This window comes from Pecten maximus, chromosome 5 (assembly GCF_902652985.1).
Source record: "Pecten maximus chromosome 5, xPecMax1.1, whole genome shotgun sequence".
NCBI lineage: Eukaryota > Metazoa > Mollusca > Bivalvia > Pectinida > Pectinidae > Pecten > Pecten maximus.
The window spans coordinates 10,264,041-10,552,398 of record NC_047019.1 but is presented as its reverse complement, the minus strand read 5'-3'; the positions used below and the strand labels follow the sequence as shown (position 1 = coordinate 10,552,398).

At 36.4% G+C, this 288,358-nt stretch overlaps 13 protein-coding genes across 19 annotated transcripts in view; 5 read left to right on the top strand and 8 right to left on the bottom strand.

Annotated features, from left to right (window-relative positions):
* The window catches only part of LOC117327114, a 20,653-nt gene extending 19,797 nt beyond the window's left edge, over window positions 1–856 (bottom strand). Inside the window, exon 1 of the mRNA XM_033883953.1 lies at window positions 739–856. The gene's annotated coding sequence lies outside the window, so the exon portion shown is untranslated. The remainder of the gene's footprint in view (window positions 1–738) is intronic.
* A 1,842-nt stretch (window positions 857–2,698) lies between these two features.
* LOC117327115 lies at window positions 2,699–29,386 on the bottom strand. Its single transcript, XM_033883954.1, has 10 exons — window positions 29,279–29,386; window positions 24,875–26,526; window positions 22,953–23,119; window positions 21,684–21,810; window positions 12,293–12,456; window positions 11,144–11,210; window positions 10,145–10,285; window positions 9,897–9,995; window positions 8,742–8,771; window positions 2,699–6,722 (listed from the first exon to the last, which is right to left on the bottom strand). The coding sequence occupies exons 2-10, from the start codon at window positions 26,442–26,444 to the stop codon at window positions 6,526–6,528; spliced, it is 2,562 nt and encodes an 853-aa protein (XP_033739845.1). The 5' UTR covers window positions 26,445–26,526; window positions 29,279–29,386; the 3' UTR covers window positions 2,699–6,525.
* A 13,984-nt stretch (window positions 29,387–43,370) lies between these two features.
* LOC117327117 (leucine-rich repeat-containing protein 74A-like) lies at window positions 43,371–60,149 on the bottom strand. The gene is made up of 13 exons (XM_033883957.1): window positions 59,467–60,149; window positions 56,380–56,546; window positions 54,599–54,706; window positions 54,098–54,191; window positions 53,752–53,801; window positions 53,239–53,320; window positions 52,261–52,346; window positions 51,321–51,515; window positions 50,781–50,873; window positions 49,659–49,776; window positions 46,821–46,957; window positions 45,452–45,537; window positions 43,371–44,475 (listed from the first exon to the last, which is right to left on the bottom strand). The coding sequence occupies exons 1-13, from the start codon at window positions 59,906–59,908 to the stop codon at window positions 44,019–44,021; spliced, it is 2,115 nt and encodes a 704-aa protein (XP_033739848.1). The 5' UTR covers window positions 59,909–60,149; the 3' UTR covers window positions 43,371–44,018.
* A 43,045-nt stretch (window positions 60,150–103,194) lies between these two features.
* LOC117327123 lies at window positions 103,195–104,956 on the top strand. Its single transcript, XM_033883966.1, has 3 exons — window positions 103,195–103,849; window positions 104,078–104,230; window positions 104,607–104,956. The coding sequence occupies exons 1-3, from the start codon at window positions 103,195–103,197 to the stop codon at window positions 104,615–104,617; spliced, it is 819 nt and encodes a 272-aa protein (XP_033739857.1). The 3' UTR covers window positions 104,618–104,956.
* A 7,010-nt stretch (window positions 104,957–111,966) lies between these two features.
* LOC117327122 (GDP-L-fucose synthase-like) lies at window positions 111,967–125,776 on the top strand. Its single transcript, XM_033883965.1, has 9 exons — window positions 111,967–112,077; window positions 115,740–115,895; window positions 117,493–117,607; window positions 117,879–118,007; window positions 118,289–118,362; window positions 121,981–122,114; window positions 122,552–122,683; window positions 124,127–124,306; window positions 125,172–125,776. The coding sequence occupies exons 2-9, from the start codon at window positions 115,750–115,752 to the stop codon at window positions 125,225–125,227; spliced, it is 966 nt and encodes a 321-aa protein (XP_033739856.1). The 5' UTR covers window positions 111,967–112,077; window positions 115,740–115,749; the 3' UTR covers window positions 125,228–125,776.
* Window positions 125,777–134,031: 8,255 nt separating this feature from the next.
* On the bottom strand, window positions 134,032–147,104 carry LOC117327118. 2 transcript variants are annotated; one of them, XM_033883960.1, is made up of 8 exons: window positions 146,867–147,104; window positions 145,980–146,130; window positions 144,482–144,557; window positions 142,990–143,124; window positions 138,920–139,029; window positions 137,693–138,132; window positions 136,446–136,616; window positions 134,032–134,741 (listed from the first exon to the last, which is right to left on the bottom strand). In XM_033883960.1, exons 1-8 carry the CDS (start codon window positions 147,038–147,040, stop codon window positions 134,343–134,345), a joined length of 1,656 nt encoding a protein of 551 aa, XP_033739851.1. In that variant the 5' UTR covers window positions 147,041–147,104; the 3' UTR covers window positions 134,032–134,342. The 2 variants fall into 2 exon arrangements, with proteins under 2 accessions (XP_033739851.1, XP_033739849.1); XM_033883958.1 differs by having other exon boundaries at window positions 138,905–139,029; window positions 146,867–147,103.
* A 2,369-nt stretch (window positions 147,105–149,473) lies between these two features.
* LOC117327112 lies at window positions 149,474–160,153 on the top strand. Its single transcript, XM_033883949.1, has 2 exons — window positions 149,474–150,798; window positions 156,013–160,153. The coding sequence occupies exons 1-2, from the start codon at window positions 149,575–149,577 to the stop codon at window positions 159,319–159,321; spliced, it is 4,533 nt and encodes a 1,510-aa protein (XP_033739840.1). The 5' UTR covers window positions 149,474–149,574; the 3' UTR covers window positions 159,322–160,153.
* Window positions 160,154–163,251: 3,098 nt separating this feature from the next.
* LOC117327124 lies at window positions 163,252–193,297 on the top strand. Of its 4 annotated transcripts, none has more exons than XM_033883970.1 (5): window positions 163,252–163,413; window positions 186,744–186,839; window positions 190,561–190,710; window positions 191,129–191,188; window positions 192,367–193,293. In XM_033883970.1, exons 1-5 carry the CDS (start codon window positions 163,386–163,388, stop codon window positions 192,534–192,536), a joined length of 504 nt encoding a protein of 167 aa, XP_033739861.1. In that variant the 5' UTR covers window positions 163,252–163,385; the 3' UTR covers window positions 192,537–193,293. The 4 variants fall into 4 exon arrangements, with proteins under 4 accessions (XP_033739861.1, XP_033739858.1, XP_033739859.1 ...); XM_033883967.1 differs by lacking the exon at window positions 163,252–163,413 and adding an exon at window positions 168,848–168,944 and having other exon boundaries at window positions 192,367–193,297; XM_033883968.1 differs by lacking the exon at window positions 163,252–163,413 and adding an exon at window positions 179,851–180,169 and having other exon boundaries at window positions 192,367–193,296.
* Window positions 193,298–200,354: 7,057 nt separating this feature from the next.
* On the bottom strand, window positions 200,355–213,581 carry LOC117327121. Its single transcript, XM_033883963.1, has 12 exons — window positions 213,188–213,581; window positions 212,542–212,664; window positions 211,273–211,356; window positions 210,830–210,930; window positions 210,184–210,291; window positions 208,556–208,645; window positions 207,369–207,479; window positions 206,972–207,173; window positions 206,220–206,369; window positions 205,206–205,291; window positions 204,001–204,066; window positions 200,355–200,443 (listed from the first exon to the last, which is right to left on the bottom strand). Exons 1-12 carry the CDS (start codon window positions 213,243–213,245, stop codon window positions 200,411–200,413), a joined length of 1,212 nt encoding a protein of 403 aa, XP_033739854.1. The 5' UTR covers window positions 213,246–213,581; the 3' UTR covers window positions 200,355–200,410.
* Window positions 213,582–214,512: 931 nt separating this feature from the next.
* LOC117326757 lies at window positions 214,513–218,277 on the bottom strand. The gene is made up of 4 exons (XM_033883479.1): window positions 218,143–218,277; window positions 215,611–215,796; window positions 215,250–215,327; window positions 214,513–214,595 (listed from the first exon to the last, which is right to left on the bottom strand). Exons 1-4 carry the CDS (start codon window positions 218,246–218,248, stop codon window positions 214,513–214,515), a joined length of 453 nt encoding a protein of 150 aa, XP_033739370.1. The 5' UTR covers window positions 218,249–218,277.
* A 3,384-nt stretch (window positions 218,278–221,661) lies between these two features.
* On the bottom strand, window positions 221,662–237,400 carry LOC117327120 (gamma-butyrobetaine dioxygenase-like). Of its 2 annotated transcripts, XM_033883961.1 has the most exons (16): window positions 237,053–237,400; window positions 235,202–235,304; window positions 233,899–233,978; window positions 233,716–233,807; window positions 233,168–233,295; window positions 232,525–232,661; window positions 231,967–232,025; window positions 228,551–228,626; window positions 227,781–227,828; window positions 227,080–227,204; window positions 226,364–226,504; window positions 225,717–225,777; window positions 224,962–225,015; window positions 224,613–224,681; window positions 222,761–222,865; window positions 221,662–222,466 (listed from the first exon to the last, which is right to left on the bottom strand). In XM_033883961.1, the coding sequence occupies exons 2-16, from the start codon at window positions 235,278–235,280 to the stop codon at window positions 222,359–222,361; spliced, it is 1,362 nt and encodes a 453-aa protein (XP_033739852.1). In that variant the 5' UTR covers window positions 235,281–235,304; window positions 237,053–237,400; the 3' UTR covers window positions 221,662–222,358. The 2 variants fall into 2 exon arrangements, with proteins under 2 accessions (XP_033739852.1, XP_033739853.1); XM_033883962.1 differs by lacking the exon at window positions 237,053–237,400 and having other exon boundaries at window positions 235,202–235,380.
* A 5,591-nt stretch (window positions 237,401–242,991) lies between these two features.
* On the bottom strand, window positions 242,992–246,690 carry LOC117327127 (temptin-like). The gene is made up of 3 exons (XM_033883972.1): window positions 246,468–246,690; window positions 245,362–245,512; window positions 242,992–243,080 (listed from the first exon to the last, which is right to left on the bottom strand). The coding sequence occupies exons 1-3, from the start codon at window positions 246,648–246,650 to the stop codon at window positions 243,016–243,018; spliced, it is 399 nt and encodes a 132-aa protein (XP_033739863.1). The 5' UTR covers window positions 246,651–246,690; the 3' UTR covers window positions 242,992–243,015.
* Window positions 246,691–259,244: 12,554 nt separating this feature from the next.
* LOC117327113 lies at window positions 259,245–276,697 on the top strand. 2 transcript variants are annotated; one of them, XM_033883952.1, is made up of 6 exons: window positions 259,245–259,423; window positions 261,399–261,734; window positions 262,831–262,944; window positions 263,747–264,268; window positions 267,536–267,599; window positions 269,270–269,299. In XM_033883952.1, the coding sequence occupies exons 2-6, from the start codon at window positions 261,413–261,415 to the stop codon at window positions 269,280–269,282; spliced, it is 1,035 nt and encodes a 344-aa protein (XP_033739843.1). In that variant the 5' UTR covers window positions 259,245–259,423; window positions 261,399–261,412; the 3' UTR covers window positions 269,283–269,299. The 2 variants fall into 2 exon arrangements, with proteins under 2 accessions (XP_033739843.1, XP_033739842.1); XM_033883951.1 differs by lacking the exons at window positions 259,245–259,423; window positions 261,399–261,734; window positions 262,831–262,944 and adding an exon at window positions 272,507–276,697 and having other exon boundaries at window positions 264,242–264,268.
* The last annotated feature ends 11,661 nt before the right edge of the window (window positions 276,698–288,358 follow it).

Genomic DNA, 288,358 nt, shown 5'->3' with positions numbered 1-288,358 from the left:
CAGTTAAGAACTTTTTTTTGTACGCCCTTCAAATGTATGATTCTAAGTTAATATGGCAAATGTAAGTATATGCAGATTTATTTCAGCATATTTTAATCTTGTCTGTCGATTTACAAACACAAAAATGTTTTTTGAAAGAAATATGAACTTTTTAAAAAAAGGTGTCTTTTCGTGATGCCATTGACCCATTCTACTTTCATTTTAGATAGAGGTTCTTGAGTTTGTAAAGGTAAAAGTACTCAATTATCATATTAATGTTATCAACCAAACTAAAATAATATGCTCCCTTTCTGCCTTGTCGATGATTGGGCTTATGTGTTAATATACAGTTATTTAAATTATTGGAGCTTCTTATTAAAATATTCTTGATGGAAATGGTAAAATATTGTCTTATTTTGATAATATGTCAAAATTATCACAGGTCAGCTGGCTAGATTATATTGCTGGCTAAATTATATTTCAAATTATGCTTTTACGTTACCTGGGTCCCTTCTGCAGACGACAATATGCAAAATTCTAGTTTCGTTTTGAAAACGAGCTTATTCTAAAATTCTATATTTAGCATCACCGAAGAGGGACGCAGTGGTTTTTCAAGGCTCCATCGCAGGCGATCGATTGAAAACTATAGCCCTATATGGTGGGTGCATTCCGACACTGCGGTGGTAGTTGCAGGATAAATACATTTCTATCTGTATCACTAAAATAACATATGAAAGACTGACGCCATTTTGCGATTACCTGTTGAGTCTGGGTAATGCACCGTAAGTTTAGACGAGGAATTTCGTGGTTTCTTGTCATTTTCTCTAGACTGGTTGAATGAACTCGAATGAGGAAGCAAACAGCTGAATAGGCTAAACTCACCCGAACGAGGCCAAGAGTACTTTCAACGGTGATAATAATTACAGCCCATTCGAGCCGTTGGCCCGGTACCGCCCGGGGAACATACAGCATATTGAGTGCCATGGCTCTTTGAATATCGATAAAGTTGTGCCTCCTGGAAGTTAGTGATGTTGCAATGGCTTTGTTATTTGGAATCTTTGGCCACCCAGCGTTTCAGCACGCAAAACAAAATTATATCTGTTTTCAAGAATCATTTTGGTGATAATAGACTAGAGCTAGAGCTGCATTTGAATAAGGAATATATTTTTTTATGAATGTGTCATTTGAACAGATACATTTTGCATTTACCGCTACATATTGACCAATTACATACATTTTTTTTGTACTTCATCTTGACCCGTAACGCCACCTGTCGCGTCATATCTGGGGCCAAAAGAATAGTATACGGCTATGCCGCAAAAAAAAAATAAATAAAAAAATAAAGAACAAAGACAATTTGTCAACTGATAAAAATCCTATTCGTAACATTGATTTTTAAAAGTATAGAGTTTTTCATTCTTTCTTTTCACATGTTTCTGAAAAGTATGGGTTGCGGTCCGTGCTAATATAACGACATAAAGTAAGGCGTTAAATTGCAGAAGTTATGTGTTAAAATGCAAAAGTAACGCGTTAAAATGCAAAAATAACGCGTTACTATGTACACTTAAAAGTATTTCGCGTTAAAAACCATGCAAAAGTAACGCAAATTTAGTAACCAATCAGTGAGCGTGTCACAAGATGAATTCTAAGATTCTAAGCGTGTACCAGGATCCGAGCATGACTGAATGCGCGATCTTTGAATTATGGCGTGTTCAAGTCGGTTTCTAGACCTGACAAGAAGGCGGGCTAATATAATCAAGGAAAGGCCAGATAACCAGAATTAAGGGTTTTTATCCAGGTATATAATTTATTGTATAAAATATAGGATTGTTTGTATTTATCTTGACCCAGAAGGCCTGATGATCGAGATCTAACTAAATACCTACAATGAGCCAAGTTTATCTTCATCTCCATATGCAGTTGTTTTTTTGCCCAGTGTCGGAAAGATTTTATGGTTAGATTTTGCTTTGCTTTTTGTTTATTTAAGCATTGATGTCATTTTTTAGTTTCATCGGTGTATGAAACAAATTTTGTTTGCAAACTGTATGAATCCGCGTAGCGGATTCTTACAGAAGTTTGCAAACAAAATTTGTTTCATATCCCGATGAAACTAAAAAATAACTGCCATAACGCTTATAATTTATTTTTGAAAATGATTTCCTAATCTAAAACATTTTTTATGTACAATTTTACTGGTTTTAAATGGGATTCTTTTTCTCAAATCAATACGCAACGTCAATTGTCGTATTGTGACGTCACATTTTTCGCGCCATTCTCGGAATTTCTTTCACAGAAGAATGAAAAGAATTTTTCGACCGATCACATTTGAGTATTTACCATGAAAACAACGTAGTGTTGGCCCATAACCGTCTCGGCACTTTTCGAATTGTGCTCTGGTAATTAACATACCATTTGATAATTTCCGACCTTCTGATGAAGCACAGGTGGCTCATTGCTCAAGACAGCCCACTTGTACCTTACTCAATTGGCTGAAGTGACAGGTATACCGAAATTAAAATGCCTTCATCTACAAAACTTACTTGTCGAGATCACAGAACACTTTGTATCCAACTAGACACATATAAAAACCATATGTATTGAAGCGAATCTCGCCTTCGCCTCTACTTGAGGGTTCCTCACTCAAGCCTTTTCAGGTCTCAAGAATGATCACAGATCATCAGATTAGCCAATTAATTGAAAGAAGAACTCAACGCCTCAGTACAAGTTCAATACATATGATTTCAGTACTTCAGATACAGAGTCACAATGGTCTCTCACTCTCCGTCTCTTCTAATTATTGAATATGTAACAATTACTGTAAATGGTAGCGTATAAGTACAAATGTACAGAATATCACAGCCAAGCTATTTATAGCATTCTATGTTAGTAAAGGACTTGTATTTTTTTATGAACTAGTTATTGTCACAACATTTCAATAACAAAATAAACTTTACAATTCAACATCTTGTAGATCTATATTTCCTAAGTTAGTTTAATACTTGAGTAAAACAACCTCGTGTACAAGTCAATAATTTAACAATTATAAAATACAAAACAAGCTTAGTGACCTTTCTGCCAAGTTAGCCGGCTCCGATAACCCTGTGCTTGTAGAAAAAAATACATAAGGTCAAGGCTGAATTATAGGTCTTGGAGGAAGAAAAACGTAAGGGAGCCACTCTACGGTCTAATGCTAAGTGGGCAATAGAAATTGACAGAGGCACGTCTTATTTTCTCCGCTTGGAAAAACATAGACAAAACATTAATACTATCAAATTACTAGAAACTGTTAATGGTGATTTGGTGCATCAAACAAGAGATTTGTTAGATGAAATTTACAATTTTTTACTACAAGCTGTATTCTTGTGTCACAGTTGATGACGATGAAATAGATGAATTTTAAACAGTGTTGATAAAAAAAAGTATCAAGGGAGGACAAGAAGTCCTTAGAGGCTATTGTGTCAGGTGGTGATTTTGAGGTATCCTTAATGGGCATGGCTAGTAATAAAAGTCCGGGCCAGGACGGGTTAACTGTAGAGTTTAATAGAAAGTTCTTTTCTGAATTAAAAAGTATCATATTGCAATTAATAAGTGGAATCTAGGTAAAGGGAGAGCTTTGTAGGTCGCTGAAACTGGGTGTAATCAGTCTTATTTATAAAAAAAGAGGGGAAAAGTCTAATTCAAAAAAACTGGAGACCTATTAGTCTTTTTAACGTTAAGTATGGAATTTTAGTTGGGATAGTGTCCGATAGATTGAAAAAAGTGCAACCGTCAATTATCTCCCCTTATCAGAGATTTAAATGTGTTATGCACTGCTATAGCCTCATATGTTTTGATGTGCTTTGTCTCCTACTTTCGTTTCGTTCTATTTAGGCACTTATCTTTATATTGCTGATTTGATTATGTTTTGAGCATCAATTTATCTAGCTTGATCATAATTGAATATATTATACTTATGCCTGATAATGAGTTTTAATCTACACTATATATATTAGTGTATACTCTGCCAAATTTTTACTATTTGCTATATTAGCATACTAGTATATGTATATTACACTTGGTCAGATAGTGTTTTAATTATCATATGTAGTAACTGTGTATTGATATTTACATTCAGTATGCTTGAATTCATTTTTCACAACAACATTAGCCTCATTACAGTGTGTAGTAATGTCGGGGATCGCGTTACCACGGGTAGTACTCTCCGCCGTCGATTTTATTCTTCTTCTCGTATTGTTTTAAATAAACTCGATCAATGTATTATTTACATAAATCCGGTATTGTTACGGTCTCCTAAATGTTCATAACATAAAAATCACTTCAAAAATTTCACAGAATAAGTATTATGGTTGGAGCTACAATTTGTTTGTGTTGTTGGTATGACAGTTGCTAAGACCGTGCCAAGAACTGTCTCACACTTTCCCGCGAAAACGGCTGTTCTCTCTCCGACGTCACTCCTTGGTAAAACATGAAAAAATGCATTTTTTATTATTCGGTTCTTTTAATAGATACAAAAATAATCATAATGTAAATATGTAAATAAAAAATGATTGTGTTCAATATTCATGAGGCCATAATAACATTGATTTTCTAGACATAGTGTCTGTGTTGATGGAGTGTTGCGCTCTCGTGAAAAATGTAAAAATATTAGCCCCTTTCGTGAAATTAACTAGTAACGGCAACGGATGTTTTAATTTGCGTCATTTCCGGTTCCCACTTCGAAGTCAAAACAAGATGAGTGTATGGTTAAAATTAGTGTTTAATTTTATATTCACAGGTAGTTGGTAATTGTGTTATTTGTTATGCAGTTTTTTCAACATAAAGGATCCATGCAAATATATGTTAAAAAGTCTAGAGAAAACGTTTTCTTGTCGAATGCTTCCGAAAATACATAATTATTTATTGGATTCATCCCTACATAACATCAGTCAATACCTTTAACTGCATAATTAACAAACGTATGAATCATGTTTAATTTTCCATTGATATATAAAACATGCATATCTGGGTAGTAATTTCCTTACAATAGTGAAATAATTGTTTTTAAGATTGTTACAAGTTTCGTTTATCGCGTCTGTTAATATCTAACAAAGCCGTTGCAATGACAAACCTTACCAGTCGAACTCAATAGGCTATTTCAAGCTCTTTACTGCCACAATACATTTGTATCATATATCGATGGAAAGAACAGCTGATACTGCTAATATTACAGCTCCCATGAATAGAACTAAATTTGGGCCAGACTAAAATACAGACGACGGGAAAATGTCATGCCCTAAAGCTTGCTATTTGCAATTAATATTGTAGCTGTCAAACTCTCAGCATTACCTGTTCTGTAAGGTAGGAAGGAAGGTCTATATATAGCTCCACATCAATTATAATTTGACGGGTATCAAAATCGCTGGAATTCAACCAATTTTCAATGATGTTTTATGATACTTTCAACAACGCGTTCTATAACGTCTAAGTGCATGCTCTACTAGGGACAGGATCTATACCAACTATAAATACCTCGAATTTAATTCTCCAATAATTCAACCAGTTTTCAATATAAATTCTTAATTCTTCTACAACCGGATCACTACATTCTCTGTTAGGGGGCGTGGCCTATAATTTTTTTTTCATACTCTTTTCATAACAGTATAAAACTAATTAGCTTTGGTTAAGCAAACTATACGATCAAAATAACAAAAAATAACAAATTTCCCGCAGCTAAATCTCTGAATGTCTATTCATGTAACAATATTTTAAAGGATATCTAAATGGGGATAAAAGTCCGGGTGGTACCGGACGGACGGTACCGGACGGACACTATACAGTATTACAAATAACAAGTCTGTAGCGTCTGGTTGCGATACAGTCAACTTCAAATCGACAGCATTCGTCCAGTTACAAATATTTCCTCAAATTTTCTTCTTGCTGTATATTCCATATTAATTTGCTTGCGAAAGATGAAATCCTGTTAATCGAATCTAAGACTCGGGTTTTTAGTGATAATAATGGTCCTTAATTGTTCTATCAAATTTGATATATATTCACAATCGAGGCGGAAATGACAAACAAGTATTCAACCCGAAATTATTACCTTTCCAAAATGTTCCGACACAACATAATATATCGAAATCGTACGCTTCTAAAATGTTTTCGCTAAAAATTGAATTTAGGTTACTGCTGATGCTGGTGGGTCAGGACCATCCTCCTACGTTCAATATACCAAGGATAATCATGTGATTCCAGATCTTGATTATGTTTCAGGTGTCTAATTATAAAAGATTAGGTAAAGGTTACAGCATGACTGGTCATCGTAAATGGTAACGAAGCCCTGTGTATTTGTCAGACATATAACTCGGACACTGTTATGATGACGAGGTCACGTGTTATGTTTATGATGCCAGGTCCTGTGTTATATCAGAAACTGTTAAGGATCGCTTAGTAGGTGCGATGAATCACACATAGACTGGGTTACGTCACATATATGCTATATATCGTCCGAAGGTATTGAATAAAAAGTCCATTGAGTTAACACTGACCAAAATAGTCCGGCAATTCTCAACTTAGATAAATCTTTTGTTTGGTCTGTATTTTTTCACCACATCGTAAACATTCCGTAAGCTGTGCGGCACACAGATTACACAGCAAATAGTGGCCACAAGGTGCGAACCGGACTTGTCTCCCCCTGCTCATGCATTCTATACACAGCTGCTCATTTTTCAGTGTTTTATTCATTTTGAGCAAAGCTGGAGCATCTGAAAGATAAAATCGTAAGACAAATTGGACCACGAGACATTACAGATAAAAATGTTGAAATACATCTAATTTGTTCATGATTTTTGTGTATGCATACGTATATTAACATTTCATAAATTGATAGCATTTTAACATTTCGAAAATTGATGACATATGATATTTTTATAGTCTTATGGTATGTCAACACCCGACTTTAACTGAGAGATCGCATATCAAAATGACATCTGTTAAATATATATACATCCACGTACTGAATTTTTATATATATGGTCATGTTTGTAGCACACTAGTATTATTAAACCCAGCCTAGGCAGGGTCAAAATTTGCGCATACATGTGCAAGTACGGCACAGCATACAACTTAGTTGAAAATCGAGAGTTCGGGAACCACCCATATGCATGTCTTGTAACAATCGCAACATCTTGGGGAAATTTCCGGCAACACTCGGAAATATCAATTTCCGGCAACACTCAAAGCACTCTTCAATTTTATAATTGCTGTTTCTTATGTTTTTTGAACAGTTCATTGGAAACTCTCAGAAGTAAACGCCATTCTAAAAGTGTGTTAGCCCGAAACCTCGTAAATGAATTCACTTTTACGAAGTGACGATGCTCGTATCAATTGTTCATTTCTTTGACTGGTCTGAGATTTAAAAAAAAAAATCCTCTATTTATTACTTACACTGCGATCTACTGTACAAATTTGGTATTATGCAATATATATTATAACTAGCCATCCAGAAAAAAACCCAGAAATGATGGTGTCCGTAAATAGAGTTTGGAGACCTAATGTTTTTTGCTACGTTTCATCTTATAATTATTTTGATATTTTCCACTTTCTTCGTGCGCAAGATATTTCCGTTTGTCCGATTTTTTCGAAATTTAATATATAGGTGTATTATGATACTACAAAAATGTTGCGATATAATCTAATTCATTAATTATTGCAGGGTCGTTAGGGGGTCATATGTAACGGTACTCGTTTTACAATTAATATTTGTTAAATATTTTCACGGGAACGAAAAATGAGCGTACACACGGCGGAATCCTTCTTTTAGCTTTCATAAATTGATGGTATACTTAACATTTCACGAATTAATGCTACGTATAAACATTTCATAAATTGATAGTATAGTAACATTTCATAAATTAGTGGTATATGAAATAAATAAATATTCCATGAATTGATACTACATGTGTATATCATCCTTTCATGAATTAATGGAATATAATGTAAGTAAACATTTCATAAATTGATAGTATAGTAACATTTCATAAATTAGTGGTATATGAAATAAATAAATATTCCATGAATTGATACTACATGTGTATATCATCCTTTCATGAATTAATGGACTTTGATGTAAGTAAACATTTCATAACTTGATGGTATATGAAATAAATAAATATTTCTTGAATTGATAGTACATGTGTATATCATCCTTTCATGAATTAATGGAATATGATGTAAGTAAACATTTCATAAATTGATAGTATAGTAACATTTCATAAATTACTGGTATATGAAATAAATAAATAATCCATGAATTGATAGTACATGTTAATATCATCCTTTCATGAATTAATGGAATATGATGTAAGTAAACATTTCATAAATTGATGGTGTAGTAACATTTCATAAATTAACGGTATATGAAATAAATAAATATTCCATGAATTGATAGTGCATGTGTACATCATCATTTCATGAATTAATGGAATATGATGTAAGTAAACATTACAAAAATTGATGGTATAGCAACATTTCATAAATTGATGGTTAAGCAACATTTCATAAATTGGTGGTTAAGCAACATTTCATAAATTGGTGGTTAAGCAACATTTCATAAATTGGTGTATGTCATGGAGATGTTGGTAGATCTAGGTATTGGGAGATGTTGCAGACGCTGGCAGATATTGGGATATAATGGGCGGTATTGTGAGATGCCAATACATTCTTCTGTAGCCGTTTCTTAAATGACTAAAATATATAATGCTGAATTACCATCATCTACTTACCATATTGAAAACCGTCCTCGTCATTTATTTCTGAAATGCAAAAAAAAAACACAAAACAATGAACCAGTAAGAGGACACAGGAACATTTTCAATTATAACAGTTTCACTGTTTAAACAATATTTGACAAGTGTTCAATTAATCATAAGAGCCATCATCATAATGTCGGCTTCATCAGACAACTACTTGTAATCAGTCTTGTTTAAATTTGCATGTATACCTGAGCAGTCCCAAACTTTACTACACGTTAGTGCAACAGATGCTTTATTCGATTGCCATACTGTGAGCAAGTATGTTTAATTTTCAATAACTATATATTAAAATATTGACGGCCTTCTTTCTGCAAATCACGAGTCAATGTTTAGAAACAACCGTCGTAATTCAACATCAAATTAGTCATTAATAACAAAACTGTAAAGTAGTCGTTATGAATAAAGTATAACAATTTTTTAAACTAAAACATTGAAATATATTAACTTTTCTAGTCATGGAGAAAGTGGGCGGGGTTTAACTACATAATAAAGACTTTGCAATTGACTGTTATGCTTGAATTAACCTGACGTCAACATAATTTTGACTGTAGATCACACATGGTAAATGTATCTATTTTATCTGATGTTTTGACTATTGCCTTTGTTAAAAAAAACTTATTTTGCACCATTGGATCTATGAACCTATAAACAATACAATCACAAGAACTGATATACCCCAGAAATTAAAGGAACTGGTCAGAGAGTGGTATCTCCAGAAGGCTACCAGTTTGTAACTAGCTTGTTCTAAGACTAACTAGAGCTTGGTGATGGTCAATGGTAATAACATCTCATGAGGTTATCGATTGCTCATGGTGGCATTAGTACGACAGAAGCTTTGGTAATAGTGGGCTTTAGATAGCATGGCGAACCAACATCTAAATACTTGAGGGACTATCCTGGCTGTGGTGTGATCTTGTAGCAACTACATGTACTGCCAGTCGGCAATCCATTGCTCTAATGTCCCTTTTTATAAAGCATACCCGCAAATATCAATCGATGAAATATTTTTTGTGAAAGTAAATCAGACACATACTTCGTTCGACGACTTAAGGTATCAGACAGCCATACTCAACTATCTATTCTAATTACAATATATAACCAGTTGGTAATTAATCTTATATTTACCATTTCTCCCTGGATTTTCATCCCTTGACAAGGATCCACCTTCATCTTCCCTCTCGAGTATGACATTCATTAAGTCCATGGCATCAAAGTTCTTATGACCTTGAAAAAGGAATGAAATGTTCTGATTAAACCACTTTTGGTTACTATTGATACTCATCAAACTCTACCCCTTGAGTATGACCTTGTCTATGGTATATATTCACACAATATTAAAAAATGCAAAACTTTGAGAGAGATAATTCATTTACCAGTATGCGCTATATATTCATTGATGCATTTGGCGACAACAGCTCTCGTGTATCCCATTGCGATGATCGCCTGGGCAGCGGCAGTATACATCGGGTTTTTTTCCTCCTTTGCGCGATATCTCTCCTCGTTGCTAATGGGGGCTATAAATAAACACACCAGTCAGTGTACGTCAGTTGAGAGATGAGTAAATGAGTATTTTGTTCTTTTATTTACTGAAATTTTAAATAAAATGTCCCTGATTTTCACTTAACGAAATAATAAACACAAATGAAAGTCGATGATACGAGGACAACTTAAAATAACAATGATAAGAAGACCAAGTGCTCCGGGAGAGTAAGCATCTCCTTTTTTCATCGAAAACACGCGTCGTTCAAATCTAGGTCAGATTCGAGTTACGTCACATATTTTAATTTGAAAACTAGAGCGGTGACAACGGATTCACTCAGCATATTCATATCGTACAAGGAAATAGAATATTTCCAAATAAGAGCATGGTGTCGATCTCGAAACCTTGTGTTTTAACTTTGTCAGTAGTCGATATTTGTCGTGGAAATGGTGATAATGGGAAGAAGCTATTGAATAGTGAATCCAACTGGAGGGGAGCATGTAAATATCGTATGAAGGGAAAGTAAGGGTGTTACTGTCTAGGAATGGAAATTAATGAATCGGAAACTGAAATTACCACGCTTAACATACAGTTTAGTTTCAGATCGAGGCAAGTTGGCCGAGTCAGTAGTGTCCTTAAATTCAATTATACCTATAGATGAAAATGAAAGACTGTGCGATGTGTCTGTTACTCGTTCCAATAAAAACTAAATCAGCCTCTTATGAAAAAGTTAGGTTTCAGAGATCAAGAAATATGATAGAAACCTACATGTATATTCAAATTCTTCTACTCATTCTGCAATTAGAGCAATAGATTTGTGAAGTCAACAAACTAAACACTTTTTATGGTGGAATGTTCATTTCTTTAATCATAAAATGTTTTAAATAAATACCTATGAATCTTTGTAATGCATCATTCTGTATTTGTTCATTGTTTGGAATGGGATCTTCTAGAACCTCCTATAACAAAGAAATAACATAACATATTAATACAAACAGATATAACTTACTAGATTTCAACCACAATGCGTGGTTGTTATTCAACCTCCAAGGCATAAAATATTCATTACAACTATTGAATAGCAGTCAGTTTATACTACGCGTGGAATAAACTCTAAATGCGCTTTGACTGGTTGACAGGGGGACCTTTAGCCGGGGACTATTTTTAATCACGTCGTTCAATGCTATTTGATTGGCTATCACTTGAAAGCCGCTTCGCAATGTCCCGGAAATGATAACTCACAAGAAGTAGTTCGAAGTTGTTTTTGTCATATTTTTGAAAATTGTAGATTTCTATCAATTTATTGCTTTGCAAAGAATAAACTTGTTCATTATTTACTATGACTTGTAATATGTTGTATCATTTCCAAACTTTTCCGAAATTCTTTAATTTTGCTGTCTAGCATATTACTTTGCAGCATTTCAATTTAGGACAGATCCTTACAACACACATGGTAGTATGAAAAGGACACACGTTGACACAAAAAGGTAATTTGTTTCAATTGTGTAAGAAATAGGTCACACGTACTCGTGATTATTGTATATGGTATTTCTTTAACTTTTGTTAGTTACTTTTAGTTACAAAGTTACACAAAAAAATTAAAAACAAGTAACTCGAGCGAAAGAAATACCATATACAACAAGCACTAGTCGTGTAACCTCTGTATTTACACAATGATTTACTTGAGTGAATGATGGCATTCGTTAATATCATTTAGCAGGTACTTTATTTAATACAATTGCGAAAACATACTCAAATAAACTCGAAATTTGCGATCGGGTACTGATGGATATTAATTTCTACGATGATCTGTTGAATTTAAAGTATGTTTCATGGAGGCCAGAGATTCAAGTTAATTAGTTCAACATTTACAAGAGCATTTTTACGAAACTGATATATTTTTCTGATCTAGTCAAAGTTTATAATTCGCAATATTGACGTGTGTATCCTATCTAAGTGTGCCTTCCTGTAGCACTACACCATATATAATGAATAGCTTTGTCTCTAACGAAAGCATCATGGTATATTGTGAAATACATACGTTTCTGCGAGCTACACACTGTTCAATGAACGGCAGCCCCTTGATCTTGAGAACAAACTTGCAATGAGGGAACCACTTCGCGTGTTCCACCCAAGGGACATCACCGGGTTCCCACTCTCTGAGTCCGCCATCACAGTAGTGGCAGCGAACTGTATCCGTCATGCCTGGATAAACAAAAGAATCGATAATAAATTCCTCATAAAGTTATAGTTTCTTATTTGCGTGGCCGAATAACCGAATTTAATTATTTGAATATTTCGTTTCTCAGGAATGAATGATTTTTTTTACTAAACAGGATTCCTGTCACATACGAATATTTACATTGAGTATGCTTGAAAGCATGGACGAAAATTGTATTTATTTTTCCTAACATCAACCTCATCACAGTGTGTAGTAATGTTTGGGACCGCGTTACCACGGGTAGTACTCTCCGCCGTTTGATTTTGTCTTCTTATCGTGTCCTTTAAATAACCATGGATGGAACTACATTTTGTTTGTGTTATTGTTATGACGGTGGCTAAGACCGTGCCAAGAACTTTGTCACACTTTCCTGTGAACACGGCTGTTCTCTCTCCGACGCCACTCCCACGTCAAAATGTTTTTTTTTTAAATATTGTTGTCATTTGGTGCTAACGAGATTCATGGAATATGTCCAGAATCCTATATTGTTATGATCTCATGAGTGTTGAAAAAATAAATTTTATTCCTTAAATATTCAAAATACTGGAATAACAAGAGATCCCAGAGGGATCTTGGCGCCCACCATTGTATGATCTTCATAGGTTCCATGTCAGATTGATCTTTTCTCTACATTTCCCTTCTTCTAAGTCTTACTAATCCTAATCTCTGTAAATACAGAAACAGCCCTCTATAGCTAGTACTTTTCAAACAAGGGGAAACTATATATAAAATTTAAGATTTAGCGATAATGGCTGTCTGTCGACCATGTTTTTGGATTGGTCCCAATATGCAAAACTAGGCACTGAGGGGAACCTACATATGAAATTTGAGAAAGATCCCTTGAGTGCTTTCTGAGAAATAGCGATAACAAACATCAATTGTCAAAATCCAAGATGGCTGCCTGTCGGCCATGTTGTTTTCTGATTAGTTTCAAAATGCAATATGCATAACTAGGCACCAAGGGGAACCTACATATGAAATTTGAGAAAGATCCCTTCAGTACTTTCTGAGAAATAGCGATAACAAACTTCAATTGTCAATATCCAAGATGGCTACCTGTCGGCCATGTTGTTTTCCAATTGGTCTAAAAATGCAATAGGCATAACTAGGCAACAAGAGGAACCTACATATGAAATTTGAGAAAGATCCCTTCAGTACTTTCTGAAAAATAGCGATAACAAACTTCAATTGTCAAAATCCAAGATGGCTGCCTGTCGGCCATGTTGTTTTCCGATTGGTCTCAAAATGCAATATGCATAACTAGGCACCAAGTGGAACCTACATATGAAATTTGAGAGTGATCCCTTCAGTACTTTCTGAGAAATAGCGATAACAAACTTCAATTGTCAAAATCCAAGATGGCTGCCTGTCGGCCATGTTGTTATCCGATTGGTCTCAAAATGCAATATGCATAACTAGGCAACAAGAGGAACCTACATATGAAATTTGAGAAAGATCCCTTCATCACTTTCTGAGAAATAGCGATAACAAACTTTAATTGTCAAAATCCAAGATGGCTGCCTGTCGGCCATGTTATTTTCCAATTGGTCTCAAAATGCAATAAGCATAACTAGGCACCAAGTGGAACCTACATATGAAATTTGAGAGTGATCCCTTCAGTACTTTCTGAGAAATAGCAATAACAAACTTCAATTGTCAAAATCCAAGATGGCTGCCTGTCGGCCATGTTGTTTTCTGATTGGTCTCAAAATACAATATGCATAACTAGGCACCAAGAGGAACCTACATATGAAATTTGAGAAAGATCCCTTCAGTACTTTCTGAGAAATAGCGATAACAAACTTCAATTGTCAAAATCCAAGATGGCTGCCTGTCGGCCATGTTGTTTTCGGATTGGTCTCAAAATGCAATATGCATAACTAAGCACCAAGTGGATCCTACATATGAAATTTGAGAGTGATCCCTTCAGTACTTTCTGAGAAATAGCGATAACAAACTTCAATTGTCAAAATCCAAGATGGCTGCCTGTCGGCCATGTTGTTTTCTGATTGGTCTAAAAATGCAATATGCATAACTAGGCACCAAGAGGAACCTACATATGAAATTTGAGAAAGATCCCTTCAGTACTTTCTGAGAAATAGCGATAACAAACTTCAATTGTCAAAATCCAAGATGGCTGCCTGTCGGCCATGTTGTTTTCCGATTGGTCTCAAAATGCAATATGCATAACTTAGCACTAAGGGGAACCTACATATGAAATTTGAGAAAGATCCCTTCAGTACTTTCTGAGAAATAGCGATAACAAACTTCAATTGTCAAAATCCAAGATGGCTGCCTGTCGGCCATGTTGTTTTCCGATTGGTCTCAAAATGCAATATGCATAACTAGGCACCAAGTGGAACCTACATATGAAATTTGAGAGTGATCCCTTCAGTACTTTCTGAGAAATAGCGATAACAAACTTCAATTGTCAAAATCCAAGATGGCTGCCTGTCGGCCATGTTGTTATCCGATTGGTCTCAAAATGCAATATGCATAACTAGGCAACAAGAGGAACCTACATATGAAATTTGAGAAAGATCCCTTCATCACTTTCTGAGAAATAGCGATAACAAACTTTAATTGTCAAAATCCAAGATGGCTGCCTGTCGGCCATGTTATTTTCCAATTGGTCTCAAAATGCAATAAGCATAACTAGGCACCAAGTGGAACCTACATATGAAATTTGAGAAAGATCCCTTCAGCACTTTCTGAGGATTAGCGATAACAAGAATTGTTTACGGACGGACGGAGGGACGGACGGAGGGACGGACGGACGGACGACGGACCACGTACGCAGGGCGATTTGAATAGCCCACCATCTGATGATGGTGGGCTAAAAAGTACTAGCATTTGATAACTCTTAATATTACTGAGTTCATTACACCTGTTAATGAAGTACCTAGTATCCATAATTGTATTGTGCTTAACAGACGATGATAAACAATTCCCGTCAGGTTGTAAACCTTTATTGTGTTTCAACCTAAAACAAACAATCAACTATAATAATTCGTGCAACCTAGCCGGGCGCTCATAGGCGGTACAGAATCAAAACATAAACGCATTTAGTATCACGACAACAATAACCAAAAATCGTAAAATTGCTTAATTTCAACATCTCAGAGTAGGAATTAACTTGCAGTTCAGTACATTGTCACATAATCACCAAATGTACAAACACTCACGCATTGACGGGTCCATTTTCCACAATGTCCGATAGATGTTGTAGGCCGTGTCGCGGCTTCCATGTCACATTAACCGGTTTCACTAAATGCCAACCTGGCAGAGTCATACCACAAGGCAGCGACAAGTTACGAGAAGAATAAACTGGTTATTTACAATACACTCCCCCCACAAAGTTATGATTGTTCTTCAACCGGAAGGATAAGTACCAGTCTATGCACAGAACGGCGAATGATGCTGTCCGTAGTACCACAGTACCCCTTTCCAGGATCTTGGGATTTGTACCGAAGTTCGACATCCCTGACTTTCCCGTCTTTCCCGGGAGTTGCCTCGCACACCTGTGCAAGTTTCCACTGACCTCTGACAGCATTGCTGTCTTGCACGAGAACAATGTCACCTACGAGTAAGTTCCTCTTGGATGTGTGCCATTTCTGGCGTATAATGAGCGTAGGAAAGAAGTCTCTGATCCACCTTTTCCAAAAAACATCCACCACTTGCTGGACGAATTTCCACCGAACTTTGAAGCTTTCCTTCGTCGACCAAGTTCCTGGTGGAACTCTGATGGAAGCACGACCAAGAAGCAGATCATTAGGGCAGAGGTATGAGCCTTCATTAGGATCGCTGTTCTTCTTTCCAATAGGGCGCTCATTGAGAGAGTTGGCTGCTTCAAACAAAACTGTTTGAAGCTCGGTGAAGGACATGACACTGTCGCCAATCGCGGAGGCGAGGCATTTTTTCACCGACTTGATAAGAGATTCACAGCATCCATTCTCCCAGGGCGAGTCGGCGGATTTGTTGAACTCCCATTCCAGTCCGTGGTTCACGCCGAACAATTCAATCTGCTGCCAGTTAAGGTCGATCTCTGAAAGTACTTTGCTAGCAGCAACAAGTTGAGTTCCACAATCGGATCTGAGCTTCTTGGGATAACCACGCAAAGACACAAATCTACGAAGTACCATCATGAAGCCATCCGTGCTGTAACTATCCGCGAGATCCAAATACACTCCTCTGGATGCAAGGCAAGTGAAAATCACACCGTATGCCTTGCCATGAGTTCTCTTTTTTACAGTATCCCTAATTGTGAACGGTCCGAACAGGTCGACCGCAGTGAAGGAGAATGCCGGTGATGGTCTCAGTCTATCCAATGGCAGGGACCCCATGGCTTGAGTATGACAGATCTTCTCCTTTCTCCTGCAGGTCACACATTGCCTCTTGATCATTTTAAGGAATTTCCTCGCTCCTGGTACCCAATATTTGCTTCTCAGTTTAGCAAGTGTGGCCTCTACCCCAGTATGATCTTCGTTGTGGCATGATTTCATGACCAGCTCTGTAAACTTGGCCTTTGGAGGAAGGAGGATGAATTCGGTTTGATTCCAGGAAGCCTTCATCCACTCAGACAACCTTGACCCAACGACGATGAAACCATCAGGATTGCGGATAACGCCGAGACGTTGATAGGCCATTTTCCAGTCTGGACGCATATCGTTTTGCGTATATTTGATCCACATCCGTTCAGCTTCATTAATCTCACAACTTGAGATAATCTTAGCATTTTGTCGCAATGTCCCCCTTTTGACAATTCGCATCAACAAGGCGGTAACGCGAAATAACGTACGCGTTTCTTTGAAACATTCCAGGTTCACGTCCTCTAACGAGGTTTGTTCAGATCGACATGCATCATCGACAATCGAAATGTCTCCAACCGCCACATGTCCGATTATGTCCGGTAAAGGTTCTCCCTCCAGGTTAAATGTACGACTAATAGGCCATTCTTCAAGAGGCATTTTCAAAAATGCTGGGCCTGTCTGCCAAACAGATTCCATATCCAGATTCTTAGGAGCCGTGACCCTGGTGGTGAGGTCAGCAGGGTTGTCATTTCCAGATACCCACCACCATTCGTCTGGACTGGACTTGGATTGTATCTCCGCTACCCTGGTAGCGGTGAAAGTGCCGAATCCATAGCTCTCCTTTTGTATTTGAGCTTGTACAATCATAGAATCTACAATGTGAAACACGCGCTCAAATCGGAGTTTCGATCCATTCAAAAGTTTCTCCCTCAAGCGAACCCCTATCACAGCACCACACAGTTCTAGACGAGGTATCGACAATTGCCGAGTAGGTGCGATCCTATTTTTTGCTGCAATGAGGTTTGTACTCACTATCTCGTTTCTGGTCTCCCATCTGATATATGCACATGCGCCAAATGCTTCCTTGCTGCCATCCGAAAAAACAATCAGGATAGGGTTACCCTTGACACAATCTGGTTTGATACATCGAGGGAATTCGAGTGTTTCAACCACAAATAAGTCGGAAAAGAATTTGATCCACTCCTTCCGCATGTCCTCGTCCATAGCGGAATCCCAAGTCTGACGTCCTCCTGTCTCCCCGACCGTATCTCTTTTGCATAACGCTCTCATGAGGAGTTTGGCGCATAATATGAATGGTGTTATCAGTCCTAGAGGATCGAATATGCTTGATACTTGGCTTAAAACCATTCGGTGAGTCAAACGCTGCGGAATTTGATTTGGAATATCTCCTTCAGAAAGATTTTGCTCTTGGTGGATTTTTTTGACCTTTGGAGAAAAGTTGAGTCTAGCTTTGTATTTAAAGGTATCCGTCTTCGGATCCCATATCATCCCAAGAACCTTCTCCTGAGTATTCACATTGTTGCCTAGCGCTGTGGACATTCCAGATAATGTCCAGTGCTTCACCTTAAATCCTCCCTTTTCCAATACAACATCAATGTCTTCAGACAAGTTTTTGGCTGCTGAGGTACTGTCCGTCGAACACAAAATGTCATCCACGTAGCTGTTTTCCTTAATGATTTGTGTGACTTCCGGATACAATTCCTTAGCCAGTTCTGCCGTTTTCAGTAGTGCCATAGATGCAATAGCCCCACTTGGTCGATCTCCAAACGTCACGGCTTCCATAACGTAGTGGTCAGGCTCTTTCCCTTGATCCATGTCCCGCCACAAGAACCTGTGAGTATGTTGATCAGATTCACTCATTTTCACAGAATTATACATTTTCGATATGTCTCCGGCCATGCCAACCTGTCCTTCACGGAACCTTATGAGCACAGACATAAGATCGTTAACTATGTTGGGACCCTTGGCCCAGTAGTCGTTGAGAGAGTGGCCCATAAATGAGGCTGATGAGTTGAAGACTATTCGGAGAGGAGTCGACCTTGAATCAGGTTTCAACACCTCGTGATGTGGCAAGTAATGTACTGGACCATCGTATTCATCGATTTCCCTCTCTGACAGTTTACGAGCAACTTTCCTCTTTACCATATCTCTTATCTGGTCGTGATATAACTTGGCATAGTCTGCTCCAATCCTAAGCAGCCTTCGTTCTGTAGACACCATTCTTGCCTTCGCTGCGACGAAATTGTTGGGTAGTACACCTGGATCCCTTATCCATGGATATGAGGCTGTCCACCGTTTTTCTTCAGAATTGTAGTTCAATCCCTTCTGGATCAGGTTCATCTCCCTTTCTTCCTGGATAGTATAATCCTTCCCTCCCGGCGGACATTTCCCACACTTGCATCCTCCACATTTAGGTGTACATTGAGTTCCTAGACTTTCTATGTCAAAGAATTGTACGAGATCCTTCGAGACACATTGATCGTTTTTCAACAAAAGTTCATCTCTGTTCTGATATGCCCCACATCCAGATGCGAAGTGAATGTATACAAGGTTGCAAATTTTCCCAGCTGAAGAAAGGAGATCATGCTTCCCTCTGAGACAGTACCCAAACTGGTTTCTCATCAACTGAAGGCCTCCTACTTCCTGGATCTTTTCTGGTAGCAGGGAACAGCAGTCAGTTCCTATGAGGAGATCGACTTTACCGGTAGGTCTCTTGACATCATCAATGTTTATATCATGAAACAACGGCACTACATTTGATACATCAACGTCCCCAACGTCAGCAGTCACTTCGTCCATTCCGTATGCCTGGATTGTCCAAACACGACCTTTGGTATCGACGAGTGGCACAGTGTATTCCTTACTGGGTATTACATCCGTTACATTGCCGACTTTGGTAATAGATAGTGTTATTTTCTTTCCACTCAATCCCAATCGGCGAGCAGAGGCATGCGTAATTAGAGACATGTTCGCTCCTGGATCCCATAGCACGGTCATTAGCGCATTGTTGGATGTTACACGGCTAACCATTAATAATGTGTTTCCTTTACTAGCATTGCCTTTATTCACAGAGTTAGCAGCATTGTGACACGACATGCCGCTGACAGGAGTAAATGACTGATGAAGGAGAGGATGATGGCTCTGAGTACATCCTTCGACTCCACAGGTATTATGGTTAAGACACCGACTAGAGATGTGACCTTGTCTCAAACAACCGAAACATCCTCCATTTCTACGGGTACAATCCAACTTTTCCTTAGGTTGCAACTGACCAAATCCAGTGCACTTCTCGATTGTGTGATTGTCAGTTCCATGAAACCAACAGGCTTTTTGAATGTTTGCTTTTCTTTGATGATCCCGACCTTTACTATCTGCCAATACCTGGGCCACTTGAGCCAATCCCTGCACAACTTGTTCTAGCATTTGTCCTTGGCGATCAAGTTGATCTTGCATGGTAGGTTGCGTGTCACCAGACTGGATCTCATCTGCAGAAGAAGAATGAACTTTGCCCTGCTGATATCTGTTTTCTGTCTCTCTCATGTCATCATTTATGTATTCAATAGCCTGCTTTTCCTCCAATAAGAAGTTGAGGAATGTCTTAAATGTACTTCCGGGTGAATTCACACTAGAACGCTGTTTTTTTAAGGCCCATTCTCTTTTCTGAACACCAGGGAGAAGACGTTCAATCTGACTTATCATGGTCGAAGTCCCCATTTCTCCTTCTAGGCCTGTCTTCTTCAAGTCTAGCCAGCAGTTTTCCACTACCTCTATCAGCGACACTAATCCTCTATGGTCCCCTTCCTTGACTGGTTTCAAAGTTTTCAATTCACAAAGTACTGCGTCAGATAACTTTTCGGGTCTGCCATATTTGATATCTAAACGACGGAACATCTCTCTAAAGTCATCATCCACACCCTTGACACAAGACAAGGCTACACCACTCAAACATTTCTTCAGTGCAAACGGATCTTCCCCATACGACGGAACCATATGTCTTTCATAGTCTCTTTTAAAACTAGGATAGTCACGTATCTTTCCAGAGAATTCAGGAGTATCAAGTTTCTTAACTTTCATAGTCTGGGTGACAAGTTTTTTAGTTTCAACTTGTTTTTCTTCCGTTTTTCTAGACAGCATTGACTTGATATCACAAAGCTCCTTGTATATTGAATCCATATCACTCTGGAGCTCCTTTATTCTGTCCGAATCAATTTCATCGTCAAGTAGCTCTAAGAAGTCTGTCGTGCGTGCATCAAGCTCATTGTATGACATCTCCAAGTCCTTTACAATTTCCCGTAACACAGGAATGGGAGGCGCTTCGTGTAACGATTCATTAAATCTGCGGCAGATTCTATGAAATCTCCCCTTGGCAGCGCTCCTCTTCCTTTTTGCTGTTACCTCATCCATTTCCCTGCGTTGAAATGTATTGTGCTTAACAGACGATGATAAACAATTCCCGTCAGGTTGTAAACCTTTATTGTGTTTCAACCTAAAACAAACAATCAACTATAATAATTCGTGCAACCTAGCCGGGCGCTCATAGGCGGTACAGAATCAAAACATAAACGCATTTAGTATCACGACAACAATAACCAAAAATCGTAAAATTGCTTAATTTCAACATCTCAGAGTAGGAATTAACTTGCAGTTCAGTACATTGTCACATAATCACCAAATGTACAAACACTCACGCATTGACGGGTCCATTTTCCACAATGTCCGATAGATGTTGTAGGCCGTGTCGCGGCTTCCATGTCACATTAACCGGTTTCACTAAATGCCAACCTGGCAGAGTCATACCACAAGGCAGCGACAAGTTACGAGAAGAATAAACTGGTTATTTACAATACAATAATCTTATGTTATCTTCCTTAATACATTACCAGCATAGTAGAATCCTGCTATAGCTAGCTGTCGAGGTGTTTGCACGACAAAGTCATTTGGCCAGTCGTTGAAGGTTTCCAGTCTTTGGTTAACATGAGAAAGTTCTGGACGTTTTGGTGAATAAACCTAAAATTGATTAAAATTGGAACCTTATAAAATATATCTATAATTCATCAACCAGTTTTACTTATTATGTATATAACCTGGGTGTTGTTTATTTTGTGTTTGGGGGTTTTACGTCCCCGCAACAGCCAGGGTAATATGAGAACGGAGGTCAGGGAGACACCGACAGCCAGGGTCATATGAGGACTGGTGTCAAGGAGACACCGACAGCCAGGGTCATATGAGGATGGGTGTCAAGGAGACACCGACAGCCAGGGTCATATGAGGACGGATGTCAAGGAGACACCGACATCCAGGGTCATATGAGGACGGAGGTCAGGGAGACACCGACAGCCAGGGTCATATGAGGACGGATGTCAAGGAGACACCAACAGCCAGGGTCGTATGAGGATGGGTGTCAATGGAGACACCGAACAGCCAGGGTCATATGAGGACGGGTGTCAAGGAGATACCGACAGCCAGGGTCTCGTGAGGACGGATGTCAAGGAGACATCAACAGCCAGGGTCATATGAGGACGGATGTCAAGGGGACACCAACAGCCAGGGTCATATGAGGACGGGTGTCAAGGGGATACCGACAGCCAGGGTCATATGAGGACGGGTGTCAAGGAGACACCAACAGCCAGGGTCATATGAGGACGGGTGTCAAGGGGACACCAACAGCCAGGGTCATATGAGGGGGTCATGGGGACACCTATAGAAGAAAACAAAGCACAGAAAGACTAAGCAGGGAGGAAAAAAAGAAAAGATTTAAGATCCCAAGTGTTCCAAGTGTTCCAATGGGGACAGAAGATCTATTTTGGTCTCTTCAATGTTCCCTAAACAGAAGACACGGTATAAAATCCCCGATTCTTCAGGGGTCTCATTTCTGTCGCTTTTTACGATCAACAGACATTGGGACTACAGCCCCGCTCCTGCATGGGTTACATGGATGTTGTACGTATTATTAAAAAATAGATTTCACAAAAATGAGTATCATGATTTCTGCAGTTCTTACTGCTGGTCATATCTCTTACATGTTTTTCACTAAAGTCAATACAAACATAGCATGTGATTACACAACGTGAAATAGAATTGTATGCATCTATATAGCATTTCATTCAAAACAGTCAACATGTTTCATTAGAATAATTATATAATGTAACCTTCGCCCATTCCCTTTGTACATGGTCGACGTAGGCTTGACCTTTGGTCTGTAACAGGAAGTGACATTCGTGGCTATGTCGCGCATGCTCCTGCCAGGGATCATCATCTCTGTTCCACTCAGCAAGTCCAATATCACAATGGAAACACCTGACAATATCCTGGTCCCCTGTTGTTAATGAAGTAATCACATAATTATTATCTACAATTAGTGTAATATAATGTTATTTTAATGACTTGATGTCTTTTTATACTGACTTCATGTACTAATTAAGAAATAACTAACGAGGATTCGTGTATTGTTGCAGGATAAACGAGGACGAGGATATTTACAATTAAATGAACAACGAGAATATCAATTAAAATTGCAAAATATCCGAGTCCGAGTTGTATGTTCTGCAACAATACACGAGGCAAAGTTGATTATTTCTAATCTTCGTGGTAGAATAGGAAATAAACTAAGCTAAACGATAAAATTTCAAATACAGAACCCGAAACCTGACACCACAAACATGTAGTGATGTTTAAAATGGATTCGTAGATAATTGACATTTAAAAACGAAAAAATGTAAAAATTTTAGACACAAGAACAGTTTTTAATGGAAAAACGCGGTCGATCCAGTCGAAACTAATTAGGGGGTTATGAAATTTCGCATAACATCGCTTTGTAAACATTCTGCAGTATACACTTCTCTTCATTCTTGTGTATATTTAAATATTAGTTGTTTATTTATTTTGCGTTATACGTTATATCTGCGAATATAGCGAAATTAAATACCCCTCGACTATACAGTAGTATTTGGTAATAAATGAAATAATCGGAAAGAAATAGCATTTGATGTCAAATATTTCTCCTAATTATTGGAATTAATTACCCTAAGTCGAAATGATTTCAATTTTAAATCCGAAACATGAAGCTTAAGGAATATCTAAATTAATATAAATAAATAAATAACTCTATAATTCAATTACAACAATTACAATTTGAAGATCCCTTTTATCGAATTTGCCCTTCTTTCAATGGATTTTGGCCTATCGTCTCACTTATTTTTCAATCGTTGTTCTATTTCATCCATAAATGCGGTACAGCTGGGTTTATTGTTCTGTGAACAGCCTGGGTCATTTTCAGGCGTGGTGTCCATGTAGTAGTTGCAATTGGTGACTACTTTATTGAACAACATACGGGAGTCCTGTCGCATGTCGTCCACGGCAATTGAGGTAACGTATCTGGCCATAGGACACAACCACGACAGCACAGACCGGCCTGTTTCCCAGCTTCCCGAGAAACACAAACCGACACGAGTAGGGAGCGTCGAACCCCGCACCTCGGATCGTCACCCGAGGTTACGTGGCCAACACTCTAAACGACTGAGCTATCGCGGCCCCTACCCTAAACTTACATGGGGACTCATGGGAAAGTACAATGAGACCAGGTGTTATGGGAGAGGAGGCGTCTTCTGCTTAATCGAGGACACCCGTCATACAAATATATGTCAAACCGGACGACATACTCTCAAAATAATGAGAACTATGGTGCTGACAACAGAACCACTGGGCATATTTCTACATGAAACAGGAAATTTCCAATGGTCGTCATCAACTTGCATATCTGGGAACATTTTTTTTTTAATCCTAATTTGTGCGATTGGTTACTGCTGATTTCGGATCTATAATTTGTGCAGCAGATTCGGCCTCAACTTTAGTCTTTAAACATTTTTTACTTAACATCAGAGGATATTTAAATAATCAGAGCAGTTGGATGGACCGATAACAGTGAATACTAAAGTGTTCGCAATCTTTTGAGTGGGAGTCATAATCAAAATAAACTTTGGAATGGCTTTTATATGGAGTGCTACTAATTTTATTTTACATCTTCATCATTTGGAATGATTAAGAAAAAAACATTATCGGAATAACGCCATACCTGTATAGAAAAGACCAGCTTCGACCAGGCTATCAATGTCATGTCGACCATTCCAAGAGTTGAAGCTCTGTCGCCTGGCAGACTCCTGTTCGTACAGAGGATTTCGTGGAGGTGGAGTAAACGAATCCTGGGCCACCGATAACGGGGCAGCAGCTGCCGCCGCTCCTTCGATGATTCCCTGTAAATGTTCATTGTTGATGGTGCCCTCGTTCCGCGAGACAAGACCACCTCGTTCAGGATGAGGTTGTAGATGCATATTTTTCGTGTTACATGGAATCTGGTTGTTCCCGATCAACAACGAATCAGTTTGTAAATCATTTCCGTTCGTTATATCATCAGATGGTTGTGATATATGTGACTTCGGTGGTCTATCAGAATGGAGACTATTCTCTACATTTTCCCCATTTTGATCCCCGATTGTGATTTTCTGTGACTGTTGGAGACTTCTGCCGGATATTCCTCCCTTAGAGGAAACGTCATTGATTTCGTTCGTCGTCTGACAGATGGACGAAGAGGTACCACTTGGGGGTGTTGCATTGGCAGTTAACGGTTCTAATTTTTGCGATTGGATATTGTTTAATGTCCTTCTGACGTCATCAGATTGCAGAAATTGGCAATGTGGTGATATTTCTCTATGCACTACCAACGGATGACGACCGTTTAGTTCAGCGACATTCAAAGATTGTCCACACGAAAAACAAGCCACTAATTGCGAAATTCGATCCGTCCCATAAAATCCGGCTTCAACCAATTGTTGTATAGGAGTTCTTAAGAAATCCCAGAATATAAAAGAACTACGCCGCCGTTGTTCCAAACTCATCTCTTCATTGTTATGATACACGTGTTCAAATCTGTCCCCGTTAAGCGGTGTTCGGCCAGATAATTTGTTTAATTCATTTTCATTAAAATGCTTTCCAAGTCGGGAAGATACCCTTCCGAGTGCTGCGTTCAATTCCTCTTTTATGACTGCAAATTGCTTTGGCGTAAATTCTACCCTTGACTTTAAGAGCACATGAACATCTCTCGTTCCTTGTTGAAATCCTCTTCCGTGTATCGAAATTGCACTCTTATATACATCCACCGAAAAACCTCCGAAAGACTTGCTGAATACTTTCTTACCGTGAAATTCCTCTGTAATAGTTTTTCTTTCAACTCCAACAATGGTACTCGTGTGAGAATCACTTTTGTGAGAATCACTTGTACTATTATAGTTTGCATTATCATAACCGATACTTCCGTTCTGTATGCCAAATACCAATATGGACGTGGTATATTCATCATCGGCACTTACTGTCTCAGCATTAGATATATTTCTCTTTTTAAATTCTGTAAGGGAATACGTAGGAGCCTGTGAAACGGTATGCACCGTTGTTATCGAGATCGTGAACTCATATAATTTGGATAAGCCATGCATGAACTCCATCGTATACGGAGATATGTCACCCTCAGAGGAATCAGAGTGTTCAGACTTGATAGAACACATATCTGTTATAACAAATCTGAACAGCAATGCTATCATTTTACAAAATCCATTGTCACTTGAAAAGTCTATTTCTTTATGTATCGCCATTTTGGTATCCTTTCAATGAATCTGAGCTAAATTGATCCGCGTGTCTTCATGCATCTTCAGTTTCTTCACTCAACTTTCCGTGCTATGAAATAAAAGGCAAAAAAAATGTTGTCAAGATTCTATAGATATATATACAGTTCAAATGCAGTTTTTAATCCTATCATTATAATTTGTATTCCACTTTCATTCATTACCTTTACAATACATTTTTGTGCATGCAAATTACATACATGTATGGATAGATACATATAAACTTACGTGTATTACACATGTGTCACATATATGTAACATAGTATGCAAATGAAGAAGGAAGATCATTTTACGACTAACTGGGCCTCGGTCTCACATTATGGTTATATATGACCATAGTGACTAATCGTCTATTGGATGATTTGAATAATCTGTATTGCAATTATGTAGCATGCAGTACATGTCATTTAAAAGGGAAAGATATTGCTACCAGAGTACGGTTGATGAGATGCATGACATTGATGGAAATATTATTTTTTTAAGTAAAATAGTCTTTCAACAATATTTTAACACTTTAAAGTAATAAACGGTCGATAAATCGCTCAGTCTACAGTGTTATTAGTTATCTAACATAATGTATATCTATAAAATATTCAAAATAAAAGAGATGATTTCAAGTCTAGTTTTAACAAAGCTTAACGATTTCCTTCTCCAGCAGCAATATTTTCCCGTCACATCAAGTGTCTTTTAAGTTATGAATAGAGAATTAAGGCATTCACTTGGAATATCAGTTTGCCCATCAGTTCAACTTATATAATTAACTGTCGACATAAATCCATTTATATGGATTAAATATTGCGTCTTCACGTGGTCATGCACACAAGCCTGATAACGTGTTGTTGAATGCAGATATCATACATTATCTATTTATTTGTTTATTTATTTATTCATTTATTTATTTACTTATTTCCAATTATACAAGCCTGAGAACGTGTTGTTAAATGCAAATATCATATATTATCTATTTATTTATTTAACTTCTAATTCTACAGACCTGGGATCGACTTACAGAATAGATAACAAATACAACGTAAGTATAAAATATCGCAGTCAGTTATGTATATGTAACGCAGATTAATATATACAAGATATTTTACTAGTGGGTAGTAGTGTTCTTAAGTCGCAATTCGAATATAGCAAGAGAAACTAAAACATATCTCAGTCTGCAACCACATCAAAGAGTTAAAACTACATTGAACCCTGTTTAAAACACTATACTTTCTAACATTTATGCGACTTCTCTGACAGTAAAACTGAATAAAACGGGACGCTAGTTGTTATATTGCGTTTGTGTGGCCGTAATTAAAGTAATGACTGACTCTGTTGTATATGCTAACTACATGTTTATTGCTACATGGCTATGGTGCCTTCTGTATACACCTGTATAATATACATGATCGGGGCCTGGACTGATAAGCCTTGACACAAGTGAAGTTAATCAAAATACAGGTCTGTCTCGCTGCGATCCTATTACGGTCGTAATAGATAATTGAATGGACATTACAATAGTAGATTACGATATTGTACTAGCCTAAATGACATACATGTACTTGCTCAACTAAATAAGGACAGTCAAATACACTATTTACATATTTGAAAAGAACTCTAAAATGCTCGCTTACAAACTGCAGTGTAAGACACGGAATTAAAGTCGGCAGGTACCTTAAAACATAAAAAAAATCAAAACCTTGCGCAGAACAGCTTCGATCTGGTGGATAAGAAAAAAATGATGAGGAGACAAGATCCGACAACAGTATTCTAGCTGGCTCCTAACAAGACTTAAATACAAACACTTTAAAACAGATACTTCAGTAAAATGCTTACGTGTAAGTTTGATACATGAATTCACATAACAGTATGTCTGATGTGCGTGATAAAACTCATCGTAGAGATCAACCATACCCCAATATCAGGTCGTGGCCGCCCTTAAATCTATTTTCATTTTTTTTTTTTTTCAATTCAATTTAAATTCGTTAACACTTTTATAATAACCAATGTATTATTACCAATTCGATGGCTAAACATGAACGAAATGGGAATAACAATAAAATGCATACAGAATACTAGATCAAACTGGATGTAGGCCTGTACATGTCTTTCCTCAGTTGTAATGACTGTTTAATAGATAAGCAGGTCTGAAGTATATTATATTATCTTCGTTTTACGACGACATGATATTTATAAAATCTGGACTCATTTTTGGAATTGGGTTAAATATATCCGCAATTTGAAGATAGAACTGGGATCTAACCCATTGGTTATTGTTATTTGGAAAGACTGGGAATGTTTTTGCTATTTATATATATATATATACTCTCATTACAAAATGCATATCAGTAAAATGATCCCATCGTTGAATTTAGATAACGGACACTATCAGAGATGCATATATCACGTGATCTATACGTCTCTGGTTACAATATATCAAATATTTTCAGACAGAAATATGTATGAATTAATATAAGCCCGAGTTTCCTCTGGCCCTGACACCATGTCTAGTGCAGCTCGTTTTTCCAATCGTGATGTAGTAGGTAAGTAGTGTATTTGTGTGTAACCACAGACAAACAATCCGTGCTGTAACCATCAATTCCGGCTCAATAAAGAAATGTTGTATTACAGTCTTCAGGCGTTACTTCCTTGTTTTACCTATTTACTATTACGGTGAGGTTACATTCAATACATATCTGTAGGAATTTCTGTGTATTTTATTTTCACTACATTGGATCATGAATAATGTCAGATACATACAACTTAATATAAAATTGTTAACAATATAACTCCCGTATGTACATGTAAACCTTTACCTTGTACCGACTCTATCCGACTGAGGATTTCACATCGTCCCGCTTTCGTGTTAACCGGAATTACTGTGCTAAATTTAGTGACAACGGGAACCACCTTCGCTGTGTATAGAGTAGACTCTTATTACCAATCGGAACCCCTCGTCATTTTCTCAGAAACAAGACAGACGGAGTCGAGGTGTTTCGATTGTCTTATTGCGTAATCGGCTAATGCTGGCACATAGAACAAGCTTATTGAAGACATGAATTCTAATTTGCGACCTCAGACCACAATTAATTTCCCTCTATGTTATACCAGTGTAAAATGAAAATTAAAATATTTCAAAATTTTGTAAAAAAAAATTCTAATTTTAATATGATTATTTATAACTATTCAAGCTGAATCTACAGTTAGCTGGAAAGTACCTCATGACCTGCATATGTTACCGTCCCTCTATATGGGGAAAATCCGGAAAATTACAAAATATCACTACTCCGGCCTTATAACTCGTTGTGTCCCTGCACACAAACAAACATGGAAATTGTTAAAACAAAATTCTCTCACTAGAACAGACATCGAACTACAAATATATGTTAAATTTATGTACAAATCTGCAATAGCTAAGTCAGGAAAAAATATCGAGTAACATGCCTCAAATTTATTTTTGCACTACATTCGATACCAGTCCAAAAAAAAAAGAGATATAAATTCGATTCTTGCTGTTATCATTATGACGTTTTCACGTATGTAACAATCAGACTTGATTTCATTTTGTAACACGTCTTCTTAATTACGCGTATACATTTTATAAAATATACGTGATTTTTTTTTCTCGTTTTGTATCCAGCAATTATAGAACAATGACGAAAACTATAGCATATAGGAATGCGGCAATCCCACCTCGTAGGAGACGATTTGTACCGACTTTATCATGAACGCGGATGACGTTTTATATAGAAGAGAAGAGAGGGGGGGGGGGGGGGGGGGGGGGGGGGTTGCTGGGTCGCATTGTATGGAATGAGGGAGGGATCGGTTTGGGTTGGGGAGAGGGTGGGGGTGAAAACGAAACTCGTCTGGCAATCTTATATAAACTGTTTATCAATTGATATATTAGTGCTTAACAAGGCATGGTCATACATACGTCCCTGGTAATATATACGTCCCTGGTCATATATAGTTACGTCCCTGGTTATATATAGTTACGTCCCCGGTCATATATACGTCCCTGGTCATATATACGTCCCCGGTCATATACACGTCCCTGGTAATATATACGTCCCTGGTCATGTATACGTCCCTGGTCATATATACGTCCCTGGTAATATATACGTCCCTGGTCATATATACGTCCCTGGTCATATATACGTCCCTGGTAATATATACGTCCCTGGTCATGTATACGTCCCTGGTCATATACACGTCCCCGGTCATATATACGTCCTGGTCATATATACGTCCTGGTCATATATACGTCCCTGGTCATATATACGTCCCTGGCCATATCTACGTCCCTGGTCATATATACGTCCCCGGTCATATACACGTCCCTGGCCATATATACGTCCCTGGTCATATATACGTCCCTGGTCATATCTAGTTACGTCCCTGGTTATATATAGTTACGTCCCCGGTCATATATACGTCCCCGGTAATATACACGTCCCTGGTTATATACACGTCCCCGGTCATATATACGTCCCTGGTCATATACACGTCCCTGGTAATATATAGTTACGTCCCTGGTCATATATACGTCCCTGGTCATATATACGTCCCTGGTCATATATACGTCCCTGGTTATATATACGTCCCTGGTCATATATACGTCCCTGGTCATATATACGTCCCTGCATGGTCATAAATACGTCCCTGGTTATATATACGTCCCTGGTCATATATACGTCCCTGGTCATATATACGTCCCTGGCCATATATACGTCCCTGGTGATATACACGTCCCTGGTCATAAATACGTCCCTGGTCATATATACGTCCCTGGTCATATACACGTCCCTGGTCATTTACACGTCCCTGGTCATATATACGTCCCTGGTCATATATACGTCCCCGGTCATATATACGTCTCTGGTCATATATACGTCCCTGGTCATATATACGTCCCTGGTTATATATACGTCCCCGGTCATATATACGTCCCTGGTCATATATACGTCCCCGGTCATATATACGTCCCTGGTCATATATACGTCCCCGGTCATATATACGTCCCCGGTCATATATACGTCCCTGCATGGTCATATATACGTCCCTGGTCATATACACGTCCCTGGTCATATATACGTCCCTGGTCATATATACGTCTCTGGTCATATACACGTCCCCGGTTGGTCATATACACGTCTCTGGTCATACACACGTCTCTGGTCATATATACGTCTCTGGTCATATATACGTCCCTGGTCATATATACGTCCCCGGTCATATATACGTCCCCGGTCATATATACGTCCCTGGTCATATATACGTCCCCGGTCATATACACGTCCCTGGTCATATACACGTCCCTGGTCATATATACGTCCCTGGTCATATATACGTCCCTGGTCATATACACGTCCCTGGTTATATATACGTCCCTGGTCATATATACGTCCCTGGTCATATACACGTCTCTGGTAATATATAGTTACGTCCCTGGTCATATATACGTCCCTGGTCATATATACGTCCCTGGTCATATATACGTCCCCGGTCATATACACGTCCCTGGTTATATATACGTCCCTGGTTATATATACGTCCCTTGTCATATATACGTCTCTGGTCATATATACGTCTCTGGTCATATATACGTCCCTGGTCATATATACGTCCCCGGTCATATATACGTCCCTGGTCATATATACGTCCCTGGTCATATACACGTCCCTGGTCATATATACGTCCCTGGTCATATATACGTCCCTGGTCATATATACGTCCCCGGTCATATATACGTCCCTGGTCATATATACGTCCCTGGTCATATACACGTCCCTGGCCATATATACGTCCCTGGTCATATATACGGTCATATATACGTCCCTGGTCATATATACGTCTCTGGTCATATATACGTCCCTGGTCATATATACGGTCATATATACGTCCCTGGTCATATATAGTTACGTCCCTGGTCATATATACGTCCCTGGTTATATATAGTTACGTCCCTGGTCATATATACGTCCCTGGTCATATACACGTCCCTGGTCATATACACGTCTCTGGTAATATATAGTTACGTCCCTGGTCATATATACGTCCCTGTTCATATACACGTCCCTGGTTATATATACGTCCCTGGTTATATATACGTCCCTGGCCATATACACGTCCCTGGTAATATATACGTCCCTGGTCATATACACGTCCCTGGTCATATATACGTCCCTGGTCATATACACGTCCCTGGTTATATATACGTCCCTGGTCATATATACGTCCCTGGTCATATATACGTCCCTGGTTATATATACGTCCCTGGTCATATATACGTCCCTGCATGGTCATAAATACGTCCCTGGTTATATATACGTCCCTGGTCATATATACGTCCCTGGTCATATATACGTCCCTGGCCATATATACGTCCCTGGTCATATACACGTCCCTGGTCATAAATACGTCCTTGGTCATATATACGTCCCTGGTCATATACACGTCCCTGGTCATTTACACGTCCCTGGTCATATATACGTCCCTGGTCATATATAGTTACGTCCCCGGTCATATATACGTCCCTGGTCATATACACGTCCTGGTCATATATACGTCCCTGGTCATATATACGTCCCCGGTCATATATACGCCCCTGGTCATATACACGTCCCTGGTCATATACACGTCCCTGGTCATATATACGTCCCTGGTCATATATACGTCCCTGGTCATATACACGTCCCTGGTTATATATACGTCCCTGGTCATATATACGTCCCTGGTCATATATACGTCCCTGGTCATATATACGTCCCTGGTCATATACACGTCCCTGGTCATATATACGTCCCCGGTCATATACACGTCTCTGGTAATATATAGTTACGTCCCTGGTCATATATACGTCCCTGGTCATATATACGTCCCCGGTCATATATACGTCCCTGGTCATATACACGTCCCTGGTCATATATACGTCCCTGGTCATATATACGTCCCTGGTCATATATACGTCCCCGGTCATATATACGTCCCTGGTCATATATACGTCCCTGGTCATATACACGTCCCTGGCCATATACACGTCCCTGGTCATATATACGTCCCTGGTCATATATACGTCTCTGGTCATATATACGTCCCTGGTCATATATACGGTCATATATACGTCCCTGGTCATATATAGTTACGTCCCTGGTCATATATACGTCCCTGGTTATATATAGTTACGTCCCTGGTCATATATACGTCCCTGGTCATATATACGTCCCTGGTCATATACACGTCTCTGGTAATATATAGTTACGTCCCTGGTCATATATACGTCCCTGGTCATATATACGTCCCTGTTCATATACACGTCCCTGGTTATATATACGTCCCTGGTTATATATACGTCCCTGGCCATATACACGTCCCTGGTAATATATACGTCCCTGGTCATATACACGTCCCTGGTCATATATACGTCCCTGGTCATATACACGTCCCTGGTTATATATACGTCCCTGGTCATATATACGTCCCTGGTCATATATACGTCCCTGGTCATATATACGTCCCTGGTCATATATACGTCCCCGGTCATATATACGTCCCTGGTCATATATACGTCCCTGGTCATATACACGTCCCTGGCCATATACACGTCCCTGGTCATATATACGTCCCTGGTCATATATACGTCTCTGGTCATATATACGTCCCTGGTCATATATACGGTCATATATACGTCCCTGGTCATATATAGTTACGTCCCTGGTCATATATACGTCCCTGGTTATATATAGTTACGTCCCTGGTCATATATACGTCCCTGGTCATATATACGTCCCTGGTCATATACACGTCTCTGGTAATATATAGTTACGTCCCTGGTCATATATACGTCCCTGGTCATATATACGTCCCTGGTCATATACACGTCCCTGGTTATATATACGTCCCTGGTTATATATACGTCCCTGGCCATATACACGTCCCTGGTAATATATACGTCCCTGGTCATATACACGTCCCTGGTCATATATACGTCCCTGGTCATATACACGTCCCTGGTCATATATACGTCCCTGGTCATATATACGTCCCTGGTCATATATACGTCCCTGGTTATATATACGTCCCTGGTCATATATACGTCCCTGCATGGTCATAAATACGTCCCTGGTTATATATACGTCCCTGGTCATATATACGTCCCTGGTCATATATACGTCCCTGGTCATATATACGTCCCTGGTCATATACACGTCCCTGGTCATATATACGTCCCTGGTCATATATACGTCCCTGGTCATATATACGTCCCCGGTCATATATACGTCCCTGGTCATATATACGTCCCTGGTTATATATACGTCCCTGGTCATATATACGTCCCTGCATGGTCATAAATACGTCCCTGGTTATATATACGTCCCTGGTCATATATACGTCCCTGGTCATATATACGTCCCTGGCCATATATACGTCCCTGGTCATATACACGTCCCTGGTCATATATACGTCCCTGGTCATATATACGTCCCTGGTCATATATACGTCCCCGGTCATATACACGTCCCTGGCCATATATACGTCCCTGGTCATATATACGTCCCTGGTCATATCTAGTTACGTCCCTGGTTATATATAGTTACGTCCCCGGTCATATATACGTCCCCGGTAATATACACGTCCCTGGTTATATACACGTCCCCGGTCATATATACGTCCCTGGTCATATACACGTCCCTGGTAATATATAGTTACGTCCCTGGTCATATATACGTCCCTGGTCATATATACGTCCCTGGTCATATATACGTCCCTGGTTATATATACGTCCCTGGTCATATATACGTCCCTGGTCATATATACGTCCCTGCATGGTCATAAATACGTCCCTGGTTATATATACGTCCCTGGTCATATATACGTCCCTGGTCATATATACGTCCCTGGCCATATATACGTCCCTGGTCATATACACGTCCCTGGTCATAAATACGTCCCTGGTCATATATACGTCCCTGGTCATATACACGTCCCTGGTCATTTACACGTCCCTGGTCATATATACGTCCCTGGTCATATATACGTCCCCGGTCATATATACGTCTCTGGTCATATATACGTCCCTGGTCATATATACGTCCCTGGTTATATATACGTCCCCGGTCATATATACGTCCCTGGTCATATATACGTCCCCGGTCATATATACGTCCCTGGTCATATATACGTCCCCGGTCATATATACGTCCCCGGTCATATATACGTCCCTGCATGGTCATATATACGTCCCTGGTCATATACACGTCCCTGGTCATATATACGTCCCTGGTCATATATACGTCTCTGGTCATATACACGTCCCCGGTTGGTCATATACACGTCTCTGGTCATACACACGTCTCTGGTCATATATACGTCTCTGGTCATATATACGTCCCTGGTCATATATACGTCCTCGGTCATATATACGTCCCCGGTCATATATACGTCCCTGGTCATATATACGTCCCCGGTCATATACACGTCCCTGGTCATATACACGTCCCTGGTCATATATACGTCCCTGGTCATATATACGTCCCTGGTCATATACACGTCCCTGGTTATATATACGTCCCTGGTCATATATACGTCCCTGGTCATATACACGTCTCTGGTAATATATAGTTACGTCCCTGGTCATATATACGTCCCTGGTCATATATACGTCCCTGGTCATATATACGTCCCCGGTCATATACACGTCCCTGGTTATATATACGTCCCTGGTTATATATACGTCCCTTGTCATATATACGTCTCTGGTCATATATACGTCTCTGGTCATATATACGTCCCTGGTCATATATACGTCCCCGGTCATATATACGTCCCTGGTCATATATACGTCCCTGGTCATATACACGTCCCTGGTCATATATACGTCCCTGGTCATATATACGTCCCTGGTCATATATACGTCCCCGGTCATATATACGTCCCTGGTCATATATACGTCCCTGGTCATATACACGTCCCTGGCCATATATACGTCCCTGGTCATATATACGGTCATATATACGTCCCTGGTCATATATACGTCTCTGGTCATATATACGTCCCTGGTCATATATACGGTCATATATACGTCCCTGGTCATATATAGTTACGTCCCTGGTCATATATACGTCCCTGGTTATATATAGTTACGTCCCTGGTCATATATACGTCCCTGGTCATATATACGTCCCTGGTCATATACACGTCTCTGGTAATATATAGTTACGTCCCTGGTCATATATACGTCCCTGTTCATATACACGTCCCTGGTTATATATACGTCCCTGGTTATATATACGTCCCTGGCCATATACACGTCCCTGGTAATATATACGTCCCTGGTCATATACACGTCCCTGGTCATATATACGTCCCTGGTCATATACACGTCCCTGGTTATATATACGTCCCTGGTCATATATACGTCCCTGGTCATATATACGTCCCTGGTTATATATACGTCCCTGGTCATATATACGTCCCTGCATGGTCATAAATACGTCCCTGGTTATATATACGTCCCTGGTCATATATACGTCCCTGGTCATATATACGTCCCTGGCCATATATACGTCCCTGGTCATATACACGTCCCTGGTCATAAATACGTCCTTGGTCATATATACGTCCCTGGTCATATACACGTCCCTGGTCATTTACACGTCCCTGGTCATATATACGTCCCTGGTCATATATAGTTACGTCCCCGGTCATATATACGTCCCTGGTCATATACACGTCCTGGTCATATATACGTCCCTGGTCATATATACGTCCCCGGTCATATATACGTCCCTGGTCATATACACGTCCCTGGTCATATACACGTCCCTGGTCATATATACGTCCCTGGTCATATATACGTCCCTGGTCATATACACGTCCCTGGTTATATATACGTCCCTGGTCATATATACGTCCCTGGTCATATATACGTCCCTGGTCATATATACGTCCCTGGTCATATACACGTCCCTGGTCATATATACGTCCCCGGTCATATACACGTCTCTGGTAATATATAGTTACGTCCCTGGTCATATATACGTCCCTGGTCATATATACGTCCCCGGTCATATATACGTCCCTGGTCATATACACGTCCCTGGTCATATATACGTCCCTGGTCATATATACGTCCCTGGTCATATATACGTCCCCGGTCATATATACGTCCCTGGTCATATATACGTCCCTGGTCATATACACGTCCCTGGCCATATACACGTCCCTGGTCATATATACGTCCCTGGTCATATATACGTCTCTGGTCATATATACGTCCCTGGTCATATATACGGTCATATATACGTCCCTGGTCATATATAGTTACGTCCCTGGTCATATATACGTCCCTGGTTATATATAGTTACGTCCCTGGTCATATATACGTCCCTGGTCATATATACGTCCCTGGTCATATACACGTCTCTGGTAATATATAGTTACGTCCCTGGTCATATATACGTCCCTGGTCATATATACGTCCCTGTTCATATACACGTCCCTGGTTATATATACGTCCCTGGTTATATATACGTCCCTGGCCATATACACGTCCCTGGTAATATATACGTCCCTGGTCATATACACGTCCCTGGTCATATATACGTCCCTGGTCATATACACGTCCCTGGTCATATATACGTCCCTGGTCATATATACGTCCCTGGTCATATATACGTCCCTGGTTATATATACGTCCCTGGTCATATATACGTCCCTGCATGGTCATAAATACGTCCCTGGTTATATATACGTCCCTGGTCATATATACGTCCCTGGTCATATATACGTCCCTGGTCATATATACGTCCCTGGTCATATACACGTCCCTGGTCATATATACGTCCCTGGTCATATATACGTCCCTGGTCATATATACGTCCCCGGTCATATATACGTCCCTGGTCATATATACGTCCCTGGTTATATATACGTCCCTGGTCATATATACGTCCCTGCATGGTCATAAATACGTCCCTGGTTATATATACGTCCCTGGTCATATATACGTCCCTGGTCATATATACGTCCCTGGCCATATATACGTCCCTGGTCATATACACGTCCCTGGTCATATATACGTCCCTGGTCATATATACGTCCCTGGTCATATATACGTCCCCGGTCATATATACGTCCCTGGTCATAAATACGTCCTTGGTCATATATACGTCCCTGGTCATATACACGTCCCTGGTCATTTACACGTCCCTGGTCATATATACGTCCCTGGTTATATATAGTTACGTCCCCGGTCATATATACGTCCCTCGTCATATACACGTCCTGGTCATATATACGTCCCTGGTCAAATATACGTCCCCGGTCATATATACGTCCCTGGTCATATACACGTCTCTGGTCATATATACGTCCCTGGTCATATATACGTCCCTGGTCATATATACGTCCCTGCATGGTCATATATACGTCCCCGGTCATATATACGTCCCTGGTCATATATACGTCCCTGCATGGTCATATATACGTCCCTGGTCATATATACGTCTCTGGTCATATATATGTCTCTGGTCATATATACGTCCCTGGTCATATATACGTCCCCGGTCATATATACGTCCCTGGTCATATATACGTCCCTGCATGGTCATATATACGTCCCTGGTCATATATACGTCTCTGGTCATATATACGTCTCTGGTCATATATACGTCTCTGGTCATATATACGTTCCCGGTCATATATACGTCCCTGCATGGTCATATATACGTCCCTGGTCATATACACGTCCCTGGTCATATATACGTCCCTGGTCATATATACGTCCCTGGTAATATATACGTCCCTGGTCATGTATACGTCCCTGGCCATATACACGTCCCTGGTCATATATACGTCCCTGGTCATATATACGTCCCTGGTCATATATAGTTACGTCCCCGGTCATATATACGTCCCTGGTCATATATACGTCCCTGGTTATATAACGTCCCTGGTCATATATACGTTCCTGCATGGTCATATATACGTCCCTGGTCATATATACGTCTCTGCATGGTCATATATACGTCTCTGGTCATATATACGTCCCTGCATGGTCATATATACGTCCCTGGTCATATATACGTCCCTGCATGGTCATATATACGTCCCTGGTAATATATACGTCCCTGGTTATATATACGTCCCTGGTCATATATACGTCCCCGGTCATATATACGTCCCTGGTCATATACACGTCCCTGGTCATATACACGTCCCTGGTGATATATACGTCCCTGGTTATATATAATTACGTCCCTGGTCATATATACGTCCCTGGTCATATATACGTCCCCGGTCATATATACGTCCCTGGTCATATATACGTCCCTGGTAATATATACGTCCCTGGTCATATATACGTCCCTGGTCATATATACGTCCCCGGTCATATATACGTCCCTGGTCATATATACGTCCCTGGTCATATACACGTCCCTGGTCACATACACGTCCCTGGTCATATATACGTCCCTGGTCATATATACGTCTCTGGTCATATATACGTCCCTGGTCATATATACGGTCATATATACGTCCCTGGTCATATATACGTCTCTGGTCATATATACGTCCCTGGTCATATATACGGTCATATATACGTCCCTGGTCATATATAATTACGTCCCTGGTCATATATACGTCCCTGGTTATATATAGTTTCGTCCCTGGTCATATATACGTCCCTGGTCATATATACGTCCCTGGTCATATATACGTCCCTGGTCATATACACGTCTCTGGTAATATATAGTTACGTCCCTGGTCATATATACGTCCCTGGTCATATATACGTCCCTGTTCATATACACGTCCCTGTTCATATACACGTCCCTGGTTATATATACGTCCCTGGTTATATATACGTCCCTGGCCATATACACGTCCCTGGTAATATATACGTCCCTCGTCATATACACGTCCCTGGTCATATATACGTCCCTGGTCATATACACGTCCCTGGTTATATATACGTCCCTGGTCATATACACGTCTCTGGTCATATACACGTCCCTGGTTATATATACGTCCCTGGTCATATATACGTCCCTGGTCATATACACGTCTCTGGTCATATACACGTCCCTGGTCATATACACGTCCCTGGTCATATACACGTCCCGGTCATATATACGTCCCCGGTCATATATACGTCCCCGGTCATATATACGTCCCCGGTCATATATACGTCCCTGGTCATATATAGTTACGTCCCTGGTCATATACACGTCCCTGGTCATATATACGTCCCTGGTCATATACACGTCCCTGGTTATATTCACGTCCCCGGTCATATATACGTCCCTGGTCATATACACGTCCCTGTTTATATATACGTCCCTGGTTTAACTTACACGGACAAATGTATAATGACCTACAAAACAATAGAAATTACACTAGTTTGATAAGAAATTATTTCTTACCTTTTCTCACTCGATAATGCTCATCTCGGGCAGATCTCATCTACGTTGAAGGTTGGTCCATTACATCATGGTAAATATAGATGTTGATTCATTCTGATGGAATTTCCACTTATCGATTTTAAAGCATAAATGACAAAAATATAGTTCTAGATGAATTTTGAGTTGATTATTGTTATCATCACTACATTAAATTGCCAGCCATGGGTTCTGTGATGATTCCAGATCTAGACTATGCAGTACACTTAGCACGGCAGTCGTAAACAAAAATGTTTCTTTGAATGCCCATCCTTAATTTAAGAAAGACTAATACTAACAGAATTCCTTCAATGTTTTGATCAAGTACAAAATAATATAACTGTTATACTCAACGGATGTAAACAATATCCCGACGAAGCTAATATACTTTCATAATATTTTGTATTTGACTTTGATAAATCAGAATCACCAGAATGTCAATGAGTTGCCTCCCTTGAATTATTATGAGTTACACTATATTATTCTCTTTACATTATGTATTTATTCGTAATATCGCTGTATTACAATTTCTGATTATAGTAGATGGCTTATTAAGGCATAGCCTGTTGTACATCCCTTTTGTGTTTACAATAAAAATCATTGAAATGAAAGTTGTAAAAATAACCGAAGAAGGCTCGCGTCTCGAAAAAAAAAGATATATTTATATAAATATATCTTCCTTTTTTCCTTAAATTTTGTAAGTAATACCTTGTAAATGTATGCGTTATTTCATAAATATAGAAGTTATGCAAACACATTTTCGACGTGTAAACATTATTTGGACAACATACTTAGACCCAAAAATGTCGAGAGAGAAAAATTAATGAAATGAACTTGCATTCATAATGGACTACATAGAGATGATTTCACTTTCGTACAAAACTGATTAATTTCCTAAAAAATCAAATGACTACATGGCGTGTAATCGTGACGTAGTCTTGTCTCGTTCGAGCTAATAAACAAGGGGCCATCGGAAAACCACTCGGGCCTTTCCGTCATATCTGATGAAAAAAAGTTTGATGAAGGATACGGGAATCGGCCGAGGTTAGCCGAATGGGTAACCTTCTGTATATGACGGAAAGGCCAAGTGGTTTTCCGATTGGGGAAGTAACACTGATATACAAGAATGCTGTACGAAGGCAACGAATGTAAATTATATTATTTTCTCTGTTATCACTGCGCCAAAAACAAAAATTGAAAAGAAAACGACGGAAACTACTATTGTATTCCGGCCAAACAAAGCGACGGCAAAGTGTATATCTTCTCATGAAAATAAAAATGTTGATATTTAGCTTTCTGACGGACTTAATCATTACCTACAGCCAGTAATAAGGTTTGTGATTTTATTGAATATTCCTCTAAGAGTTATCTCCCCTTGTCCTGACTAAACTTGGACTTCTTGGATTTCAACGGGTGTAGGCGTTAGGTCGTACGTACCGTGGGGAAGTCTCTTTTCGGAGTTGGCTGGATCACTTTTTACGCTGGGATCGCTCTACAGGGGATTTTTTGCAGACTTTGTTAGTAAGTTTTGATCTTCTTTTTTTTTTCTTTTTTTTTTTTTTTTATAATATAGCAAAAAAAAAAAAGGATGTACACCAGAGACATTAGGCATATCTATGTATGGATTTCAGCAAATATTTCTATATGAAATCACGCAATTTTTCACAGTCCTGAAACGTTTTGGCATGTTACGTAATTGTCGCGTTAAAACTAAAAATATATCGACAAACTAGATACATGTCCGGAAGATATTAAAGTACCTGGCTTACAACATCTGTATCATCGTATGAGTGGTATAAAAGAAAGGTTCTTAAGGATTCACAAAAAAAAAAAAAAAAAAAATCTGATTGTAGACAGGATACGACCAATATTACGATTACAGACCATAATTGCATGGATATTTTCCCCGGGAATTATCACGCACAAATGAATGGGTCCACAATGTCCAGTACAATGTCGTACAGGGTTATATGTAACAAATGTTTCTAGTATACTATAGATACTACCTACACTAATTTCAAACAACTATTTCTCGTTTTATCAGCTAAAAAGGGAAACAGAGCCCACCACAAACTTCAAGCGAAATGTTACGTTGGGGGATATCTCCTACAGTTTTGAAGTTACGCTGGGTAATCGCTATTAAATGCAATATCTTACAGGTAGCGTATGAAAGTAACCGAAGAAAGAGCACCAGATTTTATCGTAAAAAGGTATCTATTCTAATAATAAATGTATCCTCATGTTATTTTGTAAAATACAAGAGGTTTTCTTAACTTTTTATAAATTTTCCTGAAAATCATCATCACCTCAGTGATTGACGCAAAGGTAAGGTGTGTGTTATCCGAAGCGACGTAAAAAGCGTCGACATAACGCTACGCCAAATTAATTGTTAGCGTTCTAACCTGATGAACATTAATTCAATGGGAAATCGCAAGGCAAATTGTTATCAAACACACATACACAGCTATTAGAGGGGAAATAATTTAATACAATAAAAGACAATGAAATTTATGTACACTGTCAAATGCTTGTAACATTATATCACAGTAAGATTATTAGGACGAATGCATTATACGATGTTTCAATGAATGTTGGTTTGGATTTCATCGGCAATTGTAGTCAGGGTGGTCGGGTGGCACAGTGGTAACACGCATGCCTTTCACCTAGACGGCCGGGTCCAACCTGTTGGGATTTCTCTGGGTATTCCGGTTTTCTTCCACAGTAAGGCCCATCATTTATGCGCTTCCATCCGGGCCAACAAGAGTGATTTCCATAAATTTGTGTTTTACAAGTAAGTAGTAGTTTCACATGGCTAAATTCGCGCAGTGTAAAAGTAGAGAGTATAAGGTCACCTTACTAGATCAGACTAGCAGGAACAGAGGTAGGATGTTTTCCTTAAGAGCGAGTGACCTCATACTCTCTACTTTTACAGTGAGTCTACTGTCAAATGATTTCATATTTAAGGACTCTTACAGTAATACTTTTATCAGTAAGTTCCGATTGACCTTTTTATAGTAGCAATGCAAAATTTAAAAACATAATTGGAACCATCAAGCTAAAATAGGCCCCCAGTTATATTATACGATCAAGCAAGAGCTTGCAATTCAATTTTTGTTCATTGTTTACATAGAATCAAGCCTGAATCTGTCCAAGTGACACCTGGGAAACAATCATTCCCTCGCTTCTTCCTCTGTGTCTTTTTCCTGGGCGTCCGATAGGTTCCGCCACTAAGAGGCCCGGACATGGAGACAGCGGAACTACCACGTGACGTCTTCAGAGGAAAATCACTGTCCTTTGACCTTGACAACAGTGATGGCAGCTTGCTCATGCTCCGTTGTGACGACAACATCGAATGTAGACTACTGTAGCTTTGGGTGAGCGCAGCAGAAGAGGATCGAAGTTCAACCAGCGATCCAATTTGGTCCTCCTCTGGTTCCGACAGTACCTCTGATGGAAGGCGGAGTTCAAGAAGCTTCTTGTGGTAGGCTTCTCTTTTCTGCTTTTTGTTCCTGATCTTTATTTTGTCGTTTCTTTCCTTAACCACGTGATTCTTCACGGAATCCACCAGTTTCCTGAAAGAATGAACAATGAAAAGTATATTCATATATGGTAAGAGCAATATAAAGATTTTGTCTTGTTTCTTTGTTGGTTGGTGATTGGTGGGTTTTGTTTGTTGCTTTATGATTGATTGATTGATTGATTGATTGATTGATTGATTGGTTGGTTTATTGTTTTTGGCTGGTTGGTTGGTTGATTAGTTGGTGGGTTATAGGGTTGATTGGTTGTTTGTTTGGTTGGTTGGTTGATTGGTTGGTGGGTGGGAGGGAGGGATGGTTGGTTGTTTGGTTGAAAAGTTGGTTGATTGTTGATTGCTTTGTTGGTTGGTTGCTGGGTGGGTTTGTTGATTGGTTGGCTGGTTGGTTTATTTGTTGGTTGGCTGGTTGGTTGATTGGTTGGTGGGTGGGAGGGTTGGTTCTTTGGTTGGCTGGTTGGTTGATTGGTTGGTTGGTTGATTTATTAGTACGTTAGTTCATTGGTGGGTGAGTGGGTGGGTGGTTTAGCTGTTTTTTTTTTAGATTGATTGTTGTTTGGTTTAATGGTTGGATCAGGGTTAAGAGCATACTCGCAAGATCTTGGGTGATGAAAGGAAAATGATCACATAAAGAGGAAAGAAGACATAAAAACACAGAAAGGAATTAGAGAGGAACGAAATAAAAACAAAATATTCTCTAGTGTCATGGCGGTGGCAGGAGATACAATTTGGCCTTCTCGACACCGTTGATGTAAGTATTAAAGATACACGTTACGATGTATGTTTAGGTCTTTTTGTGTATATACGGGTAGCACATTAGCCTAATGACGTACATTTCTACCAAGTCACTTCATTGTACATACTGTATTTCTGTACCAAAATCGTCTCCACAGCTACCGACCTTAGTACCATTAAATCTGTTTGGTGTATTTAGCAAATAGAGAGAAGCTTTTAAGATAAACAAGCAAAACACATATAACTACAATCATGGCCAAAGGAAGATTTGATATGTATACCTGTAGTTGACACTTTTTCCATTTTTGCCAGCTATTCGCTTAGCCAGATCTTCCATCTCAAATTTGTGCAGGGGAATACCTTTCGACTGAAAAAGAATGCCATTATTAGATATGATGTTTGATATAAACATGACAACCTAACTTATCGGTATAATAAAATGACGAATATCCATCGAAATACTTTTTGGTTTGTTTGTTTTGCTTATCGTCCTAGACCTTATAACAGCCAGGGTCTTTTTAGGAAGTGCCAGGTTTTGGAGGTGAAGGAAAGCCGGAGTACCCGAAAAAAAGCCACCGACCTACGATCAGTACCTGAGAACCCAGAGGTGGAGAGCTAGTGATAAAGTGTCGGGACACCTTAACCACTTGGCCACCGCGGCCCCCATCTAAATGTCAAATTTGTTTGTATATTTTTTGTAAATTACGAGCAAACTTTGAAAACTTATACTTTTGTTGTTTCTCACGTATGATTCGGGTAGGAGGGAATTAAAATTTAACATGGGAACATTGTATTTTCATAAATAATGTATTGAAATATTGTATACAATTGTTATGATGGTAAGACTCTGCACTTGGATTGTACGCCGATATTTATGAATATTTTATTATTCTCATAATTTCCCCCATTTCTATACAGTTCATCAACAGACGGATATGCAATGACTGAATTGTCAAAGACAACATGTATATTCTACATGAACTTGATGATCTAAAGCATCAAACAATATACCGTCACCCAAGCAGAACATTTGATATTGATTACGAATCAAATTGAAATCTATTTCAATAAAATCTACATATTGGCTTTGGAATCAACATCCTACGTCTGTGAAAACCTTGTTATTCGTCTGAACTCATATGCACCGCGATAAATATTTAATGCAAACATCGATAGCGAGTGTATTGTAGTCACAAGATCTTTGTAACAAAATAACAAGTACAATGCATTATACGACCTATCGATTGTTAGTTTTAACATGGATATTATTGAATTGTTTAATTAGTTCAATTGGTATTTCAATAACAAGTCCAGCTCGCTTAAGGGATAATGCACGGAATGATAAATAGTTATCATATCAGTGTGTGATAAATAACATCTTTCAATTTGCATTTCACGAATTCTCTATGTATTGTTTTGGAAAGATTTATACTTTATTACCTTTTTTACAGTTAAAACAAAATATTAGAAAACATGATATTTTCATTCTTACCATAAGGTCAAGTCCTAAGCACGGGATCGATCATGAAATAGGTATTAATTCAATTATAGATATTTAATCAGCATATTTATCTTTAATCATTAATCAGAATATTTACCTTGAGTAATTAATCAGCATATTTACCTTGAGTAATTAATCAGCATATTTACCTTGAGTCTTGCAATAAAGTCCTTCTGACTTATTTGGTAATTTGCAGTCTTATCAAACTCCCGAATCATCTCTACTGGACGTAGGCCTAGAGTTTTCATATAGTCCAGTATGCGCTGCATTGCATCAATTGGTTTTTCTGTAGGTAAAATGTGGAGATAGCAGCTTAATTTCACCGCACAACGAAAACCTAGGTTTGATAACGTACATTTATTAAGTTGAAATATGAATACAGTCATTCATTGCTATATCAGAAAATTTAAACATGTTTCTCTGTTTCATATGTACATGTATTTCGTTTTAAGTGTCGCTTTCCTTTCCAGTTTGTGTACATGTGTGGCTTTGTTGATTTTGTATTGATAAGATCTAATGTGAGGAAGTATTTCAGCTACGGCTGTAGTAAGGTAGTACTAGTACTCTCTGTCGTAAACACGGTGCTTACTGACATAAAACCAATTAAGAAGTATAAAAACCATAACCTTTATAACTCAGCCCTCTCATTAACAATTACATCACGAGACATGCAGCAGTTGAACATGGACTAAAGGTTAATGATTCGTAAAGCATTAAAACGTAAACCTCGCGTGTGTATAGGTTGAGTGAATTATTGAAACAAATAGCCCACTAACAGAGCCGTAGCTGGTAGGTTAACATAGGTAAAACGCATTGAAAACCATCATAGCACCTCAATACTCTGTATGTATACCATTAGTATCATAGCTGTATTTTAAAGAAGGAAAGGTATTCGAAAACAATATTCTTCGAGTCATCAGTGGGGAAAAGTGTATCAAAATAAATCATCAGTGGGGAAAAGTGTATCAAAATATCCTATCGCTAGTTACAATATATCATTTCGTATTTACAATGGGTTTTTTACTTAAGGATATATTTGAGGTTGATTCTCACTGACGATGTAGAAAGCCGTCTATTATTATCTTTCTCTGTGGGGAAAAGTATATCAAAATATCCCAATGCCATTCACAATATACAATAACATTTAGTATTTGCAATGACCCTTTTACATAATTATATAATTGACCGTTAACGCCGTTTCTCACAGAAAACGTTGATAGCCACTTGTTAAATTCATTACATTGTTTTTCAAAAATGCAAAAGAGAAATATTGTATTTTTGTACTGTACACAAAATATATGTATATGTATATAGATTCTCACACGAGTCTTAAATGAGATTTTATGAAACGAAAATAAGAATCGTTCATTTTCAAAAGGCTATGGTTATTCCTTGAGTCGTTTAGATAAGATAGTATAATATTGTCTTCATTCTGGCGTTATGATATACAATGTACTCTAAAATTGTATGACGTCATTTTATTGAAATTTTGATGACGTTGCTTGTGCTAAGTAAAAAAACTGTGACATGAATCATATGACTTTTTTAAGAGGATTTTGATTTTTGTTACCACAGGCGCCTACCTAACAGTAACCAATGTTATAGAATATTTTTCTTTTTGTTATGATTTTTGTTTTGTTTTCCTGCAATATAATATCGCGCATGCTTTAACACTATGCGAGGGAACAGTTTCTATTTATCTTATATTGATATAAAAAAAAAAAGCCGAGGTGAAAAGTAATTAAAAGTTAATTACAGTCTATATATAGTATCAGTAGTTGATTGGGTCTGTAAGTTTTTAAGTCACTAGACCACAGACGAGATACCGGGTCGATAGGACTATATCGTTGGGGAGTTGTGTTTATGCACCGTTGTTCGATTGAATGCTGTCTAATATACCCTCTTCAGGTGATAACATTAAAGATGCATGGTCGATCAGTATTACCCTACACCACATTGCGACGTTATCACCGTTCCCAATCTATCTCATCGATCGAATCTAGTTAAACTACCTTTGATCTTGAGAAAAATCCTAAATTCTCAAGCATTTACATATATAGTGCTTAAAACAAGCAATGTATTGAAGACAACTTTATATCCGAGCTTGTTAAACTTCTCATTCTTCCTTTTTACATTTCATAACAAATTTCTATACATTATGAAATCCCCCACTACAATTAGATGGGGTTATTATTATTAGAATACTTGGGGTGCAAAATTTTGAAGCTAATCTGATCGATATCGTGGCGTAGCTGATACATTTTCTTTCAACACATTTGATTAGTTTTGATATAATAAGATGCAATCGACCTAGTTAAACCTTTTGTAGTAAACAAAAGTAAATGTGGAATCCTGGTCGTGTAGAGTTTCAGATAATACACTGATACTTAAGCAGTTCTGTTAAACAATAGAATAAACAGTTACCTAGGAGTAAATGATTCCGAAGAATTCATTCGTGAAATGATAATGATAATACAACAAAATAATCATCGAGTAATGTGCACGCGTTATCGGCCTGTATTAGAGAATTAGCTCATACTGTATAATTGTTAATATTTATTTAAGTTTTTTCTATATATATGCTATCATAAAGTATAGCGCGAAAAATGTATCAGGGAGTATTATATACAACAAGACTGTGACAGGAATACTGTGCACGTACATAACATATACTACATGTATATATAGACATGGGTCACTAAACACAACATAACCCTACACGCGTATTCTATAAGCTGTATATATATATATGAGTGTCACACAGTGTTTATAATAATAAATAGCTTGGTGACATATATATAAAAGTGCTCACTGTAGAATGTTTTCTTAGCTATGTTCCGCGAAATTTAAAACCCGCGAATAACAAAATGTAGTTCCGTTTTTAGTCACGTGAACTCTAACAACTACACAGTGTTTAGTTTCTATTTTCATTTTGTACTATGACCTAAATGCAAACTCAGTGAAACTTTGATACTAAATACTGTTACCTTTCTTTTCTCCCAGCGTGTCGTGTGAACGAACAACCCCGCCGTGGATCAGTTTGAACTTCCGTCGATGTTCAATTGTCATTGCCAGCAGTTCAGACTCCGGAAGGATACTCACGTTCTGATATATAATAGTATATATATGATAGCATTTACCAGTGGTTGCTTTAATAGTATATATATTCATGCTAATAATTTGTCAGGTAGTAATAATGACAGTACAGACAAGTAAATTGTCGAATTTTCGAGGCAATCTGCCCCTTTATCAAGACACAAGTAAATTACAAACGATCACATATAGACATAGAATAGTTATGGGTATAAAGTTCTATGTCTATATGCGATCGTTTGTAATTTACTTGTGTCTTCGACAATTTATTTGTCCGTACTGTCATTATTACTACTTGATATATGATCTATTTCTAGTAATACGCATCCAACGAACATATGTTTGTTAGGATCCAGTACCTGTATTGGATTATACCGTCGTTAATACTTACTAGACCCTATCAATACTAATAATTGTATATTTTATAAAATGAGATGAAGAATAGAGTAGCATATGTATTCCTATGAAATTCAGTAGAGATGTTATAGATATCTACTTATCGATTTGTTAACAGTGTGCTATAACATTTTTATCATTTGCAAAGCAAAAATCAAAGAAACACAGTACCGACATTGTGGATAATAATTTGTCGTTACATAAAATACCATGGTGGTGATGATGATGATGATGATGGTGGTGGTGGTGGCGGTGGTGGTGGTGGTGGTGATGGCGGTGGTTGTGGTGGTGGTGGTGGTGATAGGGGAGGGAGGTGGTGATGGTGGTGGTGGCGGTGGTGATGGCGATGGTTATGGTGGTGGTGGTGGTGTCGGTGGTGGTGGTGGTGATGGTGATGGTGGTAGGGGAGGGAGGTGGTGGTGGTGGTGGTGGTGGTGGTGGTGAAGGTGATGGTGGTGGTGGTGGTGATGTCGGTGGTAATGGTGGTGATGGTGGTGGTGGCGGCGGTGGTGGCGGTGGCGGTGGCGGTGGTGGTGGTAGGGAGGTGGTGGTAGGGAGGTGGTGGTGGCGGTGGTGATGACGGTGGTGATGGTGGTAGGGGAGGGTGTGATGGGGCTTACCATCATATCGAGGACACGTAAATTTGATCTTGTGTTGGCCACCGCTTGTAATATCGCCATGGCTCCGGTTGTGGTTATATGGTTGTATCCGATCTGGGGAATAAATACGTCAAGATTGACAATCAAGGCAACGAAAGACGTGAGAATTTTATGAATTAATTTCAGATTATCTTGAAAGTGCAATTACTTGTTTTTTGTAGATTATATACTTTCGTGTAACTTTAAAATCGTATATCTAAGTGTGATGCGATCATCTTTCGTACATGTCGATTTGAATTAACATTTCCGGTTTTTGTAAGACCAATGTAAGTCCTATTCTGTTTAATGTAAAGATCAACTTAAATCAGTTTTATAGAATTAACTTAAAAATAACTTTAAAATAATAATAAATCATCCAATTAAAAAAAAAAAAAAAAAAGAATCGACAAAGTTGATAACCGCTTAGAAAACCACCTACTCTTTGTATTGGTTACGATTTCAGTGAAATAAAAATTACAATTAAATGAACAAAAGTTTCTGATTCATGAAATGGATACATACGTTTAAAACTTCCAAATCCGCGTTAGCCCTGAGACCTTTAGCAAGGATGTCGGCACAGTTCCAGTCAAGTCGATTATTGGAGATGTCCAGTTCTCGAAGGGAATCATTTGTCCTCAATGTGTCGGAGACAGCAACAGTACCTTCATATCCAAGTCCATTCCAGGCTAAGTATAGCATGTGAAGTGTTGTGTTTTCCTATCAAAAATCAAGATCGTCTAAATATTCTTTTCGCCCCTTTCAATGATATATCGCATAACATGTTTGCCATTCAAGAAGCTGGATGGAACGCATCTGTATGAGTCTGCACCTGCGATAACTTTAAATTGTTGCAACATAGATTTAGAAAACGCAAAACGTGTAATTGGGGCTTGAGAAGCGATCTTTCCTTAACTAATATGCACTTCTGCGTGCAATGTGCTACCTTCAAATGTTATGAATGGACCATGTTTCATACAATATACCAAATGTCTAAAAGCATAATCTATTGATAACTGGATATGGTATTTGTATAAAAGAAATCGTGTTTGTGTCTGAAAAGGGATACAAGATTTGCCCCAAACAAGGTGATTTTCACCTAGTCGGAACGGGTACAAACCTAAAGTTCAATTGGCCGGAACGGATGATTATAAAACATACTTAGTCCAGTTGTCCAAGGGGTGATTAGTTTAATGACTTGATTAGTGAAAAAATCATATTACTCCTTTACTTCACTGTATGTTTCCTTAAGATATTCAGGCAAGAAGAAACTTACTTGCGTTATAATTTAATAAAATTTTAACAATTTAGTTTTATAAGGATTTATAAAAAAAAATCTTTTAAACTACGAGTTGCCCAATCACCTTTTAAACAACTGGGTGTAGATGTTGATTAATTTGCTGAATGATGGACACCATGTTTAATCAAGGAAATGAATTCATCTCACGGTAAACCACGCACTAACCTTGAATGATTTACAAATCCCAACCGCACCACTTCCTCGTATAAAGTTCCAGCTAGCGTTTAGTTCATTTAGGCGACAATTTTCAGCTGAAATAGTGGAATAATAAATTTAACCTGTTAATACGAGCACCAACGTAACGACTGTAAAATTGATTTTACGAACAAATATTACTAAATTATATCTAAATTTGATGATGTGCATACATTGGCAATGTTGTAAGTAAACATGTATAATTGTGTTGACAAATGTTTTGTGAATTCAGACCGTTACGAACATGCCGTTCACAGTAAAGCTACAAAAAAGCAATAAGGCTGTTTTAGAGAGAGAGAGAGAGAGAGAGAGAGAGAGAGAGAGAGAGAGAGAGAGAGAGAGAGAGAAATTATAGCCCAAATATGATTAATGTAGATTTAGATAAGGATTTCCATCAAGTACACAATCTAGAGATTTTTGTTTTTGTATACATGTATATACAGTTTGTATTAAATAAGTAATAATTTACATGTACTTAATTTGCATAACTATCCATTCAATCTAGCTTTACTGATGAAATTCAAAACATCAGACGTCACTTCTAAAATATTCATGATTTTGTGGGTTTTTTATGGGAACGGAAATATGACACTCGAATCTCCATGACAATTAGGGCTGCGTCCCGACACCAGCATAGCGTAGCAATAAACATTCCTCTCAGTAGACCCGATAGTCAAGCTACATGGCCATTGTAACATATATTTCTCATATCGGTTAATCAATGAAGGGTGACATATTATTGATATCATAGAGACCCATGCATCCTCTTGACAGGTTAATGAAAATGTATCCCATTTAATAGGTATCGTATTGCTATCGCCACTATGAACTATTGATTGGTCGGATACGCCTTGGTAGTTATATTTGTATGGAAATGTGGAAGGCATGAAAATTTAATTGATAAAATAAGTGTCAATTAAAGCTACGGAGATAAAGCTTCAAACTCACCCATCGCTGCGCCGAGTGCTTTCGCTCCTTCCTCTCCGATGATGTTCTTACTGAGGTTCAAAGTTAACAATGAATCATTTCTCTGCAAAAATAATTGTAATGAAATTGCATCACTATTGCCAGTCTTGAAAAACACTTATGATCCTAAAGTAAAAAGTGATTCACCCAATATTATATCAATAAATTAAAGATAAAAAGCAGAAAAAATGAAAAGATAGAGACAACAACTATTGCAATTCGGACAAAGACCAAGTTTCTATTTGTATTTCACATAAACAGAAAACACTGAAACTACCCACTACATCCATTAAAAATAATTAATTGGAATATAGTTTAAAATCAAAAACGTAAACCCTGTCAGAGTTTTAAAATCTTAAATATTCATATACGCACTCAATAATATCAAAACGCATTAAAATTAACACAGGTCCTGTAATTAAGTAAAACTATTGTCATAAAGCAAGCCATCAAAGGGCTGGTTTTATAGTTTGATGTGTAACATGAAGTACTTACCGATAGTCCCTTTGACAGAGATATTACAGCCTCGTCCCCAAGTCTGTTATCTGTTGACAAACATAGATTAGTAATTATATTTCTTTTAGTTGAAGAGTAAATAGTACCTGTATGTATACTATATGTAAAAGGATGAATAAAAAAGATTTCAAAACTGAAGAAAAAAAAAAATATTATTGTCAAATAAATTGAATTATAGATATGATTATTTCAATTGATATCTTTATCATTTCAGTGACATTATACTGTTTTGATAATAAATAGACACAATATTGAAATTATAACTGCGGCTTGGTGGGTAATATTCTTTGATCCGATCATGTGTCGATAATTTGTTTTACTTTACCTGAGAGGTTCAGATGGAGTAGTGTTTTTGACCTACTCAGCGCAACGGAAAGATATCTGGCGGCATCATTACCAAGGTTATTGGTTGACAAATTCTAAAATAAATCAACACCAGAACTTATTAATAATTTCTTTGTAATGTGCACTTAACGACAATTTACAATTGGATTGAATTATGTAGCCGTAAAGTAGTTGCCTGCAATGGAACCTTACTTTTGAAAATAGTTTTCACATAATGAGGATATCGTAGTATATTGATGAAATGTTAAAATACTATTTTTCATTCATAACATAGATAGATATCTCAATTCGCCAATACAGTCATAGAATGGTTCAGGTTTAGTAGACAACTTTTCAAATTAACACCAATACCGTTTATATACTGTATTCATCCTTTTATTTTAAATTGTAGATATTTCAAATATGTTTTGCTTGAAATTAAACATTTTATGGAAATATTGATATGTTTTCGAACAAAATATTTGAAAAAGAGACAACTTACTAGCCGTGTGATAACGAGGTTGTCTAGGAGGACATTGGAGAGATACATACACCCCTGGTCTTTCATATCCATCCCTTCTAGTAATAACGTTTCCACTCGCAGATTTTCCTGTAATCCAATTTATTAAAGTCTACATAATGTTGGAGAAATCTCAGAAGATTTCGAACTTCTAAAAACCACTTTACACGAAACAATGACTCGGTATAAGTAAGTGGTATTTAAAAACAGATTTACTTCATCAAAATATCTTATGAATCTCGAACAATAAACTCATGTTTTGTACAACCCAATAACACTTATAATCAGCAAAGTTGACGAAATGTTCAGTATAATCGATTTTCTATTGATTTGATTATGCAATCGCAGAATCGAAGGTTGTTTGAAGGACGATATCCGCGTAAGTTGTGACCATGACCGTATAGTGTAATCACACTGCAATGGCACAGTAAACAACACATCACCCGGTCAAATTATTAAAAGCTGTTTTACAATTTTATAGATTTTCGTCCATGATCAAAAGATTAAAATGCTCAATAAACATAGACACTGTTTATTTAAAAAAAAATTATTTAATTACACGTGCCAATGCACTCGCTATAGAAAGAAACACCCTACTTGCCAATCCCGATGTCAATATATTGCGACTATAAATCACTGTTGTGAAAACAATCATCACCAATAACATTAAAATTTGGTTATGCAAGAACAGAACGCTGTGCATACTCGCCACTCGCAGTCACGTGACTTCATTCGGCTTTCTCCATGTATCATTCCTTACCAACATCAACCGATCTAAACAGGATTTTAAAACTCGTAAGTAGATATTTATAGAACTATTTTACGGTATAGTTTCGGGCATCGCTTTTCATACGGAATGCAATAGCTCAGTCAGTTAGAGGCCCGGCAAAGTAGCCTCAGGTTAACATCCGAGGTGGTGGTTCTACTCCCGCTCTCCGTGTCCGTTTGTGTACGTTTGTTGGGAAGCTGAGAAATGGGCCAAGCTGTGCTGTCATGGTTGTGTCCACGGGCAAGATATTTACCCTAATTGCTCTGGATGGCATGCGATGGGCCTCCCGTATGTCATTCAGTGAGATATTCACCAACTACTACAAGGAGACCCCCCTGCCTCAAAATAACCCATGCTGTTCATGGGATGATAAACCAGCAATCAAACAAACTAGTAAACATCGCTAGAACCATTTCACTATTTATAAGATAACATAACTGTTTAATGAGTATGTAATCTACAGTTACAGTCGCTTTAAGTTTGGCCATTTCATGTAGACAATGAACTTAATTACCTTCATTTGTTAAGGTAACGATCGAAAACCCTGGATATATCAAGAATATGAATAGCCATGATAAAGTTAGGAAGCGAGTTCTGTCAAAGACGTAGTATCGGTGTTCTGATAAAACTCAGACATACCATAATGATGTTGAAGTAAAAAAAATGACATATGTAACGTATTCCATGATTTGGACATCATCGTCTCTTCACAACTTTTGTATTACCTAAACTACGTACTAGTATATAGTATTGTTATCATGACAATACTACGTCGCAATGACATTGAGGCACTGTCAATTGCTAACTTATTTATTCAAGCATTATAGCCCGTGACAAACAACATTTGATAACAGAATCGTCAGAAAAATATGACATGATATTCATCATATGAATAATTTACATTTGGTACATTGGTACACAAACAGAAAGGTATTTAAATAATTATATCGACATTAAAATCATAATGTATATTTTTCATTTGAATGGCTCTTACCAGCAGCGCCGCACAGATGGGTTGCATACCAGCAGGGCCGAGGTTCCTATGGGATAGGTCGATACAGCGCCGACCCAGGTCTCTGTTGACTGTCCTTTGTGGAGCCTCCCCACAATTCTCACACACCTTCTGGTAAACACTACGACACACATATTTATCTTCGTTATCTGGAGGAAAACAACATTAGAACCTTGTTATTTCGATCACTAATAAGCCTCAAATAGAGAAATTTGAAATATTTACCTGATATCCCACGTATTTAATATTATCGCGAAAGATTGATGGTGAAATATGTAAATATTTGGTTGTACCAAGAAAATACGACATTCGGAAGTGTTCATACAAATGTTACCAGATTAATTCATGTTGCAAATACTTCGACAAGATGAAAGGTTAGGCAATATAGCGAAGACAACTAAATACTATCTTTGCTTTGAAGCATTAAATTGCCCTTATATATCGTCGACTGTTTAAATGGGTATTTTTTTTCTTATTGAGCATATTTCTACCAGTATAATGCAACAATACAACAAATATGACGACCGCAGTCTATATTAGACTTCTATAATGATGCAATACAATAGATGCTGTTTTGTGACGACCACAGTCTATAGTAAACTTCTAGAAAGATCCTTAATGAAAGCAATTTATCCTCTATTACTATTCTAGTAAATAAAATTTATTTCTATCATGACTCTGGCTTGACGTAAGAGATAAAGTTAATATCTTACTTAAAGATGTTATTTCTCCGACAAAAGTGTAATTATGATCGACTGAAAACATGAAAAGGCAATTTGTACATTTAAGGTCACTCTTAATAAGGTTTATTTTAATTGTTGGTGGTATAATGTCATATATTTCTAAACCGTGGGTTCCAATTTAACCCTTTTTTGCGACAAGTAGTAGTGTATTCGCTGTCGGCGCTGTAGCATCTTTCAAAAGTGAAGGAAACTGGTCATAAGATGCTGTACATCAGTCATTTGAAAAGGTTAAGCCCTATCGAAATACTAAATAGATGTTATTTCACATGGCTATTATTTCGCGGTTGCCAAAGTGTACCTTAGTTCGCAGGAATTAAATTTCGAAATACCAATTAAGTTAGTGTCACACTTCGTAAAGCAGTAAAATATCCCCCTGCGAATGTTTATGACTGTACTGTACAGTTCATCGACAGTTACAATGCCAAGAGCGAAGCAATAGATTTGTCGCTTTCTGTTGTTATCTCGGAAACGGTTATGCATGCACACACTCTATCTACACTTACATACGTAGTTACGGTTGACTGATTATAGGTCTGATTAACATTGTCACTGGCAACAGAGGTGGAGTCGGTGCACTAGATCTTGTTATCGTACGACTCAACATGAATCGTATGAAAATTAGTTTATATTGTTACTGTACTTTGGAGTTGTAATTACTGATCAGTGTGTAATATTTTCCTTGGCGTAGTCTCACTAAAATGTTTACGAAATGCAGGTTGATGGAGACATGGTGATCTCTTTGGGGCTTATATTCCATCCCCTTAAGCGTTATAAGTTGGATATGTTCGATATCTGTGAGTTATGGTATGCTTTATACTTCCATTTTCACTACCCAGGTTGTCTTTTCGAGAACGTGACATATATGTTTGAAGTAGATTTATAAGTTGTTGTCGATGACGAAAATATCATCATCCTTCTTGAACAAAAGCTTTTATCGACTTTGGACCTTTTCCATGGTATCCTTGTTAATCGTATTTGTTTATCTGTGCCTTCGTTACAGTTAGAAACACTGTTTCGTTTCCCCGAAATATATACTTTTTACTTAGCAGCATTTTCAATCACGTGCATGGAGAACAGTAATACCTGTCGGAAGAAATGGCGATTTCTACAGTTATGACCAAGGGTCATCAATTTCGGGAAATTTCTTAACTGTTATAAAAAAGGAAGTATAGAAAAAGTAGTATTGAAGTGTCTTCGTAAACATAAGATTAATTTATAGCATATCAAACAAATGGTTGCTCCGATACACTAATATTGATTTCTTTTGAACGAAAAAAAAAAAATGCCAACGTAACGTTGATATTAAATATTACATAGTGACACTATTGATTTCCTGTAGTCATTCCTTGTTATTTAGTAACCTTTATTTAACTTATAAAAGTGTCTATATTCTCTAGATTAACTACCATAAATTGTCATATTTTGGTTTCGGCAAATTTTAAGGTTTTTCGTCAAAATAGGTTTTGTCGTGCTTGTTTTCGTTTCCATGATCCCTCTGTTGTTTTCACGGAAATAGAACTCCATAACTTAATTACTGATCCGATAAACGGTGCGTCCGAGATATATGATATTTGGTGTGATAATTTTTTGCTTTTTTCATGCTGGGCACCAAAAAATAACAACCACGGCCTAATTTTTCCAATTTACGGCATTGAATTGTAAATAACACTCCACCACTAAATCATCTACCACATAGAGTCGTCCTTTATTATCGGACAGTGCGTACTTCACTTGATACAGTTTTCTTCTTATGTGTTTTTTGACATGCAATTGATATTTTCCATAAGATATATTATTTTATGATAACCAATTCGTAGAAGAAGATTTTTTTTAATTTCTTTAACTGATAACTTTTCAAGAAGGATTTTTATTTTAGGTAAGGTAAATTTGAGATATTTCTTTAGGAATTTGCCTAGTGTTGTTAAACTCTAACACAAATGACTTCAGATTTCAATTGATACAGTTATTAATATAACCGCAAATAGTTATAAGCATTATATTAATGTATTTGAATATGGATATTATTTATTTATTGAATAAAAGATTGGTTTTATTTAAAGAAGTGGTCGATGAACGGTTGATTGATTATAATTAAAAAATGAACAATATTTTCCAGTCGTTATCCGATTTGGACATATCGTCATTATAAATTTTGGCCATAATATAATGATGCTTTTCCTGACCAACTACCTGATTCGACATTCGGTATTGATAGCAGTTAAAATATTCCCAATATATCACTGGAAAAAATAGCAATGTCATTATTTCCGTTACCATGACACTACTTTTTCAAATATCTAAAACACCATTAAAAACAAAGACTTACCTGTAGGTTTCAATGTGATAACTTCTAAGTCTGTATCATATTCATCGCTATCCGAAAGTGATGGAACCCCAAAACCACTCGTAGTATCTGTTTTCTGTCGACTTACTAACTCATGTTTAAAGTCATTTGTATTTTCATTGTTCTTCTCTGCCTCTCCTGTTGTGCCCCTCGCGCTATCTCCTATGAATCTTTTATCTTCCTCCTCCCATGTAGGGCACCTCTCAAACTCTCCGAGAGAGAGGAGAGTGGTGTAACGACTTAGGTTGTCAGATTTCCTTCCTGTTGATCGTTTTTCCGTGACAACCGACGAAGTACCCGTATTTTTCCGGACGATTTTGCGACTACACACGGATGAATTTCGACCAGAAAGATAGCCTTCATCTACCACCTTATTCGGGGTTTTGGTCAGCCGAGTATCCAACCCGTCAATTAAATCCATCATATTTGCAAATCTCACAAATATTCAAAAAAAGAAATTACCACAATTTCCCTAAGGTGGATTTCCTAACAAGATCAATTTCCATATACTACATAGTTAAAAGAAAGGTAGCTTGAACTCTCTTGGTATTTCCTAATTAAGTATTAAGTGTGCATTGGCATTAGTTCAGGTTCTCGCCGCTGTTGGTCCCGACTTTAAAAATGTGTTATACCATTTGACTGCTCAGTGTTTCACTTTGTAGCGATCCTCTACACTCTGCCGAGTTTGTTACAATGCGACCCGCCAGGCACAATACACATACCCTTGACTACCATCCTAGAACCCATGTTTGACGTTAATAGTCTTTTGAAACTTGGTATGTAAAAAATTAATGAGAGTTGAAAATAACATTATCGACATTACCTGGTGAGGTGTGACGAAACGCCGTCTAGCATAACTGATTCATTAGTTATTGATGACGTCGGTATTGTGCACAGAGAATATGCTGTAGATATATGGTATATACACATCAGCCGCCGTTCATCATCCCGGATTAGAACCAATATGTACTTATTGGAGGGAATAATTAAACTTTCCATGAATCATACCAATAAATTGAATGGATAGTTATCCTTATGGCGAGTATATCCTTTTATGATTAACCATTCAATAGCAATGTCAATTACAAACAGATAATGAAAGTTTTGTATTACCGATGAACAATAGCATATACAATTCGATAAATTATATTATCTACATTGTATAATTGATGTTGTTGTAACATACCAAAATATTTGTCTGAATATGTAGTTTCTCAAAAGTATCAATAATGTGCTGTAGATGCCGACAGTTTCTTCTATAGAGTTACTTTGTAAGATGTAGCAGCGTAATATTACAAATCACACAAGTAACAAAACCTAAACAATAGCCATGCTGTTATGCTAACAATTGTTTGTAGCACACAATAGGATTAGTTTTTAGATCGGACTTTACTTGATATGCCTACACATAACACTTTGCTTTTGTTTCGACCTTGAAATATAAAAAGGGACTGTGAATAATATTACACAAATATGGCGTAAAAGAATGCATTTTAATTACTTAAAAGGCTCCTATTGGATACTATTAACACATCTGACAAATCAAGACAAATAGTTAAACTGTGGAATTTGGATTCGGCCCATATTAAGCCATGAATGTCAATTGAGACGATACATATTTGAACGCTTTTATAGTGCCATGATCACGAAATACGTAGTTTAAGCCAACAGTTTTGAGTCTTTTATCAGCAAATTAACTGTTACTTTAAAAAGTCATATTATAATTATAGTCAGGGCCAGTTTCCAAGCCTACAAGCCTTGTCAACAATGAAGGATTGATGTCTCTTTATCAAACACTTTCCCTTCATAACTTAATGTAGCGTGTGAGTGTACAAAATTTATAGAATCTACTTTTTATGAAAGATACTAATCTACTGAAGAAACTTTTAAAAGGCAGGATGAACACCAAAGAAGGTACATGTTTCAAAATTAACTTCCAAAAATGCGATTCCCATCCTTTTAATTCGAATATAATGGATAGTACATTGTACTTTTTTCGTATACTTGACATGCAAGCAAACTAACCATCCGATACAAAAGGAAAGTTAAGTAATAAATAAATAACCATGAAATCTTACTCGTATCTTTAATATAGTTATAGTGAAAAGTAGTAAACATAGTAAGTAACTTGTGCAAAGATTTTGTGGAAACTGGTCACGTGACTGATGTAGATTACCTTACTTTTAAAATGGACATTTATTTGTTGCTTTGTGGGTTGGAATAATACAAAGCCGCATTGAGGGACATAAAATATTCTATTTTGTCATTCATAATAGTATGTATGGTAATAATTTTTATTCATCAGTCATCAAGTCCCAAATACATTCTTTAAAGATACTACATAGCCGAAAATTGAAAAAAAAACTAGCATCCTCTTAATATGATCTATTTTATGATCGAAAGTTAAATACTTTGTTTGCATAGTGCGACCAAATTTCTTTCTGATGCAATCAATAATCAAACTTTTGTAAGGTGGTAAAATATGATTAAATACATACCATAGCCTACTGTTTTGAAAACAGTTTAATTTTTAACAATTTCAAACGTAATATAACAAATATTTTAATACTTTTGGAGACAGTTATCTTTTTGCGCAGAACGAGTGAAAAATATCAAAATATTAGCCACACGAGTGAAATATATTTGGTATTACTGAAGACACTGTTAGATATTCTGTTTATTACATTTTTTTATCAACGAAAACCCTACCCCGTATGCTAACTAGGACTACAGCGATAATTTGTAAACAAAAAAGTAGTTTCCCCTGTCCAGGTGCTGACATATATGTCGGGCTTTCTGATTGGTCAATTATTTTGGTATTTTCTAATCATTGATTTGATTGGTCAAATCAACAAAAGTGATATTTTTCACTAGTGAAAAATATGATATTTGTCACTAGTGAAAAATATCACTTTTATAGAATAATAATTTTTGATATTTCACTGGTAAAAATATAATAAATCATAGAATGATACGAATTTTTAGATTGATATATACAATGGCAGCCTACCGCATTACGTCCCTTTGTACGCGTTATGCCTCTACTCGGATGTGACAATTAACGTTTAACGCGAGTACGGTAGTTCCGGTGTAACCATGGGCCGGCGTCCCAGTTGCTATTTGCCGTTTGCTGTGCATTTCTTATCTTTTTTACCATGACTGGAGAGCTTCGGTGAATGAAATTTTTGAGGAGGAAAGAGTAAATGTGGTTTATAGTTATGTGGAAACATCTGGACTTATATCATGGCTGATCGAAAGGAAAATAAAGGTACGATACTGTCAGAAGGTCTTATTTATTCTTTGCGGAATTCAGTGAAATGAACACGTCCTTATAATAGGATCGTATATTAATTCACGGTTTTCCAGCGAAATGAATTCATTCCTCGATGCCACTATTATTAAATATAATGTGTTCTTGCCGCCAAATGTCATGTTCCCTTGTGGTTTCCCTCCAGCATTAGTCATATCATAGCCCAGAGGATCTACGAAGCAAATACACTATATGTATACAGATACAGAAGGTGTCGGTGCATTCTCGAGGGTTGGGGTACCAATATGGTAGTTTATATCTGTAACTTGTATTTTATTGCATGCCTGTAGATCTATCTATATAGTTGTTGAATTTTCTAGTCTGTAGAAGTTAAATTTTTATATGCCAAAATTGCCATGCACCAACAAGTAATCCCTTAGGGGAATGTATGCGATACCGGTGTACCGTTGCATTATCAGCGGATTGCTCCGATAAACAAAGGTATATACCTACATACATACATCATCAATCCTTTTATTTGATTTCAGATTCTACCATTGTCAAGGGAGGAAAAAGATATTGTTTACTCTGTTCCAACTATGGAGGCAAAATTTTTGAAGATGGTACAGTGATAAAGCTACATTGCATTCCATCCGGTGATAGCACAGATCAAAAGTCAAGGCGATCTTTATGGATTCAGAAAATTAAACTTGTGCGACCAGACTCTCCTATCAGTTCTAACTCTAGGCTATGTAATTTACACTTTGAAAACAATATATGTAAACAGGGATCTATTCCAACTAAACTAAATCTGGCTACACCGAGGAAAATAGTGTTACCTCGCAGACCTTTAGTGCGCCATTCTGAGGTTGAGAACACTGAAAACATTACCTGTGAGGATACCTCTTGTATCAGTATCAGTTCTTTGTCCTTAAAAGAGAGTAAGGAAACACAAACTGATCATGTAGCTGGAGAGACTGTTTATGTTCAGACATCAGAAGTAAATGCAAATGATAATGCAACACAGACGCCATTGAATGACAATTCAAAATGTATGAAGTCGTCTGCATCACAGACATTTGTACCAATTTTCAAGCCAGAGGCAATTGAAAATGATGATGAAAAGACTCGATCCTATACAGGGTATCCAAATTCTGCAACATTTCTACTCTTTTTTACTACTTTCTGTAAGTATGGAGCAGAAAAGTTAACATACTGGGAAGGGGGGAAAAGAACTACACTACATGCAGAAAACAGGAAATATCCTCACCCAAATGAAGTTGAGACATGCTCTTCGGCAAGAGTTTCTAGCAGATTTGTTCTGTGTTTCCGTTATGACAGTTTCCAGAACCATAAATATATGGATTAACTTTATGTTTGACCACATGCAGTCACTAATTCCATGGCCATCAAGATCACAAATTTTAAGCAATTTGCCAAAGCATTTTACAGAAATGACGCAAGTCCGTATAGTTATAGATGCAACAGAATTCTTTTGTGAGAAACCAGGAAACTTAGAGGCTCAATTTCTTACATGGAGTGAATACAAACACCATAACACTTTTAAAGTTTTAATTGGAGTTGCACCAAATGGTTTGGTAACATTTGTGTCAAGAATTTGGGGAGGGCATGCATCAGATAGGCATATTGTACAAAAGGATGGTGACCTCTTCTTACCAAAGTTAGAACCTGGAGATGTCATACTTGCAGACAAAGGCTTCACAGTTGGGGATTTTTTTTTAAAACTATTTTTTAGATTTATATTGGTTTAATGATTTGTTTTACTTCCTGTTAATAGCCAGGGTCATTTAAGGATGTACCATGCTCAGAACCATAGGATGACTCTCTTTATCAATACTCTAGATCTTGTGGCATGACACCATCATTCATACTGTACTATATAAATACCATTGGTACATGCACTGTTAAATTGTATGCAAGTACATGTACTTAAATTTGCACACAATATTGAATTATGTGTGATTTCTTTCGTAATTTGTTCATTATTTTAAGCAATTGATGGATATATATTGTCTATTTCAAAAGCTGTTTGTGAATGACATACCGGTACATATATATTAATCATACAGAAAGTGATTCAAATTTTAACAAACAACCTGCTGTCACACACCAACACAACACAACGCACAGTTGATGTTTAAGAATGTTAAAGGTATAAACATCAAAAACTAAATTGCAATTTGTATACAAGATTTGAAACTTTCATAATACTAATTACATTACCAGACAGGAAACTGCTGTCACAAACACTACCAACCTATTTATATAGGTGGAAACCACGTTTAACGCGTTCAGTGAAAAGCTCTGCAACAAAATCATGACAGTAAAAGTCTTTAAGCTTGAATAACATATTACTCTGCCAAAAGTTGTCATCGAATGTTATCCTTTCAACAGAGATTCCTTTCTTTGTCCAGATAACAAAATCTGCCCAGGTAAGTTCCAACACAGCCATTTGTCCAATGACTTGATAGTAATATTGGTGTTTATGTTTTAAAGATAGTTCACCACTTAGATTGAACTCGCAGCAAAACGATTTGTTCTTTGCACATTCTGTAGGTGTTTTATGTCTCCATTTGTCAGAGTTTTTTGCCATATGGACATTTTATTTCCAGAGCACCTGAGCCACACACAGAACATGTAATAAGTCCATCGACACTTGCACCCAAAAATGAAAATTGTTGGCTGACATAAACACCCATGTCCTTCACTTCAACTTCCCCACTACATTTTGTCACATGTTCTTTAATATATGCTCTTCTGGCTGTATTCTCATACCGTCTACCATGCTGTAATGAGGGGACACCTTCTGGAATAGGTTTGTAACCTCTGAGCTGTTTGATCAAGTTGTCAGCTGGGGTTTTTTCTTGACGACGACATACCATTCCAAAGTTAGAAGCTGTCAACAAATATGATCTCATGGTTTTCCAGTTCTTGTTGTTAGATTGTCCCCTAGTTGCAATATTGACACTTTCTGACTGCTTATCAGAGATATTTAAATTATTGGTAAATTCTCGGAATTCAGTCTGACACACTGTTGACGACAACTCTACTGAGTTAGAGTACATATAGCTGGGTTTATAAACACTCAAAATCTCATCTATATTTCCAGATGAAGCACACATTGTGCGGTACAACACACTAGATGGATTTGCTAGCTTTAACCCTTGCAATATGTCATTGAAAAAACTGCCAGGATCTTTACATGGACCAGCCTGATATACATGAGGAAATGGTTTTATTGCATGATCTTTTGTAGAGTCTGTCTCAAAATTTATATCTGCAATACGTTTAGGACTGAGTGGTCTTGTCAGACTTGCATTAGGTTCCAACCAAATACAGCCAGTGGAAGTACACGATGTTCTCACTTTCACAACTGTTAAAAGAAGACCTCCAACATGACTACACACAATTGAAAGTCCTGCCTTACAGTCACAGGTGGCACATATTATTTTGCCCGTCTGTTTGGTCAAGGTCACCGAAAGGCTGTAATAGCTTCTGACTTAACCATCAGTAACTGCTACTTTTTGCCGCATACTTGGTTTGCATTTTGCACGAACAACACAATAAAGGGATGTACTATCAACCGAATTATATTGTATGTCCCCTATATAGTTCTCGTTACTGAACTTTTTTGATTTTTGCAATTGTCTGTTGCAATGTTTGGTTCTCCCTGTAACTGGATTCTTCTCAAACAAGAAATAGTTATGAACATCCTTTACTCTCACTGGAGGGCTATTAGATGTAGTCAGCTCACCCATTTTTCAAGTTCCTTTATATTAGGCAAGTTTGTGAAGTTATTTTCCTCGTCTGAGCTATCAGTATCAGATGATATATCACTTTCACCGAAATTAATTGTACGAATTATTCTGTTCACCAAAGTAGATTTGTTTCCAGATTTTTTTAAACCACGTTTCGAAAGCCAATGTTGTAAATTTTTCTTGGACCAAGTGGTAAGTTCTTCAGAAGAAAGACTCACTTCATGGACACTGTCTTCCATTTCTGAAAACAATAATTATTATTCAGGTTAAATACCATGTATAAGCGACTTTATACATAATGTCAATTATCTCTTAGACTCTAGGTTATGGTCTCAACCAGCTACAATCCCCATGTGATTTAAATGTATGTCTTGCATGTAACGTTATCATGACCCCACTCACCATAAAAACCATAAATTTATCTCCCTGGTCTACACCATGAGCTACTTTCCACTATGTGATGTTTAAGTGCATATGAAGTTATATGAATACTGTTGTTATGCATTAAAATTTCATTACAATATTCAACCCCATAAGCGTGTGTTCCCTGGGCGCAAATTTTGCGAGCGTCACAATACTGGAAGTGGTTGCGGGGTTCAAAGTTGGAGCATTTTGCAGCTTCACCCAATGAACACATGCGAGAATGTCATTCTTAAAAGTATTCATTGCATATAATTTTCATTATTCAACATGTTTTCTCAGCAATAGGTTCAGTGGAATTCCTTAGGTCTACTGTTTTGACAAAAGGACAATAAATGGGACAAATATTGTATGTAGATTTACCAAATCATATGGTTGAATGTGTTTTGGAATTGTGTAATTCTGTATCCTGTATTGTTTTAACTTTTGCTGTTTCCATAAGAGTTGAATTGATGTTGTTTCCATAAGAGTTAAATTGATATTAACTGTTTTGTTACAAATATTTTGTATGTAAAAGTCTGCAGATTCAGGACTGTATTTATATAGACAAGTATAGAGCCTGGTTGTCCATTCCTTTGGCTCTGCAATAAAATGTGTTGAAAAGAGTCGTTTGTCCTTTTAACATTTTAAATCCTGCCATAAAATGTGTTGGAATTAAATGTAAAATAATTTTTTTGACAAGGTGTGACATGTTCATGTACAATGTTTGTGGTGAAAATCCATCAAGTACTTTATGACTAGAAACAACTTAAAGGAACTCTTGACAAACAGATGCTGCGCCAAGGCATAAGTTACAGTTTACACAACAGTAAACAATGATATAGACCGATTTATTATTTTTAAGTAATAAGATCTCTTAAGACTCAAAGCTTACCTATGTCATGTAGTAGACTAAGTAGTGGAAACTTTCTATATCTGTGGTGGGTCTGGCTCCAGTACTGCTTGCGATGGCATATATGACAGTATATTATATATCTAAAACAGAAAAAAAGATACACATCAGCATTATTTATGTGCTTGCTTATAGTATAGCCTTGTCAGTCAGTCTGTCAAGAACTTTACATCCAGTATAATTCAGATTTATATTAAGTATAATTAACATTATAAGAGTGTATTGACACACAAGGCTAGTGACTGATCTGATTACAAGGATTTTTTACGAGTGCCTAACATGCACCTTTTTTTATTATTACCAGTATTAGTACAGGTATCTCACAAACAATGGATGGGTAACATAGAATCAAACAAACACTGAAAAAATTAATTCATTTAAAAGAATACTTTCTGTTGTCATATCAAGACTAATGAATTATTTAAACAACATTTTCAAAGTAATACAAATACGCTGGGCCTATTTAATCTTGGGTCAATTTCGGGTTGGGCCGATTCGACTCTAAATAATATAGCGAGCATACATCATCCATGTGGGGTCATCGAACATGGCTATGATTAACTTATCTGATACTCACACTTCTTATGTCATGTTGAATCCGTTGCCCTATCTGTGATGGACCTAGCTGCGATAACGTAGATTTATAGAGCAGCTTCCGAGGGTTTCTGAGACTGAAGTTCTGACGACGAGACATTCTGGAGGTCGGGCGATACCTCGATTATAAACTAAGTCTTAATGTATCAAAACTATGAAACTGCAATTAAAAACATCGACTATAGATGTAACAAACCATATCTAACCGTATTAACAAATATCATCTACAAGATAAGAACGGTGTTTACTACATTTACGTTAATAGTCGCACCATTGTAGCGTTGTTTACACCGGAGATATGACGGGAGGTCAGACAGGAACTACCGTTGACATACAGCGCCAATTTTTTTATAGCGGCAAGTAACAAAGGGACGTAATGCGGTAGGCTACCATTACGTAGTAACTTCCGCTGTATTTTTAAGCATGCGCAGTGATCACTGTACATTCTTTAGACAGTGGAAGGAAGGAACTCATATATGTATGTATATTAGTTAAATGTATATCACTTTCGTATTAAGATAATTATGGCTTTGTGTCGCAAGCTGTTTTTTTACAGACATTCAAGGCGAAGTTTGGGCACAGATTGTTTTCAATATATTGACACGATGTATATGTACATGTTTATACTTTTGCCGTAATGGTATTGTCCATATGACGATTCTTCAGTTTAACACAAACATTAATACTAACTCATTCATCTTTTAAGATTTTATATATCAGTATCCATATCTCATCTTAAGAACTTGATTTAAGTGCGAGATCAACGTAACCGGAAGTACATTTATTCATACTTGAATCAATTCAATATGGCTGTGTTAATAGTCCGTTGTTGTTTCCTTCCTTGTATTAAAATCCTTATATGGCGTAAACACATAATGTAAACTATGTTTATACCTGTCGTTCGGACAGGGCACTGATACAAAGCCAAAAATCCACTCATTGTATCTTGAAGCTGTAAGATAATCTACTTAATGTTACATATATAGTACGATAAGATCCCACCATGTACACAATAACACTATGATGGTGTCCTACAAGTTGTCAGGCTTCATTTTGTTTTGTTTTTTTGTTTTTGTTTTTGTTTAAGGGCAATAATCCATCGCTTAAAAAGTAAGGATTTACCTTATCAGAAGTTGGTAGGGGGATTTATTGATACTCAGTGTCTATCACAATATATACACACACATATATATATCAATTTTGACATTTTTACAGAAAAAAATCTTCCCGAGATTATTTGATGATGTGGTAGGGGACTAAAACTAAATTGGGCCAACTAGAAAACTGAAAACAAGTTCAAGATATGTTGTTTGCAAATTCTACAAAAGTAACCGATTCCAACAGCTATATTATATATTTAGCTATTCATTTTACTGGATATAAGAGTTGCAACATTACTCTGTTTCAAAACTGTATGCACCTCTCACTGAAGGTGAAATATTAGTAAATCAAGTATGCCACAAAGACAAATATAACTCCACAACTCTGGACCTGACTCTAGTTGCTCCTTACTTCTACCAGAAAGGGAAGTCAACTTTTATTGTCAGTTTGTTGGTGACAGACACTGTAGTGTTGCTTAGACAGTTTGACTGGTCAAGGTTAGGCTGTCCGGAAGAAATTCTGTTCCTTATCAATAGTTAAAGAAATATTTGCAATTAGTCTTTAGACAAGTACAACTTAGTAGCTAACTTTAGAAAAGTACAACTTAGTAGCTAACTTTAGAAAAGTACAACTTAGTAGCTAACTTTAGACAAGTACAACTTAGTAGCTAACTTTAGAAAAGTACAACTTAGTAGCTAACTTTAGAAAAGTAAAACATAGTACATAACTGTGTACACGTTTAACTTAGGACCTAACTGTGTACAAGTTTAACTTAGGACCTAACTGTGCACAAGTACAAGTACAACGTAGCTTAGCACCTAAATGTGCAGAAGTACAACTTAGTATCTTACTGTGGACTAGTACAGCTTAGTACGTAACCATGAAGTGCATGCTAATTATATCGTATTAAATATAACATACCTACCCAAGTATATTTATACACGGATAAGTGTGATGTAACTACAATTGCAATTGATGTGAGCATAGCCTCAGATATATCAATATTGTTTGAGTAGTACAAGTACATGTGCTTTAGAATTAGGGACATAATAAGTAAATGATACATGTGTATATGTGTATCCTAACATCCTGGAGTCTTTAATAAATCAAATGAATGTGTTTATCTACATTTCACTGAAATGATTTGATCAATACATAATTAATTTAATGAAATATCGTCGACAATAGTGTGATTACCAGAGAGCATATCTGTGATTAACTAGGGATATCTCGCTATGATTACCCGACGGTATATCTCACTGATTACCTGAGGAATTCTCTCTGATTGTCTTAAGCATTTCTTTGTGATTACCTGAGGGTATTTTACTGTGATAACCTGTCGGTATCTCTCACTGATTACCTGAGGAATTCTCTCTGATGGTCTTAGGCATTTCTTTGTGATTACCTGAGGGTATATCTCTATGAATACCTGAGGATATCTCCTTGATTACCTGAGGGTATTTCACTGTGATTACCTGACGATTTCTCTATGTGATAAGCGTGGGGTTCTCTCTGAGTTTATGGTGGCATCTCCCTTTGTCTACCAGGGGATATCTCACTGTAACTACATGATGACATCTCTCTGACTAACTGAGGATAAATCACTGTAACTACCTGAGGATAAATCACTGTAACTACCTGAGGATACCTCACTGTGACTACCTGAGGATATCTCACTGACTACCTGAGAATGCCTCACTGTGACTACCTGAGAATACCTCACTGTGACAACTGAGCATATCTCACTCTAGCTACTGAGGATATCTCACTGTGACTATTTGAGGATATCTCACTGTGACAACTGAGGACATCTCACTGTTACTAACTCAGGAAATATTGCTGTGACTAGCTGAGAGTATTATTTGTGATAACCTTAGTGTATATGTGTGTGACTACCTAAGGGGTATTTCACTGTGACTGCCTGAGGGTATTCTTTGTTATTACCTTATGGTAAAGCTGTGTTACTACCTGATGATATCTCTCTTTCACTATTTCTCTCTGTTATTACCTGAGGTTATGTGTGAATACCCGAGGTTATCTCACTGTGAATACCTGAGGGTATATTCAATGATTACCTGAAGTTATCTCTGTGTGACTATCTGAGGGTATCTCAATGTGAATACCTTAGGGGTGATCAGGATGCCAGACGAGTATATAGTGCATTAGTCTGTAAACTTTAGTATGGGACTATATACATTTTTTCTGATCTCTCTTTATTAAACACTTCTTCTTGTAGCCTCAGTTTGTATGCATATAAATACCTGGACTGCTTTGAGCAGTTGTCCCAGATGACACCTGCATACTGAATATTCAACACAGTAATACATAATAAAATCGTAAATGTGGCATTTGCTTGTATCTACATCAGTGTTAGCAAACTTAAGAGGCATATGTGTTTAGTTGAATGGTTCATCTGTTGGTCATAATACTGATCTTCACCTTATTGTTTAGTAGAATTAATCATATCATTATTCTACTATAACTGACTCTAGACGTTTCTACTAAACTAGAATAAACTAGCACATTACACTATATTAATTCTTCATATATGAACAAGCGGCAGACATGGGTCAGCTTACTCTCATTTGTCTTGTCTTCGCATGATGACTGCACAGAACAATGATTGAACATTTTATCTGTGGATTCCACCCAGATATCAGCAGTTATATAACTAGCTGATAATTATCAGTTGTAACTATCACGTGATTTGTCCCATTACTACTGTATATTTCAAAGTCATTTCATTACCTCTAATTGAATAAATCTAATTTTCAAATCCGTGGATATGTGTATCAATGTTATGATGTCTGTATAATGTTAATGAGTTCGAGAATAGGACATTTTATAGTTGTTGCCTGTGGTCCAATTCAATTTGTATCTCACATATGAATAATAAACATATTCTGAAACGAATCATCATTAGTATCAATATAAGCAAACAATGATGTTTTATCAGTAAATAATTCCAACGAGATTTTAATATCATTTATAATATCATAAATGTATATCAAAACAGAAAACATTCAAATTTGAGCCCTGATTATCACTTGCTTTGAGTGTGCTAAATTCAGAGTAACAACCTTGAGAAATGTCAATATTGACATAATGCACAAACGTCACATTGTCAAATAAATTCCCCGAATTAGAACTTTCGGTATTTGCAAGATAACATCCGGTGCAAAAGTTAGACATGCGCACTTATCGGAAATCCAATAAAGGAAATTTTGTTTACACAAAAGGAAATCGTAGGTAATCAAGGTATATCTCGTTTTTCTTAATTACATATACGTAAACATCCTGGTAAGTCATGTTTGGAATATAGTGTAACATGTCTATATGGTCAAATGTCGTATTTGAAGCGTGTAGTTTACATGTGACTTTGACAACGATGAATTAAATGGCAGAATGACGAGTTTTCTCTGATGAATATTAAGAAATACAAATGTATATGTCTATGTATATGAAATAGATGTAGATTGAGTGATAAGTCATAATTGATAACATTCATTTGTAATCTAAACATATTGGTGTTGATTTAAGATATGTGTACAAATGAAAATACATACCCGGAAGCATATCTAACCACACAAACGCTCAATAAAGAGATGTAAATAACCCACTGTTACATATACATATAAAATTTGTCTATTTAGACCTTAATATATAGTTATTTCTAAATCGTATATCAAACCGGGTCATTTTTACGGAATAAACGTCAGAATTGTACTATACACATTAGATGGATCCAATTACACCTAGACTGTAACAAATTCCCAGGTCTCTGTAGGTAAATACACGAACAGAGCAACGACATATACATAAAACACAATACATAAAATACAACATAAAAAAGCTGAATACATCAAGTATTATTTTTTAAGATAAATTTGTTGTTTAATCACCTTCAGTTGATGCTAGAGCGTATCATGCTCATCTATTGAACATTTCGAGTTCTGTTTTTTATTGTAAAGGATTAAGTTCAACAGGCCATCAAATATTTACTGAAATTTTAATATTTTGTCAGTTAAAGCTTTTAGTGTATTGGGATGTCTTTACAAGCTATTCAACATCATACGAGTTTCTGATACAGATATCCACTTCATCTTTGTCTTCCGCTCGTGAGTGTCAGGTCCAGCCATGTTGTCCCCGTGATGCCACCAAACTTTTGGGTTAAAAAATGTAGACATATATGACAGAAAGAACATTAATTAAATCAATTTAGAAATTTACAATCGGCAATTTTCCTGAAACATGGACGTTACTGTTTGTACATGACAATATAATACGATGAAACAGTAAAAGCTAAATATCTTTTACAAGCTGCATATTAAAGATTCATATACATCTTAAATATAAACTATTCCTATCCAACATGAACAACAACATCTAATAGAACATAAAAGTTACATATGTAGATATTTTGAATCATCAATAAAAACAAGACTTAATTAATTGGCTCCTGTTGTTATCTTCCTGATGAAGTGTTTCTTTTTATTCGTATCTTACCATTGTTTTTTCGATTTTAAGTTTCGGTGTGGTTATTATGTCGGTATTCTCTGTTGTATTCTAACTAAAGTGTTGGCTTGGGAGAGTCTATATTAAACATAAGGAATTGACATTGAAAGCTAAATGTGATCTTTTGAGGATATGTTCTTTGCCTTCTTGGTCATGTATATGTTATTTGTTTACATTCGATACTATAAATAGATCTAGAACAGGTAGACAGGTTCCAGTATCGTATGTATCAAGTTACGTTTATAACAATCGTAGACATGTGTGTTCAGTAGCTATATACGAACACGTGTACAAAAAGGAGTTGTTAATTTAAAACTCAACAACCAATCCTCTGCTTCGATGGTTATAATCAGAGACAAATCACCGGTAGGTCATGCCTGTGATGACATAATTGTGTCTAAAGAGGCATTACGTCGTTCGGTGAAATGATTTTATGCTATAAAAATAAAAGTTAACGGGAATTTTGTATTTTTTCTAAAATAGTAAACCTCATCGATTTCAATTTTAAATAAATTATTGTGACTATATCTGAGGGTATCTCTGTGACTACCTGAGTGTATCTCCCTGTCCTTACCTGGGGTATTTCTTTGTTATTACATAATAGTATACCATGGTGACTGCATGAGGGAATTTCTAAGTGGTCATCTAAGGGTATGTCTCTTTGATTACTTAAGGTTGTTTCTGTGTTGATCTGAGGGTATCTTCCTGCAATTACCAGACGTATCTATATGAGTAACGAAGGTATTTCTGAGTGATTACCTGGGGGAACTCGTATGTGATTACCCGAGGTTATATCTTTGTGACTACCTGAAGGTATCTTACTGTGACTACCTGAGAGTATTCTTTGTGATTACCTAAGGGTATTTCTTACACAATATCCTTTGTTATTTAACTCTCAAGCCATTGTTTAAATGGCCCGACAGTTTGATAAATATATGTTCTATACCACTCGTGGCATTTGACCTTCCGGTCTTTTGATTGGTCAAGAGTTCGAACTTTGACCCGAGCTGCAATTGTAATTGATGTCATCAATAATCGAATGACGTCACATCACCGGGTCCCGGCCGTCAGCTGTACACCTTATTTGTACACGTGAAATAGGACTTGGCAAAGTTTCCCTTTGATTCAAGCCGATATTTTTGTGGTAGAAACAGGTCAAATGGCTCGCTAAAGCTCGTGTCTTTTGTAACTTTTAAAAAATAACTTACGAGTGTGAAATAATTTCCATATCCAACAACCACTCGTTGTGTATCCTCTATATCTATCTCTATGATAACCCGAGGCTATCTCTGTGTGACTACCTGAAGGTATCTCACCGTGACCACCTTGGGATATATCACTAGCTGTGTCTACCAGGAGATATCTCACTGTGACTATTTGAGGATATATCACTGTGACTACTTGAGGAAATATCACGGTAGCTACTGAGGATATCTCACTGTGACTACTGAGGATATCTCACTGTGACTACCTGAGGATACCTCACTGTGACTAATGAGGATACCTCACTGTGACTACTGAGGATATCTCACTGTGACTACTGAGGATACCTCACTGTGACTAATGAGGATACCTCACTGTGACTACTGAGGATATCTCACTGTGACTACTGAGGATACCTCACTGTGACTACTGAGGATACCTCACTGTGACTACTGAGGATACCTCACTGTGACTACTGAGGATATCTCACTGTGACTACTGAGGATACCTCACTGTGACTACTGAGGATACCTCACTGTGACTACTGAGGATACCTCACTGTGACTACTGAGGATACCTCACTGTGACTACTGAGGATATCTCACTGTGACTACTGAGGATATCTCACTGTGACTACCGAGGATACCTCACTGTGACTACCGAGGATACCTCACTGTGACTACTGAGGATATATCACTGTGACTACCGAGGATACCTCACTGTGACTACTGAGGATACCTCACTGTGACTACTGAGGATACCTCACTGTGACTACTGAGGATACCTCACTGTGACTACTGAGGATATCTCACTGTGACTACTGAGGATACCTCACTGTGACTACTGAGGATATATCACTCTGACTACTGAGGATACCTCACTGTGACTACTGAGGATATCTCACTGTGACTACTGAGGATATCTCACTGTGACTACTGAGGATATCTCACTGTGACTACTGAGGATACCTCACTGTGACTACTGAGGATATCTCACTGTGACTACTGAGGATACCTCACTGTGACTACTGAGGATATATCACTGTGACTACTGAGGATACCTCACTGTGACTACTGAGGATATCTCACTGTGACTACTGAGGATATATCACTGTGACTACTGAGGATACCTCACTGTGACTACTGAGGATATCTCACTGTGACTACTGAGGATATATCACTGTGACTACAGAGGATACCTCACTGTGACTACTGAGGATATATCACTGTGACTACTGAGGATACCTCACTGTGACTACTGAGGATATCTCACTGTGACTACTGAGGATACCTCACTGTGACTACTGAGGATACCTCACTGTGACTACTGAGGATACCTCACTGTGACTACTGAGGATATCTCACTGTGACTACTGAGGATACCTCACTGTGACTACTGAGGATATATCACTGTGACTACTGAGGATACCTCACTGTGACTACTGAGGATATCTCACTGTGACTACTGAGGATACCTCACTGTGACTACTGAGGATATCTCACTGTGACAACTGAGGATACCTCACTGTGACTACTGAGGATATCTCACTGTGACTACTGAGGATATATCACTGTGACTACTGAGGATACCTCACTGTGACTACTGAGTATACCTTACTGTGACTACTAAGGATACCTCACTGTGACTACTAAAGATATCTCACTGTGACAACTGAGGATATATCACTGTGACTACTGAGGATACCTCACTGTGACTACTGAGGATACCTCACTGTGACTACTGAGGATATCTCACTGTGACTACTGAGGATACCTCACTGTGACTACTGAGGATACCTCACTGTGACTACTGAGGATACCTTACTGTGACTACTGAGGATACCACACTGTGACTACTGAGGATATCTCACTGTGACTACTGAGGATATCTCACTGTGACTACTGAGGATACCTCACTGTGACTACTGAGGATATATCACTGTGACTACTGAGGATACCTCACTGTGACTACTGAGGATATCTCACTGTGACTACTGAGGATACCTCACTGTGACTACTGAGGATATATCACTGTGACTACTGAGGATACCTCACTGTGACTACTGAGGATATCTCACTGTGACTACTGAGGATACCTCACTGTGACTACTGAGGATATCTCACTGTGACAACTGAGGATACCTCACTGTGACTACTGAGGATATCTCACTGTGACTACTGAGGATATATCACTGTGACTACTGAGGATACCTCACTGTGACTACTGAGTATACCTTACTGTGACTACTAAGGATACCTCACTGTGACTACTAAAGATATCTCACTGTGACAACTGAGGATATATCACTGTGACTACTGAGGATACCTCACTGTGACTACTGAGGATACCTCACTGTGACTACTGAGGATATCTCACTGTGACTACTGAGGATACCTCACTGTGACTACTGAGGATACCTCACTGTGACTACTGAGGATACCTTACTGTGACTACTGAGGATACCACACTGTGACTACTGAGGATATCTCACTGTGACTACTGAGGATATCTCACTGTGACTACTGAGGATACCTCACTGTGACTACTGAGGATATATCACTGTGACTACTGAGGATACCTCACTGTGACTACTGAGGATATCTCACTGTGACTACTGAGGATACCTCACTGTGACTACTGAGGATATCTCACTGTGACTACTGAGGATACCTCACTGTGACTACTGAGGATATCTCACTGTGACTACTGAGGATATATCACTGTGACTACTGAGGATACCTCACTGTGACTACTGAGTATACCTTACTGTGACTACTAAGGATACCTCACTGTGACTACTAAAGATATCTCACTGTGACAACTGAGGATATATCACTGTGACTACTGAGGATACCTCACTGTGACTACTGAGGATATATCACTGTGACTACTGAGGATACCTCACTGTGACTACTGAGGATATATCACTGTGACAACTGAGGATACCTCACTGTGACTACTGAGGATACCTCACTGTGACTACTGAGGATATCTCACTGTGACTACTGAGGATACCTCACTGTGACTACTGAGGATATCTCACTGTGACTACTGAGGATATATCACTGTGACTACTGAGGATACCTCACTGTGACTACTGAGGATACCTCACTGTGAATACTGAGGATACCACACTGTGACTACTGAGGATATCTCACTGTGACTACTGAGTATACCTTACTGTGACTACTAAGGATACCTCATTGTGACTACTAAAGATATCTCACTGTGACTACTGAGGATACCTCACTGTGACTACTGAGTATACCTTACTGTGACTACTAAGGATACCTCACTGTGACTACTAAAGATATCTCACTGTGACAACTGAGGATACCTCACTGTGACTACTGAGGATATCTCACTGTGACTACTGAGGATATATCACTGGGACTACTGAGGATACCTCACTGTGACTACTGAGGATACCTCACTGTGACTACTGAGGATATCTCACTGTGACTACTGAGGATATCTCACTGTGACTACTGAGGATACCTCACTGTGACTACTGAGGATACCTCACTGTGACTACTGAGGATACCTCACTGTGACTACTGAGGATATCTCACTGTGACTACTGAGGATATCTCACTGTGACTACTGAGGATATATCACTGTGACTACTGAGGATACCTCACTGTGACTACTGAGGATACCTTACTGTGACTAATGAGGATACCTTACTGTGACTACTGAGGATACCTCACTGTGACTACTGAGGATACCTCACTGTGACTACTGAGGATACCACACTGTGACTACTGAGGATATCTCACTGTGACAACTGAGGATACCACACTGTGACTACTGAGGATATCTCACTGTGACTACTGAGGATACCTCACTGTGACTACTGAGGATACCACACTGTGACTACTGAGGATACCACACTGTGACTATTGAGGATACCTCACTGTGACTACTGAGGATACCACACTGTGACTACTGAGGATACCTCACTGTGACTACTGAGGATACCTCACTGTGACTACTAAAGATATCTCACTGTGACAACTGAGGATACCTGACTGTGACAACTGAGGATACCACACTGTGACTACTGAGGATACCTCACTGTGACTACTAAAGATATCTCACTGTGACAACTGAGGATACCTCACTGTGACTACTGAGGATATCTCACTGTGACTACTGAGGATATATCACTGTGACTACTGAGGATACCTCACTGTGACTACTGAGGATACCTCACTGTGACTACTGAGGATACCTCACTGTGACTACTGAGGATATCTCACTGTGACTACTGAGGATATCTCACTGTGACTACCTGAGGATATATATCACTGTGACTACTGAGGATACCTCACTGTGACTACTGAGGATATCTCACTGTGACTACTGAGGATACCTCACTGTGACTACTGAGTATACCTTACTGTGACTACTAAGGATACCTCACTGTGACTACTAAAGATATCTCACTGTGACAACTGAGGATATCTCACTGTGACTACTGAGGATACCTCACTGTGACTACTAAAGATATATCACTGTGACTACTGAGGATACCTCACTGTGACTACTGAGGATATATCACTATGACTACTGAGGATATATCACTGTGACTACTGAGGATACCTCACTGTGACTACTGAGGATACCTCACTGTGACTACTGAGGATACCTTACTGTGACTACTGAAGATACCTCACTGTGACTACTGAGGATACCTCACTGTGACTACTGAGGATACCTTACTGTGACTACTGAGGATACCACACTGTGACTACTGAGGATATCTCACTGTGACTACTGAGGATATCTCACTGTGACTACTGAGGATACCTCACTGTGACTACTGAGGATATCTCACTGTGACTACTGAGGATACCTCACTGTGACTACTGAGGATACCTCACTGTGACTAATGAGGATACCTTACTGTGACTACTGAGGATACCACACTGTGACTACTGAGGATATCTCACTGTGACTACTGAGGATACCTTAATGTGACTACTGAGGATACCTCACTGTGACTACTGAGGATACCTCACTGTGACTACTGAGGATATCTCACTGTGACTACTGAGGATACCTCACTGTGACTACTGAGGATATCTCACTGTGACTACCTGAGGATACCTCACTGTGACTACTAAAGATATCTCACTGTGACAACTGAGGATATCTCACTGTGACTACTGAGGATACCTCACTGTGACTACTAAAGATATATCACTGTGACTACTGAGGATACCTCACTGTGACTACTGAGGATATATCACTGTGACTACTGAAGATATCTCACTGTGACAACTGAGGATACCTCACTGTGACTACTGAGGATACCTCACTGTGACTACTGAGGATATATCACTGTGACTACTGAGGATATATCACTGTGACTACTGAGGATACCACACTGTGACTACTGAGGATACCTCACTGTTACTCACTGAGAGTATTCTTTGTGATTTCCTGAGGGTATATCTGTGTGACTACCTGAGGGTATATCTGTGTGACTACCTCTCAGGGTATCTCACTTTCACTATTTCTCTCTGTGATTACCTGAGGGTATATGACCATGATTACCTGAGGGTATCTCAATGTGAATACCTAAGGGGTAATCAGGATGCTAGACGAGTATATAGTACATTAGTATGTAAACTTTTGTATGGGACTATATACATTTTTTTCTGGTCTCTCTTCATTAAACACTTCTTCTTGTAGCCTCATTTTGTATACATATCAATACCTGGACTGCTTTGAGCAGTTGTCCCAGATGACACCTGCATACTGAATATTCAACACAGCAATCAATAATGATTTCGTAAATGTGGCATTTGCTTGTATCTACATCAGTGTTAGCAAACTTAAGAGGCATATGGGTTTGGTTGAATGGTTCCTCTGTGGGTTATAATACTGATTTTTACGTTATTGTTTAGTAGAAATAATCATATCATTATTGTACTATAACTGACTCTAGGCGTTTCTATTAAACTAGAATAAACTAGCATATTGCACTATATTAATTCTTCATATGTGAACAAGCGGCAGACATGGGTCAGCTTACTCTCAGTTGTCTTGTCTTTGCATGATGACAGTGAATGAACATTTTATCTGTGGATCCCACCCACCCAGATATCAGCAGTTATATAACTAGCTGATCAATATCAGCAGTAACTATCACGTGATTTATCCCATTACTATTGTATATTAGAAAGTGATATAATTACCTATAATTGAATATATTTATTTTTTTAAATCCGTGGATATTGTATCATTGTTATGATGTCTGTATAATGTTTATGAGTTCGATAATAGGACATTTTATAACTGTTGCCTGTGGTCCAATTCCATTTGTATCTCACATATGAATAATAAACATATTCTGAAACGAATCATCATTAGTATCAATAAAAGCAAACAATGATGTTTTATCAGTAAATAATTCCAACGAGATTTTCATACCATTTATAATATCATAAATGTATATCAAAACAGAAAACATTCAAATTTGAGCCCTTATTATCACTTGCTTTGAGTGTGCTAAATTCAGAGTAACAACCTTGAGAAATGTCAATATTGACATAATGCACAAACGTCACATTGTCAAATAAATTCCCCGAATTAGAACTTTCGGTATTTGCAAGATAACATCCGGTGCAAAAGTCAGCCATGCGCACTTATCGGAAATCCAACGAAGGAAATTTTGTTTACAACAAAAGGAAATCGTAGGTAATCAAGCTATATTTCGGAGTTTTTTTTTAATTACATATACGTATACATCCTTGTAAGTCATGTTTGGAATATACTGTAACATGTCTATATGGTCAAATGTCGTATTTGAAGCGTGTAGTTTACATGTGACTGTGACAACGATAAATTAAATGGCGGAATGACGAGTATACAAATACCAAAATTAATGTATATGTCTGTGTATATGGAAAAGATGTAGATTGTGTCAGAAGTCATAATTGATAACATCCACTTGTAATCTAAACATACTGGTGTAGATTTAAGATATGTATACAAATGAAAATACATACCCGGAAGCATATCTAACCACACAAACGCTCAATAAAGAGATGTAAATAACCCACTGTTACATATACATATAAAATTTGTCTATTTAGACCTTAATATATAGTTATTTCTAAATCGTATATCAAACCGGGTCATTTTTACGGAATAAACGTCAGAATTGTACTATACACATTAGATGGATCCAACTACACCTAGACTGTAACAAATTCCCAGGTCTCTGTAGGTAAATACACGAACAGAGCAACGACATATACATAAAACACAATACATAAAATACAACATAAAAAAGCTGAATACATCAAGTATTATTTTTTAAGATAAATTTGTTGTTTAATCACCTTCAGTTGATGCTAGAGCGTATCATGCTCATCTATTGAACATTTCGAGTTCTGTTTTTTATTGTAAAGGATTTAGTTCAACAGGCCATCAAATATTTACTGAAATTTTAATATTTTGTCAGTTAAAGCTTTTAGTGTATTGGGATGTCTTTACAAGCTATTCAACATCATACGAGTTTCTGATACAGATATCCACTTCATCTTTGTCTTCCGCTCGTGAGTGTCAGGTCCAGCCATGTTGTCCCCGTGATGCCACCAAACTTTTGGGTTAAAAAATGTAGACATATATGACAGAAAGAACATTAATTAAATCAATTTAGAAATTTACAATCGGCAATTTTCCTGAAACATGGACGTTACTGTTTGTACATGACAATATAATACGATGAAACAGTAAAAGCTAAATATCTTTTACAAGCTGCATATTAAAGATTCATATACATCTTAAATATAAACTATTCCTATCCAACATGAACAACAACATCTAATAGAACATAAAAGTTACATATGTAGATATTTTGAATCATCAATAAAAACAAGACTTATTCAAAAGGCTCCTGTTGTTATCTTCCTGATGAAGTGTTTCTTTTTATTTGTATTTTACCATTGTTTTTTCGATTTTAAGTTTCGGTGTGGTTATTATGTCGGTATTCTCTATTGTATTCTAACTAAAGTGTTGGCTTGGGACAGTCCATATTAAACATAAGGAATTGACATTGAAAGCTAAAGGTGATCGTTTGAGGATATGTTTTTGTCTTCATGATCATGTTTATATTATTTGTTTACACAGCGATACTATAAATAGATCTACAACAGGTAGATAGGTTCCAGTATCGTACCATCGAGTGACGTTTATAACAATCGTAGACACGTGTGTTCAGTAGCTATATACGAACACATGTACAGAAAAAGGAGTTGTTAATTTAAAACTCAACAACCAATCTCCTGCTCCGATGGTTATCATCATAGACAAATCACCGGTAGGTTATACCTGTAATGACATAATTGTGTCTAAAGGGGCATTACGTCGTTCGGTGAAATGATTTTATGCTATAAAAATAAAAGTTAACGGGAATCTTGTATTTTTTTAAATAGTAAACGTTATCGACTTTTATGTTAAATAAATTATTGTGACTATGCCTGTGGGTATCTCTGTGACTACCTGAGTGTATCTCTGTGACTACCTGAGGGTACCTCTGTGACTACCTGAGGGTACCTCTGTGACTACCTGGGGGTACCTCTGTGACTACCTGAGGGTACCTCTGTGACTACCTGAGGGTATCCCTGTGACTACCTGAGGGTATCTCTGTGACTAATTGAGGGTATCTCTGTGACTACCTGAGGGTATCCCCCTGTCCTTACCTGGGGTATTTCTTTATTATTTCATAAGAGTATACCATTGTGACTGCATGAGGGAATTACCTGGGGAAAACTCTTATGTGATTACCCGAGGGTATCTCTTTGTGACTAACTGAAGGTATCTTAATGTGAATACCTGAGAGTATTCTTTGTGATTACCTAAGGGTATTTCTAACACAATACCCTTTGTATTCCTATCTAACCATTGTATAAATGTCCCGACTGTTGGATAAATATATGTTATATACCACTAGTAGAATATGACTTTCCGGTCTTTTGATTGGTCAAGAATTCGAAGTTTGACCCGAGCTGCAATTGTAATTGATATCATCAATAATCGAATGACGTCAAATCACCTGGTGTGGAAAGACAATCTAAACATGTAAGATGATAAAATCAGGACATTCACTGTCATTTCTTTAAACGTTTACAAAATAATATGGGGCTCTTTGAAGTTTCCCTCTATGAATGCATATACCAAGTCAGATTCTAGCCTAGTGATACTGGTGAGGTGAACCAGATGACGCGTCGGACCACGTGACCACCTAGCTCATTAAATTTTTTCAGCCAGCAGCAATATTCCCCTACTGGCCTAAAATAGATAAACAGCTTTGTAAGGCGAGGTGAAACCTGAGGGTATCTCTGTGACTACCTGAGTGTATTTCTGTGACTACATGTGGGTATTTCTGTGACTACTTGAGGGTATCTCTGACTACCTGTGGTTATCTCTGTGACTACCTGTGAGTATCTCTGTGACTACCTGAGGGTATCTCTGTGACTACCTGTGGGTATCTCTGTGACTACCTGAGGGTATCTCCCTGTCCTTACCTGGGGTATTTCTTTGCTATTACATAAGAGTATACCATGGTGACTGCATGAGGGAATTTCTAAGTGATCATTTGAAGGTTTGTCTCTTTGATTACCTAAGGGTTTTTCTGTGTTTATCTGAGGGTATCTTCCTGCAATTACCAGACGTATCTATATGATTACCGAAGATATCTTACTGTGACTACCTGAGAGTATTCTTTGTGATTACCCAAGGTTATTTCTACAACAATACCCTGTGTTATTCCACTCCCGAACTATTGTATAAATGTCCCGACTGTTGGATAAATATATGTTATATACCACTAGTAGAATATGACCTTCCGGTCTTTTGATTGATCAAGAATTCGAACTTTGACCCGAGCTGCAATTGTAATTGATGTCATCAATAATCGAATGACGTTACATCACCTGGTCCCAGTCGTCACCTGTACATCTTTTTTGTATACGCGAAATAGGACTCGGCAACGTTTCCATTTGATTCAAGCCGATATAATTGTGGTAGAAACAGGTCACACGACTCGTGATTTTTTTTATATCAAATTTAGTTCACACTCGTAATTTATTGTTACAAGTTACAAAAGACACTAAGCTCTTGTCTTTTGCATCTTTTAAAAAATAACTTACGAGTGAGAAATAAATTCCATATTGAACAACCACTCGTTGTGTAACCTCTATATCTCTATGATAACCTGAGGGTATCTCTGTGTGACTACTTGAAGGTATCTCACACTGACTACCTGAGGGTATCTCTCTATAATTCCTTGAGCGTATATCTCTTAGATTACCTGAGGTTATGTCTGTGTGACTTTCTAAAGGGATCCGACTTTGACTACCTTGGGGTTTCTCACTGTGACTAAGTACCCTTACTTAATCCAGTTATACTTCTTGTAGCCTCCTTTTGTATACATATTAATTTCTGGACTATTTTGAGCAGTTGTCTCAGATCACACCTGCTTAATAAAGATTTAAAACAGTAATAAACAGTGAAATCGTAAATGTGAGATTATCTACATCAGTGTTAGCAAACTTAAGAGGCATACGTGTTTCTAGTTTTTACTGGATGGGTTGAATGTCCCATATGTTGGTCCTGATACAGATCTTCACCGGATTATTTAGTAGAAATGATAATACCATTACTCTACTATTACTGATTCTAGACGTTTTAATTAAACTGTACCAATCTAGCATATTATATCATACATGTAAACAAACAACAAACACTGATCAGCGTGCTCTCATTTGTCTTGTCTTAGCATGACGAATGAACATTTTACCTATTGATTCCATCTAGATATTATATAACTATCAGTTGTAACTATCACGAGATTTATCCCATTACTTCTGTATATTTCTAAGTCATATCATTACCTATAATTGAATATATTTACTTTTTAAATCCGTCGATATTTTTATCAAAAATATTATGCCTGTGTACTGTTAATGACTTTGGGAATAGGGCTTTTCATAGGCTTGGCTGTTGTCAAATTGATCTGTATCTAACATATGTACAATAAAATTATTCTGAAATGAAATATCATTAGTATCAATATAAGCAACCAATAATGTTTTATCAGTAAATAATTCCAACGAGATGTTCATATCATTTTTAATATCATCAATATATATCAAAACAGAAAACAATCAAAATTGAGCCCTCATTATCACTTGCTTTGAGTGTGCTAAATTTAGAGTAACAACCTTGACATAATGCACAAACGTCACATTGTCAAGTTCTCCGAAAGAGAACTTTCGGTATTTGCAAGATAACATCCGGTGCAAAGGCTAGGCATGCACACTTATCGGAAATCCAAGGAAGGAAATTTTGTTTACACAAAAGGTAATCATAGATGATCAAGCTATATTTCGTTTTTCTTAATTACATATACTCATACATTCTGGTAAGCCATGTTTGGAATATAGTGTAACATGTCTATATGGTCAAATGTCGTATTTGAAGCGTGTAGTTTACACGTGACTTTGACAACGATAAATTAAATGGCGGAACGACGAGTAAACAAATTCCAAAAAAATGTATGTTTATGTCTGTGTATATGGAAAAGATGTAGATTGTGTTATAAGTCATAATTGATAACATTCATTTGTAATCTAAACATATTGGTGTTGATTTCAACAACCAATATCCTGCTGCGATGAGTATCATAGACAAATCAACGGTAGGTCATGCCTATAATGACATAATTGTATCTAAATGGGCATTACGTCATCGAAATGATTTTATGTTACAAAAAAAGGTAAAGGGACAGTTTCTCCAAAATAGTAAAAGCTATCAACTTTGATATCAAACAAGTATTGTGACTACCTGAGGGTATCTCCCTGTCCTTTCCAGAGGTATTTCTTTGTGATTACATAAGAGTATGTGATAATGACTGCATAAGGGAATTTCTAAGTGATCATCTGTCTTTTTGATTACATAAGGGTTGTCCTGTGTCTACATGAGGGTATATCTCTGTGACTGCCTGGGGATATATCTATGATTACCCGAGGGTATCTCTCTAGGACTGCCTGAGGATATATCTATGATTACCCGAGGGTATCTCTCTAGGACTGCCTCAGGATATATCTATGATTACCCGAGGTACATCTATCATCACCGGAGGTATTTCACATTGATTACCTGAGAGTATGTCTTGGTGATTGCTCCAAGGAATATATTATGTGATTACTCGATGGTATCTCGCTATGACTGTTTGAGGATATTTCTATGATTACCTGAGGGTATCTCTTTATGACTTCATGAGGATATCTCTATGATTACCTGAGGATATCTCTCTATGACTGCCTGAGGATATATCTATGATTACCCGAGGTATCTCTCTATGACTGCCTGAAGATATATCTATGATAACCTGAGGGTATATCTCTATGACTGCCTGAGGATATCTCTATGATTACCTGAGGGTATCTATCTATGACTGCCTGAGGATATATCTATGATTACCCGGGGGTATCTCTCTATGACTGTCTGAGGATATATCTATGATTACCTGGGGGTATCTCTCTATGACTGTCTGAGGATATATCTATGATTACCCGAGGGTATCTCTCTAGGACTACCTGGGGATATATCTATGATTACCCGAGGTATCTCTCTATGACTGCCTGAGGATATATCTATGATAACCTGAGGGTATCTCTCTATGACTGTCTGAGGATATATCTATGATTACCCGAGGTATATCTGTCATCACCGGAGGTATTTTACATTGATTACCTGAGAGTATGTCTTGGTGATTGCTCCAGGGAATATATTATGTGATTACCCGAGGGTATCTCTCTATGACTGCCTGAGGATATTTCTATGATTACCCGAGGGTATCTCTCTATGACTGCCTGAGGATATATCTATGATTACCCGAGGGTATCTCTCTATGACTGCCTGAGGATATATCTATAATTACCAGAGGGTACCTTTCTATGACTGCCTGAGGATATATCTATGATTACCTGAGGGTATATCTCTATGACTGCCTGAGGATATATCTATGATTACCCGAGGTATCTCTCTATGACTGCCTGAAGATATATCTATGATTACCCCAGGGTATATCTCTATGACTGCCTGACAATATATCTATGATTACCTGAGGGTATCTCTCTATGACTACCTGACGATATATCTATGATTACCTGGGGGTATCTCTCTATGACTACCTGACGATATATCTATGATTACCTGAGGGTATCTCTCTAGGACTGCCTCAGGATATATCTATGATTACCCGAGGGTATCTCTCTAGGACTGCCTCAGGATATATCTATGATTACCCGAGGTACATCTATCATCACCGGAGGTATTTCACATTGATTACCTGAGAGTATGTCTTGGTGATTGCTCCAAGGAATATATGTGATTACTCGATGGTATCTCGCTATGACTGTCTGAGGATATTTCTATGATTACCTGAGGGTATCTCTTTATGACTTCATGAGGATATCTCTATGATTACCTGAGGATATCTCTCTATGACTGCCTGAGGATATATCTATGATTACCCGAGGTATCTCTCTATGACTGCCTGAAGATATATCTATGATTACCTGAGGGTATAACTCTATGACTGCCTGAGGATATCTCTATGATTACCTGAGGGTATCTATCTATGACTGCCTGAGGATATATCTATGATTACCTGGGGGTATCTCTCTATGACTGTCTGAGGATATATCTATGATTACCTGGGGGTATCTCTCTATGACTGTCTGAGGATATATCTATGATTACCCGAGGGTATCTCTCTAGGACTGCCTGGGGATATATCTATGATTACCCGAGGTATCTCTCTATGACTGCCTGAGGATATATCTATGATAACCTGAGGGTATCTCTCTATGACTGCCTGAGGATATAACTATGAGTACCCGAGGGTATCTCTCTATGACTGTCTGAGGATATATCTATGATTACCTGGGGGTATCTCTCTATGACTGCCTGAGAATATATCTATGCTTACCTGGGGGTATCTCTCTATGACTGTCTGAGGATATATCTATGATTACCCGAGGTATATCTGTCATCACCGGAGGTATTTTACATTGATTACCTGAGAGTATGTCTTGGTGTTTGCTCCAGGGAATATATTATGTGATTACCCGAGGGTATCTCTCTATGACTGCCTGAGGATATTTCTATGATTACCCGAGGGTATCTCTCTATGACTGCCTGAGGATATATCTATGATTACCCGAGGGTATCTCTCTATGACTGCCTGAGGATATATCTATAATTACCAGAGGGTACCTCTCTATGACTGCCTGAGGATATATCTATGATTACCTGAGGGTATATCTCTATGACTGCCTGAGGATATATCTATGATTACCCGAGGTATCTCTCTATGACTGCCTGAAGATATATCTATGATTACCCGAGGGTATATCTCTATGACTGCCTGACAATATATCTATGATTACCTGAGGGTTTCTCTCTATGACTACCTGACGATATATCTATGATTACCTGGGGGTATCTCTCTATGACTACCTGACGATATATCTATGATTACCTGAGGGTATCTCTCTATGACTGCCTGACGATATATCTATGATTACCTGGGGGTATCTCTCTATGACTACCTGACGATATATCTATGATTACCTGAGGGTATCTCTCTATGACTGCATGAGGATATATCTATGATTACCAGGGGGTATCACTCTATGACTTCCTGAGGATATATCTATGATTACCCTGGGGTATCTCTCTATGCCTGCCTGAGGATATATCTATGATTACCAGAGGGTATCTCTCTATGACTGCCTGAGGATATATCTATGATTACCTGGGGGTATCTCTCTAAGACTGCCTGAGGATATCTCTATGATTACCTGGGGGTATCTCTCTATGACTACCTGAGGATAGAATCTATGGTAGCCAGAGGGTACTCTCTCTATGATGACTGCCTGAGGTTATATCTATATTTCCCATGGTATCTTCTAATGACTGCCTGAGGATTTTTGATTCTATGAATTACCTCTGGTATCTCTCTATGACTGTCTGATATATATCTATGATTACCTAGGGTATGTCTCTATGACTGTCGAGGAATATATCTATGATTATAACCCGAGGGTACTCTCTAGACGGCCTGAGGATATATCTATGATTACCTGGGGGTATCTCTCTATGGCTGCCTGAGTAATATATCTATGATTACCCTAGGGGTATGTCTCTAGGACTTGGCCTGAAGGGTATAATTTCTATGATTACCTGAGGTATTTCTTTTCTCAGTGCTTACCTGATATTCTTTCCTAGGTATGTTCTAGGACTATTAAGGGTATCTCTATTTACCTGGATATTTCTACTGATACCGGGTATCTCTTGGGCTATTGTATCTCTTGGGTATTCATGATGGTATATATCTTTGATTACCGAGGCTATTCTGATTCCTGGGATATCTCTTACTTCCGGATATTCTATACTCGTGAATTTATGATACCTGGGATATCTTTAATCCTGGATATTAACTATGATCCGGGGTATTCTTTGGTGATATCTTGATTACGTGGTATCTCTCTATCGAGCTGAGATATATTATGATTACCTGGGGATATTCTATGATTCTGGGGATATCTATGATTACCCAGGGTATCTCTATCCAGGACTTGTATTATTAACCTGAGGTATCTCTTATCTCTGATGGAATATCATATATAACCTGAGGGTATTCTCCTATGACTCCTGAGGATATTATATACCCAGGGTATCCTCTCATGACTTCATGAGGTATATCTATGATTACCCGAGGGTATCTCTCTATGACTGCCTGAGGATATATCTATAATTACCAGAGGGTACCTCTCTATGACTGCCTGAGGATATATCTATGATTACCTGAGGGTATATCTCTATGACTGCCTGAGGATATATCTATGATTACCCGAGGTATCTCTCTATGACTGCCTGAAGATATATCTATGATTACCCGAGGGTATATCTCTATGACTGCCTGACAATATATCTATGATTACCTGAGGGTTTCTCTCTATGACTACCTGACGATATATCTATGATTACCTGGGGGTATCTCTCTATGACTACCTGACGATATATCTATGATTACCTGAGGGTATCTCTCTATGACTGCCTGACGATATATCTATGATTACCTGGGGGTATCTCTCTATGACTACCTGACGATATATCTATGATTACCTGAGGGTATCTCTCTATGACTGCATGAGGATATATCTATGATTACCAGGGGGTATCACTCTATGACTTCCTGAGGATATATCTATGATTACCCTGGGGTATCTCTCTATGCCTGCCTGAGGATATATCTATGATTACCAGAGGGTATCTCTCTATGACTGCCTGAGGTATCTCTTCTATGACTGCCTGAGGATATCTCTATGATTACCTGGGGGTATCTCTCTATGACTACCTGAGGATATATCTATGATTACCAGAGGGTATCTCTCTATGACTGCCTGAGGTTATATCTATGATTACCAGAGGGTATCTCTCTATGACTGCCTGAGGATATATCTATGATTACCTGGGGGTATCTCTCTATGACTGCCTGAGGATATATCTATGATTACCTGGGGGTATCTCTCTATGACTACCTGAGGATATATCTATGAGTACCAGAGGGTATCTCTCTATGACTGCCTGAGGTTATATCTATGATTTCCCGAGGGTATCTCTCTATGACTGCCTGAGGATATATCTATGATTACCACGGGGTATCTCTCTATGACTGTCTGAGTATATATCTATGATTACCTAGGGGTATGTCTCTATGACTGTCTGAGGATATATCTATGATTACCCGAGGGTATCTCTCTATGACTGCCTGAGGATATATCTATGATTACCTGGGGGTATCTCTCTATGGCTGCCTGAGTATATATCTATGATTACCTAGGGGTATGTCTCTATGACTGCCTGAAGGTATAATTATCTATGATTACCTGAGGTATTTCTCAGTAATACCCTGAGAGTATATCGTTGGTGACTATCTGAGGGTATATCTCTGTGATATACCTGGGGGTATATCTCTGTGATTACCTGAGGTATCTGTGATTACCTGGGGTATATCTCTGTGATTACCCATGTATATCTCTGTGATTACCTGGGATATATCTCTGTGATTACCTGAGGTATATCTCTGTGACTATCTAAGGGTATATCTCTGTGATTACCTGGGGTATATCTCTGTGATTACCTGAGGTATATCTCTGTGACTATCTGAGGGTATATCTCTGTGATTACTTGGGGTATATCTCTATGAATGTCTGAGGATATATCTATGATTACCCGAGGGTATCTCTCTATGACTGCCTGAGGATATATCTATGATTACCAGAGGGTATCTCTCTATGACTGCCTGAGGATATATCTATGATTACCTGGGGGTATCTCTCTATGACTGCCTGAGGATATCTCTATGATTACCTGGGGATATCTCTCTATGACTACCTGAGGATATATCTATGATTACCAGAGGGTATCTCTCTATGACTGCCTGAGGTTATATCTATGATTACCAGAGGGTATCTCTCTATGACTGCATGAGGATATATCTATGATTACCTGGGGGTATCTCTCTATGACTGCCTGAGGATATATCTATAATTACCTGGGGGTATCTCTCTATGACTGACTGAGGATATATCTATGATTACCTGAGGGTATCTCTCTATGACTGCCTGAGGATATATCTATGATTACCCGAGGTATATCTGTCATCACCGGAGGTATTTTACATTGATTACCTGAGAGTATGTCTTGGTGATTGCTCCAGGGAATATATTATGTGATTACTCGATGGTATCTCGCTATGACTGCCTGAGGATACATCTATGATTACCTGAGGGTATCTCGCTATGACTGCCTGAGGATATATCTATGATTACCTGGGGGTATCTCTCTATGACTACCTGAGGATATATCTATGATTACCTGGGGGTATCTCTCTATGACTACCTGAGGATATATCTATGATTACCTGGGGTATCTCTCTATGACTACATGAGGATATATTTATGATTACCTGGAGTATCTCTCTATCACTACCTGAGGATATATCTATGATTACCTGGGGGTATCTCTCTATGACTACCTGAGGATATATCTATGATTACCCGAGGGTATCTCTCTATGACTGCCTGAGAAAATATTCATGATTACCTGAGGATATCTCTCTATGACTGCCTGAGGATTTATCTATGATTACGTAAGGGTATATCTGAGTGATTGTTTGATATTATCTCTGTGATTAACTGTGGTATGTCTATACCGGAGGTATTTATCAGTAATTACCTGAGAGTATATTGTCGGTGACTACCTGATGGTATCTCTCTGTGATTACCTAAGGGTATCTCTGAGTGATTACCTAAGGGTATCTCTGAGTGATTACCCGAGGGTATCTCTCTTTTTTACCTGGGATTATCTCTGAGTGATTACCTGAATATTTTTCCGCGATTACCTGATGGTATCTCTTGTTGATTACATGAGAGTATCTCTTGGTGATTACTTGAGGGTATCTCTCTGTGATTATCTGAGGGTATCTCTTGGTGATTACCTGAGGGTATATCTCTGTGATTACCTGAGGGCATCTCTCTGTAATTTCTGAACGTATCTCTGAGTGATTACCTTAGGGAATCTGTCTGTGGTTGCCTGAGGATATGGCTCAAAGAGTTATCATCTGCATGTTTAAAAGTAGTCAGTCACCAGATTTTTCGGATCCATATGCACGACTGATGGTGATACTCATAAGATTTTTATTTACATACAAATTGTTTTATTAACTGATTCCATTTCGTACATAATAGTAACTTTCCATGCCTGTATTAACTACTTATACAAAATTTGGGGAGAATTTCTGACATCATTAGCTGTAAAGTTGATGAAGAGCCAGTTGAGCGATACAGGCCCATTGGCCCTATTGTATTTCTTGTTCATATTTTTCCCTCTTTTATCGACTTTGAGTTAGAATTATGATTTAGTTATTATATCGGTATTCTCTTTTCTTTTCCAACTAAAGTGTTGCAGTGGGACAGTCTATACTATAATATTCTCTTGTCTTTTCCAACTAAAGTGTTGCAGTGGGACAGTCTATACTATAATATTCTCTGGTCTTTTCCAACTAAAGTGTTGCAGTGGGACAGTCTATACTATAATATTCTCTGGTCTTTTCCAACTAAAGTGTTGCAGTGGGACAGTCTATACTATAATATTCTCTGGTCTTTTCCAACTAAAGTGTTGCAGTGGGACAGTCTATATTATAGTATTCTCTGTTCTTTTCCAACTAAAGTGTTGCAGTGGGACAGTCTATATTATAGTATTCTCTGGTCTTTTCCAACTTAAGTGTTGCAGTGGGACAGTCTGCATTATATTTTTGAAAATTAACAATGATAGGTGAATGTTGTTTGAGGATTTGATTTTTGCCTTGTTGATCATGTTCATATTGTTTGTTTGTTTACGAACTGATACTATAAATAGATCTAGAGTAAGTAGACAGGTTCCAGTTAAGTATTATCGAGTTTCATTTAGTACAATCATAGACACGTGTGTTCAGTAGCTACATACGAACACATGTACAGAAAAAAGAGTTGTTAATTTAAAACTCAACAACCAATCTCCTGCTCCGATGGTTATCATCATAGACAAATAACCGGTAGGTTATACCTGTAATGACATAATTGTGCTTAAAGGGGCAAACACTTTCATCTCAAATAAATTATTGAAACTACCTGGGGGTATCTCTATGATTACCTAAGGTATTTCTTTGTGACTACCTGAGGGTATATTAAGATAACCTGAGGTATTTCTCTGTGATTACCTGAGTATATATCTCTATAAATACATGTGTTATTTCTCTGTGATTATCTCTGAGGTATCTCTCTGTGACTACCTGAGGGCATATTTATGTGTTGTTTCTCGCTGATTACCTGAGAGTATCTCTGTGATTACCTGGGGGTATCTCTGTGATTACCTGAGGGTATATCTGTGATTACCTGAGGGTATATTTATTATTGCCTGTGTTGTTTCTCTGTGATTACCTGAGGTATTTCTTTGTGATTACCCATGAGTATCTCTGTGATTACCTGAGAGTATCTCTGTGATTACCTGGGGGTATCTCTGTGATTACCTGAGGGTATATCTGTGATTACCTGAGGGTATATTTATTATTGCCTGTGTTGTTTCTCTGTGATTACCTGAGGTATTTCTTTGTGATTACCCATGAGTATCTCTGTGATTACCTGAGAGTATCTCTGTGACTTCCTGAGGGTATATCAGTACTACTGTGGGTATCTCTGTGATTACCTGTGTTGTTTCTCTGTGATTACCTGGGGGTATCTCTGTGATTACCTGAGTTATTTCTTTGTGATTACCCATGAGTATCTCTGTGATTACCTGAGAGTATCTCTGTGACTACCTGAGGGTATATCAGTACTAATGTGGGTATCTCTGTGACTACCTGTGGGTATCTCTGTGATTACCTGTGTTGTTTCTCTGTGATTACCTGGGGGTATCTCTGTGATTACCTGAGGGTATATCTGTGATTACCTGAGGGTATATTTATTATTGCCTGTGTTGTTTCTCTGTGATTACCTGAGGTATTTCTTTGTGATTACCCATGAGTATCTCTGTGATTACCTGAGAGTATCTCTGTGATTACCTGGGGGTATCTCTGTGATTACCTGAGGGTATATTTATTATTGCCTGTGTTGTTTCTCTGTGATTACCTGAGGTATTTCTTTGTGATTACCCATGAGTATCTCTGTGATTACCTGAGAGTATCTCTGTGACTACCTGAGGGTATATCAGTACTACTGTGGGTATCTCTGTGATTACCTGTGTTGTTTCTCTGTAATTACCTGGGGGTATCTCTGTGATTACCTGTGTTGTTTCTCTGTGATTACCTAGGGGTATCTCTGTGATTACCTGTGTTGTTTCTCTGTGATTACCTGGGGGTATCTCTGTGATTACCTGTGTTGTTTCTCTGTGATTACCTGGGGGTATCTCTATGATTACCTGTGTTGTTTCTCTGTGATTACCTGGGGGTATCTTTGTGATTACCTGGGGGTATCTCTGTGATTACCTGAGGGTATATCTGTGATTACCTGAGGGTATATTTATTATTGCCTGTGTTGTTTCTCTGTGATTACCTGAGGCATTTCTTTGTGATTACCCATGAGTATCTCTGTGATTACCTGAGAGTATCTCTGTGACTACCTGAGGGTATATCAGTACTACTGTGGGTATCTCTGTGATTACCTGTGTTGTTTCTCTGTGATTACCTGGGGGTATCTCTGTGATTACCTGAGTTATTTCTTTGTGATTACCCATGAGTATCTCTGTGATTACCTGAGAGTATCTCTGTGACTACCTGAGGGTATATCAGTACTACTGTGGGTATCTCTGTGACTACCTGTGGGTATCTCTGTGATTACCTGTGTTGTTTCTCTGTGATTACCTGGGGGTATCTCTATGATTACCTGTGTTGTTTCTCTGTGATTACCTGGGGGTATCTCTGTGATTACCTGAGAGTATCTCTGTGACTACCTAGGGTATATTTGATATTACCTGTGTTGTTTCTCTGTGATTACCTGAGGTATTTCTTTGTGCTTACCTGAGGTGTTTCTTTGTGATTACCCAAGAGTATATCTTGGTGATTACCTAAGGGCATCTCTGTGATTATTGAGATTTTGTTTTTCAACTGGAAAGACCTTTGATATCAATAATGATCAGGACGGTTTTAGAAAAGGCAAGTCAACAGTCTATATTTGTTTCAATATTTAATAAATCATATTACTATATTTGAGGTATCTTATTGCTCAAAACATCCGATTGTTTGTGGGCTCATAGAAAATTGGGGGGTCAAACTGGGAGGGTGTATTTTTTATTTTATTTTTTTTTTTTTTTTTTTTTTTGAAGTTTCTTACAACCTAAAATATCGCAGTAAAAATTATCATTTTCGTAGTTTCTGTTAAATAACTAACAAATTAAAAAGAATTCAGTTGGAAAAACAAATAAATGATAAAGTAGGCCAAGGTCACAAATGGGAAGGAGACTTCATAATCCGTAATTTGCTGATCCACTATTTTACCCCCTTTGGTGTCCAGCAAAAAGGCACACAAGAGCCCTGCGGGATCATTAAATTGCCAAATATAGATTATGATCTCCATGACGTCGTGATCATTGTTGTCAATATATTTTGGAGTTGTTAATTGAAGTTTTTGGTAATTTTCTTAAAGTATTTGATATCAAAATATAACTTCCAGAAATAATGTGACCTTGACCTACTTTATTCTTTATTTACTGTTTTGTCCTTAAAATCTGTTAGTTATTAATCAGAAACTACAAAAATAGTAATTTTTACTACAATGTTTATTTTGTAAGAACTTCAAAATATGTTCATTTCACATCTTCCCACTTTGACCCTGATGGAAGGGCTTATGTATAGCGCTTTATCATAATTGTTAAATTCATGACCGTGGGGTCTCACTATTGCCCCTGAGGAGGTTGTAAACTTTATTATAGTTTACATAGATAAATCACATTTTGAGCATCGTTTGTCTGAATTTGCATTTGAAATAATTCAAACTTGTTTAGAATGATCAATATGAGATAGCAGTTTGGTAGCATATATGCACCAAGGGGTCTTCTACTCTTCATAGATGTGAGGATGTTAAAAGTACTTTTATACCAAAATTGTGACAATAATGACCCTGGGGTATGATAATTTTGGTTATATTTTGATTATTCGATAAACAAACGAAGAGGATGATAAGTTTCGCTTTTTAAGATGATTTGAGGCAAACAGTATTCAATGTGCTAATGACATAATACTGGCGCCTAAGTTGTTGCATAAGCGGAAGTAACCATCTCCACGATAACATAGCATGCGCAATAAAGATGCGCACACGCTTGAGTAGATGGTTACTCAAGGAGGGTGTGCGTCTAAATATCACCGTTTTTTGGCTTTTGTTTTAGCTGTTACTCCTTGGAGAAACACTTTGGTTGTCTCCAAATTTTTAACATAAACGTATTTTAGGAACGCTTGTTGCGGACGCTGAGCACTCCATGGAATTCGCTAGGATTCTTATCTAGCCATTACTCTGTAGACTGGGTGTGCTTATGTGCCCGTGACATGGTATTTCAGTGAAATTATATCAAAATGGACTGTTACGTTTTAAAATGGTTTCTAGGAGACATGTCTCAATATAGCAACAAAGATAAGATATGAAGAATGCCGGGATAAGAACCAGTTTCATGTTGACGAGTTCTAATCCATGTTGCTGTGTTAAATTAAAATAGTGCTGTTCGGAACAGGGATCCTACCAATGATTCCAAATCCAGGAAGCATGCATTGCGCTTGGTGATATCGGTACACGCATAATCACACCATACGCATTACCACACCATCAGCATTAACCACACCATCAGCATTACCCACACCATCAGCATCACCACAGTGACACCATCAGCATTACCACACCATCAGCATTAACCACAACATCAGCATTAAACACACCATCAGCATTACCACACCATCAGCATTACCCACACCATCAGCATTACCACACCATCAGCATTACCCACACCATCAGCATTACCCACACCATCAGCATTACCACACCATCAGCATTACCACACCATCAGCATTACCACACCATCAGCATTACCACACCATCAGCATTACCACACCATCAGCATTACCCACACCATCAGCATTACCACACCATCAGCATTACCCACACCATCAGCATTACCACAGTGACACCATCAGCATTACCTACACCATCAGCATTACCCACACCATCAGCATTACCACACCATCAGCATTACCCACACCATCAGCATTACCCACACCATCAGCATTACCACACCATCAGCATTACCACACCATAAGCATTACCATACCATCAGCATTACCTACACCATCAGCATTACCACACCATCAGCATTACCACACCATAAGCATTACAACACCATAAGCATTACCATACCATCAGCATTACCCACACCATCAGCATTACCCACACCATCAGCATTACAACACCATCAGCATAACCACACCATCAGCATTACCACACCATCAGCATTACCACACCATCAGCATTACCACACCATCAGCATTACCCACACCATCAGCATTACCCACACCATCAGCATTACCCACACCATCAGCATTACCCACACCATCAGCATTACCACACCATCAGCATTACCACACCATCAGCATTACCACACCATCAGCATTACCTACACCATAAGCATTACAACACCATAAGCATTACCATACCATCAGCATTACCACACCATCAGCATTACCACACCATAAGCATTACAACACCATCAGCTTTACCCACACCATCAGCATTACCACACCATCAGCATTACCTACACCATCAGCATTACCACACCATCAGCTTTACCCACACCATCAGCATTACCACACCATCAGCATTACCACACCATCAGCATTACCCACACCATCAGCATTACCACACCATCAGCATTACCCACACCATCAGCATTACCACACCATAAGCATTACCACACCATCAGCATTACCACACCATCAGCATTACCTACACCATCAGCATTACCATACCATCAGCATTACCCACACCATCAGCATTACCACACCATCAGCATTACCCACACCATCAGCATTACCACACCATCAGCATTACCACACCATCAGCATTACCCACACCATCAGCATTACAACACCATCAGCATTACCCACACCATCAGCATTACCTACACCATCAGCATTACCACACCATCAGCATTACCCACACCATCAGCATTACCCACACCATCAGCATTACCACACCATCAGCATTACCACACCATCAGCATTACAACACCATCAGCATTACCTACACCATCAGCATTACCACACCATCAGCATTACCTACACCATCAGCATTACAACACCATCAGCATTACCCACACCATCAGCATTACCCACACCATCAGCATTACCCACACCATCAGCATTACAACACCATCAGCATTACCCACACCATCAGCATTACCCACACCATCAGCATTACCCACACCATCAGCATTACCACACCATCAGCATTACCATACCATCAGCATTACCATACCATCAGCATTACCAACACCATCAGCATTACCCACACCATCAGCATTACCCACACCATCAGCATTACAACACCATCAGCATTACCCACACCATCAGCATTACCCACACCATCAGCATTACCACACCATCAGCATTACCACACCATCAGCATTACCCACACCATCAGCATTACCCACACCATCAGCATTACCCACACCATCAGCATTACAACACCATCAGCATTACCTACACCATCAGCATTACCACACCATCAGCATTACCCACACCATCAGCATTACCCACACCATCAGCATTACCCACACCATCAGCATTACAACACCATCAGCAATACCCACACCATCAGCATTACAACACCATCAGCATTACCACACCATCAGCATTACCACACCATAAGCATTACCCACACCATCAGCATTACCACACCATCAGCATTACCACACCATCAGCATTACCACACCATAAGCATTACCACACCATCAGCATTACCCACACCATCAGCATTACCCACACCATCAGCATTACCTACACCATCAGCATTACCACACCATCAGCATTACCTACACCATCAGCATTACCTACACCATCAGCATTACCACGCCATAAGCATTACCACACCATAAGCATTACCATACCATCAGCATTACCTACACCATCAGCATTACCACACCATCAGCATTACCACACCATCAGCATTACCCACACCATCAGCATTACCACACCATCAGCATTACCCACACCATCAGCATTACCACACCATCAGCATTACCACACCATAAGCAATACCCACACCATCAGCATTACCCACACCATCAGCATTACCTACACCATCAGCATTACCACACCATCAGCATTACCACACCATCAGCATTACCACACCATCAGCATTACCCACACCATCAGCATTACCACACCATCAGCATTACCCACACCATCAGCATTACCCACACCATCAGCATTACCACAGTGACACCATCAGCATTACCACACCATAAGCAATACCCACACCATCAGCATTACCCACACCATCAGCATTACCCACACCATCAGCATTACCACACCATCAGCATTAACCACAACATCAGCATTACCCACACCATCAGCATTACCACAGTGACACCATCAGCATTACCCACACCATCAGCATTACCCACACCATCAGCATTACCACACCATCAGCATTACCCACACCATCAGCATTACCCATACCATCAGCATTACCTACACCATCAGCATTACCACACCATCAGCATTACCACACCATCAGCATTACCACACCATCAGCATTACCACACCATAAGCATTACAACACCATAAGCATTACCATACCATCAGCATTACCTACACCATCAGCATTACCCACACCATCAGCATTACAACACCATCAGCATTACCACACCATCAGCATTACCACACCATAAGCATTACAACACCATCAGCATTACCACACCATAAGCAATACCCACACCATCAGCATTACCCACACCATCAGCATTACCACACCATCAGCATTACCACACCATAAGCAATACCCACACCATCAGCATTACCCACACCATCAGCATTACCACACCATCAGCATTACCCACACCATCAGCATTACCACACCATCAGCATTACCCACACCATCAGCATTACCACACCATCAGCATTACCCACACCATCAGCATTACCCACACCATCAGCATTACCACACCATCAGCATTACCACACCATAAGCATTACCACACCATAAGCATTACCATACCATCAGCATTACCACACCATCAGCATTACCACACCATCAGCATTACCACACCATCAGCATTACCACACCATCAGCATTACCACACCATCAGCATTACCATACCATCAGCATTACCTACACCATCATCAGCATTACCACACCATAAGCATTACCCACACCATCAGCATTACCACACCATCAGCATTACCACACCATCAGCATTACCACACCATCAGCATTACCACACCATCAGCATTACCCACACCATCAGCATTACCACACCATCAGCATTACCCACACCATCAGCATTACCACACCATAAGCATTACCATACCATCAGCATTACCTACACCATCAGCATTACCACACCATCAGCATTACCACACCATCAGCATTACCACACCATCAGCATTACCCACACCATCAGCATTACCACGCCATCAGCATTACCACACCATCAGCATTACCCACACCATCAGCATTACATTACCCACACCATCAGCATTACCCACACCATCAGCATAACCACACCATCAGCATTACCACACCATCAGCATTACCCACACCATCAGCATTACCACACCATCAGCATTACCCACACCATCAGCATTACCCACACCATCAGCATTACCACACCATCAGCATTACCACACCATCAGCATTACCACACCATCAGCATTACCACACCATCAGCATTACCCACACCATCAGCATTACCACACCATCAGCATTACCCACACCACACCATCAGCATTACCACACCATCAGCATTACCCACACCATCAGCATTACCACACCATAAGCATTACCACACCATCAGCATTACCCACACCATCAGCATTACCACACCATCAGCATTACCACACCATAAGCATTACCACACCATCAGCATTACCCACACCATCAGCATTACCACACCATCAGCATTACCACACCATAAGCATTACCACACCATCAGCATTACCTACACCATCAGCATTACCACACCATCAGCATTATCGTGTCATGAGCATTATAACACCATGAACATTACCACACAATGAGCATTGTCATATCAAAAGTGTCAATCCATACATTTTCTCTTTTAGAATAATGGCCGAACAAGTTAGAGAAGAAGATCAAAAAAGGATCGTTCAGAACAGAATCCGTGTTGAAGAGGTACGAGAGACATGCCCCATGATAAACTGCCTCAAGTTTGAGATTTTTATGTTTGCTGTCTCCTTTGTGGAGTCTGACCTGACTGGTAACTTTGGCAATATCTTTTTAGGTAGTATATACTACTACGATATTTCTGAAAGACGGTCATTTGGCAGTCTTGATGTTTACGAGATACAAACAGGAGGCGGCATGGTGATTCTGCCTGGAGTGTTTAATGATGATGATTCTGATACTGCTAACAATAATAGGGTTCCAACTGACTTCCTCTCATTCCCCAAAAGATCAGATTATATAGATATTCATGGATTCGGAGCTGATTTCGAGTTAGTTGTGCATCGTGAATATCATAACCCATCTGAGGACGACAATCGGAATGAAAATGACGAGGAATGTAACAGCAGAGAGACACACAATGCAAGCTATCGCAGAAAGACAATGCATGAAATAGCAAATGATATACATTCCCGACACGATCCCTGTACTCCCAGCATGAAAAACATTGAGCAGCGCATGCGTACTTTCCACGGATGGAGAATGACTGGAGAATGGACTGCTGAGAAAGTAGCCCAGGCCGGATACTTTTATACAGGTATATTCATCAAAAGAAAGAAAATCTGTCTTTAAGGATACATGTATATTTCCAGATTTCGTCTAATAATTATCATTTATTATATTTTCCCCGTGAATAAGAGTCTATATGATGAATATAAAATCTTACATAATCATATCATTGTATACTGTAGAATTCATTCAGCGCGACATGCAGTTTGGTTTTGATTTTCTATTTTACACGATTTATTTCTGTTTCTTTCAATAGGATATGGTGACCAGGCCGAATGCTATCATTGTTCATTTTGTGTACATGAATGGGACGAGGCCCCTATTGTCATGCATGTTAGATGGGCTCCGAGATGCAGATTCCTACGTGATACGTTTTCGCAGGATTTCATCTACGACATATTATTCAACCGTAAGCATGAATATAAACGTTCGAAGGAACACAAATATACATTGTTATTTCGTTTGTCGTACTGAATTGATAACTTACTGATACAACACACTACACGCATATGCACGCATCTCGTGCACAGGAAAGACAGTCCTTTAATGACCAAAGCTATTGTGATAAGTAATAGAACAATACAATACCAAACATAGAAAGTATTTTCAATGATTACTTAAAAATAGATTAATTAATAAATGACATAATCATTGTATACCGTTTCTTCCAACAAATTATGTGCTGCTTATACCTGGACACTTAAAGTGATCGTACATGTTTCATTAGTTTGTTATATTATATTAAATGATTTACATAATTATTATTATTTTCTTTTTATTTTCAGGAAATAACTGAAGGGACTACAGGACAATTCAGAACGAGGGAAACTACAACCATGTACATAAATATACATATGTGTGTGTGTGTGTGTGTGTGTGTGTGTGTGTGTGTGTGTGTGTGTGTGTGTGTGTGTGTGTGTTTTGTGTACCTATATTCTTTTGTCCAGTAATTCGACAAATCGACGTTGAATGTCATTTCGATTCGGTTTTTTTTTTTTTTTTTTTTTTTAAAGTTTACCGTTATTAGGTTGTACGCAATTGTAAAGAGGCTTACCCGCAGACGGACCGGTAAACGGCACATCTCCGATCACTAAATAAACTTCAGTACACATTTCTATGTGACAAAATTAGAGGCTTTCCGACTTTATTTCTTGAAAACGATTACAGAATATGTATTTAAAAGACGTTTTAAAACTCAACCTGAGAGGGAAATGTATTGAATATAACGGCAAATCTTCTTTGTAAATCGCCGCTGCCTTTGAAGTTATCACTGTGCGGCACTGTGCACGTGCTTGTTTCTTTGATGTGTCAATCAAATTAGACTTATTATTAAAAAAAATTAAAAATGAGGTTTTAATATAACTTTTCAGCGTTTTATAAGGAAAATAAAATGAAAAACTCAACAATTCCAACAATCTGTCATGTGTAAAAAATCTTTTTCTATTAGCCAATTTTTCTGATCTCTCTGCGGGCAAGCCTCTTTAAATATTTCCATAGATCATTTAAAAGGCCGACTTTTAAGGGCAAAGTTTTCCCCAGATGTCTTCAAACATTTGGTATTATTTTTAAGTTAAATAAAAAAAGTTAAATTATCACCATAACGTAATAACCGTTTCTAACTGAACGGCTATGACAGCGTAAATAACTGAATAAATTAAATCATATTTTGATATGCTTTATAAAAGAGCAAAGAACCTATTTCCTCAGGAAATACTTATCTGTCCAAGGTCAACTTCCGATTTTCGACAGAGGTTCCAAGTTCGAACGTGTAATTTTGTGAAACAATTTTCAAAAAGCTTCTTCTCAGTAACCAAATGGCTTTTGGCAGAGGTCAAAGTTCCGATGCATGATTTTCTGAAACAAACTTCAAAAAAACTTCTCAAAGTTGAGATGTGCAATTTTGTGACACAATCCTCCAAAAACTTCTTGTCAATAACCAAGTTACCCAAGGTCATGATATTTGGTAAATATAACTTGACCCGTATTTAAGGGTACTCGTGTCAGTAATGTAAAATAATTTAAAGACACATTTCTCAATACTGTAAAAGTGGAAACATTCGCGGTGTGGAAATTTTCGCTTATTTCGCTATCAGTAAATCTCCGCGAAAATTTCCACACGCGAATATATTAACACATAAAAATACTAAATATAAAAGATACAAGTTAGCGCAAAATATCTTGACGGTGCGAAAATATCCACACCGCGAACACTTTGGAAGCTGGCTAAGCGAAAATTTCGACACTCGAAAATATCCACTTTTACAGTATTTGGTCTGTAACGAGTTGGGAGATGTACTACCAAGTGTATGCATAAACATGACAAACATGACCATCAAAAGTCAACCTCCAATATTCAAATAGCGTTTCTTTACTCATAGCTCCAAGGTGCGTTGTACGACGCTCCCTACCCGTGTCGGTTTGTGTTTCTCGGGAAGCTGAGATACAGGCTGGTTTTTGCTGTCGTGTTGTGTCCTGGGCAAGACACTTTACCCTAGTTGTTCTATATTGACATGCGACGGCTCTCCCGTATGTTGTTCAGTGAGGTAGTCACCAACTACTACAAGGGATACCCCGGCTCAAAATGACACCGGCTGTTCACAGGGCGATAAACCAAACAATGCTAATTTACTAAGTTATCGTTTCAGTCAAACTTTACTGGTCAAATTCAAAACATCAAACGTCTCTTCTAAAATATTAATAATTTTCGTTTTTTTTTTTTTTTTTTTTTTATGGAAGCGGTAATAGGACATTCAAATCTCCATGACAATTAGGGTTGCGTCCCGACACCAGCATAGCATAGCAATTATCATTCTCCTAAATGATTACAGCTAAGTAGAAATATAATAGAAAAAATTAGCAGTGCACTAAGACCGTTTTTAGACCGAAAATTACATGCAATATATAGAGGCGAGAGGCGATTTTACAATGTATATATTCATTAACTTGCTTGGAGGGGGAGGATACCTTTGGTGTAAATGTATATTGTTTGATTTTATATTTTTATTTTTTTTTTTTTTGGTGGTGGGAAAATCTATATTAAAATATAATTTTACAATGTACATATTCATTAACTTGCTTGGGTGGGGGGAGGGAGGGTACCTTTGGTGTAAATGTATATTGTTTGATTTTGTTGGTGGTGGGAAACCTATATTAAAATGTAATTTCACGATGTATATATTGATGAACTTGTTTATATCACATGTGATTCAAATTGCCTTACATCCGTGGTCCGTCCTACGTCGAACTTCCTGTGATACAGGTCAGAAAAATGAAAAGGTACACAGGTGGCTATCTAGGATTTTGAAAGATAACTTTTGCCATTGCTAAAAGTTGAAGGATTTTTCTGAGATCAATCATTTGCTTCCTAAAAAGTCATTTTGGATATTATTAGTTGAAGTTCTTTATTGCTATTTCTCATAATGTTCTTGATGGATATTTCTCAGATTTGATATGTAGGTTTAAAAAAGAAAAATATTGGCGCCAAGATCTCTCTGGGATGTTTATCATAAGCATGATCCTCTTTTTTTCCTATGTCTTGTTTTAATCCAAATGTACCATTCATACCAATGATCAACTGACCAAAGCGATTTGAAAATGACCCAACAGATACATATATATATATATATATCACTAATGGAAACACATTTTTTTATGTAGCATAACCTAAACAAAAAAAATCCATAATATGAATGATATAGAAGTTATGGAAAATTTCAAGGAGGATAAGACCATATGCTCCAAAAGTGAAAGCGTCTTCTGCATGTGACCACACCTGCCATATAAATCTAGGTCAAATTCGGGTTAAGTAACATTCTCAAATGAGAGGTAGGGTGGTTACAATGGCATTACTAATCTAGAAGTATCGGACACATCTGACTTCACATCGCATAAACCAAGCTTTTAACGATGCCAGACCTATATTATGTGGTAAGAAAATAGAGAAGTTCCGAATGGTGTCGAACATCAAACTACCCCGTGGTCTTCATCAACCTGCATCTCTCAAAACATAGTGTTTTTAATTTCTCTTTGGGGGCCGCGGTGGCCGAGTGGTTAAGGTGTCCCGACACTTTATCACTAGCCCTCCACCTCTGGGTTGCGAGTTCGAAACCTACGTGGGGCAGTTGCCAGGTACTGACTGTAGGCCGGTGGTTTTTCTCCGGGTACTCCGGATTTCCTCCACCTCCAAAACCTGGCACGTCCTTAAATGACCCTGGCTGTTAATAGGACGTTAAACAAAAAAGAAAAAGAAAAAAATTGAATTTCTCCGTCGCCGTAGGTAGGGAAAGCAAGGATGTGACTATCTGGAAATGTAAAATTAACAATTGGGAAATTGAAGTCATTAGGCTTAGCATACAGCTTAGATGGAAGCTTTCCCTGTGTTTTACGTTGTAAGTGAAAGATCGGGGTATAAGCGGCAGATAATGAAGAAACTATTCAGTCAAAAGAGTCTAACAGCTTATTACAATAAATATGCTAAAATTTGTCGAAAGAACTAGTCGCCAAACTCAACATGATGTTGCCGATCATACATCTCTCGGTGTATTTTCTATGGGACTTAGTCGTGTGTTATAACGAAATATGCACGATATTTTAGATGCAAGCATTTCTGGTTAGGCGACCAAGTGGCGTTAATTGTACATAAGGTCAAGGCCCGGTCAAGGCACCGAGTCATCAAATTGTTTTCTTTGGTCATTTGATTTTTGTTTTATACATTAATGATAATCTGTGTCTTATAGTTAAAAAAAAACAAAACAAAACAAAAAACCACGTGAATAATGCGTACAGTATTCATCGACATATCAAAAATATATTTTATATCAATGATTTATTTTCTAATCCGAAAAAGTATAATGTTGATTTGATAACAAAAGAAAGTATTGACCAATCTATTTAATATATTGTAAAACCTATAGATAAGTGTGCCTTGATTATGTAAATGTATTTTTATTATTGTATTAAGTATATTTTGTGTAAATGTAAATATCTATGATGTTATTGTCAGACCGTATTCGTCACATTAATTAAGGGTGCTACAAAAGAAAGAAATATCAAGAATTCTGGTTTATCGAAATATTTATCAAACTATTGACTTTTTAAAAATATATATATACGTCAGTCATTGTTGGTAGAGCATAAGATAAATAGGTGTTAACGAGACTTCAAAATGAAGTCGAAGTTGGAATAAAAAATTCATTTCCACATATAAAGTTTGATATCGGAATATTCTAGCTTAAAGAAAGTAGCCCATTACAGAGATTATATGGTAACAACATGATAAGAAAGTATCTTTATATACGAAAACTATGAGATCTATCAACTGAATTTATCTTCACTCAAGAAATAAGATCTAGGCAATACTTTATGTATTAAGATTTATCAGTAGATAATGTGTTTTTCTGACAGAATTTTAATCAGGATGGCTTGTCAGAAAGTCTGAAAGGACAGAGACACTTTAAGTGTTGACGAATACAATCTATGTATTTCCATGTATTTTTGATTAATGTACATAATAAAATGTGAGTAAATTTTATAATCTTGTTCTTGATTTTTGTGTTTAAATCACTATTCACTAAGGCCGTATGCTCTATATCAGATCACAATTGTGTCAATGATATACAGTTCAACTTCCGAAAACCGAACCTTCTAAAAACCGAACACCTCTGAATACCGAACGAATTGTCATTGTACAGAAATGGTCCTTCTTTATTATAGCATTAAAAAACTTCCAAATGCCTATCCCTCTGAATTCCGAACACCGGACCGATTTTGTGTCCGGTTCCTGATAAATTATACCAAAAGTCACTTCCGAAAACCGGCCTTACCTGAGCGATCATGACACGAGGTCAGGCCAGTCAACCGTGAAACAACACCTGTGACGGGTATTGTGTGAAGCCTAATTGTTTCGGGTAGCTATATACATCAGATAACAATGGAATTAGCAAATTGATTAGGTTACTCTTTCATAACAAAACCTGCAAATGGAAAGTTTTAGAATATACCTACAAAATATTGAATGTGAATGATTGTCTTTACAATACAAATATGAAATATAGAATAACGAAATGCTGAAAATATAGAATATACAAAAAAAAAATGAAAAAAATTATAATAATAATAAAATTATACAATAGAAATAATACTAATAGAACATAGATATTAAGCTCATGAGGAGTCTAAACACTGGCAGCCATTACAGTATCGAATAACCAGAGTATCATGTGTAATATTATGACGTCATAATAAACAGCGTGTGACGTCGAACAATTGTCTATGAGAAAATCATTATAAGTATGAGTCGAAATTCGTATCTCTTATAGTAATTAATTTAAAGGGATTTCTGAAGCAAGTCGTTTGGGGTTTTACCCATTTGATTCCGATATCTTTATTGAAATTAGAAATATCTCTATTTATTTACAATATACAGATATCTGTATTTAAATCAGGGTATTTAAATTAGACATATCTTTAATCAAATTAGATATATCTGTGTTTGAAATACTATGGATATCTGTAATTTTAATACAGATATCACTAATTATTTATGAAACAGAAATCTGCATATTAAATAGAGATATCTGTATTTTAGATAGAGACAGTTAGTATCTTCACTTTGTTAACATTAAGGTGAGAAAAACTTATGCCATTATCTGGGACGTACTTGCATTAATGTATGTCCCTTCCATTATGAACACATACATAATGGCAATAAAAAATACCTTTAGGAAATCATTTGTTTGCCAGTGTGTGACATGATCATAATTATCTAGTGTTGAAATATTCAACCTGAAATTAAACGAAAATATCTTACACTTAGGTCAAATCATTCTACGTGTAGGTAAAAAGGCACATAATAGCAACAAAAAAATCCACCTTTAACTGGACTATATAGGTCTCTGACTGGACATTCCTTTATTCGTTTGAATAAAGTTTTGGTCTTCAAAATTAAACTTACTGAAGAAAAAAAAATCCAAGTCGTAAAAGTTATAATCTTTACATTAATAAGGCAGTTTTACTCTCAAGATATACCAATGTTCTTCGAGTATTAAATCTTGAAAATTCTTAATCCCTAATTACCGCAAAACATACGGTATTTGTATACGATGCGCCCCTTTTCTTGTGCATTTCGGCGTTAATTTCATTACATGAGAGACGTATACATGAATGAAGGCACAAACACTCATGTAATCATCGTTATGACATAGATTTCATCAACAGAAATTGTCCATCTAAGCTTAGGGCATGTTTATGATATATCCGACCAAGGAGCAATGAGGTTCTTAGATCGTAAACGACACTCGCCTCACTGATTTATGGATATTTAATATGCGCATGTCTTTTTTTCGGAACTCCTCTAATAGTGTAATAGGAGTGGGAAAATGCACGGCCAGACCGGGGTTCGAACCCGGGACCTCCGAACCTAGCCGGATGCTCTACCGATTGAGCTACCTGATCGCCGATGATCGACCCGGTCCAGTTGCGCTACAATAGTGCAACCGGACATAGGGGTCACTGATTTATGGATAATTAAAAATGATTTACGGATATTTAAAAAACGTGATGAATTATAGATATTCTTAAATCGCCTGTTAATATCAATAATTCGTATCTTAATATCCATAAATGAATTATGGATATCCATAATTAAAGTTGATTTATGGATATCCATAAATAAGTATTTATGGATATATCCATAAATAAGTATTTATGGATATATCCATAAATCCAATTATGGATATTAGAATTAATTATATGGATATTAAGAATTATTTATGGATATCCATAATTCATTTATGGATATCCATAAATAGTGACTTTTTTCCACTTTGGCTTGCCATACCAGAGACATATAGGCCTATATGTCTCTGGCCATACGAATGCCTATCTAATGTAATTTCCCCCCCTTAATTAAGTATATATGTACATCAATTATGAACTTTTGTTAACATTTCGGATTATTATCAGGAATGTTTCTTTTATCAATATTAAATAGCATGTTTAGATAAAATCTTAGATTTATCAATAAAGCTTTTATAAAGCTTACCGGACCGAGTTTGGTGACTAGGTCTTGACGTCCTCTTTACACCTGACATGGCCGCTTACAACATCCACTTAAATCCAAATTTTTTTAGAGACGTCGTAAGCGGCCCAATCACGATTCACGTGGCATTCCAAGACAGCGTCGTTTCGGTGTGATACAGTCGCTAAGGGCCCAGAATACACACTTGCGAAGGATAATTCGTTTTCCGTTTGAGACAGGTAATTTTATACTCTAAAGTTAGTATTTTGTGGATTCCTCAATACATAATTGCGTAGACATTTTATCTTTTAGGCCTAGTTTTTCTGTATTGAAACACCTCCCCATTTTCCGATACGAAAATCAACAAAAGCCGGCTTCCTTGGAGATATCACCGGGATTTGTTTGAAGGGAAAATATGTCTCGTGCGACTTCAGAGGCAGGTCAGGATGCACAAGGAATATCTCTCTAAAGCATAATTTGTGTATGCATGTATGTTATGAATGCACAGACTGCACAGACTGCACAGACTGACATTATTATTTTTTTGTAAATTTTGCCCCCCCCCCCCCCCCCCCCCTTCCACCTTCTTCCTTAACTATCAAGTCACCTTTCCTGTAAACATTCGGAATAATCGGCGGCCGAAGAATTTTTACTTCAATAATTTCTCTCAAAACTGCTCCCAAGGCGATATGTTCATGTTTAATAAATTCAATTGGTACCAGAGCGAGAAAAAACCCAGGGCCAGTAAATTTGATCTGAGGCAAGTGATATTGTACTCAAACAATGTTAGAGGTTTAAAATTTACACGGCGAAATACTTTTGACAGGGTCGGCAAAATAATTTCCGATAGAAAAAGAGCCGACCAGCGGCCTCTTATGTTATAGGAGTAGTAATATTGCTGACTACTTGTGTAGCGGAACTTGACCGGGTCGATCATTGGCGACCAGGTAGCTCAATCGGGAGAGCATCCGGCTAGTCTTTGGAGGTCCCGGGTTCGAACTCCGGTCTGGCCGTGCATTTTTCCACTCCTATTACATTTGGTGCCTGTGACCAAACCTTGTTTCAAGTGAGGTGAATACTTGACAAGGGGATACCCGAACCTGGGTTGTGAGTTGTGAAGTCTTTGGGGTCGAAGACTTAAAAAAATGGGAGGGAAGAGTGTAGCGTAACTGGACTGGGTCGATCATCGGCGACCAGGTAGCTCAATCGGTAGAGCATCCGGCTAGTGTTCGGAGGTCCCGGGTTTGAACCCCGGTCTGGCCTTGCATTTTTCACTCCTATTACACTTGCCTGATTGGCAAGTGCAAATTTTCCCTTTTTTTTGCCTTTCCCCTAGAGTAGTTGATGATACTACTAATTCAGATTAATTTGGACCACTATATTTCGTCTTTGGGCAAGTACTTTTGAATCCTAACGTGCCCGAAAGGACCAGTTATGCTGAATTTTTCTTCCTGCCCTGGGTACTGGTTTTTATAGTAGAATGAATACTCATAGCCTAGTACACTGCTCTGTGGCAGTGTGTGTTGCCTAAAAGAAAATTTTAGGGTGAAATCTTGTTTGGTATTCTTTTCCTTTTAGTAGTTTTAAATCACAAATCAACTTCCATTGAAATCAATTTAAAGCCACATACTACTAAACAACCTGAGATTCTAGTTGCACACGTGTATTAATTGCAATCCAAGATGCTCATTCACGCTCTCCTTACAGTAAAATAGCCACTGCCCTGGACGTTTGACTGGGGAAGTCCTTGAAACAAAGTTACATATCAGTGTATAAAAATCACTCGCTGCATTTATATTTATCGTGAGGTTTGTCAAGGAGCCGAGAACTAGGCTATAACAATGTGCACTACATGTAAACTACACACATGGCCGTTTACATATCGAGCATACATGAACTTTGTCTAATAATGCTTTCATTTAAACTTTACTTAATAACAGAATAACACAAAATAAACAAACATAGTTTACATTTGAATACTTAATTTTAAAATGTAGCAATATGCATACAACAAAACATCATTATAATTTTAGATTGGTGAAGTTAACAATGTTAAAAAGCTAACCAGCAATCCAATAGACATCCGGCAAAATCGGAATTTGAGTCAATCCTGTTCCCTTTTCTGCTCTCGCTAAATTCCAACGAATCATTTCCTTTCCTAAGGAAATACTCGAGTTTTGCCGATTCCACTCACTTTTGTGTCTTTTTTAGTAGAATCTGTGAGTTTTCTCAGGAACACACTTTTAGCAATCCACTCTTTTGTGTGGACTGTGAAACCCGACGTTACATTGTGGGACTAGTTTTCAGAGAAACTTGGTTCGGCAGCCACAGTTACGGTATTATTTTTGGGAATTCCCCGTATACTTTCATAAATACACATTTTCTTTCAATTTCTGATTCAGGATAACCTGTTAGGTAAGTATCAATTTTAAGTCCAAAAACTGTAAAAAGTCTCAGCAACTGTTCAGGTGCACAGAACATGGGTTTGGATCGATGCTATAACAAATAAACAAATCTCATTAAAAGATGAGACATATAAATATTTTATTGAGAAATTCTCCTGCACAATGCTACTGATGTGGTCTGGATAATAACTAAATGTCTAACATGTAATGACGAAGTGTGAACTAATGAATAGATAACATATACATCGTGTCAAATCAATATTTAAGTTAAAACACACTTCATAAAACTTGTATCACAAGAAAATATCAAAAATACCTAAAATCAATGAAATTTTTTTGATTTTTAAAAATTTGTATTTATGTATACAAGCGGGGGTCAGTGTTTTAATCAATTGATGCAAATACACGGGATTAAAATGCAAAGATGAAGAAGGAAAAAATTGGGACCTGAGAATTTTATGCAAATAAGCGGTTTATTCAAATAAGCGATATGCAAATAAGTGGGCTCCTCCATAAATGTTTCTTCGGGAGTATGTTGATTTAATGTACATGTGTTACAATGTGTTAGCAAGCCCAGATATGATTCACATTGGGTAGTATTAATTAAGCTATGATTATATTTTTCTCGAATAAAAAAACTTGTGTAAATTGATGATTCTGGTATCAATATTCAATCCACAAACCTGCACATCACATCATTTCTTTGCCAATAAATGGTAATATGCAAAACGCACCAGATACAGAGAGAAATCCGTTAAAATATACCACCATCTTTGATATAAGTGTAAAGGTCAATTTCCTTAAGGCAATCAAAATAAATTAATGGTAATTAGATTTCCCACGAGATATCAATGGATAAACAGATTCAGAGTTATATACATCGGTGAACAAAGTAAAACATGCTGAAATTGAATAATTAATTAATATGGTCTCCAGCCCCCAGGGGACTGAAGGGGGGGGGGGGGGGGGGGGGGGGGGGGGGGGACAAAAAAGAAAAGGTCAAATTGTCTGAAATTTAAAAATCTTCTCAAGAAGTTGAACCAAATATATAAGGTAGAATCAGATACTCTTAACAAATGAAAGGGTCTAAGCTGCTCCACCAAATTTGTGAATTTCACAACCCCAGAGCCTCAAGTTTGGCCCTGGGGAGGTGTAAATCACAATATTGCAATTCATTCTAATCTGGCAGTTTGATGTATGCACATGTGGGCTTGACTGACCCTCAGGGGCTGATAGTTGGGGTCAAAAAGGGTCAAGTTGACCGAAATGCCTCAGAACTCCGATGACCATTAATATAAGACCCTTGTTGCATTTAAAGCAGAGCTTATCACTTAGAATCACAATTGCAATTTGTTATATTTTTGTAGTAGATATGTGCATGTTCATATTACTTTTACGTAATAGATATGTCGGTGGTGATATTACCATGAAGCGACAGAGTAGATTTAGTTACATTTGAAGACTGAAAACCAAAACTATTTCTGTGAAAATTTCAGATATCTGAAGATGGCAACTGAGAAGAAAATTGTGCTTGTGACCGGAGGCTCTGGGTTGGTTGGTAACGGTATAAGATTGGCCATGAAAGAAAGGCCACACCTTCAACGGGATGATGAAGAGTGGATCTTCTTAAGCTCTAAAGATGCTGATCTAATGTAAGGGTTACAGACAGAAATGACTTTAACCTTTTAAATGTGATAGTTTTATTGGAACATAATTGCTAATTAGACTTGGTGCATGGGTTCTTGAACATACTATGTTTAGATAATAGACTATACCATATTTGGTGGGGTGCTGTAAACATATGTTCATGAATCCAAGCACTTGTGGTATTAACATGATTTTGCTTTGCAAATCAAATACTTGTTCCTTGTTTGTAGAGTGATAACAATTATGTTCCTTGTTTGTAGAGTAAGAATAATCATGTTCCTTGTTTGTAGAGTGATAACAGTTATGTTCCTTGTTTGTAGAGTAACATTTATGTTCCTTGTTTGTAGAGTAAGAAAAATTATGTTCCTTGTTTGTTAGAGTAACAGTTCTGTTCCTTGTTTGTAGAGTAAGAATAATTATGTTCCTTGCTTGTAGAGTAAGAATAATTAATATGTTCCTTCTTTGTAGAGTAATAACAGTTCTGTTCCTTATTTGTAGAGTAAGAATAATTATGTTCCTTGTTTGTAGAGTAATAATTACAATTATGTTCCTAGTTTGAAGAGTAACAGTTAAGTTCCTTGATTGTAAAGTAACAAAAGTTATGTTCCTTGTTTGTAGAGTAACAGTTATGTTCCTTGTTTGTAGAGTAACAATTATGTTCCAAATCTGGAGATGAGATCTTTTTGCATTTGTACACAATGTAAATATAGGTATTGGTTATCAGGACCTAGAGTAGACCCCTGAGAGTGTGTTTTCACTCCCAAAAATGAGTTTTAACTTGGGCTTGAAGGGTCATGTCTGTTTGTGCGACTGTGGTGTTTTGTCATCTTAAAATGTCTGGGAAATAAATGGTGATTTGACATCTTCTAACATTACTAAAAGTCCAGTGTCAACTGAAAGTTCTGGATCACTGGAGCTTCTGACACTTGTTTGAAAGACAGATCTCTAATAACAGATATTAGATAAGGCATGATTTTCCTAAGTTATTCAAAACTAACATAGAGACTCCTTGTTACTACACAATGCATAACATTCTCATCCTGTTGCAGTATCAAATGTACTGCAAACGTTACCTCAAAGTTTTCTCACTTAAGTATTATTTCTCGGAGAAAAAATAATTTCCTTTTAATGAAAATAATTTGAAGTTATTATATACCTCTTTATCACAGCAATATAGCCATCTCAAAGTAGTTCAGTATAGTTCTCAACTTATTGTCTTTGGTAATTAGGACTTTATAGTAACTGGCCAATGTCTTTCCTAACACCCCCGGGGAACGAACAGTCGGAGCTGCCATTTCTGTATCACGTACTTATTTACAGCTGAGTCAACTGGAACTCAACAAATTAAAGTATCAAAGATACTTTGTCTGGGACTTGAACAAGCAACCCTTTGATCACCTACCTCTAGACACCTTGTTTACTTATATCCATCTTCTGTCCTGAATCAGCCTGCTTTTATGTGAAATAAGAATTAATGATTTCATTTCAGTCAATGTTGGTAGTAAGATGTACGAGAAATGTGGGGTTTTTTTTGTTTGTTTTTTTTGAAGATTCCATTTTTAACTCATTGTTTTCAAGTATTTATTTTTCTCGCATTCTCAGGGACAAGCAGGCGACTTTAGGTTTGTTTGAGAAACTTAAACCAACATATGTGATCCACTTGGCTGCATTAGTTGGAGGCCTTTTCAGGAACCTCAAGTACAACCTGGATTTTTATGTAAGTCTTACATTGTACTCTCCAGTAATGTAAAAAGCCTAGGCAGTCAACACATAACCAGTTTGGGGTGGGCTTACATAAGGCGTAAATGAAATAGCATTTGTTGTAAGTTTTGATGAACAGCAATAGACAATTGGGGGGGTTGTATTACCAGACGTGCATTGTATTATATTACCAGACGACTTGATATGCCACTGAATTTGTATCTTTGATTTTTTTCTTGTTGGTGCCAACATTAAAAATTGATGTGGTGATGCATTTTTTCTTTCAGAGAAATAACACAATTATCAATGACAATGTGTTGCATGCCTGTAAAGAGTTTGGTGTCAAAAAACTGGTATCCTGTCTCTCTACCTGTATATTCCCAGACAAAACCACTTACCCGATCGACGAAACAATGGTGAGCAATCATGGAGATAAGATTATGTGTGAATTTGGTATTGGAGTTATAATAAACTATTGTTATGAAAAGTTTCATGATATCTCTCTGAAAACTATTCTGGATACACCAGTGAACCCTTTCAATAAAAAATGACAAACAGAAATTCTTGATGGAGTATTTTTTTAATTTAACCAATATAGTTTTTGGCAATAGTTTCGATGAAATCTTTAAAACTACATTTTTGAATTATCAAAGTAATTAGTTAAAATACAGACTTTATTTAATGTATTTTTTCACAGGTACACAATGGTCCTCCTCATGACTCCAACTTTGGATATTCTTTTGCCAAAAGAATGATAGATGTGCTGAATAGGTAATTATCTGTAGTTTGTGAAAATGGTATTGAATAATCATTCTCTTATCGTGACAATTCTAAAAAGATCTCTATTAATTAATTTAATGTTGGAAAGGCTACATTTGAAAATATACAGGAATTGATGACACATTTGAAAGGTACACAAGAATTAATGATGTAATGATACACAAGAATTAAAGTCACATTTGAAAGGTACACAAGAATTGATGATGTAATGATACACGAAAATTAAGACACCTTTGAAACGGTACACACAAATTTATGGCATATACATTAGAATAATTAAGATCTGCATGGATATGGATGATGTACATGTGTCACAAAAGGAGTTGAAATGATGAACAAATTAAAAGATGAATTAATTTTCAGCTCTTTTCATATATTTATTACAACAAATCTGACATTTCAAAGTACAATGTACTCAAAACCACACCACACCGCATTTTCTTCACATAAAAGATTCTGAGGATATTAATCAATGTGTAGATCAATAAGATGTCAAGTTTAAAATTGCATTACAAATATGGTCACAGATGGTTTTAGCATTAAAACATGTGTACAACATAAATTTTGTGACACTCTTGCGTATGTTTGTACTTGTCAGAACTGCTCTACAATGATCTATATCTGTCTGAAGTTTAGGGAAAACACAGTTCACTTGAGAAAAGCTAACTCAGGGCTTTTAATTTTAGTCAACCACCATCTTGTATTAATAATCACCTAGCAGCTGTGTTTCATAAATAATTTGTTTTATCACAATTCCTCTAGATGTGGGCAGATCTTTGATCAAAAACATCTTTTTTAAGATGGCTACCTCTAGTTATAATATCAATTAATTTCTATTGAGACTTGTAAGCAATATATTTCAGGAAAAAAAAACAAAGGGATTTTCCTCAAATTTCCAGCCTGGACTAGCGAGTGGTGAATTAATATTTGGGCTTTTATACATACCTAGTTCTCAGTGATATATTGGCGGTCAACTGCTGGTACAGAAAAATCTGTCCAAAGCTCTGTAGTCCATCAGTCTGTATAACACCTTGACTTGTCCTATCTTCTCATCCTATTATAAGCCAAGCAGGCCCTCAAATTGACTATTGGGCTCATTATGGGTTAATTGTAATAAGCACAGCAAGCCCTCAAATTGACTATTGGGCTCATAATGGGTTAATTGTAATAAGCCCAGCAAGCCCTCAAATTGACTATTGGGCTCATTGTGGGTTAATTGTAATAAGCCCAGCAAGCCAACACATCAAATTGACTATTGGACTCATTGTGGGTTAATTGTAATAAGCTCAGCAAGCCAACGCATCAAATTGACTGTTGGGGCCCATTGTGGGTTAATTGTAATAAGCCCAGCAAGCCAACGCATCAAATTGACTATTGGGCTCATTGTGGGTTAATTGTAATTAGCCCAACAAGCTAACACATCCGACTAAAAAGCAGTGAGTGGGCTTATTATGTGACAACTACAATAAGCCCAACAAGCAAATACATCTGATTCAAAGAAGTGGATGGGCTTATTGCAGAACACCTGTAATAAGCCCAACAAGCCATTGAAGAAATCAACATTGACTCAAAGTAGATAGTGTTACAGTGGGCTTATTACAGGACACTGCATTAGCATTAATTTGCAACATGCACAATGTTATTGCTGGATGAATAAGACAGATAATGGTTAACTGGCATCCGACAAAGGATTGTACAAACGACTCACAAGATATTAGTGCCTTTCAAAGCTAATCAAGTTGGATAGAATAGAGACAAAATGAATTAAGCTTAATTACCATACAGCTGTTTTGTCCGACTTCTAGGACTCCCCAGTGATACTGTAAACCAACATATTTTTGCTAAAACTTGATTTTGCATTTTCATGTCTATATAAACGACTTTTCTGCAGCAATTACTCGTAAAAGGACTACTGTATACATGTACATGTAGTTAAAACATTCCCAGCGGTCAGTTTTAGAGAATTTTAATCGACTGCGCGTGCGTAATATGAGAAAATCAATTGGATTATAGTATGCTAAGGGCATAAAGTGTTCATCATAGGAAGCGACCAAAAAATTCAAAAAAGAAATGTTGTTCAGGAGATACAAAAGACCTATTAATCAATTGATTTTGTTGTTTTCAATATAATTTAATTTTGTATGAAACACGCATTTTCATTGGCTGAAATAATTTTGTTATACCTCCATAACAAAATTTTTGACGTTGCGAGATGTAGCGTCAGTTTTGATTGACTGATGACGTTGCGTAATAATTTATCACAGAAAAGAGTTCGTCAAAGAAAGTGAAATATCTCGGTGTGTATAAGACGAAATTAAATTATAAGAATTAACATTAATTATTTTTTCTGTTATACAGTCATAACATAAAAAACTGGAGTGTACTCTCTTCATAAACCGCTTCGCGGTTTATTTAGAGTACACTCCAGTTTTTTCTGTTATGACTGTATAACAAAAAAAATAATTGATGTTAATCCTTAAATATGTTGTATATTCTTAACTGTGTCATTAATAAAATTAATGGAAGTGTGACGAGCAGATTATGATAAACCTCTGGACTGAAAAATCTTGTGTTATACCACCTGCAATCTCAAAGGAATGTACAAAAGACACAATTTTAGCCTCTCTCAAAGTGAGTTGAGAGTAGGATACAGTAGAGCCAAAGTAACTTCAACTGCATAAGCATTAATTGTCAATGCCGCTGTGACAGGTCACTTTTATTTAAGATGTGGTTATTTCAATTGCTTCACCAATACACTGCTAAAAATATTTGAAATGGGAAACATTTTGGTCATCATATTATAGTGAGCCAAGGAAAGTTTGGATCACTATACTGTAGCTTGAATGTTTTCATTGTAGAATTATACTCGTGCTTTTCATAATCGAAACTGAATAAATAGGGGCCGTGATGGCCGAGTGGTTAAGGTGTCCCCCACACTTTATCACTAGCCCTCCACCTCTGGGTTGCAAGTTTGAAACCTACATGGGGCAGTTGCCAGGTACTGACCGTAGGCCGTAGGGTTTTCTCCGGGTACTCAGGCTTTCCTCCACCTCCAAAACCTAGCACATCCTTAAATGACACTGACTGTTAATAGGATGTTAAACAAAACAAACCAAACGTAACTGAACAGCAGAAATTACTGAAATTTAATTTCACTAAAGTTACGGTCATTAAATATAGCACCAAAGTAAATAATATGTACACACAAATGAATATACCAGATTCGACCTAATAACCGCACTGGTCCCCTATAGCTGCATCCTCACCTTTTTTCAGGAAAAGAGGATGTGTGCACTAATTAAACATATACAGGTTCGTAACATCACTGGTCTGCCAATATTATCTTAAATTTTTTTTTTAGCCGAATTACTCTGGATTATTTTTGCTACATAATATAAATATAAATATATAAATTTATAAACATGGATATTTTTCTGTATATGGTTGTATTAAACACCCCTCCATGAAAAATATTTATGAGCAATAATGATATATCAAAGGTGACATAAATACCTTTAATTTGTGTGACTAAATACTTATATATTTGTGTTCCTTAATTATCAGCAGATGAAACTATTTCTGTACTACATGACTTCCCATCTTTTCCAGGGCCTACCACAAACAACATGGCTGCAACTTCACTGCTGTTATCCCTACAAATGTGTTTGGACCTTATGATAACTTCAACCTGGAAGATGGTCATGTACTCCCTGGTCTCATACACAAAGTCTACAAGGCCAAGAGTAAGGCACTCAATATCAAACCTCCAGTTTTTGATTTTTAAATTTCATTTCAACATATTTTATTGATTGAACATCAGGCTTATAAATGCTTACATATCTTTGAGTAATAATGATCACCAGGAAAACATCTAGCTATATACATTGTATTCTCAATTAATGGCTCGAGTTCTATTTTCCCGATTCCTCGACTGTTACTCCGTTATTCCTTTTGATAAGCCCCCTGTGATTATTATGGTATTAAGTCTGTCCGTCCATCCTGCGTAAACTTTGATTTGATTTTTGTCCGCAGCTTTCTTCCTACTTTTTATCACAGATGTCTTTACAATCAGATATATAAGTTGTGTTTAAGGAGTTATTGCTCTCTATGATACCTTGTTTAAGTCGAAATTACTCTAATTTTTAATTGTTTATACATGTTATTTGTATTTTAATTACAGAAGAAGGCAGTGATTTCACTGTCTGGGGGACAGGCTCTCCACTCCGACAGTTCATCTACTCCTTAGATCTCGGCGAGCTGATGATCTGGACTCTTCGGTCTTATCCAGAAATTGATCCCATCATTCTTTCAGGTATAGCTTAGTTTTACATCTTCTGAACAAGTGTGTTTGTGGACTTTATACTATGACATCCAAGGATGTTTAACTTGGTCTGGAAAAAGACAGGAATACAGAATATGTTAACACAATATTCAGATGAAAACATGTCATTTTGGATTTTGAGAATTAAATATAAGCTCTTTGATAGCATTACATTACCCTTTGATATATTAACAAATTTGTAATTATGTCCTCCAAACTGGGGGGGGGGGGGGGGGGGATAACCTGGTAACATTTTCGAAAAGTTTCGGCTGAGCCAATCAGTGGTGGGCAGAGCCTGATACCAAACTAGCTGTCAATTACTTAGTGACTCGAAGGTGGCAGAGCTTGTGTGCAGACAATTGCTAGTTTTTTTTTCATTGTATGTCATTATTTTCTGAATTAACAAATTTGGTAGCCCTTCACCACAGCATGCATATATGCTACAGGCTCAATATCAGGTCCCTGGGCCTCTTTGTTGTAGAGAAGAAGACGTTTAAATATTTCAGCAAATTTTACCCCCTGTGACCTTGCATAAATTCAGGTCAAAGCCATTCATTTGAACAAACTTGTTAGCCCTTCACCCCAGCATGCTACAAGCTCAATATCAGGTCTCTGGACCTCTTTGGTGTTGAGAAGAATTTGTTTAAAGGAAAAGTTGACACCGGTTGGACGCTGGACGTTGCAACATGGCAGTTAAGGTCACTTGCCTTTCATTCAGGCAGGTGAGCTAGAAATGAAGAAGGCATCTTGTTGTTAAAAGGAGAAGAATATATTGACAGCTGTTGGCTTATTGGATGTGAATAGACATCAGAAAATGGGATAAACTAATGCAAAATCTATCATTACCCTTGGGATGGGTTACAAAAACACTTCTTCAGATGACAACCAGGATACTATCAAACACCAAATCCCAGCCTATGCTTTTCTTGTGAAATATTTAAAAAGTGACCACTGCTTGAAATTATGGTCACCAATAGCCTGTAAATTTCAAAATTTCAAATCATCTACTTGCATTGCATTTGGCTCCATTGCTACAATACAATAATACAACCACTTTTGTAGTTTGAAATATCCCCCCATCTATCATTAATAAATTGCTGCACCTCAGGAAATAGACTAAGCCTCCGAAAAACCAGACACTTGCTATATCTCCCTCCCCCACCACCACCACCACCACCACCAATGAGAAGAGGATTATTATATACAATAACATGTTATTCTATTAGTTGGTGTGGAATTATTACCTCAGCAGTATCAGCACATCCCAGACATAATTCAATATTGCAAAGTAACCACTCTCTGCTATATTAATCACTTTTGGACATTTTCTAATGTAGAGATGCATGATTATTTATGTATTGGTGACTGTGTATTAAGTAGAAGACATTTTGCCAGGCTGAAGTTGAACTCTTGATATATTTGGTGTTTTGTTAGTTGGAGAGGAGGATGAAGTAAGCATAAAGCAAGCAGCAGAGATGGTGGTGGAAGCCATGGATTTCAAGGGCAATGTCGTGTATGACACATCCAAGTCTGATGGGCAGCATAAAAAGACGGCCAGCAATGCCAAGCTCAGGAAATACTGTCCAGATTTTAAATTTACAGACACCAGAACAGGTAAAGACATGCTACAGCTCACGTGAGGTTGAAGGAAATCTAAGCACAGGGTTGGGGTTAACCAGACAAAATTAGGTGATGTAGCATTCTCTTTGTACTCTTGTACATTTGTATGTTCACCTTATGTTAATGCTCTCGCGACTTCATTTTTAAATGAATTTTTATCAAAGTTCATATCATGATCAAGTATCAGAATACATCAAACAAGTTCTCGTTTCTGGGTGCCGTCAAAGGTCAAGGAAAAGGCTACATAATGTATTTCAAGAAAATCTTTTCAATGCTCTTGCGACTTAATCATTTAATGCATTTTAATCAAACTGCAACTATTGGTCAATTATGAGAATACCTCAAAGGAGTTTGGGTTTAAGGTATCAAGGTCAACGTCACTGTTATAATTACTACTTGTTGAAGATCTTGGTCAGCATTCTAGTGACTTCATTTTCAAATAAAATTATTTATCAAAGTTCGTATAATGGTCAAGTATCAATACTTCAATCAAGTTAACATGTCAGGGTCCAAAGGCAAGGTCACTTACTATTTAATGAAAATGTTTGCCAGTCAAACGTCTTATATGGTCAATTATAAAAATACCTCTAACAAGTTGGCCTTAGGACTTGTTATAGGCTATTTCAGCTGGTATACTTGGCGTGGGAGTGGATTTGTATCCCAGGCCTATATTTAGGCATAAGCCCATGCCCAACTTTTGAACTGTTGTGAAAACCATGATTTTTTCTAATGATCTTACATACTGATAGCTAGCCTGTTAAATTCATGTTTTCCATGAAAAACTGTATTTACCAATCTTTATGCATTTCATGTATGATTATATAAAATTTTAAACTTTATTATTTTTCATTTTTTTCAGCTATCAAGGATACTGTAGATTGGTTTGAGAAAAATATTGAAACCGTGCGCTTCTAATCTGAAGGATCTCATAAAATCCAATTACAAGAATCTAAATATCATTCCTCATATTTGAAACATTATTACAATATATGTGTATTGTGTGGAAGTATGAACATATATTCTGGGAGATTTTACTGAAAATATATTGAAAGTGGGAGTTTTGCTTTGGTGTGAATTTTCATTATCTTATTCAGGTATGTAGCTTTACCTTTAGAGCCTGTAGTTTACTGCATAATACTATTTATTTAATGATTTTAACATCATCAGTTTTCTTGCTGATGAAGCAGGCAATTGTTTTCAACAAACAGAAGAAAATAACTTCCAACAACTTCAACCTACACCAAGTATAAATGTTATTAGCGTATTCTACCTAATAAGTGCATCTGCCCTGTAAGCGCACACCCACCTTTTTTCAGGAAGAGGATGGGTGTCCTAATTGAAACATATAAAATGTCTGCACATCACAGCACGATCTGGCAATCTTCAGTCTTTTATATATATAATTAACTTAAGACTGTGAATTGTTAGCTCCATAAACGTATGTAAATAAAAGAACAAGTCATATTTTTCGTAAACAATTCTTGTTATCGCTATTTCTCAGAAAGTACTGAAGGGATCTTTCTCAAATTTCATATGTAGGTTCCCCTTGGTGCCTAGTTATGCATATTGCGTTTTGAGACCAATCGGAAAACAACATGGCCGACAGGCAGCCATCTTGGATTTTGACAATTGAAGTTTGTTATCGCTATTTCTGAGAAAGTACTGAAGGGATCTTTCTCAAATTTCATATGAAGGTTCCCCTTGGTGCCTAGTTATGCATATTGCGTTTTGAGACCAATCTGAAAACAACATGGCCGACAGGCAGCCATCTTGGATTTTGACAATTGAAGTTTGTTATCGCTATTTCTGAGAAAGTACTGAAGGGATCTTTCTCAAATTTCATATGAAGGTTCCCCTTGGTGCCTAGTTATGCATATTGCGTTTTGAGACCAATCTGAAAACAACATGGCCGACAGGCAGCCATCTTGGATTTTGACAATTGAAGTTTGTTATCGCTATTTCTGAGAAAGTACTGAAGGGATCTTTCTCAAATTTCATATGAAGGTTCCCCTTGGTGCCTAGTTATGCATATTGCGTTTTGAGACCAATCTGAAAACAACATGGCCGACAGGCAGCCATCTTGGATTTTGACAATTGAAGTTTGTTATCGCTATTTCTGAGAAAGTGCTGAAGGGATCTTTCTCAAATTTCATATGAAGGTTCCCCTTGGTGCCTGGTTATGCATATTGCGATTTGAGACCAATCGGAAAACAACATGGCCGACAGGCAGCCATCTTGGATTTTGACAATTGAAGATTGTTATCGCTATTTCTGAGAAAGTACTGAAGGGATCTTTCTCAAATTTCATATGAAGGTTCCCCTTGGTGCATAGTTATGCATATTGCGTTTTGAGACCAATCAGAAAACAACATGGCCGACAGGCAGCCATCTTGGATTTTGACAATTGAAGTTTGTTATCGCTATTTCTGAGAATGTACTGAATGGATCTTTCTGAAATTTCATATGTAGGTTTCCCTTGGTGCCTAGTTATGCATATTGCGTTTTGAGACCAATCTGAAAACAACATGGCCAACAGGCAGCCATTTTGGATTTTGACAATTGAAGTTTGTTATCACTATTTCTGAGAAAGTATTTAAGGGATCTTTCTCAAATTTCATATGAAGGTTCCACTTGGTGCCTAGTTATGCATATTGCGTTTTGAGACCAATCCGAAAACAACATGGCCGACAGGCAGCCATCTTGGATTTTGACAATTGAAGTTTGTTATCACTATTTCTGAGAAAGTACTGAAGGGATCTTTCTCAAATTTCATCTGTAAGTTTCCCTTGGTGCCTAGTTATGCATATTGCATTTTGAGACCAATCTGAAAATAACATGGCCGACAGGCAGCCATCTTGGATTTTGACAATTGAAGTTTGTTATCGCTATTTCTGAGAAAGTACTGAAGGGATCTTTCTCAAATTTCATATGGAGGTTCCCCTTGGTGCCTCGTTATGCTTATTGCATTTTGAGATCAATTGGAAAACAATATGGCCGACAGACCGCCATCTTGGATTTTGACAATTGAAGTTTGTTATCTCTATTTCTCAAAGTACTGAATGGATCTTTCTCAAATTTCATAAGTAGGTTCCCCTTGGTCCCTTGTATTGCATATTGCGTTTTGAGACCAATCTGAAAACAACATGGCCGACAGGCAGCCATCTTGCATTCAATGGTGGGCGCCAAGATCCCTCTGGGATCTCTTGTTCTACTTAAATTTCACATGAAACTTTTCCCTGTATATGGTTTTACTAGGCTCAAATCTTAAGTGTTTTCGTAAGGGCATAGTGTGCTTTTTAGGTGGAATACAGTATTCACTAAGTATGTGTTTCCTATTCCTTTAATACTAACAGCATTATCAATTGTATCCATTTATAGTAGAATTAGGAAGAGTGAGATTTTAACGAACTTGTATTATGTCCTGGATTGAAATGTAGATATAAGTAAATGCTACGTACTAGTATAAAGATAGTTGCAGTTCTCAGACTTAGGCACGCTACAGGGGAATCCCTGCTAGCTAGAGTCACAGCCCTCAGACTTAGGCACGCTACAGGGGAATCCTACTACTAGATAGTCACAGCCCTCAGACTTAGGCACGCTACAGGGGAATCCTACTAGCTAGATAGTCACAGTCCTCAGACTTAGGCACGCTACAGGGGAATCCTACTACTAGATAGTCACAGCCCTCAGACTTAGGCACGCTACAGGGGAATCCTACTACTAGATAGTCACAGCCCTCAGACTTAGGCACGCTACAGGGGAATCCCTACTAGCTAGATAGTCACAGCCCTCAGACTTAGGCACGCTACAGGGGAATCCTACTAGCTAGATAGTCACAGTCCTCAGACTTAGGCACGCTACAGGGGAATACTTATACTAGCTAGATAGTCACAGCCCTCAGACTTAGGCACGCTACAGGGGAATACTGCTAGCTAGATTGTCACAGCCCTCAGACTTAGCCACGCTACAGGGGAACACTACTAGCTAGAGTCACAGCCCTTGGACTCGGGCACGCTACAGGGGAATACTGCTAGCTAGATAGTCACAGCCCTCAGACTTAGACACGCTACAGGGGAATCCTACTAGCTAGAGTCACAGCCCTCAGACTTAGGCACGCTACAGGGGAATCCTACTACAAGATAGTCACAGCCCTCAGACTTAGGCACGCTACAGGGGAATCCTACTACTAGATAGTCACAGCCCTCAGACTTAGGCACGCTACAGGGGAATCCTACTTGCTAGAGTCACAGTCCTCAGACTTAGCCACGCTACGGGGAATACTTATACTAGCTAGATAGTGGCAGTCCTCAGACTTAGGCACGCTACAGGGGAATCCTACTACTAGATAGTCACAGCCCTCAGACTTAGGCACGCTACAGGGGAATCCTACTTGCTAGAGTCACAGTCCTCAGACTTAGGCACGCTACGGGGAATACTTATACTAGCTAGATAGTCACAGTCCTCAGACTTAGGCACGCTACAGGGGAATCCTACTACTAGATAGTCACAGCCCTCAGACTTAGCCATGCTACAGGGGAACACTACTAGATAGTCACAGTCCTCAGACTTAGGCACGCTACGGGGAATACTTATACTAGCTATATAGTGGCAGTCCTCAGACTTAGGCAAGCTTGATCTACAGGAACTAGCGTAAAAAACACACTCCTAAAACATCACTTTAATTGAGATGAATTTTATCTGATATTAAACATGGAGTGAGAAATGGAGACTGTCCATCTTTATACACAGGCATGTCGGTTACTTCATGAATCATGTAGTATTTGAATTATTTTGAATATTTTTCATGCTGAATACTAATAAAAAAATTTTAGTTTGGTTAGTGAAGTTATATTACTGACTATCTCTGTGAAATCCATATACATGTATACAAATGAGTGCTTTAAAGTATGTGATGTTTTATATCTGAAACCAAACTGTGATTGTAAATGAAATCGGTACAACTCTTAAAATCTGAAATTTACATTCCTGCAGAGTCTTTATGGAATGTGATAAGTTGTGTGTGTATAATATCATATTATGCAAGGTGTCAAAGCTTTCATAATAAAAATGTTAAGTTTTTTTCTCATACATGTATATTGTATTTTGCCCTTTCAATGACGATCAAAATATGACATTGTTTGCTATTGTATACTACATATACTGTACATATATATGGACTCCACATTTATTGTGTTCAACAAGTTTGAATCGAGCAAATTAAATTTACTTTTCTTTTTGTTAGCCAATATTTTTGCATATCATGTACATTTGATTATTTCCTCATCAGTTATTTATAAGATTTCCTCTGTAATGCATATCATTGTACCGGTATTTGTACAAACGCCATGTTAAATCTTTCCGTTACCTGGACAGGGATATCCACAATTTTACCTGTGTGAGATTCTCTTACATCGATCTAGGTTGAGACAAGCTACAAAGGCTTTCGTCATATCAACAATAACATGACGTCACGACGACGATACAATGACGTCACATAGACAATTCAACCATGTCACGTCAGCATTTCCTTGCATTGATGTAACGTCCATATTAGATACATAAGAGGGTAAACAGGGTAAGAGAAAATAATCATTCACCCCAATGAAATTGAAACAGGGGAATCAAAACCCTTGGGGTAAGATACTTTGGCTGCAAAACACTCGACAAGCCTCTTGTTTGGCAACTTAAGAATCTTCCCCCTCGGGTTGAGATTCCCGTCCCACCCCCAAGGGGTGAAAGATTCTATTAATCATTTGTCATAGATACCACATTATGTGAAAAAAAAAAAAAGTATTATTTTCAGATGAGTCATGCAGACCCTTTTGCCCATTTTATTCAAAGACAATCAACACCATACACTCAAGAAAGAAATGTACAATATAAATTATTTCATAGGTATTTCTGAAGTCCCACTTCTTTCGCTATACATATGTGTGTATCTATTTCCCCATCAATTGTACTGTATACGGTATGTTTTTATACAATTATGAATTTATGTATTCTCAGACTGGTTACTGTAAATAGCTTATATTTTGCGTATGATTCCTATTTGTGTTAATAGATGAGTAGAGTCCATCAACCAAACTATTGGTTATCCGTATAAGTCTTGCATTTCTAGACCAGCATTTGCGGGATAATATATTCACAAATATATCTGACCAGGTAGTTTCGTAAAATGAAGTATTCGCAAAATTTGAGTGATTTACAGTATGTAGTAATGGTACCTTTGGCATCTTCAAAACAGGAATAAATTAAATTACAACATATTTTCTTCTTACCTTATTTTTTCTACTTCAAGTTAACAATATGTCATTGCCTGGCATTTGTGTCGGTTAGCATGGACCTCCACATACAATTAAACTTCAAATGTTTGTTTTGCCTGCAAAAGCAGGAGACATATAGGGTTCACAATATCGGTGGTAGCAGCGTTTGCGCAAGAGATAACTCGACTTTAATTTCCTTGTGCTGATCAAGCTCAAATTTCATACAGATCTTCCTTACCAATATGGCTTGCTTGGGTTGCATTTTGGGTGCGGAGGTGAAAGGTCAAGGTCACTAAAAAAAGAAAAGGTGTTTCTGGGCAATAATTTTAGTTAAAACAGAAAATGTTATGCTTCATATCGACTTAAACAGTGGTAATGAAGCTAAGGAGAGCTTGGTTTTATATCGGATGATGAGCTCTCCGAAAGGCCTTAACAGTAAAAGCCATTGAAGAAAACCAAACTACTGCTAAGTGAAAAGCCCCATGTGCTTCTTAATTTCTGCAGACGACACCCAATCGCCTAGCCAGAAATACCCGCAGCTTTTGTGGCGCAGCAGTACAAGCTGCGGGTATTTCTGGCTAGGCGATTGGGTGCCATAGATCTTGAGTTCGAGGCCCGGTCAGTGCACGAGTCAAAAAGTAATGTCTTCCTTCGTCATTTGTGTTGCTAAGTTATATATCTATTTATTAGCACAATGTATCAAATACACTATGTGTTGGTGATCCGAAGATATGGATTTGAATTTCCTGTTGTATTTGTACCGAGTAATATATGTATATTTAAATTTTATCACTTCCTTTGTAATCACCCAAAATGCTGAACAGGTGACACATCCACTTCCATAGAATTCTTGTATTTAATATCTGCAAACTTAAATTTTGTTTGTAACAGTTTACAGGTATTAGATACTGCTCAACCACACCTTACCTTTACATTTGTAGATTGAGTATTCATTTTCAAGCTGCAGTCAAATTTCATTATCTCGAATTCTGATAAATTAAAGACCCGCCTTAACTCGACCAAAAAATTAAGTTCAGAGAGTAAAAGCTCTTCTCAATCTGCACATACTCAAGAAATCTAGAGGTTTTTTCACGACTTCACCGACTTCGATAAAACAATAGGATTTAATAGGAATAATTATGGACGCAGGCTACTAGCCTCTATATCCATATCAGAAATACATACGATATATAGTAATTTGCCGTTTCAGTGTCACAGGCTTGAATATATACAATATATTGATTATCCTATAATAATGCATGCATTAAATTAAATTAAAATGAAATGTTCATATTTTTACAGTGCTCATCAAGTCTTATTTTAAATTGCAGTACATTTTCAGAGTTAATAACATGTTGTGGATGGTTGTTCCAAATATCCACTACGCGAAAACTAAAAAAGTTCTTCCTAATATCAGTTTAACAGCTTCTTTTGAAAAGTTTGTAAGAATGACCTCTTGTTCTTCTGGTTTCCTCCATCTGTAGTATTCCCCCAGTTACTCTATTATCATAAATATTTTTTACGATTTTAAAAGTGTTTATTAAGTCCCCTCGTGTTCGGCGATGTTTCAGAGTTGGAAGCTTTAGTCTATTCAAACGCTCCATATAAGTTAAGTTTTTAAATCCTGGTATGAGTTTGGTAGCTCTTCTTTGCACATTCTCCACTAGGTCGATATCCTTAATCTTATATGGATTCCACACGCTAGAGGCACGATGCTATTGGCTTTGTTTACAACTAACTCAATATGAGTTCTAAAATTTAAATTCCCATCTACAGTGACTCCAATATCTTTTTCTTCGCTGACATTTTCCAATTCTATTTCCTGACCATTTTCCCCTAGCATGTTGTATTTTCTTGTTGACTTGGGTTTGACAGACAAGACTTTACACTTCTTAGGATGGAATTTCAGTAACCAATTTTTAGACCAGATTTGCAGTGCTTCTAAGTCATCTTGTAGCTGTTTGATATCATCATTGTTCCTTATATCTCTATACAATTTTGTATCATCTGCAAAAAGTGGAGATGCTGAACATGGAACTTCTGGCAAGTTGTTTATATAGATGACAATAAGTATAGGGCCTAAAACACTGCCTTGTGGTATTCCGCTTTGTACTGGATAGGTATTCGACGCTGCTCCATTCATAATCACTTTCTGTGTTCTATTTTTCAAGAAATCCTCAATCCAATTTGTTACACTTGTGCTTATTCCATATGCTTTCAGTTTTTGTATGAGTCGACGGTGAGGTACCTTTCATGAAGTCCATGTAGACTACATCTATCTGCCCGCCATTATCAATAACTTCAGTCCAGTTTTCCAGCACTAGCAAAACAAGTTTCAATAATGACAGCAAATATTAAACGGTGAAAAAAAATCGTGTACACTCGGAATGTACAAAAAATTTTTTCACCGTTTAATATTTGCTGTGACTCCGACAGGGATATGTTTCTATGGTTGTATATATTGGTAGTTGGATTGGTAACAATTATCATTGAAATCTACAACGCCAAAATCATTCTTCCTGAACAACACCTCCTTCAAACTTCTAATCAAGTTCTACTTATGGCTGCCATGGCCTACAGTGCCACTATACTTGCTACCGAGTATGTATACTACAATAGTACAAGGTTCTTTAGAGTCAGATGACTGTTAAGACCCATGGGCATCTTGTTAACTTAACTCAATTCTAAAATTGACCTCAACAAATTTGGATTTCATGAACAAATAAATCCACAATGTGTGAAAATTCAGAAAACATCCCCAATATTTCTGACACTCAATTGTCATTTTATCATGTCGAGACCTATGATGATTACATGTGTATACATCAAAAGAGAAGGGTGCAGGATGTGTACTTATGGACTTATGGACCGTTTTGATGTAAAATTATGGTGAAGTTAGAAAAAAATATACAATACTTGCACAGGTGCATGTCATTCATTCATTAATAGACATACATGTAAATATAAAGACAGAATTCCAGTCAACATACAGGTTCCATTGTAACTCGTAAAATTTAGGAATAAGAAAGAGTATGTATACATATGTAACAGAGCGCATGATTAATTAAATCTAAATCACTGCCTCCGTTAGGGATTGACCCTGGGACCTCTGGCTTACTAATCTTACACACAACCGATCGAGCTACAGAGAAGATATCTCTAGCAGTGCAGTATATCACGGCTAGTATTTACCAGGGTTACATGTATATACTTATTATCCCATCGGTATTACAGAATCCCACCAGATGTTAAAAGAGACATATGAACTAATAATATAATAAATACCAGAAAGAATAGTACTTCGACCTATGTTTTTTGAAAATCACACTTATACCACACATTTTGACTGTGTATACACTTGTCACCAGATCTTGGTACAGAAAGGATATGAAGTATCGATATTGAACTGCCTGCACTGGATGAAAAGATCGGAGGTGGAACAGAGAACAAATAAAATTAGCAGTTATATATTTAATAAGACATAATACTAAATGAACAGTCACATATTCTCTGGTGAGAAAACAAACTCCTTCATAAGTTAGTGTGCCCATTGTAAAAAGAAACTAAAACATTTATCCATGCAGCTGAACATTCCTGTGTATTACACAGGCAGGACAAACTCCTAACAGGGGGAGACCTTTGTTTACCAGTAGTATAATAATGACTAAATTGTTATCAGGTTCAGGACATTGCTTGTGTCTTCTGTGAACCTCTACCATAATATGACACATCTGTCGCATACATTTGATTGTATTTCACGAGACAGTTCAGTGTTGAGGTGGCATATTTTCCTTAGAAGTGTACTTGGTCCTGAATTTGTATGTGCCGAGGAGCTGGGGAGAGTCAAGGTCACCCTGTGATGACAGCGAGCCATACGGATTGTTTCGCTTGTAGCTTTGCTCTGCCTTCAGTTGGTCGAGCCTTGTAGTTAGCATATCGGGTGTGGGTGGGGTCATGCTAGGTTGATTCTGACCAAGCCTCTCTGCCAGGGACTCGAACTTGGGCATATCATGTGGTTTCTGAGAACTCTGCTGTGCCTTCAATTGATCCAGCCGTGTAGTAAGCATATCTGGTGTGGGTGGGGTCACGCTAGGCATGTTCTGGCCAAGCCTCTCCGCCAGTGACTCAAACTTAGGTACTGTTGTATGTGAGAGTGACCGGAAGGACTAGAAGAAATAAAAGTTCTGTTAATGTTCTAGCAACTTAATAAAAGCAAGAAATTAAATAAGACAGAAATTATTTTGAAATATTTCTCATCAGTTTACGATAAATACACCATAAAAGATGCAAGAAGATTGTGCTAAACAGGAGGACCACATCTAGAGGGCCTGCATTGCTCACCTGTGTTGAGAGAGAGAGAGAAAGGGAAAAAAAAGTTGTAGAATAGCATAGCTCGTCTCAAATGTTTGTCAATCAATGAAAATAATGAATAAATAAGATTGATGTTGTGTACTTGACAGATTAATTTGTGATAATCAACCTTTATTGTCACCATTCATAAATAGCTGAATAATCTCTTCAAAAATGCAAGAAATGTTGAAGTCAAAAATATGTCAAAAAGCGTCCCCCCCCCCCCCCCCCATGTACCCTAGTATAAAATGATGTGTTAATGCCTTTCAACACCTGTACCAAAAACTAAAAGTTGGAAAACCGACGGCCTATCCGACACCAAGGTGACAACATTATTTAGCTCTCCCTCTTCTTTGAAGGAAACAAGCTAAAAAGGAAGTGCATATATTTTATGTCTTGCCTATTCTGTATTATCTGTTTTCGTATGTCTTTTAGAAACTAAAAGAACGCGCTCCATGGGCCTTAACATGACATGAACAGAAACTGGTTCTTTGGAGATGGCTCAGATATCTAAATAAAGCATGGGCATTGAGCGTTGAAAGTTTCATAAATCTTGGTTAACACTTACTCAAGCTATCATCTTCACAGGGACAAACAAGAGGCCCAGGAGGCCTGTATCGCTTACCAAGAAAGGAAGTTTAAAGAAACTAAGTCGCTTTGGGTGGAGAAATACCCCTGGGCCTCTTTTTCCATCATGATTTTGCTTATCTCTTGATGTCCATCAATGCTACATTTGGTTTAATATGGGATAGGGGTCACAACGGTTTCAAAGATATAACAAAGGAATCTTGGTTAACATATGTATTCCAAGTTATCATGTTTACAAGGTCCAATAATAATATATTTTCAAAGGACAATAACTTAGGATTGAATAATCTCCGTTTGCGAACCCATTCAAAATCATTATTAATACAATGCTGCATACAGAGTTTCATATAACTAGCTTGATCTTCCTCAAGTTATCATGTTCACATGGTCCAATAATATTATCATTAAAGGGCAATAACTCTGTAAAAAAAAGAAACACTAAAATTTCTGATTGTTTTTGGTAAAGTACGCAAGCATCATATACATTTTGTTATAGACATTTATTTTACCCCAAAAATATGAAGTGAGAAGAAAGTGTGATTTGACTACAGACTAATTCTTATGACGTTTGGAGATACGGTATTATAACAATTTTTCAAAACCTGAGATTTTCTTATCCAAAAACACCAAAAAATAAAAGTTATAGCACTTAAACCAATATCATGGGTTGAGATATATGCAAAATGCAATGTAACTATATTACAGGTTTCATTTGGTTGGAAAAAAGGTACATATGTATTTTCTAAGAAAGTTGAAGTCCAGTTCTCCTTAAGTTTTATATTTTTACTGGCCCATAAAATCTAGATAATATTCAACAAATGAAGAGCATGACTAATGAAATAACATTAAATGACTGATATAAATGCAAATTTTAAGTGAAAATGTAAAAGTTACATAATAATTTTTATCTCGGGAGAGACAAAAATACATACCTGAAAGTTGTGTGTAAGTTCTGGTGTTTTGGGCATGTCCGGCTGTGATTGGAGGAAGGAGAGATTGGGAGGTTTTGAGATACCGCTCTTCTGGGAGTTTTCATACTTTGATATACTGGAAAAGGCTATTGGCTCATAGTTGAAGGTATTATTTGCCAGCTGTCGTAATTTCTGTAGAAAATCAAATATTGGTGTCTAGGTTAGTTAACTCCATATAAAACAACATATTCATGTTCAACAGCTGAAGAAAGACAACAGTTCTGGAAATTACTTCTGTTAAGAGATTAATTAGCCTTTATTCATTTTCAAGTGATAATTGTTGGTGGATTTTGCATTGCAAAGGCCTGTAACCAGCCCAAGTGATTTTTTGTAAATGTTTCAATCCCTAATGTTAAACTGTAATAACTTAAGATATGATACACTAAAAGCAGCCGTGTACAAATACTCTAAAATGTAATCGATTGTACTGGGAAGATTTTAATGCAACAATAGTTTTTGTTTCTATAGATAAATAAAAAGACAGACTGAAAGAATAGCAATTAGTGATATGATAAGAACAAGAGGCCCATAGGCCTTAACTGTCATCCGAGTTTTAAAATATTTCTGTCAATTTGACCCTTTTAGACCGCGCCCATCAGCCCCTGGGGTTCAGTTGGCCCAACATTTGCATTCCATCAAATTGCCTTCTAATGCTGATAATGTTTACCAAGTTGACATCAATTCCAATAGAAATCAAACAAATGATAGTCAAAAAAAAAGTATTTAATTCTACCTTATTTTGATCTTGAGAAGAACATTTTTGAAATTTCAGCCAATTTGACCCCTTGGGGGAGGGGGCATCATATAATTCACAATTTTGGTTTCTAAAAAGAAGTCGAAAATGTAAATTATTTACAGTTTCAGAACTGCTGGCGCATGACGACAGACCATATAATTCACAATTTTGGTTGACCTTTGCCCATGGAAGGTTGTGCAAAATTTCAATGGAGGACCCATGACGACAGACAAAAGGCCGTTAGGATGGTCACTGGAGACTTTGTGACAGGTGACCTATAAAGTACACATAATGACTCCGTGAGGTAAGATCCTGCCCACACAGTGTAAATAGTGAATGAACAGACTGACAAAAGTTAACAATCATTTGATTACCAACACCAGGCAATAGTAGATAAACAGACTGGAGAAAGAAGAACAATTACAATCAAGTTGTAAATAATCAATAGACAATAAGGGAATTCCTTCCATACCGAGAGGTCACAGGTCATTTCTGGAGTTTTAGGTGTCTCCGTTGTATATATCCTCGAGATGGGTGGAGTCCTCACACTTAGGTCAATGGCATCGGACTGGACCAGATTCTTCACACCAATCCCAGGATTCGATTGAGGGTAGGCTTTCTGGACAGATGTGTTTTTTTTCAACAGTAAGTTTTTAAGGTTGGGCGTTTGAAACTTGGGTGTTGTTGGGCTACAGGCCATCATTTGTTCGGACACTGCCTTGGACAACTTCTGGACATCTGGATTACAAGCATTGGACATCTGAGCAAGACGTCGCATACATGGTGTCTGAATCTCAGGGCTAGTGAGATCTACAGATGTGTGGTTGTCCAGGTCAAGCCGTGGTATCTTTCGATGACTTGGCATGTCAGACTGGGCAGGGCTCCACAAGGGATATGGACTGCCATACTGGTCTGCAACATTTAATTAAACAACATATATATACGGTATGTATATTGAATACTTTGGACAAATTATATTAATTATACATTGACGACAATAGTCAATTTCCTAAAGTTAAAACCATTATTGCTTTTTTAGTTTCACTGGGATGGGGCTATTCCAGTAAAAACATCTTCCCAATGTTGGTCTAATTTACCACCCACAACTTGTAGAACCTAAATGGGTCACTCATGTAAGTGTAGCAATAATAACTCATATCATATATTGATGGCTGTGCAGACTTGGGGCCTGTTCATTTATGAGAAACAACAAGTTTGTCTGTATTAAAATGTAACATTTCAAGCATAAATTTTGACGAACCTGCAAGATGTTAAATGTAATTTTTTTTGTATTTTACAACAATTTCGAAACAAGTTATATTAACGCAACCGCAGTACCCGGGGAAAACCCATGTGGTCGGGCAGGTGACTCCATACCTTTTCACATCCGATCGGGGAATCGAACCCCAGTCTCCTAGGTAAAATGCAAGTGTGTTACCAATATGCCATCCGACAACCCATGCAAGATGTTAATACAGGCCTTGAAAATTTTTGTTAAGGCTCTAGCTGATATCAACATAAAATCACAAGGTCCAATCAATAGATGAAAATAGCACATGTTTCTTGGACCTCTACCTGATTTCAGTTGATATTAGGATGAAAATAAAAAATATAAAATCTTATTCTACATAAAAAGAATAATTTTCTGACCTAAGTTTGGTTTATGCCATTCAGAATCACATACTTAATTGGTGTGTATCTGGGGTCTGTAACGGAAGGTTCTTGTCCCCCATCAGACTTGGTGTCATGATGAGGCCGTTGTGTTCAAACACTTGTGGAACTTGGTGTGATCTGCTCATCGACTGGACACTGTAAATATATACATATATATACACATTGAAAACCATACTGAAGATGTATTATCACACCTCATGTTTATAACAGTGCCTGTGATTATAGCTGAAATGCATCACTTTGCAGGGAAATAAAACATCACATTTCCCTGCGTCCATGAGCCAGGGAAATAAAACATATCCCCATGGAGCGCTTTCCCTCATGGCAACCTCTCTGAATCTCGTTGTCGTTCTTGTCAGTTTCGTTTTGTAAACAAACATAGAGGCAGACAATAGCAAATGAAGGTTTCATGCAGCAAATGAAGAGGAGATAACTAGTACAATGTACTGCCATCCTCAATTAAAAAATGTGATTAAATTAATAAGTCTATTTAATGTTTTGATTGAACTTACACTTTTTTGTCTGTATAATAAGCAATTTATGGTCCTCTTGGCAGGGTGATGTGATAGTTTGTCTACCCTCAGCAGTCATGTTCCCCCAAGGGAACATGACTTCTTCAGGTAGATAATTATAAACCTTCATATGACCCTACAAAGAGGGCCATTTCATAAATATATTTTGTACTATAATACTTCAGCATTTTAATACTCGCATTAAACCAGAATTTCCAGTTTTTATCTACATCATCGCAATCCAACTTATCATTGAAAATTTCTAAATCCCAAACACAATTTTGTCCTGGGCAATACTATAAAACACCAGAGGTTTTTTATCTATTTATTTCAGAATCAAAAATGTACAAACCTTCATGAGCATAGCCATTGCTACTTATTAAGGTAATCCCTCCAAATAATGGCAAAGAATTTTATTAGGAAAGGGTTAAAGGGTCATGGTGATTGGTTTCTATTTATAGAGTGACATCAATGAAACAAGGATTTTTTAATTGAGCTGACCCACAGGTAATACCTTATCATAAGCATAGTGCAATCAGCCTCAGGTATCCGACAGTGATAATAGCTTAGACATATGGACTTTTTGTTTTTCCAACCATCGACACATTCCACCAATAATAAATTAGTATACAAGAAATTAGTGTGTGGGACCTGTACATAGCTGTATTGTTGTTGCCTGTAGTGGCCTTCATTTTGTAGGACTGAAGTCGCATGTGCTCCATCACAGGTGTTTTGGGTGTCTTGGACGTGTCCTGGGTCTCCTCACGACTTGGGGGTGGGGTACACCTGTAACATGGTTAAGATTTCACTGAATATTGATGGCAATCTTACATAGATACATAAATTTATTCTGACAGCATATATAAAATATGTACATGCTTTGATTGTCAGCTGATAATAAAGTTATTGAAATAATAAATAATTGTTTAGTTCACAGCTTGATTTTCCCTATGAAATAGTATTTTTGTGGCTGATTTTTCCAATGTCCATCAAGTTTATATTCTAATTCTTTAATTGATATTGCATTTACAACATCAAATGGGAGACTAATCCACTCGATTTAAACCAGATATGAATGATAGGGTGATAACATAATCCTCTATACTATAAGATAGCGGTGGGCCGATCATTGATTATAATCGAAAATTAATCAATTAGAAACATTTCTAGCGACATCGATCATAAAATCCAAAAATTGATTAGTGAATTTCTGTAGTGGGTTTCCGGATTAAATCTCTGATATTGTTTTCTTCATTAGTCAACTGGGTCCTGAACGCGCTTGTTTGACAGGTTGTAGTAGCGCTAAAGCGTCTGACTGACCCATGCGCACTATACAATATGGCAGACAAGTTTGTTTGTTCAATCAACCTGGTATCAGCTTGCCAAGGTTTGGTGTCGATGTTGATGTTTAAATATAGATATGATCTTTCAAACAAGGAAGTTTGGTGGTCACCGGGTGTAATTTTTATGCACGAAAACGTATGTGAATAAAGATATCAGGAGTAGACGATTGTCAATGCGTCTGCACTACACGTGGTTGAAATATAGATATTAAATTCATAGGGTATTTAATTTACATAAAAACATAATGTATGCGTCAATTACCACAACAGTTGAATTTGAAGTGAAGTTATTATGTAGTTGTTGGACTTGTATTATCTAATTCCGTAATCAAAGTAATGATCTGTCTAGTTACTATTTAGTCATCTTTGTTATTTCTACCTCAAAAAAATTGCAGCAGACCAAAGCTTTCATCGATTGTTTTGCTCTTGATATTAACAAACAATAAAACAATGATGCTTACTAAATCAGGGATTTTCCTACATTTTTTCAACTGGATCCATGCCAGAGTCCATTGAATTGGGAATTTCTACCCAATAAAATATGACATTGGGAAAAACAAAAATAGTGAAATTCATTCAGTTTTTCTTTGATAAATATTGCCTTTATATTATTTTTGATTTCATTTTGTTATCTATAGCTTTCTTATTCTTTAAATTTGCCTTCATATAGGTCTTTTTATATAAAACATACTTAATATTGAAAAGTGACTTTGAAATTGAGAATTTTTCAGTGGCAAATTGGGTATTTTCACAAGATTTTTAAAGAAGAATGACTCCTTTTAACGGACCCTGTTTCTATTGTAGGAAATCCCTGTAAATATCATTTGCAAAACTGAGACACATTTTAGAAATTTATTTTCAGATTAAATCTGATTTTTAAAATCCGATTATAATTGATAATTGATCTGACAAGGTCATCCGATTATCCCAAATAATCGATGGTGAGAATCTCATCCAATTCGCATCACTACTATAAGATGAAGCTCAAGCACATAATTTCTATCATCACCCGGCCCTTAGACATGAAAACTAGAACAATGACTGCACTGCATTTCTTATTTCATGTAAGGTTGATTGCACTTCCTATCATTAGACATCTACTCAAGTCAAACAGAGTCATGCATGATACATTATGCAAGACATTGTCTTGAAGGTCTCATATATTTACAATGTATGTAGACAATTTCATTGACATAATTATTGCATTTGGAGGCTCCACATTATAAAAAGTAAGTCACAGTGACCCTATAATGACACACTCAATCTGTGTTCCCATTAAATTGGTACAAACATATAGAAGTTTATTTTTAGATACCCACAGTCGATTGCATTATGCTTTACCACACTTATCATTGTGGGTTAGCTTTGTGAAAATTCCTTGTTTCAATCGAGGCAATCTGATTGGCTACATTGCAATTTTAGCCAATGGTATTGAAGGCAGCATACTCTTTAATATAGAAGCTGCATCTCAACAACAATAGGGCAGCAAGTGAGCATGGTTCAAAAACATGTTTAAGAAATTTATCATCAATAGTTTTAATCTATTTCAGCAGAATACCATTGGTGTTCCTCTGTCTCACAGAAATATCTATCTAACAATCAAAACAGGTGGTGATCAAAGCCAGTGTTATCAGGAGTAAGTTTCAGCCTATGTGGACTTAGAAAGACAGAAGAAAAAAAATGTTTGGATCATTTCTCCTCTAGTGTCTATAATGCGAGTATTTTGACTTAAGTAGTTTTACCATGAATGATAATGGAAATGATTCAAGTGAAGAAAATCATAATCAAATCCGATCAGAGAACTTCCAGTTTTTATCTACATCATTGCAATCCAACTCATCACTGAAAATTTCTAAATCCCAAACACAATTCTGTCCTGGACAATACTATAAAACACCAGAGGTTTTTTATCTATTTATTTCAGAATCAAAAATGTACAAACCTTCATGAGCATAGCCATTGCTACTTATTAGGTAATCACTCCAAACAATGGCAAAGAGTTTTATTAGGAAAGGGTTAAAGGGCCATGGTGATTGGTTTCTATTTATAGAGTGACATCAATGAAACAAGGATTTTTTAATTGAGCTGACCCACAGGTAATACCTTATCATCAGCATAGTGCAATCAGCCGCAGGTATCCGACAGTGATAATAGCTAAGACATATGGACTTTTTGTTTTTCCAGCCATCGACACATTCCACCAATAATAAATTAGTATACAAGAACTTAGTGTGTGGGACCTGTACATAGCTGTATTGTTGTTGCCTGTAGTGGCCTTCATTTTGTAGGACTGAAGTCTCATGTGCTCCATCACAGGTGTCTTGGGTGTCTTGGACGTGTCCTGGGTCTCCTCACGACTTGGGGGTGGGGTACACCTGTAACATAGTTAAGATTTCACTGAATATTGATGGCAATCTTACATAGATACATAAATTTATTCTGACAGCATATATAAAATATGTACATCCTTTGATTGTCAGCTGATAATAAAGTTATTGAAATAATAAATAATTGTTTAGTTCACAGCTTGATTTTCCCTATGAAATAGTATTTTTGTGGCTGATTTTTCCAATGTCCATCAAGTTTATATTCTAATTGTTTAATTGATATTGCATTTACAACATCAAATGGGAGACTAATCCACATATCCACAATTCTCTGCATGAAAGAATATTTAATTTCTGACATTTAATCTTGAGAATCCATCTTACGTCATGGGTATATAGCTAGACAAGGAGCACCAGTAAAGGGAGGTAACTATATCTACTCGAGTTTTCCTTTGTATGGTTTAAAATTTAAATAAAGATATCAAAACCTACGGAGAACAATTATGAGAGAACCAGGAATCTGTGGGAGACTTTTCTTCTGATAGTTGTGGCTAAAGAGGCCAAGGAAAGGATAAGAATTATTTTGTTTTGCTTATCCGGGGATTGATGGTCACGATTACCAATGTTAAAGCACTGAAACCCCTGCAAGATGGTACTTTATGACTGCATGTGACTTGGAGAATAACAAGAATGATTATTCCTCAATAACATGAGATTCCTTTTTCACTCCGAGACATTACTCGATCAGGACAATGATAAGCTTAAACTCCAAAATGACCAGTATTATTATTAAATGTGTTTTTATTAAGCCATGTACAAAATTTCACCCAAGTTCCGAAACATAATGAAAGATGATATTTTGATGAATATTGCCTTTATATTATTTTTGATTTCATTTTGTTACCTATAGCTGATTTTTATTTTTCAAAAGTACCTTAGTATATAGGTCTTTGTAGATAAAAAGTACTTAATCATTCAAAAGTGACTTCAAAATTGGGAATTTTTCAGTGGCAAATTGGGAATTTTCACAAGATCTTTTTAGGGGAATGGGTCCTTTTAACAGACTATGTTTCTATTGTAGGAAAATCCCTGTGGATGCACTACACATTGATGACAGACAAAAGGCAATTAAGTCTCAGGGCTATTCCAGTAAAATGTATATCCAAAGGCAGGATCCGGTAAGAGAAATTATATACATAGCGGGTGCTGAGAGCAACACAACTTATTACGTATACAATGATAGTGTTTTTACTTAAGCACTTTCATGGGTGTTTTCTAATCTGGTTGGGTAAATCTTTTACAAGAATAGACCTCAGGTGACTTGAAAACCCCCAGAAAATATCAAACAGGGGAAAGACGGATGTTGTGGAAGGTAATGGTGCAGTAGACTTAAAAGAAGGCATACACTGTATTTCTTTCATTGGTGCTGTCCGTGGTCTCCATGTCCAACTCCTCTTCCTCTACCTTGGGTTTCTCAGTGACTATAAACCAAAGAAAACATCATATAATTATTTCCTGGTTAAGTGTTTGCCTGATTATATTAAGGATCAGCTGATCAAATGTGACTGTTAGGGGGTTTATACCAGGTATGAGTTTTACACACACAAGAAAATGCTTTAAAAAGTGAATGAAACTTATAATACACCACTATCCAATCATATCCAACCTTACCTGCATCCTCACAATTTCCATGTACAGTATACATTCAATTTTTTTTTCAATTTCCCAAAATTCAACTGTATTTTCCCCCTGATGTAAAGCCACATTTAAACTGATAAACAAAATCACTGTTGATAGTCCATCATCTTATACTTCTTCTAAGGGTAAACTCACACACCATCTGGAAGCTAAGGTACAAATCCTGATCTCACTTTTGTAAAAAAAAAAAATGAAGACAAACAATTTGTAGAACAGATATCACAACCTTAAATAATCAACACATTTAATTGACATTAAAAAGATAAAACAACTTAATAAATATGACCCGAGTTTGTATGTATGCAATACAGTTACCAGTAACACAGAAAATGGACTTAGTTTTAAAACTGAAACGAGCCAAGGGCTACTCCAGGATGATCTGTGTGGGACGGATCGGAGGCACTTACTATTATATTTTAATATTTGATTGATGGTTCCCTGGAACCTCTGAAAAATGCCTTCCACACAGATAAAAGAACTAAGACTATATCCATACGAGCTGATTATATGCAATTTAAACAGCTAAATATACATGTAGCCGTATAGTCAAACTTAACTGCCTTTTACATCCCTTCCTCATTCAGTTCACCTGTGCATGCTTATGAGGCTGTCTCACCTGTAGATTTTTCTACAATTTTTAAACTGGGTCCATTGAATTGTTTTGACTTATTCAAGTATTTTGTCATTATTTGCTATTTTCCCAAATTCACCAAACACCGCAATTATTTTCCCAATTGAAAAGGCATAGGCTGTTGAAAAAATTACCTGAAAAAAACACTGGAATTGGGAATTTCTACGCGACAGAATGTGACATTGGGAAACACACAAAAAAGTGAAATTCATACACATTTCAGTTATTCTTTGATGAATATTTCCTTTATAATATTTTTGATTTTATTTTGTTATCTGTAGCTGTTTTTTATTTTTAAAAATTGCCTTAAAATAGGTCTTTGTATATAAATCATACTTAATCATTCAAAAGTAAAAATTTTTTAGGGGAATGGGTTCTTTTAACGGACCCTGTTTCTAGTGTAGGAAAATCCCTGGTACCTGATATGTCTTATTGCCAGTCTGTCATGTTTGATCAATTTCTCAGTAGACTTCACTAGAAATAATCCATCAATTTAATTTCTTTTGCATCGAACACCACTTGGTGTTTTAATAACATACATTTATTATTTGTTACATGGCACCATACACGATACCTCTTCGGGTGTAGCCATACTGCTGCATGAAAGTTTCAATCTCCAGTACTGCCTTTTGTTGTTTGGCTATCATGGAGCCACAAAGGCCTAGGAACTCATCAAATGCTTCTCCCGTCTGTTGCATGTGTTCCATCTTGCCCCTCACATCCACCTGTATCATATCATGATCAACACACATCAAAAACACATATATTCTTATCAAAGCTAAATGATAACTTTCAGAGAATTTCAGGCAAAAATTCAAATTTTTAACATTAATGCTGCATTGTATTTTGATTATAAATGTGGAACTCCTTTCTTGCTCTCTTGACATTGACCGTATGTGCATGTATTTTCTTGGATATGAAAATCATGAACAACAATTAAGAATTGAGGTGAAATTTACCCCAACACTGAAAAACATTACGCATTATGATCAGCTAGGGCTCAAAGTGGATATTTGTACCAGATGGCCTATTTAGCTACCAAGTTATAAAATCTAGCTAGCTATAGGCACTAATTGGAAAAGTTAGTCGCCTGGCCTAGTACGTGCTGTTAACAATTTCTTTTTATCTGTTGGCAATATCATTTTACGAAACTTTTTTATTCATCCTTTGTTTTGGCTACTTCTTCTGTTGTTAAAGCCATCACCATTTTTAAACTGTAACATGTACAGGAACAAACACAAATTTCGGACCAAAGCAGGGGAATGAGCATAATGTAGGGTATGAAAAAGTATTTTTTCTGCATTTCAATTGAGCTGCATCACATATGGACTTAATTACATGTATATATATAATTATTGCTGGTAATCAATTCACTGAGGTGATTTTACTAATACTAGCCACCTGGCACTCGTGTTGCATATATATATATATATACCACATGATCAGCTGACATATAAATACCTTTGTCTCCTTCACCTCCTTCTTCAATTCTGACAGTTTCAATATGGCTTTGGCAGGACACCGTTTTGTATTCTTTTCGAAGTCCTCTGTCAATTCTGCCACACCCCGTTCTGTTGCTAGGCCAACCTTACGGAGTCTGATGAAAAAACTCTCCAAACCTGATTTTTCGTCCATGTTTCTCTGTTACTTCAGGCAAAATCTTCTGCATATGGTACAAAGAAGAATGTCTTCAAAAGATGCTTCCTATATATATATAAACAACAACATGCATCTGTAGTGTATAACGTCATATAATTCAATCAAATACATGCTTAGATTAAGATTTTTAAAGGCTTTCGATCAGTCAACTCTAAAGCTCAAATTGACATTTACAAATCTGAAGGATAAATACGTGTCAAATAGAGACTTTGCAAGCACAAAATTTACGGGTAAAATAATTCTCAAATATCATGAAAGGTTTTATAAAGCACATCGATGCATGCACATTATTTAGAATCCTCTAACATAAATACAAAAAGTCACTAACGAAGCATGTCGCCAATCAGAAACTGCTTGTATAAGGTCGAACACATCGTCGAAAACCCATGTTTGATTTCACTATACGCTAGCTAATTATAAGTGTAGCGTAGTGCAATCAACCTTGGGTCTCTGACGATCATGATCAACTGACGATGAGTCGAAACAGTAACCAGTATCATGAAAATCAGCCATATATATATAGGAATGGCTTGACGTAGCTTGTGTCATACTCATATACAGAGATGAAAATGGACTACGGACAAAACGGCTGAAAATCAGATTACTCAATCTTTAATTTTCAATGGGAAAAATTACAAGTTTACATTACAGATATTCTCAAAAAGGCTGAAATCAGCCAATCGGCTGAACATTTTCATCTCTGCATATACTAATAGCAAATACAATATCTGTCACACAGCTGATCTAGAGCATGTATCCACAGGCGTCTGAAGTTCTGACAGTAAACTGAGATATAATACCATAGAAAAAATAAGAGTATCTACTATAAAAAAAGATATAGTAGATACTCGTATTTTTTCTATGGTATTATATCTCAGTTTACTGTCAGAACTTCAGACGCCTGTGATGTATCACAGGTTTAGGCCTATGATGGTGATAATCGAGAAATCTCGATTTCAAACGCCTGAGGCTGAAGAACGAAAAAATAAACAATAAACAAAATATTGATCAACGATCTAGACCCCTTTCGATATCGCACACGTTGACCTATCTAATATCATTTGCATGAATAGTTTACTCTTGTGCATCAAACCCAAATTACCTGCCGCAAAAACAGCCAATGTCGTCGACAGACGTGTTGTTAATCCAAACCGTATCAACTGAAATTCAAAATGGCGCGCCAAACACTGAAGAGCTCGGTAAGGGGAACTACTCTGCTACATCGCACCTGTTTCACTGTTTCACATACAGGTAAAGCACGGGACTTTGGAAAATTGCCGTGACAGAGGAGTGAAAATTGAATTTATGGATTATATAAACTTAATGATAGAAAGGTAATTATATATTTTTATTTATCTTAATATTAAATATGCAAAACAGTAGGTTCTATAAAACCATTTCAAGTCGTTTCAATGCAAACATGACCAAGAAACGCCCCCTTGTTTACATTACACTACAGGTGTAATATTATTTTCATTTTCTAACAATAGCCGATTTTTCACAATACTTTATAATTAAAATCGCATTTTTATTAGATTCATTGAGGATTTTCTATCTTAATTTGGGAATATATAGCAGTGAAAATAGTGTGCATTTTTTTAAGTTGATTCTTTCAAATTATCAAATATATAATTACATACAAGTGTAAATGTAGACCACGTTTCATCTCGCTCAATAATGAGAATATTTTTATAGCATATACATGCATTATTTTATTTCTTATGTTTATCAACACATTTCGATATTATGGCTTTATACATTATAACAATAGACGTATATTAGTCATGCTGTGCACTATGCATGCTGATAACGCGCCCTCTCTGATAACGCTATCTAATAATATCATGTTGCAGTCGTGTAGCTGATATCTAAATATTATCGTCGGTCAAAATAAATCACCAATTAAAGAAACACACGAATATCTCGCACACTATATAGGTTACACGTATATCAACATCCAGTAAATTTTGAAATGGTTTATCATTCAGAAACATTGAAAATATTAATTAAAAAAAAAAAAAAAAAATCCCGAATACGCCGTGACGTACTGTATGTAAGTGCATGACTAGTAAAGCCAGATAATGTTCTTTTAGAAAGTTTTAAGGGGATGAGGGGTATCAGGTCCTACGGCTTTCCAAATGGAAGTTACGGGGTGAAGTGGGATAGATATCTGTGCTATGTTTTATTGTGGATTTCCTCAACCGAGATAGATATTGTACGTATTGGTAGATTTTTTTTATTGATTTTTTTTTATTATTTATTTGTTTACTTACGGTTTATTCTAAAAGAAGGATGATAATGCGTGCAGTTACTTTATTTGGTTTATACAAATTGTATGTTGATAGCCGTTATCTTTAAACTCCTTATGTATTATATATACTAATGCGTCTATTTCTTATCAATGTGCAGGGTAATGAATTAGGCCCGAGATTGCACAAGTGAGAACAGAACTGTGTTTGCCGTATACCCCGGGTAAAAGCGGACCGCTGTTTCTACCTGCTGTTTCGACAATGCGCGGGTCACTGTTACTGCTGCTGATGGCAATATCACGTATTAGCGGGTTCTACATCACAGACCCCAGCCCATTGTCGTCAGATCGCAAATTCTACCAAATATCTTCTAACGATCTATTGTCTTTAACAAGATGTGAGAAGAAAATCACATTCAATGACAAAGAGGATTTAATGATAACTTACTTGAAACGAACTCACAGAAATGATACAATACCCGGTTTGGATGTGTTTCTGGAGTTATCGGCCTTGAACAGCGGTGTCGCGGAACAGACAAGGAATATATCTGGATTTACACCAAACATGACCCGTTTTACCCTACATGGAAATAATGTCATGATAAGTTTGCATCCTAATTACTGCGACCAGCAGATGTTACGTGTAACTACATATTTCATTATTTTCGTCAGTGTTACAAAACCCAGTGACCGCTGCGCAGATCCGGGGACTCCGGAAAATTCTGTTAGAAGTGGTCAAACCAGTGATTTTGTTGTCGGGGAAAACATTCGGTTTTTCTGTAACCATGGATACGTTTTGTCAGGATCTAGGATTATTTCCTGTGCCAGGAACCCTTATACAGGCATTCCTGGATGGACCGGAAGTAAGCCTATATGTGTGAGGCAGTGCGAAACACCGCTCGCTCCGAAGTTTGGACGCGTATCACAGACATCGTCTTACGGCTCTGTACGTTTTACTTGTCAGAGTCCATTTTCATTAGTAGGACCAGAAATGATAACATGTTTGGACAATGGCGCTAAACCAACTTGGAACGATTTCCCGCCAAAATGTATCGTCACCACGTGCCCGTCAAATGGTTCTGTTCTTAAAGCAACATACGACAGTAAATTTATCGCCACGCCCAGTTTCCCTGGAAACATTATTTACTCAAATATGACCTGCAAATGGTATATAAGATCAAGAGATAATACGTGTATACACATTTACTTTGAAAATTTCGATTTACCAAAGGATGTCGTTTTTGAAATACACAAATACGTCGGAAACTTCTCGGATGATAGGGACCGTGTCTGGTCTTCTCGCTCTGGAGGAGAGGGTCACAGGAAAACTGTGATTGTATGTGATTCTGTGATTCGGGTGACTTATACCAGTCGGGAGGTGGCCGTGACGGGACATAGTGGGGTTTATATGCGGTACCAGTCTCGGCCGATCTCCGTGTACCATGCGGCGTATCAGAGAGCTGCCCGCTTAGAATTCAATGACCAGGTAAGTACTACTTATATATTGTATATCGTATACTGATAACGTCTACCGTAGATAACCGATTGGGCACCGCATACGCGCTGTGTACATGGTACACGATACAATTAACATACACGTGAGGGTGAAAAAGTGCATACGTATACCACAATACCAGACTGATGTATACCACAATACCAGACATACGTATACCACAATACCAGACGTTCATATACCACAATACCAGACATACGTATACCACAATACCAGACGTACGTATATCACAATACCAGACGTACGTATACCACAATACCAGACGTATGTATACCACAATACCAGACGTACGTATACCACAATACCAGACGTACGTATACCACAATATCAGACGTACGTATACCACAATACCAGACGTACGTATACCACAATACCAGACGTATGTATACCACAATACCAGACGTACATATACCACACTATCAGACGTACGTATACCACAATACCAGACGTACGTATACCACAATACCAGACGTACATATACCACAATACCAGACGTACGTATATCACAATACCAGACGTACGTATACCACAATACCAGACGTATGTATACCACAATACCAGACGTACGTATACCACAATACCAGACGTACGTATACCACAATATCAGACGTACGTATACCACAATACCAGACGTACGTATACCACAATACCAGACGTACGTATACCACAATACCAGACGTATGTATACCACAATACCAGACGTACATATACCACACTATCAGACGTACGTATACCACAATACCAGACGTACGTATACCACAATACCAGACGTACGTATACCACAATACCAGACGTACGTATACCACAATACCAGACGTACGTATACCACAATACCAGACTGATGTATACCACAATACCAGCCTTACGTATACCACAATACCAGACGTACGTATATCACAATACCAGACGTACGTATACCACAATACCAGACGTATGTATACCACAATACCAGACGTACATATACCACACTATCAGACGTACGTATACCACAATACCAGACGTACGTATACCACAATATCAGACGTACGTATACCACAATACCAGACGTATGTATACCACAATACCAGACTGATGTATACCACAATACCAGACGTACGTATACCACAATACCAGACGTATGTATACCACAATACCAGACGTACGTATACCACAATACCAGACGTACATATACCACAATACCAGACTGATGTATACCACAATACCAGACGTACGTATACCACAATACCAGACGTACATATACCACAATACCAGACGTACGTATACCACAATACCAGACGTATGTATACCACAATACCAGACGTACATATACCACAATACCAGACGTACGTATATCACAATACCAGACGTACGTATACCACAATACCAGACGTATGTATACCACAATACCAGACGTACATATACAACAATACCAGACGTACGTATACCACAATACCAGACTGATGTATACCACAATACCAGACGTCCATATACCACAATACCAGACGTACATATACCACAATACCAGACGTACGTATACCACAATACCAGACGTACGTATACCACAATACCAGACGTACGTATACCACAATACCAGACTGATGTATACCACAATACCAGACGTACGTATACCACAATACCAGACTGATGTATACCACAATACCAGACGTACGTATACCACAATACCAGACGTACGTATACCACAATACCAGACTGATGTATACCACAATACCAGACGTACGTATACCACAATACCAGACGTACGTATATCACAATACCAGACGTACATATACAACAATACCAGACGTACGTATACCACAATACCAGACTGATGTATACCACAATACCAGACGTCCATATACCACAATACCAGACGTACGTATCCACAATACCAGACTGATGTATACCACAATACCAGACGTATGTATACCACAATACCAGACGTACGTATATCACAATACCAGACGTACGTATCCACAATACCAGACGTATGTATACCACAATACCAGACGTACGTATACCACAATACCAGACGTATGTATACCACAATACCAGACGTATGTATACCACAATACCAGACGTACGTATACTACAATACCAGACGTCCATATACCACAATACCAGACGTACGTATCCACAATACCAGACGTACGTATCCACAATACCAGACGTACATATATCACAATACCAGACGTACATATACCACAATACCAGACGTACATATACCACAATACCAGACTGATGTATACCACAATACCAGACTGATGTATACCACAATACCAGACGTACGTATACCACAATACCAGACGTACGTATACCACAATACCAGACGTACATATATCACAATACCAGACTGATGTATACCACAATACCAGACGTACGTATACCACAATACCAGACGTACATATACCACAATACCAGACGTACATATACCACAATACCAGACGTACATATACCACAATACCAGACTGATGTATACCACAATACCAGACGTACGTATACCACAATACCAGACTGATGTATACCACAATACCAGACGTACATATACTACAATACCAGACGTACGTATACCACAATACCAGACGTACATATACCACAATACCAGACGTACATATACCACAATACCAGACGTACATATACCACAATACCAGACATACGTATACCACAATACCAGACGTACGTATACCACAATACCAGACGTACATATACCACAATACCAGACTGATGTATACCACAATACCAGACGTACATATACCACAATACCAGACGTACGTATACCACAATACCAGACGTACGTATACCACAATACCAGACGTATGTATACCACAATACCAGACTGATATATACCACAATACCAGACTGATATATACCACAATACCAGACGTACATATACCACAATACTAGACGTACATATACCACAATACCAGACTGATGTATACCACAATACCAGACGTACATATACCACAATACCAGACTGATATATACCACAATAACAGACGTACATATACCACAATACCAGACTGATGTATACCACAATACCAGACGTACATATACTACAATACCAGACGTACATAAACCACAATCATCTGTTTTTGATATTGTTATTTCTTCATTTGTGTGTAAATTAGATATATTTCGTGACGTGATTTCTTGGTCAATATCACACAGGTGTGATATTATCTTTAACTTTCCCTTGAGAACGAGGAATTAACATAGATACAATATAGACACCAGTGTATGTACGGTTATTATAGCTACCGAGACATTCACGTCCACAGACAGTTTATCTTTATACATGGAGTTGCCCTCATGCCAGAATATACGGAAGATAAAGTATATGATCAGTCAATTTTTAAACACTATTCAATTTCAACAATTTACTGTGTGATCTACTAGTTCTCAAGTCCCTGTGATACATACTAGGTTAGGCCAAAATACACATAGACTGTAACAAATTCTTAGGTCCCTGTGATACACACTAGACTAGGCCTAAATACACATAGACTGTAACAAATTCTCGGGTCCCTGTGATACACACTAGGATAGGTCCAAATACACATAGACTGTAACAAATTCTCAGGTCCCTGTGATACACACTAGGCTAGGCCTAAATGCATATAGACTGTAACAAATTCTCGGGTCCCTGGGATACACACTAGGCTAGGCCTAAATGCATATAGACTGTAACAAATTCTCGGGTCCCTGGGATACACACTAGGCTAGGCCTAAATGCATATAGACTGTAACAAATTCTCGGGTCCCTGTGATACACACAAGGATAGGTCCAAATACACATGAACAGTCACAAAGTCTCAGGCCAATATGGTCTTTCGAACAAATGAGGAAATGCTCTGTTTCTACAAGCTGCATGCTGACAAAAATCACATGACTATTGCATGATATAACTTGTTCCCCTGTCGTGTATGCTGTCAATTATTTCGTATAATTATATTCACCAGTGTGCAAAGTTTCTTCCTGGATAATCAGTGTGTGTCGGTCACGTAGTCCAGGCGATAACATATAAACGCCTATACATTGTCGTGATATCATGATAACAATCACAAAGGTTACGCTCTCGACAACTTCCTTAAACAACGAGATTTTGTTTCAACCGTCCGACCATGCTTACTTCGCCATAGAATAGATACAGTGTACTCATTGTACCTCTGAATTAAAAGATACCCAGAAGGATGGCACTGCTGTGCTCTACGAAAGCCTATTAGTGTCAATGAGATCAAATAAAGTTAATTGATACACGTTATAATACAAAAAAAAAAAAAAAAAAAACATTACGGAAAATAAAGCCGCTTATTTGCGTTATAACGCAGAAAAAGGCGTAATAACGCGAAAAACACGTATTAACGCCAAAAAACACGAAATAACGCAAATCAGAACACGTGATAACTTGAAAAAAAAACACGTAATAACGCGAAAAAATAACGTAATACGCAAATCAAAACACGTAATAACAAAAAAAAAAAAAAAACCATGAAATAACACAAATCGGAACACGTTAAAACGCAAAAAATAACGTAATAAAGTAAATCGAAACACGTAATAACTCGAAAAAAAAACCACGTAATAACGTGTATCAGTTAACTATATTTTATCTTATTGACACTGATAGGCTTTCGTTGTGTTCTATTCATTATATTCGACTGTCATTGTTTATGGCATATCTATCACTAAATTCATACAAAAGCTTAAAGCTAAAAGTGAATGTGTCTAGCGGAACAGCACTGAGCTAATGGTAGGGACTTACTCCACGCTTACCACGGGTTGGCCGGTATTGTATTACTCCGCGAGCGGCCCACTCCTCCCACGAGAGGAGGTTCAAAAAGAAACGTTCGAGGCCCCAGGTTCGAGTCCCTTTCCTGTTAATACGTGACTGGTAGCCGGAGTATATATCAGGGCCAATTTAAGTAAACCACGCCATTAAACTCATAACATACAGCTATCATTATCACATGCGAGTCCATGGAGATTTTTACGGTATACCAACTACTTACACGATATTTTACTTTATTTTTTTTTTACTATCCAATTAACTCTTTATTGTTTCGTATTAAACTTATCGTGCCTGTAACTTTCTGTCTCCACATGACAACGTGTTATGTACCCATGGTTTAAAGCGGTACAACAGGCATGCTTATTTTTGAATGTCTTTATCTTGAATATTTCACCTGAAATCACGTCACTTGTGCTTTACAGATAAGCGTGGAGACGACCATGGCGACAGGTCAGTCGGAAGCAGACGACGGTTCTGGCGTTGACGTGCCTGCCATCGCTGCCGGTGTTACAGTTTCCGTGATAGTTCTTATCATTGTTGGGGTTGCTGTCTATATCTGGTACCGTAAGAAGTACCCCGTCAGGATGATCATCGGAAAGGACTTCGGCAAATTCACAAATCCTGTGTACAATAGGAAAACTTCTACCGCAACGCTTACACGTCCAGATTCATTCGAGAAGGAGATCGAGAAAATGGCTGCAGAAAAATGTGTATCCCACGACAATCACGTTGATTTGAGTGACGAGCAAGAATATCAGCCAACAGCAGGACTGACTTTGTTGGGAAGTCTAGGAATTAGAGAAGGATTAGATGATTTTGATAATCCAGAAATGAAGAAACGTAATAACACAAAACAGAGGAAGAAAATTGTACCTACAACAAAAGTTGTTATAGAGGAAGAGGAGGAGGAAGAGAAAGACGAAGGTAAGAACTTGTCAAACTCTTCTTCAGAATCGTCCCCCACTGACGATGAAAAGAGTTCCGCATCGGACGAAGATTCTGACGGAGAAGGATTCAGACCAGTTACCGACGCACCAAAGATCAAACGAAAGCGCGTGTCTGCATATCTCAACGAAGTGCTAGATAGACAAAGCTCCCAAGATAGCGCTGACGGAGAATCTATCGTCAGTCCGGGAGTTATCCCGGAAAAGGAGCCACCTTCCGATGGCGTTGACGTGGTAGTTCATACTGAAATCCAAAAGCAGAATGATGAGAGCGTGTCCAGCAAGGAAGACCGGATGAACAAGGAAGATATAATAGAGGAATCTAATGATGTTCCAAAGGAAAGCGATACTATGGATCAAAAAGTAGAAAATGAAAATGCTGCTGATGTTCCAAAGGAAAGCGATACTATGGATCAAAAAGTAGAAAATGATAATGCTGCTGATGTGCCAAAGGAAAGCGAAACTATGGAACAAAAAGTAGAAAATGAAAATGCTGAAGACGTTAGCCAGCCGGATAGACCGATGACTGTGCTAAAGCTTGGAATAGAAGGCTTTAATTTTGCGAACGAAGACGACGACGAAAGTAGCCATTCATCAACTAATACAGAAACAGCCGATAAAGTAGAAGAATCAAGTGTTCCGGAGATTGATATTACCTTGGCGAATGTAAAGGAGATTGATTTTACAGCAGATGAAATTATGGCAGAAGTAAAACACTTGGTACAAGAGGAAGCAAAAATTACAATTGATGACTCAGTTCGGTTAGAACCAAGTAAAGACGCGGATCAACTAGAACATGATGCCGTTTCTCCGAAGGACACAGACGGCCAGATTATTGAAGAAGTTAAAGCTATAACTGGGGATACTGAAGAGAATGATGAGACTGATGCGGTGTCAGGCGAAGACGTATCCGATGAAAAGAATTCATCGGCCATTGATGTAGGCAATGTTTATGAAGCTGATATTGATCCCGTTAATGTTGCCGAAGTGAGCAACGAAGACAGCTTTGTCGGTGTAGTATCTTCAGTTCCGTCTGAGGAAACGCAGCAGGAATTGGCCGACCATTCAAATGATCGGGATGTCACGCATATCAAGATGACTGATACACAAACAGACACCACAGTGGATGCAGCAACGACAGAAAGTACATTGGAAGTGTTGGAAGGGCAAGAACATAATACTTATGCAAATCAAGACATTATAGGTTATTTGACAAAAGACGAGATGCGAGAGCTAACAGCTCGTACTAAGTCTTTTGGAGAAGACTCTCTTTCGTCTGTTTACAGCGGAGAAATGGTTGAAGAGGATAATCCAGTTGCTGAAATACCAGAGCAGGATTTCTCCTCGGGGTTAAGTCTTGACGAGACAGATAGTTTGGAAGTTCCGTATAAAAGCAAGGTAGAAGTGCAATTTGAAAAACTCATCCAAGATATTGATAACCACTCAAATTCATCCGACATTGAAAAGGAGGATGGCGTTGCTGAAACTACAGAACACGAAGTCACGACTCCCATGAAAGAAGAATCCACAGCCTTATTCGATCTATCTTTTGCTAATATATCAAACGGATGGAACGGCGAAACGTCCGATTTATTACCACATTCCGAAAATTCGGATAGCATTATTTCTCAGGTATTGACTAACGGCCCTTCTTTAGGTGAAGATTTCGTCAATGCTACAGAAAGCACATCAAGTCAAGCCCTTTATGATTTATCATTTTTAGAAAATACAAACATATCAAGGGAAGTTTCATCAGCCCAACCTATTACACTTGTGATGTCTGGATTCGATACGGGAGAGAGTAGCACGGATGTACAAAATCAAGAGGATATCGCCCCGAACGATGAAAACTTAAATGGATCCAGTTTGGAGGACGACAGTGATAGCAGTAAGATATCAAACGAAGACTTGATTGAATATATCGTTAATCCAGAAACAAATGAGGACAATGACGAAGAAGATGAAGGCGACGATCAGGTCGATGAGCTCCAACTAATGGCAGAGGTAGGTGGAAAGGGCAAACGGAGGAGCATCTCTCTTGAAAATCCATTATTTGATACATTAGATTTTTCCAAGTTTCAACCGAGCGTGATAGATTCTAAACAAGATGATAGCAACAAAGAATCAGATATCGAAGATCAAATAAAACCACCTGCAATTGGACGACGAGAGAGCATCTCTCTTGATAATCCGTTCTTTAATACTGATGACCACGAGCTACAAGAACAGTCACATCAAGGCGAAAAATTACGTGTAATACAGGTATCAAATCTTCTCGTTACTCCACCAACTTCATCTAATGAATCATCGAGTGACGACTCCGACAGTGACACGGGGAGTGTGGGCGAGTATCATATCAATCCATCATCTGATCACGAGGACGCGGAACAAAAACCACCCAATGATGAAACGAAACAAGACCCTAATCTGCCTGTTGGTGTTATGAACTTTTTGTCAGTTGACTCTCAAAGCGAACACACAAACCCAATGAAAAACAAAACTTCACTAACAATACCGTTAGAATTTGATCCCAGAAAGAGGACAAATTTGGAACCCGAGGAGTCCGATGCTTCCTCTCTTGACTCAGCAACAATGAAAGAGATCGAGGAATTGTCATCAGATTCAGAGGCTAACAGTAAGGACCATGGAGGTGCGTCTGCCAAAGCTAGTGCACCTGCGCCAAAGAAATTTTCTCTGTCATCGATCTCAAGAAAATTCAAAAGTAGCTTTAAAACAACCACGAAACCCGATTTGCAAACAGGGGATGGTGATATGGTGGATGTATAAGACAATTCCTGTATGAGGTCTAGTCTGTGGTAGTGATTTACTTACAGTACCCATATTCAATTTCATTGTTCTTTTGTATGATTACTACAATATGATATTTATAGTCCTAGAAAGCTTAATTCAATATATGCAACAATAACATCTACAGAACAGCAACGTGTACAATACGTAATAACATACCGAAACGATAACTGATAGATTTTCACTTCTTCAACGACATTTCATTGTCGACATTGTTATCGTGGGCGTCAACGTTAAGCTTATTTTTAAATCCTTTTAAAGCAACTTGTGCGTGGACTTTTCGTTACTTTAATCAACACGGATTTAATTAATCACATATGACTTGTTTCTTGAATAATCAAATTCGATACCGAAATTAGATATCTGTGTGTAGGCTTTCACCGTACCCAGTTTTGTTCTTGCGCTACCAATATTTGGTTCAGCTGAAAGTTAACAATTAACTCCTATTAGTGTAAACGTGTCAGTAGACACCGAAAACAAGAAATGCCTGTTAGTGCATGTATGTATCTATGTATGAAATCCATATACCAATATATTACCAGTATTATTTTTTAATCGGATGTCAATTTATTTTAAGTATCGCAGTAACAAGGACATTCTAGAGTGCTGTGATAATACTGTATGTCTGTGTATGATCGTGTGTGATAGGAAGGGACGATCAACTTCCATCGTCAGAGCCGGGCTTCAAGTGTAATAATCTTTCTTTTAAATATAGAACAATGTAGCGTGTAATGTCATTACACTGTTGTGTATTAGTATTTTACGCGCTATATTCTGATAGAAATAAAATAGTAGTGATTTTCAAATCAGTATGTTTGTGTCTGTGATATGTCCTTCATGTGCAATACGTATGTAACATTCAGAGAACATCAACGTGTACAATACGTCATAACATACACACAACATCAACGTGTACAATACGTCATAACATACACAGAACATCAACGTGTACAATACGGCATAACATACACAGAACATCAACGTGTACAATACGGCATAACATACATACAACATCAACGTGTACAATACGTCATAACATACACACAACATCAACGTGTACAATACGTCATAACATCCACAGAACATCAACATGTACAATACGTCATAACATCCACAGAACATCAACATGTACAATACGTCATAACATACACACAACATCAACGTGTACAATACGTCATAACATACACAGAACATCAACGTGTACAATACGGCATAACATACACACAACATCAACGTGTACAATACGTCATAACATACACAGAACATCAACATGTACAATACGTCATAACATACACAGAACATCAACGTGTACAATACGTCATAACATACACAGATCAACAACGTGTACAATATGTCATAACATACACAGAACATCAACATGTACAATACGTCATAACACACACAGAACATCAACATGTACAATATGTCATAGCATACACAGAACATCAACATGTACAATACGTCATAACACACACAGAACATCAACATGTACAATACGTCATAACACACACAGAACATCAACATGTACAATACGTCATAACACACACAGAACATCAACATGTACAATACGTCATAACATACACAGAACATCAACATGTACAATACGTCATAACACACACAGAACATCAACATGTACAATACGTCATAACACACACAGAACATCAACATGTACAATACGTCATAACATACACAGACCAACAACGTGTACAATATGTCGTAACATACACTGAACATCAACGTGTACAATATGTCTTAACATGCACACAACATCAATGTGTACAATACGTCATAACATACACAGAACATCAACATGTACAATACGTCATAACATACACAAATCAATGTGTACAATACGTCATAACACACATAGAACATCAACATGTACAAAACGTCATAACATACACAGACCAACAACGTGTACAATACGTCATAACATACACAGAACACCAACATGTACAATACGTCATTTAAGCATTGAACGGCTTTCAGTTGGCATTCATATTGACTATGAATGCCAACTGAAAGCCGTTCAATGCTTATATTTACCATCTGCGATTTTTTATTTGTCGTGCGATTTTTTTATTGAAATTTTCAAATTCAAATTTCAGTTGGCAGTTCATAAGCTGGTGAACTCGCAACTGAATTGGTAGGGCTATATAGTGGCAGTGCCATACAATGGTAAATATTACGTCATAACATCCACGGAACATCAACGTGTATAATACGTCATAATATACACAGAACATCAATGTGTACAAAACGTCATAACATCCACAGAACATCAACATGTACAATACGTAATAACATCATTTCATATGAAATTTAATGAAACTCATTTTAAAGTTTGAAGTTTACTCGACAATGCTTGCAAAAATCAAAAGCGTTCAAGACTGACATGTGTCATAAAATCTCGTTTGAAATGAAACTCATATTTAAGGTTCTCTTATCTAGATGTTTAGATTCTACTAACCATTCGTGGATCACCTATCGTAAAACGGACATGTTCTTTAGGTTGATCCCTATGGGAAATCATTACAACCGGAAAGCCTTGCTCTAGTTGTGACATTAATTGATATCTGTTTTAGAAAATGAAATTAGCAGAACGTCAATCATTGTTTACGCTGTATATTCACAAACAAACCGATGCTCTGTAATTAACCCTATAAAACTGTGACATGGATCGGACGGGCATCGTAAATAATGAAATATCGCGTGCAACTTTATGAGTTATTTTTGTCAACGAACACAATAATATGCACCTTTGAATACACAGTTTTCTTAATTTTCTACATTAAAATTGCTTCATTAAAACACAATTTATTCATATCTGAATGTATTTTCAAGGGTATCCGCATGTTTGTTTTTTTGATACCCGACGTAAATTTAAGTACAACCTCATTTCAAAAGTCATTCTGCTAAATTTAATTTTACTGTAATTTCTTTGGTTTTTTTTTTTTGTTTTTTTTTCATTTTTTTTTCTATCACTCGCTCTGATTTCATTTATAGTTGTATATTATTGATGTTTTGTGTGTTGATAAAGATATATTTATAGAAATTTCCCATGTAAAGTTCCGACGCACAATACCCCGTATGTTAAAAGAATTTAAAATTAGCAGCAAAATTAAATAACCAATGGCATCGTCATCATTCGCACACTTATTAAAATGTCATCAAAAATTATATTGCGAAAATTCATGAAGACGCTTGAAAATAACTTCTGAATTTAATGTAAACGGCTACGGCAATAAATGAAATTAATATGAAAATGAACTTGAAACTAAAACATTTTCAGCGTACAAACTTTTGTTAAAATCGGCCAATCAAAATTCTTTGAAAAACTGGGTAAATGGTAAGATTATAAAGCAGAATTATATTGTGCGGAAAGACTTTTGACCTGTAACTGTAGATTGGTAGAGTCCATCACAATGTATTATGACACATACATCTGTATTTTGTTAATATTTTATGCAAATGAAAATAACACTAATAATAAAATAAATCTCGCCGATGTTTTGCTTTGCTAAACGCAAAACTGAAAGTCAAATTAAAACATGTAATAATTTGAAAGGAATTACTAAATAAATTATACACACCATGCCAAATAAAATCAGCACGAAAGAAAATAATAAACAGTGACGTGCCAAATGTCTTGAATCATGTTTTTATCATTTTTCTACACTTTCTTTGTATTTCCAACTTTTTTCAAAACATTTTACGACTTTGTTTATTGATCATATTAATGAAATAAATGAAATTAATGAAATCGATCACTGTATATAGAAATTATAATCAATGTCTAGATAATATTATGTCTACTGTCTATAGTAGACTGTAATGTATCAAAAGCATGCGGTCTAACAGCGAGCCGGGCGACGGGCGAAGGGAGACCACTCTAAAATGAGAAGAAGTCATTCCTTTCGCCTCGTTTTCATGGAATCGTGTTATGGCAGACGATTGAGGACTGTCAGTGGTGCTTGTGTGGTGTGATTTACGGGTGTTTTACTCTTAGATTTCTCCTCAGATGTGATGACAACGAAATTTAAATGAGGAACAACGGAAACCCTCAGCAGGGTGAGTAAATTTATTTCAAACTTTTGCTAAACCCCTGAATTAATCGGACTGGCCTCGGTTTCCTACTTTGTCAATTTTCATGAACAACTGTCACCTGTCACTGTTCCAGAAGTAACCATCTGAGTTATGCTGTGAATTTCTTTGATATAACTATAAATCATATCTTTATTAACAATTCCTTTTGTAATAATGATCATAGCTATCATCGTGGTATAGAAGACATTCAAGTGACAACTTGTTTATTTATCATTGGCCTTGTGTATTGTTTGGCACAGTAATGAATTTATTTACAGTTTAAACTGTCACACCCGACACAGAATAAAATCAATCATTCGCGTCTATAATTCGAATAATCTAAGTCACACTCACAGAAATATCCAATATAGTACATGTATTGTGTGCCTATATTACGGGATGGACATTTAAAATTTATTCTTATCTTATTAGAAAAAGAAAAAGAAAAGTGGCCAAAAACTATATATTGAAGTCATTTTGAAATATTAAACTGTTCTGTAAGTTATTTTGAAATACAGTACGTACTGGCAAATAGCCAAAACTTCAGGTCGCTCTTTCATAGACAATAGATCTAGAGGTAATAGAAGGATGTTTTGAATTAATGTAGATGATCACGATCGATTATTAAATAAGAAACATCTTTTTAGAAATGTTTATTTCAATTATGCTTTAATTTCTTGTATGTAATTTGAAGGGTTCTGATGTTGATAACGAAGTAAAATTCTGACTATAGGCTTATTGTATGCTAAAGAAAGTTGCGTCTGCATGCATGTAGTTCCAATAATTTAAAGCCACATATATATACTCACGAATAACATATATCAATGTTTACATTTTGAGCTTTTCACAATTTTCAGACATGATATATACATACCTAACAGATTATCGTGAATCAGAAACTAAAAGCAAATGTGTATTTATGAAAGTATACAGAGAATTCCCAAAAATAATAACTGTGGCTGCCAGACCAAGTTTCTCTGAAAATAGTCCCACAATGCAATGGCGGGGTGTACGTATACGGTCCATACAAAATGGCAGAACGCCGCAAGCGTGGAACTGCCAAAAAAAAAGACACAAAAGTGTGTGGAACCGGCAAAACCCGAGTATTTCCTTAGGAAAGGAAATGATTTGTTAGAACTTAACGAGAGAAGGAAAAGGAATAGACTCGAATTCCGATTTTCCCGGACGTCTATTGGATTGCTGGTTAGAATTGAACATTGTCAACTTCACCGATCTAAGATTTTATGGATATTTTGTTGTATGCATATTGCTACATTTTAAAATCAAGTGTTTAAATGTAATCTATGTTTGTTTATTTTGTTCAGTTACCTGGGTATTACACGAATATTATGTTAATCTGTTTAAATGAAAGCATTATTAGACAAAGTTCACGTATGCTCGATATGTAAACAATGGCCATGTGTGTAGTTTATGTGCAGTGCACGTTGTTATAGCCTCGTTCTCGGCTCCGTGACAAATCTCGCTATAAATATAAATGCGGCGAGTTGTTTTTATACACTGATGTCTTAAGGACTCCCCCTGTCAAGCGTCCAGGCCAGTGGTCATTTTAATGTTGGGAGAGCGTGAATGAGCATCTTGGATTGCCATTAATAGTAATACACGTGTGCAACTAGAAATTTAGCTTGTTCAGGAGTATGTGGCTTTAAGATGTTTCTTTCTAATGTAAAGGAGGTGGTGCATAGGAGGGCTAAATCGGCCCACAGCGATTTTTTTCCCGGAAACATATTTTTGTCAAAAGCATAATATCCCCGATTATGTGGGAGGAATTAATTTCCAATCCTCAATGTATATATTCTTTTTTTGGTGATTTCATTATTTCCCCATCAAACTGCATAAGAAGCTAAAGTTTTGACCACTAACTATTATAGAACATATTTTTATTTCCTATTTAATTTGTGAAACAAATGAATTCACCCCATTTGTTTAAGGTTTTATTTTAAATATGAATCATCACGCTCCGTGACACTTAAATTAAATTTCAGCCTAATTTGATGTCATCTTTGTGAAAATCATTGTTTTTAACTTTTCATTTAAAGTCTAATACCACAAAGTTATTGATGGAGTACTATCAAAATTTCCGGTTAGAAATAATCTATGGATATTCATAAACATTTAATGAAACAACTTTATTTGGTGAATTACTGGATATGCCAAGATTTTATTATTGTTAAATGCATACACCCCCAATTTTGGACAACATATCAAAGTACCGAAAGTACTGAAAATAGAGGCAAATGCTAAAAATCCAACAAAAATAACAATGCAATCAGACTTTACTGCTTGTGTCAGACAGGGTGCTCCTTTTTAACCCTTGGTTTTTTAATACAATTTACTTCATCACCTTTCTTTGTATGCAAAAATCTTTTGTTATCCAGTAATTTTTTATGATTTTTTTTGGTTGTGTATTAAGATTAATATGCAAACATGTTTTTTAAAAGCAAAATTTGATAGTACTCCAACGATTATTACATTTTATCTACTTAACAAATAAAAGAAAATTTCAAGAAGGTAAATTTTTAACTGAAAATTTTGCCAAAAAAGCTGTAATTACACTTTCTATTATACAAATTCATGCTAAACACACATGTTTTTATAAAATATAACATCACACGAGACTATCAATGCAATATGAAATTTATCAAGTACTTTTGTACAAGAAATATATTTAATTTAAAAGGGAGGGTACACATTTTTTACAGAAATCATGTTAGGTGGCGCTGCGTATACAGCATTTGCCAATTTTCGTTTTAGTGTCTAAAATGACATGTATTTGGTAAAAGTCTATCATAATATCATGCATAAAATAAGATTCGGCCGTGGGCCGCCATGCACCACCTCCTTTAAACTATATATATATATATATATATATGCAAAACAGGAGTCGCTGAATGAATGTTACCAAATAGGCATTCGTTGGCATAAATTTCAAACAAATCATTTTCCACATGATTGTCTCTAAAAATCCAAGTCTGTGAATTCTAAGTTGACATATATATATATGTGTGCATGCTAAGCACAGATCTAGACTTAGCACATGCTCTAGATCTGCTGATGATGAGCTCAGATGACCATGATAGAAAGTCGGATGGCTTTCCCACACAACCAACAAGTTTCGGTCATTGAGATTCTTCGTCAAAAACTTTGTTGCTAACTTTTTGTAGCCCAAAAAAACCCCAATGTCTACCGCAAATTTTTGGCTTATTTGCAATTGTCCATGTATGTTACATTTTTTTCTGTTTATATTTGACTGCTCATATGGTCTCTACACATAAGAAGTGCTTCCATATAAAATACCTCACTGATGACTAATGATGATTAGTATGATTATGATGATGATGAGATTATGATGAAGATGACTTTGAGGATGATTATGATGATGATGATGGGGATGAGTATGTTGATGATGACGATTAGTATGATGATGATTAGTATTATGATGATGATTTTAATGTTTAAGTAGGATGATGAGACTATGATGATGAAAAATATAGGTTATGATGACATTGAAGATGATATTATGACTATGTTGATAGCAAAACATACATACTGGAATCGATGTGTGTTTGTGTGTGTGATTCTTATGTATTTATGTATTGAAAATGTCCTAAAAATAAAATAAATATAAAAAAAAAAAAATACCTCACATTTCATGGGCTAAACAAAAGGGTCTGTTTTATATATATACTGGATGTGTTCTTAACATTTTCTGGAGACCCCATCAGTTTTCTTTTGCTTTTTGATCTTTAATTGGTTGGCTTCATAATAATCATCATTATGCCCGGTCTGGAGTCGGTACCGGTGTCATTTTGATACAACATTTTGTAAAAGGGTGGAAATTGTCCTTTCTTTTCTTCCAGTATCTTATCATTATGCTTGGATTTAATGAATGACCTGATGCCAATATTCAATTTTTAGGTCACTTGCATTGAGACTAAGTAATCTCAAGTGACTTATTGTAATCGTCTTTTGTGCATTGCATCATGCATCATAAACAATTTGTATCTTCGACTTCTCAATGACCAGTTAAAGAGGCAGAGGGTCATGCTATTAATAGGCCAGTACGTAGCATGCTGGGATGAAAAGGTTACAAATTTGTTTAAATGAATGACCTTGACCTTTTTTCAAGGTCCAAGCTAGGGGTCAAATGTACTAAAACCTTTTCAGCGACTTTTCTCAATAAACAACTACCAAGATGTCCAGAGTCATGGTATTGGGTCTGTAGCATGCTGGGGTGAAGACCTACCAAGTTTGTTCAAATTAATGACCTTGATCCTACTTTCAATCTCACAGACTAGGGCTGTGAGGTGTACATAGTCCGAGCTTAAAAGCAAAATATCTAACAGTATACACATTCAGGTCATGACCATCAAGGCCCCTGGGCCTCTTGATGTTTTAAATTGTCTAAATTGAAAAATATGTTCTTTTGAACTCTGATATCTTGCATTGAAGGTCATGCTTAACTCAAATTAAACATTCTGACAGTAAAATTCAATGGAAAATTCACTCAGTGACTTCCAATACTCAGAATATTTCAAAAGTTTTTTCACAGCCCCACTGACTTTGAGATAATATTAGGTTCAACTGTATAAAGATAAAGAGAAATAAACACAAAATTAGAATTTACTCGATTACATTATTATAATAAGTTAGAAATCTTCAAAACAAATTAACAACTGAAATGGAAGTTTTTAAACAAAGGGTTTAATTGTTATACTTTTATCGTAATGGTTTTTAATGCAAATTTTGAATTCTACATTTTTTATTCGACTTTCTACCTTCAGAATCCTAAATAGAATAAACTTATGAGTCTTGTGATTGTTAAAGCTTGAGGTTACAATCAGGACATTTGTGATACAGTCACCTGTTCATTGTTCCATAAACACCCCAGTGACTTCAAATGGGTGTTCAAATGATGATTTAGATAAATAGTAGTTGTTTGACTATTTACAGATTAAAACAATTCCATTGTAGCTGTACTATAAGGGCATAACATATACCGTGATAATATGGGGGTGTACTATCTGTGTTTTTGTTTGGAATCAGCTGGTCGGGTATTGTCTTGTTTAAAAAGATTTGTTGAAATGTAACAATTATCTAGATGACATTTCCTATCCTATTAATGTATCAAAGCTTGTTTTTATAAAGGTGTTAGAACCAGTTTGATGACTTTAGGTAAAGAAGTATACATACACGTGCAATTCTACCTTGATAACACGGGGCCGTTATATATGTGTTAGCCCAGGTTTGATCTAATCAGTAAAGTGTTGTCTTGTGTCCAACTCTACAAGTTAAATAATGTCATTCAAATATTGATTTATTTATCTGTTGTTTGTGTTTGTGTGGAGATTTCGACTTAAATGAAAGCAAATGTTGGAAGTCAATGGGTTGTACTCTACAAAAGCATTCAGACACTATGAAAGTTTGTCAAGTTGTGATACAAACTTGTCCAGTGACAGCTCCTGAACTGGAAAATCATACCGCTGAGGAAACTACAGGTAAATGAAACATTATGTACAGTTAAATATATGTTCCTTGGCAAAATTTGTGTTTGACTTTGGTTGTCCATAAATAAATCCTTGTAATATTAAGGATGGTGTGTATATACAGATGATTGGGCCACACCGGTACCAGAAGAATTTCTAAAAGTTACCCCTCGCCAAAATGCCATTTATATAAAACTTTACTTTAATGTATTGCCGTACTAGAGACATTTATCTTTGTCTTCAGGCTGAAGAGATATATAGGACATATTTATGCATTAAGTAAAAGAACAGGTACTACATATATTCATACCAAGCTTTAATTTGAAAGAATCAGCAAAGTGGATACTGATAAATAGGGCTTCCTGTACTTATAACACCCTTGAGAGTATGTTTTTGAATCCCTAAAATCATATTTGACTTTAAGTTTTGAATGAACATGTTTATTTCAGTATGCATGCATGTTTTGACCCTTCAGATTTCTGAAAAGTGGTAATTTGACTTCTGAAATTGCTAGAAATCAAGGGCCAACGGCATGCCTAATGGATTGAAACTTTAATGTACGTACCTCCCAGCTGCTGTGCAGGCAGTCATCATTTTATTAAAGTACTAAAGTGTTTGTCTTAAAATCTTTATAATATATATATAATACTTATACGTGAAGCTACTATTGTAGCCCACCTGTTGGGCGAAATCAGTGAACACAGAATCATGTATAAGAATTTTGAAGAAATGTTGTTATATAGGAAGGTATATATGGGCGTATTAGACTATTAAATACAATTGTTAAACAATGTTTAAGAATGGAAAAAAAACTGGTAAATTTATACATGTACATGTATTTATAGCTTTTAAAAAAGGACCGACCAATAATTGAATCAGTGAAAAATTGTTGTATAAGAATTATAATATATGCATGTATGTATGCATGGACGTATTAACAAAGTGTAGATACATTGTATGTTATATATAATGATGATAACTCTCCGTTTTTCATTTATTTGTAAACATATGTATGTGTTTGTGTATATAAATTTATATGTTGTTTATGTTATTTTCACCAATGTACCATACCGAAAGCTCAAAGAAATAAACAAACTTGAACTTGAAATATACCTTATACCTATCCTGAACTTGTTAAAATTGAATATTACTTTTTAACATTGGGTGTAGCAGTTGTTAAAATTGCAGCAGACACTCGATCAGCTTACTACTCTGGTCACATGGAGATTTCCATTTGATATTGAAAGTTTAAACAGATGTAGATCTGTTTAATCTAAAAATCAATTAAAGTGATTCTTTGCAATGTTTGTTACTGGCTTATATACATAATAATGTAAACTATAATGGCAAGCTGCCAACAATGGTTAAGGAAATATATATATGCCCAGGTATTATTTTGACCAAATTTGGAAACAGTTATTGAACTTATTTTTCAGTCCTGGCTGTACAATTTATAAGGTATTGGTGACCATGTGTTACAATATAATGTACTCAAGTTTTGTTTAAATTCTTCGTGACGTCGACTACTACAGTGGTATTGGTTACAAATCTATGTGCACTTAATGATACATTTAGGGTCATTAATATTGTAACGCTGCTGTTGAAGAGAACATTTTGTGGCCAATTATACCTGGATTTTGGCACAAACTACATGTATGTGTGTACATTATATTCTGGCTATACCCTATAATGAATGAAGCCCAAAACTATTTGTCAACCAGTGCTCCATGTAAGCTTACATATTATGTATATAGGCATGACAGGCTGTCATCAAGCTGTGTATAAAACCCCTTCTAAGGTCTAAGATAGAATCTTAAGTTTTATTTTACAAAAAGGTTTAAATTGGTGGAATTTCAAAAAAAAATAAAAACAATAATGAAAAACTTGATTTAAGATTTATGAATTAATTAACATACTTACCACTAATAAAAACAGCTGATAAATAGATGACCTATATAGCTATTCCACATGTATATATAATGTACACGCAAGTTTCATAATGGTCTATTGTTTAAAAATGTTTAGTTGGTAATCAAAATGCACCTGAGCATTAATATGTTGATGAATAATTATAAGGTATGATTTAAACATCTTCCTTTTATCACAGATAAGGGTGACTATATTGCTAGCTAGGTTTAATTAAGGACTTTCCTTATCTGATATGGTAGGAGGTAGGTTGATATGTGTACTGATCATGATTCTTTGATCTTTCAAATTACATTGTGTTTTAACCTGTTGAGAATATCTAGTGAAAATTTGAAACTGAAGTTATTACATTACGGTCTTTATTCTAATACTGTATAATTCTGTGATTTTTTTTATTAAATAATATATATGTAAGGAGAGATTACTTTTATTAAATATATATGTAAGGAGAGATTACAAGTTACTTTTAAAAACAGAAAACAACAATAAATAAATAAATAACTTTAAGATTTTTGATAATTTTAAAGCACATTGCAGTACTTCAAACTGCTAAATTTAATATTCAATAATTCATCAGATTTCTTTATGAAGCTCAGTTGCAGTCTCCTTCCACTGCCTCACTACAGGTATAGTCTCTATATATCTATAGGTAATCAGATCACTAATTTAATGACGGCTAGCTTAGAGCCATTTCATTTGATATGGCGATTTACTTTTATCAGTCTATAATCATTGAGGTCTAATTGCTCATCAATGATAGTATGTAAATATATATAGAAGAGGTCATTGATTTCCTCATATAACTTATTAAACAGTAAATGCTTTCCCTGGCTGTGACCTCGGCACGGTCTTCAGTATCTTCACCATGTTTACTCAATGTTTACATTGTAACATAGCAATACTGATATCTAAATTACCATGTTTAGCACAATGGTATTGTCACAATGCAAACAAACTCTTATGTTCTGGTCAGATATATATATACAATATTGTGTATTCAAAGACACTGTTACATGTCAACTAAAAATACTTAGAAAAGAAGGTGTCATTTAAATTTTTTTTTTTCATTTCACTCTTTTATGCAATTTGGGTTGGAGGTCATTTTATAGTTCAATGCAGTTTCGGATTAACATGACCCGATTGTTAATTTATTGTAACACTTGAAAGAAATTCAAAAATAATTAATATGTCTAGATCTGTAAATTAGTTTTGTAATGCGACATTGAATAGCAGCTTATCCATGCTAGTTATTAATGGGTGAAGTACTTATTATAAAATGTATATCATATTAAATTCTTTTATATGCATAAGAACTGTTACAGACTTAATTTCACTTAAAGTATTATATTTTTTCCTTCATGATTAATGTATTAATTCGCAGACAAATATAAATCGTCACTTTAGTACCAAGCATTTGTTGTGTGGACATACAAATAATTTCAATTGAAACCATGTTAATTAAGCAAGGTAAGTGGTGGCACATTGTTTTCCCTGTGTATCTTTTTATCCAACAGACCTATGAAATTTGTAGGTAAATAATATCTACAGATTGGATCACTGGAAGAGGTTTAATTGACCTAAGAATTGCTTTATATATGCCATTAATGAATTGATTAGGCTGTCACCGACAGTCACGTTTTAGTCAATTTAAAGCCCATAAAAATAAATCATTAAACTTTTGAGATAATTTGAAATTAAATGGTCTTGATCACAGTTGGCTCATTTAAAATTCTACGGGTATGTTACGAATTTAAAAAGACTGATGAATTTATATGTACTTTGAATCAAATTTATTTGTCAATAAATGTAGCAGTGTATCCGAGATCCAGGCACATAATTATTAATAAAAACCCAGTTTGAAATATATTACCTGGTAGACATTTGGAAGCAATAAACATGTAGTTATTTCCATTTTGACTGAAAAAGATCGAGAGATAATGACTTCACTACAAAATTATTCAGTTCATACTAAATTTTAAAGCAGTGAATTATGCCCTAACCAAAGTTTATTAACCAATTAGTGGAGTCAATAATTTAAAAAGGTCTAAATGAAATTTTCAGCAATTTTAAGTAATGTTTTCTAAGGCAGTCTTATATATTTATTAGAATTGTTAAAAGTCCGTTGGATCTTCGAAGATTTCTGATAGTGTTTGAAAGTTTTCTACCGACTCTAGGTCTGATAGTTGGAAAGTTTGTACCGACCTCTCGGCTAGAATAAGTAAACTTTTTCCTTGTCTTGTGTATATATCCTCATTGCCTTGTACCAAGATTTTTTATGAATTACATAATGTAATAGTATATTTTGGACTGTTAATTATAAGATTTTACTCCATGTTTTACGATAATCCTGCATTCAAAGGTTTACAATTTCATAATAAATCTCACAGGTCAGCAATTATGATATAATAAGTCAGAGATCAGCTACTTACTGGTATATATATATATATCTACATATATATACATACATACTTCTACTTTAGGATTATTTACCATTAGGAATGATTATTGACTAATTATATGTATATATATATATTATATAAACAGGATTTAAAGTCAACATTTCATACAGCAGTACACTTTGAAACTTGATTATTATCATTAAAAACAAAGTGTACTATTTGATAAGTATACAATTTGACAGACTGCTCCTCATAACCATGTACAGTACATTAATCTTGGCTTGGATAATATGTGTATATGATCTAAGTTTTAATTCTATATATATATATCTCTGATAATTCGTAATTTACTTAAAACTTGGGGTTTGCAACATTAGGTTATTCTCAGAACTTAAATTATTTTTCAAGTTATTTGAAATAAGGGGACGCTAGTTCATCATTAATTGTAAATTTACAGCTGCAGATAAAAATGTGATAATTAAAGAACTTTCAAGTATGTAGTAAATCGGTAGTGTAAAGAGCTCGGAACAGCAGTTGCCAGATTCATCAATATTCTTTGATTTAAGGAAATTCCATAACTTAAATTTTCCAAAGAAAATTGAAAGCATTGTGGAATTTAAAGAAAACTCCTGAACTTAAATTTATCTTAAATTCTGTAATGCTTTTCTATTAAAGAACAATGACGAAACCCGTTAGGGCCAAAACAATTACTCTTGGACCTCTAAGACTTATATATGTAATGGACTATTCTAATGAAAATGTTTATGGTTAAAATTTTCAGTTTGACCAAATCATGAAATGTCTGGAAGAAAAAGGATGAATTTCTTATGGAAATTGGACCATAATTTTTTGTATCGATTTTATCTGTATCTAATTTTTTCTGATTTTACTTAATTTTCATGATCTTGATGTACCTCTCATGTATATATGATGTCAGTTATGTAAAATACAAATTAAAAAGGAGAAAGATTAAGTTTAATAGTTGTTTCCAAATCCCATTCAAACTATGATTGTGTATTGGTTCTATGAAATGAATGAATGAAGTAAAGTTTATATTAAATAAAAAAGAAACTTTTATTCCCAAAAAAAACAATATTTTGTAGATAAACATTAGCATGATCATCATTCTGATACTATATGTGAAGAACTTTTTATAGGGAACCAGAATTAAATAGTTGGTGATTATTTTCACGGTCATTGGTAAATATATAAGGCAAAGAAGATTGTGATTGGATTGGAGTTATATTATAATCAATCGGATGTGAAGAACTTTATATGGGAAATGAGAATTAAATAGTTTGTGTATACATTGTTGACTACATGGCTATTTGGTAAATGTAAATATAGGCATAGAATCCAGTGATTGGTTTCATACATCAGTGCTTTGTATACAATAAAGCTCAATCATAGTTCCTTTTTACATAGTTTAATCTATTAATACATTTTTACCTGTGTGTATTATAAATATTGGATTCTGTAAACGTGACAAAATCAATGTGTAACTGTTATTATCACATTTTTGACTGATCAGATCTTGGGGAGGTATAGTGCAGTACTTGATTATCTGCTACATATTATCAGCAGATAAAGATGCTGACGTCAAGCAATCCATGAAAGAATAAATGTTCTTTGACTATTTACAATGCTGTAAATCTTTGCTGAAAAATATTACTGAAAGGCCTTAGTAATGACCATTTTGTAGGGCAAAATTTTAGAGATGATTCCAAAACTTTTAGAATTACGATTCATTATTGATTAAAAGTTGCCTATTTGAACTGGACAATGCAAAAATTCGAAAATGAACCATTTTCCAAATTGATTTAAGCAAAAACAAGAAAAAACCTTAAATATCATATCAAAAGTGGAAAATTAATATAGCCAAATGTCAGTTGGAATATTTCAAATTAAAGACCTTATTTACAACAAGCTCATAGTACTGCTGCATGGTTACCTGTAAGAACATGTCTGCCAACATCAAATTGTCGATTGATGACTTTCTAGAAGTTGTTTGTTGAAGCAGGTTCTACACAAGGCTTCAATATGACCTTGAACAGAGACTAGCTTTCTCACAAATTTTTTTTTTCCTGTACGAATACTGCTGTGGAGAATGAAATTTCTAACAAAGTTTATAATTAAATGCTATTAGATTATAGAAGACAATTTACAAGGTGTTATTCTGATAGACAATAATAAGTGTGATGCAATTTGATTAAATCTTGTCTTATAGACATTACGCCCACAAGATTCCTCAGGACAAGGATCTATTGATCGGTAATAATGGATGAGTTGTTGCTCATTAGACGCCAGGTAACAGAGGGATGATCAGCCGGTAGTGTCATCAGGCCTGCTATATGTAGAGCCATTGATTATAGAATTTCACTGGATATCCTCGACATCGGTCTTCATCTCTTAAGGCGCATTTACTGACTTATAATATAAGTCACTAAGTAAGGTTCTGTCTTCCAATATTATCAAGTCTCACTAAACCTGTTGTGTTATTCCTCAGGATATGCTAGTATAATGTAATACTGGTGGTGAAGGATCTATTAAGTTACTGAGTGAGGGGTGTCTGGAAATGTAATCTTGACCATATCCATTTATAAGATACTGGTATAATAATTTACATCAAACTTCAGAAAAATTAAAGCAGTTATTTCAGGGCTTTTTTAAGACTGCATGATTGGGGATGTGGTCTTTTTGCATAATGTTGGGAAGAATATATTGGTACATAAATGTGAAGGAAAGTTTCAGGACAATAAATTCTGCAAATTTTGGGAATGTGGCTTAAAATGATTTAAACTGAGAATAGGGCTGCAAGTTCAAGATCCCTGATGATAAGGCCCTATTTTCTGATCATTCAAAAAAAAAGCACACTCTCTGCTTTGAGTTACTCAGTACATGGGTAGTTGATAAGTGCATGCAGGCCCCGGCCCCTGAACTTAACGTGTTATGTTGAAGACCTTTCAGGAGTGATGATCCCACAATGAGGTCTTAATAACAATTGATATCATTTAATGTTCCCAGCATATAATATATATACATGTTAGAGACTTTCATAAATTGTAATCATGATCACCACATTAATTCTCTCAACCTGCAGAAAACTCATGATCACTTTTGAGTATCTTCATGGTATAATAAATTACTTGCCTTTTTAGGTCACCTGAGACGAAGTCTCAAGTGACCTATTCTAATCGCCTTTTGTCCGTCGTCGTCCGTCGTGCGTCCTTAAACTTTTTACATTTTCGACTTCTTCTCCAAAACCACTTAACAAAATTCAATGAAATTTGGCAGAAAGTTTCTATGGCTGAAGGTCAACCAAAATTGTGAATTATATGGTCCCCACCCCCCAGGGGCCTGAGGGGTGGGGCCAAAAAGGGTCAAATTGACTAAAACTTCAAAAATCTTCTTCTCTACTCTCAGATATGGTGGAGTCAAACACTCTTTATAGATGAAAGAGTCTTGTGGTGCTTTACCAAAATTGTGAATTGCATGACCCTGGGGTCTCACGTTTGCCCCTGGGGAGGGGGTAAACTTTACTATAGTTTATATAGGGAAATCACATTTTTGACTATTATTTGTTGGATTTGTATTGGAATTCATTCTAACTTGTATCAAATTATCAGCATGGGATGACACTTTGATGGTATGTACATGTTGGCCCTAATTGACCCCCAGGGGCTGGTGGGCGGGGCCAAAAAGGGTCAAATTGACTAAAATTTCAAAAATCTTCTTCTCTACTCTCAGATATGGTAGAATCAAATACTCTTCATAGATGGAAGGGTCTTCAGGTGTTTTACCAAAATTGTGAATTTCATGACCCTCGGGTCTCACGTTTGCCCCTGGGGAGGGGGTAAACTTTACTATAGTTTATATAGGGAAATCACATTTTTGACTATTATTTGTTGGATTTCTATTGGAATTCATTCTAACTTGGTTCAAATTATCAGCATGGGATGACAGTTTGATGGTATGTACATGTTGGCCCTGGTTGACCCCCAGGGGCTGGTGGGCGGGGCCAAAAAGGGTCAAATTGACTAAAATTTCAAAAATCTTCTTCCCTACTCTCAGATATGGTAGAATCAAATACTCTTCATAGATGGAAGGGTCTTAAGGTGCTTTACCAAAATTGTGAATTTCATGACCCTCGGGTCTCACGTTTGCCCCTGGGGAGGGGGTAAACTTTACTATAGTTTATATAGGGAAATCACATTTTTGACTATTATTTGTTGGATTTCTATTGGAATTCATTCTAACTTGGTTCAAATTATCAGCATGGGATGACAGTTTGATGTTATGTACATGTTGGCCCTGGTTGACCCCCAGGGGCTGGTGGGCGGGGCCAAAAAAGGTCAAATTGACTGAAATTTCAAAAATCTTCTTCTCTACTCTCAGATATGGTAGAATGAAATACTCTTCATAGATGGAAGGGTCTTAAGGTGCTTTACCAAAATTGTGAATTTCATGATCCTGGGGTCTCACGTTTGCCCCTGGGGAGGGGGTAAACTTTACTATAGTTTATATAGGGAAATCACATTTTTGACTATTATTTGTTGGATTTCTATTGGAATTCATTCTAACTTGGTTCAAATTATCAGCATGGGATGACAGTTTGATGGTATGTACATGTTGGCCCTGGTTGACCCCCAGGGGCTGGTGGGCGGGGCCAAAAAGGGTCAAATTGACTAAAATTTCAAAAATCTTCTTCCCTACTCTCAGATATGGTAGAATCAAATACTCTTCATAGATGGAAGGGTCTTAAGGTGCTTTACCAAAATTGTGAATTTCATGACCCTCGGGTCTCACGTTTGCCCCTGGGGAGGGGGTAAACTTTACTATAGTTTATATAGGGAAATCACATTTTTGACTATTATTTGTTGGATTTGTATTGGAATTCATTCTAACTTGGTTCAAATTATCAGCATGGGATGACAGTTTGATGGTATGTACATGTTGGCCCTGGTTGACCCCCAGGGGCTGGTGGGCGGGGCCAAAAAGGGTCAAATTGACTGAAATTTCCAAAATCTTCTTATCAATTACATGTTAGATTCAAATACTCTCCATAGACTGACCCCAATAGGACTGATGGGTGGGCCAAAAAGGGTCAATTTAGTTGGCCGAAATATTTCAAATCTCAGGTGACCGTTAAGGCCCTTTGGGCCTCTTGTTACAGTAACAACTACCTAAGAAATTACTGTATCCTATGTATAGAACAAGGACCCTGATAAAGATGTCTTATATTTTGGTCAAACTCTTTTGATAAATCTATACTTGCGTCGGTATACATGTACCAATTCCTCCTACGCTCATAGAATTTTGATGGGACTCACAGAATTTCTAGAAATAGTTATACCCCCGCAACGAAGTTAGGGGAGTATACTGGAATCAGGTTACATGTCTGTCCGTCCGTCTGTCTGTAGACGCATTTTGTCCGGACAACTCCTCCTTAACCGATGGGCCAATTCTGATGAAACTTCACACAAATAATAATGATCATGTGTAGATGTGCATGCCACTAAAATTGTGTTATACCTTAAGTTTGTATATAAGTACAGAATGTATTTAGAATTTATTGATTTAAACACACATATTAGTATAGGTACACTATGTATATACATTATGAAGAACATTTCCATTTTATAGTCAAGAAACATCTTTTAATATTTGAAGATATCATCATCATTTTGATTTAGTTTAAAACTAATGACATACTTTTGAACAGCTGTACTGCCTGAATTACAGTAATTAAACTACACATAACTACTAATAAAATCACCAATGGAAGAATTTAAGAGATGAAATGATGTCTCAATCACTTTGGAATATCAGGTTTTGTTATAAAACCACATCCTAAACCTTAACTGTCTCAGCATAAGCCATAAAGGATGCACCACCATCTAGAAATGGTCTAAATTACATTTGAACTTCAGGTCTATTTTTGAAACCTATTTTAATGTCACGGATTTGAATTTGTTTAAATCATATGTATATTCTTTCTTATTACACACACTGGTTTGGAGAGAGTTCAATTATAATGTCCTCAAGAATAGAGTCCATAATGTCTCCGATGAATGTTTATAAAAGATATAAACACAAGCAGTTAATTGTCACTCCATGTGTACTGGTAAGTTAGACAATCCAAAAAATGTACCATGTTTTGTGGGGAAATACAATTTGTCTGTGTTAATGTTATTGTAAAAGTAAAACTTAAGTGATAATTCACTGGTAATTTGTTAGCTATAAGAAAATGCATTTGGAGTGCGTCCTTTGCTGTTTATTATTGAATTGCTGAATACGGGAATGGAAGGTGATCGGAAAGTGTGAATACCTTAATGATCAAAGGTCTACACTACAGGTAGATAACTAGGAATTGATTGATATGTTGAGAGCTGCACGGCAGAGAGCCGGCCACCTTCTGTTTGTTTGCAGATCAGGATCCGCCTGGCATTCTCTTCTGTCGTAAACATGAATTCAGGTGTGGATACGTGTGTATGTGGAACATTTTTCACGGCTGTATATCTGTAGTGGTGAAGGATTATAATCATCTTTTGTATATATATCTAGAAAGATTATACCTGTGTCAATGCTATATCTCTGTATGAATTCTCCTGTCACAGACTTTCAGTGGTGAAATATGGAGTTTATGTTTCATGTATTTCCTATAGTGGATCAGAAGCTGCCAGAAACAGAAAAAAACAATGTTCAGGGCATGATTTGAGCATCATTTCAGTGTTAATATTGTCCATAAGGGAAAAGAGACATGTGTTGATTATTGATTTGTAGCTTGATAAGGCAAAAATGTTGTATAATGTGAGGACATAGTGGAATCTATTGTCACAGTGCTTCACAAGTACATATTAACACATACCATGCCTATGGACAAGAGAACAAAGCACAACAAAGACAATCCAGGTATGTGAGACTTTCTAGTTCCCAATACACACAGCCTGTCTCAGACAGGTACGTAGTGTAAATATAGTTTATAGGTATAGGGAGATTATACTCATACATTTATAGTGTTACAGTCACCAGGATTTGAAATTTATATAAGTTGTTAAATTTGATAATATTAAGAGTTCATCTATTGAAAAACATACATTCTATAACACTTTTTTTTTTATATTTCTCCATGCCCACCAAAAAATATTATGGATTTGTCTGTCTGACATTAATGTAGATTTAATGTAGAAATTAGGATTATGAGAATTATATAGAAGACCATATTCCGCGCATGTACCGCTTAATTTCAGGAAGTCCAATCACATGTACACTAGTACTATACAGTTAATCTGAAAAGGACCCCGGCCCCCTCTGATCAGGGATCTGCCCCCATTACAATTCTATATGCGCGCACTGTATCTAATATTCTTTGCTTCATTTAAAAGGTTATACCAAACTTTACGATGTGTATTAAGCTTGAAATACTCTCTGGCATATATGTATGCCAAAACTAGATGAACATTTGACTGCTGCAGTAGATGCCAGCACATTTCCTTGGTCAATTCACATTTAGATGAATAATTGAAAACAAGTTTTAAGAACCCGGACAATGCCCTTAGGTAGAAAATACTTGACCTACTTGGATAATTAGCTACACTCAAGTGAAAATTCAGTCTAATTAATTGACTTATAAAACTCATTAGGCCTTTTGTTGCTCAATAACCAAGCCATTACTATGAATTAATTATCTGAAGTCGAATTTGAATGTATAGTTATAAGGTCAAGGGTCAGAGGTCAGATTTAGTGTCACTTGATCATACACCAGTCATGGTCGGGTCTATTAACGTCTATAGATCAGTGAGTCTTTATATGAAACAATTTCAATACATACCAAAACCTATATGAAGTGTGCCAGTCAGATTCAATACTGATGATATTAAACTGAATATTTTACATTTTGTAACATTTTGGAAAAGTAATAACATGTTGACATTTATGATTCTACAGGTTTCATATAATAAATAGGTATATAGCCCAACCCTGAAGTCTTTTGGAATTGTAAAATGCATTGGAACTATAATTTATCTAAATGTCATTTGGATGTTTTGATAGAAAAAACATGCAGCTATATATAATGCTTAGCCTAGTAAAGAACATTGGTGATTAGTCTGAATGATCCAGCACCTAGACGTCATCACATGATCCCTTATGTTCCAATAAGACAGTACTAGTATACCCAATACATTCTGTTACAGTAAATGTCATCTTTTAACTGGTGTACTCAGTTATAATGAGGAGTTCTTGATGTAGTGTGAATAATTGATGCTGATTGTGGCAGAACTGACAAGGGCCATATCATGTAACATCTACTGGGCACATTAATTACTCAACATTTGATAACAAACAAAGTAAAGAAATTTTCATTTTTGTTTTTACGTTACAGAAGTCTTGTATGAAAGATATTCCAGCTTGAAAACAAAAATAATCAAGCATGAAAAACACAAAGGAGTAATTGATCAAGCAGCAGTTGTAAATTTTGTCTCTAATTTACCTTTTAGGAGATCTAGAGTTATAAATCTGATCTTGCTTGTATATATTATTTATAAAGAATGTCAGAATTTGTCTAACGAATGTGTAGAGCGATTCAGGATGATTGTTTGAAGAAAACAATATACATGTATTTCAATCAAAAATTTTGTTTTGAATTCAGTGCCGATTGATTGGAGATTGCATGGTTAAAATCATCCACAATAAAAGTTGTGTAAACATCTACGATTTAAAAGTCGCAGGGAATTAAATTTTGATGAACTTTTAATGATATTTGTCAAAATTTCCCTTTGACTAATGATAAATACATATCATAGACAAACACAAATGTAAATGTAATGAATATGTGCTGCTGATCAGGTTTCTGAATTTTAAGCTAACAATACTTAAACACAATCTATTAGCTGTAAACAGGTCTCTATATATATACTGTATACATATAGGTAATGTTACTCAAGGGTTATCATAGAAATCTCACCAATATTATGGTGATTATATATTTAGCTCAACTTTCCTTGTCTTCCACTATTCCTTATTCTTTATCAGTGACTGCAGCCTTTGATGTTTTAATAATTATCTAGAGAACGTCAGACATTGGTATTAACGGTTAAATCTGTTAACACAGACCCTGGTATGATATGCATAAGTTCGTTAAAAATTGATATGAATAATTAACAGATACACCAGCAAGTATGAAACGAGCCTGGACTGAGTCCTTTGAACTTGAAAATATATATCTTAGGCCAGGTAACAATGTTATAAAAATATGTCGGTAGGTGACTCAAACCAGACTAACATACCTTTATGTTTTTCATTAATCTATGTTTTTATAAGCATTTAATGCCAGTTTCTGTATGCCTTGGATGCCGCTGGTACTGAGACCTGTATATGGAATCATTCTGTCTATGAGCTGTGAAATTGATCCCAGTCTGTCCTTGATCGATTCTAACTGAAGAATAAACAGATTATAACACAACAATGTATAAAGTACCTATTGAAACTTGAGAGTATTTATTTGAGACAATGCTGAATCCTGGTTGATTATAATTATTAAAAGCATGCCAATTGCAATATAGAAGTTTATGGTCTTGGAAGCTTCCAAAATGGTTTCCCTATTTTCTTATTCCCTGAAATATCATGTTATTTTCGTTGAAGACCCAATAAAAATTTCGGTAATACATGTACACTGTTCATGAAATTTAGAATGACGAAAAATGTTATTGATAGAAATTAAGGCAATAAATATGAACTGAAAATTGAAGGAATGGGTCAGTATGACTAACACTATATATGTATACATAGTGTATAATATGGTCTCTTGTTACTCAGCTGATGTAGCATGCTTCAAAATTAGCCGAGGAAATATAGAGCTGTGGAATATTATATAATTGGTTCTATTACGGAGACCAGACTTGGGATTCAATTCCTTTCGGGGGCACTCAACACTAATGTGTTTTTCTCTGTTCTTTCATATTGCTCATATGGTAGAACCATTGAATATCACACTTACTCATGAAGACCTGGGTTCGATTCTTGTCAGTGTAAGACAGCAGAAATGTGTTTTTCCTGACTGTTCTATTACGTATACAGAACTAGCTATAGTACAGAGTTGAGTGAGGGTGACATGTGGTCACGAGGATTACCCAGGACAATATACACACAGCATGCTATTTGTTTTGTTACTATTGTGGGTTACAGTTGTTATTATATCAACCTTAAACACGATTACTTTCTATGGATCACAACGGGGACGTTAATCCTGTACAAAAATATATATATATATATATATATATACTGAATTAAAGCTGTGGAGTTCTCATGTGTCTGGAATAGGATCAGGGTGTTGTGACCAATGTTTGTCTTTAATTCACGTAGATAGCATAATGAAGCTACCATTAGAGGAACAAGATGTACAAGGTAAAACACAAATATTACACATGTAATGGTACTTAATCTACATGTAAACACGAAAAACAAGGTTAAAGAGTAAAGATACTATTGAAATATTTTGATCATCTTTCAAGCTGCTAGCTCATGCTAATGTCTATTGTCTTCATGTCTTTTCTGGTGACAATTTTAATTGTGGTCTTTCAGGAAAGATCTGATTCCTAGTAGTCTGGTAGTAAAGGGAGTTTACTAGTAGTCATTGGAGATTGCTGGTAGTAAAGGGAGCTTACTGGTTATGGTGTAGTAAAGGGAGCTAACTGGTTATGTTGTAGTAAAGGGAGCTTACTGGTTATGGTATACGTACAGTAAAGGGAGCTTACTGGTTATGATGTAGTACAGGGAGCTTATATATATATAATTACTGGTTATGGTAGTAAAGGGAGCTTACTGGTTATGGTAGTAAAGGGAGCTTACTCATGGTTATAGTATAGTAAAGGGAGCTTACTGGTTATGGTAAAGTAAAGGGAGCTTACTGGTTATGATGTAGTAAAGGGAGCTTACTGGTTATGGTATACGTACAGTAAAGGGAGCTTACTGGTTATGGTATAGTAAACGGAGCTTATATATATATAATTACTGGTTATGGTAGTAAAGGGAGCTTACTTGTTATGGTAGTAAAGGGAGCTTACTCATGGTTATAGTATAGTAAAGGGAGCTTACTGGTTATGGTGTAGTAAAGGGAGCTTACTGGTTATGGTATACATACAGTAAAGGGAGCTTACTGGTTATGATAAAGTAAAGAGAGCTTACTGGTTATGGTAAAGTAAAGAGAGCTTACTGGTTATGGTAGTAAAGGGAGCTTACTTGTTATGGTAGTAAAGGGAGCTCACTGGTTATGGTGTAGTTAAGGGAGCTTACTGGTTATATATGGTATAGTAAAGGGAGCTTACTGGTTATGGTATAGTAAAGGAAGCTTACTGGTTATGGTAGTAAAGGGAGCTCACTGGTTATGGTGTAGTAAAGAGAGCTTACTGGTTATGGTATAGTAAAGGAAGCTTACAGGTTATGGTATAGTAAAGAGAGCTTACTGGTTATGATATAGTAAAGGGAGCTTACTAGTTATGGTAGTAAAGGGAGCTCACTGGTTATGGTGTAGTAAAGGGAGCTTACTGTTTATGGTGTAGTAAAGGGAGCTTACTGGTTATGGTGTAGTAAAGGGAGCTTACTGGTTATTATATAGTAAAGGGAGCTTACCGGTTATGATAAAGTAAAGGGAGCTTACCGGTTATGATATAGTAAAGGGAGCTTACTGGTTATGGTAGTAAAGGGAGCTCACTGGTTATGGTGTAGTAAAGGGAGCTCACTGGTTATGGTGTAGTAAAGGGAGCTTACTGGTTATGGTGTAGTAAAGGGAGCTTACTGGTTATTATATAGTAAAGGGAGCTTACCGGTTATGATATAGTAAAGGGAGCTTACCGGTTATGATATAGTAAAGGGAGCTTACTTGTTATGGTAGTAACGGGAACTCACTGGTTATAGTGTAGTAAAGGGAGCATACAGGTTATGGTATAGTAAAGGGAGCTTACCGGTTATGATATAGTAAAGGGAGCTTACTTGTTATGGTAGTAACGGGAACTCACTGGTTATAGTGTAGTAAAGGGAGCATACAGGTTATGGTATAGTAAAGGAAGCTTACTGGTTATGGTGTAGTAAAGGGAGCTTACTGGTTATGATATAGTAAAGGGAGCTTACTGGTTATGGTGTAGTAAAGGGAGCTTACTTGTTATGGTATAGTAATGGGGGCTTACTGGTTATGGTGTAGTAAAGGGAGCTTACTGGTTATCATGTAGTAAAGGGAGCTTACTTGTTATGGTATAGTAATGGGGGCTTACTGGTTATGGTAGTAAAGGGAGCTAATTACTTGTATCAGAAAGGGAGCTTACTGGTAGTGTAAGAGATCTTACTGGTAATATAGAAGAGCCAATTATGCAAGAGATCAGAGATGTGTGGTTCTGTCCTTTGCTGTCATGGTTAATTTTTGTCTTATATTTTCACAAAAGTTGTTTAATGATGTAATTACGAAATATCAACACATAATTATTCAATTAGGGGTGATAATAGATATTAAAAAAGACTTTGTTCAATACATCAAATTAATATTTTGAATTCACAGTTATTAGTTACTGCATGCATGGACATATAATTGTAGGATTAAATTACCCGCTACTATAAGTGTCCAGTACCCATATTTAGGAAAATAGAAAGAAACGATTGTAGCAGGAAAGAAAAGAAAAAACAGATTAATTAAATCAGACTTAAAAATAAAAGTTACCTTTTTCAAAGCAGATGCTAAATAGGAATTTTGTCATCTACAACCTATGGTAGATTGACATCATGGATCATTCTACATCAGCAAGGTTGAAGGTTTTCACTGAATTGATGCATGAGTTAGCTAAGGTATGTGAGATAAGGAATATTTTTAGCTCACCGGTTATGAGTAACCGCGAGCTAATGCTGTCACCCCGGCATCCGCGTTCGCATCGGTGTCAGCGTCGGCGTCTGCGTCCCACCCCAAAACTTTAAAGTTTTTGGGGTCAGTTTTTGGAAAGTTTGTAAGTCCAAAAGTATACATCTCGCACCCTTCTAATTTGGTTTATACATTCATTAGAGGAGTGATGTTGTGGCAAAATCGTGCAGAAGAAAATTGTGGGGTTTTTTTTTGGCATTTTACCATTTAGTGGACTTGCTTTTTTTGGCACAAAAACCCACTGTAATGATTTTGGGGGTTAGCTTTGGAAATCTTGTAAGTCCACACCCTTCTTATTTGGTTTATACATCCATTAGAGGTCTAGGAGCGATATTATGTGACATACAATTTCAAAATGACATGCTTATACATACATAGAAAATGAGTGCATAGTGTGATTGCTGCCGCCGATGAGCTTTCGCAGTCATTGATTGCACTTGCTAGGAAATGCTGTCGGTATACCAAGCAATATCTATATACATTAGTTGCTCCAAAATAGACACTTCAGTTTAATGCAGGTACAGAAAATAAAAAAAAACAAAAACTTAATTGTGTTTTTATATTTACTTTTGTTGTCTATTACAGGTAACACAAAGAAGTTCCTGTACAAGAGTCCACAGCGGGATGACCAAGATGACTGGATCTTCTCACCCAGAAAAAATGAGCAGTCTCCAAGGGCAGGTATGTAGAACCATACTTCATTGAGGATGATCATTGTTTGTTGATTGCTGAACATTTCAGCTGGAAAGTAAGAATTTTGAGTTCATCATATTAGGCAGTTATTTCTGTAGGGGGTCGTTGATCCACTTTATTGTTGCATAACCAATCAACGAATTACGATTATCCATTATAATCAGTTTTACTGCCATGCTTTAAAACAGTTTAGGTTACAAGGTTACGTATGTATCTATTGTGGGAAAATAGAAAATAGTGAATTTCAGCTTGAAAGTAAGATTTTTGAGGTAGCAGCTCACCATTTTAATGGTTTTGCTTAAAATGTAACATCAGAAATAATATCATAGGAGCTGACTTTCAAAAGTTTTTTTAGAGACAATGATTTTCTTTAACAAGAATTTATAGATTTTCATTGGCTTTACTGGACAGTCTAGTGTCTGGCTTGACCAGGAAACTATTTTTCTTTAATTATTTGTATATATATAAGTAGCCCAATCTATATAGGCTATATATAGCTACATATATTTGATAGTTTATTCTAACACAAGGCTAATATTAACTATGTAACATTGGTTTGGGTGAAAATCATGCACCAATAACAGACTGCAACCTCTTTTCATTCCAACAAGGTTTTATCAGAGATCAAAAGTTAGTCTCATAGTTCTAGTGTGTAATGCTGGCCCGGTATATAAAACAATACAGGACAGGGATGAATGTCATACAAAAAAGTACACTTTCAACCATTTGTGCCATTAGTAGGTATGTTATCTGCAAGAAGGAATGCTGGCTTCTCCATTTCCGTCATTCCCGCAATTTATCTTTGTTTGTTTTTCGTTGGACCAGTTTTTGTTACATCAGAACAACAGTTTTCGCGCTGCATTATGGGATTGGACAGCCTTATATAGGAGCCTCATTTGCACATTTTGTAGTATATTTGTAATTTATTTGGAACCCAGTATTGCGTGAAATTTAATTTGAAGGCTATATAGACAATCTTAAATTAGCACTTTGTTCCATCTTATCATTATCAGGAAATTGTAATTTCCTAGGACAGTGATCGATATCATGACCACCTTTAAAGAAAACGACAGATTTATCGTTTCTTATATTGGGAATTCACTAGTTAAGTGAAGGAGAGAACCTGCACAACTTCAACTCTAACTGGGGCCATACTTACAATACTGTGTATGATATATATATTGGATCTATAAACTGTCAGACTGTTCCTGGTACAATATATACATACCTCTTAATTATAAAATTATACCATAAATGTTCATCAACTTGTACCAGGATGTGCCAGGTTATACAAGTATTTGTTTTGGAGTCCAATTCCTTCCTTGATAACAGAATATATTGGAATTGATATATCTTTATTCTAGGTAAGGAGCTTGGTATTTAATTCTATAAATAGATATGTACATATAAATAATCAATATTGCATTGCTATATAGGTAAGTGTTCATCATTGGTAGCAGCTATAGATCTTTATTCTCACCACAGGCAATACACTGTTAGGGGTGCATGGTCATTGTGATTAAAGGAAATAATAAATATTAATTTTTACTTTAGTAAACATGAGTTTTATTGAAGATCTCGAGCCATATATAATATCACAAGGTTGTTAAGTCTACTTAATTTACACTTGAAGGCTGAATTGTAAATGGCACTTACCTTTATGTTTCAATTTATCGGTTTGGACCTGATTGTTCATGAATATTGGAATGATAATCGTATGGTTTATATATAGAGTAATATATAACACCTAAATCATTTTGCAAATAGTTATTTTTTCATTTAAACTGAAAACATGAATATTAGCTAGGTCACCCTCATATGACTTGTACAGAAAGAAAAGTAATTTAGGTAAAGAATATAGTTAATAGCAAATTAAATGGGATGTGATATTACTTTATTACTTGGGTTCTGCATCTTACACCTTCATTGCATTTCACACTAATGCTAGCTCCTGTGCCACTAGATTGTAGGTGTTAACTGTTTTAACATGATGGGCATTATATGTCAACATTCAGAGTTTAAATTGCAATAGTTTTGTCAATCTGGCCTGCAATTCACCCTTGAATTATAACCTTTCAGTAGTACATGCACTATTTTAGCACATGTACAAATCAATAGAATTTATATGTCTGTACTGTTTGGTATGGCATGGCTGCGATCCTTATTGATTTGAAGTGAAATTAAACATGAATTTCTGTCGTGAACTTTATTACTTCTGGATGTATTCATATTCAATATGGTTGATTGCATATGGAGTCAATATTAGAACTGGTATTTGAGGGTCACAGATCTAGAGTTACATATATATAAACACAATGATATGCTTGGATATTAAGGTCATATATTTCAGAATTGTAACTCATTTTGACTCCTTATAATTATGGAAGTATGCCTTCTGTTGGCAACGAACATTTCCTATGGTCAGCACGTTAGCACTCCATAGGATATGTTCATTGCCAACTGCGGGCATTCTATCGTATACGCAGTCAAATTGAGGTACAATCCTTATATTTACATCAAACAAATCGTTTAAACACAGTAGAAAGAAAATAAAATTCAGGGTGTGTTGTGACGTTGGTAGCTATGGTAGCCGTGGTTGCTAAGATAATATATATAGTTCCAGTGAATCTACAAAAAGACACCAGAATTGTTAACAACATTAAAAGAAACCAGCTCAACATTTTTGCTCAATACTTTTTACGTTTTTAATTAATTGATATATTCACAATCTACAATTTCTGCCTCAGATTAACAAAGGTTGTCAAGCTGACTCAAGCACAGCGGGAATTGACACATATAATTTAGTAGTGACATAAAAAAATATGATCCGATGTTCTCTAGGAACTGTACACTTCAGCCATTTGTTGTTAGCTTACCTCATGGAGAAGTTGAATATGCACCCATTTCCGCAATGTTCAGTTTAGTTTTTGACAAAATACTCACTTGACGTTAGCTTTTTGTGCAGATATCATCGTATGACAGGATTTGTGCAGATATCATCGGGTAACAGGAGAAAATTCTAAAATTGCGTTGATCAGTCTTTTCAAAATGGCGCCGTCTAATTGACATTCCGGTAGCGTCACAAATAGACGACTTCATAATTATGTTACCGATTCCCGCGCCTATTAATCTGCTGAGCCTTTTTTCGCTGCATATATGCTAATTTATTTGCAGTCAGAGTTTACTAAGCTAAAGAAGGGAGAGATGTTAATATATATATAGGTATAATCAGGTCTCTGATGTTTAGTTGGCCCATATCAGTTTTTTGAAAGGCAGATAAAACATCAGAGACAAAGCTAGTATTGATATATTTAGTAGTATATCTTAAATAGTGGAATGTTCTAAATATATTAAGCCTTTCATGAGAAAGTTAGGGTGAAATGAAATTTCTAGAGAATGTTCCCAATAATTGATAAATATAAGCCTGCATGAACAAAACAAAATATTAAGATGTCTTCAAAGATATTTAGCAATATTATGGAGTACATATAGTGATAATGATGTTATTTCAATTTCAGTTTTCTACCTTTTTTTGATGATTTGAGTAAAAATATGAAAGATATAACTATACAATTGAAAGTACAACAATCACAAGAGGAAAATAGGGTCCATTTCCAATTATCAGTACTTTTCATAAAACCAAATGAAAAAATTGAACTAAAAGTTACCTTTACACTGTACAAATTGATGTTTGTTGTTGATTTTGTAGATAGGGAACTGGACATGGAGAATGTGTGGAGTATAAAAAAGAATGTGTCCCTGGGTGGGGCAGGAACTGGCCGGGTCCCCAATGGAAACACAGATGGACTCAACCTCAAGGCTAACAAGACCTATTATTCAAGATATGGAGGGGTCAAAGGTAGTGGTGCAAGATTCATTCTTTTTAGACCAATATCAAGCGGTTACTGAAACTAAATACCTTAAACTACAAATCTCTGCCGTGTAGTGTATATTTGACGTTTCAATTTATTTTAACTTTTCCTGAAAAATGATGAAAATTTTCTGCCAATTGGCTGAATTAAGCCTCATTCACTCTAAGAAATGAGTTAATTCCCTATATTTAATTATAGTTTCTACACTAAAAAAAAAAAATCAGTCTTTGTTAAAATTTTCAATGTTCATCTCAGAATTGAGTTTCTATTAAGTCTACATTTCATTATGTTTGTTCTTTGGATCCGTCGATATATATTTAAGATTATATCAGTAGATCACATTGTATTATAGTTTTAACGTGCAACTCTGTTATTTAAATTTTTCTTCTTGATTTCATTGTACAGGTAGGGACGAGTTTGGTTCATCACAAGTAGGAGCCCTGGGAGCAGGACTTAATCAAGCAGGTAGGCAAAAGTTGTTAGACTGATGTACTGGTTTGTGTAAGACTTTCAATCTGATGTACTGGTTTGTGTTAGACTTTCAGTCTGATGTACTGGTTTGTGTAAGACTTTCAATCTGACTTACTGGTTTGTGTAAGACTTTCAATCTGATGTACTGGTTTGTGTTAGACTTTCAATCTGGTAAGCTGGTATGTGTAAGACTTTCAATCTGATGTACTGGTTTGTGTAAGACTTTCAGTCTGATGTACTGGTTTGTGTAAGACTTTCAATCTGATGTACTGGTTTGTGTTAGACTTTCAATCTGGTAAGCTGGTATGTGTAAGACTTTCAATCTGATGTACTGGTTTGTGTAAGACTTTCAGTCTGATGTACTGGTTTGTGTAAGACTTTCAATCTGATGTACTGGTTTGTGTAAGACTTTCAATCTGATGTACTGGTTTGTGTAAGACTTTCAATCTGATGTACTGGTTTGTGTTAGACTTTCAATCTGATGTACTGGTTTATGTTAGACTTTCAATCTGATGTACTGGTTTGTGTAAGACTTTCAATCTGATGTACTGGTTTGTGTAAGACTTTCAATCTGATGTACTGGTTTGTGTTAGACTTTCAGTCTGATGTACCAGTATGTGTAAGACTTTCAGTCTGATGTACCAGTATGTGTAAGACTTTCAATCTGATGTACTGGTTTGTGTTAGACTTTCAGTCTGATGTACGGGTTTGTGTAAGACTTTCAATCTGATGTACTGGTTTATGTAAGACTTTCAATCTGATGTACTGGTTTATGTAAGACTTTCAATCTGATGTACTGGTTTGTGTTAGACTTTCAATCTGATGTACAAGTATGTGTTAGACTTTCAGTCTGGTAAGCTGGTATGTGTTTCATTCACTCAGTATACTTTTAGTTGTATACATATTTAGCTAGAATGCAGATAGATGGAGGCAGTGAAAAAATAGTTCCCTCAGTTACATGGCCACACATTGTTTTTCTTTGAAAGTTTGATTCTTTCCTAGAGGAGTATATGTAATGCCAGTAAATATTTCCTTCCTTCCATCTTGGCCAATGGAGAATTTTTCTTTAGCTAACCAGGGGTCCTTGGTTTGAGTCAGGTAGAGGAGGCATAAACAATGTTACGCAAGGAATGTATATCTGTAACTTTTTTGTAATCTTTCTTCCTTTGCAGATTCCTCTGTTAATAACAGGTCCTGGAACTACTCGTCCAAAGGTTTCAGCTACTCTTCTTTTGGTGGAGGGAACCAGCCGTCAAAGACTGACACAACCAGTCCCAACAGACAGAGCCCCCAGTACTCAGCCTTCACAGCCAAGACCAATAGTGACTCGTCACTATGGTGACGAATCCTTCTCCTCTAGTTTTATTAATGTAATCCAGTAACACATCCTCATACTCAGTTGTGACATATATCTAGTTATCAGTGTCATATGCCTCTGTACGTTACTCTAAGATATTTCCTTCAAAAAACTTTCAGGATTTTAGATTTTCATCCAAAAAGTTTTGATATGACTTTTTGAGTTCTTTTCGACTCTTTTACAAAATTTAAGGCTTTTAATGAATTATGTTCCGAGATGTAAATGGTATGCATTTCAACTTCATTACTATTATACATTAAGAATGTACATTTCAATGTCTTCGACAGAACAAAATTTGCGGTTAAATGTAGCAAATTGACTCTGAGGTTGTCAGCAATTTAATGGATATAGCAAAATCTCCATCATTCATTTTTTCTAGCTTAAAGGATAATTTACTGATTAAAACAAAATCATTAGTAGTCCACATTGAGGCTAGGTAGTAAAATGCTTTGCATAATTTATCATACATGTTATAACTCACCGCATTTTCAACTTAAGAAGGACTGATAAGTGATTTGGACATAAGTGATTGGTCACTGGTCAATAATTTGGACACAAGCGACTAAACTGGTCAGTGATTTTGCTTTATGGACATGTATTTTTGTAAGACCTGCTGAATTACAGATTTATTTATCACATTTCTTTTTTTTTTAATTAATTAAAAATCGGAATATATAACATTCTGTAAGATAAATGTTCCCTGTTCAGCTGATATAAGTTATATTAATTGATAATAACAGTAGAATCTTAATTTTACTGATTTTTTTTTTTTTTTTTTTGTCTTTTTTTTCCTAAAAACTATCTATTCTTTTGACGGAATTAGTGACAAATAAGCCTAAGTAAAATGAAACAAAACTTTTCACAGAACAGATAGAAAAGGGTTAGACTTTTGCAGGAAAGAAGCCTTAAGGTTTTTATGCAGGGCTAAAGTCTTTTGTGAATGAGCAATTTATCTGTAAGTCTACCTTCTAATTTTCTAATGTTTACATGAAGTGAATTAAGAGAATCATGTTATGGCGTTGTTCATTCATCTAGCGTAAACTTTTATTTGTCTGGTAATCTCTTCCATTTTTCGACGACCTCTTTGAAACTTGCTATACATTCTTTTCAGGGAAACACAGCTTTATATCATCCTTATCGTGATATGAAGTTGTGATTCCCTGAATAGAATTTTGATTTAACTATTTCTGCAAAAGTTATTGCCCTTAGTTCCTTTCTGTGAAACTTGGTAGACTTTGTGATGGTGATATCAAGTTGTGTTTAATGAGTTGGAGAACATTAGGCTTGCCAGCTAGCCACTCATAAACAAATCTCATTTTAATGCAAGATAGTATAAAACACTATATGACATTCGACAGGCAAATATTGTTCTGCACTGTGGTTCTCTTGTTTTCTAAATTTAAACAAAGATTCATGATTTTCAAAGGTGTTCACTTTTCATTTTGAAAGTTGATGTTGTTATATTCATTGTGCAAATGTGATAAAATGTTGTATGTGGAGGTTGATGTAGAAAATGTATCAAGATATTATTGAGAATGGGTTAAATATTTTAAAAGAAAACATCGAATTTATCAATTATTTTTTTAGGTACTATCTTGCCGGAGCTACCAAAACATTTGATCGATAGCTATTAAGTGTGTGACAAACGTCCACTACATGTATTATTAATGTTATTTCACATACATTATCTCTAAACAGTTCAACAGAGATTCATGAATTATTTTCAGTAGAGTAGTAATAAGCAGGTGGTTATATTGTTAGTTTTGGAAGTTGTGCTAGAAGCTTTACGATTATGAATGAATCTATTGATAACCCACATTGTATTGATTTTGTAACTGGACAAAGTGAATATAGAGGTTGTTATTGATTAGTTACTGAGTAAAGCTTAATTAAAATTTTATAATTGATTTTTCATATTATTTCTGTCTTGCATACAAGTGTATGCTTGAAGGTGCAGGAGGGAATATTCTGGGATGTCTTTTAGTCTATACCCTGTGTTGTTAGGATAGCCGGCTTGTTATTTCTGGTTGTATGGTGCTAGGTGTTTTCCCTAAAATTGTTGGCGGGATTGTTGATAAGAAATATAAAAAATTTGTATCTGTTACAATTAAGTTATTGTTTGGAATCATTGATCTGTATTTTATTCAAGGAGTGATTGGTGAGTGTGTGTGCACATTTTGCTGTTTATCTCATATCTTATACAAAAAACTTATTAGGTTCATATTCCATATATCTCGAAAACGTGAACAAAACATTGGTCTTCAATTATATTCATAACACTGGACACTAGATCTAATTTTTCATAAGAGATTAAGGGTCATCAAACTAATTTTTGTTCACTTGATGTACAGAGAGGAGGAAAATTTTTGTAACCAGTTATGTTTTTTATGCAATTATAGTTGTAGATAAGAAATACCGACAATTTCAGCATTTCATTAGGAAAAGCAATTTCTTCATTAGAAAATATATTTTGAAAATAAGAATGTAATGATGTTAAGAGAATGAGTTGACAGGACTATATTATTTTTGCATGTTCATTTTTCATTTGAATCGAAGACCATATGAATTTTTTTAGTCTAGGAATCTACTTCATTATTTAATGCTGATCAGTAACCTCCCTTGTGAATCATTCATCATTTACACGGAGTCATCATACTGTACTTGTTTAACAGGTCATTTTGTATTTTTCTTTTATAAGAAATAAATATTTTTGAATCTTGTCAATTTTAACATGTTTTCCAATATAAAAAAATCAACATTAATAATACCCATACTGATAGAATTAATTTTCCTTTGTGATCCATAAGTTTAATATGCTATCAATTAATGCTTGTATGATATTTTATCATTAATTTCATATTTTATGAACTATCCATTTTTATGCTTTAATCATAAGCAAATGCCACTGGGTAGGGGTTCTGAAGTAAAGAGCATGCCTACATGTTGAAGTACACATCATAGATCATCTCTGTGAGATAGATAAAGCGGGATGTTATGATATATTTCATTACTGTAACTGTTTCTATTACACAAATTAACAGCTTTTATTTCTGTGAGATCAACACCATATCCTCTCGTATCTTTTATTTCTGAGAGGTCAACACTACAGTAAATCCTCTAGATCTCATATCTTTTATTTCTGAGAGATCAACACTACAGTTTATCCTCTAGATCTCGTATCTTTTATTTCTGTGAGATCAACATCATATCCTCTTGTATCTTTTATTCCTGTGAGATCAACATCATATCCTCTCGTATCTTTTATTCCTGTGAGATCAACACCATATCCTCTCGTATCTTTTATTCCTGTGAGATCAACACCATATCCTCTCGTATCTTTTATTCCTGTGAGATCAACATCATATCCTCTCGTATCTTTTATTCCTGTGAGATCAACATCATATCCTCTCGTATCTTTTATTCCTGTGAGATCAACACTACAGTATATCCTCTAGATCTTGTATCTTTTATTCCTGTGAGATCAACATCATATCCTCTCGTATCTTTTATTTCTGTGAGATCAACATCATATCCTCTCGTATCTTTTATTCCTGTGAGGTCAACACCATATCCTCTCGTATCTTTTATTCCTGTGAGATCAACATCATATCCTCTCGTATCTTTTATTCCTGTGAGATCAACATCATATCCTCTCGTATCTTTTATTCCTGTGAGATCAACACTACAGTATATCCTCTAGATCTTGTATCTTTTATTCCTGTGAGATCAACATCATATCCTCTCGTATCTTTTATTTCTGTGAGATCAACATCATATCCTCTCGTATCTTTTATTCCTGTGAGATCAACACCATATCCTCTCGCATCTTTTATTTCTGAGAGGTCAACACTACAGTAAATCCTCTCGATCTCGTATCTTTTATTCCTGTGAGATCAACATCATATCCTCTCGTATCTTTTATTCCTGTGAGATCAACACTACAGTATATCCTCTAGATCTTGTATCTTTTATTCCTGTGAGATCAACATCATATCCTCTCGTATCTTTTATTTCTGTGAGATCAACATCATATCCTCTCGTATCTTTTATTCCTGTGAGATCAACACCATATCCTCTCGTATCTTTTATTCCTGTGAGATCAACATCATATCCTCTCGTATCTTTTATTCCTGTGAGATCAACATCATATCCTCTCGTATCTTTTATTCCTGTGAGATCAACACTACAGTATATCCTCTAGATCTTGTATCTTTTATTCCTGTGAGATCAACATCATATCCTCTCGTATCTTTTATTTCTGTGAGATCAACATCATATCCTCTCGTATCTTTTATTCCTGTGAGATCAACACCATATCCTCTCGTATCTTTTATTCCTGTGAGATCAACACTACAGTTTATCCTCTAGATCTCGTATCTTTTATTTCTGAGAGATCAACACCATATCCTCTCGTATCTTTTATTCCTGTGAGATCAACATCATATCCTCTCGTATCTTTTATTCCTGTGAGATCAACACCATATCCTCTCGTATCTTCTATTTCTGAGAGATCAACATCATATCCTCTCGTATCTTTTATTCCTGTGAGATCAACATCATATCCTCTCGTATCTTTTATTTCTGTGAGGTCAACACTACAGTAAATCCTCTAGATCTCGTATCTTTTATTTCTGAGAGATCAACACCATATCCTCTCGTATCTTCTATTTCTGAGAGATCAACATCATATCCTCTCGTATCTTTTATTCCTGTGAGATCAACATCATATCCTCTTGTATCTTTTATTTTTGTGAGGTCAACACTACAGTAAATCCTCTAGATCTCGTATCTTATTTCTGAGAGATCAACACCATATCCTCTCGTATCTTTTATTTCTGTGAGATCAACATCATATCCTCTCGTATCTTTTATTTCTGTGAGATCAACACCATATCCTCTTGTATCTTTTATTCCTGAGAGATCAACATCATATCCTCTCGTGTGCAATTTGTTGCCGCCAGTGTTCAGTACATGTGCACAGACTCCTGACAAGGGAATGCTATTACTGTCTGGGTTCTTATCATCCACCAATTCTTATATGTTCAGGATTTAGAATGTTAACAGGCTTCATAATTATAGAAACTTATAATGAGACTATTGATAGATAATATTTTGTTTGTTGTTTTTAGTTTCGATTTGAAGTGAAAAAAAAATATAACAAAATACAATTTACAAAGTATAATTTTTTTAATGAAACTCTGAAATTCCATTTAACACATTAAACAATGAAGAAATAAAATTGAACAATGAAATTTCTATAATTTCATAAAATTCACAATAAAACCATGGCGAAAAGAAATCAAATATCGTGAAGATTTTTTTGTATATTAAGAAGGGTGGAAGATGGGAAAGTTATCCAGTATAGCATCTTGCTAAATATTTCTTGCGTAATTTTGCCACTTTTGATGAGCAGTTCTCAGACTGTTTCAAATACAAATTCTTTATATGATGTATTGAAACATTGTCTATACAGACTTTAAATACATTTAAGTTTATCAATGTCTTTATTTCAAACAATGATCAATTTATTAATATGCATGTTCTGTTACAGTGATGTTATTTTAAATCAAGTTTGAATAATACATGTATTTCATTTGAAAATGAGACTCTTTGATTATTAATTGTAAAATCATATGTTTCGTTGTAATAATATGTATACATTGATATGGAATTAGTATCAAATTAGTGTTAAGGTAAAGAACTTCTACTTCTGTGTTAAATTGCATAATAAAACTTACCAACTAATAAAATCACAAACCATATAAAAAGTTTTCTATTAAAATTGACACACCATACGGTTATACTTTTTAAATTGAATCGAGGGGTGATTATCAATACTACATAATTAGTGTATATTTTCAGTACTGTAGCAACAAAAATTCCTATTTAACAGCAGGATTCTAGATATCTTGATGTTCTTTATGATTTTAATCTTTGATAGAATAATCAAGGGTGAAATGAGTCAAAAAAAATTTAATATGATATGATTTTTTTAATGGAAATTACTGTGTTCTGTGGAGAATATATGTTGTGTCACATGTATTTAAACTCTGGCGATACATGTGTCAGTGCAAAACTGTTCTAAGTTAGGGACAGATGGCTTTCATGGATTGCTTAGATGTTTGTTAGTGCCTACAGTATATTTATATTATCACAATATTCATCATTTATCAAAAATGTACTAGCAATTGTTTAATGCATTATATTATTAAAGTCATCTTTATATGTATTTTATGTTTCTGTTCATTTTGTCCAATTAATTTTAAAAAACTTGACAACAACAATTACCAGGTCCCATCGGCTGTCAAGCTATCGCCATACCTGCTGATTACCATTACCATCACTGTACATGCTAGAGCTATACAGATCTATCGTGAAACAAAGGGAAGTAAATCATAATGGATTACAGTTTACAAATGGATATCTATCAGTTATATTCTGAGTATTTAAAATCAGCATAAAATGGTTCAAATATGCCTGAACAATATCAAGATGTGATAACTTTTTATATCAAGTGTGTCCAGTTAGATGAGACTAATTAAAAAAAAACTTATTGAATGAAGATCTTTAATTTAATGCTCAATCTGTGTACACTGAACATGCATGGCACCTAAATTTGAAAATCGTTCGAACATATCATGTGGGAGGATTGCAGATGAAAGTCTGATTATTAAACCAAATTGAAACTCTGAAAACTCACTATGTTAATTTTAGCTGAACCCATTGGTTCATTTCAAAATTGTACAGATATTGAAAATGTATTGAAATTTCAATGTACATGAGGCTGTAGTAGGAAGCTCAGACTCTGAGGTGTAACCGGTGCGCTAAAATTAGTAAAAGAGTTTAAATGAATTGAATAATGTAAAATAATTAATTTTTCTTTGTTTTCATGGTAAATACTCAAATGTGATTGGTCGAAAAATTCTTTTCATTCTTCTATGAAAAATTCCGAGAATATTTACATTCCTAATGTGGTTTGCTGATATGAACATACCAAGTGAAAACAACAAACATATGACCATGAATACAATATGAAAACCGTATGAAAACATTGTCTCTCGTGCAAATCACCTGATTAATCGGGTCATATTAATACGCCATCAAAAAAATAGTCCGCCTTTCAATTATGAAAATATTGTGTTTTTGTTATACAAAATTAAACAAAAAAGACCGGAAAATGCGGAACGACATTAAAACAATGGCGTGGTGCATAGGCGGGATCTCCCGGCTGTTCTAATAATTTGGCGTTTCGTCGTATACATGACCAATTTTTCTTTTTAATAAAATTTCTCGTTTTCTCGATATAATTTTTTTGAATCAAGGTTATGTAAATATATGAATTGAATAGATTTTTTAAATTTTCATTGCGGCTATGAATACCAGTAGCTAGCTACATATCCTCCGAGGCGCGCTACCGCGCGCGACGGGATATGTAGCTAGCTACTGGTATTCATAGCCGCAATGAAAATTTTAAAAATCTATTCAATCCATATATGAAAAATTCCGAGAATGGCGCGAAAAATGACGTTGCGTATTGATTTGAGAAAAAGAATCAACCAGTGAAATTGTACATAAAACATGTTTTAAGTAAGAAAATCATTTTCAAAAATTAATTATAAGCGTTGATGTCAATTATTTTTTAGTTTCATCGGGGTATGAAACAAATTTTGTTTGCAAACTGTATGAATCCGCGTAGCTACGCGGATTCATACAGTTTGCAAACAAAATTTGTTTCATACCCCGATGAAACTAAAAAAAAAATGACATCAATGCAATTACATCATGATGGAATAACTGATGTATTCATCCCAATACACATATGCATATGTATACTGTCTGGCCATGGGCAGTTGTTTAATTTATTCTGGACCAAAGCACCACGGAGAAGGAAGCTGGAATGAAAACAAAACCAGTGATTATGATTTTTGAAGTCAATATCAGTAGGAACATTATGTACACGTCTATAAAGATAATTGATCATAGTCGGGAAATGTATCATTTTCACTAGCGAAGGGTTACGATCAGCCTACCCGCCTACTCCTCTTCAGTAGGTCCGTTTCCGTGATTCGTCATACCGGATCGTTACCCCTGGCTAGCGAAGATAGAAATATATTTTGTATTCAACAGGCAGCAATTAAATATTCTGTAAATATGGGACAAAAAACCTTCAATCTAAATCTGTACTATTAGTATTTTAATTCCTATAACTCGCTGTATACTTAGTAAGAAGGCAAGAAATGGGGAGAACAAAAATCGAAAGATGAGAGTGAAGTTTTGAAGGAATATACGTAGACTGTCTGCTGGTGAAATTACAGGTGGTAATTGAGTTCCAATCAAGTGATTGTACGGGGAAAGAATGATTGTTTCCTTGCGGATGTTCTGCAGAGGATAATTCGGAAAGAATTTTAATGACAGTATCTTTATTATTTTAAGGTGGGAACCAGATGTTTAGTATTGATGGCAACTTTGTTTTGGCGTATTTTACATAGCATGGTCAGCTGTGCATCTTTTCTGTGATCAGCAAGCTGTGCCATTTGAGGACCAACGCTTGAGGTGTTGCGATGTTGGTTGGTAACACAACGGGCAGCCCTGCACTGCACCATTTCTATTTTGTCCGTATTCTTTTTAGATGAGTGACTGACACTCCGCTTGCATAATCATGTGTTCTCTGATGTCAGAAGATGACATCTCTTTAGGTTTCGCCTGAGAAAGGTCAAGGGGGTATTTGCTTTCCTAGTGATATTATTGACATGGGCCGCCCATTTCATATCTTAGCTGATGGTAATTCCTAGCTTCAGACACAATTGTAGTTCGTGACCATGAAGCTTATATTGATGTGCTATAGTGTTTCTATTTCTAGTTAACTACAGAACCTGGCATTTGCCTGGATGGAAGTACATCTTCCACTTTCTCTCCCATTGACCGAGTTTGTTGAAGATATTGTGCATCTTGTTCTGACGCTATTGCAAGATACATAATTGCGACATCTGCAAAGAGCCATGAAGATGATGATATGCATTCAATGATATCGTTTACGTAAGACAGGAAAAGGTTTGGCTCAATGGCCGAACCTCGGGGGACCCCGGATCTGACTGGGCCATTGTTAGATTCCCTCCTCCCTCCATACCACAACTGATTGAGTTCTGTTTCTTAGGAATCTTTCAATCCATTTGTTAACTTTGCCCTCATGTCTCAATTATTAAATACGTGGAATAAAAGTTGAAGGCTGGCCTTATCAAATGTCCTTATACTGAAGTCCATAATAAGAACATCAGTTTCCCAAGTTCCATATCACTTGTGTTGTCATCAATGACTTCAATTAATTGGTTCTCACATGATCTGGATTGCCTGAAGCCATGCTTCGGGTGGTAAAGGATCTGATGCGTATTAGCATGCTTCACAAAGTTAATGGCAATTATAGAGACCAACCAACCAATTGTTTTCCCATAGACTTTAGTGTTAACGTTTTGGATTATTTCATTCAAATTCTTGAATTGAATATGACGATTATGGTTTATAACAAAAATCAAAAAAAAAGTTGGGTCCTTCAGCTCAAATTTTCTCCAGGGTAGCCATTTTGAAAATAGGTGAATTTCGCAGTAAAAATTCTCAAAAGTCTTAAATGTTTACCTGTTTACTATTATTACGTGAACTTTTGGGTAAAAAACAATCGGACTTACGAAATTTATATCAACATTTCTTATTGATATTTATACCTATCAGGCTACATATCTATTTTCTCACTTCATAACATACTGGCCAATCAGTGGCTGCCAGACATTTTATCATTGGCTCAACTTTCTATACACAGGGGCTGTTTCAAAAATATATGTTTTTCAATTGGTTGGTTGTTCCCTAATATAACTTAGTAACTTATCAACAGTAACTGAGGCCTACAGCAGATACATGTTATGGATGTGATACGGTAATTTTATGGATGACATTTAGGACTTTTCTTATACACGGGCAATATCTGCCGTGCTCCAGCCCGATGGAATGTGACTGGTGTCAACAAATTGTTGAAATTTCATCAGAAAACCCTTGGTGATTTTAGGTTTGATGATATCTGGCCATGCAGCTTTGTTGGGGTCTAGATTGAGGAGAAACTTTTCATTACCCTTAGCTACTATCTGTAAGTCAGAAATTTAAGGTTATTGGCATATTTTTGGATAGTCTTAATGTACAAAATGATTTCTTCAGACTGACTGGAATTCCGTTTAGCATGTTTGCTTTATCCAAAGACTTAGTGAGAAGTTTGCCATCTTGTTGGAGGGAGCCCACACCATTGTAGATCTAATCGTTATTATTATTTTTTCATTAGTGCTTAATGAAGGTCCAGAATCTTTTCATAAATTTGAATTATTTGTTGTTAGCTTTTGGAGATACAATTTCTCACATTTATTTTCTGATAACGACGGTCTCTTTTCTTTGTCAGCATTTTAATTTCAGAGGTAACACAGGGTTTACCATTTCTCTTTTTAGCTATTTTACGGGGAATATGCTTATCAATAATTTTGTAAATGAATTCTTTGAATTGTATCCAGAGGCTTTCAACAGTTAGAACCTTATTTATTGCGAATTCCTGATAGGAACTGTTAGGTTCGATTTCATAGATTTCCAGTTTTCTTTAGTGTATAAATGTACCTTACAGGGTTTTTGCATAATTCTTTGGTGGAAATGACAAAGTTGGAGGAATACAGCATCATGATCTGACATGCCTGGGATAGGCTCAAGTCCGAGCATTTGTATTGGAGTGTTGGTAATAAAAAGATCAAGAGTGATTAATTTTTATTGCGAGTGGTGATTTTTTTTTTTTTTTTTTTTAACGTCTTATTAACAGCCAGGGTCATTTAAGGACGTGTCAGGTTTGGAGGTGGAGGGAAGCCGGAGTACCCGGAATAAAAAAACACCGGCCTACGGTCAGTACCTGGCAACTGCCCCACATAGGTTTCGAACTCGCAACCCAGAGGTGGAGGGCTGGGGTAAAAGTGTCGGGACACCTTTGCCCCTCGGCCATCGCGGCCCCTACCGAGTGGGGAAAGTCACAAGCTAGGTAAACCCGATGTCGTCAAGCAGGTTTCAAAAGTCAAAATGGAGATTCGGGGTGGGCAGTATTTGGTTTTTAAGTTTTTTTGCCCGTTCCCATCCAGTGAGATTGAAATCTTCACATATGATGAGGACTTATTTATCATGGAGACCCTCCTTAGAGGTAGGTGAAACATTTTAGCACTCTCTTAATTTGCAGTTTTAGGGTTGTAGTATGGATAAATGAACAGGGGATTAAATTTCGCTTTCTTTTTGGCAAGTGAGATACAAATTTAGCTTGAATTTATATTTTCTGCAGAAAAAATTACAAAGCATGGGAACGCGAATTATAATGCTGAGAACAACTTTGATAGGAACAATCAGCCTCTGAAACAATAGAGTAAAATTCCGAAATGTTACAAACCTCTTCCTGGACACAGCAGACAAAATTGTATTTGTAGTAACTGGCATCTCCGTTCTTCCAGCGTACCTGTAACGAAGAAATTCTCGGAAGAATGTAGTTGTAGTTGGACTTTTCACAAAATGTTATCTTTTATAGGACACAAAGTAACACCTATATACCTACACTGTATCAGAGTATTTTTGTGAAGAATACTATCACCACTCCCGCCAAAATAAGTTGGCGAAAAATCTTACTTTGAGGTTTGACCAAACAGAACTTTCATGGAAAATAACCGTATCATCCTTTTTGACAATACTATAGCGTTGAATAATGCTTAAAATGGATTCCTTGTCTTGGTATTGTTTCGGATATATTGAAAAATACACAACATTCGTGATATCAGTAAAACTCCGGACCGTAATATTCATGAAACTATATGTCGACATTTGTTTTTTATGTCTAATTGTTTTGTTTTCATTTACTCATATTTGCCCCATCTTGATTTTGTCACATGCATCGTGAGATGTGCTTTGCACAGTGCATCGTTGTAAAAAGGCCGTTAATTCATGACTGTGTCATTCGCAAAAAGTGGCCCCTCATCAGTTTCCCGTTTTACCTTTAGGATTTAAGGAATGGAATCTATTTTTCAACATTCATAAGATCATAACAACATTAGCTTCTGGACATATTCCACGACTCGCGTTTGCGGAACAGTTCTTGGTACGGTCTTAGTAACCGTCATTATAATAACACAAAGAAAATATAGTACCATCTAGAACAGCTATTCTGTGAGAATTTTGGAGTGATTTTTATGTTTTGAACATTTAGGAGACAATGACAACATTGAATTTCTATCAATATTACATGGACCGTGTTTATTTGAAAAGAAGAAAACGGCGGAGATTTCTACCCGTGGTCGGGGTAACGCGGTCCAAAACATTACTACACTCTGTGATGAGGTTAAAATTGTTATGAAAGATGAAAACAATTTTCGCCAATGCTTTCATGTTGAATGTATATAACGATCCGTTCTGCCCTTTTCTCTGTGTTATGAACTTGAACTAGTCTTGTAATATGACATTTCGTTTTATAATTCTTTTCACCGAAGGCAAGTTTTAGATATGGAGCTGTAGTAGTACATGCATATTGTACAACGAACAAAAATAGGATCAATAAACATTTCCCAAAAGGACTTCTGTACAATGCAGCAAAGAAATGCAACTTACACCAAATGTTTCGAAATAAGGATTTGTAATGAACACCAGTCCATAACCTAGTGGGTCGTCTGGTTCATCCTCTTCCCATTCTATTCCTTTAACGATAAGAAAACATAATTTAACTAATTTTACTGAGACCTATCAAACCATATACCGCATTTCATAAGACTTATCAAACCATATACCACATTTTACTGAGACTTATCAAACCATATACCACATTTTACTGAGACCTATCAAACCATATACCGCATTTCATAAGACTTATCAAACCATATACCACATTTTACTCAGACTTATCAAACCATATACAACATTTTACTCAGACTTATCAAACCATATACCACATTTCATAAGATTTGTCAAACCATATACCACATTATGCTGAGACTTATCAAACCATATGCTACATTTCACTGAGACTTATCAAACCATATACCACATTTCATAAGACTTATCAAACCATATACCACATTTTACTCAGACTTATCAAACCATATACCACATTTTACTGAGACTTATCAAACCATATACCACATTTCATTGACTCTTATCAATCAATATACCACATTTCACTGAGGCTTATCAAACCATATACATGTACCACATTTTACTGAGACTTATCAAACCATATACCACATTTCATAAGACTTATCAAACCATATACCACATTTCACTGAGGCTTATCAAACCATATACCACATTTTACTGAGACTAATCAAACCATAATCCACATTTCATGAGACTTATTAAACCATAAACCACATTTTACTGTAATGTCATTATAAAACGATAATAATATACATTTCGGCTCATTATCTGAAGACAGTTCACCAATTCCTGCAGATACTGAAAATGGAACAAGTTTACGGCCATTTCCGTATTTCCAGCTAAGGCTCACTTTTAAACGCGAATTCCTCACATAAACTCATTTTCGCAGATAAAACTCTATCGGGAACACCGCGAAAAATCCTTAGAATATCGATAGGATCCGTGTACATATCAGATAACAAAAGTACTTACTTGTGATGCAACAACCAACCATAAAAGGTTTGCCCTCCTCCGGAGTCCGTGGTCGGTCATGGACCCTGACCTCGTAGTACTTGTTCAATCCATACTTGTACTTATAATGCTTGAGGTCCTCACAGCCATCCCACTCCACCCAAACACTGCCTAGAATGATGATAAATTATATGATGTATGTAATAAACATGATGAAAGGGACAAAACATATTACAATATTAAAGTAAACATCTTACTTGAATTGCATATTATATTGTTTTTGCTTGTGTTTGATTATGTTTAAACCATACTCCTTGCAACCATCCCACTCCACCCAAACACTGTATAGACTTATAGGGAGTAAAAGCATGGCAATGATGAACAGGCACACTATAATAATAAGAGTATACCACACGATTTCCCATCAGACAAGATACATAATATGTATTCAAGGGGTGATATGTATCCCGAAATATGATGCAAGATAATATGATATTTGATATAACATAATATTTAACATATATGATATGCATATTTTAGTGTAAATTTATTTTAGCAATATTCGTGCTGAAAATTTTGCGCTAAATTATGATGATGCTAATTATTGTTCCAATGTAATGATTTAAATTGCAAGTACTGTAATTTATTTTTGTTAAGAATTGCAGTATTAGTATTTGTTTTAAATTTGTCATCAAATGACTAATGAATTCCAAATTTTCATTTTTATTACAGGGTCCTCTTGAAGAATAAGCATGCCACTGTAAATGACTTACCAGCTTCTTGCCCAATGACGGTACCTGTTCCCGGGCCACAATGGTGTTCTTTAAACACATCTTCACGCCAGTGTTCACCCTGTTTAACTCGGGTACCAAGGGGAGGTAAGTCATCATAGGGATCTTCAAACCTGCCAGTTTTGTCACTAGCTCTTGAATAGCCAAGCCTATCTGAATTGGCTACAATCTCCATCATGTCTTCCTGGAGTGTGAGTAGAAATGTAACGTTATCATTTCAACAGGAATATTCTGGATTTGGTCGGATTTTTTTTTTTTTTTTTTACTTATAAAATATTAATGATGACAAAGTTTTTTTTCTGTCTATTTTTCATATCTTATCAAATAAAACAACATTTTCTATACATACTTTTTTCCTAATATCTACGGATATACTTACCACCTCACCGTCAGTAAACGGAAGTTTAGATCCTTTAAGAATTTCGGTAATAAATGTTCCTTCCGAAATATAGACGCCTGGATGACAGCTTTCGACTCGTAGCGCCCAGAGCTAAATTAAGCCAAAATCCTTCATTTTCTTAGTAATAAAAACTCGGATAATTCGAAAAACTCGGTAATCTCGGTAAAATATGGGTTTCGATATTATGAAACCCATGTAAAATGTACCGGTTATACCGAAGTTGGAAACAATATTATTTGTAAACAAAATGTGTCAACAAACGGTAAATACTTTTTACAATGAGGGGCATGGGAACAAGTAAAAAGATATTTCAGACAAGCTGATCAGCTCTTATCAGTTCAGATAAAAACAAATTATTATAAATCATCTTTCTTGCCGTCAGGTGTAAAATCATGAAACTTGGAACATCCAGAAATCAGAAATAATCCTTCAATGACAAACTTAAAAAAATTACTTAAAAGAAATCTTATACGTCCTCCTTCATACAGAAACTATGGAAAACGTAAATTGCAAATTTTACACACGAGACTTCGCTTACATTGCAGTACATTAAAAGAACACTTGTTCAATAGAAACTTAATTGACAGCCCGTTTTGTACGTGTGGATATATTGAAGATCACTTTCATTTCCTCTTCATGTGTGAAAAATATCAAAGTCAAAGAGAACAGTTCATTTTTACCCTAGATATGGACCTAAACACAGATATACTGTTAACAGGACACAGTGAAAGGTTTGACTAAAAGGAATCTGAATAGATATCATAGTTAACCCCCAGTAACGCTATGAATGTGACAGTTATGTATCAATGTAAAATATTCAAATAACTCTCAACAAATTTTCGTTATATATGTTCCACCAATGTTTTTTTAAATTAAAATTTCATTCCTTGAATGCACATCTTATGCTTTAATACATTATCATTTATATAACTATATATATGAATTGTAAAAAGATTAAGCAGTGTTGTGACTTGACCCCTATGCTACATAAAATTTTGCTGACCTCTTGAGGGAGATGGATTGATATAAGCTTTAAGCTTGTTTCCAGATCCTTTTGCAAATGATGAACTGTTATTGATATGATATCATATACGCCTTTTTATCACCAATAAAGATCCTATCGGTACTTAAGTTATATGTAAAACTGAAGTAAGCATTAAACTTACAATTTTACGATGATATCTTGTGATATGCTGTATGTCGTCTGGTCTGACGATACATCCGGATCCCTGATGAGCAAGTTTCTCCAGAAAACGCTGAAATAATAAGATACACTAATTGAAGGGAATTAAACATGCTACTATTTTTTCTTATTTATACTTTCATGCGTCTCTTCCTAACAATACTTCAGGCCCTAAGCATCAATGACGAGACCAAATGACGAAATAGCTGTATGATACATTATAGGGACCAACCAACCAGCCGTTTTCCCATAGACTTTAGTGTTAACGTTTTGGAGTATATCATTAAAATTATTGAATTCTTATGGTAATTATGGTTTATAACAAAAGTTTAAGGTCTCATATAACACTTAATAAAAAAAAAGTTGGGTCCTTCAGCGCAATATTTTTCCAGGGTAGTCATTTTGAAAATGGGTAAATTTCGCAGTATATTTTCGAAAAAATCAGACATTTTTACCTGTTAATTATTATCACCTGAACTTTTGAAAAAATCAATCGGACTTACGAAATGTATATCAACATTTTTTTGGATAGTTACCTATCAGGCTACATATCTATTTTGTAACTTCATAACATACTGGCCAATCAGTGGCTGCCAGACATTTTATCCCTGTCTCAACTTTCTATACACAGGGGATGTTTCAAAAGCCTACTATTTCAATTGGATGGTTTCCTATAGCTAATTTTTTTTACTTTGTTGTATCTAACCCCCAATTTGTATTGAATGGAGCTAATACCTTATGTGTCCTTTGTACGATCTGTTCCGACTGACATGTATTTAGTAGACCCCTACTTTTATTAGAGAAACTAACCCTTTTATTACTTGTCACATTGTAAACATGTCGTATTATGTTTTAATCTAAAGCTTCCAAATTAGAAGTATCCTTTCGGCACCACTGAATGTCAAAGTGTCTTTAATTGAAAAGTTACTTCTTTGTTGTTGATTTTTTTATGATTTTTTTTCTATTTTTTTTTTTTATTTTTCGTGGTTGTTTTTTTGTTTTTTTGTTTTTTTTTCTTCTTTTTTTTTGTGTTTTTTCATTGTTGATATAGCAGAAGCTATGAGTTAGTACAGGCACATAGTAGACTTTGGATCACACTCTCACAATATGCAGAGTTATGACCCATTGTTATTGTTAATGTGTGTCACTTTGTCCTGGGAATATGATATTGTTGTACGTTATACTACCTATATAGTCATATTCCGTATGTAGTAGCCTTTATTAGGGTATAAACAGACTGATAAGTATTAAATATAACGTTATACATATATATGTTGTTGTTTTTTTCAGATGAAAATATTCCAGTTACCTTAATGAAATTCATTTTCCCTAATGTTTGTAACAACGTTTGGCTTTATAGAGAAAAAATAAACGATAACTTTAACTTGGTAACCATTTATCATTAAACGTGTTAAATAATTAGTATCATGGTTTAACATGTGTATTTCTACGACAAATATTGTTTACACATCATTTTGCCATTTAATTAATATATCAAAATTCGACAAAAACACAAGTTCAATGTGGTATAAAGAAGAAGAAAAAGAAGAAGAAGAATTTTTAAGTGTCAGCTTTTAGATTCTAGGAAATGACCATCACATGTTTACTTACGTATCTAGGCGAGTCGTAGCTACAGAGTGGCACACAAAAGACTTTATGGTTACCATGGGTCAATTCCTCCACAAGGCTGTATGCCTGATGTCGAGCTTTCTCTCGATTCTTCGTTTAAATAATATCATTTGATGTATGTAATAATTATGGTAAAACGCACAAAACATATAACAACATTCCGAGTAAATACCCTACTTGTATTGTACATAACATTGTTTTCGCGTGTTCTAATTTTCACAAATTAAGGCCAACGTTTTGACGTAAGAAAGGGTATACTAATAGAAAATGCTGTTAAAATGCAAATATTGAAATCTTACAAACCCAAAGAAAAAGGCAATGCACACATTCACTATATTTATTACATAGCCATCTTTAAATTATAACAAATGTTTTCGCTTGTGCTTGATTTCATAAATGTTTGTCGACTCTTTGTAGGTTGAAAGGATAGATTTAGAGAGAATGCGGTTGAAATATATATATTGAAATAAACAAAATATAAAAAAAAAGGATATTTCACTCTCTACAAACCCAAAGAAAAAGACTAAATGCATTCGGATTAAATTTTTTAACCTTCTTTAACTCATAATAAACGTTTTCATGATCCCGTCCGTCGTACATACACGTCATTGATAAGCATAAAACAAACCTTAAACGATTCCGGCTGTTCTGATGAATCGGATATGTTTCCATTTGTGATTAGTACGATTCGTGCTGATATACACCGATTGTATGCCTCAAGGGGGTTTTCTTCAAATTAAATTTGCTCATAGATTTATACGAAGATACAGGATTATCAATACATAAATGAAAATAGCATGTACGTATTCTTTCTGTAAAATTTAGTCACTCAGAAAATCATCATTGTTTGCTCATTTGTTACAGTGATTGTGCCCTTTTATATATAGTTTTACTTCATTTTGAACTTTTAGCTCACCTATCAAAATAAGATGATCAATGAAATAATACAATTGATTTTTTCACTATACAATATGTCCTCCAAGGATACAAAAGATAAATAAATAAATTTTGCACATAAGTATTGTACATATTATATACTAGGGTAAAGTTCTTACAAAGAAAAATACTTACTGTTCACCTTTATTGCATCTCTACACATCCCCAGACCTTTACACAGGTCTGAAGGCCCGTCTGGTCCATTCCCTTTGATGGAATCTGTTAGAATACACGACGTCAGATATACAAAATACGAAAAAAACATTAAGGACATATCAGAGACAAAATCGAATTAAAACTCAAAACTATTTTAGTTTTACGAAGGTGGACGAGTAAACTAAATAGGCTACATAGCCGATAGCGCGTGCACTGATCGTCACAAAATGCATATATCTATTAAAACAAATTTACATGGACAAATGAAAAACTACCGTCTTAAAATGATCGACTTTGACACATTGAGTTACTCACGAAATAGATGTGAAGCGCGTTACTTTTGGTATTGTATAAAATATACAGCAACCTATTCTAGTATTAATTGATCATAAGTGCTGATTTTTCGGAGATGTAGTATCTTTAAAGAAAACGTATAATTTATGAGCTTAAAGATTGGGATGCGCTATGTCACTATATGCTTTGCCGTTTAATTTCCCTCGCCGTTATTGATGCTTAAAGAATGAAGAAGATATCATAAGGGATGACATTTGACATTTTTATACTTTCACTAAGAATTAACAAAGGGGTGGTATAAAAAATATAAGGTATACAATTTTGAGGAAGTTTCATTATTGTTATATTCATTTAAATACTTTCACTATTGAATTTACAAATGAGTGATATATGTTAAGATGACTGTAGAAAAGATGAAGGTCATCTTTAAGTATATTCTTATATCAAGCAATGGCAATGTTGGTTTGCATCGAAATCCTAAACGTCGAGGCAGTTAAAATAAAATCAAAACAATCGTAAAGACAACTTTGATATCCGGCTGCAACAACTTAGTTTTGCCTAGCTTTAGAACTTTCATAAGTACCCCCGTAGGATATGAATCTATCACAGAGACGGCTGTCTTTGCTTTGCTTTTCTCTCCATTTTTCCATAAATATCTTTCACTGTACACGAAGTAACTTGACCGTGTAAAGTTCCAATGGGTGATTGGTAGCAAAATTGTAACACTTCCACCTAGGCGGCGGGGGTTCGATTCCCCAATCGGATGTGAAACGGTATAAGGTCACCTGCCGACGACGTGAGTTTTTCTTCCAGTACTGGATTTCCTCCCACAATACGATCCCTTGCGCGCGCTTTATCTGGGCCAACGCGCACTCTTCATGTATGTACTATAACTTGAAGTTATTCTATAAATCTATGTACTATAACTTGAAGTTATTCTATAAATCTATGTACCTAACTCATCGATCCAACAAGACTGGTCGTTCGTCAGATGCTTCCATATCGATGTCGAATGTCCAAACGTTACAAAGGCGATGTTTTCGTCTAGGACCCCCGGCACACTTTCGTAAGCTATACCTGAAAAGAAAGTTTTTGTATAATTTCAAATGAAATTAAAACAAACAAAAGCTACTTTTATTACATAACTCAAAAAACATTTGACAAGTTAGATTCTAAATGTGGATGGTTTTATCAGAGACAGTCATTTTGTTTTGCAATTAATAATGCATGGCGTCACGTCATTGTCTATATTATGGCGACATAATCAGTTTCTGACTAAATCTTTAAGCGAATTCGCCAGATAACAGGACGATTATGTGGAAAAATAAAGAACAAAAATTAAAGGATTGCTCATACATATTTTAGCGTTTCTCGTATTTTAGCGAGCATTTCGTTAACTTATCATGGTGCTAATTGTAGCTTCTCTTCACTTCTTTTCTGTGACGAGCATTGTTGGTGAGCTAATCATCCTTCCGCTAATCTGTTATATACGTTTGCTTGTGGACCACAATTTAAGTACGTCAAGATCATATACAGCATTATGCAAATTATGCAGAACTAATTAAAACTGTTATTTGAAGTACTACGGTCTTTTAGATACCTTGAAAAATTTCTCCTGCTATTTCTATCATTTTCAAAAAGTTTTCATCGCGTGCCATGCTAGCGGAAGTGTCCAGAAGAAACACAGTATCTGGTCCAATTCCCCGAGGAAGGTCAAACTCAACACCTGTAATACATTGTATCAAATTTATACACCAGAAATCACGACAAAATCAGAACACCTGACAATAATTTCAATAACAAAATAAAACTCTCCCGACAGTGAGCTCCTGTTACACGCTACTATATTTTTTGTTTGCTATTCAAGTAGGTAAACGATCCGGGTATTGAATTGGGACTGTGTACATTTGTATGAGGGTACGACATCAACTATATTGCCCGACAAGCAAACCTAGGACTAATCTGTCCTGGCGATGAGTTATTTCTGTAAGATGGCTATCATAGGGGCTTGACACATTAAGTGATCCAGGGTCTACCTTTTCGGGGCAGCGGTGGCCGAGTGGTTACGTGGGTTGCGTGTTCGAAACCTACGTGGGGCAGTTGCCAGGTACTGACCGTTGGCCGGTGGTTTTTCTTCGGGTACTCCGGCTTTCCTCCACCTCTAAAACATGGCACGTCCTCAAATGACTCTGGCTGTTAATAGGACGTCAAACAAAAAAACAAACAAACCAAAACCTTGGAGTTATTCTTTTCATTCTTGGTCATAGGAACGTGTCAGGCCCCTGTCTTACTACCTACTTTTTACAACTAGACTGGTAGCCATCTCCAGTGCTTGTTGCTTATTATCTTTTCCTATGCTAATACTTATGTATAATAGGTAACTACCTTCTTTAAGCAGTAAACAATATCAACTTATTGATTACCTCTTTCAATTTCTTCTCTGTATCCTGCGTCTATGTCTTTGTCCAAGTCCCTTCTTGTCGTGTTTTGATTTTGAACAAATGTTTCTACAGCATTCTCATGGTCCACTGATGAAATATATCATATTTTTGATAAATATGAATTATAACTAAATAGAGGATTTTTACATGCCACTGTTTTGAGAAATATATTTTTTCGATGTTGTTTGAAAATCGTTTTCGTAAAGTGTTGATCGGCTCTATGGCATTTATTGATATATAGTTTTAAATGGTTATCCAAGTAACCTACTATATATACTATATAAGTAAAACGAGCATTGCAAGTCTTGATGATATACACGTTATTTTGAAGCCAGACCCATCCGAAACAGATGCGATAGAAAACGACGAAAAGAACTAGGTCGACACAAAACAGTTTGCAGTTACTGACCACGTCTTTTCAGAAAATATCTTACACAAATTGAGTTGTTCAAGTGAAAAGTGTTAAATGATATTTTAAATCTATTTACATGAACTTACATTTGATCTGTTCATCTTGATCGGCCTCCATGCTGTTTTGCCGCTCCACCTCGGATTTCTTTTTTTGGTCTGTGAAAGGACATGGAAAGAAAACCCAATCAACTCTTATTCACAAAAAGTGTATACTCACTTGGTATTTAGTGATAATAAGAGAGAGAAAAATCTTTTTAAATGTAATAATGTGACAAGAGGTAACGCCCTTGTTTATAACTTGAAAGTTAAAATGCATCTATTTATCTGTCAAAGTTGAATTTAAACATCCCCATGTCCTCTACAGTGTGAACATGCCCAGCTAATTCAAGTGCTTATTCCATATTATTACCTTTTCGATGAACGATGACCATTGCTAACATTATAGAGTATATATATATCGAGTAGATATAGGTTGATATGCCTTGTGGTTCCGTTGTCACTACTCCGGTATTCATTTTGAGGATATGGCATTATCTAGATCTGACTGAGATTGACCTGACAGATGTTCGCGATTACCAGGAGACGATAGAAGACACTTACCCTTACGGAACATATATTTTTATTCCAAAGTTTCAGTGAAAATGCATATTTTGCTGATTTTTAACAAATATTACCAATTGTGAGTCAGAATAACATGACAGCATCTTTTGTCCTTCGCCTTCCTCGTCGTTAACCGTTCCACTCGGTCTCAACTTCAGCAATCAATATTTGAAGTAGAGAATATGATTAAAATGAGAAAAAAATACATACTTGATGCAAATTTCTGCTTAATAATGTCTGGAATCTTCTTTATTCCATCTGGAATCTTCTTTATTCCATCAGCAACCTCTGCGAATGAAAATTGTAAATATGACAATGCAGTTGCTAAGAACATGGTGGCTGGCTAAAATACACACACAGTCCACTCACACACACACACACACACACACACACACACACACACACACTCTCACCCTCACAACCCCTCACACACATGCCCTCACACACACACACACACACACACACACACCCTCACACACCCTCACACACACACACACACACACTCACACCCACACCCACACACACACACAAAATGTCACTGTCTTTTTTTAACATCAATACAGAAACTCACTGTCCAGCAAAGCGTCATCTATGAGGTTAACCACAGGTCTTTCTTTTTGCGCCAATTTGTCGTTCATGGCGTCCATTTTGTGCTCCATATGTTGCTGGTATTGCCGATGTTCTTGAACATCAGTTCTTATTAAATCGGTGGCTTCATCAAGCCTTCGATACATCCCCTGTAAGTCTTCTTTTATTTCTGAGACAAAGAATACAAAGATAAACGGTATAACATACTACTTATGTCATACTATGCATCACTTATATTTGGCGTGAAATTCATTTTCGCGTTATTACGCGAGGAGAGTCAAAAATAACTCCATAGGATGACGGCAAAGCTATCGGTTACCGATAAAGAAGTCTTGCAGAGCGTATGACTCTAACAGTGATTTATAACACTCACCTTGATTTGTTTGTTTGTTTTTGTTTAAGGACGCGCCAGATTTTGGAGGTGGAGGAAAGCCGGAGTACCCGGAGAAAAAAAAGGTTAGTACCTGGCAACTGCCCCACGTAGGCTTCAAACTCGTAACCCAGAGGTGGAGGGCTAGTGATAACGTGTCGGGGCACCTTAACCACTCAGCCACCGCGGCCCCACTTGGTACAAGCTACGAGGTCTGATTGATATGTTGTGAGCCTCATATTAAAGGATTTGAATTTGGCCGGACATTTTTTTTCAACATAATCCCCTTCAGTATCTATACACTATTGTCAGAGGTGTTTAAGGGCCTCAATGCCACTTTAATAAATCTCCTTTTCTTGGCTGTTCAGAAAGTCATCCACTGCATGTATGACGTCATCGTCGGACTAAAAGTGGGTGCCTGAAATAGCCGTTTTCAGTTTTGGAAATAGTTGAAAGTCTGAAGGAGCGATATCAAGTGAATAAGGCGGAATTTAAAGCCACAACCGTGAATGCGGCCGTGGCAATGACAAACTTGTGAACACGAGCATTGTCCTTATGGAATAACACACATTTGGTGAGCTTTTCGCGGCTCTTAAGTTTAACATTTTCCGTAACTGCCTAAGAAGTGAAGCATATTATGTGCCATTGATTATTTTTCCCTTTTGGAGATAATCTATCAGCAGAATACCATCTGCATCCCAGAAAACCGAGACCATAACCTTCCAAGCTGATGGAACAGTCTTTGCTTTCTTTGGTGGGGAAGAGCCAGGGTACTTCCATTGTTTCGATTGTTGAAGGGGTAAAATGATGCACCCATATTTCATCCATAGTGACAAATCTCTGAAGAAAATTGGCAGGTCCTCCTCAAAAAGGTTAAGATTAGCACGCGATAATGAGCACCTCGTGTGCTTCTGATAAACTGTCAGAAGCTTGGTACCCACCGTGCCGAAAGCTTTCTTATTGGAAGATTCTCGGTTAGAATGGAATGTACTCTTTCACGTGAAATGCCAACTAAACTGGCTATATATCTTTCTATGATTCGTCTGTCAGTCATAACAATATCATGAATTGTATTGACCATTTTTGGGGTTGCAATATTGACAGGCCTTCCAGGACGGGGGTCATCCTCAAAGCTGTGTGCTTACATTCCGCTACCCACCTTTTCACTGAACATATGAAGGGGCATCTTTCCCTAGTGTTGCTACCATATTATTATGGATATTTTTAGGTGTTAAACCTTTTTTTATGCAGATGTTGGATCACTGCTCTTTCACCGATTTTGTCCATTTTGCAAAAGCCGCTTGTCTCCTTTACTTTAGAGTTCTACCTCGTCGATATAAACTCACCAAATGAGACTTGACCTAGGGTACACGGCCCGTAATAGTCAGAGAATAGTAGGACTTAAAAAGGACATCCTTGAGTACCTCCTTCAATACGAGACTTGCAACATACTTAAATCTTGGACTTGAGAATATAACATGCTTCTTTGTCAACTCAGAAATAATGCCAATAACCTTAATTCCGATCTATACAGTGACCACCTGAGTGAATCAGCAGCATGTAGATATAATCATGAAAATACACAATACTTTATACTTGAATGTCCATGTTATACTGACTCTAGGAGATAGTTGCATCTAAGTATATCACAAATAAGTAATCATGACCACTAAAATTTACATGCTCTTCTGAATGGATTATAATTGGTATCATTCATATAAATAAATATATTCTTCAAAGTACTACTGAATATATATACCAAAATACTGATGAACTGTCGTGCATCAATATTGGGTAGAATGGTCGATGTATTTATACACAGTGAATTTATTACCTGTTCCCCTCTGAATCAGTGCAAGACAGTTCATCAGTAAATCTGCATCAAGGGTATAGTATGATGATGATTAATTTAATGAATAATCTATGAATTATTTAAGAAATTCCTTAGCACTCAAAATAACTTCTCTCCATTTACTTGTGATAGTGGATAACACTGCGGAATAATGCATGTACATATTTGATTACACTAATATGGAAAGGACTTGCATAGGCTAAGTCTGATGTCCGATCCCTTTGACATATTTGTTTTGTGAAATTGAAAGTTGTACAAACATTGATGAAATTATGTTATGTTATGGCACTTACCTTCTTGTAAAGATAAGATGTGAGGGTTGATCATTTCATTCACATCATCTATCAAGGAAGAACATATTGAGGATAACTCGTCCTTGGTTAGAGCATTGTTGTTCATGACATCGATTAATTCATCAAGAGTGTGCTTAATTTGATCCTAGTTGTGGCTGTTGTTCAAACAAAGACAGCCGTTTCATCAACTGCTGGAGTACTAGGTTGGCCTCACTTTGAAGGGTTTTGATGTCACGCTGAAAGTCTCCGTCACTAAGACAGTGCTCCAATAGAAGCGTGAAATACTGTTGCTCCCTTTTCACATCAATTGGTGCTCTCTTTAAGTCTTCAATTTCCTTTCGTATTCCGTGTTCAAACGCAGGACCACAGATCGAGGCTATTAAGCATAACGTTTTCGAAATCGTTTCCCAAGTTGCCTGAAAACGGTCTTTGGTGATACTGGCATCAGGAGAGTGACACAAATTATTTCTGTGCTGGCGAATCGCCTTGATGTTCTTCTGGTCTTCGTTTGATAAGTTACAAACATTCAGAAGCAAGGCTGATAACAAAGTGATATCAAATTCACCGACATCAACTGCAGCACCAGAAGCAGGTGTCAATGCTTCCCATTGATATTTACCAATACATTTAGCTGCTTTTAGCTTTCTGATATTCCGTTGATCCTTAAGAAATGCACCAACATCTCCGACGATGTGTACAAACAATTCACGCAGTGTATGTGTCCCTACAGATAAAAGCAGCTTTGCTAGTCGACAGTAGAATCCCAGCCCTTCATCTGGTTGCATATTTTGCGCACTGCTCCTGGTTCCGGAAGCCATTTTATAGAGAAATAAAAGTGTAAATAAAAACACAAATGTCGCATGTAATAGGTATGCAAGCACCCTGTTGATGAATGCTTCCAATGGCAACGTCACAATTGTCATCGAAATACACTGTCAGTGGTTGAGATTGACATGTATACGCCCATTCTATATTTCGTTATGGTTTATTGTTATCCATCGCAACCCTTCACTTGTCACTGTCTACCATGAACACACCAATGTTGTCTTCGGTATCCGCTGAATGCAGTTAGAATTTAGATTGTTACAAATTACTTTCAAGTTGAATGGGATTCCCAAAACCCCAGTTACGTGTTCCAATGAATTGACTAAATATAACGCACAACCGGTCAAACCGGATCTGTAACGGAAAGTTAACGGAAAGTAAATTACTATTGGTTTTTGTTCACGTCTACCCCGATAAAAGGGCCATGCATTCTATAGCTAAAACGAAAGAAGGATTATTCTATTATATTTCACAATCGTGACTGACTTACGTCATACTCTTACAGGTCACATAATCGAAGGGTGGATGTATTAGTTTACTCAGAATATACAATGACTATTTTAACAAACACATGAATACGGTGGTATATCATACACTTATGGTATGCTGTAGAATTATGTAGAATATTGATATTATTTATAAAATTACTCCACTGTACTGTACTTATGTAAGCATAGAAGTATATATACTGTACTTATGTGAGTATAGAAGTATATATAGTGCTCAATATTTAAGGTTCATGACTACACTTCTGACATAAAATCTCCGTTCAGATTTGTTTTACCTGTAAACCAAGGGTACCAAGGGTTTCTTACTAAGCGACTACGGTAATCACACCTGGCCGTAAATACACAGGGCTACTGAGATGACGCTCTCATATTTCGCTGGTGAGGTACTGCATCGGGTATTTAATGAAACTGAAAAACGTTGTAATGTAAGATTCCATTGAATGGCCCCAGATTACCTTTCACTTTTACAATTGAAGGACAAACTTTCTATGTATTTCACCTCTACATTGCCCAATATAAGCAAATCCAATGGCAAAATGTATTTCCTTTCAAAAAAATCCAGAGCCATTTCTGGAACTAGCATCATAATAAAAATAATATTTTACCTGAGTATTGATACCTCTTCCGAAGTGATCTGTTGATACATAGGGTAGGTGAGTTTGCAACTATGAAAGTTAAAATCTAAAACGTATTTTTAGAATTCAAACATGGGAGTACCTTTGTAAATGTCATAGGAGTATCCATAGGGAAATATAATTTCGTGCCTGTTACATGTTTTGAGAAAGATTTTTTAATTTTTTCTACTTAGTCCCGCTATAAACGAACCAATTTATTAGGAATAGTTGGTAGGCCTTTGTGAATACAAGGGTGTTCCATTTTCAAAAGAAGCACAGGTAAAACCATAGCTAATCTCGCAAGCACCCTGGTGTTTGTACAAACTACAGTGTATTTTGATAGCAAGATATATTTACTGGAAGTCTGGTCATGAACCTTAATTATGCTCATAAGAAATTACATGTTACGCAATCGCAGTTTATAAAGCATACAGTTCTGTAGGAATTTCTATTACGTATTCTAGGCTTCTCATCCCACTACAGTAACATGTAGCATATCTTTTAATTAGGTTAAAAAAAACAACTACATGTATCTATTTATGAAACTACATGTATCATAAAATGTTTTAATTATATGCGTCCAAAACAAAGATCCTTGAATAGCATTTACAAACATTTCTGCTGGACTGAAATATAAGTGATCTTTTACCAAGGATTTGTAGCCAGGTAAATCAACAATCATTGAAATACCTTCCATGCACTATTGTCCGAGATTCTGAATGCTTTGAATCAATATGAGGGTTATGGATCAATATCATCAATGACGTTCCTGAAAATGTACTGTTTCCAATGAATCTATCCGAATGATATTTTGCTTTCATATATTTTATTTTTACATTTTGATAAATTTGTCTTCGTCAGGAATTAGGTTTGTTTTTGTTTGTTTTTGTTTAACGTCCTATTAACAGCAAGGGTCATTTAAAGACGTGCCAGGTTTTGGAGGTGGAAGAAAGCCGGAATACCCGAAGAAAAACCACCGGCCTACGGTCAGTACCTGGCAACTGCCCCACGTAGGTTTCGAACAACCCAGTGGTGGAGGGCTAGTGATAAAGTGTCGGTACACCTTAACCACGCGGCCACCGCGGCCCCGGCCAATGTTCATGATGTCTAAGAAAAAATGCAGCCATGCGCAAAGAAACAAAGAGGGTGTCAAAGAACACGTCGAACACAAGTATGGGCTCATGTCTACCTTGTTAGCGTCTCGTCCCCAGAATCTGCTTCCAGGCTTCGTCAGGAAAGATAATGCATTAAGCTTATACAAGCTTATCTTCATCTTTCGCAAATTTGTTTATAAAGCTATATCTAATAGGCTGTATGACTATATGCCTTACATAATTGATTATAATTGTATCGATTAAACATGTGATGAATTGTTGAATTGTAATAATTTTCAACTGCCGTTCCGTTTAATTTTGTACTCCCAAATTCAATAAAAACGTTCATTGTTTGTCATGTGGTCAACGATTTGCACGGAGATCAACCTAATAACAAACCCTTATACCAGTCAATTGGAGTATGTTCAAAACAATGAATGATTGTCTTCAATATATATATATAAAAGGACACTTAAATATTGCATCATCATAAATCTATTTTACACATATATACAATTCCATACAATTGATGTACTATACACACGAAATAGCGAGTACTCTTATGAAAGAGTTCTGATTTAATTGGAATAGTGTCTTGTCCCACGTTACAAATGACATTAATATTAATTAGGATTATTGTATCACTATGTCATATCTTATTCCGGATCTATAGCTGCTAGTTGTACATGTAGTTAAAACGAAAAAATGACCATGATTCTCATCGGGCTGTTCAGTGCTTGTATGACCTAGAGATGACCTTCTATCACCGCCATTTACCGGTACGTTGCATTTTCTGGACCCCCTTGGATCCTGCTTCATGTTGCTGTGGCCAAAATTACTCCATTTATCTGTAGTATGTATATGTAAATTGTTAGTATATTAGGTTAGGCGGATCGGCAGGATCTATAGGTAATATTGTATATGAAAATATAGTGTACTAAAAGTTTTGATCTTATTTCACCTCTTTGTCTTGATTTATATCCATGTTTTTAACACGTCTACTGCTTCTATAATATAGTGTTTCCGTGTAAGGAGGATTTTATATACAAGCCACGTTACCGACACACTTGATTTAGATCAAATTCATGTTAACGATACACTTGATATTATATCCAATCCATGTCACCGACACGCTTGATTTTGCATCTAGTCCATGGTACCGGCACGCTTGAATTTACATCCAATCCATGTTACCAACACGCTTGATTGTTGATACATCTCCGTATTTCTTAGTGAGACTGACTAGACGGCTTTTATACTCGCAGATGTTTACATAGCAACCCTGAAATAAAACAATAACTAAATCAATCTGTATATTGTTATAAATAAACGATATAGGCAATACCATTGGTATTCAAATGTAAATTATATTGGTTGTTATGGTATAGATAAAAATATTGCAATCTAGAAAGCTTGTAAGACTATGGATATTATTATAAGGGAGCATCAACAAAGCAGAAATATCGGTGAACACAAACCAAATTTAAACATGATTTTGTGTTTGGTGTTTGTTTGTTTGTTTGTTGTTTTTTTTTGTTTTTTTTTTTTTTTGTTATATATACGTTTAAAGGTTTACCTGAAAGTGACGTTCACCACTTCCATATGTAAAAGCATTCCGACTGTGTGCCATTCTCCTGTTGTTGAAAGCAACTAAATCTCCCGGCTTGAGTCGGACTTCATTCTGAATTTCGTAAGGAAAAACGGAAACTAAGATAAACAAGGATGGATAGTATTGCAACAGCAATACAAAGTCCCCTGCCTGAACCAGGAGTGCAACTATTTATTTCCCATTTTCTAAACTACGTGTTATACTGATCACGTATACCAAGTTTCGTTAAAATCGGAGTAGTACTTTAGGATTGTCCGGACACGCCTCAACCAATGAGAAGCCGGCAGCAATTTTGAAAAATGTTTTTTTTTCGAGAGGAAAAATTGGGATGCACAACTACTTGTTATACTGATCATGTATACCAAGTTTCGTTAAAATCGGAGTAGTACTTTAGGAGAAGTTGTCCGGACAAGTCTCAACCAATGAGAAGTCGGCGGCCATTTTGGAAATTGGTTTTTCGAAATAAAAAATGTTGGATGCACAACTACATGTTATACTGATCATGCATACCAAGTTTCGTTAAAATCGGAGTAGTACTTTAGGATTGTCCGGACACGCCTCAACCAATGAGAAGCCGGCAGCAATTTTGAAAAATGTTTTTTTTTTCGAGAGGAAAAATTGGGATGCACAACTACTTGTTATACTGATCATGTATACCAAGTTTCGTTAAAATCGGAGTAGTACTTTAGGAGAAGTTGTCCGGACAAGTCTCAACCAATGAGAAGTCGGCGGCCATTTTGGAAATTGGTTTTTCGAAATAAAAAATGTTGGATGCACAACTACATGTTATACTGATCATGTATACCAAGTTTCATTAAAATCGGAGTAGTACTTTAGGAGAAGTTGTCCGGACAAGTCTCAACCAATGAGAAGTCGGCGGCCATTTTGGAAATTGGTTTTTCGAGAAAAAAAATGTTGGATGCACAACTACATGTTATACTTATCATGTATACCAAGTTTCATTAAAATCGGAGTAGTACTTTAGAAGGAGTTGTCCGGACAAATATTGCGTGACAGACAGACGGACGGACGGTAAACCTATAGTCCCCCCGTTTTTCAAACGGCAGGGGACTTATTACCGACATTAAAAGTAAGTGATGTAACCTAAGGAGGAAACTGTAGTATTATACAAGTAGCAGATCACGGTATCGTCTAAGGACAACTGTCGTATTATACAAGTAGCTGATCGTGGTATATCATCTAAGTAGGTAACCCGTAGTATTATCCAATATTGGATTTCGATATTACCTATCTAATATAGGTAAATTGTGGTATTATCGAGTAACAGATCGTGGTATAACTTATTTAAAGTAGATACAGTAGTATTATCTAGCACCTGGCCTCGGTATTTCATAAGTAGGTAAACTGTGGTATTATCCAAGTTGTACAATGTATATATAGGTATTACCTATGTAGGTTAACTGTGGTATTATCCAAGTTGTACAATGTATATATAGGTATTACCTATGTAGGTTAACTGTGGTATTATCCAAGTTGTACAATGTATATATAGGTATTACCTAAGTAGGTTAACTGTGGTATTATCCAAGTTTTATATATCGGTATTACCTGTGGGGGTTAACTAGTATTATGCAAGTTGTATATATCGGTATTACCTATGTAGGTAACTAGTATAATTCAAGACAGCTGGTCGGCCCTTCGGTGGTATTACCGATATAGATAAAATGTAGTATTTTCGTATTATCAAATCATAGCATTATCTAAGTAAACTAATATTATCCAAGTAGTAGATCAGAGATTTTTCAAGGTACGGATATCTGGAATAGTAACTGGATTTGCTTTTACTAAGAACACAAACTTTTGTGTGGAAGTTGGAAATGGCTCTTGCAAACAACTGGTACGCCCTGTAATAGTCGGCTACGTCATCCTGCAATAAACAAAAGAACATCTGTTATATATGATATACTGTTGTATCAGTGTGTTAACAGTATCATTCAGTATTTAAAATCATGTAAAACATACTTCCAAAATAGACATTATTGAAACTTAACTACAGTGTAGAAGCGTTTTATTCATTTGAGATATAACTGAAAATTAATGTGTGTCCTCTAACATAATTAAATTATCATTCATATATCCTAGAGTATAGCATATGAAAAATGTGGGTTGTTAATTCATGCTTTACAGAGAATAAAATCTGTTCTTACCTCTGGGACCTCCAATACGCCAACTACACCTGGGTTCCAAAAGACTCCAATTACCTTATGAAGTAATATAATCACAATGATATGCAAGAAATTAGTATGACTGACAGGAAATAATATGCCCTTAATCTAACGCACGATAAATGTATATTGTGTGCATTTCTTTTTCTTATTGATTGGTTCTTTAGTTTTTCGGTGAGTTTCAATGCTTAAAACAAAAAGAGCAAACAAACACAAACTTATATTTTCAAGCTGAAATAGTGAATAAATGACTAATAAAACAATCTTTCACAAAAACTTGCGAAATCAGTTAATATGACAATACACTTAGAATAGTCAATCATACAACTGCCATCCATTTACATGCAGTACTACGTACAGCTATCTTACATTATATCTTAGCGGTTGGTCAGTACAATATTGGCCACTCGTCCCTCTCGATGAATGTACACGACATTCCACTTTAAACCTTTATTCGAAAGACCGACTTACAGTTAAATATATCTCAATAAAATATCATCTCGCGCAAGATCACCAACTCAAAATGATCAAACTCAAAGCACTTACCTTCTCAGTAGGGATTATTTCCAATAGCTCTACTAAAGTGAGTATGACAGTTTAAATAAATAAATAAATTCGTTACCTCAATTTGATTTGGAGGGTAAGTTTTTGTGTACAGATGAACGAATCATGTGTTTCGTTGGTTAGTGATTAGTGCATTATTGTATGAATTAATACCGGACTGTATATAACCATACCTCTTCCTCGTTGTTCAGGTTGATGATTGGTCTTTGGATCAGCAGGTGTATTGGTTCATCTCTGTGTAAGCAATACAAATAAAAACCAGTTATATTTATTATAAGTTTAACCAACAACATATAAACATATCAACAGCAAAAGTAACAGTCAATATATACGGGTTGTCTCCAAGTAACGTTTATTCTGCTAGATACACTTCAAGAACCGTATCATCGTGTTAGAATTTCTGTCTACCTCACAGAAGAGCGAAAGTATACCATGCGTTATTAACTTCCCCCATAATACCTTTACCTGTTATTCGGCAATGGCTGGATGCAAGCTTATGTATATGTGCAATAACTACAATTATAGAGGTCATTGTTGGGACTAATTAAAACATTAATATTCATTCTTGCTCTTCTCTTACAGGTTCAACCCGTTATTGAATATAAGGAAACAAATGTTCTTCATAAACCAGGTACGAATGCAGTTAGCACCACCATTCTGTTAAGGAAGAGAACCGACCACAGTAGACTATGTTCGTTGCTAATTCATTTCATACTTCCGTTTTGTTGTCAAATATAATATATTTTTACCGGGTATACAAGATTCAAAGTTAATTTGTTAAAATCCTAGAAATTGATTTATTCATGAAGTCTATTCTTGCCTTGATTCATGGTCCCTGACAAACGTACACGGGACAGAACAAAGCGTTTTAAACTCAGTTGGACTTGTGTGTCGGAATTCTTCACAAACTGCAAACATGTCGACAAAGATAGTTTCTCCTCCAAGGAGACTGTCATCAAATCTGAAATTAAATTGAAATATAAACTTTATTTTAAAACAACTGTAGAACTGGAGTACCCACGTGGTCGGCCAGGCGACCCCATAACGTTCACGTCCAATCAAAGAATCGAACCCTGGCCGCCTAGGTGAACGGCAAGTATTACCAATGGTCTACTCGACCATCCATTTAATTTCAATACCGAAAATATACCAAATATAAACATGTACATAAAACGAAATCAAATATATGGTTAAATTTGCTAACTTAAGCATAAATCCCGAATTCTTTTAAAGGGGGTTGGTAGTGTCAAATGATTTCCTTTTTACATTAACATACAGTTTTTGCAAACATGTTTGCTCTATCTGGTATTTTGTCAGCACTAACGCAAATGTCAGATATCAAGGGTCAATGACAATATCTGGTCGTTAACAAAAAAACTTCGTAAAATTATGTCATTAGAAAAATGAAATGTTGCACCATTATATATGAAATTAGTGATTTTTTTAATGTTTTTATTTACCTGAAATCTACAGAAACGATTATCATACACAAATTACAATCCTGAAGTTTCCATCAGTTACTTTGCAAGAAATTACTTTAGGCAATGAAGAAACTGTATTCCAGGGGCTGACTCGTAATATGGCAAATCCATATGGAACTGTAACTTAGTCCGCGTGTAAGCCAAATTAGTTGGATCCTCCATAACGATGACGTCATAGATCTGCAAGCAATTTTTTTTAAACTTGATTGCTTAAGATTACGTCACCAATTTCTATACGTGTTTTTTATTTGTGGATTAAAAAAAAAAGACAAGATAAACTGAATTTACAGGAACAAGGAATAAAGAACAAAATGAATATATATATATATTGTCATTATCATTATTGCTACCAAGTAATAAGATTATAAAAAAATACATCTCCGGTGTCATGTATGGCACTTTAAATTTCTCGTCAAAAATAGTATCAAATAGTAAATAATTTAAAGAATGAATTGTTAAAACCGTTAACATGGTGACACATAGTTGAATAATTAAACATTATATCAAAAATATTAATATCATTTCATTACGAAGCGATACATAAACCAGTATACCTCTGCATTCTATCAAATATGTTTGTATATTCATTTTACTATAAGCCAGCCTAATATCTAACTCAATATAATGGAACTGTGGTTTTCTTGGCGAAAAACTGCACTGCAACATCCATACAAGCGATTTATCAATAGGTAGGTAAGTCACTGTCTATTGCCCCATAAACTGTCGGATTAGTCAGGGTTTGTATTAATACCATACCTTTCCATACGTATTATCAAGAAGTGGCGCCAAGTGTTTTGGAATGAACTGCAAATCAAAGGGAAAATTTAGTTTTAGATGTCTGATATTACCTGGAAACAATTAAATAATAAATTCAAACTTTATTCCACAAAGGTTAAGAAGCATTCCCAAAATGGGAATATTGGTGGTATAAATGATCTCCATATGGACGATATCTATATGTGTATAGGGACCACGGAACCAAGTGATTTCCCATAGACGGTTATGTTAACGTATACCACTGTACTGCTTAAATGGAGTTTTCAACACTGGTCCAGTAGCCATAATTTTGAAGTATGTCATCTCGGAAACCTCTAAATAGAATGATAAAAGATTCTACCAATTTGAACTTTTTTTTTTATATGGGGCCACCATCTTGTATTGAATTCAGCACCAAAAATTCATCTAAATTTACAACAAAATACACACTTGATTAACTCCCCCTGACAAAACAGGCTAGCAAAAAAATCACTTTTTTTCTACTTATTTTACATCTACATGTATTGCCCAACCCACACATAAAACTTTGGAAACTTCTCTCACCTAAATATCCTATCAGTAGGCCCCGATGCATTCACCTTCCTGTTAAATCTTCTGCCCAAACGGGGAAAACCCACAATCTATTTTTGATTTGGTTCTGTGGTCCCTATAGCTTTTTCCGTTATATGTCATATTTGCTGTGTATGCACCTGATGTCTGTACTGGCCACAAGTTTATGTGATATTGCGAGAAAAGAATACTTCATTTACCTCTGTTAACATGTTACTTGTTGTAGGAACTTCGTTAACCATTGCTAGTCCATGTTCATTTATATCTTTCAGCCACCTAAAAACATTGAAACGTTAATGACGAGGATATCATCGAACAAGAAACTGTCACACAGCATCATCCTACAGAATCGGTATTCTCATTCATTTTTGTTAACATATTAAAGTAATAGATACAATTGAAATGCTATTATTTTGTAAATTGCATTTCATGTTTTTTTTGTTTTTTTTGGGTTTTTTTATTTGTTTTTTGTTTTTTGCCAATGATCAGCAATGTTTTGTGTAAATGATGTATTTATGATTAACAATGTTATATATAAGGTAGCACACCACAGTAAGACAGCCTGGCCATGAGCAATTTTTTTGTTAAGCAAATAACTCCTGTATTATGATATGCATAAAAAATGAAAAAATAAATGTACACTATAATTGGTATATTCAGTATGAAGTAGTACATACAGGCTTCACATTTATTAAAACAAAAATCAATAAATTGGTTCCGGATTTTAAATATCCGGATTTTCCGACGGGTGTTTACACAGGAAATTTAGTTTTGCCTACAGCGCAAAATGGCAGCCCACAGAAAAGGTAAGATAGCGGAAAAACTTAATTTACAACATATGTCCAAACAAGATTGATTCTGTCTTTGGGATAGAGATATTTAATTTTAAATAGGTTTCAGAAAAAAAATTGTGTAGAGAATTGTGCCATTTTGGGTCAAATATCATAATATTTTGCAATTTTTGAGAATTTTTTAAGCTGTTACCATGGTATTCACAGCTCTAAAAATCACAGAAAATATCAGTTTACTTATCCTTCAGAGCTCTATTAAAATTGCAAATGTTGTACAGATTTCAAATATATATACTTTATTAGAGGTCATATGTAAGGTTAACTGGCAATGTTTACATATCTAAAACATGTGCCATATTTTTCAGAATTTGGCATTTTTACTGTACACTGCTACCTTATAAGGGCTGAAAAATGTTATTTTTTGGAAATTGTGCTTAATTATGCTTGATTAAGCTTCATTTTAATTCATTATTGCTCAAAAATGCATAAAAACAATCTAAAACTTGTTTATTATCTGGCTTGTGATGTTAGAGGAATCAAGGGAGGTAACTCGCATATCTACCCATTTTAAGGGTGGGTTAATTAAGCATAATGTTAATGAGTCAGTGTAAATTGAAAAGATATTCTATGTTTTATAACAAACCCAATATAACTTATTGGGTATCTAACAAACCATATAGAATGAATTCTGGTTAGTTTTACCTGATTTATTACCCCGTATCCATGGAAACTATTACAGTAAGTGTTATTTTTTGAAATATTTGGTGAAACCATTATTTTCAGTTTATGTATACAATGGTAAGCATGTAATTTCAATGGCTTGAGTGTACGGTTGATGCAATATTGTCAATTATGGTCATTCACTTAGGTAAAGCAGAAAAAATAGCATTTTCCGCATAAAATGAGATCAGCGGACACTTTCATATGATCATTGGTACATATCTGAATAACCGGGGTGGAAACAGATGATTGTGATGTCATAGGCATGACATTTTGAAATCTTGGATGTCATGCCATGATTTATCAGTTAGAATATTGCATGTGTTGCTAAGCTGAGGTTTGGAAAGGAATTTGGTTATTAATTATGACACCATTGAGTATGTATGACGTCATAGATACCATCTGATGACATCATAGTTACTGATGACGTCATGGTAACTATGACGTCATATTACAAGGCTAAATTTGATAGTTGTATAGTATTTTTTGCTTGATTACATGCACAGAGACTCAAAGTACCACATTCAACTCAAAACACAACTTTATTCAAGAGATATACAGAATTATGGGAGTTTTCATCTTTAAAATTACCTCCCCTTATTACTGGATTGGGAGAAAAAGTTGTCAAAATACACCTCTCAGGGAAATCAGCAATACTCGGTGACTATTAAAGATACACAGTAACCGGATATGTCATTTTGTTCGTCGAACATGTTCTAGACATTCATGGGGCTTTTAGTAAAATTAGAATTTAAAAAAGTGATGTATAAGGTAGCACACCACAGTAAGACAGCCTGGCCATGAGCAATTTTTTTGTTAAGCAAATAACTCCTGTATTATGATATGCATAAAAAATGAAAAAATAAATGTACACTATAATTGGTATATTCAGTATGAAGTAGTACATACAGGCTTCACATTTATTAAAACAAAAATCAATAAATTGGTTCCGGATTTTAAATATCCGGATTTTCCGACGGGTGTTTACACAGGAAATTTAGTTTTGCCTACAGCGCAAAATGGCAGCCCACAGAAAAGGTAAGATAGCGGAAAAACTTAATTTACAACATATGTCCAAACAAGATTGATTCTGTCTTTGGGATAGAGATATTTAATTTTAAATAGGTTTCAGAAAAAAAATTGTGTAGAGAATTGTGCCATTTTGGGTCAAATATCATAATATTTTGCAATTTTTGAGAATTTTTTAAGCTGTTACCATGGTATTCACAGCTCTAAAAATCACAGAAAATATCAGTTTACTTATCCTTCAGAGCTCTATTAAAATTGCAAATGTTGTACAGATTTCAAATATATATACTTTATTAGAGGTCATATGTAAGGTTAACTGGCAATGTTTACATATCTAAAACATGTGCCATATTTTTCAGAATTTGGCATTTTTACTGTACACTGCTACCTATATATACAAAGATGGCAGTTTAGATTGCTAGAAAAAGGATCATCAGATGATTAACATTTTCGGCTTCAAAATGCAAGTAAATTAATGTCAAATGCGTTGGAAAGAAAAAAAATAATTATTTCAATTTCCGATAAACTACTAACCCTAGAAAATATTCGGCCTCCGACTTCCAACCACAGGCATAATATCATATCTTATCCTAATAACTTACGGGAAAATGGAGAAATTTCAAATTTAAATATACTGACCCTTATTATAGGGTTGATGTATAGATTTGTATCCTTTTCTTTTCTGTGTTTAATTCTCGACCTCTAAGTATATAAAAGTACATACTCGAAGGTGTGATAGACTTTTCAATGCCTCAACATCAGACACGATATCATTCATATCAGCGACCATGAACTTTTAGCCTACTTTCGTATGTCTACGTGAGTAGTTGCATTGTACTTCTCTCTTGATAACACGTCATCTCTTGACAATTATCTAACAGTTCAATGACAGATTAAAGCAAAGTACTAACCTTTAAAGGTGAGGTGCTTACCTGTAAAGGTGACGTGCTTACCTGTAAATGTTAATCACTTATTGTGAACGCGAAGTACTTACCTGTAAAGGTGAAGTGCTTACCTGTATAGGTGAAGTGCTTACCTGTAAACGTAATTACTTATTGTGAACGCGAAGTACTTACCTATAAACATATTTTTCATCAGCTTCACAGTCAGCCCACTTGACACACGGCAATGAAGACTGAATCAAAAAAAAATTGCTGTGCTAGTACACATATACATGCTACCAGTATGGTTAAATTGCGTAAACTCGCGAAATATTTTATATTTACAATTCATATTTACTGGAAGAAAGGTAAGTTAAGTCTGAATACAATGTCGGTTATGCATTTCAAATATGGACCTTAATACAAATGAAAAGGCAAAGATATTTTAATTTAATTTTGTTCGTTTGGGTGCGTTTTGAAAGTTCCTATTCATGTTTGTCAATAATTCATTACAGAAAAGCAAGTCAGTTACATTGTATTTTTTAAAAGCATATAAGGATTTGAAAACAAATATCGTGTTTAATTCATGAACAACGTCCCGTGCTTTAGCTTGACCTCAGTCGATTTTATAGTATCTATACACTATCTTCTACATGAACAGCCTTATACATACATGATAGCAGTTTACATTGATATCTAAAAGATTAGATTATTTGTTTTGTCACAGAGTGAAAGATGCACTAAAAGTAATACCTCTTTGTATAACGATGTCTTTATGGAAGTTTTTTTCTCTGCTAAACTGTTATGTGAGTAACAATACTTCCTCAGAAAAGCTGAAGCAAACTCTCCAGTGTGGTCATCATCCCAATCTATCTGCACTCTGCCTTTTTCTGGAACAGTTGTCGTAAAATCCATATCATTTCACAGTCTTCAGATACATTTTACCTGAAAAGTCTGGAACTGGAATTGACCTGAGAATGAGGTCAATTTCACATCAAGAAATGTTTATCTCAGCTTTACGAGTAAATTTCAGGTCAATTTGACAGGTGAAATGATGTCAATTTGATGAAAATTTTCACTTTCAATGTCCTCAATTTGACCTGAATTGACAAGAAGAAGACATCTTGCCTGTGTATATAAGAATTCAAATTTTTCAATTGACCGAGATTTTTCAGACTTTTTTTTTTTTTACTTATTCAAATTTTTTCATTTGTTAAAAGTACTCTTTTATATAAGTGATGTATTCAAATTAACGTTATGTTTAAATTCCTCATTCCATTGTTTTGATGGTAAATATGTACAATAGCGTTGAAACCCCATTCAAACATAGAAATTTACAAAATTATCCTGTTACAGCTATCTGTTGGAAGTCTGATTTTTAGGTGTTGTACCTTACCAGTTATTCTGACGCCCGTCGCTTTGATCTCAAGCGGTAGGTTGTCTATATCAATCAACACTTGGTTGACTGTGGTAGAATAACATTCTTGGCAAGGGCAATGATGCCTCAACCACACAGCATGGAATCTGGAAGTATATCCAGTCACATTGTAGACAAAGGATAAATGTTTGTGTGAATCATACAATGGGATTAGGACATTACATCCCAGTCACCCTTAAAAATTCATTAATTCATATATATGCACGCTTTATCGTATAAAATTATTGGTTTCCATTGGCAGACACAAACAATTTTTTTCTCAGAAGTGCTTGGTTTTGAGCAATTTATCTTTTTCTGCTTCACTATCCTTTTCGCATAATCGTTGATTTTCTGGCTTTTGTTATAAATGCAAAGTATCAATTTCTTAAGGCATCTTTGCTTAGTAATGATGGTAAATTCTTTTTCATTTTTGCATAAGCATTTCAATGTATTAAAACGTTAAAGTTATTGTTAATATAGTAAATCATGGTTTATTATTATAATTCGTTTTCTGTAACCTTTCGTACCTGGACTCACTGCCGTTATCCCATGCAATCTTTACATTATGTCCGCAGTCGCTTACACTGGCCGTTTCGGCAACTTTGTCAAAACTTGGTGTCTACAATAAAAGGATTTTCACTGTAACGTAACTCAGTCGCACTCTTAATTAACATCATCACGAGATCAAAATGAACAAAATCGATACTTACCCTAACTGAGAAAGATTGATGGCGTCCATGACGTCGACTGGCATTACAAGGTGGCGAAGTGATCAGGGGAACAGAAGGTCCTTGATAATAAAGACAGTTTGGTACATGCGAAAATATTTCTGAACGAAAATTGATTTTAAAATGTATGCATACATCATATGCGATGTTAAAAGCAATAACATTTTAGAGATAAAAGGTGCATTTTTTTCTTAAATGAAACATATAAAAATAAAACTAGAAATGGTCATGGGCAATTTGACGGTTTTTTGACAACTATGAGAAACTTGAGGCAGAAATGACCTTTATGTCATTGAATGAATGTCATCCATATCAACGAACGTTAACCCCCTGTGACCTTTAATGAAAGTCATGGTCATTTCTGTAAAACTACTTTGTAGACCTTTAACAAAGCGTGCTACTGACTGATTATCTGGTCTCCCAGCCTCCTGGCTTTGGGGAGTTGACGTTTGAAATAATAGGAATGATTGCGCAATCATGGAAATCATCGAAATTACATCGTTATAGATTAAAAATGAAAAAGTTAAAAATTTTGTGACTTTCGACCCAATGGCGGCCGTATTGGATTTCGGACGGACCCGAAAATAACAAGACTTTGTCAGGACCAATTCATTGTCATTTTATAAAATTTTATGCTAAATTCCACTGGTGCACTTGAAAAGAAGGTTAAACTGTGAATGATTGGCATACCCGTAAGATCAAAGGAAATTTTCAAAATGGAGGCCATATTGAATTTCGGAACTACCAGAAAATAATAAGACTTGGTCAGGACCAACTCATAGTCATTTTACAAAAGTTTGCGCTGATTCCCACTGGTGGAATTAAAAAGCCGTTTTAAATGTGCATGGTCGGTATACCCAAAAGATCAAAGGACATTTTCAAAATGGCGTACTATCTTAACGGCAAATATCTCAACAAAAAACTAAAGACGTCAAAATCATTAGAATTACATACTAAATGTACGTTGATCTAATAAGATTAAAAAAAGGTTAATTAGTCCAAGATGTATTCTGCAATAACATCGCTTCAAAGAGGCTGTAACTATAACGGTTGTTGATTTATTGACATTCTAAACTTTTTACGTATGACGTCATTGCGGTCATTTTTGATTTTTTGGCCAACATGGAAATGTTGCTTGACCGTCTTAAAACATAGGTCTACAGTATACTTTAAATCTATCATTTACCTATCAGGAAGTATAGAATCCACAATACCGGGAGAATAATAAAAACATAACAAAAACAATAGGTCTGTTCACCATCGGCAAAAATCCCTAATTCCTCACCTTTTTGCCCTGTAAATTGGACAGATGAGCATCTTGATATCACAGTCAGCAGACGCCTACGACAAAGACTCTTCAACATCTCGGGTGCTGTCCACAGCTCTGGCTGGATGATAACCGATAAATGACCAGGTGAATTTACCTTCTATAATATGCGCTGAAGTGATGTGTCGTCATTTGTGTTAATAATTTTTAAATGTACTACAATTTAAAAAAAAAAAGCCGTGTCGGTGTCTTTGTATCGCTTATATCACAGTCAAATATACTTACTGACGAATGAAAATCAGAAATGGAAGTTTTCTTGTTTTTTTTATAATCCGTTCTAACCATAGAATAATAGGCATATCAACAAGGTAGCATATATATCATTAAGCACTACGATAAAACCGTTAATACAGCAACGAATCGGCTAGGGGACGGTACATATGACCAAGGATAAACAAGGCACTGTATACATGTATATATAGATTAAAGTTAAAGTATCCATGTGACGGTAAAAAAAATCATGGAATAAAAGTCAAACACAGATCTGCTGTCTCCTTAGCACTTTCGCGACTACATCGTGCCGCTCTTCCCCTAGAACGGCACGATGTAGCCGCGAAAGTGCTAAGGAGACAGCAGATCTGTGTTAGACATTTCATTCCATTATATATACATATTTATATACACGTGTATATACAAAGTATTGTATCGGGAAACACACAAATTGACATAAAGAACAAGTAGAATGTATAAGGGCGAATGTCCGTGGGGAAAAACTTGGGGCTTGATTATTGATTCTAGTTTTTCTTCAATGTCTATTAAGACACTTTAGAAAGCCTCTGCAGTGAGCGCAACTTTAGTCGCCATAGAACTATGAGCTCATCTGAGGTCACCAAAGTGTTAGAATACATACGATCGCTCAGGAGGCCTCTACAAATCACTCGAACTATTAGACCTAATGCCTGCTATAAAAAAATGTATGAGAAACAACCTATGTATTACCCCCTCGGGAGCCTCGCCAATTCTTAGATTGATATAAAAGCATTGAGGTGAAACCGAATTATTCTTTACCTTCATTGAGCTCCCTTAATGTATAATAACCGAGACCGACATATTGCCAAGGTTAGTAAATATAACGGTGGGGGAAAGCACCATGCGATACACAAACAGCCAGGCTCCGCTGTGTTTATGAATATTGCTCAATAACAAGAGCCACAAATACAAAACAAACTATATTTAGTAACGAATAATATACTTTGCGTCTCATATCGAAAAAACTAACAGCAGTACTCGGCACACATCCCCGGTCCATATGTATAGGTATATGTGTGGAGAGTGGGTAAGGAATAAGTGTTAGTCATTACGTTGTTTACATATGCTTATGTATGTATGTGGGTATGTGGACATAAATAACTATAGTAGGTCACATCTGTATGAATGTCTAACTAATGAAGGTCATATATGTATGAATGTCTGACTATAGTAGGTCACATCTGTATGAATGTCTAACATCTGTATGAATGTCTAACTATAGTAGGTCAAATCTGTATGAATGTCTAACATCTGTATGAATGTCTAATAGTTGATCACATCTGTATGAATGTCTAAGTATAGTTGGTCACGACACCATTTTGTGGCCCCTTATGACATTAATAGAGTGGAGCCATTCAAAAATACCTGAATTTGTTTCTCACATCTTTCAACAGATCTGGTGTGATAGCCTGAATAACTCTCCGTGTACCAATAGCAGTAAAGGGGTTATTAAGATGGATAGGTCGGTATGTATATACATTGTATATATTATACACTGTCAATTAACACGGGTACACTCACTTCTATTCATGGGTCAAATGCTGGTAAAAGAAGACTTACTTGTTGAATATATGTTGTCTCCGGAGCTCTGCTGGTTATTGGTACTGAATAAATACAGAACCCAGAGTTGTAGTGGTGTATATTTCATCTATCCACGAACCATGTAGATTTCAGCTATAGATGTGTCCTCCCTCACCCATGTAGCCTCTCACTAGCTCGATACTACGATGGCCGATATCAGCCGCCACGTTACTCGCATTTATGTGACATAGTGTGATGCGAGTAACCTGGCATAGGCCAACTTACTGGACATGTTACTCTCATGTAATGCGAGTAATCTGACATAGTAAAACTCACATGGCATGTTACTCTCATGAGATGCGAGTAACCTGATATAGGCAAAATCACTTGACAGGCTACTAGCGTGTGTTGCGAGTAACTGTACACAGTCGCGAAGGAAATGACTGTACACTCACAAAACCCATTAACATTCAAGTGTATAGTTTTACTAGACCTTTCAAAAGAGGCTATAATGGTGACTGTCGAATGTCTACGCATTTTGTTTGCCAATCTGTGGTATGTATATACAATGGAGCTCGTGTAGTCTAGTCAATTCACGATTTGACCACAGACTAATTGCAACAGAATTTCTTTTTGATTTTTTCCTGTAGATTTGCATATTTATGTGGTAGAAAAATGTCCCTGAAAATCTAAATTTGGGGAAATGGTTTTATTCACCAAACAGAATTGAGGAAATAAGAGAAATTGCTTAATTGACCAAATTTGAAGCCCGATATAATATTCTTGAGTGACATTGGACAAGAGATTTTGTATGCAACACAAATAATCAAAGATAGATTTTAATTTGCTATGTTATTGTGAAGCACATGTTAACCCTGGAATGTTAATGAGTTTTGCATGTGTATTGTCACCTACTAAAATATGTTGCGAACAATTACCCGTATCACATGAGAGTAACCCGTCATGTGATTTTTACTACGTAAGGTTACTGGCATCTCATGAGAGTAACCCGTCTTGTGATTGTTACCACGTCAGGTTACTGGCATCTCATGAGAGTAACCCGTCGTGTGATTTTTACTACGTCAGGTTACTCGCATCTCATGAGAGTAACCAGTCATGTAATTTTTACTATGTCAGGTTACTCGCATCTCATGAGAGTAACCCGTCATGTGATTTTACTACGTCAGGTTACTGGCATCTCATGAGAGTAACCCGTCTTGTGATTGTTACCACGTCAGGTTACTGGCATCTCATGAGAGTAACCCGTCGTGTGATTTTTACTACGTCAGGTTACTCGCATCTCATGAGAGTAACCCGTCATGTAATTTTTACTATGTCAGGTTACTCGCATCTCATGAGAGTAACCCGTCATGTGATTTTTACTACGTCAGGTTACTTAAGAAATAATTAACGGTTATTCGTGTATTGTTGCAGGATATACAACGAGGACGAGGATATTTTGCAATTAAATTAATAACGAAGGCCGCAGGCCTGAGTTATTAATTAAAATTGCAAAATATCCGAGTCCGAGTTGTATATCCTGCAACAATACACGAGTCAAAGTTGATTATTTCTATTCTATCATGTGCAGTTTAGTTCTGAGATCGACCTCTTTCTAATAGAAAAACAGCAAAGAAACCCCGAGAAAACCTTGTAATTTATTTCTTGAGTATTGCATTATTTGTTGATGAAATATACAGGCAATACAGTACTACGATCAATGCATCTATCATATGGCATTGATTTTGAAAATAAAAAAAAAAAGGGATAAAAAAAAAGGGAAAAAAAAAGAAAAAGGGGGGGGGGGGGGGGGGGGCCTCCGTAGGATTCGAACTCGCGTCGTGATATATAAAATTGTAACAGCCGTGACTCACGACCGTGTATTATTGGCACGAGCGTGTATTATTGGCACGAGCGTAGTAGTATAGGTGTCTCTTTAACCCCAACCTGGCCTCTTTAACCCCAACTTCACCTACTTTAACCCAACACCTGCGTGACCTACATAGACCGGGAAAACCCCAGTATGACCCAGTCCCAACCTGACCTATCCCCAACATGACCTAGTATTGTTTTAATCCCAGCTTGACCTAGCCCCACAGAGACCTACTTTACCGTTTAAAAGATACGATATTTGTATAGTGTAGCATCAGATATATTTGTATCACAGGAGTAGAAGCAACATAGATTACATATTCTTCCCAGTTTTTCAAAGACCCGAGAGCTAGGTGAGTAACTTACTTTTATTAACTTATTTGTAATTATCTCAGTCTTATCTGCTATATCGTGACAAACACGTACTGGTTATACACAACTCAGTCAAGCGATATGCATGGTGTTTAAAGGTGTACACACAGCTGCCTAGTGAGTTAAAACCCAATGGATTTATTGCTACGGATTCTGAAATACAATTGGTTTGTTATAGTTTCAATGTACACACAAAGCAAACGAGTACGTGTTGTTATTACTGGCATTTCACTGCAGAGATACATATGTAAAACGAGTATGTAAACATTGTGAATACTCATCTTATTTCGTTTTTATAAGGGTCAAGCTACGAGCAAGTTACTGTTAAGAGTGGTGCCGTTTCCTAAATTTCATATGTATAAATGTCCATAGGATTACTAATATGCCACGTGTTGTTCATTATCTCTAGTGACATTTCACGCTGTGGTTTTACTATAAATATGGTATCAACCTATTGGTTGTTGATACTACATCACAAATACGGTGAATCCATCCGTGTATTTTTATATTTCATTTAGTTTATCAATGCACAGCTCAAACAAGATCCCTTCATATAAACATATGAATAGATTCCCATGTGTTTTTCATTATCTCGGGTAAGCACTTAACACAGTAGTGTCGTGCGCCTCCACTTGTAATTGGGGGTATCTTGTTACACACTCGGTTTTACGATAAGGCACTTAACGCTCCCCCAAATTTACATATCAGTCAAAACATGAAAGGGGCCTACGACGCGAAAATTATTTATACGGTCATATTTAAAATATTGGAGTTACTGTTCTTTGAACGTGTTCGTATTTTTTTCAGAATGAAACATTTTCCCGAATTAAAAGACATCGTGGATTCCTTCGATAATAGCGAGGAATTGGGAGAATTTGCCGAGATTACTGGATTCCTAGACGATCACTACGTGGAACAAAAACTCCTGGAATTGAAATGGAGAGAAATAGAAATGGAACTGGATTTACCACCACTACCAAAACGTCAAAGAATTGACCAGTATGGCGGCCAGCAACTACCCAGGCCTTACCACTTAGACAAAGTCAGAGAGAAACAGTTCAAAACAAAGACGGCCGTTGACATCAAATATCAGGTTCATTAAGACAAGGATTTTTGGAACAATAAAAAACTAAAAGATATACACGACGACATCCATGACATGTTTAAACATGTATTAGATGAAGCTAAAGATGGAGCAGCAGACAACGATGTGGGGAGTGTCCCCATCCATCATCCGAGTTTGGACAATGCTATCGTGGTTCCATTACATCCATTAGAAGAGCTTGATGCCGATCTTGTCATGGAACATGTCGAAAAGGTCCTGCAGAGTCACGAGGAGCTCGCCGTCACGGAAGGATTCGATATTGACATTGGCATTATCAACGTCCCCAAAAGGAGTGGTAGGAGACGGATTACGGACATATCCGGCAGAGATGATTCCATGACAAGATCGGCATCACGCTCTTCTAATGGATGTAATGGAACCACGATAGCATTGTCCAAACTCGGATGATGGATGGGGACACTCCCCACATCGTTGTCTGCTGCTCCATCTTTAGCTTCATCTAATACATGTTTAAACATGTCATGGATGTCGTCGTGTATATCTTTTAGTTTTTTATTGTTCCAAAAATCCTTGTCTAAATGAACCTGATATTTGATGTCAACGGCCGTCTTTGTTTTGAACTGTTTCTCTCTGACTTTGTCTAAGTGGTAAGGCCTGGGTAGTTGCTGGCCGCCATACTGGTCAATTCTTTGACGTTTTGGTAGTGGTGGTAAATCCAGTTCCATTTCTAATTCTCTCCATTTCAATTCCAGGAGTTTTTGTTTCACGTAGTGATCGTCTAGGAATCCAGTAATCTCGGCAAATTCTCCCAATTCCTCGCTATTATCGAAGGAATCCACGATGTCTTTTAATTCGGGAAAATGTTCCATTCTGAAAAAAATACGAACACGTTCAAAGAACAGTAACTCCAATATTTTAAATATGACCGTATAAATAATTTTCGCGTCGTAGGCCCCTTTCATGTTTTGACTGATATGTAAATTTGGGGGAGCGTTAAGTGCCTTATCGTAAAATCGAGTGTGTAACAAGATACCCCCAATTACAAGTGGAGGCGCACGACACTACTGTGTTAAGTGCTAACCCGAGATAATGAAAAACACATGGGAATCTATTCATATGTTTATATGAAGGGATCTTGTTTGAGCTGTGTATTGATAAACTAAATGAAATATAAAAATACACGGATGGATTCACCGTATTTGTGATGTAGTATCAACAACCAATAGGTTGATACCATATTTATAGTAAAACCACAGCGTGAAATGTCACTAGAGATAATGAACAACACGTGGCATATTAGTAATCCTATGGACATTGATACATATGAAATTTAGGAAACGGCACCACTCTTAACAGTAACTTGCTCGTAGCTTGACCCTTATAAAAACGAAATAAGACGAGTATTCACAATGTTTACATACTCGTTTTACATATGTATCTCTGCAGTGAAATGCCAGTAATAACAACACATATTCGTTTGCTTTGTGTGTACATTGAAACTATAACAAACCAATTGTATTTCAGAATCCGTAGTAATAAATCCATTGGGTTTTAACTCACTAGGCAGCTGTGTGTATACCTTTAAACACCATGCATATCGCTTGACTGAGTTGTGTATAATCAGTACGTGTTGGTCACGATATAGCAGATAAGACTGAGATAATTACAAATAAGTTAATAAAAGCATGTTGCTCAACTAGCTCTCGGGTCCTTGAAAAACGGGGAAGAATATGTAATCTATGTTGCTTCTACTCCTGTGATACAAATATATCTGATGCTACACTATACAAATCTCCTATCTTTTAAACGGTAAAGTAGGTCTCTGTGGGGCTAGGTCAAGCTGGGGTTAAAACATTTCTAGGTCAGGTTGGGGATAGGTCAGGTTGGGGCTGGGTCATACTGGGGTTTTCCCGGTCTATGTAGGTCATGCAGGTGTTGGGTTAAAGTAGGTGAAGTTGGGGTTAAAGAGGCCAGGTTGGGGTTAAAGAGACACCTATAATACTGAGCGTGGGTTATTGGAAAATAATACATGGTTTTAAACCAATCAAAACTGGCGTTGCATAGGAAACATGGTAGAATCGCTTCTCATGAGAGTAACCCGTCATGTGATTTTTACTACGTCAGGTTACTCGCATCTCATGAGAGTAACCCGTCATGTGATTTTTACTATGTCAAGTTACTCGCGTCACATAAATTGGAGTAACTTGAAGGCCGATATCGGCCATCGTACGATACACACTGGTAATGTATGTGTGTGTGTGTTGTATGTCGCTAGCTTTATTTTTACGAATGCAAAAGTTCATAATGATCAATTCAATTGCTTTTGACGGGTTAGAAATTGAAAATCGTTTATTTTGCTTATCGCCCTGTTAACAGTCATTTTCACGACAGTAGAAGCTGTAGTATCCACCTTACTGAACAATATCCGGATCAATGAGGGTAACGTGTATTGTCCGGTCTCTCTGGGGATCATTATCGATATTTTATGTAAATTTGTAACAGTGTAATCAGAATTCGTTACAATCAGGGCTGATTACATTTGTGTGTTGACATACCAAGACATTTTCATCAGCTTGAGAAATCCTCCATTTATCTGGTAATATGTCAAAAATCATTGTAGAATGGAGTGGGGTGGGGGGGTGGATAACAAAAAACAAAAACAGCATCAAAAACATATATATCCCTTTAATGCTTATACACATATAGCATTAAGATTGACTGTGTGACACTTCTGATCACTCATCGGTTCACATATTCCTGAAACAAGAAACAATATCAACATTGTAGTACAAAACAACCATATTCATATTGCATGATCGTAATAAGCGATACGTAATGGGTGTCTTCGGCAGTATGCTTCAGTGAGTTAGCACTATAGAGTCTCCATCAGTTCCGCGCTATCACAAAGAGATAAATACGGATATACCGCAGCTTCTCAAAGCACAAGCACTCACATACACGTGTTTCTCGCATGCAGGGGAGTTCATCCGTAAATAACGTTAAGGTGTTTAAAAAGACTTTTGTTATTTTTGATTTATGGTATTTTAAATACTCCGTTATTTAGTATTAAGCTTTCGTTCGTATGCACAAGTGCAGTTAAAACACATTGACTGATTATACATTAACGACATGAAATAATACATCACAACATTTAAGATTAAAACGAGTTAGAATATAGCCCTTTAGGATACTACTACATTACATTTGTATGTGTATGATAAGAACGGTTGTACGCTTTATCGTGTATTATTCTATTTTGTTAATTTTAAATTATTTAATTATTTCATTAATCATATTTATTTTATCTATATTACTTATGTGTTTTTGATTTATCCTATTTTTCTTTTTATTATTATTATTTATCTATTTTTTATTGATCAGTTTCTATATTCATTCATTTATCATCTTTTTTAATGTTTTTATATCAATGTTCAGGAGACGTTAAACCTCCAAATTTACATTATGTATTTATTTCATTTACCTATTTATTTATTCATTTCATTATTTTCTTTATTTACAGTATATTTATTTAACATTCGCTATATAATATCCTTTGACTTTGACGTAGACGTTAGCCCTGAGATTTTTAGTGTCGCTGTTGTTTCTCGAATGAACAATTCCGTGTCTAAGGTTGAGTTCGAAGCCTGGATTATATGTGGATCTACCTAATGGCTTCATCAATGATGCTCTGGAACACAGGCGCTTGCATAGAAAATGTGATTTTCAAAAAAAAAATATTTGACAGTGGTATGTGTAATCTGTAGATTACACATACCACTGTCATATCAAAAAAAAATTGAAAGTCATATTTTCTATGCAAGCGCCTGTGCTCTGGAAAGGTTGTTCAATAGTCACACAAGATATAACTTACCAGTAGTTTTTTTGTTTTGTTTTTAATCAGATGCAACCTGTACTATTATTCGGGGTTACTTAAGTCAGGAAGTGGAACATTCTTGACTGAGCATGTCAACTTAATTTTTTTTTTTTTTTTTTTTAATCAGATACAACCTGTAAGATTACTCGCGGTTACTTAAGTCAGGAAATGGAACATCCTTGACCGAGCAAGTCAACATGCTCGATGTCTTTGCTAGTCTCTGCTTATCATGGTGACGACAGCGTCGAAGTGTTGTTTAAACACACCTCAGTCCCAAATATCAACAAGACGTAAATAAATATTTCGTCTGTACCACTTTACAAAGTTCGCTTAATTTTTGTAATTGTCCCAACACAACAACAAAAAATAATGTTCACGTTAAATGAAATGATAGCATGTGAACCCTCAGCAGACGTTACATATTTGTTTCAATGTGACTTACTAATATCACATTTTATAAGAGCAGCAATATAAATATTGTGTCATTTTCTCCCAATCTGGGGATTCTAAACATTTACATAAACGAATATATGTATTATAACGTCACATCCATGTAGATGGTGTGTTGAGATCTGATATATTGTTATTATAATACATAACATGGAAATTCGTATGGGACGACTTCGTTCAAGATTGTTTTTTACTAAAAAGTAATTCCAATGCCCGAAATATGAAAACAAAACGTGCAAGATTGGCGTACTACTCGAGATTGCCAGTGTACCATGATATGATGCTATAACTATACTCGAGGGTTGTCGGAAACGACACTGGCACTTACTGAAAAACTAAGCTAAACAAAACTTTGAAGTCAAGTTACCAAGAATCAGAGTCACTGGACCTTGCCATTTTAATGATATGCTGTAATCACGGAAAGGTTGTCCGCTGTGTGATCTAGCTATACACCAAATTTGAGCAACACATCTTAACGAAAATCTTTCAGATGATGCTGATATTGTCGCCACCGAAAACGAAATAGAATCATACAGCCGTCGTCTTTCTAGAACTCGTCAAGGATGATATGGGTCTATATAAGGTGCGATCTCTAAGGGACGACGGAGGATTTTTTTTTTTAAAAAGTTAAAATCTGGATCCGATCGCGAGGTGCGATCGCCATAATTGAAATAAATGATTAATTTCAAGCTTGCGGATAAACAAAATGTTTACCTGGATGGCCTGTCGCTCTGCCCTGAGGTGTTTGACCGGGTAACCAGGTACAGTTTGGATCCCCTAGTTCAACTCCATTGGACACACCGTCCGAGTCCGAGTCATCCATACACAAATCATGTGTCCATACATGCCCAGAAGAGGCGAAGTCCTTTGCACACAAAAAAAGTTTTTTTTTTTTTTTTTTTTTTCAAATAAACAATAAATAATCTTCGTTTGTAGTGGAATGCTTCAAAATATAATCAATATGGTATAGCCTCTACATAGTAAGCGCTCGTGAAAACACCTCCGCTATTGGAACGTTTGACTTTGCACAGTCATAACACTATTCCAATTTTAAGATATCATTTGTTCGGGTTCTAAGATTTTTTTCCTGACAAAAATAAGGTCAGTAACCCAAGACGAGGCTGAGAATTGAATCCTAGTTGACATTATTGTTGAGTGCGATAATAGGATCTTCCAAGAAACGTATGACGTATCAATGGCAACTAGCACTTGGCAAACTCCTTTTTTCCCTTGTTGCTTACATTGATTTTCTATTCAGAAAAGACAACAAAATCCTCACCTTTTTATTTTCACGTTTAGATTTAAAGAAATGTATTAATCATGTTGATCTGGGTATTTGAAATAAAAGATTACTACAATCTAATACACATCAGCCGCTACCACGAGCATTACAAAGTAATCAAGGGGAAAACATGGATATCTTAACACAAAAAGTGATATAGAAATATTATTCAAGCACAAGTTTCCATTAAAAAAAACTAAAAACGGATAACAAATGTCGCCTACTTACGGTAAAATCAACAATACATGAATGTTTTTTTATCTTATTTAAGACATGATGTGGCCAATGCTAATAATAATTTCTCGTCGCTACCCCGACACCTATTTTTGGGAACGTTGCTTTACATAACAAAGGAGCTAGAAATAATTAATCTCTCGGAATATCCATCAAGTCTGCTGTTAAGGCTAACTTAAACAATTTTAGTGTTTAGATTAATGAAATTGTCACCAAAAACAATTAACTATTTTGTTTATTATAGTTATTCAAATTGTTATAACATAATAAATATTGAAATCGTATATTTACTACAAATACTTACCAAGCCAAACAGATTCCTATCTCCACCTCCGTATGGGTTGTAGTGCCCTACTCCCTTCCAATTACCTGTACCACCCGGGCAAGGGTTAGGGACGCTCTGCCCATTAGGTATGCTTTGTTGGTACTTCGGGTAGGCGACAGATACACCGAGTAACACGCAAAGTAAAACCTCTCGAAACATCATGTGAGCAGTTTGGTGTAAGTTGAAATAAATGACACTGTGTCCTGTTATCATCTAATATAGAAGGAAGATAAGAATTGGCGTTGGTGGTAATCACGAACTAACCTCAAGATAATGTATGAGTTTAAAAATCAGAATGTGATTCACAACATACGAGTCTGTCATGTCATGTAACCCGTTTGGGAAGTAACACCATTACAAAATCTTTCTGATATAAAAGTTAGATTATCTTAAAATAAAACGCTAGATTTTTCCAGAATCTTTCCTGGTTAAACTTAAAATCAAAATCTTGCAATACCCTTCCTAGCTATCAATATATTAAATTGATGTTGTTTGATATTTCATTGAAATGTATAGCGTTGCTGAAATTTATTAATGAGCATATTTATGAAAATTGATACATTATTGCACTTTCGATTCATTATGCAGTTAAAGAATTTAACTAATGTCGATACCTGGATTTTTCAACCAAATAAAAAGATCATATTTACCGAAAACGTAGTCAGAGGGCATTATTTTGTTTTCATGGATCGATAAGTCCAGACAGAAAAATATATTACAACCTAATACATGTTTCTGATCCAAGTGTTGACCGAAGTGAAAGGCTATAACTGTTTTATTATTTCTAATAAGTAATAACATACCAGCATATATATGATATGAATACAAATGATGATATTGTCCGATTGCAATGGAATTTGGTGTGTAGGTACATCATGGGACACTGGTTACTCTGGTAACCTCACTTTAATTTTTTCAACAAAATGGCCGCCATTAACTGGCCTCTGATTGGTCCAAATTAAGATATTGTCTGATTTTAATGATATTTGATATGTAGGTACATGTACATCATCGGACACCGGTACATCACGTAACCTCACATTCACATTTAAAGGAAATGGTTGCCATTATCTGGCCTCTGATTGGTCCAAATTTAAATATTGTGGGATTTTGATGAAATTTTATAATGATACTGGTACATGATATGGGACACCGGTCACTCTCCCAACCTCACTTTCGCATTTAACAAAATGGCCGCCATTTCAAGGCCTCTGATTTGTCCAAATTAAGATATTGTCCGATTTTGATGAAATTTGATATGTAGGTATATCATGGGACACCGGTTACTCTTGTTACCTCACTTTCACATTCAAACAAATGGCCACCAATTCCTGGCTTCTGATTGGTCGAAATTTAGATATTGTTCGTTTTCGATTAAATCTGGTATATAGGAGTTTTAGGGGACTGTAATTCAACTTCGTTGCCTTGGGAAGAACAGAGTCTTCGTATTGGTCGAAATTTAGATATTGGGCGGTTTTGATGATAACTGTGCTGAAACAGAGTAATCGCCCCTCACTACACTTCATTCTCTCTGTGACACTCAACCATTTCAACGCATGGCGTATTAATACGTGTAACAAAAATATAACATTGTTCAGGATTTAACTGAATGATTTTAATAAATACATGCCTGTAGGCCTATTAATATTGCAATTGTTTACAGCTTGACAAACTCTTACGAAACTGACTGCAGTCTGTGACTTGTCGTTTCCACTAATATAAACGTTAAACATTCTGCCATGTACCATCACCTTTACAAATATTAACCAGGCGAACCTCGTTATAGAAGAACCTTTGAAAGTTGGTTTGGTTTATTTTGTTTAACGTCCTATTTTTAAAACAGCTAAGGTCATTTAAGGACGGCCTCCCATGCATGCGACATATATGCGTGTGGTGAGTGCGTATGTGTGTTTTGGGAGGCTGCAGTATGTTCGTGTTAAGTCTCCTTGTGATAGGCCGGAACTTTTGCCGATTTATAGTGCTATCTCACTGAAGCATACTGCCGAAGACACCCAGCAGCACACCCCACCCGGTCACATTATACTGACAACGGGCGAATCAGTCGTCCCACTCCAAATATGCTGAGCGCTAAGCAGAAGCAGCAACTACTATTTTTAAAGACTCTGGTATGTCTCGGCTAGGGACAGAACCCAAAACCTTCCTCACAGCGGCGAACGCTCAACTAAAGGCCAAAAGTGAGGCATTGTCAAGGGAGACATTAGGAAGAAGAAAGTTGTTAAGAAAGAAGAGAAAAGATAAGATCCCAAGTTTAGTCGCCTCTTACGATCACGCAATGGGGGCAGCAGGTACAATTCCTACGCCCTATCTGCAGGGCAGACCTTTGAAAGTCAAGCCTACGTATCTTGCCATTCGAAGCAATGTGATTTTTCTTAAAAACTTCACTGTAATGTTAACTTTATTTATGCATTTTACAACAATTACGAAACAAGTTATATCAACTGATGTTGATCACGCTTGTTGGTCCAAAAGGCGCGAGGGTCTGAATGTTGGAGGAAGCCGGAGTATCCGGGGGAAACCCACGTGGGCAGATGACCAACTGTTGAAGGACTAGAAGCGATTGATATGGAAAGTGTACAGACGGAGACGGACAACAGGCGAAGGACCAAATGTCACCGTAGAGCGTCATGATATACTTATGTCTTTTTTTTCAACAGATAAAAGAATATTTGAGATAACCGATATTAAGCATTATATTTGCCTGCGAAAATTAAATAGCATTACATACTAAGGTAAAATGTTTGAGAGTTAAGAAAATAATTCAAGAAATGAAACTCTTCATATGCGGGTTATCAACAGACGTGAATATGCATTCGGAAATGACCCAAAAAAAAGTGCTACCGCGCGACAGCCGATTTTATAAACGTATGACCTTTCAACCCCGTATGTAAATTTATAAGGAATCTGAACAGGCTGAGAGAGCATTCTGTAAAATGGTGTCCTAAAGGACGAATTTGGCGATGTTTTCGGGGATTACATAATATTGTGTTTTAACACAAATCATACTAAGTGACACGATAGGTAATAGATAATCAAACTGGCACGTACAGCGCATGTACTATAAATGTAAGATTGGTCGATTGAAGTGATGTTGGTGCCGTTTCGCTCGTGGCGGAGTTGCCAACCTTGTAGTTTTCACAGTACACAGACCCCTGTCATATAAAAATATATATTCAAGATAAACATGTATTTATCTGCTGAAAACTTTCCAATAGCTGAATATATCTCTTTCCCTGACGAAATTATTTAATGTTTGTGGAAGATTACTGATATACTTCTGTATCAGTAAAGCTGCTTGTAAACTTTGGAAAAAAAATCAACTTATAGACAAATCGGTCTATTAACAGTTACATGTACAATCAGAGATAAAATCCAAGATGTACACAGCCTAAGTTTTTTATTTATATTATAAGATGTTAATTAGGCCCAGCAAACATCTATTGTATGACCCCTAGTGACATCGAAAATGCAAATATTTTACCTCCGATAGAAAACTGCGGTCGCACTGTCGGTCACGCTGTCCGACGAGACAATATTATATAGGCCTAGTTTTGACAAACAAAACGCCAGTACATCAGTCACGGATCATAACAGTTAGATTTTTTTTCAAATTAACATATAATAATCTTATTTAATAAAATCCTCATGAAAAATGGCAATGTAGTTTGTTACAACTTGCCTTCAATTCCTGTTGATATTTCTTCTGTATTCTAGCGACATACAAATAAATATGAAACTGTGAACGGTCGCTGGTTTAGTTATATTAGACATAACCGACATTTTGGCTGATGATCATGTGATTTGTCACGTGACAGCTGAAGTTATCCCTGTTCCGCTGCAAAGATATTTATAGAATTGTAAACATTTTACTACGTAAACACGGTTGGTTTTAGGCTTATATGAAATGTTCATGCATATGAACTCAGGATGAACAGATGAGTCTAAGACATGTGGATAGTTTATCTGGGAACGCATGTAAATTTCCACGACGATCAAACTGAATTTTTTACTTTCGTTTTTAAGGCAGATTGAGACAGAACTACGTTATCTTACGCCAACAAAATTGCATATACTGGTGAGGAATTGTTTATGTTTATAATCTAAAATAGTCTAGAACACCAAACATTCATATTTCATTTTAAATAATTGCAGTAAACAAGGGGACCATCAGTTAAATCGTGTCAATAATTGCTGTCAAAATAGGAAGTATATTAGGCCGCGGATGTATATATCATTTGTGTATTACAGAAAAGAGAAGTTGTTAGCCGGAAACAAAAGTGTGACTAACAAAATTTGCCCACCACGACTATAACGGCAGGTGTCAAAGGCATCCTGACGTTAAAAACTAAATTAAAATTTTATATGCAAGCGCCTGTGGTCCAGACTATACAATATGTAACGCAGAGTAAAAAGACGCCTGTTTTGATGGCATATGTGATATCTCTAATGGAGCATTGATGATTTCCTTTTATCTAGAAGGTGTTGGAAGACTGGCCATAAATAGATCTTCTATCGATAATAATGGGATGTTTATTCATCCACATATCATCATCATCATCATCAACGTTTTGTTCTTCATGTTGCTGCTATCGTTTCTGTTAATTCTTGAAACACTTAGCACACGTGCCAATTCTCCTGGTCATCAGTAAATGTATTGTCGTCTGCATTTAAACCATCAAGCAACCAGTTGTGCTGGGTAAGTATAATATTCTAGCAGATTTCTTAGTTTGGATGTCTCTCCTAGAGACAACACTTCCTCTCATCGGCGTAGCGAATCTCCAACTTAAGCTATGGGAATTACAAGGAGTTCAGAAATATTGACGGAATTGGTTTTAGAGTCATACAAATAACTGTAAATTAGATATTTGTTTAATAAAATCTACTGGTTTACTGATTGGAAAATCAAAGTGAGCAATGTGTCGTCAATAGAGAGTTAAACGACGGTCACAGTGATCTTTCATTTCGTTTTCTGAAATGACGTTTATATATGGAGGTATTTACTCGGAAGACTGAGACTTGCCTAATCCGAAGGGTTCTGATGTTGATATAGCTGCATTTACGAAGTAACATCGTCAGAAAATTTGGACTAAGATTTGCCCTGAGATGTGTCACCATCTTGGAAGTGTAGCAGTAATAAAATTTGCCAGTGAAATATAGAAAATCAAACTGATAAAACTTATGTTTTCACTGCAGCAATGAGCAGTGAATTTTAAAAAAAATGTAAGTTTTTGCAGTAAAAAATATACAGGTTTTTGTTTTTAACCAACCGGAGTGAACCTTTGTATTCACCTCATCAATTTGCCGAGTTTTTCAATCGAAGCGAAGATAGATCACTCCTATTAACAGTCAGGGTCATTTAAGGACGTGCCAGGTTTTGGAGGTGGAGGAAAGCCGGAGTACCCGGAGAAAAACCACCGGTCTACAGTCAGTACCTGGCAACTGCCCCACGTAGGTTTCGAACTCGCAACCCAGAGGTGGAGGGCTAGTGATAAAGTGTCGGAACACCTTTACCACTCGGCAACCGCGGCCTCGGCCGATGTTCATGATGTCTAAGAAAAAATGCAGACATGCGCAAAGAAACAAAGAGGGTGTCAAAGAATACGTCGAACACATGTATGGGCTCATGTCTACCTTGTGAGCGTCTCGTCCCCAGAATCTGCTTCCATGGTTAATTGCATCATGTGTGTTTGAACAAAATAGTTAGCAGAGTCAGTGATATTCTCAAAGCTGTATATAGACCATCTACATTAAGTGAATATATCTTAGAACTTTCTTGGATTGCTGTGCTCAATGTATGTTGTAACACTGATTTTTTACAGGCTCTACAATATGTTTTATTATTGAATGTTAAATTTACGGATTTAAACATTTCACTACACTTCAATGTGACCATAATGACAAAGTAAAAGTTCAAAAAAGCTGCATAGATGAATGAGAAAAAAATAAGATGGTATTTAGGCAGCTATACTTATGATATATGGCCTAATTTCATGCAGATTTATAGAATTTCTTTCCTCTGGTACATGTAGTAAAATTATTGTAAAAAGCATTATCATTTGGACCAAAATTCAATAATTTCAAAAAAGGTCACATTCAATCTTTACATTCTAACCATTCTATCATGTATTAATGACATACGCGTTGATGACATACACATGTTAATGACATACACATGTTAATGACAAAAACATGTTAATGACATACGCAAGTTAATGACATACAAGTTAATGACATACACATGTTAATGACATACACATGTTAATGACATACAAGTTAATGACATACACATGTTAATGACATACACATGGTAATGACAAACACATGTTAATGACATACACATGTTAATGACATACACATGTTGATGACAAACACATGTTAATGACATACACATGTTAATGACATACAAGTTAATGACATACACATGTTAATGACATACACATGTTAATGACATACACATGTTAATGACATACACATGTTAATGACAAACACATGTTTATGACATACACATGTTAATGACATACACATGTTGATGACAAACACAAGTTAATGACAAACACATGTTAATGACATACACATGTTAATGACATACACATGTTAATGACAAACACATGTTAATGACATACAAGTTAATGACATACACATGTTAATGACATACACATGTTAATGACATACACATGTTAATGACACATACAAGTTAATGACATACACTTAATGACATACACATGTTAATGACAAACACATGCTAATGACATACACATGTTAATGACATACAAGTTGATGACATACACATGTTAATGACATACACATGTTAATGACATACACATGTTAATGACACATACAAGTTAATGACATCAGTTAATGACATACACATGCTAATGACATACACATGTAAAGACAAACACATGTTAATGACATACACATGTTAATGACATACACATGTTAATGACATACACATGTTAATGACATACACAGGTTAATGACATACACATGTTAATGACATACACATGTTAATGACATACACATGTTAATGACATACACTTAATGACATACACATGTTAATGACAAACACATGTTAATGACATACACATGTTGACGACATACACATGTTAATGACATACACATGTTAATGACATACACATGTTAATGACATACACATGTTAATGACATACACATGTTGATGACACACATATTAATGACAAACACATGTTGATGACATACACATGTTAATGGCAAACACCTGTTAATGACAAACACATGTTTATGACAAACACATGTTGATGACATACACATGTTGATGATATACACATGTTAATGACATACACATATTAATGACATACAAGTTAATGACATACACATGTTAATGACATACACATGTTAATGACATACACATGTTAATGACATACACATGTTAATGACATACACATGTTAATGACAAACACATGTTAATGACATACACATGTTAATTACATACAAGTTGATGACATACACATGTTAATGACATACACATGTTAATGACATACAAGTTGATTCAGTACACGTTTCTATGTGACAAAATTAGAGGCTTTCCGACTTTATTTCTTGAAAACAATTACAGAATATGTATTTAAAAGACGTTTTAAACTCAACCTGAGAGGGAAATGTATGGAATATAACGGCAAATCTTCTTTGTAAATCGCCGCTGTCTTTGAAGTTATCACTGTGCGGCACTGTGCACGTGCTTGTTTCTTTGATGTGTCAATCAAATTAGACTCCACTTTATAGCGGGGACTTATTGCGGGTTTCGATTAAATAAATAATATTTAAAAAATGAGTTTTAATATCACTTTTCAGCGTTTTATAAGGAAAATAAAATGAAAAACTCAACAATTCCAACAATCTGTCATGTGTAAAAAATCTTTTTCTATTAGCCAATTTTTCTGATCTCTCTGCGGGCAAGCCTCTTTAAGTCTATATATAACGAGCTTTACACGCAAGTGGAAACTTCTCGTACCATAAATTGGGCTAAACGGATGAAGAACATATTATGTGCTCATGGTTTTGGTTATGTTTGGCTTAAACAAGGAGTTGAAGATATTGATGTATTTTATATCATTATTCCAATCAATGGTACAAGACATATCTTTACAAACTGGCATAGAGAGCTTGTAGACTCACCAAGAGCCAGATGTTATAGACTTTTCTTAAATGAATTTGGTTACAAGAGATATCTTAATATTGCAAATATATACAACTCGAAGTCGACGGGACCACGAAAAAACTTCGAGTTATCCGAGTGTTCGAATTAAGCGAGTTATCGTTTTTGGTGAAAAGTTTGGTCAATATTTGTCAACATTATATAATCATTATAACTTCGCTCTGTCGCTCATCAGTTTAGTGTGAAGACTGGTCAATACATGTAAATATATATGTAATGTTTCGTTATGTCACTTGTAATTTGGTGTAGTTTTGCCGATATACAGTCACGATAAAGTTTCTTTCACTTAGTCACTTCAATAACGATCTGATGTGCAAGTCATGTTTGCAAAAGGTAAACGATAAAACGGAATTCGACAAAATAACAAGTTATTAATGTCAAAACAAATAACCGTTTAAGTTTAACACAGATTGCATACAAAACGTAACAGAACCATTACCTTTTATTGGACATATATAAAATACTGTTTGATTGGCCTACTTACTTTTTATTGATAACCACGCCATTTCCATGTGTATTAGCACCGGAAGTTGGGCTGCGCATGTGCGTATAAAATGTTACTGTAACTGAGTTGGCGTTTTATCCGATTTAATAGACAGCACTGACCGTTACAGTTGTACTCTGAACACCTCGGCAGTAAATACGCTATTGTTTCAGCAGTTTAAAGATTTAATAGGCGCCGGTGACTGTGTCATTTCTACACCTGTAAAAACATCAGCCGGGTAGATCTACCGGTGTGTCAGAGATTAGTTCCGCTTGAGCGAACGGGTAGATGAGTTGTTGACTATCGTGTGTACTGATATCGGCGACCGCCTTGGGAAATTACCTGATGTAAGTAAAGCAGTACTTTTTATCACCAAGACTTGTTGTTATAAGATTCAACCGACAATTTCTTTTATGAATTTATGAAACACTTATAATAGCATGTAGGTTAGTAGTGCCGATATGTTCAGTATTACAAACGGAATTTAGCTCTTACAAAATGTCGGCGTTTGCCACCGATCGACGAAACTTATACTTCGAGTTATTCGAACATTTCAAGTAGGATTTTTATTGTTGGGACCAAATTTTTACTTCGTATTATCCGAGTTTTTCGAGTTATCCGAATTCGAATTATCCGAGTTTATTTTACTAAGATAAAGAGAGAATTCGGCCGGGACCGACGAGGTACTTCGAGTTAAGCGAGGTATTCGAGTTATCCGAGTTCGAGTTAACGAAGTTCCACTGTATATATAAAAAAAACAAAAAACAAAAACCAATTAACAAGGTTTCGGGTATCTTCTCATAGATTGAATACAGAAGCGGGAAGATGGTATCACCCGATTCCAATACCTCCGGAAATGCATTATTGCAATTTTGTACTCAAATTGAAAACGAATATAATTTTATTATGGAATGTCCCTTATACTCAGAAATCAAGTCAATTTTTTGTATAGGAAATATTATGTTAGACCTAATATGTTTAGATTTATATATGTTATTTCATCAGAGAACTGTACCATCATTCAAAACGGCTGTGTATATTTACAAAGCAAACGAATTAAGATATGAAATACTGTTTAACAAGAGACATATGAAATTACATGTACAGATGTACCTGTTTATTATCATTCGCTTACTTAATGGTAATACTGTTTTTCATGCTTTGATATTCTGTCGTGAATACTGTGACGAAATGTTTCATTTATCAGTTTGTCAATTGTTGTTGGTTGAAATCGTATGCAAGTAGAATTATATCTATAACTGTTCCTAATGAGTATTAATCCTGGTATGTAATGAATTTTCGAGTCTGTCTCCGGGGCTAAAGTTATCTCTTATCAAATTAAAGCTTGTTATTCATTTAATTTGCAACAGTTATGTTTGCAGAATTTATGTAATATTTTTATTGTACCCGCACATACAATTTTGTGTAATAATTGGGCTGCTGTAATTATATATGTATAGCTATTCCTCAACCGAAAATCAAGGTAGATATTTTGCAAATGGAAAAAAAAGTTTTCAAACTAAGGCTATTTCCAGAGACATATATACAGAGAGATTAGTAACATCACTATTTCCCCGTACACAGAGTGGCTCCCTTTATTCGTGACCACTCAAGCATATCCCTTATCGAGAGCGTCCTGTCTCCTATCAAACACACGCGAGCGCAGGTAAATCGGGCTATGCGCATGTGTGTATCGTAGTATTGGAACTTATTCGACATGTTCTGGTTAATCCGCCATTACGTCAGACCAAAACATCGTCATTTTAAATACACACAGAAAGCACATCGTTTTATTTTGGCCACTACAAAAGTTACCACATTAACCAAAAACTATCAAACTTATGGGATATAGTCTTATTGATCATGCATATTGTTGCCATTTATCCGTATTTTCGAAAATCCATTGGGTCCTATTCGACATGTCCAAGTTTGTAATTAAGCCGCCATTACGTCAGACCAAAACATCGTCAATTTTAAACGGACACAAAAAGCACATCGTTTTATTTAGGCCACTACAAAAGTTACCACATTAACCAAAAACTATCATACTTATGGGATATAGTCTTATTGATCATGCACCTTGTTGCCATTTATCCGTATTTTCTTAAATCCATTGGGTCCTATTCGACATGTCTAAGTTTGTAAATAGCCGCCATTACGTCAGACCAAAACATCGTCAATTTTAAACGGACACAAAAAGCACATCGTTTTATTTTGGCCACTACAAATATTACCACATTAACCAAAAACTATCAAACTTATGGGATATAGTCTTATTGACCATGAACATTGTTGCCATTTATCCGTATTTTCTAAAATCCATTGGGTCCTATTCGACATGTCCAAGTTTTGTAATTAAGCAGCCATTACGTCCGACCAAAACATCGTCAATTTTAAACGCACACAAAAAGCACATTTTTTTTATCTAGGCCACTACAAAAGTTACCACATTAACCAAAAACGATCATACTTATGGGATATAGTCTTATTGATCATGCACATTGTTGCCATTTATCCGTATTTTCTAAAATCCATTGGGTCCTATTCGACATGTCCAAGTTTTGTAATTAAGCAGCCATTACGTCCGACCAAAACATCGTCAATTTTAAACGCATACAAAAAGCACATTGTTTTATCTAGGCCACTACAAAAGTTACCACATTAACCAAAAACTATCATACTTATGGAATGTGGTCTTGATTATCATGCACATTGTTGTCATTTATCCGTATTCTCGAAAACCCCATAGGGACTTTTCGAAAATTGGAGATTCCCGCCGATCTTTCCTGCGTTGTGCTTGACTTTCATACTCAAAATACAAACACTTGGACAGCAAATTGTGATATATTTCATATTGATGACACTTCTGCACTTTGATATTAATAAAATTAAAGCACATAATTGGATCTTGGTGATGATTTCAAATAGAAATTATCGATAATTATGTGTCTGGTTTTCAAGTTTTCTCCAATATGGCGTCTAGTGAAGACTATGTAAACACAAGGGCAAATAGAGAGCTGCCAATCTCTCTGTATATATGTCTCTGCTATTTCTGATACCTTGTCAAATAATTATTTTACAACGAAGCATCTTGCAAGTGATTAGATTCTACATTGTTGTACTAGTTCTAGTCTATTATGTTATAATTTGTTAGAATCACGTCACTTGATAAATATTCTTTTGGGTGATAATGAATAAATTAGTACATTATTAAAAAATTCAAACGGTTTTAATTCGTAAATCTCTGAATTTGGGGTTTATGCTGGACTAAATTGCACCTGAGTACTTTATATATATTTTTTTTTCGGGGGAGCACACCCGGACACATCAAGCATCCCCCCCCCCCCCCCCCCCCCCCCAAAAAAAAAAAAAAAGTCGCAAGGGCCCCCCCTTTTCCCAAAATCCTGTATCCGCCACAGTTAGATCTTATATGATCGATATCATATTTTAACCCCCCCTCTATTTTAAAGTCCCCCCCCCCCCCCGATACATTCATGATTTTATGATTGCTATCATATTTGTACCCACGTCACTTGATAAATATTCTTTTGGGTGATAATGAATAAATTAGTACATTATTAAAAAATTCAAACGGTTTTAATTCGTAAATCTCTGAATTTGGGGTTTATGCTGGACTAAATTGCACCTGAGTACTTTATATATATTTTTTTTTCGGGGGAGCACACCCGGACACATCAAGCATCCCCCCCCCCCCCCCCCCCCCCCAAAAAAAAAAAAGTCGCAAGGGCCCCCCCTTTTCCCAAAATCCTGTATCCGCCACAGTTAGATCTTATATGATCGATATCATATTTTAACCCCCCCTCTATTTTAAAGTCCCCCCCCCCCCCCCCCCGATACATTCATGATTTTATGATTGCTATCATATTTGTACCCCCGACCCCCGACCCCCCCACCCCCCCCACCCTTGATATTTAAAAATCTCTTAGTCGTTGACAGCGTTTTAAAAAAAATCGCGGTCAAATTATATACCGTGCTGCATCCGGTAGGAACATGCGCATATTGAAAATGAAAGTAAAAAAAAAGGTAGTCCGAAGTTTCGTAAAATATTCAAGCTTTTGGACTGCCTCCTAATGACTTCCGTGTTTCACAGCTATCGTCTACGTCTATCGATTGAAAATAATGCTATAAACGTATTCTTGCAAACACGTACATATTCAAGAGCGAATGCCACAATGCAAGACACGACGAAATATCTCGTATATGCACCAGACTAAACAGGTAACCATTAAATTACGTCAATCTTTAATCTTAATCCTTCGAAAAGTTAGCCCGAGTTTTCTCTGGCCCTGTCACCATGACTTGACTTGACTTGAAGTGAACGTCCTCCTCTATCACGAGAACCTCTGAAGGATCCTTCCTACAGTCTGAGTACAGAGTAAAAACAAAAGAGAAGATATTCTGGTGTAGGAAATGGTGACAGGGCCAGAGAAAACTCGGGCTATCGAAAAGTATATTGCAGACATGTACCATATAGCATTATAAGCAGTCTATATCTACATGTAGGTGCCCCCATAGCAGACATGGTCAAATTCATCATGTAAGGCTTCGAACGAACTGCAGCTCTTTAAACGATCCCCTGTTTAGACGAAATTTAGTTGATAGTCCTATTTGTTCATGATGTAAATTGTCTTCTGAAACTACTGAACATTAATTTTCTCCTCCATTGTCCTAACTATCAACAGCTTATATAATTAGAATCTAATGTTTTGGTCATCTACCCCCAACTACATTGTATATTATGTTAACATCATACTTTATGGCAGTCAAGAAATACCAGATCGCATGAACAAGATTATTTTTGATTGTGTACAAAGTTTCATCTGTCAGTAAAGACGCTTCTAAAAATTCAAAATTACATCATGTTGTTGTTATGTACTACTAATAATTAGTTACTTCATAAGTTCATACAATATGCACAGACCCAATGCCCCCTCTTCATATTCGGAATTTGATGAATAAATCTGCGCTTGTCCTACCTTCACCGTAAGCATTATCCCCAGCCCCTTTCAATCCCCTGCACCTTTTCTCTTTATTTTCCATACACAATATGTTAAAATGTAGTTAAATGTTCAATGATATATATCCAAATAGCATCAGTACTGTTCCATAGCTACTGTATGTCTACAAGGCGACAGATTTACATAAGTACTTTGTACTTTTTTCTGAATCCTGAACCTTTTTGAAATTATATTGTATATATTATATTGCCATGTCTTATTGAATAAAATAAAGTTCAAACTAATGTAAAGGATAACACGGTGAGAAATTTATGACAGGCGCCGTCAGAATAAAAACAATAGCCAGAGACATTTAGCTGTAGATATACTATAGTATACGTATCAAGGATAATCTTAACTCTGGTGTTAATTACCATATGCAGTAGAAATAAAACAAAAGAAATATCACAGGTGTCCTGACTCGTTTTATAAGATAATAAAATATAAGAGTACATATAAAAATCTATACTCTTATATGTTATTATTTTATAAAACGAGTCAGGCACCTGTGGAAAGATTCATGATTTGTAGTTTGACACTAATCCTTGGCATTGAATTCATTTTATCTTCATAATTTAAGGTATCAATGTCATATTTAAAATCTATAAAATCAGTTTAATTTGTAAACTCAGAAGCAAAGGTAGACACCCAGACTTAATTATGTGTCAGGGTCAGAGGAAACTCATGCTGAGTGTACATCTACGTGTACATGTACATACATGTAAAAACAGCATAATAAATACTCTTTAGAATTGTGAGTCAATCGTGATCAATGGCGATTCAATCCATTAAAAAAATACACTCTCTGAGAGATTGCTTGCGATTGGTAGGTTATATAGATAGAGCACAGGGACATGTTTAGTCTGATATTTAAAAAAAATATTTTGTGTTTTTCCTCAAAGTGGCCAAGGACTGTGTTTTTTTGTGTATATGGTGACTAAATTAATGCCAGACATTCATCATACGCTGGCCATTTTAAATGTATCACTTCCAATTAAGTTCATTTAGAAAACTTAATCCAGCTGAAATGGATCTTTTCAGAGAAAATGGATACAGGCTGATCAAATATTTAATCCCAGTTGTTGATTGGGATGTGCATTTGCAAATATTTAGAGAAAATATACTTGATTCATCAAATGGCATTAATGACAAAATGATGAAGGTAACTTAATATAATTATTGTTTATATTCTACAGCCAAACAGGGAACCATGGCAACAGACATCAGTGATGTCAATGCAAGGAAAGAAACTATGGCAACCGGACGGGAAACCATGACAATGGACATCAGTAATGATACAGCCAGGCAGGAAACCATAGTGACAGGCATCAGTGATGTCACCGCAACAAAAGAAACTATGGCAGCCGGACTGGAAACCATGACAACGGGCATCAGTAATGATACAGCCAGGCAGGAAACCATAGTGACAGATATCATTGATGTCCCCACCAGGCTAGAAACCTTAGCGACCAGACAGGAATCCGTGGCAGACATGCAGGAAACCATGGCAAATGATTTACAAATCATACAAGGTAAAATCTAGACAGGATGAATTTATTGATCATATTTGCTCACCTGGCCCGAATTGTAAGGGTCATTGAGTTTTTCCATGGCGCAGCATCTGTTGACTTATGTACATGTCCATCCATCGTTTGTGGTTCATTAACATTTTTGATGAAATTTAGAACCGTAGGAGCATTTTGGGCAAAGGAGATTTAATGTTGTATATAATAGTCCCGAACAAATAACTGGATTATGATGAAATTTGGTCTGGAGCATTATTTTGCATATGAGATAGATCTATAATTGAGGGTGTGGCTCTCCTGGGGCTGAAAGGGCAGGACCCAAATATATATGACCGGGAGGTTGATGAAATCTGGTCTGGAACATCATTAGGCAATAGGTATTGTATATAGAGGTGTGGCTGGAGGGGCGAGACCCACCATGGGGAATATATCAAGAAATTTAATTCCTCCTGCATTTTATTGTGATCGCCTTTCGTGAAATTGACTAAAACTTCAAAAATCTTCTTCTCATGCAGCTCCCAGATATGGTAGAATCAAATGCTCTTCATAGATACAAAGGTCCTAATTAAGTATAAGGTCCTTTACAAAATTGTGAATTCATGACCCTGGGGTCTCATGTTTCCCCCTGGAGAGAAGTTAAATTTTACTATAGTTTATATAGGGAAAACACATTTTTGACCATTATTTGTTCCAATTGCCATTGAAAATAATACACACTGGTGAGAATTATCAGTATGGGATGCATGTCTTTTGAATAGTATGTTCACATTGGCACTGACAAACCCTAGGGCAGGGACTACCAAACAACCAAGAGACTCCGAAACCTGATATTGGACCTGTAGCATGTTGGGGTTAAGGGCTAGCTACCAAGTGTAATCAAATAAATTTTAGGTCACAGGGGTCAAATAGGCTAAATCTTTAAAAGATTTCTTCTTAATAACCAAAAGTCCTAATATTGGGCCTGTAGTATGATTGGGGGAGGGTTACCAAGTTTGTACTGCACGTAATTCAAAAATATCTAAACTATAAAAAATACTCTAAATATTTGAAGAATAAATGGCCTATATCGACATCAAAGTTCAAAGGTTTCTTGTTTTTTCAGTGGTTAATACCTGTGAGATTAACCAGGTGTTGCAGAATTCCACTAGTGTTCATATGACTATTAAACCAAAAAATCTGGTACTTGGTAAAGGAGGCAGAATTATTGATGATGGAGGTATGTATACTGTAGTAGCATGAAATCATTAGGCAATGATTTTCTTTCATAAATGCCCTACTCTAGCCCACCTGAGGCCAGAGGGGAGGGGCCCAAAAGAGGAAATAGAAGCAAGCCGTTTAAATTGCTACTGCATGGTCATAAATGGATTTTGAACAAGTTTTGTCTGAAGCATCCTTGCTGAAATGAAACCAAAAATTGTCTGTGGGTGGACCTCATAGGTAACACATAGTAAATTCTGTAAACTGCCTTTTCTGTAAAAATGAAACGATTGGGTCCATATTTATTCTGAAGCATCCTTGGGTGAAGAGAACCAATTTTGTTTAAATCCTTGGTCTGACCATGCCAGGGATCGGAGGGGTGGCGGATGAAAGGGTTTGGTCTATATTTGGTCCGAAGCATCCTTGCGTGAAAGAGAACCAACTTTCTGTAAACAGCGGGCCAGGCCCTCACCTCCTCCTTACCCCTAGAGCCCTAACTAAATGAGAATCAACACCTTCCTCAAGATGGCTTTATTTCCATACAATCAAAGGATGAAATACAGACAAATCACATTTAAAATTTCTTTTCGAATTCCAGCTGTAAGATTTAGCTAAGACTTTCCTGAAATGATCCAGAGATAGTACTGCCAAAGTGTTGGTAATCTCGGGACGGTTCAAAATCCAATACGGCCTCCATGTCCGTCATCTTGAACAAACATTCAGACAGTACACAGGATTAATGACATACTATGAAATCTTTCCAGAAAAATATGATGAAAAGATATTGAAATTGAAGGTAACTTATTAGTTATATCCTACAGCTAAACAGGAAACCATGGCAGCCTTGCAGGACACCATGGAAGCCGTGCAGGAAACCACAGAAGCTGTGCAATATATGGCAGGTAGACAGGAAACCTTCAGAGCAAGACAGGATACCATGGCAGACATGCAGGAAGCCATGGCAACAGACATCAGCAATGTTACCACTAGGCAAGAAACCATGGCAACAGACATCAGCAATGTTACCACTAGGCAAGAATCCATGTCAGTCAGACAGGAAACCATGGCAACGGACATCAGTAATATTACCACCAGGCAAGAATCCATATCAGTTAGACAGGAAACCATGGCAACAGACATCAGCAATGTTACCACTAGGCAAGAATCCATGTCAGTCAGACAGGAAACCATGGCAACGGACATCAGTAATGTTACCACCAGGCAAGAATCCATATCAGTTAGACAGGAAACCATGGCAACAGACATCAGCAATGTTACCACTAGGCAAGAATCCATGTCAGTCAGACAGGAAACCATGGCAAACGATTTACATATCATACAAGGTAAAATCTAGAAAAAAGTTAATTTTTTCGTTTTACTGTTTAAGGTCAAAGTATTCATGTTAGATTTTTGTATGTCTGTGAATACTTGACTGACGTTTATATGTCTGTCAATACATGTCGGATGTTTGTATGTCTGTGAATACTTGACAGACGTTTGTGTGTCGTCAATACTTGTCCGTCATTTATATGTCTAATACTTGTCGGACGTTTGTATATGTCTGTCAATATATGACAAGCGTTTGTATGTCTGTCAATTCTTGTTGGACATTTGTATGTCTGTCAATCATTAAGGCTTAGGGACGGGGCCAAAAGCTAAAGGGGTCAATTTGGCTAAATTGATATAAACGACTTCTTCTCTGAAACTTAGCAATGGTTATCACTCATATTTGACTGCTAGTATCTTATGGGGTAAGGATTCAAAATTGTAGAAATAGTGATGGCTGATCCCCTGGGGCCTGAGGAACGGGGACCGAAAAGGGTCAATTTTGCTTAATTTATATAGACAGCCTCTTTTTTGAAACTAAGCAATAGGTATCACTCATATTTCTTAGCATCGTTATGGGATGGGGATTCAAAGTTGCATAAATGGTGGGACTGACCCCCTGGGGTCCTGAGGGGTAGGGCCAAAAGGGGTCAATTTGGCTAAATTGCTAAAAAGAATTAGTTGTCTGGAAGTAAGCAATGAATATCTGTCATATTTTACTGGTATCATCCCTATGGGGTAGGGGTTCAAAATTGTACAAATGGTGGGGCTGACCCCCTGAGTACCTAAGGGGCGGGGCCAAAAGGGGTCCATTTGGCAATATTGATATTAATGACTTCTTTTCACATATGTATGACATTGATTTTTCTTTGGTAGCATCCCAAGGAGGCTGGGATTCAAATTTATATAAATAATGGGGCTGACAACATAATCAAACATCAAACAAATAAAGCTATAAGCAGATGATTCATAAACATTTCAAATAAACCAGGTGAGCGATACAGGCCTCTTGTATATTATACCATAGACACCATCACCAGCTTCTCAGAGCTTGGGGAAGGGGACAAGGTAGAGCTTGTAGTAGTCTGAGAGACATGGTATACCATGCAGAGTAGAGGATTAGCATATCCGAACATACTGTTGTTCTCCTGGTCTTACAACAATTAATTTCCCAAGCTGTGCAGTTCAGATAATTAGAGACAGGTCATCAGTTTCAAGGCATCCAGATTGATTAACTGATAATATTCTTGTATGTTAAACAAAATTACAAATTTATGACAAATACTTTTTTCTCAGTCTCTGCGATAAGTATGTGTATAATGATGTGGTTATTTAGTTAGGATGATGATGATGATGCTTTGTCAAAATATGCTCACCTCAGGACTTTTTGGGGAGAAACATGGTGAATTGGGAATTCATTTTTCTGGAGTAAACAGAAAATGTTAGGAATTTGGCTTTAAAAGGAAATAATTTTAATTGGGGCCATTTCCAATTAAAATTATTTCCTTTTAAAGCCAAATTCCTAACATTTTCTGTTTACTCCAGAAAAATGAATTCCCAATTCACCATGTTTCTCCCCAAAAACAGATAACAAGACCCAATCCCAAGCCAGTAAGAAAAAGCCCTGTCACCACAGATGATGATGAAGATTTTTGCAATACATTTTGTATGTTCATGATCACTAATGTACATGTGTATTTGATTTTTTTGAAATGATGACTTCAAATTGCTCGCACATATTCATGCACAGATACGGATAGGTGATGTTGTTTCTAGTACATTATAATGCACAGGAAGATTTGAAGAAACAAGCATTCTGAGAATATTGCTGAAGCAATTGATACATGTCCCCTACCGGCCCCCGCTAAAAACAGTAACGTTGACCTTGACCGATCAACTCTGAAACTCAAATTTGATTTGTACATACTGGTACTGAAGTTACATACCTACTTTCATGATCATACCTTGAATCATGACCGAGAAAAGTGGAAAACTCACAATATCACCAGTACTGTCATATTTAATTTAAAGTAATACTTATTCATCAAACGATGACAAACATCAATTTCCCTAAGAAGGAATACCCCCAATTGGGCCCCAACTCGTGTTCCACAACGAACACACGTCATAGTAAAATCCAAGCGAATAATACAACCATTATTATTCAATCATTATCAGAGGACACTTTCAGTAGTAGCATTCGTAATATACTAATAGGTTCAACACTGGATACCGGATTACGATTAAGGACAATTGTATATGCTAGAATTATATACTAACGTTAAGCTAACTTGTGAACTTGTCACAAATTCCGATTCCATATTCAGTCCAAGATCCTCCTTCATCTTTCAGCATCTATCAATTTCCTGTCTAATATAGAATACGTACTGCTTGTCCTCTTTTCTGGTCTGACTTCATCCTCTTACACTTTTTGGCACTTGCCGTGAGGTAACTTTCAGGTCCCCGTTGCCTTTACGTGTTTACGTCCGCCATGTTGCTTCTGTCTCGGGTTAGACGCATGCACAGTATCAGGTTACGAGCAGTAATGTATGAATCAGATGGATACTGCAATGTTTACATTCTTTATTTTTTAGATATCTATCATAAATGGTTGCAGTGACTTTTAATTTTTATAATTAACAGAAAGTGTTACTTTTGTAACATACTTACAAAAATAAGTTTTTATATCCTTTTCTCAGTGTTTTTGAACCATATATAGTCCCTTTAACATGCACATGCTATCTGATGGATACACACTCATGACCATACATAAAGTAATAGTGAATTAAGTAAGTAAAGCGATCCCAAGGGATCAAAAAGACCTGTAAGTCTACTTTAAAGAAACACATACCTTGGAGCACGAAAATCTAACGATGAATACACAACAATGGATAGAGGATACAAATGTGAATGCTAAAATAAACTCACCCAAGCGTAACTTAGCACAAGTTTTGGCAATATTTAACATATGACTAAACTTAAACATTAACTTTTGACTGGAAATTGTATGATATTCTTGAAATTCTTAAATGAAATTTGGTGGATGTGTTCTCACCTGTCACCTCTCCAACATTCAAGGTCACAGGGGTCAAATATGCTAAAATCTTGAAACAACATTTTCTTCGATTCTTCTCAGTAACCAAGAGTTCCAGGTAGTTGATATTTGGTGTTTGGTGTGCTGGGCTACCATGTAATATGGACTTTGTTGAAAATGTGTCAAGTAGGAATGATTGATTAACTTGAAATTAAATAAGACTGATTATGCATGGGTTTTTTTCTTCCAGGAGAAGTTACTTCCTTTAGAGACATATTGAATACCACAGCAGAGAACACCACACGTACTGCCAGGTAATATATCAATTGCTGTTAAAACCATGGCATAAAGAATAGTGAATAAACTTCAGTATATATCACAGCCAGTAATGGATTTTCAGTTACAACTTTTTTGCTGACTAGACTCCCTCACAAGTAGCGGACAAATGGCCAGTGAAGCAATGTTCACTGAGGTTTTAATTGTATGACTATGAGATTGTAATGACATTGACATGTCTTTATGTCTACACTATAAAAAGAGCAAGTCATGAAAGCTATATAGAGGTTACACAACGAAACGAGTGATTGTTGAATATGGAATTTATTTCACACAAATAACTTATTTTTTAAAAGTTACAAAAGACACAAGCTTTAGCAACTTTTAAAAAATAACTTACGAGTGTGAAATAAATTCCATAATCAACAATCACGGGTCGTGTGACATGTTTTTACCACAATAATATCGGCTTGAATCAAAGGGAAACGTGGCCAAGTATAATTTCGCGTATGTGAATAGAGTGTACAGGAGACGTCCGGGACCCTGTGATGTGACATCATTCAATTATTGATGACGTCAATAACAATTGCAGCTCGAGCTGGTAAAAGTTCTAATTCTTGACCAATCAAAAGGCCAGAAGGTCATATACCACTAGTGGTATATAACATATTTATCCAACAGTCGGCACATTTAAACAATGGCTTGAGAGTTCAATTACATAGCGTATTGTGGTAGAAATATATTTCCTTCACTTAATTGTCTCTGTTAATCACTTTAGAATATTCCCAGTTAACAGTTCCTTCTTCCTTGGGTTTCCATGTCTTTCTGGTGTTCTCAAAAGCAAGCCTCAAATATCGTCTTATATGTGACATGTTGCCGTTCTTGCATCATAATTACATTATGTATATATCGGTACATTCCTCAAACTGGGTTATATGACTTACATCATGGAAGTGAAAATTAAGATGACCTCCCTTGTGCTACATGTACTGTAGCAGTAACTGGTCTTGAAAAGACAAAATCTATCAGAGTTAGGCATTTTACCAAGTAAATCCTGGGGTGTGGTCTGTCACATGCTTTATTTAGAACAGGAAACAACAAAGTAGGTGGCACTATGTCAGTGTAAACTACCAAAAGTCTTATTGTGTTCTGTAAATAACATTGATTCAGAAATATACTGTTATTTGAATGATATATATCTGTCTGCAAAGTTAAATTGAGGAATATGAATAAATTATTAAAAAGATTTTTTCAATTTGATAAATAATCCTTTCAGCGATCTAGTAATTTTGTGGTGTAAATTTTCTTTTGTCTTCTGGTGTAGGGTCAAAGAGATCTACATTGACCTACTATCCCTATTGAATCACTTCAGAACCTGAACTTTACTTCAGTGATACTTTTGAGAGAGACACAAACCGTTAAAGATGTTTCACTGTCTGGGTAACATTTTGCAGATTGTGTTCCTGTCCTGTTCCTGATGATATGGTGATAATTTATAGGAAAGTGTTCTATATTGTTCTAAATTCTATAAGAATGTGTCCAACAAAAAATCTTCTCAAAAAACAATTAGTGTTGGTTCTGAAATCTAATTATGCTGGTGCCCATACTGATGTGTCATTCATGTGATAATCCTAGCTAATCTGTACCATACTACATATAAATGTTGTTGAACCTATATAGGATACAGATATCTTATTTTTTTTTCCAGAAATCCACCCTGACTTAAAACCCATGATAGGTATGTATTGTCAGCTGGATTGGACTTTGTGTGAGAGAATGAAGGAAATTACTCGAAACTGGGACTAGGATCACATGTTATCAGCTTCATTTATGATACAGATCATGTTTTTTTTAGATCATCTGACCTGAAGGGACTTGATATTAGGCCTGTAGCATGCTAGGGTGAAGGGCTACCAATTTTTTTTTCAAATGGATGTGCTTGACCTACATTTAAGGTCACAGAGGTCAAATAGACTAAGATTATTTTCTTCTCAATAACCAAGAGTCCCAGGGAGTTGATATTAGGTTTGTAGCATGCTGGGATGAAGGGCACCAAGTTTGTTCAAATGAATTAGCTTGACCTACATTCAAGGTCACAGAGGTCAAATGGACTAAACTCTTTTCTCAATAACCAAGAAGCCCAGGGACTGGACATTAGGCCTGTAGCATGCTGGGGTGAAGGGCTACCGAGTTTGTTCAAATGAATGACCTTGACGTACATTCAAGGTCACATAGGTCAAATGGGCTAAAATGTTTAAACAGCCTCTTCTCAATAACTAAGAGTGTCAGGGAGTTGATATTGGATCTGTAGCAAGCTGGGGGGAAGTGCTATCAAGTATGTTCAAGTGAATAACCTTGACCTCATTTTAAGATTACTGAACTCAAGTGTTCAAATAAAACTTCCATCTTTCAATGCTTCCACACATTATTTTGCTCTATTTTTGGCTCTGTCTCCTTCTTGACACATGAACTTCAATCTTTGAGCATGTATGACCTTAGTGAACTGGTGTGTCATGTGTATCTAAAATAGTCACTCTGACCCACATTTTGACCTTTGACCTATATCAAAGAAAAAGTTTGTCCATGCTTAATCTCCAACACTATATACTTCATACTTTTGGTATGGGTTCGCCTGCATGAGGCAATGTGTAATATATATATATCAAAGTTAGATCAATCTGTAGGACAGTCAAAACATCTGGGCTCCTATATTGCTTGTCACTGGTACTTCATACTTAGGTTACGGGTTCATATAATTTATCTAAAATTGATCATCTTATACATTCCTGACATAGAATTTCACGTCCAGGAACTGCAATTTGTGGAATTGCCTAGATTATCAAAAGCAGATCCAGGGATGGTGAAATAAATTTACTGTGTTTAATAGTTTTCTGTACGATACAGTAAACAAACTAACATATTTTTAAATAAATGTTAAATATTCAATCACACATTATTCAAGTATTGAAAGAAGTTTGTTACCGATATTTCTCAGAATTTCTTATAGATCTTTCTCAAATTTTACATGTTGGTATTCTGTAGTCTTGGTTAAGTTGTTCATTTTACATTTTGAGGTGAATTTATAAACAAAATAGCTGACAGGCGGCTACTTTGAATTTTGACAGGTTAAAGTCTGTTATTGCTATTTCTCAAAGTTTTAATGGATCTTTTCAAATTTCACATGTAGGTTTCCCCTTTAACCCTAGTTATGCATATTGAATTTTGAAATTGATCAGAAAACAAAATGGCCACTAGTTAACTTGACCAATTTGAAGGGAAGAAAAAGAGGCCCAAGTTTTGAAATATTTAAGTTAATTCAGTTGACCCTTTTTGACCCCTCCCATCAGCCCCTGGGGGTCAGTCAGGACTAACATGTGCATACTATCAAGCTGTCATCTAAAGCTGATAATGTTAAGAAAGTTAGAATGAATCCCAATAGAAATCAAACAAACGATAGTCAAACATTTTATTTCCCTATACTTTTTGCTATAGTTAAAATTGATTTTACCATATCTGAGAGTTAAGAAAAAGATTTTTGAAATTTTAAATTTGACTTTTTTTGGCCTCGTCCCTCAGGCCCCGTGGGGGTTGGGATAATAGTATATAATTCACAATATCGGTTGACCTTTGGCTATGAATGGTTCTTGTCCTATGAATTTAGTTAAGTGGTTTTGGAGCAGAAGTTGAAAATGTTACCGGTAATTGTCTACTGACAGACGATGCACGATGACGGAAAAAGGCGGTTAGAATAGGTCACTTGAGACTTCGTCTCAGGTGACCTAAAACCTGGTTTATATATATATATCACGAACCACTGGACAGATTTATTTCATTCATTAAGAAGGTGGAGGGTATTATCTATGTCAGATCCCAATCACTTTGTTTGCTCACATGGCACCAAGTTCAAATGAGCTTATGGTATGGTGCATACATATGAAAGTGGGTGGCATTTTCTCAAGTTCCAGTGGGCCCAGAGGGCTGATATTTTGCCAGCAGTTACTAAGGGCAGAGTGGTATAAATTTTCCTCATATAAATGACCTTGACCTATTTTCAAGGTCACAGGGTTGAAATTGATTTTTTGATTCTTGTTCTGAAGTTCTAAAAGATCCAGCAAACCCATATCTTCCATCAGGAGGTTACTGCTTTCGGGTGCTTTGAAATTTCCTTATATAAATTACCTTGACCTATTTTCAAGGTCACAGGACTGAAATATGTTAAAAACCTCAAGAATCCTCTTCTCAAGTTCCAGAAGGCTAACATGGCTGATAATTTACTAGCAGGTACCTTTGGTAGTATGGTATAAAGTAATGACCTTGACCTATTTTCAAGGTCACATGATCAACAATAAGCTTCACATCATGCATAACATTACTACAGGTAAATGGTTTCACATTAGTTATGTTTGATTTAACAAAAACACCAACAGAGGTAATTGGTACAGTTTGTATTTCAATACCATTGACTAACATGGATAATGCACCTATGCAGAATCCTTCATGATGATATTAAGCAATGCATCAGAGAACAATATCACCTCTGTTAGAAACATTATTAACATATTACATTCGAAATGAAGATTGGAAATAGTCATTTTGCCATAATTCCTAGCTAGTCACGTTAGAGATTCAGGCCCTCTGGGCCTCTTGGTATAAAAACCGCAAGTCTATCATACGACCAATACAAATCATTATATATGGTGGACATCAATATCCTTCTAGTTATCAATTAGTTTGTCAATCAAATTTAAAGGACTTTAAGTGATGTTAAATATAAATGATATGGTGATATAATTACTCAGTTAAGATCCACTTTGGTTTCATTCAATCATTTCAAAGGTTGGTAAGGATATATACTAGTAACAAACGAATCCATGACTTGTAGAAATCCTCAAGGTGGCCTCAACCCCATTGCATTAACATTTGTCTTTTCTAATTTTTCACATAGAAAAAGCAAAATACAGAATCAAACAAGAAAAAAGTGAGAAAAAGTTCCTGGAGACCAAAGCTTTCCGTGATGCTCAAAACAAGCTCCAAAAGAACAGAGTTCTAGTTATCAAGGGAAACACAGGAGATGGCAAAACGTCTACCGCCATTCAACTTCTACACTGGCTGGTCGAGGAGCAGCAATGCAGACAGCCCCTTCAGCTTCATAGAATTAAGAAATTAGATTTATTGGCTCCAAACTCTCATCTGATTACTTTCATTGATAATATTTTTGGTGAGAATGATGTTGGTAGAAAGGATGTAGAAGATTGGAATAGAAGAATTACAGATGTAGAAACACTTTTTGGTGGTGAACAAATTCAGGCCAATTTTTTGCTCATTGCAGTTCGTAATGAAATATTCAATACTTTGAAAAAATCTTCTATAGGAACAGTTTTCACTGAAGATAACATCATTGATCTGAGCTCAGGTAAGTACAGAATTGCAGAAGAAAAAAAGGCACTTTTAGAGATGTATAAGCCAGACAATTTCTCATGGACAGAGGGAGAAATAGAAAACATTCTATCTTATGCCCCATATATTGGATTCCCACAATGTTGTCAGCTTTTCTGCAAGTCTGATGATCATGAGTTGCAGAAAACACGAAGTGATTTTTTTATGAAGCCTGTCAAATTTTTGAAAGAAGCATTTTCAAGGTTACCAGAATGTTCTGCCATTTTGTTTCTGTTCCTCAATGATGGGGAGATAAAGGTAAAAGATCTAGACCCAAATGGTGATAAAGTAAACAAAACATTGTTAGAGGAAGCATTTGAAATTAGTTTAGTTGATGGTGAAGTTGACAGAACTACAATGTCATTTAAGAAAAAGGTAGGATTTGTGAAAGATAGCTTAGACAAATTATCAGGATTTTTGGTAAGAAAGGAGACTTATTGTTCTAATGATGAAGTGTACAGATTTGACCATGGTTCTATATTATTCACAGTAGCCCTTTTGTATGGAGAGAAAACCCCAGTTGGTTACATACAGAATTGTCCCAGGAGGTTCCTCAGTTATATAACAACTTCAAAAACATCTGAAAACATGGTTGTCATATCATCTGATAATTATACAGACATGTGTAAACGTCTGCTCCAAGAGTTTCAGTGTGAGGTGCTAGAGGTGAGACCTTTTGATGACTATAAAGATCCATCCACCTGGATAGACAAATTTGATATGAGAAATGTTTTTGATAAAGTAAGTATTAGCATTGGCTCTCTAGATGTATGGAAAGATCCTGTCTTTCTTGAGGGATTTTTCGAGTTGTTAAATGAGAGAGAAGTTAATAAACTTGAGGTGTTCAATAAAGCATGTTACTTCTGTGCTGAAGAATGTGCTTTATATCTTCTGCGTAAGGGAGTCCAACCTGACAAGGACACAGATTGGTGGTCATTGATTACAAGAGGTGGTCATCGTAAGGGAGATGTGGATGTACTTAAGAAAGTTGTGAAATACTTGAATGATGAGATAAAACTTAACTTGCTAAATGAAGCATGTCTTTCTGGTTCAGAAAAATGTGCTTTATACCTTCTGTGTGAGGGAGTCAAACCTGACAAGAACACCAATTGGTGGTCATTGATTACAAGGGGTAATGTTTGGTTTGGTAAAGGAGATGTGGATATACTGAGAAAAGTTTTAGAATACTTGAATGATGAGATAAAACTTAACTTGCTAAATAAAGCATGTCGTTCTGGTTCAGAAGAATGTGTTTTATGTCTTCTGTGTGAGGGAGTCAAACCTGACAAGGACATACGATGGTGGTCATTGATTACAAGAAGTGGTCATGGTAAGGGAGATGTGGATGTACTTAAGAAAGTTTATAGATACAAGAATGATAGCTACTTGAGTGATGAGGTCAAGCTTGACTTGTTAAATAAAGCATGTCTTTCTGGTTCAGAAGAATGTGCTTTATACCTTCTGTGTGAGGGAATCAAACCTGACGAGAACACCGATTGGTGGTCATTGATTACAAGGGGTAATGTATGCTTTGGTAAAGGAGATGTGGATATACTGAGAAAGGTTTTAGAATACTTGAAAAATGCGATAAAACTTAGCTTGTTAAATAAAGCATGTCGTTTTGGTTCAGAAGAATGTGCTGTATGTCTTCTATGTGAGGGAGTCAAACCTGACAAGAACGCTCTGTTATATGTGGTGGAGGGTGGAAGTGTGAAATTGTTCCGTGAACTACTTCAGCATGATGTCTCTCTAACAGTGACGAATGAGTCCAATGACAATGTCCTACATGTTGCGTGTCAGCGGGACAGAGAAGAGATGGTGGCAATGCTGTGTGAAGATTATCCACACTTGGTACATGACACTAATCATGCAGGACAAACCCCACTTAATTTAGCAGCAGAGAAAGCAAACTGTTCTATATTCAAGTTAGTGGAGAGAACTGTACTTAACTCTTTGTGTAGAGTTGAGGATGAACAACACAAGTGTGAGACAGAAGATGGTCGTGTGGTTCATAGGAGTTGTGCGTGTAGTCAGTACATGTCTCAGTTAGTGGATAAGTATGGCTTGGAGATAGATGATAGGGGTGATTGTAAGGTTGAACTTAGAATGCATTGCATACCGTTCTATGAAAATGGAAGGGCGTGGACAATATTACATCAGAGTTGTGCGGGAGGTAGCAGGGATCTTTCAGTTTATTTGTGTGAGAAATACCCAGCACTAACCACAGTTGTAGAACGTGACGGGCGGACAGTGTTACATGTGAGTTGTATGTTTGGACTCAGGGAGATGTGTGTTTATCTGTGCGAGTCAGTCCCACAATTAATCACAAAGTTAGATGATGGTGGCTGTCATTGTCTACATTGTATAGCCATGCATACATTAGATGTAGAATTGTTCACCGAGTGTGAAACTCGTGTGAAACAGTACATGGAGTCATTAAAACTGAAGTATGACATCAGAACCATACGGACAAGGAAGGGCCGATCAGTTTTAGACTTGGCAAAGGCAAGGACAGATAAGTTGACAGAGATTATTAGGCAGAGGGAAGAGCTGTCATGTGCGTCATATAACAACCCTTTGTATGATCATCTTAAAAAAGTTTTTAGTAGCTAAAATTTGTCCTAGTTAATATACATATCAATATAGACCAAACATTTAAGTAAAGTGTTATTGCAATTTATTGTTTTATATGCTGTTAAAACATTCCAAACATTGTGTAACATTCAGTAACATTTTACTGATAAATTTCTAGTGAAGGAATACCTATCTTCTATACCAGACTCAAATGTCATAATTTTGATGTATAACGGTTTGCTGATCAGTGTATTGCCCCGTGATCAGCAAGGGTAATTTGGAGGCAAGGTCTCCTTGTAGTAGTTGGTATCTACCTCTATGAACAACACACGAGAGGCCCGTCGCCTGCTACCCAGAGGAATGGATAAAGGTGAAGTGTCTTACGTAAGGACAAAACTACAACTGCACAGGCCTATTCATTTCTCCAGCTTCCCTGAGAAACATCAACTGAAAATCTTAGGGAGTGTTGAACCACGGTACCTCAGATCTTCACCAGAGATTAGGTGGCTGACATTCTAACCGACTTAAGCTGTTGCGGCCTCATTGTAACAGACATTAATTATAATCAGTTACCTGTACGAGATCCTTATGCCATTAATAAATTTTCAAATAAGTGATATTGAACTACATCTATTAGGCTTTTAAACCCACCATCTGATTCAAATTGCTCTTCAGAAGGCGTATGTTAAATTCCTCTTGTGTTATTTGAGGTTTGTAGCCGTACATATTTCTCGAAGACTTGATGCATCTTTCTCAGATTACCTATATAGTTTTTACCGATGTGAGACTTTTTTTCTTTTTTCTTGGCACCTTGGTATGTTGTGTATGCAGGTATAGTCCCCTGGCAATATTTATTTCCTTAATTACTGGTTAATTCCCTATATGTTGTCCTTAATTAAGATTTGAGGATGACCTGGTTAAATTGCTAAGGTTGTAATAGATTGCAATAGAGTGTCTTGTATCAAAGACCTTGACTGATTTCAAAAGCCATTGACATAAGGTAATGAATATCTAGAAATTTAAAATATATGTAGTGGTAAGATAGAGACAGATATTTTCCATCTCTAAAACTGGGTTTTGAGATCAGGCAAAAACTGACAAAAATTAAATCGTGTTGATATTCCACGAAAAGTCACTTTTGATATTATTCAGTTAGTGCTATGGCCAGTATATGTTGAACAATATCACTATAATTTCTTCAGAAATACTGGATAAATATTGTCTTATAGTGTTGCATTTAATTGTTGATTACCCGAGATTCTGAGTTGAGCACATTTGATTATTCTGTGAAATATGATAAGGCCAGAGTGTCTTTTATATTTGTCTATATGTTTTAGTCAACATACTAGAATACTATTATTAGGTCATCTGACCCGAAGGGTCAGGATGACCTATAGTCATCATGCTTCGTCCGTCGTCGTGCGCCGTCTGCCGTGCGCCGTCCGCCGTGCGTAAACTTTTCACATTTCAATCTTCTTCTCAAGTTCCACCAGTGGGATTAAGCTGAAACTTGCCTGAAATGATCCTGTGATGGTCCTGACCAAGTGTTGTTATTTTCCGGGTCAGTCCGAAATCCAAGATGGCCACCATAGCCGCCATTTTGAAAACACATTTTAAACTTCTTCTCAAGTTCCACCAGTGCTGTTGGGCTGAAACTTGCCAGAAATGATCCTGAGATGATCCCGACCAAGTGTTGTTATTTTTCGGGTCGGTCCGAAATCCAAGATGGCCGCCATAGCCGCCATCTTGAAAAACATATTTTAAACTTCTTCTCAAGTTCCACTGGTGCCATTGAGTTGAAACTTGCCAGAAATAATCCTGAGATGATCCCGACCAAGTGTTGTTATTTTTTGGGTCGGTCCGAAATCCAAGATGGCCGCCATAGCCGCCATCTTGAAAAATACATTTTAAACTTCTTCTCAAGTTCCACCAGTGCTATTGAGCTGAAACTTGCCTGAAATGATCCTGATATGATCCCGACCAGTGTTGTTATTTTTCGGGTCGGTCCGAAATCCAAGATGGCCACCATAGCCGCCATCTTGAAAAACATATTTTAAACTTCTTCTCAAGTTCCACCAATGCTATTGAGCTGAAACTTGCCTGAAATGATCCTGATATGATCCCGACCAAGTGTTGTTATTTTTCGGGTCGATCCGAAATCCAAGATGGCCACCATAACCACTATCTTCAAAAACACATTTTAAACTTTTTCTCAACTTCCACCAGTGCTGTTTGGCTGATACTTGCCAGAAATGATCCTGAGATGATTCCCACCAAGTGTTGTTATTTTTCGGCCGATTCGAAATCTAAGATGGGCGCCATAGCCGCCATCCTGAAAAACACATTTTAAACTTCTTCCCAAGTTCCACCAGTGCTATAGAGCTAAAAATTGCCTGAAATGATCCTGATTTGATCCCGACCAAGTGTCGTTATTTTTCGGGTCGTAACCACTATCTTCAAAAACACATTTTGTTATTTTTAGATTAGTCTGAAATGCAAGATGGCCACCATATCCGCCATCTTAAAAAACACATTTTAAACTTCTTCTTCAGTTCCACTGGTGCCATTGAGCTCGAAATTGGTGAGGATGTTAAGGAAGGAGGGCAAACAAAGTGTTGTTATTTTTTTGGCCTCGTAAAAACTTTGGCATGGCAGCAATGGCGGCCATTTTGTAACATGATTGCGCAATCATGGTTTTCCTGAACAACACCTATTTCAAACTTCTCAAATTCCACACCGTGGGATTCAGCTCTAACTTACCAGAAATTATCCTTAGATGGTCCAGACCAAGTGTTATCATTTATTGGGTCGGTCAGATATCCAAGATGGCCACCATGGCCAAGTGCCACTATATACTTGCTACAGAGAATGCATACTACAATAATATCAGGGTTTTAATTTAGAGTCAGATGACCGTTAAGGCCCCTGGGCCTCTTGTGTAGGAATGTCTACATTAACTTTGACACGTTACCATGAGTGAACTTTGTACTTTGATTATATAATAATTTTCCTCGGGAATGTCTACATAAACTCAGACATTAACCCTGACAGAATATGTTGTACTTCCTTACTGTAATAATTAATTTTTAGCTCACCTGCCCGAAGGGCAAGTGAGCTTATGCCGTGGTGCGGCGCCGTCGTCCGGCCGTCCGTCCGGCCGTCCGGCGTCAACTTTTTCATTTAAACAACTTCTTCTCAATAACCAAGAGGCCCTTGATATTGGGCCTGTGGCATGCTGGGGTGAAGGGCTACAAAGTTTGTTCAAATAAATGACCTTGACCTTCATTCAAGGTCACATGGGTCAAATAGGCTATAATCTTCAAACGACTTCTTCTCAATAACCAAGAGGCCCAGGGACTTGATATTTGGCATGTAGCATGCTGGAGTGAAGGGCTGCAAAGTTTGTTCAAATAAATGACCTTGACCTTCATTCAAGGTCACATGGATCAAATAGGCTATAATCTTCAAACGACTTCTTCTCAATAACCAAGAGGCTCAGGGACTTGATATTGGGCCTGTAGCTTGCTGGGGTGAAGGGCTACAAAGCTTGTTCAAATAAATAACCCTGACCTTCATTCAAGGTCACATGGGTCAAATAGGCTATAATCTTCAAACGACTTCTCAATAACCAAGAGGCCCAAGGACTTGATATTGGGCCTGTAGCTTGCTGTTGTGAAGGGCTACAAAGTTTGTTCAAATAAATGACCTTCACCTTCATTCAAGGTCACATAGGTCAAATAGGCTATAATCTTCAAACGACTTCTTCTCAATAACCAAGAGGCCCAGGGACTTGATATTGGGCATGTAGCATGCTGGAGTGAAGGGCTACCAATTTTGTTCAAATAAATGACCTTCACCTACATTCAAGGTCACAGGGGTGAAATTTGTGATAGCCAAGAGCCTCCAAGACCTGATATTAGGCCAATAGAATGCTGGAATGAAGGACTAGAAAATTTTTAATATGAATAAAACTAGCTTACAATGATATTCGAATAAAGAGGTAATCAACATAGTATCTTTAGAAATGACCTCATCAACTTCAAAGTTGCTGTAGAGCCAGGTGAGCGATACAGGCCCATTGGACCTCTTGTTCTTTGTTTTCATGGTAAATACTCAAATATGATTGGTCGAAAAATTCTTTTCATTCTTCTATGAAAGAATTTCCGAGAATGGCGCATATTGATTTGAGAAAAAGAGTCCCATTTAAAACCAGTAAAATTGTACATAAAACATGTTTTAAATAAGAAAATCATTTTCAAAACTTAATTATAAGCGTTGATGTCAATTATTTTTTAGTTTCATCGGGGTATGAAACAAATGCTTAAATATGTTTCTCCAGGAATGTCTAGATAAACTCAGACATTAACCCTGACAGAATGTGTTGTACTTCCATACTGTAATATGTTTCTACAGGAATGTCTACATAAACTCAGACATTAACCCTGACAGAATGTGTTGTACTTCCATACTGTAATATGTTTCTACAGGAATGTCTACATAAACTCAGACATTAACCCCGACATAATGTGTTGTACTTCCATACTGTAATATGTTTCTCCAGGAATGTCTACACAAACTCTGACATTAACCCTGACAGAATGTGTTGTACTTCCATACTGTAATATGTTTTACCAAGAATGTCTACATAAACTCAGACATTAACCCTGACAGAATGTGTTGTACTTCCATACTGTAATATGTTTCTCCAGGAATGTCTAGATAAACTCAGACATTAACCCTGACAGAATGTGTTGTACTTCCATACTGTAATATGTTTCTCCAGGAATGTCTAGATAAACTCAGACATTAAACTTGACAAAATGTGTTGTTCTTTTAAACTGTAATATGTTTTAATATGTCGTACTTTTATATTGTAATATGTTTTTTTCAGGAATGTCTATATAAATTCGGACATAATTAACCCTGACAAAATTAGTTTTACTTTAATATTGTAATATGTTTTTCAGGAATGTTTAGATAAACTCAGACATTAACCCTGACAAAATTAAGTTGTACTTGTACATTTTGTATATTGTAAATTTTTTCAGGAATGTGTTCAAGTGTAATGTATATACATGTTATACATTATATAATAATCATTAAGTTTTTTGTATCATGCGTATATTTACGAGTACTGTGAAAACACGAAATTATCATGTGTCCACTTGTACAATAATAAATATATTATATAAAGAGTATAATGTATTCTATTGTTTATCAGCTTTGTGTATCAGGGCCCTACTTAATAATTATTGGTTATCGGACCTGAACGGTCAGCCTGATCTATAGCCATATTTATTTGTCTGTCGTGTGCTTTCCGCCATGCATGAAGTTTTACTTAATGTCAAAGTGGATCTCAACAGGATTTGGATTGAAACGTCATATGGAGAGAGAAATCATATTTTTCATAAATGAGGCAGATTCGTCATGACGAGGAGTAGGGGGCCCAAGAAAGGGAACTTAAGTTTTGCTTTAATACAGTCTACTGCTTCTTTACTTCTTAATGCTGGACTCTGATTTCAACCAAATTTTGTCTGAAACATTATTTGCAATTATAATTAAGATACATGTAACTGGAGCTAGTTCTAGACCTGGGGATAGGGCCCCAAAAGGGTTGTTTCGGTGGAGGCTACTCCTTCTTAATTTCCGAGTGGATTATAACCTGGATTAAAACATCATATCAGTGGGGGGCAATCAAGGGGGACATATTGTATGAGTACCGGTTTTTCTTCTTTTTCTTCGAATCAAGTCAATGTCGTTAGGTCACCGTGATCTTCACCACAAGGACAAAGGTCAAAATTTACTATTAACACTTGTCCATACCTAAAGGTCAAAGGAGAAAAAAATGCCCAATGGGCCTGTATCGCTCAAACTTTGAAGTTGATTTAGGTTATTTATGCAGATACTAAGCTAATTCCCACTTGATTCAAATATCACGTACAGTATGCTTGATTTATTCCTCTGAATAAATTTTGTAGTCCTTTATTTCAGCATACTATTTGCCCAATATCAGGTCGCGGAATCCAATGGCTATCGAGAAATCATTGTTTATCAGCGTGTTCCATTTAGCGGAACGTTCCGGTTGTTCCAGTTCGAACCGGCCGTTCCGGTAAATGGAATGCGACGTTCCGCTGGAACGAACCGGTTCGTCTGGCACGTCTCATTTGAGGGTTCCATGTTGGAACCAATATGGCCGCCGTTGAAAGATCTTTGAGTCGAATTTCAACAGAAAACGATGAATTTGCAGTATAACATGTTGCATAATATTTAAGGTATTCTCAGCTTTCATGCCGAACTCAACGGCGTAAATCGTTATTGTTTTGCCGTATTTTACGCCTCTATTCTTTAGGCTATATCCGGGCGAAGTGCGTTTTTTGTCAACAAACACGGGAGAAATGAAAGGGTGTAAAAATAATGATCAAAATTTATAATAAAAATGTACTTTCGGTGCACTGGGTGTCAAATGAATCACAAATGCCTAAAAGTATCCATAAGTTATTGATTTGATAGTAGACGCCGTTCCTGCGCAGACGGTTTCGTTCAACACCTTGACGTTAACGTTAACTCATCTTCGCTAGCCAAGGCTTCTGATTACGTTACACTACACGAACAGTGTAACGTAATCAGAAGCCTTGGCTAGCGAAGATGACGTTTACTATGCTAACGTTGTAGATAGCAACCAACTGGTCTTTTGCTTGGTTTTAATGCAAGTTATACCTGTAAGAAATGGAGAATTTCAAACCACTTTCATAGGTAATGGTGCGAAACAATGGAAATTGTGGCATTTTTTTATACGAAAAGACATACACATATTTGGTATTAACATATTGTGTCTTAAATTACCAGTTTAGCGAGTCTTGTCACAATACAATTGCATTTGTAAACTTGGTACCATGTCTGTGCATCAGCCAACACATATTTATCTACACCTGTTTTGTGCTGATGAATAATTGCTGTAGACATATTGATATTGGTATGACATTGTAAATTCATTCATATCCTGTTTATTGTAAAACATCACATATAATTTTGGCATTAAATTTAAATTATCAAAGAAAATTTATCTTATTTTATGTTACTTGTGTCCTATTCATGTATAAATGAAAGTTGTCATTTTCGAAGCAGTCCACTTCTTCATCATAACACAAGCCGACACAAATACACAGAACAGTTTGGTTTGGTTTATTTTGTTTAATGTCCTATTAACAGCAAAGGTATTTTTAGGACAGCCCGCCGTGCGTGCGACATGCATGCGTGTGGCTACCCAAAACACACATACGCACTTGCCACACAGAACAGTAGATATACTTATATGTATATATATATGGGTCAAAGATGCAACGTTTACGGTAATTTCCAAGTTACATTGGATCCTCATTGGGTCCAACCGCGCCTGTCTTGTAAATCCTTGCGTCATGTACAGAGCCTGGCCATCCTATATATATATATGTCTGCGAAACCCATCCGGTGGTCAACCACTGTCTGTACAGATATCAAATGTACATTAAAAGCAGGTGTTCATTTTTCATTTCTTTTATGTATTTGGGTTAAAAATATGTATATATACCCAAGCAACTTTTGATTAGAAAAAAAGATACATAAACGCAGAACTGAAAGAAAATTCTTTTAATCTGGTATGAATAAAGCATTATTTAAAAAAAAAACGTTTTTGTACCTGTAGCACTATAGAATTTTTTTCTGTTGAAGTAAGAGGTTTTATGAATACTTGGCGCAGCTATGGAAATGTGTGTCCCGTCAATGGCACCAACAACTCCGGGAAAACCATTCACCTTATAGATGAATGATGTGGTGTTGAAAATGAAAGGTCTGGACACGTGTATAGATGAATGAAGTTTTATTCGGAGACAGTGCATAGATGTTGTTACTCTGACTCCAAGGTAGTCTGACTATACATATATTCACGTGTACTAATGGACCAATATTTCTGTCTATTTAAATTAAGCATTTCTAAAATAAAACATGTTTCCTTCTGAACTTTTCCTGGACCATCTGTAGTCGAGTTCCTTGAAATTTAATTTAAATGTGAAATATAATGAAAGGTATTTTTACGGGGAGAAGATAAACATACCTCAGATCTCTAAATATCATGGCTTATTAATACTTTTTACGTCTCGACATTTTTGGCGATGCTACTGTATCTATCAGAAACTTCCGATCACAATGTTGTAGCAGTGATGTTCAACACCTACGTAAACGTTTATGTATGAAGTTTTTTTTTGTAACCACCGTTGGAATGATCATTAGCCAAAACCATTTCTTTTTACTCTGAGGCATTTAGGAATGACTTGTTAATTGTTTTATTTCTGATCAAACTAACATTTAGTAAATTAAATAATGATATTGTATATTGAAATATGAAACCAGATATTTGAAGATAGTGGGCGAGTCTTTGGATTTGGCCAGTCTTAAAAAACAATATTAGACCGTTTACAACAGAATGTTCTATTATTGTATTTACTATCATTTTCTTCCTTAACGATTTTGCTGATATCCGGTTGATTAAAGAAAAGTCTGTCGAAACACTTGCCGGTAATTAAACTGGAATTGTTAATAGATACATCAAATTTGAATGTGACAAGGTTTACCTAGTAATATTTTGTCGATCGAATGCACCTGCAGGAGTTATCGCTCTTGTGAACTTTCAACCCACATTATTTTGAATTGACTGAACGGCATAGGAGGACGAGGACTATGTACTGTGGCCTATTTTGCGATATTGTGCCGCATAAGTAGATTTAAATGACCATTTAAACTACAGTCAAACTTCGTTAACTCGAACTCTGATAACTCGAAAACCCCGTTCAACTCGAAGTATTACTCCGGTCCCGGCAAAAATCCTTCTTTTTCTTAGTAATAAAAACTCGGATACCGTAATTAGAAAAACTCGGTTATTCCGAACTAAAATATTGGTCGCGATATTATAAAACCTATGTAAAATGTACCGGTTATCCCGAAGTTGAAAACATAATTTTCATTTTTAAACAAAATGTGTCAACAAAATACTCATCGTACGTCTTGGTTAAATTGTTTACAATTTCGTGCACGGGAAATATCCAGTTTTTGTTTCGTTTTGTTATTAAATTACCTAAAACACATCTGACCATTTTTACTGTAAAATCCGTCTTTATTAAGATCCAACAGTATTGATGTTGACAAACAGAACTTACATAATCCCTTTGATGATTAAAGCAGTGCGATAATTATACCCAAGTTACACCCAAGCAGGTGACCGTGTGCGTTCAGGCGGAACTATCCGACACACCTGAAATCACAACTATGGCCGGGTAACGTGTGAATTAATTCCAGGACTTCGTTTCTGATCGAACTATGATAAACTGTGCATTTCCTGCTGCTACTGCACTTGTCAACACGTGATCTGTGCCGATACATTTGTGTATGTATTATTTGCCGCAGACTTCGTATTTTGTTTTTTTTATGATTTTTAACGATAATATAATTTTTGTACCACGATAGAAATTATTTAAATAGATTTTAAAGTGATGAAATTTTGTGTTAATCTTCACTTAGAAATGGCATGTCGGACACGACTCCCAATCACAAATATACTGGCTTACTTGATTTCAAAACGATATGATAGTATTGTATCATATATTATTTACTTTTTAGAAATGTCGTGTCTAGCATAAATAATAAATACGATTTTGTTATAATTAATATTTGAAATCAAATAGGCGTGTTTCTGACTGTTAAAGATGCGTGTTTATGCAGAGACCTATAGGTCTCTGGTTTATGTAAATGATTTTTATAGATATAATATACCAACACGTCTACCTTGAAACTCGGTTAACTGGAAGACTCAGATAACTCGAAGTTTTTTCACGATCCCGACGACTTCGAGTTAACGAGGTTTGACTGTATTACATTCTATCAAGTTCAAAAGTAAAAGTAGATGGCATCGTAAAAGGTAGATTGTGTGTTATTTACCAGTTGGCCAGACGATGAACTCCTTCATCATATTCCATTATGGCGATTACTCGGGCCTTACTACTGACAGTGACATCGAAACGGTCGTCTATCTCTCTGTGTGAATCTTTATTGGCTAAGTACCATATGGTTACCAAAACTTGCTTTTTAATAGATATGGGCTTATGGCCCTGCTCATGATAGACCGGCACTTTACCAGTGCCATGAATAAGATCTATTAAGATTTCAAAACATCCAGGGACCATCAGATATGCTGGATAGTGTCTGATAGGGTCGGAAGTCTATAGTGATAATAATTTATTTGTTAGTTAAATGCACATCATTCTGGCTGTACATCTTAGTTGAAATTTGAAACTTTGAATATGCTTGATTGCATTATTATTTAATTTATAAATAAAAAAATGAAATTAAAAAAAAAAAGATTTCAAAACAACTCCTGGTCATTCTGAAATGAGAATGAAACTCCTGTTCATCATAATATTTGACAATAGTCAGTATATAAAAAGAAATTCGGGTACGTTCGTTTCTTATATTACAAACCGCCGCTGCTGTTTCTACAGTATCGTCATCGTCCTCGTTGAAAAACGACAAAAACGTATAGGACGCTGACGCAATCATAGTTATGTCCGCCATGTTGGATTTCGCGAGCGCAGAACGTGATTGGAACGTCATGTACCATTAAGCGAACCCGTTCCAAGTTGGCACAACCGGAACGTTCCGCTAAATGGAACACGCTGTAAATGTCTCAACACATTTGACCTCTGTGACCTTATAGGTCAAAGTCATTTATTTGAACAAACCTATTAGCCATCATCCCAGCATGCTACAGGCGCGTTATTGAGAAGAAGTCGATTAAAGAATTCAGCATATTTGGACCCTGTGACCTTGAATGTAGGTCAAATCCATCTAATTGAATAAATCTCAGGATTGTGAGAAAAAGACCATGCAGTGAAGCCATGGTGGTGACCTTGGACACTTTACCTTAATTGCTCTGGATGGCATACGTTTTCTCCCGTATGTCAATTGTTCAGTGAGGTAGCCATCAGCTACTAAAAAGACCCCGCCTCATAATGACACTGGCTCTTCTCAGGGCGATAAATCCCAACAAACAAATAAACTATACTAGAAAAAAGGTGGCAATCTTGGATTTCGAAATCTATATTCACTACATACTTATTACTAGATATTCTTTCCTTAATTGTTTTTGTAGCTTCCACTTTGTCACCTGCACAGAATATATATTTTAGAAGAATAAAGTTAATCAAAATATATCATTAAAACATGAAAATGTTTCAGAACTCTAAATAATTAATGAGGGGTAAAATATAACAATAATGAAAGGATAAAACATACACATAACATAAAAACACACCATGGTTGACGTCTCGGTCCTTCTAGGATCACTTCATTGTTCAACCTTTTGGCAAAAATATGGTGAGTCATGTGAAGTGAATTACAATGGGTCATATAGTTTCTGCCTATCCAGGACATTTTTGCTTAAATACAAATTATATTTACTGCGCAAGAAAATATATTGTAATTGTAATGTAATATTATTGTATCCGATGTTGATTTGTTCTTTTGTGTACCATACCTGAGCCTCTAATAGAGACTGAAACAAGTTGAATGTCTACAGAGGCAACCAAAGTGTCTACAACTGACCAAGGGATAGAAAATATAAGTCTACAACCAGTAAAATGGCCACAGCGGAGGCGACCAAAGTGTCTACATCTGGCAAATTATAACACACGTTCCTTGGGTTTTCTGGAAATTGAGCAGATTCTTAAATTTTTATACACCCTACAGGTCGATCTCGCGTAAACTTTCGTTTGTCCGGCAATTTCCTACATTTTTTCGATCGGTCTCTTTCACACTTGGTGTACATTATGATCATGATATGAAGTTGTCTCCTTGAAAAGTATTCCGATTCCACTGTTTTTGCAAAAGTTATTCCCCTTTGTTTATTTGAGTATTCATTTTTTGTCTGGAAATCAACATTTTTTCGACCGACAGTTGGTAGGCTTGATAATCGTGATATGTTGTAATTCCCAGAAAAGAATTTTGATTCGACCATGTTTGAAAAAGTTAAAGCCCTTTGTTTATTTCAGTATTTCATTTTTGTATTTAGATTGCATTAGTCATGGTAAGTTTTTTCCCCGAAAAAAATCTGATTCAACTATTTCTCCAAAAGTTATTGCTGTCAATTTATGATGTTGAAGACTTGAGTACATGTTTTCCTAAAACTGTCAGAAAATCAAAGATGACTTTGTAGTGAAAATGGAGATTTTAAAGCAATTTCCAGATCATGGAGATAAATGAAGGTCATTTATATGAGGAAACGGTATTCTTTCCTAGGTACTTGTAAAAATACTACTTCAGGGTAATATTTGTATTTTGTAAATTTGTTCCCTACTACTAGACTAAGCCCCTTCGAACCTCAAACCCTAATGGATTCATTATTATCTTAAAGATTAAACACGCTGGAATACTACATATCTAGGTTATGTTATGTGTCATTGCCATTTTCCTCCATACAACGCTGTTTGGAGTTTTCAGCACAATATTGTCCAATTTTAGGTTATTTTCAAAAGACAATGGAGAGGAATATGTAATATCTTACATTTTTTCTGTTATATATTTTTTATTGTGAATATAATTATAAAATACCATTAACTTACTAATAACAAGAATTCCACGGAAGTGAATGTGTCACAGAAAGTTGGGTGATTACAAGAGTAATTGATGGATACAGATTTTTTTTTTGATGAAGTTTTAGTTTAATCAGCCCAAGAAAACTTGAGCTATCGCACAGGAACAAATT

Bases quoted from the DNA above. Each gene is read 5' to 3' on its own strand.
- LOC117327127 (XM_033883972.1), bottom strand. From the start codon at position 246,650: ATGATGTTTCGAGAGGTTTTACTTTGCGTGTTACTCGGTGTATCTGTC. The intron at 245,513-246,467 runs GTAAGTATTTGT...TTGTGTGCAAAG, and splicing joins ATAGGAATCTGTTTGGCTTG to GACTTCGCCTCTTCTGGGCA. The intron at 243,081-245,361 runs GTAAACATTTTG...TTCTTGTTTCAG, and splicing joins CAGAGCGACAGGCCATCCAG to GAATATGTGAACCGATGAGT.
- LOC117327117 (XM_033883957.1), bottom strand. From the start codon at position 59,908: ATGATGGATTTAATTGACGGGTTGGATACTCGGCTGACCAAAACCCCG. The intron at 46,958-49,658 runs GTAACAGTATTT...TTTTACCTACAG, and splicing joins CACGCTGGGAGAAAAGAAAG to AAAAACCAATTGATGCAATG. The intron at 45,538-46,820 runs GTAAATATGCTG...ATTCTTTTTCAG, and splicing joins ACTTTATTGCAAGACTCAAG to TCGAAAGGTATTCCCCTGCA.
- LOC117327120 (XM_033883961.1), bottom strand. From the start codon at position 235,280: ATGTTGAAGAGTCTTTGTCGTAGGCGTCTGCTGACTGTGATATCAAGA. The intron at 233,296-233,715 runs GTACGAAAGGTT...ATATACTTCCAG, and splicing joins GATAACGGCAGTGAGTCCAG to ATTCCATGCTGTGTGGTTGA. The intron at 232,026-232,524 runs GTATTACTTTTA...TTTTTGATTCAG, and splicing joins AGACATCGTTATACAAAGAG to TCTTCATTGCCGTGTGTCAA.
- LOC117327124 (XM_033883967.1), top strand. From the start codon at position 168,863: ATGAAAGTTTGTCAAGTTGTGATACAAACTTGTCCAGTGACAGCTCCT. The intron at 186,840-190,560 runs GTATGTAGAACC...TTGATTTTGTAG, and splicing joins TGAGCAGTCTCCAAGGGCAG to ATAGGGAACTGGACATGGAG. The intron at 190,711-191,128 runs GTAGTGGTGCAA...TTCATTGTACAG, and splicing joins AAGATATGGAGGGGTCAAAG to GTAGGGACGAGTTTGGTTCA.
- LOC117327115 (XM_033883954.1), bottom strand. From the start codon at position 26,444: ATGGCGATACATAAAGAAATAGACTTTTCAAGTGACAATGGATTTTGT. The intron at 12,457-21,683 runs GTAATGTATTAA...TTGTTTATCCAG, and splicing joins AGCAGGATTCTACTATGCTG to GCATGACGGATACAGTTCGC. The intron at 8,772-9,896 runs GTAAATATAAGA...TTTGCATTTCAG, and splicing joins TGAAAATCCAGGGAGAAATG to AAATAAATGACGAGGACGGT.
- LOC117327121 (XM_033883963.1), bottom strand. From the start codon at position 213,245: ATGGCACGCGATGAAAACTTTTTGAAAATGATAGAAATAGCAGGAGAA. The intron at 210,931-211,272 runs GTAAGTATTTTT...TTTAATTTGAAG, and splicing joins AGATGCAATAAAGGTGAACA to AAAACCCCCTTGAGGCATAC. The intron at 210,292-210,829 runs GTTTGTTTTATG...ATTTAAACGAAG, and splicing joins AACAGCCGGAATCGTTTAAG to AATCGAGAGAAAGCTCGACA.
- LOC117327122 (XM_033883965.1), top strand. From the start codon at position 115,750: ATGGCAACTGAGAAGAAAATTGTGCTTGTGACCGGAGGCTCTGGGTTG. The intron at 115,896-117,492 runs GTAAGGGTTACA...TCGCATTCTCAG, and splicing joins TCTAAAGATGCTGATCTAAT to GGACAAGCAGGCGACTTTAG. The intron at 118,363-121,980 runs GTAATTATCTGT...CATCTTTTCCAG, and splicing joins ATGATAGATGTGCTGAATAG to GGCCTACCACAAACAACATG.
- LOC117327112 (XM_033883949.1), top strand. From the start codon at position 149,575: ATGCGCGGGTCACTGTTACTGCTGCTGATGGCAATATCACGTATTAGC. The intron at 150,799-156,012 runs GTAAGTACTACT...TGTGCTTTACAG, and splicing joins GCTTAGAATTCAATGACCAG to ATAAGCGTGGAGACGACCAT.
- LOC117327118 (XM_033883958.1), bottom strand. From the start codon at position 147,040: ATGGACGAAAAATCAGGTTTGGAGAGTTTTTTCATCAGACTCCGTAAG. The intron at 144,558-145,979 runs GTATCGTGTATG...TTTGGTTTATAG, and splicing joins GTATGGCTACACCCGAAGAG to TCACTGAGAAACCCAAGGTA. The intron at 139,030-142,989 runs GTCCCACACACT...ATATATTTACAG, and splicing joins AACAATACAGCTATGTACAG to TGTCCAGTCGATGAGCAGAT.
- LOC117326757 (XM_033883479.1), bottom strand. From the start codon at position 218,248: ATGAACAACAATGCTCTAACCAAGGACGAGTTATCCTCAATATGTTCT. The intron at 215,797-218,142 runs GTAAGTGCCATA...TCTTTGTCTCAG, and splicing joins CATCTTATCTTTACAAGAAG to AAATAAAAGAAGACTTACAG. The intron at 214,596-215,249 runs GTATGTATTTTT...GTCCTTTCACAG, and splicing joins TAAGCAGAAATTTGCATCAA to ACCAAAAAAAGAAATCCGAG.
- LOC117327123 (XM_033883966.1), top strand. From the start codon at position 103,195: ATGGCCGAACAAGTTAGAGAAGAAGATCAAAAAAGGATCGTTCAGAAC. The intron at 103,850-104,077 runs GTATATTCATCA...TTCTTTCAATAG, and splicing joins GGCCGGATACTTTTATACAG to GATATGGTGACCAGGCCGAA.